The sequence below is a fragment of the Pithys albifrons genome, chromosome 2 (genome assembly GCF_047495875.1).
Source record: "Pithys albifrons albifrons isolate INPA30051 chromosome 2, PitAlb_v1, whole genome shotgun sequence".
NCBI lineage: Eukaryota > Metazoa > Chordata > Aves > Passeriformes > Thamnophilidae > Pithys > Pithys albifrons.
The window spans coordinates 99,697,899-99,986,256 of NC_092459.1; the positions used below are offsets into that span (position 1 = coordinate 99,697,899).

The 288,358-nt window shown below is 41.6% G+C and overlaps 7 protein-coding genes across 19 annotated transcripts; 4 read left to right on the forward strand and 3 right to left on the reverse strand.

Annotated features, from left to right (window-relative positions):
* Positions 1–8,607: 8,607 nt before the first annotated feature.
* On the reverse strand, positions 8,608–137,586 carry ENAH (ENAH actin regulator). Of its 5 annotated transcripts, none has more exons than XM_071579538.1 (15): positions 105,839–105,856; positions 57,896–58,061; positions 55,999–56,176; positions 42,956–43,040; positions 28,052–28,371; positions 26,042–26,842; positions 24,029–24,336; positions 23,678–23,814; positions 23,225–23,279; positions 22,879–22,927; positions 20,587–20,653; positions 18,084–18,146; positions 14,479–14,557; positions 12,742–12,799; positions 8,608–11,640 (listed from the first exon to the last, which is right to left on the reverse strand). In XM_071579538.1, the coding sequence occupies exons 2-15, from the start codon at positions 58,025–58,027 to the stop codon at positions 11,603–11,605; spliced, it is 2,370 nt and encodes a 789-aa protein (XP_071435639.1). In that variant the 5' UTR covers positions 58,028–58,061; positions 105,839–105,856; the 3' UTR covers positions 8,608–11,602. The 5 variants fall into 5 exon arrangements, with proteins under 5 accessions (XP_071435639.1, XP_071435629.1, XP_071435649.1 ...); XM_071579528.1 differs by lacking the exon at positions 105,839–105,856 and adding an exon at positions 105,452–105,825; XM_071579548.1 differs by lacking the exon at positions 105,839–105,856 and adding an exon at positions 104,545–104,563.
* Positions 137,587–141,204: 3,618 nt separating this feature from the next.
* SRP9 (signal recognition particle 9) lies at positions 141,205–148,466 on the forward strand. Its single transcript, XM_071579581.1, has 3 exons — positions 141,205–141,327; positions 144,044–144,112; positions 145,959–148,466. Exons 1-3 carry the CDS (start codon positions 141,256–141,258, stop codon positions 146,076–146,078), a joined length of 261 nt encoding a protein of 86 aa, XP_071435682.1. The 5' UTR covers positions 141,205–141,255; the 3' UTR covers positions 146,079–148,466.
* An 8,161-nt stretch (positions 148,467–156,627) lies between these two features.
* Positions 156,628–181,071, forward strand: EPHX1 (epoxide hydrolase 1). 6 transcript variants are annotated; one of them, XM_071579594.1, is made up of 10 exons: positions 156,628–156,731; positions 160,212–160,306; positions 168,630–168,814; positions 170,665–170,845; positions 172,995–173,222; positions 174,245–174,374; positions 175,051–175,265; positions 177,393–177,501; positions 178,464–178,589; positions 180,037–181,071. In XM_071579594.1, exons 3-10 carry the CDS (start codon positions 168,635–168,637, stop codon positions 180,260–180,262), a joined length of 1,395 nt encoding a protein of 464 aa, XP_071435695.1. In that variant the 5' UTR covers positions 156,628–156,731; positions 160,212–160,306; positions 168,630–168,634; the 3' UTR covers positions 180,263–181,071. The 6 variants fall into 6 exon arrangements, with proteins under 6 accessions (XP_071435695.1, XP_071435709.1, XP_071435703.1 ...); XM_071579602.1 differs by having other exon boundaries at positions 156,665–156,731; positions 160,217–160,306; XM_071579608.1 differs by lacking the exon at positions 160,212–160,306 and having other exon boundaries at positions 156,630–156,731.
* Positions 181,072–191,889: 10,818 nt separating this feature from the next.
* Positions 191,890–225,767, reverse strand: TMEM63A (transmembrane protein 63A). Of its 4 annotated transcripts, none has more exons than XM_071579644.1 (24): positions 225,682–225,767; positions 224,391–224,719; positions 223,501–223,693; positions 221,302–221,381; positions 219,730–219,793; positions 218,317–218,354; positions 217,036–217,178; positions 213,662–213,713; positions 212,403–212,511; positions 211,959–212,029; positions 211,105–211,185; positions 210,355–210,478; positions 209,895–210,028; positions 207,576–207,713; positions 205,643–205,796; positions 204,810–204,916; positions 202,697–202,783; positions 202,037–202,099; positions 200,980–201,142; positions 199,753–199,858; positions 197,755–197,922; positions 194,033–194,148; positions 193,020–193,082; positions 191,890–192,430 (listed from the first exon to the last, which is right to left on the reverse strand). In XM_071579644.1, exons 2-24 carry the CDS (start codon positions 224,411–224,413, stop codon positions 192,260–192,262), a joined length of 2,448 nt encoding a protein of 815 aa, XP_071435745.1. In that variant the 5' UTR covers positions 224,414–224,719; positions 225,682–225,767; the 3' UTR covers positions 191,890–192,259. The 4 variants fall into 4 exon arrangements, with proteins under 4 accessions (XP_071435745.1, XP_071435756.1, XP_071435753.1 ...); XM_071579655.1 differs by having other exon boundaries at positions 223,501–223,697; XM_071579652.1 differs by lacking the exon at positions 225,682–225,767 and adding an exon at positions 225,508–225,640 and having other exon boundaries at positions 224,391–224,672.
* A 15,543-nt stretch (positions 225,768–241,310) lies between these two features.
* LOC139668458 (left-right determination factor 1-like) lies at positions 241,311–244,526 on the forward strand. Its single transcript, XM_071548059.1, has 4 exons — positions 241,311–241,575; positions 242,508–242,742; positions 243,635–243,874; positions 244,187–244,526. Exons 1-4 carry the CDS (start codon positions 241,311–241,313, stop codon positions 244,524–244,526), a joined length of 1,080 nt encoding a protein of 359 aa, XP_071404160.1.
* A 7,773-nt stretch (positions 244,527–252,299) lies between these two features.
* SDE2 (SDE2 telomere maintenance homolog) lies at positions 252,300–259,907 on the reverse strand. The gene is made up of 7 exons (XM_071579665.1): positions 259,734–259,907; positions 258,634–258,751; positions 256,881–256,992; positions 255,827–255,996; positions 255,094–255,205; positions 254,041–254,506; positions 252,300–252,589 (listed from the first exon to the last, which is right to left on the reverse strand). Exons 1-7 carry the CDS (start codon positions 259,878–259,880, stop codon positions 252,371–252,373), a joined length of 1,344 nt encoding a protein of 447 aa, XP_071435766.1. The 5' UTR covers positions 259,881–259,907; the 3' UTR covers positions 252,300–252,370.
* A 17,612-nt stretch (positions 259,908–277,519) lies between these two features.
* H3-3A (H3.3 histone A) lies at positions 277,520–283,857 on the forward strand. Its single transcript, XM_071579675.1, has 4 exons — positions 277,520–277,637; positions 279,034–279,188; positions 280,946–281,099; positions 283,663–283,857. Exons 2-4 carry the CDS (start codon positions 279,061–279,063, stop codon positions 283,789–283,791), a joined length of 411 nt encoding a protein of 136 aa, XP_071435776.1. The 5' UTR covers positions 277,520–277,637; positions 279,034–279,060; the 3' UTR covers positions 283,792–283,857.
* Positions 283,858–288,358: the final 4,501 nt, after the last annotated feature.

Here is a 288,358-nt window from a genome sequence, read left to right on the forward strand (position 1 = left end):
AGGTGGTGTCAATCCCTCCTGAAGCTGTAGTTGCCTTAGGGCTACCAGCAGTGCCCTTGGCAATTAACACTCCTGACCTTCTGTTCCCAAGATGATTTCTTCATCACACCTGGGAAAAGAGGATGTCTTCACACCACTCCTGAGTTACTTCTCTATCTCTGTGCAGACAGAGCCGACTCTCAGGTACATGGAGATGGCATCTGGTCTGCAGCAACGTGCCGAGGATGCAGCAGCCCCCCAACACACATCACTGGGTGTTAGTACCAGCCTCCCAACACACACCACTGGGTGTTAGTACCAGCATTCAGCTAGTATTTCCGGGCTCATGTCAGCAACAACTCTCACTTTACTAACTCCCCAAAGCCTTTTTGCCCAACCAGCCTCAAACCCCACTGGCCATAGGATGGGAGCACTTGTACATCTCTATTCTGAACAAGTTGGCAGTATTAGTAGCTGGGCCACAAGGCAGTTTTCTGTGAACTTAGATTAACTGTATGTTATGGGAAATGAACATTGTTGCCTCATGTCAGGAAATAACACAACTCAAACCACAGAACCAACATTTCCTTCTCTTTCTTCTTTTTTCTTGACATTTTAGCAACATGTTTTTGCATCAGCCCTTAAAAATATAATGGAGTCACCGTCAGATTTTTGTTTGAAGGTAAAACACATATTTTTTGCCGGGTGATTATTTGAAGGATGGTTATTTTTGCCTTTCAGAACATAATGCCAGGGGCTAAGATCAAGAGCAATTCAGCCACTGGAGTAAAACAAAGGAAATAGAAGAATCATTTCATAAAATAACTTAAAAGAATGAATGATCTTGAGCAAAAACATTGCTAATTTGCACCAACTAAATGTTTGACAGAACTGAAGGAGCAGATGCAGACCTTTTCCCCATTGGCTATTGGTGTTTGATGGTGTAAAACTTGATCCTGCAGGATAACAGGAACTAAAAAAATCCACCTGGAAGCCCAAAGGCATTGGAACTGAAGTGAAATACTCTACCTTTGCTGACAGCCAGGAAAAAGAAACTAGAATTTTGAACATATGTGCAAGCAGTCAAGAGGGACTAGTGGCAGGAAGGTCACAATTTTAAACAGCAGAATTAAACAGACAATACCCAGCTCTTACTCCAAGGCTGCTTGTGCAGAGGGAAAATGTTGCTGATGAACAGCACCTGCTGCTTGGCAGAGAGGAGCTGTACCTGCTGTCACAGCAGCTGCATGCCAGCAGGGAGGGCAGAACCACCCTTTATTTCCTCTTGAGTCTTCCACAAACTGGTACAAACCTTTCTTCAACTCCCAAACGTTTTCATCATTGGTGCCCAGTTACTGTTTCATGAGATTGTCTCTGCCACTGATGACTTCTTCCTTAACTGTGTCTTGATCCAACTTTGTCAGTGATACTTTTGCCTCTGCATCCTACACAGACTGACATTTCATCAATTCCATTACATCCTGAGAGCTTGGAAAGATCTGTATTTAGTTTTCCCATTTTAAATAGAATGAATGTCCTGTGTTTAGAAATAGGAATCATATGCAGGAACATCTCCTAATCAGCCCATTTTACTTTTACTGAAGCTAATACAGTGTAAACATACACACACACACTAATTACAGTTAATAACTGTTCACACAGACTTTCTTTTTCCTCTTCATTGGCTCCAGCTGTCTTACACGTTTCTGATGGCACAGCACAACACTGGGCATTGTATCTGGAGGGGAACTGCTCTGCCATTTACTCCTGCTGCTTCCTTTGCAGGGGGATTTCTCAGCATACCTGCCTTCTCCCTCTCCTTAACTGCAGATATTTTTTCATTCATTACAGCATCACTTTTTTTTTTTAATAACTGAAGAAGATCCTGATATGGTGGGACTGGTTGTAGGGAATGAATACACCAATAATATATGATTGCAAATGAAGTTCCAGTGAGGAGCAGGTTTTCTGGAACTTAAACCTAATTACTACTGAATATAACCCAAATTAGGCAGTTAAATGCCACCCTGACACACAATCCCATCAGATCTCAGAAGCCAAACAGGGTCAGCCCCTGTTAGTACTTGGATGGGAGACCTCCTGGGAATACCGGGGGCTGTAGGTTCTAGTGCTGAGGACTCCACTGTCACCATCCAAACTCGCTTGGCTGTGGCAGATGAACCTCAGAACTTAAACGGTGGGGCCAGTTCTGTGTACGCTGTTCCAGTTAATTTCAGGTTTTCTTCTTGAAAATGTTGGTTTGAAAAAGGCAGGGAAAAGCTTGTATCAAGAGTTTCTTGGTGAAAAGGTGCTATTTTGATACAGTCAGTATCAGTTTTCCTTTTTCTGATGCTGGAGAAAAGTAATTGAAGTACCTGAGAGAGGGCAGAAACCAGAATGGTCTGTGCTCTGTAATGGCTTGTTTTTAACAAAAGGATTTACTTTTCTCCAACATCAGAAAAAATCAGTGCTTCACTGATTTCTAGCTAGAAAAACATTACACATCTTACATTCATGCCAAATTATCAGTATTTATTTCAAAAGGAAAACTGATACTGACTGTATCAAAATAGCACCTTTTCACCAAGAAACTCTTGATACAAGCTTTCCCCTGACTTTTCCAAACCAACATACTTTCAAGAGGAAACCCTGAAATTAACTGGAACATTAAACTTATATGCAGTTCATAAAATATATAAAGACTATTTTTATGTCACTGTTTGCAGCACAGAATCTCAAATCTGCCTGGGATACATCTGTGCAGCAATTCAATGAAGTTCTCCTCTGGGAGTATTAGCTTTGGCAATGATGTAAAAAAGCCCCTCTGAGACAATTTTGTAATTGGAGCATTTTCATTCCCTTTAAAGCAGACATCAAACCATGTCTGAAATATTAGTGAGGAACCTCTCCATAAAAAGGTGTTTCCCTTACCTCTGGCAGATTTAGTGCTACTGAAACTCAGTAGCAGAGTTCAACAGTCTCTCAGTGCTTGCAATGGCTGCACCTCCCTGAAATGCTGGATCCAAACTGCCCCAGCTGGCAATACTATCCAGCTCCCTGCTCAAAAATGAGACCTACTTGTCAGTAATTGCTATTTATTTATTCAGTATCTTCATCTCAGTTATGCAGCAAATCAGTTTTCGTTCAGAAATACTGCCAGATGCTTTTCTTTCTTTACTCACAGCATACTGTAGTTGCCACAGTGCAGTCACATGTGAAGTTACGAGACACTGATAACATGACTTATCAGACAGAAAAGGAATGCCACTCCAGAGCATATAGACTGGAAGTAAGCAATTAAAAATCATCATTCTGTAGCACCTCGACAGTAGTAGAAGCAGGATTCCCAAACTCCAGTAAAAAAAAAATCATTTCCTGTAATTCAAATTTTATTTATTACTTACATATTTTTCATGGATGCACAGAAAACACTGGGCAGTGTTTACTAAGTTGCATAAATACAATTACATCTGATGGCTGGAAACATTTCAGACTAAAAAGACCAAACTTGTATTGACTTTTGAGAAGCTGAGAACACTCAGGGCTTGAAGATGTGCAACTTTTGTTGAGGGCATACAGAGAACCGTTTGCAATTTGGGTCCAGTTAAAGGAAGCACAAAACCTATTGCCTTTAGAGTATCACAGAGGGTAAATAGAGAATGATTTATTTGCTCTAAAGGTTGCAGGCTGACCTACTGACACTTGAAGGATTTGTGGGGGTTTTTTTTGCCCAGAAGACCAGTGACTTCATGGCAATGAAGTTGTCCTTCAGCAGATACATGAAATGTCATTATTACGCAATGAAAAGGCGCAGACTCCACTGCTGGCGCAGGCCCTGGTTGTGCTCAAGGCTTCAGGGACAGGCTGTGCTGGATCCTGCACAGTGCTCAGACCTCAAGATGTGACCCCACCAGGCTCTGTCCTCGAGGAGCAGCACTTCAGACCTGAACTTCTCTCCCTTTTTTTGTCAAATATGTCAAAGGCATGATTCTGGCTATATATTTCACCTTATGTTTCTACGCCATTAATGAAAAAATAAAAGCATGTAAGTGAAAAGCAATACAGCAAGAAATTGCAGTATTTTGTGAAGTGCTCATTGCCCTGCCCTTACCTGACTTTCCTCATACACAATGCTTGGGAACACATGAAACCCAGATGGTCCAATTAACATTCATTGTTTTGACTATGCCACCATCTTCATAGTATTTTCAAGGATGGAATTTGCAGTTTTGGCTGTCAGAATCCCTCTCTTCTAGGGTTCTCTCACTTGCCTACCACTGGTGTGGATTTGTGATTTCTCTACCTCCTTTCCCTAAAGGTGCACTACTCCATTTCTGTCCCTAAGCTCATCTCTGGAGATCTCCATCTTCAGGTGACTTTCAGAGGTGCTTTCTTACCCCATGACAAAGAGCTCACATGAGGGTCCAGGCACCTTGTGCCAGTAACTGCAGGTGGTAACCAAGCCTGGCTGGTCACTGAGCTCAGAACTGTTCCTTCCCACCTGAGCACAGAGCATCTCACTGACTCTGTGATAACTTATTAAGTAGCAGCTTACCAAGTATTACCAGATTCAAGAGATGGAAACCCATCTGAAAAGCGACACAAACTAACAGATCGAGTAAAGAACCAAAACCTCATGTTTTCAGTTTACAACCAATAAATTGGATAACCATCACATTTCCAGCTTTAAAGTTACTTTGTAAAGGTCTTCAAAGAATGCCTTTTTTTAAAAATAATTTATTTAAAGAGTACTTGAAAGCTGCCTGTCACTGGTAAGCAGGCTGTGTTCCCCTTTCCTGTAGTTTGAGATCTGTGTTGAAATGTGACCTTGTGAAGACTCAGTGTGAGTTTGTCACCGCAGCTTCACAAAAGTATCTGAGAAGAATATTTAGATCTCTGAAGGAATTCCCTGCCCCTCCCCTTCCCCCCATGAAATAGAGCAACAAAGCAAATTTAAGGGCCTCATTCAGCAATGATGGCTCCAAAAATGTCTCGAGCACACACTGACCTGCCATGTTATGGAGATACCAAGAGGCGCTGGAAATTGGAGTATCACTTACTAACCTGTTCAACAGAAGACTTCAGGTGGGAAAAAAAGATGAAAGGTGACAAGCATTGGATTTCCTTTCCCTGCTGGATCAAGGCCTCCTGATTATCAGACAAAGCCTGCACCTGGGCATCCATAGCTCACTGTCCCCTCCCTCTGGGGACACAGCACTTATTGGGCACCGCACCTCTGATGTCCCTGAACTTCCAGTGTCTGATGGGACTGAACTCCTCAGCTTTCCCACTCCCTCTGGGCATGGTGGTCAGACCCTCCTTACATACATTTCATTAAGGCACATAACAGCAAATTTCAGTTTTTTAAGTGAATAACTCCTACTTTAACTCAGTTTTGGGAGGTGGAACACAAAATGGCTCTGTAATTGAGAGATTCCCTCCCATACAACTAACAACAAGTAGATAAGAATAGCACATAAAAAGGTTCTCACCTGAGAATCCAAACACTCTGGCAAATATCTGAAAGAAAATAATGTTTAAGGCTCCATTACATGCAAAATACAAAGCTTTGTCCTTGGGTCAGGCTATGAGGAGTGTTGTACTAACACAGACCAATCCAGTTATCCTTGAAGATTTGCTGACAAACCCAGTGTATGTGCCATCTTTCATGAATGCCAGTGTTTTCCCAGCATCACAGGCTGCATCAGCCAGGACTTCTCAGGATGCACTTTGAGCAAGGAAAAGGATTTTTCACTTACCCTATGAAGCCCTTTGACGGACCAGCTCCATCAGGACTGGACTCCTTGGACTCCTCTCTGCTTCTTACACTGTCATGTGTCAGCCTGTGGGACCACCAGCCAAGGAGAGCTTTTCTTACCAAGGGAGCAAACATGGCCACATTTTTGATGCCTGCATTTGAGGCAGAGATAAAGGTCTCAGCCTTAGAGCTATCTATATAAAACTCTTGTTTCTCAACTTCTCCAACCACAAGGCTTCATGGCAGTGGCAGACACCCCTAGATCCCCATCACGAGGCATTTATGAGTGTCTGCACCCCTTCTTCTCAGGGCTACACATCAGCTGTTGGGGATGGTTCTACAGCATCACAGGGCTTACCAAGCTATGCAGGGTCAAGTGGGTTTCACAATACAGTACCGGGGGAAAAAAGTCAAGCAGCAGACTATTTAACAGAGATAAAATAATTTTTATTTTCTTTCTGACATCCTAGCCCTACCGTGATAGGCAAGCAGCCTTAAGACTGCCTAGAAAGCCACTTCTCCTGACTCTATTTGTGGATTCCAGCAGCATCCAGAGTGAGTTTAAAACCTGGTTTTGAATTTTCAACCTCCTGCAGCCCTGTTCATTTCCAGCAGCATCCTCCCCTGCAGGTATAGCCCGAGCACTTCCAGAACTCCCTTACACCTTCTCTTCTTTCACCAATTTCCTCACTACTGTTTATGTTTCCCTCTGCCTGTGTCAGCAGCTTGTGGGGCAATTCCCAGAGACTCTGCAAGGAAAACCCATTCAGCATGCTCACAGCACAGATAATTTTATTGCTGAGTTGAAAGTTGTTCGGAGAGCAGGAAGGGACTTAAGTGGCTCCAGCTGGTTTGTGAAAAAAAAATTGCATTTAAGATGGTAAACACTGCACGATGATGGGAGATCACTTTCAACTCTACTGTGCTCGAGCAGTTGCAGGAGAGACCTGAAGTCACAGAGAGAAGTGAAAATGTCATACCCATAACAGCTCTAAAAAAGGTTGGGAAGAGAGAAGGAGATGGTCCCCCTCACTGAGTAACAAAATTAAGCATCTCAGAGAGAATTGACAGCTTTACAGGCAGAGCAGCAACACAGCTCAGCTGCAGTAGCTGTTTCACATCTTCACCACCGAACAGCTTATCAGGAGGACACCAGACAAGGAATACACACTGAGTAGGATTCAGGACATCAAGCCCTATAAAACAAATGTTAGACAATGTATTTCTGTAACAACACAGAGTTCAACTGGGATCTACTTATAAAATAGAGGTAATTTTCAAAGCTCCTTGACTTTCAACATCACTCTGACAACCGACCACCCAAAGAACCCCACGCTCAATGAATGAAGATACTGATCACCATGTAACATGCAGACACCGGTGCTGTGATTAAAAGCTTTGGCTGAGCTTTCTCAACATCCAGAACTACACCTTCTCTTCCATATCTTGGACAATTACATCAATTTCTATTACACCTTTTTTATTAAGATTCTAAACCTAAATTGACCTGAATACATCTCCTGATGTATCAATTGCAACAGTCTTAGGTGACCATCTCCAAAGTTTTAAAATAAATACTTAACTCCTGTCAGGCTTTCATATAGGCCGACACAAAAGATAAAGTGTTTTGAACATGTGAATTTATATTGTGAAAGTTGATTTAATATACTGCTTCTCCCATTAAGACTCTCCTAGATAGCATGTAATGGCATTAAATACTCCTCATATCCAAAAATAACCCCTTAAGACAAACAAATTTAAGTGATCTTTAGCCTGATCTTCAAGAACTTTACACTGGCCCCAATTCCACCAATATGACAGACTCCTTCCCTTGCCACCTGCTCTCCATCACCCCTGCCCAGCTGTAGCCTACAATCTGGAAAACTTACAACCCCAAAAATTATTGTGAGTCTTTGGTAAAAAGCAAGTTTGGGAAAATTTCTTTTTGCTTCCCATCAGTCCAGTCTTGTTCACCTACAGAAAACACAGGAAATCCCTTGATTTTGCAGGCTTTGTATGACTAGACATAAGAGATGTGCTGGTAGGTAATATTCAGCACTGGAACTAAGCCCAGTTAAACATTTTCAGAAGAGCCCATGCAAAGCACTGACAATCACCAGTTTGGTCAACCACAGACCATCTTCCTGCTTTTGTAATACAGAACTTTCAAAAGTAGATCATCTCTTGACACTGATGGACAGACATTTAAATCACAATGTTTACATTTGTTCCCTCAACACTGACCCAGTAACAGAAGACCATTTTAGAATCTAGTGATAATTTTATTAAAAATACCCCTTTGTAACTCATTAATGTTGGTGCCAAACGTGGCACTGGGACCAATGGTTTGCCAAACAACAACAGCAGGAAAGTACAGCTTCAGGATGTCAAGGACATTTAAACAGCTATGCTCAGTATTTTGCTGTAGAATAAACTGAGCAAAACTGTCCTTAACATACAGAAAGTTCTCTTCATCTGCCATGGTAGGTTTGCTTTATTACCAGGACTGAAAATAAGTCATGAACATGAAAGCAAGAGAAAAAGTCGGACTGACTGCAATTATTTTCCCCTTGGTCTTTCCCTCTCCCTCCCTTCCAAGTTCTCCGTGGATACAGGGTCTGAAGTGTATATCATGTGAGAATGTAAATCACATCACACATTTAAAATTAATTTTAATTTATGTACAGCAGTTACCATTCATGAACGTTACAATCCCTGTAATTACATTCCTTGTAAGTTCTCTACTGAACCTTCTGGTGGAGAAAAAGAAAGGAGAGGTGGAGTCAAGGAGTAAGGAATGAGCATAGTCATTAAAAATTCTAGGAATTTGAGTAGTAAACCTCAGAGAGTTTTCTATGAAGTTCCAGAAATAAATGGTGGCAACAAGTATATATTGCAATTTTATTTCATTCGCTCAAACAAAACGTTAGCATGTAAGAAATTTAAAATGACACAATATGATAAAAATAGCAGAGAATGAACTGAGAAACTAAAAAGAAGGTAAACCTAAATGCATGAAAAGTCAACATTCATTAGTGATCAGCTTCAGTCTTTGATTGACACTTGATGCTCGATAACTTTAAAACAACGAACTGGAAATCATTATGACTATCTGAAGAGATTTCAGCACCAGCACTAAGATTTTTACATTCAGTTGGTTTGCAGTTGACTTGGTAGCCACTTGTCTGTAGTGCAGGTTTATCACAGGTCAGATCACAGTGTTGAGGAAAGCAACGCCCTCCTGGCATTAGAAAGGATCCCTTAAACTGCCCTCAGCTTAAGACATCCATTGTACAAAAGCACAGAACCACCACATTATGGTTTTTAAAGAACTTAGTCACCAGTAAGCAACATCATCTTAGCTTCTGCAGTTCATTTTCAATACTGAAATCTCTGGAAACGGTGCAACTGTCAGTAGGTCAGGAAATGTCTACAGTAATCTTTAAGTCAATCTGATTTTCTGGAAAGAACCAATTCTGCAGTTGGGGATTACAGAAAGTATGTATGTAGAAGCAGCACAAAAGACAACATCTGTTCCTTTTTCTTTTAAACAGAAATCATGTTAATTGTAGACCAAGGCACAAAACGTTTAGTGCATAAGCCAGTTCCTTGCACAATCTAGTAGTTCAGCCTTTTATTTTGGACCACTTGTACCCATTCACACTATTCCACTATGCTACTCCTGAACTCTCCTAGAGACAAATCAAACGTGATTTCTGACAAGGGTAAACATCCTTGATGCTCAAAAAGTCAGTGTAAAACAAAAAGTTACATCAACAAAGATGAAAATGCCTCCTCTTGTTTTGAGATAAACAGTACTTGACAAGCTTACTATGGATATATTTTTAAATGCCTCCAATGAATGCATGCAAAAAATGTTGTTGTTTCTCTTTATTTAAAAAAAAATAAATAAATGGAGTTAGATCATATTTCCACTGCTGCCATCTCTTAGAATTTTAACCTATAGAAATAGGCAATGTTTGAATTGGTGAAAAATTTCCTATTGAAGCCTTTCCAAAGGTGTTAAGTGCTGTTTTGTTTTGCTTTGGTGTTCAGCACTCAAGACAGTATGTTATGGAAAGCATTTCTCCTATGAACGGAGCTGCTAATACCTGTAAGCTGAAATGCTAATCTCTCCAAAAGTTGTAAGTAAACTTTTCTTTTGGATCAGCACAGATCCCAAAGCAAACATGGCACTGTTACAGCTTGGAAAAATGGGCAGTGCAAAGGAAAAGGAAAGATTCTGATCCACGTTCTTTGTCCAAAGCACTACAGATCCAATTCACAGAATTTTTCTATCATTGAACTGTACCACATAAAAAAAATCTATTAAAAAAAAAATGTACACGCATAAGATCTGAAAACCCTGGGAAACAGAAAGGTATCACCTCCCCTAAAAAAGATTCTCAAATTGCTTAACAAAACCAATGGCATTGCTGTTTTTCTGCGTTTGGGTTGCGTGGAGCTGTGAGGGGTTTGGTTGGGTTTGAGTTTTTTGGAAAGGAGAGTGGCAGATAAATTAGGAGGAGAAGGGGACATTTACTGTGACCTGATGCTCTGTTGTTCTAAGGTAACTGCTGTTGTGTTTCTCTAAACTATCAAAAAAGGAGTCTCAGAAAAGAGTGAAGCAGAGAGTCATGGTAAAAAGGTAAAGGACAACGCACTTACACAGGGGCATCCTCAGTAGTTCAGATGCCTACATGTTCTTTCTCTCACCGAGAAATGAGTTTGGCTCACCTGGGAGTTTCAGAACCATTATGGAAGTACTACTGAATTTCAAATAGAAAACTGAAAAAAGATACAAAAGGATTAAGTACCTGGTTCCATTAACATGGTTACTGATAAAAGTCATGTTTTCCTCATTATTACACATGCATGTAAGATGAAGAAAAAGTGTAGAAAGTAATAAAAATGTGTCACCTTCCCCCTCCCTCATCCCGCATCTTTCTGGGCATAAATTAAGCCTTACAAATGAAAAGGCTACTCTGTGACATGCAATTTTTTTTTAATTAAAAAGCTGGCTGTGTTGTGTTACATTACAAAAATGTCCACATGCATAAATCTAAAAAAAGCCCCAAAATCTACTGTAAACCTACAACATACTAATGATTTACATTTGACTGCTGATTCGCATTATGTAGAAGTCTTAGATTTGGTAAAGCATCGTAACAATGTAGGAAGGCATCTACATCTTTAATCTCTGGACTGTATTTGCTTTTTTTATTTTCCTATAAAATTGCATGAAGGCTAACTAGAGAGGCTTCCTATCATAGAATTCCAAAATCTTGGTATGTCATCACCATCTAGGTCATCACTTACAAATATTGCCCTTCAAAAGCGCGCCTTTCTAATTGTTCCGTGTTTTGTGAACCGAACTTCTACACATCTGATCTCTTAAATTATTCATGGAAATATCAGATATGATAGGAAGACAAACCTGAGATACATTTGAAGTACAACAGTATAACTTGCTAACTCCTTCATTAATAAAGAAAACCTCTCTGAAAAGCCTTCCCAAGCTTTTCCCTGTTTTTTGTCTTAACAAATTCTGAAACATGTGCAATTTAATCTTGACATGAGTAGACTTCAAAGCACTGTGATCTTGTCTGATAGGTGTAGGTATTTCTGCATAATCATTACAGTAACTTTAAGAGTCTCTTCCACCCTGCTGTAAAGGTCAGAAAAAAGCTGCAAACTAGGAGGGGAATAGCATATCACCAGAGTGACGTGTCTGAAGCTTTTCAGAATAGGTTGTTTCTCCCTCCTTCCAAGTGTCTGTCTGTCTCCGTTTTCTTCTAACAGCTCACAAAACGTAGTCAGTTTTATATCAAGTTAAAGAGTCACATCGGCTTAGTACTAGTCTTTCTATGCAGTATTCGACTTGCTGAGTTCCTGCCTGATAGCTAGAGAGAAAGAGAGAGAAAGTTAGCAGATCAGACAGACAAAGTCAAGGCAGAAAAACCAGAACACACAACTGACCCCTAAAGAAGCTTCACGCTGCTCCAACAGTCTTACAACTTGAATAACCAGTATGTAAGACAGTCTCATGTGGCTTCAGACAAGTGTCATTATCAACCAGGCACTACCCTGTTTTTCCTCTAAAATCAATGTCTTACTTTTCAGTTCCCATCTCCAGCAAGCCTACGACCTTACCTAATGGCAATCACTACCATTGGGATTATCAAGGAGCTTATGTGTGGGTTCAGTTTTCTTTGTTTGTTTTTAGTGCAGCCTCAGGGCTCTGTTGGCACTGTGTTATTCTAAAAGGCTGTGGTGCAACACAGCATAGCCAAAATACAGGGAAGAGTACTACATTCTCTGTAGCCCCAAACCAGCCAGCTCCTTCCACAACATCACTTGATGACACTTGACATTTTATCAACAGTGGTATTAGTTTAATATGACCTTTTCCCCCTCAATATTTTGGTACATTCCACAAAGCAAAAAAAAATTAAAAAAATTACAACCAAAGTAGTAAATTATACAGTTTTTTAATTCCTGACTGTACCTTTAAGATAATGGTTTCCAGTGTTTTCCCTTAACTATAGAAGGCTACTTAGGAAAATGTCTTCTGTAAAAATGAAAATTGTGAGAAATCTTTCCTTTGACTCTTACATTACAGATCAAAGAGAAGAATGAAAGCTGTAAGCACCATTCTGGTCTGAATGTTACCAGTTTACACACCTCAGCAGCTCTGGATTATTTAAAAATAACCCACCTGCCACCACATGATAGTAACGACAACTGCAAATCACTCAAATACAGCATCCCTTCAACCACTATTAAAAGACACTACTTGGTGTTAAGGTTCTACTAAAACAAAATGTCTGGGAGACAAAACACTGAAGCACATCAGTCAGAACAGGCCCAGCACAAATGGTTTGCCACCAGACTAAGAACAAACCTACTTATACCAATGTATCATTCTTGGGGTAGAAACACATTATAAAGCACCTGTAGCTGCTCTAAAGCTGAACAGCAGCAGCAAACACAGTGGTACCTACCATCAATAAGTTCTTCCTTTAATTTTGTTAACTCCTTCCTCATTTCTTCTAAAATGTCCTGTGGTGTCAGAACAAAAATAGCAGATTAGTGAATAGATTAGTTTTGCCACCTGTAATTTTCTGTAGAGGGAAATCCAGAATTCTTCCAATCCAATTCTTCCAATCAACACCTAACCCTTTTAAAAAGCATAACCCACCCTTCAGTTTCCAAGTTAATCCTCAAAAACCTTCCACAGAAGTCCTACAAATTGAATTCCACAGAACTTCTGAGAGAAGTGACATTTTGAAGTTAGAATCCTGAATTGATGTAATTCCCAAATAAAAAAAGACCCTAAACTTGAAGCGTTCCTTTAAACCACGAAAGCTTTGCTACAGCTGAAATGTGATGAGAAATGCAAAAAAATGAACACTACAAGCCAGGAAAATATTCAAAATAAAAAACAGAAAAAAGGTAGATCAAGTTTATCAAGGTCCCAGTTGCCAAGTGGAATGTGAGGGAATGAAGGCAGCAGAATGAAGTGCCACATCCCTCTTGCTGTTTTCTTCATCCTTTCCTCCAAGTGGTGTCAGCTGATGATTTGATGACAGCGTGTTTACAAGCAGAGTGGGGGCAGTGTCTGTTCCTGCAAAGGAGACTGCCACCTCCCGGCCAAATCCATAGTGAGCACGAAACTCATCCAGAAGATTCCTGCTGTTTCTTTTCCAGCGCTGGGGACAGCATGCTGTTCACAACTGACCAGGCAATTACTCCCATGTGCTCCACACTTGCTGGGTCCCTTGTGAGCTGCTGCTGAAAGACACCTGCATGGACAGATTTCCCCTGCCTGAAGGCATTCCTGGTGTCACAGCATGCACCAAAGCTGCAGGGTAGGTAGGTCTCCCAGGTCACCAAGTCTTAGGCAAGACCCTTGGACAAACAGCAAGAAGCCTTAGAGTAGGATTGTGGCCACCAGTTTCTGGGAAGGGCAAGTAAGAGCTTGGCACGTCTCCAGTAGAAATGAGTTTGAGATGATTTTGCCTCCAGAGAAAATAATCTTAACAGAGGCAGAGAAAGTGAGTGTGCTGGAAACTTGGGAAAGCTGCGCTTTATGGGATGATGGGATCTTCATCTTCTGTGCCTTCAACTTGAAAGAACCACAGAAAAGAAACAAAGGCAGCCCAGGCAAAAAAAAGGAAGGGGAAAAAACAAAAACAGCACCCAGACTGCTATCAGCAGTAGCGATTCATGGAAGCTGCACCAACAGTACCACAAATCCTCTTGAGATGACAAAACTGGAGCATCCCTTCAACTAGATTCTAGAACAAACCCACACATCCTCCAGAACCAACCAGCAGGCCAGAACTCATTCTAGACCTGCCTGCTGAGTCAGGACCCAATCCAGAGGGAACAAGAAGAGATTGCTGTTCATAACCCCATCTAGAGCCAGCCACTAAATAGGAATGTGGCCTAGAAGCAACTACCAAGTTAAAAGCCACTCAGAACCACTAAGTTGGAGCTTGCACCAGAATCTCCCTCCCCACTTGGGGATGAGCCCATTGATCCAAACACCACTTCAGGAAGATCCTTCAGCTCCACAATCCACACCCCTCTAGAAACCATTGCCAGCCCCATGGCCCTGCAAAAAATTACGAAATCATTAAGTTTGGACATAGCTAACAAAACAGTTAAAAACTGATATTGGACAGCTACAAGTCCTTATCCATCCACATTGTCTCTTCAAAGCATTATATTCATACCTGCTTCAATCTGTCATAATCTAGACCTTCTGACTGTACTCCGTTGGCACTGGGTTGTCCTGTTGGTGTAGATTTTGGTCTGCAGTAAAAGAACACATCCATGAGTTCAGGAAACACAGAAGTTCCCCATCAAACTTACTAACATTTGTCTATCAAAAACATAGTCAAGAATTAGAATGAAAAAAATACCATGTTGGGAGTGGGAGGGTGGGAAAATCAAGCAGACCCAAAATACCACACAGAATAGAAAGCAGTAACCAAGAACATTTTCCACACACTGGAAATATTAATTACCATAAGAATAAGAGTTATTAGTTCAAAACAAGAACTTCCAAAGTAGCAGACAGATTTCACTGTCACTGGTTTCTGATTTCTTCATAATGGGCATGAAAAGCTGAACGCCTTCAGATGTCAAATACTTTCTCTTTTCAATGGCTTACTCATTCAAAAGAGGCTCTCTCAAGGAAACACTCCCACTAACTAATGACTACATGTTGATGCTGACTGTACGAATGCTGTGGAATCACCCTGGCTGATCTTCAACACTTGACAGGACATGGCTGAGCAACCTTATCTGACTCCCTTCCAACATAAATTATTCCATCAATTGCTTTCTAACGCTACTGAAATCAAATACTGTAACAGCAGCAAGATCCAAGAAACAACATGTGAGAAGAAGTTCAGTGTTTTGGACTATGTGATGTTCAGTGTTTCCTTATGCAGGAAACGTCCTTACACAGGATTCCTTTCCTTATGTCTCCTAAGACACCGAAGACTTGCTTAACAAGATCATCTTCTATTTTTTAAACACAGAGTCCGAAAGAAGTGGATTTTCTGACTTCCAGCCTCTCCTTCCTGATCCCCTCTTTTACACAAGGTGTAATTCAGACTCATGTACTTACTACAGCTATGAGCAGAGACAGCACCTAGATGCTAACAGCGGGAATACCAAAAGGGTTCTGCAAAGCAGGGAGGGAGGGAGGGATGGATGGTGTGGGACAAAGTTCATGCCAAGAGTTTCCCCAAAGTTTAGGATTATTACAGTATGCTCACTTTGAGGAAGGTCAGGGTATTAGTAGACTAAACTGGGACCTATTTCATTGTCCTTGCATGTGGCATCACTGAACCAAAAAAGCTAGGCCTAAACTCAGTGTCACTTCAAAATTCCTACACAGAAGTTCATTAAGCACTGCATTTTTCTGGATTTGTTACCTGATGGTGCAGCCTTATTTACTACAATGGAAGGTGGACAGGAACAAAAACAGACAAACCAGCAGGAAAGGCACAGTTCTGTGCTTTATCTTCTCTCAAATATACAGCATAAAACTTCCTTTTCTCAGAATTTTCAGAATGCATGAAGGACACAAGCAGTGTACCCCACATTTTAGTTTTTTTCAATTTATTTACATATTTAATTAAGCTAATAAAACAAAAAGTTGTGTGCTCACTCAAAAGAACAAACATATATTTCTCAGGGGTTTTTTTACAAAATCACTACCTTCAGCTTTCATGCATCTTCCTTTACAAGACAGCAGTTCACTCAGAGAAATTATCCTATCACACTGGTTTTGTTGAATAAGAGCTGAATGAATGTCACACTGAAATGTTTTGATGACTTGCACAAACTGAGAGGAGCATTTTCTGATTTGCTAACCTAAGGAGAACACTCAAAATGTGACTCCCATCAGAAAAGGGTGCACACACCAAAATATTGATTTGATACTTGTTCTTCACATGGAATCACAATCCTCAATTGCTACAGCTGTCAAGATGCAAGTCTACACTGTATAAATATAAGTTCCAAGAGAGAAATTGCTCCTTACTGTTGCTTGAAACACACCAAAATGAAATACATAATCCACCAAGTAAAATAGAAGATGAAATATTGAATAACTTGATAGTGAAAGAAGCTGGAAAACAGAATTCACCTTGCAACCACCACAAAATCTACTGTGTGTGCTAATGCTATGAAGACAAACCACAATTTAGGATCTTTTTCAGAACACTTTGCATATTGACAGTGCTTAGCTCATTATGGAAAAACTCCTTGCTCAAAAACATTCAGCAAGATGAGACCTTTGGCAATTGCTGTTTCACCATATATCTGATATTGAAAGGGTTACCTGTAGTTTATATCTCAATCTGCAAACCACAACTTAGTCCAAGCAGAATAGCATGAGTTTTTCAGATTCTTCATATATAGATTCTGATCATTTCCACTGACTACCACTTTGTTCCCACACACTAAGGTATTACAGCATTTAACCAACATGACTGGAAAAAAAAATTCCTGTCTTCTTAAATGCATCTCCTGGCAACAGGCACTTACACCCTATCTTAACAGAAAAACTCAAATAAGAATATACTTCATTATTTTTAAAAATTTACTTATGACTTTAATGTTTTAATGGGATGGCTTCAAAAAAAAAGCTCTCCACAAAACAAGTGCTTCATGATATTTTTCTTTCAGATCTTCAGAATAAAAAGTCAGCTTTATCCACTGTACATGATCTACTCCTGCTATCTGTCAAAAATCTTAACAAAAAGGCTTCTTTATAAACTCTACCCCTCAGTCTAAATGGGAGACATTTTTGCCTGCTAAAATGCAAGACATTCTTAATTCAAATACTGAAAGACAGTAATTTGTAAACTAAATTATTTCTACTATCAGGAAAATCTACCTGTCTTCCCACCCAAATCTTCTTCAACTTGCTCAGAGGAGAGATTAACAGTGAATGCAGCTGCCATTAGGGAAAACATTAACTATTGAAATGTAGTGAATAAATCATCCCCACCATTCGATCCTCAGATGGCTAAAGAGCTCTCCCGTGTGGTTTTTCATAGCATTGCCTGACAGGACAGTGAGGCATCCCTGACAGTCCCTAACACACCTTAAATCAAGCATGCAAGGTAAAGACTTTATTCATGCCAACATGCAGAATACACCACCCAAGAGAAGTAGCTAAAAGGGGAACTTTTCATACAAAAGATTAAGTAATCACCACAGTGAGTGCCTTCATGAAAACCAAAACTGGAATTTGACTCAGTAATTCTGAGGGACTTGGTAACATTTACCTGTGGAAAGCTCTCAAAACAAAAGTTTCAATGTCAGTACTTTATGACTACCACAGGAGACCAAAATTTGGATCTAGAGAAAAAAAATATACATGATAACTCCAACTTCTGAATTTGTTCCCAACAGAAACATCAGTTTATGTTTAACAAGTCTTTTATCAAAAAAACACTTGGAAAATTAATTGCTATTACTGTGTACCTGAACTTACAGTTTGAAAACCTGCTTCTCAAAACACCAGCAAATGGTTCACTAAATCCTGGCATGTTCAGTGGGAATTTGTTCATTTGCAGATGGAGACTGCCAGAAAAGCAGTGCTTAATAGGAATTCATATCTGGTTCTTAAGCTGTCTCAATTTGCCTTTGGCACCATCTGCTTTTAACAAGTCCAATAAGGGGCACAACGGGACAAACAAAATGTGAAGAGGAACCTGGTGGTGCGTGTGGTGATTACCAATCCACGTAGAAAAAGTCCAGCCATGAACTGGTCGAAGTGGTTATTACAAAGTCTCAAATCCCAACAGGATGATACCTGTTTAATGAATCATAGAACCTGTTTTCAGAAGCAAGTAGGTTTTTCCATGGAGATTCCCGTCTAAGAAGGGGAGAAATACTACCTTAACAATCTATAATAAGTTTTCATTTTGTTCAGTTTTAGCACCTTAAACACCATAGAGTTTCACTAGTTCCAAGACTTCTATTTGAATGTTTCAGGAAATACTAAAAGCACAGAGCTTAAGTCTTTTCAGCTGGCTACAAAAGAAAAAAAAGGCCTGATTTTAAACTAGCTTATTTTAAAATGCTTAGAACATTCTTTCTGAGAAACAACAACCTCATTGTCTACCTGTTTGGAAACTCTGAAGAGAAAATTTTGCTTACTTGCCAGTTTCTTAAGTGCCTTTGTTTAACCCCTCCAAATTACTCCTATCCTCCCTAAAGAGGTTGGAAGCAGGTTCTGGAGCATTGCCAGGTGAAAGGTCTCCCCTTCTGGCAAACACAGCGTTAGTGTCTCAAACAGCAGCACCCTTTGACTAACTCACTCAAGGCAAGTTTAACAAGCTGCTTGCTGAGACAGACTCGGCAAGCAGAGAATTAAGAAACTGCAAGGACATTCAAGAGAGCTCTACTGACACCCCTTCTTTCTCAGTCTGTGAAACATTCCTCATCCTGGCAGGGCAACCTGTCAACACTGACTAGAGAGCTGTACCAGCAGTCCTAAAGTATATGCTATGGCACCTTCCAGCAGGTTATGACAGCACTGAAAAACAATAATGATGTTCAATAAATACAGAATGGTTATTTTGGAAGTACTTTTAGAGTATACACCCATGAAGGCTCACATCAAGTTTAATTCTACCAACATTTTCCATTGGATGAGTGAAGATAAAAGCCTGATGGAGAGGAATGTCTCAATACATCTCAAGAGAAATCTCAAAAGTCCTCTGTAGTCCTGTACTCCTCTAGGTCAGAAAACATTTTTAAACAGACCTGAGCAACCTCTGAATTTCACCAGCTGAAAAAAGGTTAGTGAAATTAGATGCATAAAACAGTTTACAAGAGCCTACTGTTGTAGGAGCAGGTTGAAACAAGACTTAAGAACATCCCAGACTACCCAAAAGAGTCTGATAAGGAGAGCTGCTGTACTTATTAGTCCATTCACTTTCTTCAGCTGCTTATCCATAGGGTATCTATAGCCAAAGGGACAGACCAGCAACTGTTTCAAACAATACAAAATCTAAAATGCTCTTTAGGATTCCTTACACAAGTTATTTCTGTGACAAGTTCCCCCTTAATGTCACACTTTGAAGCAGATCGAGGTATCAATACAAGAGACCTTGTTTAAAGCAGGTGAGAGCTATTTGGGCTGAGGGGGGAAGAAGGCAGGGGACAGTCAGGGCTAAAGGTAATGCAGCACTTTGTTACACTGACAGTGCAGCAGAGAACATCACTTCTGACCTCACCTGCTTTCTGACAAAAAACAAAGCAACCAGAATCAGGGCTGCACACACCCTGAGCTCCTGGACCTGGTTACTTGTGAAGGACAGACAAGGATACTGACACAGCCTGACAGTGTTTAGTGTTGCATTTTAGAACTAAAGATCGTGACAGCAATCTCAACTACAAGTGAGGTCATCTAGAGAACAGTTGGGTTTAATACTTTGATCACCAAATCTTGCATTGCTGTTTCCAACAGACCAGACTTTTAAGGAGAATTCAAGTAATTTCAAACACAGCATTCTCAAGTTTAACATGTTCTTTTGTTTTCTCTCAAGAAATTCAGGTAATTCTGTCAGATTATCAAAGTTCAAAATCCCTTAACCTCTGTACACAAAATACACAGGAATTCTAAATGAACCCCAAGCCTTCTGCTTAATGTAAATGGCAATGAAATATACCTAAAAAAATAAGAATCTAAAGAATGATTTCACTTACAGAAATGCCTACATACCAAAGTTCCAGCTGACAAGTTACCAAAGATTGGTTATTGCACTGAAGGATGGATATATTTCTACATTTCTGTAGGACAGACTTTCTTAGATTTGTGTAAGACAGCTACTGAAAATTGTCACAGAATCAAATCTTACCAAGATGGCTTAAATATCTAGATAACCATTCTGTGACTAGCACAGAAATAGAAAGGGAAACACCCATTCACCACTGAATATGTCAAGTGCAGCACTGATTTTGGTTCTACCTTGCAGGAAATTCTAGACTTCAAAATAAATAGAAAAAATGAAACATTGCTGTAGGCAAATATATACCTTAATATGATTCAAGTTATACATCAGCAATTGTTAAATAATATTTCTGAGTTATACTTTTGATTTTACTTTCAAAAATTTCACTTACTAGCATTCTCCAATAGTGATTCTTCATTCCTAATTAGAACTGCCAAAAGCACTTTCACGGCGGTAATTTTAAACCCATACATTTTGCTTTCAACACTATTAAGGTGATTTTAGTCCAGTATCTTCAGCAGCACGTGCAACAAGAGCAAACCTAAGGAAAAGGCAGCTGGTACAAAAGGGGAGTACCTGGAGATAACAGGTGACTTGCTTCCATTCACTGTATTTGTCCTTTCCCAAGGCTTTCTCGTTAGTTCTGGAAAACACAGTGAGGAGATTAAAAACTGTCTTTTTCCATTTGTTGTGTAATTTCTGTGAGGAAACTTCAAGTACCTGGAAACTTAAGTCAGCTGGTTGTTTTTTTGCTGTTGTTACTACATTACATTAGTTCTTTCATATTAAGCTGACTCCTGTTGTGTTCATCTTTTTTTAGTCATACTACCATTTATCTTGTGAGAATATCTTAAGAGTCTCACTTGTGCCCTAGACCTTGTAAGTGCCATTTGATTCTTAATCCAACCGGGAGAAGGTCTGGCTATGCTTTATGCATCTGAGTGCTTCAGTTGTGAAACACAGGACTCTGGAAGCATTACCAGTCAGCTTTGAATACTTGAAGAAGAGGTTTTTAAGCTAAAGGAGTTTTCCTGCGCTGTTAATGAATGATATAAAATTAATTCAGGGCCAATTTCAATTAAGTTACAGCAGGTGTGATACAACCTCACACAACTAGAACACCTTTCAGCAACAAGACACTTATTTTCCAAAGCCTTATCCCCAAAATGATACTTCTACAGTTGTAATACGTCATTTCCCCCTTTCAAAATAATAGCCTCAAAACTAAAGGGACATCGCCCTGGGAACCCCAAGAGATTGACATTTACCTGTCTGCTGTGAAACCAGACATTACTGTGTCTGTCTTCTCCCACCTGGGCAGCTTATACCCTATGGGCAAGCACTCTCTTAATATGCTCTGCAGCTGAGGACTTTCAGGCCTAGTCTGTAAGCATAAGTTCAATTTGTAGTAAAGTGTTAAAAGCCCAGCCTGTCTTTGTATGTGCTCATGCTTCATTTTCCATTATGAAGCCTGCTTGCAGTTCTGCTTAGAATCCTCTCCATAAAACTTCGACTGCTATCTTGAGTTTATTACAGTGATCTAAAGTCACATGTGAAAGTCAGCTTTATTGTGCAGGTTTGTGTGTCAACAGCAGACAGACAGAAGAAGAATACTTCAGGTAACAACTGTTCGTTTTGTGTTCTTGCGTGGTGAACAGGATTAATTTTTTTCATTTAGCAGTCTTACTTAAGCCCTTCCTCAGAATGTACCTATCGCCACAAATAATTGATTCCTTACAGGTCAGGTTTTCATTTCTTACAATCTGCACAAATTAAAAGTCTTTCCGACATGTGAAATATTATTATTTGCTATCATTACTTACTCAGGACTTCAATGTGGCACTGATCAGTCTCTATTTCAGATTTGGGGTTTGCTCCCTTTCTTTTGTACTGCTCAGCTCTGCTAAGCTGAGTACGCAGAGAGGCAGACATTCCCTTTCAGAGTCTCACACGGCCCAGAAAGTTCTCTGGGATGCAGCTAGATACTGAAAAGAATGTTGCAGAAGTCCACTAGCATAGCATAGGACCCAGCCAAATACAGGTTGCCAGTGCTAGCAGTAAGTCTTAAGGTTAATTTTATACACCAGTCTTCAGGACTTGTCCTTCCCTATGAGTTAGTAGGATTTTAGCTTTTATCTGCAAAACTGAGAAACTTGTGCTATGGCTGCAGCTTGCTCAAGGGGATGCTAAGCATCCCTCTTAAAACATTTTAAAAACACATTCCTAGGCACAACATTACCACAGCATCTCACATCAAGAAATAAAATGGAATTTGTCCACTAGAAGGAAGTTGTCAGATTCTGAATGTATCTGACATTACCAAGTTTGATGAAGCTTCTTATCATCACAAGGAATTAAAGGAACCACTTCCTACTGGCTTTCATTTCCCTCTTTTGGGCCTGTATTAAATTCCCTAAGGGTAATACAATTCCTGTGTTTAACAGAATGAAGCACACTCCTAAGGAGAGAGAAAAAGAGGGGGGGGGAACATATGTGTGTGTGTGTGTGTGTGTGTGTAAACTTGATTCGTGTTGTGTCATTTACTGTCTTGCAGTCTAATTTCTTTAGACTAGTGGCAGTACCTCAGTATTAAGTATTCCAATGACTTCCATCTAGACCTGCTTAGCTCCTACTACTCCTCAGCAGAGGAATCATGGGTAAAGCATTTTAACTTCATGCCCTTATACTCTTTATTCACTTAAGTTTTTTTTATCAGTCACCTTCTGAACCAGGACCCATTCTACAGCAAAATCCCAGGCTGTAATTATGGGAGAAGAGGCAGGCTACAAAATTCGGCAGAACTGCTGTGATTTGTCACTAGATTTTAGCATTATAGAGCCCCAAAGTCCACAAACTTGTGCTACTTACCAGGTGTGCTTGTTGAAGAAACTTTAGAAGATGAAGACTCTGATTCTTCCTGATTAAAAGGGAGGAGAGAGAAAAAGGAGGGAACAGAAGAGAGAAGAAAAGGTCTTTATAATCTGATAAATTCACAAGAGTCAATCTCAACTGTTAAAATTATTTCACTTTTTATATAGATTTAAAATGGTTCTTATCAATTGTATGTAGAAAATGTGCAAGCACTTTACAAAATAGTGGTTGTATATGTGTTTAAGTATATAGTAAAGTATAAATAAGCTCTTGTACACCATTCGAATATTTCTCATAATCTTTTTATTGACTAATGAGAAGTAGATAAAATTTCTAAACTCACAGTTTTATCTTCTTTCTGCTCTGGTTCTGTTGATCCCTTTTCAGCAATTCTTCTCCTATAAGCAGAGACAAAGTTACCAAGATCATCATGGCTTTAAGATGGAAGACTGTTGTTTACTGGAATTACAGACTTACACAGCCTGATAGATAATCGAAAATTAGTGTGTTTAAAGAGGTACTTTCAATAACCTGCCAAGGACAAAGCACTCCTGGCCAAAGCAACCGTGCAATTTGAAGTCTGTATGCCCTCCCCTATTGCTGCACAAAGACTTACACAGAAGTACTAGATTACACTCAAATAAAAATGGCTATTCATGAAACATTATCAACTTTACAGTGCAACCACACGACCAAGTCAATGTTTATTTGATCCTTAGCCAGCAGCAAACGGGCACCCCAAATCCTACCTCTGTGATGACTAAGCAGCAGGAGCACAGCAGAAACAGCTCCTTACCTCCTGGCCAGCAGGGCAGTCATTTCTTCCATCAACCCACTGCCTCCCAAGGGAAGTGGCCCATTTCCACGGCTACCATCTGTTTTGGATGCAGCAGAGCCTCCTCCTCCTCCACTTGAACTGGAGGAGTCTTCACCCTTCATAGTACACAAAATAACAGCTGATGTGCATGAAGAACGTGATGGGCTGGGCTAGTAGCACATCCAGTAATTCTTTTTTAATAATGAATTAAGCCCAAGCCCACCCAAAAAGTCTTGATACTGCTTTTAATCTTGAACAAAGGTTACAACCAGTTCGGGAAGACAGGATTTAGAAACAGGAATTGGAAAAAGAAACCAGAGTGATATTTACCCGTGACACTTTCCTAAGTTTGGCTCCAGCAAGTGCAGCTGCTAGTCCAGTTAAAGGGCGATTATCTTCAGACACGAATCCCGCTGAAAATCCAGAGGCTGGGAGAGGGGGAGCAGGAGGTGGAAGGGGAACAGGAGGAACTTGGCTAGGAGGTGGAGGAGGCGGTGGTGGCGGCGGTGGAGGCCCTGAAGGTGGAAGTGGAGGAGGTGGTGGTGGGCCAGGAGGAGGTGGGGCTGCTACTGAAGACTGAGCTGGGCCAGGGGGTAGGGGAGGTGGAGGAGGAGGTGCAGGTGGTCCTTGGACACCACCTAATATCAAAGAGAAAACAAATAGACCACATTAAGGATTTAGAAAATAAAGATCTTATTTCCATTGAAATGGTGGTTCTTTTGCTCTGCGCATGAAACATTAAAACTGGTAAGATACTAGGCAAGAAAACACTGCAAGTTTCAGCAGGAGACAAGCATTCTTATTCAATATACTAAAACTATTACATAGTAAAGTATGAGAGATCAGACAGTTTCAGAGACATTTACATAGGAAACCCCTCCAGTCAGGTTCTGTGCTGCAACCAAGAACAACTTTACACCAGGAAACAGGCAAATAGTCAAGTGAGGCATGAGAATTGTACCAGGTACGAACAATACTTTGTGTTCCCATGGTGACCTTTCACTGTATTAACAAACATTTAACACATCACCCAAACATCTTAACCCTTGAACTGCAAATTTCTAAGCTATATATAAATCTTTCCCATAAAAAGCATTCCAGTAACCAACTTCAATAATTTAATACAAACACTAACAAGTGAGTTAGAAGACTGACATATTTCGAACTGATAGGAACAAGCTCTTCTACTTTGTATCTATCATTTTCTTAATGTTTTAAATTCACATTGATATCCAATACAAAGTGTATTTCAAAAAAATAATACTCTGATGATCACTGTGTTATTACTATAGGAAGAAGTTAAGAAATTGTGACCAAGACAACAGCTCCCCACATTCTCGCCCATTCTCCCCCAGACTGCCAGAAGGTACTAAAAATGCTGCACAACTACCTTTAGCAATCTCTGAGGGTAGGAATTTTTGCCTGGTCTCCTAGTGCGCTAACCACTGCATAAATTCAAAAGCCCTTTAGCTCTCTTGGCATCACTCACCATCCAACTGCACTCTTCTATTCCATACTAGAAGTGGGGCTGTTCACCCTATTTCTATTCCATCCTAAATTAGCTCACACCTTCATTTAAGACAAGAGGGCATAAAGAGGATCTACTGAAGCCACAGGCTGCTTACACCCCAGCAGCCCCTCTTGCCCATGCCTTTAGCTCAGCTACTGCAGAGTTATAAACAAAGATCTAAATCTATTAAATCAATATAAGTGCAGGATTCAGGTGAACTCAGACATTTAGACCCATGTAAAACACATTTCTATCATACTGGTGGAGTGTCCATTAAGACTGTCACCTGCTTAATCAAACGTTTTGTCTGAAGTCTATTTAGCTACGCTGATAAAATACCACAGTAAGACCTGTATGTATATATATATATGTGTGTGTGTGTGCGTGTGCACATATAGGCATGTATCAAAAGGAAATGCTGTAGGTGTCACATACTACTTTCTAAGTTCACTTACATGTCCAAAGCTGCACATGTTCTTCTACATTGGCTGCCATGAGAAAACCAGTGATGCTGCCTGTTAAAACCTTGTTCCAAATAAACTAACAGTGCAGTATTTACCACGCAAACATTTGAAAAGCTCTGTTCTTGACAGGTGAGAGCTTAAGAAATCACACTTGTACTAACAACAGGCCACAGAATGCCAGCTCTTATGCATGGAGCTTTAAAGTTTTCCTTACCCCAGTTATCCAAATGGTATTTCACTGTGGTATTAAGATCACTGCAACTTTGGAAGCACTGGGTTAATTCCTGGGGGCAGTTAGGGGCTGTGACACCAATTGGTTCCGAGTGCATTCCTGCTTAGCGCATTAGTAGCAATAACAGAAAGCCTTACCCTGCTGGGTCGTAGGTTCAACCGGCTGAGAGGCTGCCTGCAAGACTGGCTCAGAAGCAGAGGAGTCTCCCAGCACAGAGTTTAGAGAGTTCTCAACAGAGGCAGGGGTAGCTGCAGAGGGAGAAGGGAGAACACTAGGCTTGGATGAGGGAGTCGAGGCATTCGGGGAGTTGGGAGAAGGAGAAGCTTGAGGTCCAGAGAGTGACAGAGGCGGAAAGGAAGGCAGTGGGGGGGGAGGAGGTGGCGGAGGCGGCGTTGGACCTGAGGTAGAAGGTGAAGTAACTGGATAAGCCAGGTTTTCAGGAAGCCCGTTAGGAGCCGTGGGAGACGTGGACATTTGGGTCACCGGATTAGAAGCCGACACTGGGAGGACAGGTCTCGGACCAGTAGCTTTTCCTGGTGGACTGCTTATCATTACTGGAGGAGATGGGGGGAGAGGGGCAAAACTGGGCGCAGACCAGGCAACAGGCTTTGTATTTGGAGGCAAAGTCGCCATGGCATTGACAGGAGAAGGGGGCCGAGAACTTTTGTTCAGCGGACGAGGAACCGTAGCGTAATGGGGGAGAACAGGGTGGAAAGCTGAGCCTAAAGATGTAGCAAAACGTGATGCAGAGTGCCTTAGAGGCGGTGTAGGGGGAGTGGAAGTCGGTGGTGCAGAAGTCACTACAGCGTACTCCGGTGTGGCCTCTGACATTGGTGCTGAGACTGCTTTTGCATATGATGGAGGAGGTGCTGAAGGAGGCTGGCAACTGGAGTATTCAGGAAGTGGAGTGCTATACGGGGAGTTGTCGAAAGATGGAGCTGGACAGAAGATGGAAAGCAGCAGCAAAGGCAGGATAAAAAAAGGAGAAAGAGAAAAAGGGAGCTAATGAAGCAACAAAACCAGCATTCAAACAAAATGTATAAATGTAGACTACAGTTAGTACCAGAGGATTAGGCACAAGTGAAAATACTGTTAGGAAAGTTTTACATATTATCAACAGCTGCTTTTAAATCTTACCAACTATTTTTGTGCCAACATTTGAATTTACAAGTATGTTCCAGGGAAAAGTTTTCTTAAATCCCATCTGTGAGATGGATTAGATATAGGGTTGAGTAATGAGTCGTTTATTAGCTTTTATCTTCTTGTTTGGTTGCAAACTGCAAGCAAGTGTAGTGATCTTAACATTTGTTTCAACTCCACTAACAACTCTCCTACCAGAGCCAGCAAGTACCATCTTTCTATTCCCCAGAAAAAGCTCCATCACAAACTTGAAAGTGCTGGGAATAAAACTACCAATAAAATCCTCTGCTCTAAAATGACTAGCTCTTACACAGTACTCCTTGACTTCTACCATGAGCTGACTTACGTAAATTGAGTTTGTTACTGAAGAACAACCACGCACTTGACTAATGTTCCATTGTATTACCAAAATGAGAAAGCTTTCAGTTATCGCTGGATACATTTCCGCAGGCACTGCATTATCTTATCTACAAATACATACAGCACATTTGCCTGAAATGTTACTACAATGATATATTAAGCCAGACTTCATACTGAGAAGCATTTCTCACACTATTACTTTGCCTTACAGAGATACATACCTTCTATGTTAACACACTCAGGTGATATGTTTACGGGTTTCTTCCCAAATTATGCAATGAGAATACATCTTGTTGAACAGAGCAAACAATGATAACGTATTTAAAAAGTTTAACTCATCAAGCTTTAACTAATATTGGAGGTGTCCGATATGCTTCAAGCTCTTCAAGCAATCAGAGAGCATGGTAATGGAGTGAGCAAATAGTGCAAAACAATTTATTTTGGAGTTAATGCAAAATTATGACAGGAAAATCAAAGCTCTTGGACTTCTTGCCATAAAAAATGAAGGAATTCCAGCAAAAGAAGCCTGAAATACTGTTGTTGCACAACTGTACTCACTGCCCTTTATTGCTTCTCTCACACTCCATCACCCAAACACATAACGAGTAGTCTGGTAGTTGAATACACTCAGGTTTTGAAATTCTTACCAGCATTTGAAATTCTTCTCTCTCTTTCCCATTCCAATTGTTCCCTTTCCAACTGTTCTTGCCGTTCTCTTTCTTGCCTTTCCCGTTCAAGCCGTTCAAGTCTTTCTCGATCCTGCCTCTCTTTCTCTTGCCTCTCCCTTTCCAGGCGCTCTTGCCGCTCCCTTTCTTGCCGTTCTCTCTCCAGCTGCTCCTGCTCTAGGCGCTCTCTTTCAAGTCTTTCCCTTTCTAGCCTCTCTCTCTCCAGCCTCTCCCGTTCCATTCGTTCGCGATCCAGCCTCTCCCGTTCCAGCTCCTTCTGCCTCTGTTGCTCTTGTAACTGTCTGCAATCATGAAAAAAGGAAAATTACTAAGCTGCAAAGTGAAAACCAAAAATATGAAGACACTGTTAAGAGGACATGAAGAGAAACTAATCAACAATCTTTGCACCTGCAAGAGTAAAAGCAAGCATTTGTACCTACACAAAATTCTTAATTTACGTGTCTTTTTTCTGAGCTGGATAATAGTTTTATTACATTTACAGTAAAAAGAATCATATATCCAATTTCCTCTTAACTAATTGAACGTTCTGAGGGACAGCTTTCAAGAAGTAAGAATAGAAAGCTGCTGCTGCTAATTTACTAACTGATACAATCTTTTCAATTTGGGATATGGAGTTACATTTGTTCTTTGCATGGCATTTTATATCCAAAGCAGTGAATAAAAGCACAGTGAAATAGTAGTAACACAAATACTTATTAAAAAACTCCACCCCCACATAAATTATTGTTTTGGGATTTTCTAGTCAGCTAGTATTTGTCCAAATTTTACAGATGTATCAAAACACACACATGGCCACCTCCACTTGCACAGTACTACACACACATACAATTTAACTGGCAACAACACGAGAACACCCCGAAGGCAGGGGAAAACTGGACATGGTAAAAAAATATCCAGGGTGCAGCAGCCAAGGAAACCCTGCAGGGAGCTGGCAGGGTTTCCAGCTCATGGGAGTCTTTGCAGAGGAAAGTAGAGGGGGGAAGACATGAAGAGGAAGGAGGAAAACAAGTACCAGCCAGACAGAGGAAATATAAAGAACTGCCTAAGAGTAAGAAGGACTCCTGCAAAACTCTCTGCCAAAGTCACTGGGTTGGCTGAAAGGACTTTCCTGCAAAAATATAGTGGGAAAAGCTATTTAGCTTTATACCACCTTTTTGATTCTTTCTCCTCAATTTGCTTTACGTTTTCTTTAGGGGTTTTGTGGGCCCTTTTTTTTTTGTAAGATAAATCTCCCTAGTTGGCTAAAATACACCCTTTTGATTTTCAAAGCTTTTTCATCTCTTGAGGATAACTTGCTACTAAAATTAAAATTAGGCACATGCTCCTGCCAGCTGTGGCCATTGTGTTCCAGTCAGGATGTAGCACTGAAATTGTTATTAGTTGTTGTTCTCCTCTTGGAATTCTTGTTTCCAAAAAAAAAGTCTTGCATATAAAGCACATAGTCAATTTTTTCTGCCATGCTTCAGATGCAAACTTCAGATAGCTTTCCAAAAGATACAAAGCATGGCCAGGTTTTAACTATAAAGCAAAAAGGTGACTTCAATTTTGACACCTCCAGCTCCTGGATACTTGTTTTCTATACTATGACGGTGGGTAATTTTATTTGAATGGGTCATTGGCAATGCTATACCAAATGTACAGAGTCATACAAACTGAATTCTGAAAATGAAGGGAAGGGAACTTCAGCTGTTTAGGTCCTTTTCATGTCTAGAAAATACTGGCAAAACTGGAAATTCTACTCCATGAAGTATTACCACTGAAGTCCACCCATTTTTCAGAGCAGTGTTTTCCTTTTACAAACAAAAATAAATTACAAATATTGAAACTTCATAATTGCTGTAATTAAGTTCCAGTTATGTAAAGCAAAGGACTTTTTCCCTACTGAACTTGCTACCCACCATTCTCAGAAGCAGCAAAATAGTTCTGCTCCTTAATCAGTCCTTCCCTCAGCTCCTGCTCTCCCATATAACAAAGATGTTATTGCAGTCACTATGAAACCAGAGCTGCAACTCAGCTTGTTAAATGCTTGATTTTTAGCCTCTGAAGTCCACTAAAAAGCCTGGTGATTGACTCATACATATTTGGAACCAGTGGAGGATTTCTATAAAAGAAAATGTAACATAAACCCCAGAAATGTAAGCTCCAAAAGAGATATTAAAAATATTTTTGACATTACATTTTTGTTTGCTCTGTACTGTACAAAACTAGTTTTATTATGTGCTCTTTTTCCTCTCAGATAAAATCTATTATTAAAGGAAAGCAGGGTTTTCCTTAGAGCTAACTTGAACTTGGTCACCTTAAGATCTTTCTTTTCCTACAGGAGAGGAGAATGTGCACACATTTGTAGGTAAAAGGCTATTTAAGCAGAAGTCAACACTGGCAGACTCTGAAGCAGCTTTGTTTGTTTTCTCCGTTCTTTTCCATTCATTTGCAGAAATGAGCATATTCTACCTAGAAGTGTATACTCTGTCCAACATGAAACTAAAATGTAGATACAGCATTTGGAGTTATAAACATTTCACATTATATTTAGTTTATAATACTAGAGGGTATCAATTCACTGGGTTTTAACAACACACCAAGCAAGTGCCAAAAAACTTCTTTCGTTTAAGTTCTTCATTGGTTTACAGAAATAGAACCTCAATATAGGTCACTCCTCACAAGAGCAGCATCACCAAGGCAGTTCTGCAATAAGCCACACCAGGAGCTCTGCCATTTCATATTTTCATAAGCAACCTGGAAAGGAAACAGCGAGGTGCCCTTCACTAAGCTCCTTAACATTAAAATATTCAGGATAGCAAGGATGATGGCTGATAATGAAGAACTACTGATGGATCTTCTAATTCCAACTAACTTGGCAATAAACTTGGCAAATAAAACTCAACTGATATATAACTGAAGTGAAGCGGGGGGAGAGAGGGGAAATCTGCTGAATTCATACACAAAATGCTGAACTTTGAGCTGACTATTTACTCAGGAGTGAGATACTAGGGTTACAACAGACAGGTCTCTGACAACATCTGTTCATTGATGTGTTCAAAAACATAAAGCAGATGCTGGACATCAGAAAAGGATTACAGAGTAGCACAGAAAATAGCACCATCCTGCTTCACAAACCCTGAATCTCTGCTCCCACCTCAAAAAGGGGAAGAACAACAGAACTGAAAAGACTCAAAGAGCAGCAACACTACAATCAAATGTACCACACACTTTCCATCTAAAAATAATTAAAGAAGCTGGAATTCTACATTCTGGAAAAGACAACTGGAGCTCTACAAAATCCTGAGTGATGAGGACATCCTACTACAGCAGCTGAGAGGAACGATTTGATGCAATTTGTAAGAGCAAAGCTCAGAAGAGCAGAGCACCTCTGCCCATGAGGCAGATGAGCTGTGGAACTCCTTGCCAGAGTGATGCAAAGAAAGAGGAGGAAAAAGCCCACAGAATAAAACCAGCAACCATGGGAAGTCATCCAGAAAATAAAAATTACATTATGCAAAAGAAACTGTTGAAGCAAGGGATGCCCAGAGGATGGGAGAGTAGCAGAGGGAAGTATTCCAGGTGTTCTCCTTGGCCCAGAAGGGTTTTACTTAAAGTTTTTCTAATTAGTGACAGAGATAAGTGCATGTATGTATACTTTGTATTATATATGCGAGGGAATCGGTGATGAGAGTGCAGAAATGATACTCTGTCTCTATCCAGCATGTAACTGTGTGCAATTTTAGCCGAAGTTCAAGAGGTAGGTGTGCCTAAAACAAACTGTGTGTTTGGGATTGACCAATTCTCGTAATACGTGTTAACACGTTCCTGAAGCTTTCCTGGGGTTTTTCTCCTTGTCACAGAGCTATAAAGACACACAATACTCGTGTGTCATAACGAAGTGCACTTAAGTGTTTAAACTTAACCTCAAGCAAAACGTATTTTAATCAGCAATCAATACACTCAAATTGTATTGGTTATCTAATAAGATATAAATGAAAGGCAATGAGATAATCACTTTCTTCCACGCAGAATCTGAATAAAAAATACTCATTATTTAATAAATATTGAGTATTTAACATCTCAAATTTTTTGTAAAAGAATCATAATTTTCCATTTCTTCAGGAAATAAAAGGTATAAAACCAGGGGTTTTTTAAATGTACAATTAAAAACTATGAGCAAGTTGAGCATTTTGTTTATAGTACAAATGGTCTACCAAGAGAGGGCAGCAAAACACCTTGCACATACCTTATATAAAATTCCCGTGCAGTAAGATATATGAGATTAAATACACCATCCAATTAAGAATACTTTTTCCTCATTATGTATTGCTGAGCCATCCCTTTATCAACAGGAAAAGCAAAAAAAAAAACCCCACAAAACCAAAACAACAAACAAAAAGGCCCCTCAATCATCTCCCACCTCACAGCCCACTACATGTTGACTGTTATTTTAACAATTTTAATAAACCTTTTGAACAATAAACCAAATAGTGCACAGATCAGAAGATCACTGTGCTAGTAATGCAATCAAGTTGCTTTAACACAACTTAATGAGAACACAAGAATTTCATAAACTACGAACTAGGGCTTAACAACTGTTACAGCTGTCGCTTAAAAAGATTAAAACCTCATTTGATTATTTAAAAAAAATACTTGCATTAAATCTTCCTGGTTTTGTTTAGTCAGCATTAGATAGTATAATTTTATTTTAAAATTTTGTCAGAGATCAAAATTATATTAGGCAAAAGCATTACTAGATTACAAGGAGTCATCACACATCAATTAAAGTATGACTGAATGTCAAGAGTAGTAATTCAAGAACACTGAAAGCAATACATGAGAGTCCTTCAGCCTTAGGAAGCACAGTATCTGGCCACCAGGACAACTTCTGAAAAAGATAAAAATGTCCCAGAAAGTTGTCTGATAATGAACTGCTCATTACGGAAAGGAAATGTGATTCTAACTATTTTAGAAGCGTGAATTACTACATCTAAGAGCTAATCTACATAGAATAGCTCAGACTGCTACAAAACTGCACAGCGTGTCAGTCACACACACAGGGAACTGTTACACACATTTAGATTCAGGACGTCAACCTCAGAAATACAGAATAGCTGCAGCTTTATCACAGATCCCACTCATGAAACTTTCTCTGTGATTTTTCATTAGTTTCATGTCAAAAGCATCTTTGGAAACTTCACTTGGGAGTGTTCTGGTGGAGATGCTGCATTTTTTTTGGTTTTATATTAGCTTACTTTAATATTGCATCAGCTTCTAAAAGTACTTCCCTTCTTGCCCAGTTTGTCCAGTTATGAAGACATTGGGAGGTACTGTCAGAGGAGGAAAAAAGAATCATATTTACTATACTAACCTGTGACTCAATATCAGCATTAATCCTGCAGTTCTTTGGGCAGACAAGCAGCAGGAGCATGAGTACATTATTGAAATAACACATGGAGAAAAATAAAATGAGCAGACTGAAGCACACACAGATGCATGCCTGCTGGAAACCCTCCCACATTCTGTGGTGGTGAAAGTGTTTAAAAGTTTTCCTACGTGATACCTGCAAAACAGAACTGCAGTTAACGTCCTTACTCAGGTACACGGAAAGGTTTCCTACCCTGCTGTGAATCAGATCGTAAAAGGGAATAACAATTAAGAAGTGCTGCTGTCTCATCTCTTGGTTTTCTATGAAATGAGCCAAATTCACATGCACACTGAGATCACTTTCTATTACACCTTTAGCACGGAGCACCACTACATTCAAAATCCAGTGTTGTGATGGGCAACTAGGAAGATATCTCAAATTAATACTATCCATTAACTTTTGATCTATACTGGTGAGGGGGAAGGGAAGAGGCAGCTGTTTTAACTTCTCCTGAAGATGAAATGACAAAGAGATTAAAAACTTTAGTGTTTACTGGTGAAACAATATTCTGTGTCAGCGCAGACTTAATAACCACAGCGAAACTTTTTTTCTGAAACACTTTTCACATCGAAGCCTCCCTCTGTCTTGGTCACCTGCAGAAGTGTTACTGCAAGTGTCTCAGTTGGCAGAAAGACTGTCCTTCCACCAGAGCAAGTATGCCTCAAAATTAAGCAACTCCCATCCTGTGAAAAAAAACAGAGGTGCTGTCACAAGGGCACCAAGAGGAAAAAACCTGTGAGTAACAAATCCAGAGCTGAAACAGTTTGCAACAGCAAATAGCTGTCTGCTCTGGCAGGTCACCTTGTTTCCTCAAGTAAAAGTTTTGTTATACATTCACATAAATCTTCTGGTTTCTAACACTGGATTAATTTGCTCTTGGATGTGAGATCAAACCATTAAATATTTTCCTAAAAGGATGATAGGAAACTGCTCTGAGAAGCCCATGTATCAACCTGAATAAGAGTTCAGCCACAAACCTGGAAGGCTTCTTGCCACAAAGCCAGATACATTAAAAACAGAGGTATTTCCATGCACAGTACAGACAAAGGCATCTTTGTATCACATCCAAATTCAGCAGGCACTGAGCTGATAAACATTTCGAGATGAACAGAAACTGGTTTGAAGTATTTGATTTTAAAACTCACTGTAGAAAACAAAGATCCAAGGCAAAGCCTGAAGAAAACAGAATGTCTTGAGGAACAGACCTGACTGAAGTAATTGCTGCATTGAGTGAAGAGGTCAGCTGCAGAGGCAGACAATACACAGCATTTGACAGCTGTTAGTCATCATTTATGTACACACCAATTTCGTATTCCACTCTTTCTTTGTTCAAAAACTTGGTGTCAAAGCAGGGCACCAAATCACTCAGAAAGATCAATATGAATACTATCCCTGCTTTGTCTGCCTAAAGATACAACAACAACAAGAATGGGGGAGGAAGAAAGCACCAATAAGTTTGGTGCATTAAAAAACTACACCCAACATATCACTTCAGTCATTAAAGAACAACGTGGAATTAAAAATCACAAAATTAAGGGGAGATTGTCAGATTAAAAAAACCACCCATGTGGTGGTTTTGGCCTTTTTTTCCTTTTTTTTTTTTTTGAAAAGTAGTTTCCTGTTTGAGCTGTTACCTATTCTAAAATGAACATGGTACAGCAGAAGAGGGACACAAGGGTGACACCCAAAAGGTAACATTAAGATTGCTGGGCTATTGTAGGCTTAAAGCACTGTATTCTGTATAAGAAACCAAATGTGATTATATGAAAGTATTCAACAGTGTATGCATCTTTCATTCTGTGCTTCGCTATGTTTGTTTTCAAGTTTTATAATCCAACGTAAACCAGGAATCTAGAAATAACTCTACTGTGTTAAAGTTCTAAAAGCAAGTGTATAATACTGACTGTAATTAAACCTGGATTCATCAGTCCAAACCAACTGAGTTGTTCAAACTGCAGTTTCAGTATATCCTGACTTTCAGGGCCTTTCCAAGCTCTTGCACCAGCTCCACTAACCCTGCCTCAACCTACGGAGCAACAAACAAGACAGCAATGTTTTGAGTTTTATTCTGAAATGCTGGAAGCCCCAGCATGTGGGCACAGATAGCATTATCTAATCCAACAGTCACTACTCACTAGAATACCTCTCACATGATGGCTCTCCTCCTCCCTGCACTGAGTCACTGCCACAAACAGAGCAGCTGGCTGCAAACAGGCTGCACAATGCAGGGCTGAGCTCGAGGCACCAGCACCACATGCAGGGTGACCTCAGCTTCATCTGAAGCACTTTGTCCTCTGCAGAAGAGCAGCTACCTTGTTATTGCAAGGAACTGCGTGCACTCTCTGGACATCAATTTAAGTAGCTACAGCCAACCTGCTTTATCACTGTTAAAAGCATATAAAGAAAAAAAAACAGTGTTTCAACATGTTATTTTGAATTGAGCTGCTAGCTTGATTTTTAATAGTTTAATCCTCTGATCATCCTCTGCACAGGTTCAGGAAAGGAAAATTGTGTCTGCTAAGGCAATTCAGATTTGTAAGAACTTCTCTGAATAATAAAAACAGAGTGGCAACATTAAACTCCCTTTTCCATCTTTAATATTAAATATTTATTCATCACTTCCAAATTCAGCATTTACCACAGAGTTCACTCTCCTGTATGGTCACGCAAACCTTCTGATTACGTATCTCAAGGCCTACACATTATGTACTGTACAATGAGAACACACCATCCCCCCAACTTCGTAATTTATTTACAGAGAGAAAATATAGCCTAAGTCTTGTAAATTTACAATCTGTATTGACATCAAATACAAGCAGAGTCCACAGAGACTGAGAATTTTCATGAATAACAAGTACACTGATGCACCAGTAACACACCTTCAGCAGAAGTGATCAATATCTCACCTCTTTGCATCTTCCTAAGCAATCTCAGTTGCACAGACTTCACTTCCCATTATGCAAACTGAACTCTTCTATATGCTCTAAAACTCCTAGCAAGTTAGCTTCAATTTTTTTTCAAGTGCTAGACAGTCCCCACAGCTTCTACCTGAGCATAATGCACATTGTGTCAGAGACATCCAGACAAGAGTTAGTCACCTTGATGCAATGAGCAGGAAACAGAAGATCTGCAAAGTCTGACTGTTAAAGGCCAGGGTTTGTGAGGTGAGTTTATGCACATGCCCTGGAACTGGCAATTACTGCCAGTCTGAACAGAGGTGTGGACCTTTGGTTCTTTAAACAGCAGTGAGAGGTGAGACTGCTTCAAATGACAGGTTTGTTTTTTGGGGTTTTTTTGGGAGGTGGGTTGGGTTTCTTATTTTAAATTTAAATCAAAGAACACTTTTAATTTAATGCAAAATTATAATGGTATTTAATTGACTAGGTGTATCACGATTTTGAAACACTAAGCAAATTCAGGTCATTATAGCTATTCCCAATGTTCCAAGCAGCTTTCTCCTGATTAATCACCACTGCATGTAATACTTTCACTGTCAATTTGATTTTTCCTGTACACTGGTACAGTCTACAGGTTGGTGGTTTTCCCCTCTAGAAACAGGACACCTACTATGAACTATTTCTCATTCCATTTTGATCATCCAACTCCTGTTCTCCTTCATTCTCACGTATCTCAACTCACATCAGCATCAAGGACTTGCTTTGCTCAGCAAAACAACACAACACATTTGATTGTTCCTGGCCCCACTGATGCCTGCTCTTCTGCTCCTCACACCTCCACAGAAATCCTTCTCTCTTCCACATGAACTAGGAAATTCCCTCCTGGTATTTGACAAGTGCTTTACCAAACCCCAGAAGCACCACATGAACAGCCTCTCTATTTTTGCAAAAGAAAATACTATCTGGGTCCAGTTTACCGTCTCATGTCTTATCTGTTACCAAAGTCAAACTAACAGGTTTTCATTTCCTTGATGTAAAGGGATCTAAGGTTAACAAGAAGCTTTTATGCTGTAAGCTCAAAATGCATTAGTTGGAAGTAATAAGAACTAGGTTTTATCAGTCAAACAAAAACTAGTAGCCAGGCACCACCATAAAGACATGGAGAAACAACTAAATTTCATGAGATACAGGAATTCTAATGCACAAAGGGATCTATTAATGCTCTTGGATCAAAGCTCATTAAGCCTAATTTTCCTCACCGTGATCTTTTCAATATATTCTTTAAACTAACAGAACACCTGAACTTCCCTGGCAGAAGCCAGATCACAGGAAGACACCTGTGCACACAGAATTTTAGGGGAAAAAAAAAGAATCTCAGTAGTAGAAAAATCTGCTTTTATTGGCAGCTCCCTCTCAGTGGCATATTCCAGTGAGTACAGTTGGAACACAATTTCATAAAAGGGAACCACAATAAGCAAAAATCTGAAAAAATATAGACCAGTTTCTAATCCAAATTATAAATTTTGCATTAAACATAAAAAACCCCACAGAACTGAAAATTTTGCAAAAATGCTAAGATTTCAAAGGAACTTTGTCAATGTAGTAAAAAAACTGCTTAATGGGAAGAGTGCTCTTCTCATTCTGCTAAACAGACTGATGTTGCCCAGCCTGTAGTTACGCAGTGCTGTAAGCTCACTGCACCCACTACACCTCTCCATAAAAGCCAGTTATGTCTCTGAAAACTAGACTTGACAGAACTAAAGAAAACTTTACTACAAAACGGAAATTTAGACTCCTAAAAAAAAAAAGGAAAAGAAAAAAAAAGGGGGGTGGGGGGGAGAAGTCATTATTGTACCACAACTCAACTCTGTTGTCAAGAAGCTTCCGAAGGCAAGAAAAAAAAATTATCTTATTATGATGATATAAACAACATGAACTGATGGGTCTTGCTTTGGTCTCCTTTTGTCTCCTGTCCTCATATGCAATGTAATGGCTGCAGACTGTCCCATTAAACCACCTCAGCAAGCTCAATTCGAAAAGTTTACACTGATGTCACTTTGATCTACTGGAAACCCTGAGCTTAGACATTAAAAACCCCCTGTGATTCCATCTAAGCCACGTCTCTGGGATGCAAACTTCATGCAGATTTTGTAACACACAGAGCACACAACACAACCATACGACTGTATTCTACTGACCACTCTGAAAACCCTAGCCCAAAAATCCAGCTACTGTATCCTATTCATATGTATATCAGATTAAAATTGATTGCTCAGTTATAATCTAATCAATCTGTATACCTTTTAAAGAATTTCTACTTCCTGAAATAAACTGTTGGATGGATAATGGACAATACCAAAAGCAAAGGAAAACTGGAGACACCACATCTGACCACTAAGTAGGAAAAGGATACAGGCTGTGGGAAATCATTAGAAACAAGGCTACCAGGGACAGAAAGTGATGGGCAAGCTTTCATTCCTTCAAATTACTATAGCTACATTATTGCTGAATTGTGGGATGCAGGTATTTTTCTTTCAGTATTTCCACATGTTTTCAAAACAGCTCAGAAATCATATATTTAATAATTACTAAATTACAGGGGGGAAAATAAATTCTTTTACTGTAGTTAAAAAATTAACTTCAGCAAAGTCTCAGAAAAAATGCTTTTCATCTGTAAAATAAGCATCTTTTGAGTCTATCAGTAAATAAGAAACTGGTACCCTTGCCAGCCTCTGAACTGGCACTATCTAAAACTAAGAAGCCTTTCACAAGATGTTATGAAAACACCCCAACATATCAACACTATTTTCTAGCACAGTCACACGCCAACTTTTCTTTAGCAGGGTCAACCCAATCCACAAAACAAACTAAAACTGTAAGCAAACCTGAAGTATTTAACAATTAGAATACCCTCCCCTAATATCCTGCAGTTGCATTTTGCAAACTTCTAACATTTTTGAGTACTTACGAGAGAATTCGGTCAAGTTTTGGTCCATTACGTCCCTGAAGGACAACAGGAGGCTTGTAAACCTTCATTATTGCTTACTATCTGTACAGTTCCTCTGTTTCTGCTGTTCTTGGTCTGTATTTATGAAGCAGTGATGATTTTGTAGCTATTTATAAACATTTAACTCATTAAATTCCCAAGTGTCATATTAGATACCAACTCAATGACTCATATTCCTGACAATATGTTTATCATGTCTGAAGGGAAGGTAAATTTACATGCACGAGTAGCACACACAAGCATGCCATGAACTAATCTTACATTTTAAAATGGTATTTGACATTAAGTAACTCTGAAGTTACTAACAAATAACTTGGCTCATTATCAATCAGTGGAATTTATAGACGCTGCCTGACTTCAACACTGACAAAATGAAAAACCACCCATAGAACAAAATATGCTTTTGGTTTTGAGGATCAAAAATGGAAGCTTGCTATTACTGGAGTTAAGTGAATGAAAGTTAAAGAAAATTACAGTCAACTTCAAGTACTCCCTGAGAAGGAAAGCATAAATCATATGTTAAAGTTTCTTAGAAGAGAGTAACAAAGTTATCAATTCACCAGACAAAATTATTTCATTACACCTTGTGTGTAATCTTGGCCTCATAAAAACCTCAGTGTTTTATATTGCATATCTGGTCCTTGTAGCTTTAGAAATTGTCTCACTGCACAGTAAGCAATAAAAACATTCAAGTAAGAAGCTCTGCAGCAAAATAAGCAAAGTAATTTTACTACTTTAGCACTTCTACTCAAAATGTAAGGCTTCTAAAACAGAGAAGAACCTTTGAAACAAAATAATACACTTGCTGGGAATGACTTCATTTAGTTATGCAGTTCCCAATTTGCCTAAGATTCTTGAACACTGGTAATAAAAGTAAAGGAAAACATCAGATCTGATGGAGAGCTTTCTTTATTATGCCACTCTGCACTGATCAGTCCTTTAGCAAAATATTTGTGAAGAAATGTTTCTGTTTCTGCCCAGGAAAACCCCAAAGCTCCAAGCCACACAATTTAACTTTGAAATTAGTCCTGCTTTGAGCAGAGGGTTGCACTAGACCTTCAGAGGGCCCCTTTTCCAACTTTAATTCTCATGCAAGCTGGCCTTTTTCCTCCAGCTTAGAATAATTTTAAAAAATATTTTCCTGCATTTAACATGGGAGTCAGTTGAACTCTATTAAACCCAAACCTAAGGGGAAGGATATGAGACCAGCACTTAAAGACAACTGTTATCAAGCCACGATTTAAAGAATCCCCCCACCCAACAGACACATTTCACAAGTCTGCCTTTCTCTTGATCCATCACAAACCCCACGTTCCTTCCCACGCAGTAACACTTATTCCCATTTCTTGCATTCCCTGTAGCCTTACTGTCCCCACAGGATTCAGTTCTGCCCACACTGCCTTTACTGAGATTGGAAATGTCACTCACAGATATGTTAAAAGTAATATATACCCTAAACCTTTTCTTCCTAACTATTTACTACTATCTACATTATGGGAGCAAGTCTGTTGTTCCCACAGTCTGAAAGCTGAAAGACAGTTACTACAGAAGAGAAGTTCTAGCCTGGAGTTAATTGACCTTCATTATAATCATGTAGTACAGCAGTAACAAGACTGAGGGAGCCTTTGTAAAATGTTTTAACAAAAATTTCATGTTCCTCTTAAGCTTAATGACACAATGTCTTTCCACATATAATCTGGCTGGTAGCATGAGTAAACACTCCAGTGCTCCATCCTCTTTTAGAGGAACAACAAATCAAAACCAGGACCGGACTTCAAAGAGGACATTACGTTAGATGAAAACAAGTAGAGCACTCTGATCAAATGAGAAAGTGAAGCCATAAGAATGCCATCTGATAACACAGCCTTTAAATACCAAAAATTTCAAGAGATTTGCAGAGCTCTTAATAAAGGGCAGCACTTTTTCTAAAGACATGCCTATCTACAATGCTTCTCTGAAAAGTATTTCAGTATTAGAAATTTCAGTTAATACAGCCTGCTAAAGGAACAGACAGGAAATAAAAATACTAACAGCCACTAATGTAGAACAGAAAAAAATATCAAAAGAGAAAAGCTTTTCAAAAGTCTGTCAAAAGAAGTGACATATAAGACCTTTATCATGACAGTAAACTTGCACGTAAACACATCAAATTTGTAATGAGGTTCTTGCTATTTGTTATTAAACAAGGTAACTTTCAGATAAAGTGATCCCTGCTCAGATTAAGAACAGGAAAAGGACAGACAAATATGACCAATTTTGATGTTAAAACTTTGTTCAACCTGTATAGCTATTTTATCAAACCTGTAATATGAATTATTCCCAAATTAGGAATTTGGTTTCTGCTCATCTTTTCATAAACAAAGTGCCAAATATCAAAATAGAAAAAACTTCAGTGCCAATCAGACCCAGACATGTTTAAGCATTTTTCCAGTTACCACAGAAAGCTATTAGATGCATTTACACCACCAATCTGGACCACCTCCCATTTATTCGAGGATCTGGTTCCCCGCATCTGTACTACATGTGACCTAAATGGCTCCCAGCATCCCTTCAGGAAGGGAACAGCTAATCTCCTGGGAGTACTTGGATGGCAAAATAATCCAGGATTGCACCACACACAGTATGCCTGGGACAGCCCAAGGTCTTGCTCTTTTCATTTAAGCAAGTCTAACAGCGCTGTCCTACAAGACTTTCCCATTTCATATACCCATATCCCAGATACTAAATCCACAGCACTAATCCACATTGCCACAAAAGAAAAGTGGGAATATGGCAACTACAAAGTTTCCTAATACCTGGGCACATCATGGATATAAAGCAATTACTAAAAGGAACAGAAAACCCTCTGTATGTTAAAAATGCTATGGTCTGAAAAAATATCCCACAGGGCACAGGACACGGTACAGTGGCTTCACATTGCAGGGAACAGCTCAACCTGGAGGAGCTCCAGCTGGTCAGGGGAACACAGACACAACCAGCACTTCTACAGCTGAAAGTTAAAACGACTACAGGCTCCATAAATTTATACACCAGAAGCTGAAAATGAAGGTGTCTTTGCTAAAGAACTAAAGCATATAAGGCAAACAAGGTTTCCAATAGAATATTCTAATCTAGTACAAACACATTCACGAAGAAAAACTGTCATTTGTGATGATTCAATTCTCTGCTTCTAAAGGTTAAAACTTCCTTCCCTGCTTGCTGCTTTCTTCATTATAAGCATGTGTCAAAAACAGAAGACACAACAGTCACTGCAAAATTAATTCGTCTGGTTGAAAATGACAGCAGTGGAAACCTCCCAAGGCTTCAGCTCTGATCTTCAAGCTACTTCCTGGCAGGTCAACAGCACTTGCTCTGTTTGAACGGGTGGAGAGCACGAACAAGGGATCAGCTACAATCAAAGTTTTCACACAGCCAAGCTGCACTCAAGAAAACCACATGCATACAAATGCTGCCCTAATGCAAGAGAGTAATTCTAAGTCCTTGACATTTAATTTATCATGAGGAGTTACCACTTTCTTGAATTTAACAGCTGTTCACTTTTAATACTGTACCTTCTCAGGATTTCCAATTCTTCTTGTGATGGACCATTTTGCACTTGAGAAGGAAGCTGTGAATTCTGTCGAGGCAATGTAGGACCTAAAAGTGAAGACAGACCATAAATCAATGGTTTGAATTTTTACCATGCAAAAGAAAAAAAAATACTCAAAGGAAAGGCCGGCCACCACATGACTTGATAAGAACTGTTCACTTTTGCTTTTTAAGCCAAACAAGCTCAAAAACATAATACAGCAAATAAAAACTGCAACAAATGTTACCTTATGCATTTACAAAATGAATTTATTTCACATGGATGGAAAGGTTTCACAGAAATGTAAAACAGATTTTATATATGATGAAATTTGACAAAAGCTTTGAAAAGCACTCCAAATCTGAGATTTTCTTAAAAGAAAGAGCAAGTACTCTTGGAGGAACAGGAAAGGCTCAAAAAATTGAAACACTCACCTAAATAGAACACTGGAAAAGGGGGAGAGAAAAAAAAAAAGAAAAAAAAAGGAACAGGAGAAAAAACATCAGAACCTTATCACCACATCGAGAGAAGGAAGATAAAGTATGTTTCTACAGGTCACACCAAAATTTATTCAGAGTTTAGGTCATCAACCTGGATCAAAGAGCTTTTATGGATAGGTAAGTATTGGGTCCAAAGGAACAGACGCATTTAACCAATGGACAAACTGTGAATTCTGCTAAGCAGAGGAAATGCAAAACAGAAGGACATGCAAAGTAACCTTCAGTTTTTACTGATGGGCAATTCTGAATCATACAACTTAAAAATAATTGCACATGTACATTTAGAAATGAAACAAGTATATTTAGAAATTAAAAGGCTTTTCATCTTCCTCAGAAATGTATTTACAGTACACATTTATTTAAAAGTAATTAACAGAAGTGAAGGATGAAGTGTGGAATGGAATACAGGAGATCATGAATGCATTGTTTCTGTAAATATGGGCACTAAACTAGTAAGTTATTTATACTATAGCTACACTTAGGATTATGGAATTTATAAGCAAGCAGAATTAAAAAACATTTAGGTTTGTCAAGTTCTGAAAATGTCTCAAAGCAAAAGAGTAATTTATTGCTGAGATTCCACCAAACTAGTTAAGAGTGATGGAGTTGTAATGGGATCTCCCCTGTATCAAACACCAAAGTGTAGAATTTGTTTCCTATCTGAACTTGTGAAAGTCAACTAAACCCATGAAAAGACCATGTCTGATGCCCTGACACATCTAGGACAGGCAAACAACTGCCCTGTTTAAAGCTTATACAAAAAGGTTCATTTACTCAGAACAGCAGAGTGTTGTGTCCACTGTAGTCATAAAGACAACCCTGAAAATTATAATAGTGCACACTATCTGTGAACTCTACAGTTAAAAAGTAACGTAGGAACCTGCTTCTGGAAGATAAAAGCAGAAGGTGCACTACAGAGGTGGTATCTTCCTGATTTATTCTTTTCAGCAAGTAGTAGAGCCTCGTACCTAATGACATGATCATAGACTCATAGAATAGAATCATAGAATCAACTGGATTGGAAACACTTCCAAGATCATCAAGTCCAACCCTTGGTCCAACTTCAGTCCATTTACCAGATCATGGCACTCAGTGCCACGTCCAATCCCAGTTTGAAAACCTCCAGGGATGGGGAATCCACCACCTCTCTGGGCAGCCCATTCCAATGCCTGATTACTCTATCTGGAAGGAATTTTTTTCTGATCTCCAACTTAAATTTTCCCTGGCAGAGCTTCAGCCCGTGCCCCCTTGTCCTATTGCTGAGTGCCTGGGAGAAGAGACCAACCCCCACCTGGCTATAACTTCCCTTCAGGTAGTTCTAGACAGTGACGAGGTCACCTCTGAGCATCCTCTTGATGGTGCCTTTGATGTATTATTTTGCTTGTAGTACCTCCAAGAGATACCCACAGATATAAATCTACAGCATTTTTAATGCAGAAGATTAAACTGCAACGTTAATCAATAATTAAGTTATCAGTAAGTAGATACATCTCTCATACTGCTTGTCTGAAAAACTTGCCAGCTTTAAAACTTCCGTAGGACACACATCCTGCTCTGATCTCCCCTGTGTGACAGGTGGAAGGCTCTAAGGCCCCTGAAGCCCTGAGTGCAGCTCCGAGACAGCCGGGCTATGTATGTGCTGCCTGCACCACGCTGAAGCCTTCCATGGACAGCCCAGAGCAGCTGTGCTGCTGCTGAGAGGGGCCATACACAACCCTCCTGCTTGCCATATCTGAGAATGCCTGGAGTGAGTCAAGGTTCACAGTCTGAGATGTAAAGTGCGAGTTACACCTTAAGCAACAGATACAGGATAAACTTCCTTCCTAGTTCTGGGCCCCTCAGTTCAGGAAAGATATTGAGATGCTGGAGCGGGTCCAGAGAAGAGCAACAAGGCTGGTGAAGGGACTGGAGCACAAGTGCTGTGGGGAGAGGCTGAGGGAGCTGGGGTTGCTTAGCCTGGAGAAGAGGAGGCTCAGAGGTGACCTCATCACTGTCTAGAACAACCTGAAGGGAAGTTCTAGCCAGGTGGGGGTTGGTCTCTTCTCCCAGGCACTCAGCAATAGGACAAGGGGCATGGGCTCAAGCTCTGCCAGGGAAAATTTATGTTGGAGATCAGAAAAAAATTATTTACAGATAGAGTAATCAGGCACTGGAATGGGCTGCCCAGAGAGGTGGTGGATTCACCATCCCTAGAGGTTTTTAAACTGAGATTGGACATGGCACTGAGTGCCATGATCTGGTAAATGGACTGGAGTTGGACCAAGGGTTGGACTTGATGATCTTGGAGGTCTTTTCCAACCCAATCGATCCTATGATTCTGTGATTCTATTTCCTCAGTGTGAAACACATTGACCTAAAAATTAAAAACAAGGAACAAAACCAAAACGAAATAGTCATACTGTGGAGCCTTTTATCAACCAGAACTATTTTGTACCCAAAGTACAGCAGAAATGAGAAGTTCAAGCTTCCACCCATTTAATGTTTAAGAGTATTTAACAAGGGTTTTTTGAACAAGGCACTATCATGCTGCAGTAGCTGAACACGGATCACCACCCTACAACCTTCCTGACAGTGTAGCCCCACTCTCTTTTTAGCCAACACCACCAGAAACCACCCATCAGACTTCACTGGCACTGCCTCTTCAAACCAATCTAGCTTATGAGAAAACCTGTCTTGTAGTCTCAAACTGTTCCAAAGCACTGTCTGTCAGAAAATCATGTGTCAGTTTTGCAGAAGGCAACCATCAGCAAGCCAAGTTGGCCAACCCACTTCGGTGAAGTGCTTCCTTCACAGCTGTACATGCAAGAAGGCAGAACACAGAAAAAAAGTGGATTTAGTATTTCTTACACATTTTTGCCATAAGGAAATGCAACCTTGTAGCAAAGGCTTTTGAGAAAGAAAAGTTTAGCTACCAAGTCATTTGGCCAGTTCCCTCAGCAAAGTTCTCTCTGCAAGCACAGATTCTTAACAACCACCATGGTAATGGACATTGGCAAGTTGAAGGTACATACAAGGCAAAAAAGTACATTTTATGCTAGAAAATTTATTACAGCAAGCCAAGACCATCACATCTTTGCAAAAATACAACTGTCTGCACAGTGGGGCGGGTGGTATATTAAATAAGCAGGAGTTTGCTAATAAAAAACTCTCTCAAAGGCTTTTGAACACTTCAAGATACTTTAGAAACATCGACCCCCAAGAGAAATACTCACAGATACTTCCTGGAAAAAAAGTCTGATCCTTCTACAGGATCACTTTATCTTCAGAAACCAGTAAAAGCCAAGTAAGAGACGAGGCTGAATGGTCTATTCATTGAGAGTTTTAAGGAAAACCTAACAGCTTTCTTTTTCTGAAGAAAGCACAGATGGTGCACTCAGCAGCACATTCTGACAGACAGGGGATATAATTTCATACTAATTTGTTCAGCAGCCATTCCAGCTTCAGTGCTTTCTGTTTTTCAGCTTATTCTCACCTTTGAATCACCCTTCCTCTATGACAGCTCAGGCAACTGTGTGGTTAGAGATGGACAGGAAATCTAAAAATCTTAAAAAAAACAGAGGAAAAAGCCTGCATGAGGCATTTTCACCAGCTAGATCAGAGCCAGTTTTGGTTTTTCATGTAGTCATACAGACAATTATGCTGGCATAGCACATAGAACAACAGAATGCTGGGGGCTGCTTGAACCAAATTAGGCATCCCCAATACTGTCCTTTTAAACCACTACCAGAGCCAACTTCTTAAATTTATTTTCAGCCCTAACTTCTGACCTCTACCTCCACTGACAAGCCGAATCAATTCCAGTTGCACAGTCCTACAAAGGCATAATTAGCAAACTGGAGATGGAAACACAGGGCTTCTCCTTTCTTGAGCCTTTGGGTTCCTCTGCTCCTTCAGTCTTTCAATTACATTGTCTGTTTTGGAGTTTCACATCACACTCTACCCCACTTCTTTTAATGTCACCTGCATTATGCTATCAGTGCTGACACAGCATCTGGCTGACACTGAGGATATCACATCCCTATAGCCCTGAAAAATCCCAAGAATCTGCTGTTCAAGACTGGCATCATACCTATACTACAAGTTATACAATGAGCTATTTTCATTTGGCTGGACAGGCTCAGGTAACAAAGATGGGTGAAATGGTTTTTGTGGGCACTGCTGGCAGTCAGATCACATGAAACCTTCCTCAGAACCCCTCATGACACAGGGCTCAAGAAAGCAAACAAGGAAACCTCACTTCTGCAATTACTGTACTGTTCAGACTACAGCATTAAAAGAAAAAACCCTAATTTTTTTAATAGATCTCTACTCTTCCCAGAGAAAGTTTATATAAACAACTCAGTAACTAAGAATTTCCACTCTTTCCTTTCTCAGTATGTTAGTGCCAAAACTAAACAACATTCCAATTACAGTCTGATAGCCAAATCGAAGTATGACTTGACTTTTCAAAGTACTTTCAAAGACTGAAAGTGAATGGTGAGTTTAGTATGTGATATAAACATAACTGTACTGACTAATTATAATCTTTGGAAACAATTTTCATTAAGGATGGTTTGAGCACACCTACTAAGCTAAGAGCACAGGCAAGAGTTCAATGCCATAGCCACAAAGGTGTATTTCTGTTAGAAGAATACAAGAACTTACAAAAGAAAAAAGTGTTTTACTAAATGCTTTAATGTTTTCTGAATGAATGGAAATCAGGCTTTGAGAGTTATGCAGGGAGTAGTAAGAACAACAATTATGGTGGAGTACCACCTTTCATTTTTCCCAAGCTGCTCCTTCTCCCATTCAGAGCCTGTTCTGCTCTAGGACATGACCGAACAAAGTCTGGGGAGACCTGCTAACCAGCTTTGAGCAGAAACAAAGTCACATCACTCACAGGCACTCAGCAATAGGACAAGGGGCATGGGCTCAAGCTCTGCCAGGGGAAATTTAAGGTGGAGATCAGAAAAAAATTCTTTCCAGAGAGAGTAATCAGGTATTGGAATGGCCTGCCCAGAGAGGTGGTGGATTCACTGTCCCTGGAGGTTTTTAAATTGAGACTGGGCATGGCACTGAGTGCCTTGATCTGGTAAAGGGACTGGAGTTGGACCAAGGGTTGGACTTGATGATCTTGGAGGTCTTTTCCAACCCAATCGATTCTATGATTCTGTGATTCTATGACTTGTGTTAGGGATTTATATGCTAGACTATGATGGCCAAAAAACTAGGGCAATAACAAAAGATAAAACTCTTCTCTAATACTTCTTCTGTTTGGGTGAAGTACTAGAGCTAAGACTATTACCTCCAGCTAAGACTTCCCTTTTCTTCAAATACCTACTTCCTCTTACACTGTTACCATTTTGTAAGTACATTCAGCTGAGTTAATTTAAGTCACACTCTGTAATTGAGAGTAAACTCTTTCCATGTCACTCCACGAGCACTTTTACCTGAACAAGGTAGTAAAAGAGAACAACCAAAACACTCATTAAGAAACATTTGAATTTAAGTAGAGGTGAGGTCCTATCAGTGCCAGCAGAGCCTCCTATCAGTGCCAGCAGCGCCCTGGGAACCAGGGGCTGATAACTTGGGTGCCCGGCTCGGCTCAGCACTGGTGTGCTGTGACCTTCAGCAGGCTTCCAGTTTCCCTCTGCCGTTCTGTCATGCAGGGGGAGACACAGACAAAGCTCCAGCAGTAGAGAACTACAGTTGTTTAAAGAAACTACAATATCATAAACTTAAAATAGCAAGTATTGAAGTTAAATATACCAATACCATGTACTGTGGGATGTTTACTACTTTTTCCTGCCTCTGGTTCTGAGAATTTTTTTTTAAATAGCAATGTCATAGGTGATGACTGTTGCTATTGGTGTATAATACTACAGAAATGAGCCTAACAAAGCTGTATTTCCACAATTCTGTGCAAGATTTTTATGAAAACACCCTGTTTCCAAAAGGCAGATTAAAACTATCTACAACTACTACTGGTAATATTTTTAGAACAATGTAAACCCTCAAGAGTAAAATATATTGACATTCCCCAATGTTTATTAAACAAAACTTCATCCACAAATTAATGTACTTTTATTTATATTTGTCACACAGTTTAGATAAACTACCCAATTTTAATGAAATTCATGGTATTGTTCACCTAAACTTTATTGCTTTCATGTGACACACCACTTATTCTGAAGAACTACAGATATCAGAAACACTACACAGGCAACCCTTAAACACCTGTATAACTTAGCAGCTCTCCCTTCACTTCCAAATACCACAAATAACAGTGATGATGCTTTCAATAATCTTAAGTGCAATTAAAATTAAAAGGAAGTAATTTGTTCAATAAACAGTTAAAACTTCTTCTTGGCCAATATTTTGGCATATAAATCAGGATTAGCTACTGTAAAATCTAGAAACTACCAATAGTTTTTCTTTAACCAATCCCACATCTAAAAGGAAAGGAGAAATCTTGCTAACAAAACTGGATATATAATCCAACTTCTGACTACACAGGGAGCAATATCATCGTGTTACTCCTGTTCTTACAGGGAGTGCTGACAACCTGCTCCAGAGGCTTGCTAAGAATACAGGTACAGCATAATTACTTCACTGCTGCAGAATTCCTCTTCTCTCAAAACAAGTTTCAGCACAAGGTGAACCAGGACAGTACAGGGAGAAGCACCAAGATCCTGCCCTGAGCTCCACATGTACTTTTCTCATTTCAGTCTTCACTAGTCTCTCCATATATCCCAATTAGGCACTCCCAAGTTTTGGTTCAGTTTGCATTTCCCAAAGATATTAAATTATTCAACCCATAGTATGAGTGCATTCCCCTATCAGCAAGGATTTAATTACCTATCTCTGCTGTAAGAAAAAGGACTACACATCAGTACACAGCCGTGGAAAAGGCATTGCATCTTTATCCCATAAAGGTTTGTTTATTTAATAACTGGACAATCTAACTTCCAGAGTTACTAATTCAAGAGAAATTCAAACAAATTGAACCACAGGAGTCTTTTTGCCCCAAGACTGGAGAAACAGAATAATGAGACCATGAAAACACAAAAGCCATTCCTTTTTCCTCCTTGACAATTCCCATGAATTAAACTGTGATCTAAGGCAGTAACAAAACAGCTACACTGAACCCATTTCTATCCTTGCCTTTACCTCCCCAACACCCACAAATCTTTTCAAGAATCAATATATAACTACTAAAGATTAGTACATAAAGCATTATGAATCTTAGGTATATGTAATTTATTAGAAAGAATTAGAACAGGCTTATTTACAGTTGTATGACATCCTTCAGTTCTTCTTTCGCCGCTTTCATCTTCTGCAACAAACAACTCAAAGTACCTCCTCAAACTCAAATTACACACATATAAATCTCATACTTCGCTTCTTATTCTCTTAGTAAGCCTTTCCTGAGACTGAAGACAGATGTCACACAAGGCAACACCAATTCCAGCTGAACTGGAAGGTACTTTTGCAGCAAAACTGAGTACGATACTCCTTTGTTCCTCCCATCTCCCATCATACGCTTCCCTTACTTGCCCTTATTCCTTTAAATAAATAATCCATTGTCTCGCACATCAGAGAATTTTCCCAGCCATCTAATTTCCCTTCATTGACACTTTTCTCATTCCGGAGCCACTTTGACTGCAACACTGAGCTCTGCTAAATGCAGATATGAATATGTTCTTGGTAATGCAATGCAAAACCTTCACAGAGTCATCAGCTTTAGATAAGACTAATTACTGAATATCTGAACACACTGCACAGAGCCTTAAAGCCAAAAATCCTCAGCAAATGACCTCTTAAACTGATGACACACACTTGTCATTTGATGAATGTGTAACTCCTAACAATTAGTTAATGAAATAAGTCAGTCTTTCAAAATCTTCCCAAATGAGTGACAGAACTAAATCTTAGTTCAGTTTGAACACAACTCCTGAACAGTATGAGGCAGGAACCTGGAGCATTAGTAGCCTACATTAAAATTACAGGAGAAAATGCAGTCCTGCGTTGTTCTCTTCCTTTTCTGAATTTGCAGGTGGCCTACAATCTGCTCAACTAGCCAGCAGGAAAACAGTGTCTCGTTGAACGGTTACGAGCTAATGCAATCACTCAAACCAGAGCCGAGTCAAAACACTTTGATTTTTACATTTATTTAAAAAAGCAGAGTTCAAGCATATAAGTCATCATTGTTTATATGATCAGCCCTGTAAATGAGGGGGAGAAAAAAAGCTTAAAGCTGCAGAGTATTTTCAAACAGTTTCACTGATAATGCTGCCACTGCTTCGGAGTCCTTTGAGACAAACCTGTACTGCTTTTTTAGAAGAAAAATGTTTTAGAAAAAAACCTGCCAGTTGCAGTAAAGCCTTTACTAAAACTTCAGAGACTTTCACTCTGCATTCTGAACCATTAGAACGACTAAAAGCCCCCCCTGGAGCTCACTACAGGCTCCCAGTGCCTTCACCTCAGCTTCGGCAGATCCACTAGAGGGAGATCCTCAATTAGACAACCTCCAATTCCACCAGCAGAACAGCTGAGGATGCCCCAACTGCAAGCAAAGATCACTGACATTTTTCAAATATATGCAAGAGAGGGAGACCACGATTTAATTTTATTTTAAAAAGAGCCTGAGGGTCATACCCAACAGCTGACTTGCAAACCAAAAGGATGCACACAGCACAATCTTTAATATTCCTCAGAAGTCATTTAGATTTCTGTGAACCCTTGCATAAAATTTAAAATTCATCTACAGCTTTATGAATTTCTGAATAGTATGCTCAGCTAACTTTAAAACTGCTTTCCGTTTATGAGTAAAATACAACACAGAATAACCAAGCTAATAAAAGAAATTGCTAAAATGAGAAAACACAGCAGAAAATAAGGACACTGCAAGAATGAAACTTCAACCATAAGCAATTCTAGAATAAAAAGAAAGTTACCTCTATGGGATTTATTTTACTTGAGTTGGAGGTTCTAGATGCCATTTTACATACACTAGAAAACACAGCAATTTATTTAAACTATTAGAGACAAGTTGTCTTCCTCAAGTACGGATTTTTGAATTCTTCAAGCACAGATTCTGAAGCAGTACCATCAGAATACCAACTGCATTTGTAAGAGGTCTTTAAAAGCCCAGCAAATACATTGACAGAAACAAAACCATCCATATATTAAGTATTGATCTTCATATATTAGCACAAATTCCTTTTATAACATATTCCTTCCCAACACTATTAAAAAATCACCATCCCTGGAGATTTTTAAATGCAGATTGGACATGGCACTGAGTGCCATGATCTGGTAAATGGACTAGAGTTGGACCAAGGGTTGGACTCGATGATCTCAGAGGTCTTTTCCAACCCAATGGATTCTATGAATCTATAATTCTATGAAAAAAGGCTAATTTGTTTATAAAAGAAGGGAAGTTGCAATCCATTTCCTAAAATGAAGAGTTAATATTAGAGCCTTGGAGCCAGTGACCTGTCTAAATAAATATTCAGCTATTTCAGAGATGCTGGGGGAGAAAAAATTAACAGCAAGGATTCATTTCTAGCTGAACTTTCAGGAAATTATATCAACTATAGAGATAAGAAATGCATTAAACTTTTGATCCTAAACTGCAGGGTTCTCAGTGTGCTATTTCCATTACTGAAGCAGGCATCTTTAGAAAGATACTTGATCTTTTGTAATGCTTAACACTGATAGAGGTCAGAAAAATTTAGTACTAGGTAGATTATACACTCCCAAGACAATCCTCCCAGCTGATAAACCTAGGAACACTTGTTGAACGTTTTCTAACACAGATACATTATGAACATTATCTTTAAACATTGTCTAGAAATGTTATGAGGCTTACAGAGCAATCCTCTATGCATAGTTAGGAATCTTTTTTAAAAGCAGCGGTGCTAAACTACTTGTCTTCAGACATCTGCTGAATACAATGCTGGTAACGTTAATCTTTGGTTTTATTTCATCTTGATGGAAGCTACAGTACCTGTGTCAGTGACATAGGTAAGAGCTCACCTTAAACAACTACAGTCCTTTTTGGCTGATGAGGCTAGGGAAGAACAGTTATCTCCCTGTGCCCACCATTAGCTCCTGATGCAGCTGATTAATGCATTTTGACTTGTACCTCCTGCTGCTACCAAGTCAAATCACAAGAAGAAACAAACTGACTATACAATTCAGAAAACTTAAAAGGTTACAACCAGTCAGTTTCAAGCATAATTACACAACTTCATTCATGCCCTTGAATCATAGAATCATAGAATCGATTGGGTTGGAAAAGACCTCAGAGATCATCGAGTCCAACCCTTGGTCCAACTCCAGTCCATTTACCAGATCATGGCACTCAGTGCCACATTCAATCTGCGTTTAAAAATCTCTAGGGATGGTGAATCCACCATCTCTCTGGGCAGCCCATTCCAATGCCTGATTACTCTCTCTGTAAGGAATTCTTTTCTTGTCAGAGCTGCATCTCAAAACTGCCAAGAACAAACCAGTAGAAGACACCTCTGTAGCCAGCAACTTGGCTGTGATACCACAGTCATACTCTACTCTCATTTCAAAATTCACCTGGAAACAAAACAACCAATCATCACAGATTAACTGGTCTGGAATTGAATGAAGCAGACAAACTCCAACTGGGTGGCCACTCCAGAGATCAGTGAAGAGACTACTAGCAGAATGATTTGGAAGAATTCACAATTTGGGACAAGCAGAGGACTGAATTCTGTGTACAGTGATTTTTAGAGTCATTGTGACACTCAGCTCCCCCTACTCCTCCTCTCACCATTTAAGAAACTTCTGAAGTGATGCAACAGGAAGAAGAGTAATTACATTAAGGTGTTTACTCCTGAGGAACTACATTGATTTTAGGCTGTTTGAATGACATTTTGTATTACTGAAGTTACCCTTAAAAAACAGCTCTAAAAAATGTTTTAATTTTATCAAAGTCTTTACAAACTGAAGTGCCAGCTTAGCTCACTAGAATTTCTACTACTGATAAATGTATCAATGTAGCTGTTTGCTCCCACATACTTTGCATAAAACAGCAAAAGAACTGGGATTAGACAAATTACAATAATCCATGAAATGAAAAAAGACACTAATCAAATAAAAAATGAGCAGTCACACCTGCCTATATAATTTCAGTCTTTCTAGTGTTACAAGGAGTTAAACTACATTATGAAGATATGCATATGCATATATACATACACACATGGTTTGAAACATGTTGTACCAACCTCTCTACAAGTACAGGTAATGGGAAACAACATAAACCCCTCAAACTTGTGGTAATTACCATCAATCAAGCCTTTTCAGACTTTACACCAAGAGTAGAAACCAACACTTCATGTGTTCCCAAATGCAGGCCAGGAGACAGGCGACAAACAGGCAGAATGCATGAAATGTTTACAACTGAGTAATCCTTCTGGAAAGAACTGAGAGATTCAAAGAGGAAAATACCCAGTGGAGAGGTAGGAGAATGGGAATCACAACTGGATTATTTTAGCAAGCAAAAAGAAACCTTATAACTATGTTGCATAACATCTAAGCACTGCAGAATGTATCCTCTGTGGTCTAGACAGCTGAGTTTCAAAAGGCAAGTCTTGAAACAACTACCAGAATAGATAAAGTCACCTTTTTTGCTGTAGTTGAGACAGCCCTAGTAAGGTTATCCACACCCTCTCCTGCACAAGACAAAGAAAACTGGCACAGAAATGCTATCTCTTGTTACACAGGCAATCTTTAAAGTTTAATGAGGACAAAAGAATTCTATTTGGTTACAAGAACACAAAAGACTCTTAGCCTTTTAAAAGAAAAACTCCCTCTGTGTGTATCACACTGATCACTTTGCTGTAGAGCCTACCTAGAACATGTTCCAGATATCACCCGAAGACTGAAAGTCACTAATTTTTCCACCAATGTTTTACACCCTGTGTCAACTCTGGTCTTCAAACAAATGAAATGACAGACCTGTTGCCTAAATTGTGTGTGTTCATCTGAATATTGCCCCTGGATTCAAGGTCTCCAAGCTAGAAAACTCTTTATGGTAAGAACTAGCAAAGAGAATGACCTGAATTCCAAAGTTTGGAAGGAAAAAAACCTCACATTTTCATAATAGAAGTGTAATCATGAGAAGCAAAAATACCAACACACCATAAGAACACTGGATGTCTCCAGAAATCCTGAAAAGTTATTACAAGGTACATATTTCTTGGTCAAATCCTTTGGTTTTGCTTCCTTAAAAAAACAAAAAGGCAAAGCCAGCAGTTTCCATATGTACTAGATAACATGAAAATCGATTTACTTGCTAGGACTTGCATTTAGAGGGGTGGCAGTGCAGTTGAGAATCACTGTTAAGAAGCAATAATTAGTTAGACAAAAAACCCAATATTAAAATGCCTAGAGGCTGAATCACGATTAGAAACAAGATACACTGACTTTTATGCATAATAATTTGAATTTCTTCCATTTCTGTATTTGAACAATCTTAGGGAAAAAAAAGTACTTAAGAGAGCCTTACCAGCTTCCTGGGAATTTAATACTTCTAAGGCATGCATCATGGCACTTGCGAAGACATTGGCATCTTCTTTGCTGCCAAAATTCAGACCATACACCTGCCTCGCATCACGCCACTGGTGGAAGGTCTGTGTAGCCTGATTGTACTTCAGCCCTTTCGGAATGGCACAATTTATTACCACCTACAATCATTAAAAAAAAAAAATTACTTCTGTTCGAAATTGCCATTTCATCTTTGTGTAGATTTTATTCCAAGGCAGTTAAATGCCTCCCTGACATCCGATCCCGTCAGATCTCGGAAGCTAAGCAGGGTCAGACCCGGATAAGTACTTGGATGGGGAGACCTCCTGGAAAATGCCGGGTGCTGTAGGTTCTAGTCCTGAGGACTTCACTGGCACTGTCCAAGCTCGCTCGACCGTGGCAGATGAACCTCAGGACTTAAACGGTGGGGCCAGTTCTGCGCACACTGAGCCGCACCTAAAATCCACTGCACAGGCTGGAAGGGCACACCCACGTGGGGACAGCCCTTCCCAAATCTTCGTTCGCAAAGCCGAGCCACACACAGATTTTATTCCTTAACTACATGGGTTAATTCAAGACCCATAATCTGTAAGATCACAAAGGTGAAGCACATAACCATTTCAATTTTAATTCCAAGGCTGTCTGTAATCAGTGATGGGAATACACAAGGGAACTAATGAGATATTTTGTATCAACTTTTGTAGCTTAAGTGTTCTCACTTCAAAAGATGCAGCGATGTTTCATAACAGCCATGTAGTAACATCAACAGTTCTGACTTTGAGCAGCAGAGTACTTGATGCAAATATGCATTTGGAATACACAAACTCAAGTTTTCCAGGAATTTCACAGAGTATTTGTGACAATACTTTTAACCAAGTTATCATCTTCTCTCTGAGGCTGGTGCACCCCCTGGTTTGCAGGGCTTTCAGCAGCAGTTTGTGTGAACTTCAACAATGCATCACAAGGTATCATTCTGCAAGATTGTTATGGCTCACAAAAGATGATAAATTTGAGCTGGTAGTACAAGCATTTACTACAAGCCATCCACTAAGAGGATCCCATTGCACTTGGGTAACTATATCACTCTCACCTTTTTTGCTGAACACTGGGAGAATAAAACCCCACGTTTGTTCTCAGATGAATGCAGAGACCATTTATTACCTAGAGTAAGTGTTTAATGACAAATCACATGGGAGATTATCAGTCTCTGCTTCAGGTATGTGATAAATGACCCAGAACAGACCAAAAGAATTCTATGAAATGCTGGGAAAAAGGGAAACAAATATAAGAAGCTTTCCTCAAACAGCAGATCAGATTTTTAACCCCATCGTGAGTATCACATGGCAGACATATTCCAGGAGTGCTAAGTTTGTCATTTAATCATGGTCCAGTAACTTCATTGAGGAAATGAAGTTATAATCCTTATTACTCCCTTCTCAACATCTCAAAGCAGTAGTTGGTCAGCATTACCAAATACCAGAAGGCTTTTTGAACAAAATGATCTGGAGAAATGAGATATCATGCATTCAAGTTTTCATAAGACAGGAAGACCTACAAGAGAACTGCTGGTGTCTACAGAGACTGCAGCTGACAGCATGGAGTAGGGAAGAAAAGCTCTTGGGTTGCTACTGTGCCTTAAAAAGAACCAGATGACTTCTGTGGACACCACCGGCCTTTGCACATAGATGTCTGTAGGAAGGAATGGCAAAAGGACTATCGTCTTGGAGCTACATAAAGTACTTAGTTCACTGGGAAAAAGGAATAATGCAGTTTTGCTACTCCAGTTTAAAGGAAAAAAAATTCAATTTATTACTTACTGGTCCCATAATTTTGCTGAAGACTTACTTCTTATCATTCCAATTTTTCAGAGATATCCTTACCTGATGATCCTGAATCTTCCTGCCCACTACTCTGAATGTGTTGTTGCCTGTGTGGTGATATATGTGAACTCTGCTGAATCCAGTTGATCCACCAGCTGGTACCCATTTCTTATTGGCATCATCATAGACCATTACAGCAGCTCGTGCTTGGCAGATACTCTGTTCACTGTTAAAATACAAATATTTTGGAGAAGAAAATAAAATTACTTATGGCAAAGCACCAACTTTTTGGTTCACCCTTTTTTTTAAAGTCAAAATGCACTCCCTGCAACTTGCTGAAACACCCACCTTTCTGAACACAAAACCACCACTACTACTTTGACATTTTGCTTACATGTGTTCCTTCTGAAAAGTTATGGTCAAGACAAACCAACCTAACGACTAAGGAAAGAGATCAAGAAGATATTTACTTTTTCTGCACTTTTCCCCCTGCTTTCTCCTCACGACCAACCATGAATTTTGATTAAATGCCATAACCATACACCAGGTTTTCTGCAAAGACTGAAGAGCAGAGAATCTGGAGTTGCACCAGCTTCATACAGCTACATTTTCCAGCAGCAGTTACTCCCACAAGAGATGACTGGAAAGCCATTGCACTTTTTAACATATATAGAGGAAAGCAAACACACACAAGACAAAGTTGAGCACAAAAAAGTCACCAGCTCCTAAAAGAAATGTATTTCAGTTTTGACATATTTTACAGCAGTTTACACCTAGAGGTAACATTTTCTCCCCAAGAAAAGGTTCTGTTCATTACTGAAAAGTGCAATTCAATCAGGAGATTGCTATCAGTAGCTAATCCTGATTATGGCAGTCATCTGGAAGTTGAGGTACAGCCTAAGGCTAAAAGGGAGCATCACATTAGAAACACAAGAAATCAGAACACACCACAAACACACTATTTATTAAGAGAGGAAAGGGTGATACTATGCAAGTTGGCTTTACGAGAAATGTCCAGATACAGACAGGAAATAAAAATAGAAAGGAATTATTTCTTATCAGTAAGTCAAATTCTCTGAACATACCACTCCAGACATCCAACATTATAGAAAGCACATGATGCCTGGCTTGCAAGGAATGTGGCCTGCCATTTGGAAAACTGAGAAGGCTGAGGGGACACACATTCTTCCTAAGTTACAAAAGGAAAGTAATGAAGTATTTCTTCATATTTTATGAAGGAGGAAGAAAATGCCTCCCCCACCCATTTTTCTTGGGTTTTGTGGGGTTTATTTTTGGTTGGTAGGTTTGGGGAGGTGTGTGTGTGTTTGTTGGGTTTTATAAAAGACCATGCTAAAATTCCTAATTTCCAGAAATTTCTTATTTCTGCCTCTCAACACAAGAAAATTCTGCAGCATATCCAGCTGTTTTGTTAACTTTCCATACTGTCATTTTTGAGAATAGCATTGGAATGGGCTGCCCAGAGAGGTGGTGGATTCACCATCCCTGGAGGTTTTTAAACTGAGATTGGCCGTGGCACTGAGTGCCATGATCTGGTAAAGGGACTGGAGTTGGACCAAGGGTTGGACTTGATGATCTTGGAGGTCTTTTCCAACCCAATCGATTCTATGATTCTAATTTCTCTCACACTTTCCATGACACTCCAGCAATTAGAAAAGCACTAAACACTGGGATACTTTTCAAGGCTAAGGAAGAATAGGGAGCACTAAGATCATGACTCTTATGCACACCAGAGATTCAAGAACAAATGAGGAAATATGTTTTTAATTTTAAAAATGCATGTGTTCTACTCTCATCACCTGTTCAACAGCTAGATGAGAATTGGATTGCAACCTCTAATTAGACCATCCTTTTTTTAGCCAGAAACTGGTTTAATTTAAGGACATTAAAATTATAATATACATGCAGTGCTTCTCCTCTAAGCCTAGTTTACAGCTTAGACTGGAAGGATCACATCTGACCCAAGGAGAAAGATTAGATGCAAAGAAAATAAATTTAGTTACAACTTTTATGTGTTTCACAGCCCCATTACAAATATGGCACAGTTAAATAAGGCTCAGTCACTCGAGAAGAGGGCAATGCAAGAATCTACTGGATTTCTTTATTTTTAGATACTTTGGCACACATCTTAAAGTTCGAACCCAGAAACATTCTGTACCCTTCACAAAGTACACGATAAACAGTAGTGGTTTTTCTAAAATGCCTAACAGTATTACAGTAAACTTGGAAAACTTCTAAACCCGTACCAAATTTTTGCTGCGCTGTTATTTGGATGGATCACAGGCATGACAAAGCGTAGGTGACAGGACCTAGATACTGATTTGGAAGCAGAGCCATGCAGTTCGCTGAGTTCTTGCCAAAAAAGAACTTCAACTCAGTCATGTGCCAGACAGATGAAAAAAAATTCTATTAAAAATTGAGACCATGATTCTAAGCTAATATGTTCCAATCACAACGGAGGTGGAAGCAGAGAGTGATTGAGTAGTTGTACAGTGATCAGAACACTTAATTATTAGGACAGACCATCAAAGATCGGGTGTTCTTATTCCGAGAATTCTCCCTGCCTTGCCTTGGTCCTTCCACAGGCCTAAGTTTATGAAAGTTTTTACATGATTTTATTTCACATACCGAGAAAAAGAAAAAAAAAGAAAGAAAGAAAAACCCATTCACTTTAGGACTATTTGGTATTCAACTGGCACACTTCACAAGTGCAAATGAGATGACCTTGAGTAGAATTTCTAGCTTTTCTTTAACAACTGTTAAACTATTTTTAGTTCAGCTTCTCAGGCTATGCCTTTTAACTGGAAATATTACCCAAGTCTAGATCTCAAACAGTTCATGCTCCATTTGAAATAAAACAATTTTCATAACAGGGAATTATTCTTATCCCTATAAAGATACAAGATGATTCACATACTTCAAAAATGACAAATACAAACAATTTCCTTTTGACCTTTTCAATGACTGCACAATAAAACTTCTGCCTTGATTTCACACAAATCCTGTAACTAAAATTTCAGTGTTCCAGGTATGTAATTTCCATATCCAGGTATCAATTGAAGGTGACACACTCCCCTCCTGCCAACAGTTCCCACTACTCACCTCTTTGTTTATTAGACTGCAACAACAAGATGAAAAAATGAAGCTATCCCTACCAGAAACAAATTAAACCATCACAGTATGCCAGTCTTTTTCCAGAGTTTAATAGTTCCATATTACCAGATGTTGGGGAAATTAATTTAATTACTTTCTTTTAGTAACAAGTCCTCTATAGTGATTACATTTCATTTTGAAGAAAAGCACAGGGGGCATGAGCTTTAGTAAAGAAGAATCTTTAAGTCTGCTCTTCAATGGCCATTTGACAGTGCAGAATTAGAATATAGTATAACCTGTATTGTAGGCATTTAACACCATAAAGTATTTAAGTCTCAAAAAATCATCACTTTTCAAAAACAAAACTTATACTAGAACTGCACTAACTTCAAAGGACTACACCAAATAAGAAATCCATGCTGTTAGCTCATAACTATCTTTGACAGGTCTAAAGAAAACCAAAGTTTGTTTTCTTTCCATGATCCAACTTCTAGGAAAACGCAGAGTTTAACATCCAGACTGTTGCTACAACCTTAGCCAGTGCTCTGGTATTTCTTTAAAAATACATATATGAACTTAAACTTCAGTTCAAAGCAAAAGGAGCCAAGTGAATCAGAACAGTATCATTCATTATATTCCTTGCTTATCATGCTCATTACACCTCCCTGCTGTACTTCTCACAGGAAATAGGTCTCCACTGGTGTCAGTATTTATATATGAACTCTCCCCACAGGGTTTGCTGTAACACACCTGTCCCTTACATGCAGGAACTGACTGACCTGTGTTAGGACAACTTCATTCACTGCACCAGAACCACTTTGGTCTGATCAGAAATGTGTATTTCTTATGGACTGATTACTTTCCATTAGGGGGAAACAAACAAAATGTTGCAAGAGAAAAGAAAAAGGATCTTCATCTACTTGACATGTCATAGAAACATAGAATCGATTGGGTTGGAAAAGACCTCCAAGATCATCAAGTCCAACCCTTGGTCCAACTCCAGTCCATTTACCAGATCATGGCACTCAGTGCCACGTCCAATCTCAGTTTAAAAACCTCCAGGGATGGGGAATCCACCACCTCTCTGGGCAGCCCATTCCAATGACTAATGACTCTCTCTGGAAAGAATTACTTTCTGATATCCAACTTAAATTTCATTAGGCTCTCAAAAACACCCTACAGGGTTTACTTGCCTATCTACAAATTTTCCTCTTCCTGGTGTGGTGTAACAGTTCCAAAAACCATTCCACTTGGATTAGCCTGCCCCTTCCCAATGAGAGAGCTCATTATGGGATGCGGGAGAACGAGCACAGGGATCCATCTCCAGCTTCAAATGCTACTGCCAAAAGGCACAGCTGCTCCAACTGGGCTAACTTACTACGGCAGTGGTTTAGTGAACTAAAGAGACAATCTAAATATTAACTAAGAAAAATGGAGAAATTGCATGTTCTCAAGTAAACTTACTAAACTAAATACACGAAATTATTTGCAGAAAAGAGAAAATTCATGTAAGAGAACATTCATGCAAAGGAGTGCTTCCCAAACCAAAGGAAACAAAGTATACAAGCTCTCTTCCAAAAATGTAAAGCTTGACAAATAGCTGGATAAATATATTTTAGAAGGAGTTCTTCTCTGGACAAAGATATGACTCTGATTGTTAGAGCCAGCCATTACTCTGGATGAGTCCACCTACAGCAATACCATATAAAGCCAAAGACAGGGTGGCTGGTTTTTATTTGGGGTGGAAGAGTGGGGGGAGGTCTGGCACTCAAAAGGCTCACACAAAAAACCACAGTAGTAATGAATCATAAGATTATTCTTATGGGAGAATATACTTTCCTCCTCCAGTGATGAGATCATACAAAAAGCTCAAAAACCATAGCAAAGTGAACCCTAGCAGACATCATTCTTTCGCCCAGATGGAATGTGTTCATTCCTTCACATCCCAAGTTCTTAAGCTTGTGACACCAATCCACAGTCTGCTGACTTAGGCCTTTTTTCCCCCGTCTCCACAAGAAGTGAATGCTTGGTTTTCCTCTCTCAAGAACTAAAAAGGATAAACATACTTAAATGATCAAACTCATATGAAAGCCAGCACAATTGCAGCCACAGCACAGATCATTTAAATACACTAACAAAAGCAAGGAAAAGCTGTGAGTGCTCTCACTTTCAACCTTCAGTATTTTTCTCAGTGATGTAACAATGAAGGTTTTGAAAATCATTTCCCACTACTGCTGCTTCTGGTGATTCAGGGATTATTTTTTTTTGCTATGTTCTCAATTTAGAGAGACATAACAACATGTTCTTAAATGTGCAGTCTTTGCGGGGCAGAAGGAATGGAAAGAGACACTGATTCATCAAGCGCCTGTTTAGGATTTTCAAACCATGTGGCACAAGGCTAGAAAGAAATTCCAAACATTTCCGAGCCTAGATCTTAAAAATACACGTCTTTGAAAGCAGCTTAATGCTGGTCCAGATATCAAGTTCTGTACCCATCTTAAAAATACACATGATGTGAGTGGGTAGAGGGGAAGAATTTTGGGTTACTTTAGGTCATAATCAACTGCTTTAATTTTACTGATTTCTTGAATTTTACCTCTTTAGCCAAAAGGACATCTCAGAGGAGGCTGAATGCAACAACTGCTACCCCTTCCTGCCAACTAGACTGGCATCCAGACCACCAACAGGACATCATGGAAAAATACAACCCAATTGGGCTCAGAAAAGATGAACACAGTGGTTTTTACAATAAATTGATTTTCTCTAACTAATCCACAGCTAAAAGGCAAGAATCTCAACTTATTCTGCATTACTGAAACCCAGTTGAATGTGCTGCTGCAGGGGAACATTTCAGGCTTGGTCCAGCAGAAGGGACTAAGCTGTGCTATGCTACTTGCACCCAACTTCAAATGACAACTTCAACACCTAAGCTAGTACAGAATTCAACTGCTATTTAAGACTCAGTTAGGACCAGCTGGTTAATCTCGCTGGTTTTCATGTAAATTCTTCTTCAGATACTACAAGACTTCACAGAACAAAAATGCTTGTTGATTCCTTCTAGCAGATCAAACTCAAACAAGAACTGCTGCTCAAGTGGGACGTGAATGCAGAGGGAGCAGTTTCAGGCTGCTTCACTAACAGCTCTGCTGCTAATGAGGTAGTACTTGCCTGTGCCTAGAAAACTTTTGATTGATAACCGAGAGATTCATTCATCTCTCCCACTTTTTCGTGTATGATAACCGAGCGATTCATTCATTCTCCCACTTTTCAGTCTTTGATAACCAAGAGATTCATTCATCTCTCCCACCTTCTCTTCCATGAATTACTCAAAATACAGATTAGATGCAACATCCGAAACCAGCAGAAAACTCTGCATGGGCAAGTCCCAACTAAAAATAAAGGCAGCACTGCTGAGAAGCAGGGAAACTGAATTGCTGGGATTAATGACTGGCACAGGAAAAGTGCTTTGCTTTTGGCACAGAATTCTGCAACACTCGAGTTTTAGTTGGTACAGTTTGTTGAAGACCAACTTACTTTGCTCAATGAGCACCTTCCACTGCAAGAAAATTGCTTTTCATCTCGTGTATAGAAACATTTAACATTAATTCAAGAGCAGTCTGCTCTTGCAGCCAGAAAATTCAGAGCATAAATTTCTCTTCTTGCTATAAATCTGCTCCTTGATGATTTTGCAATTGTAGCTTGTTCCACAGCAGTAGGTGAATATCAAACAGCTGAAGGAAACCATTGCAGGACACTCAGGCAGAAAAAGAAATATTATTTAGAACAGCAGTTTGATTTCAAATGAAAGCCTACTTTTCACACAAAATTACCAACTTAAAACCCATGGAATTTTTTCCCCCCCAAACACTGTTTCACATACCGTTATTTCATATTTCATGCAATGGACAAAGCAATTCTGTGTTGACAATTCAATATTGTCTCTAAGTTTTTCCTGTGCTAAGTCACATAAAAATTCACCCACTCCTTCAAAGGAAATCCAGAATATCTAAGAGAAAACATGACAACAGTCAAACCAAGAAACAACAACTCTACATGGAGACAAACCTTAAATAAAAACCCTAAGTACTGACAGGAATTAAAAAGAGGAGACTGAAAACCACAGATTTTGAGTAGCATGCAAGTAGTTGTATTAACATTGGCTAACTGTGTAATATGCAATAATGTAATAGACAGTAGTTTATTATGTTATTATACATATATGACTAATTTTATTCAGTTATAATCTCCATCCTAAACTTAAATTTATAAATACTCTCTAAAGTCAACCTTATAACTGTCATCACAAACCAAAGATTACATTAAGATACTCAGCATGTGCACATTTCAGGCAAGGAACTTCTCAACTCTTAAACTAAAGAGACTGTAATTACCCAAAATTAGATACCAGTTTTTAAACAGGAACAGAAACTAAAATCATTCAATAAGCAAAGGAAGGGGTGTTTTTGAAGCAATTAGTCCAGCAGACAAAAGAAACAACCATTTGTTGTCTTGATTTTTAAAAAATTTACAATTCTTAACTTTCATCATCCACAGAACACACTGACTTCTACAAAATCAGAGATGCTCAAAACTATTACCTAAAAATACCAAGATCAAACTCAAAACTTCTCGTCCACCTAATTTGCCATATGTTACCTGCCAACCTTTTTGACATCTGATCCCGTCAGATCTCGGAAGCTAAGCAGGGTCAGACCCGGATTAGTACTTGGATGGGAGACCTCCTGGGAAATGCCGGGTGCTGTAGGTTCTAGTCCCGAGGACTTCACTGTCACTGTCCAAGCTCGCTCGGCCGTGGCAGATGAACCCCAGGACTTAAACGGTGGGGCCAGTTCTGCGCACGCTGAGCCTCACCTAAAATCCACTGTGCAGGCTGGAAGGGCACCCACGTGGGGAGAGCCCTGACCAAATCTGCGTTCACGAAGCCGAACCACACACACCTGCCAACTTTGATTTGTATTTATGCAAATACTTGTATATATAAAAATATTTGCTTCTATTACTGGACTGTCCAGATATTTAACTATTCTTGTGTCTGTCGAACAACTTTTCATGACTTGCCTTGCAGGTTCAAGGTTTTCCTTACAAAGAATTTGAATTGAAAAAAAAGTAGCACTAAGCTGATATTTATAAATGTCCAAAAAGAATGCTCAGTCTTTCATGGACAACACTTTACATGCTTAAAATAAAAAATATGAGGTTTTTAAATCTCAGTAAGGAATTGACGTTGGTCAATCAGACATTAAAAAGTTTTTCCAAACTTTACTGCAAAAAAAAAAAACAAACTAGGTTTGAGACAGAGAAGAACAAGCACATGCTGGAATTTTGGACACAAGATTTGGTCCTTGCCTTTAATGCAGACGTAGTGATAATTTCACAGAAATACTTTATTAGAAGCCTCCCTTATTTAGCTTTGAGGCAACAAGGCAACCTGCAAGTGACAAGAGCAGTGTTTTCCCACTTCTAGAACTTTCTAGATATTTTCATCCCACAGAGAAGCATGACAATCTTTTTTCCAAGAAAGGTTTCCAGATGATGTTTTGAAAAAACAATCAGAACCACACAGAGATTATTTCACTATAATGCATTTACACTGATGGAGGAATCTTTCCAGCCATTATTTTTATCCTGGTAAAATAGAGTCTTATATTTAGGTTCCACAGAACCATGAAACAAGATAATTCAGTTCATGCTTCCTCCATGCACTCATCCATATTCTTGTTTTCTTTTATCCTTTTACACAGGGTGTTCTCTTAGACATGCCATTTTTGGTAATTTATCCAGATTTTTCCCTGAAAATACTGCATTGTTATAATCAAATCCATTTTTCCACTGATTCTTCAAACATATTTCTCAAGGGCATCTACTACTGTACTTACACTAAAAGGTTATGCAGAATCTGTTCAGTAATTGGAATAGATTACGTTTCCTCAATGCAGATCCAATACAGCAGCATGAGGGGCTGGAGCAGGGCCAGAGAAGAGCAACAAGGCTGGTGAAGGGACTGGAGCACAAGTCCTATGGGGAGAGGCTGAGGGAGCTGGGGGTGTTTAGCCTGGAGAAGAGGAGGCTCAGAGGTGACCTCATCACTGTCTAGAACAACCTGAAGGGAAGTTCTACCCAGGTGGAGGTTGGTCTCTTCTCCCAGGCACTCAGCAACAGGACAAGGGGGCACGGGCTCAAGCTTTGCCAGGGGAAATTTAAGGTGGAGATCAGAAAAAAATTCCTTCCAGAGAGAGTAATCAGGCATTGGAATGGGCTGCCCAGAGAGGTGGTGGATTCCCCATCCCTGGAGGTTTTTAAACTGAGATTGGACGTGGCACTGAGTGCCATGATCTGGTAAAGGGACTGGAGTTGGACCAAGGGTTGGACTTGATGATCTCAGAGGTCTTTTCCAACCCAATCAATTCTATCATTCTGTGCTCACCAAACAAAGGTTTTGCAACAATAAAGGATCATACTGCCTGGATAGTCATTTTACTCCACAGAAAAACAAGAGCAAAACATTCCTATAATGACTTTTCACCTATATCAAGGCAGATTTTTACCAAAAATCAGTTTATTGGGTTTGTCTACCTGTTGTCAAAGCTAATGCAAAAACAAGCTCTACAGCTAACTCCTGGAATGAACCCATCTGTGAGCACCAGGGTACCCTGTGACTGAACAGAACTATCAACCATAAATCAGTAGCTTTACTAAATAGGAACAACCATTACAGATTGAAAACTTCAAATCTTTTAACTTGAAGGTCTTAAAGACCAGGGCCAAAAGCTATCCAGATCCATCACTTCCTTCCTACAAATAGTCTTTTTGAGGGCTTGTTGCTTTCCTTGCTACAATTCCATGAATCCGAGCCCAACATGCTGTGGAAAGCCTTTTTCAGCGTGCAAAATAAACATCTTCAGCAACTATATTGACAGCTGATGATTTCCTGTGAAAAACCACTTAACATACATTTCTTATCTTCTATACATATTTTAACAAAAAGTGACCTTCTTATGTTACTTCCCAAGCTTTTGACACACGGTACAAATCAGTTTTCAGAGCCTGGATTCCCTGGGCAATCCGAGTTCCCAAACACACCGTAACAGAATCCATCATTACATTGCCATCACTACAGATCATGTAACTCATTTTACTTTCAGATCACGAATGCCCAGCTCCTCTTGGAATAGCAAGACAGTGGGATTTTTGCATTACCTGTTTAATATAAAGGCAGCCTCTGATGTAGAGAGCTGTTTAGAGCAAACATGGCTGATCTTTAATGGAGACATTCTAGCCCCAACTTTAACACATGAATTTGCAACTCCCAGTTCATTACAAGGAAGATCCTTTTAAGGAGTGTCTTTCTAAAACTCAATTTCACCTAAAAATATGAAAGTAAAAAAATCCAAATCTGCTTAATTGAACACTTGTTTTTAACCACAAGTTGACATTGACATGAATGAAACTTAGGCCAGGTTGGATGGGGCTTTGAGCAACCTGGCTTAGTGGAAGGTGTCTCTGCCCATGGCAGAGGGGTTGGAATCTTTAAGGTCCCTTCCAGCCCAAGCCATTCAATGTTTCTCTGGGTTAATAAAGGCAAAGGTGAGCAGCAAAGGACACAGAAAAGGCTACACAGATTTGCTTTGGTCTCTGTGGGCAAGTTTTGTTCTCAGACTTCCCAGGTCTGCAGGAGTACTGGAGTATTACCTGTAGTGGAGGAAAATAAAGTAGGGGCTCCAGTTTCATGAATTGGAACAGTTTGCACCCAACAGTGGAAGCACCATGTGGTGAAATCATTGAGACCACTTTAACATCTTTACACGGTGATCCAGAGAAATTCCTGACTGCTTAGGAAGGACAAATGTTGTGACCACCTTCTAGCAGAACAAGAACCAAGATTTAGGGAGCCAGGGGCTGAAAGGGTTGCAGTGAGCAGCTTGACACCTAACAGGTAAGTTCTTACTGGTGCATTTCTCAGACGTCAATACCAACTATGATGCTCTTTAAGGTACTGGTTAATGACCAGGAAAATGGGATGGAATGCAACTTCAGCAAGTCTGGATGGCTGTACAGGAACTGGGATAGATTGGTATTCTGGACAGTAGTGCTACTGTGCAGAGAAGGCTCAGCAGATTGGAGAAACCAGATGACAACCCTGAAGAAATCTGGAGGCATGAGCAAAAATTTTCACCTAGGACAAAAAAAAAAAGTCCACAGTTCTGTAGAAAGTGATTATTCCCCTCTATTCAGACCATACCTGGCACATCGTCTCCAGTTTTGGGCTCCCCAGTGGAAGGAAAGGCTTCAACAAACCAAAGCAAAACTAAGTGACAATGGGGGCTAGAGAAGAAGATGCAGGAGGAAGGGCTTCAACAGTTGTGCTTGTTCAGTCTTAAGGCAGGAACATAAGGGCTATTCAACTACTCAATAGGTCATTACAGGGAATAAGAGACATCATTTTCTCAGAAAAGGTGAGCATGAGTCAATACTGCAGAAAAGGAGCTTTTAACCTGATAAGAAAAAAGCTGCACCAAGAGATCAGTGAAATAATGTAGGAGGCTGCCCAGAGGGGCTGTGGAATCTCCATTCCTGGAGACTTCAAAATTCATCTGGACAAGGCTCTGAGCAACCCAGCCAAGGTGACTGGGGCAGATGAACTCCAACAACTCCCACCTTGACCAAGACATCGTGTGGCTCTTCAAGAAATAAAATTCTCTGAGAACACTCCACTGAATTGCAGATATACAAGTACCTTATTTATGACAATTTCTGATTTAGCACCTCATTTTATTGGAATGTTCTTCCCAAAAATAACAACATGCATTTCACACTTGAAATTTCAACCAGCCTCTCCTTCTGTAGCCTATAAATAAAGATCTTAAACACTGCGAGTAGTTCTAATATTCAATGTCTAAAAGAGGTTTAAATAAACTACATAGTATTTATATTGCTGACGTGTACTACCGAATAAATGTCTGAATATTTAACAATGAGCAACAAGCCTTATTTCTTGTATAGTCTCCTCCCAACAAAACACACAAGATAGATTCACGAATTTCTGAAATCTCTTAACAAGTCTCTGCTACAAAACACTTCAAATATAAACACACCTCTTGACAATCTTGTCAATATTTCCGAGGGCACCAGGATAAGGCAAAGTTCAGCAACTTATTCAAGCAACTCTAAACAAGTGAATTCTTAAGCAACCCAAGACCAGTCACGGAGCAGTAAACAAACACTGATCTGTAAAAATCACTGCAGTTACAATTGCTTCCTTGTACAGGATGATCTAATGAGCATTCTCATGTTGTGCATTCAGCAGACACATTCATGGTAATCTGCAAACCAAAGGAGTAGTGAAGTTCCACTTAAATGCCTCTCTACAGCCTCTCCTCTTTGAGTCCAGGTTTCCACACACAAATTTCACAAATCAAGGAGAGGTTATCATCATCAAGTTGACACAATCTGGAAGCATTCAGCTTCCACTTCAATTATGGTTAATTTACATTTGCCATTGAACACACTCAAAGTTATCACCTATACTGAAATATGAATTCAGTTTTCATGCCAAACTTCTGCATTTACTCACTGAACAGCACATTTTTTTCCACGCTTCTCTTCTTTGATCCAAATTACTTTTTGGCAAGTCTAAATCAGCCTTATTCTGAATAACTGACTTCTTTCCCACATCATTTTATCTCTAAATATCACTTTTTAAATTACTACTTTTTCACTCCTCCTATACCCTATCCATTAGTAATATCCTTCTTAAAGTGGCTTCTCACACAGCCATTTCAGAAGCCTTTCTTCCAGGTGTGACTTTAAGTCAATCAAGGTTTCAGCCTCTAACTTGAAGAAACTTCTGATTCTACCTCACACACAGCCCAATTCCTGACTTCTTTCAGCAATTCTTACTAGTACACTTCCCTCAAGGTATTAAGTCTGCTATTTAAAATCTAGTTCCTTAAGTATAATCCCACTTTCACACATTCTTCTACTAAATGCAGATAAAATTAACCTACAATCATTCAAATGTGATCGTTTTTCCTCTGAATTTCCTTCATACAGTGCTATTTAACAACAGCAAAAATTTTTCATTTCCCCAAGTTTGAAGTTGGCTTCACCAGTTAATGACTTTGATGACAAGATGGTAAAAATTCTACTGCTATTTTATAGTACACACACTTAATTTGAAAAGCAAAACCTCTTTCAGTAGCTGGCAGAGGGACTCAGAGGATCCTGTCCTGTAATGGACAAGCTACTGAAATTCTAACAGAAGGGACAGGTTACTTGCACATTAATGGGGGTAAGAGCAAAGGGCTTCAAGTGCTCTGCTCTTCCTCTCTAAACAAGCAGGCAAAGAAGAGCACAAGGAGAAATATGAAAATCAATGCTAGAATTCACTGCAAAAGTATTTTGAGACTCAGTGACCCACTTTTAACTTTGCACACCAACAGACGATTGCAGTAACTAATTCAATCTAGTTAATAATTAACATTAACATTTGTGCATTCATTACATCTAACGTTCTGTCCCAGAAAATTGGATGATCTACATGCACCATGAGCCACTGAGCAGAAGCTGTTTGATTTTCCCACAATGTCAGCTATTTCAAGCATCTTTTGCAATCAGAATGAGGCGGCTGGAGTGAAGAGGCAGCAAAGGCACACAGCCCTTGAACAGAAGTGTATCAGCACAGATGTGTGCTTGGAACACTTGTTAGGGGGGTTTGCTCCGCACAGAGCAGCCAGCAGAAATGGGCACTGGAGCTGTCATCAAAATGAGTAAAACTAAAATTCTTTTTCAGCGTATCTCACCTCTCTGAAATAGGTCTACTATCAAAACTCTATCACTGTGAAAGAAAAAGAGCAATCTCACTCCCAAGCAGACAACCCACATATATAAGATATTACTAAATTACTATTCAAGATCATAAAAGTTATTATATTGATCAGCATCTTTACAATAATATTACAGACTCTTTTTGTCCCACAGAGTAGCTCTTTTAGTATCTCAAACCTCTTGGCAATGTAATTAATGTCCAACATTCCAATACTTTCCATCCCCTATTTTAGGATTCTTTGCTTGTTACCTCCCTAAATATTGTCATGGAGATCAGTCCTCACACCAGAAAAACAGTTACCAAGCTAAACAGTGAGAAATTGCGTTAGCCTTGGTTTCCTGGTCCCAGTTCCTCAGCATTTCAGCTGCCTCTCCAGTTGTTCTTTCTGCTTTGCAAATGCTCATGTCTAGAGACAAAACCTGAACTTCAAGCCTCCGAAGTCAACTCTGTTTCACAGTTACTTTAATCTTAAATATGTGTCCCAGCTGAAAGCAGGACAATATGCTAATCTGTTAAACACCAGGATCTACAGCAACAGGAACACATCCATGTTCACACGCAGGACTTCTGTTCCATTACCATCCCACCTACCTCTAGCCCCAAGTTTGAGAACAAATTGCATCACATCTACTGATTATAGCAAAAGGAGGTTGCATTTCCCAAGAGTCCTTCCATTTGAAAACTTTAACAGACATGACAAATCATCCCTTTAAGTATATCTGCATGAACAAGGACAAAAATTATTCAACAAATCGAAACCTCTGCATGTTAATTTCTATCTGTATTTGGGCACAAGATTTTACTCCAGAACAGACAAAATTGGATTAAAACGTCACTCAGAAGCAAAAAGTCTACAGGTATTTGGTTTATTATATTGTATACATAATGCAATATATTAAAAAAATTCCACTATATAAGTCTGTTATGCACAATGGTATTAACAGCTCGGGAAGTCCCTTAAAGTTCTGACAAAAATATTTTTTCCTTTAGGGCACAGACAAAAGTAGTTACTGGCTTCCTTTACTAGAAAAACAGGAAAATAAAGTTTGCAAAATAGCAATTAAATCCAAAAAACCTTAATCTAATAGGAGTGCATTTATTAAATTACGATCAAAACTGGAAGAGATGTTTAGACACTTTCTTCTAATATTAGTTATAATCAGATGTCAGCTATTCTAGTTCCTCCTTAGTGTAACTCACTACACCTTATTTCACACAGAGCCCAGTATTTAAGCTGAAAGTAGTTCATAGGTTACTACTCCTTGGCTCCTAATTTTTCTGCTTATCTTTTCTTACCCAAGTTTCTTCAGTGAACCATTACATATAAGCAAATATGCCTCATTAAACTGAAACTATAAATTCAGTCTAGAAAGCAGGAATACCAACAGCCCAAACAGAACAGCAGCTCTAGCCAATTAAAGTTTTTAAATATTAAAAATACATCAGAGGAATAAAAAGGCAGAGACCTATACTAACCATCATACTTTTTAACTCAACGAAAAAAATAAATTGTAAACTCCAACTAGGAAAAGAGTATTTCAGTGCAAAATTATATATTCATTGATTATCTGAACTAATAAATTATTTAGTGGAGTAACTATAACGCAAAGGTGAGTTGAAGAACGATTTTGCTCACACTGAAAAATTAAGACTCCTTATCAGCATATCCATTGTTTAGGTTTGTGCTAACTGCAAGTGCCAGAAAGCTTTATCTGAGCAGGGATTTTCACTGGTTCAGCTAATCCAGCAGTAATTATCGGAAAACGCTATTTTAACGCATAAAGGCAGCACAATCCAGCTGGCATCCCATGGGCCTCTCTCATTGTACAAGATGGCTCTTATGGAGCTAGAAATGTAATGTGGCTTTCATTACTCTGGATCAACAGTCCAAACTATTGTATTATCTTTCCTCTCCAGCTACAGCTTCATTTTAGAAACCACCTTTTCCAGGCAATCCTGCATTATTTTAATCAGCATTTTAATTTATTATGTTCCTGTCTCTGATAGCCCTCTCAGTGCCAAGATATCTTAAGCCTCATGTCACAGAACATTCTTCTGCTATTTACAGCATTTACTACTAGGCTGGGTTTTTCCAGTGTCACAACACCCTTTTAACAGCTACCCTTGGAAGTTTAATCTTTAAACCACAGAGGGAGTGGTTTGCATCTTCCCTCTTAACAGAAGCTTTGGGAATCCTATTTTTGAATCAGAGCCTTTGGTCCACTTGCAAACAAGGAGTCTGGAGACAGTTTGAGGGGTTTCATTTGGGTTTCTGTCTGTTTGTTTTCTGTTAATGGGGATTTATGGTTGTTTTCAAACCAAGCTACAGTCACATACCATACACACAATTTGGTAACACCAGATATACACTTAACAAGACTCAGCTGCCTTTGGTTTCACCTGCCCCACAAAAGCCCTCTTTTAGGTTAGGAGATACATAAGACAAGGGCCTTAACATAATGCTGCATTTTCAGACTAGCCAATCATCCATATTCTGGAATATATTATGTGATCAGCTGCAAACTTAAAGTAAGCAAACAAAATCAGGTAAGACTACACTACCAACCCTAAAAAGGTATTTTGTGGGGGGACAGAGAGAAAGGTAAATTCTATTATCAGCTTTATGCTCTATGTGATCATATGCTAAATCCACAGATAATTACCTGATCCCTATTATAGTATAACCCATTTTCCATTTATGCATATTCAATTGTCCAAATTCATTTCTTAAAGAGCATGCAATGAAATGTAAACATAAAATTTGGTTAATGTAACATGACACAGAGTCAACAGAACTTACTTTACACATCTCCATGCCTAAAATGAACAGGAAATGTTCCAGAAAACACGAACAAGCTTATTACAGACTTCAGAAAATTATATACTTTAAACCTTTTTTCCATTATGACCTTTTTCCCTCCCTACACCAGCATATTCCTTGTGGGGGTTGTTTTGTTTATAAAGTTTATCTTTAAAAACAAAAAGGTGAACTGGTTGTTCTCCCTCCCTCCATGTACAAAGAACAGCATTCACTGGTCTATGAAGCACCTTAAGGGCTGTGAGTCATTTGTTTTGGAAAAACGCTCCCAAAGGCTATCAAGCAAAACTGTTGAGATAAAGCCTTTCAAGACTTACATCAGGGTTTCCCAGACACTACGTGCACCAGTAAGTGCAGACTAATCATATTCTGTCAGACTACAAACTACTTCTGAGTCGATCTACCAGCATGCCAGAGAGGATAATGTGACCATAAACTATTAGAAGCACATGCTACTCCACGCGGTTCTTCTGCATCCTCATTCAAGTTGCTTCACGGCTTTGCACAAAATTGAGACAAATGGACTTCTAGGAAGCAAAAACGAGCAGGGGGAACTCAAGGTGCTGCTTGCCAGCAATAGGTGAACAAAGCAGAAAGCTACAGACAGGCTGTTTCAGGCCATAGGAGGAAACTACTCCACGAACACAATGCACCGAATAATTCAAAGTTATGGTTTGGTTTAGAAAACAGTTACTTCAGCTCTTATTCCAGTGATCTAAGGCTGCCAGTGACCCAGGCAGTCTAATCAAATCCAAGCCTTGTTAACAGCAGTAGTTTGAATGTCAGTAGCTGTTTTCCTCATGGTACAGGGTCAGACTCACAGCATCATTTGCACTCAAAGCAGTACACAGAGGTTATTTAAATCTAGCTATGGAAACACATCTCCCTCCACCAGCAAGGGCATCAGGCAGTGTTTTATAACAACTAATATCTGCTAAATTAAGTGGACATGCACAGATGTTCACAGGAGCAAGAATTCTCAAAAAAACAACCCAAAACCAACACAAAAAGCACAGTCACTGTGAAGAAAATATCCAAATGAAAAAATACAATAACAAGCACCAGCATGCAGTCTTACCTCTTCCTGCCTAACAATGGTCAGAAAAGTAGCCAACATATTATAAGGGAGCATTCAAAGCAAACTGAAATGTCTGGGAACGGATCAAGTACTATTCAAAGTGCTTCACAAAACAGAGCACACAGAGGAACCCATCATGAGCACCAGTGTTACCTTCACCTCAGCAGCTTAAGAAACACTTAGAAAAGCCTTCAAAGAGGTGAAGCAGCCCCCTGAAGCACCTAAAACTGCCGTTGCATCAGGTAAAGAAAGACATCCCGTTTATGGAGCAGATGCATGAAAATACGTGTCTCTTATAGAGCAGCATAAACCAATAGGGAATACCTTTACACTAATTAAAAAAGAAAAGAACTGTACAAAGTACAGATGTATAGAACAGTTTCTTTACCTACACTAAGCAACCAGCATTCATACTGTAAGATCTTGAGACACTGAAACTGGCTTGGTCCAAGCAATCCAAACAGTATCAATTACTGCCAAGAGCAAGAACTTCTGGTGAGAGGCAAATATACCCCACAGTATGAAAAACATGCTCATAAAAATCAAGATTCTCAGTTACCTGTGGAATGTAAGATTTACCACTTTACAACCTTTTCTGAGACAAATCCACTAATGAGTAGCTTGCTATGAAATAGTGCATGTAGGGGGGGAAAAGCTGCAACTACCAGTGGCTACCTGAGGACTGTTTGTAATGATGAGACTTAGGTAATGTGGGTGCACACAAGACTATAGGCAAAGTATCTCGGCACCAGGAAGGACCAGAGAGCAGAGATGACAACAGCCACTATTTCATCATTACCCAACTTACTCAGGGCACGGGGAAACACTGCACACTAAGGATACACTTTAGATATTTAAACATTAGCATATAAATAATTAGTAAAATAATGGAAGATGTCAAATCTAAAGTATAAGGAAAAAGTAACCTAATTAGCTTTCTACAAACAAGCACAAAGTGGTACACTTCAGACTACAGCAGCCATACAAAAGGGAAAACACTTGGCAAGGTAGAAGTGCATCAAAAAAAGACACAGGGGTTACAAGGTTACAGAATAAAAGAGCAAACGCAGAGGAAAAAACCTGGGCATGTATTAACAACATCCTCCATAAACAAGAATAACAGGAAAATCCCCCTAACAGTAACAACAGAGAAATACTGGCACAGACTATTTAGAAATACTGTGAAATCCCATGGAAGATTCTGAAAAAGTTATCATAGAATCATAGAATCGATTGGGTTGGAAAAGACCTCTGAGATCAAGTCCAACCCTTGGTCCAACTCCAGTCCCTTTACCAGATCATGGCACTCAGTGCCACGTCCAATCTCAGTTTAAAAACCTCCAGGGATGGGGAATCCACCACCTCTCTGGGCAGCCCATTCCAATGCCTCTCTCTGGAAAGAATTTTTTTCTGATCTCCACCTTAAATTTCTCCTGGCAGAGCTTGAGCCCATGCCCCCTTGTCCTATTGCTGAGTGCCTGGGAGAAGAGACCAATCCCCACTTGGGTAGAACTTCCCTTCACGTAGTTCTAGACAGTGATGAGGTCACCTCTGAGCCTCCTCTTCTCCAGGCTAAACAACGAGAGCTCCCTCAACCTCTCCCCATAGGACTTGTGCTCCAGTCCCTTCACCAGCCTTGTTGCTCTTCTCTGGACATCAAGGTAGGTTTAATGGATTCTTTATTCTCAACTAGGTATTTTAGGAGTATGCCTGTGCATGGGCAGCCCTTGAGCCTCACACACACACTTCCAAGCAGGAGGGACACACACAAAGCATCCCTGGGAAGCGACTGAGTCCATGCCCTCCCTGCGGCAGCCCTCTCAGGTCACAGCCATCCACCCCAGATGAACCCTCTGCCCCAGGACAGACCCACACCGGCTGAGGCAGAGTCAGGCCCAGAGCCAGCAGCAGAGGCACTGAACGCATCGCAGCACTCAGCAGGTGCCGCGTTTATCGCTTTCAGATCAGCAGGCTGCTGCCTCAGAAGGTAGGGAGTAAGAATCAATCAGCCAAATGAATCTGGCTCAGATGTTCCCAGACCATGGCTCCGGTCCCAGGGCTGAGAAACACCCAAGGAGCATGCATAACTTTATTAGGATCTGAAGCTACAGCTCAGCTAATTTGCAATTACAGCACCAGCTGGTGGCCCAAAACACCGTGCTGTGTCATTTGAGCCTCTCAATAGCCGTGGCAGTAAAAAATCTGATGTCTACAGTATTCCAACTTCCTTCAACATTCCAGAGACAAAGTTATATGTAGAAAATCAGCTGAGCAAGGATCTAAACACTCACACTTATGACAGTAGTTTATGAAATGAAAAAGTCTTCTCTGAATTCAGTGTCTCATCAACACAAGTGAGACTCAGCTTAGAAGTGTTCTTACTGTTTTTTCTCACACTTCTTCAAGTGATTTGTATTTTGGCTTATCTGCCCAGGATAAACAGTCCCTCAGATGCAATAGCAACTAGAAAGGATACGGGTAAACTGAGTATGCATCTGGTTCATTCTGAGTCTCAGGATAACAAATTGCAGGACAAGCTTTTTAGGGTTAGAGCAGAATGTTCTGCCTCTTTATACAGACAACTTCCACAAGACACACCAAAGACTTTCCAGGTTGCTGACAAACAAACAAACCCTTTGCCCCCACAAAAAAAGGCAATACTTGCATAATAACGGTTCTAATTTAGTGTTCCCCATACAACGATGATGAGAGACTAAATTGTCTGTTTTCAAGCCCAAAAGGCAGCATTACTAAACACTTCACACAAGGTATGAGAGGCATGTTCTCATTCCAAATTTCAAATATGACACATGGTAGCACACAGAGATAACTTCTTGAGGAGGGGGAAAGACACAGAACATAAATCCTTCCTTGACCATTCCAGGAGCCATTTACACTACTATTCTGATAACCAGGAGATACTAAACATGGCACTGTAATACATCCTTATGGATGGTCCTCACAAATGAAGGGAGACTGGGGAAGAGTAAGGCTGAATAATCAACATAAAGTGCTACCTGTTTTTATAATTTCTAGAACTCATTAGCCTTTAGCAATAACTTTCCTGAAAATGAAACAAAATTAAACCAATCCCTAAACAGTCTAGAAACAGACCCTTGGTTGCAGTTCCCAAAAATTTTTAATATAGTAAAATCGGTAATTTTGGTTTTAGTATTATTCTATTTAAGTTTCGGTTGTTTCAATTATTTAGGTGCCTGGTGAAACTCATTCCACTGTGGTTACTCACAAGGTATTTGTCTCAGCTGATAAGTTTTTTGGTCAAACAGTTTGGATCTTTATCTGCTTCTTTTAAAAATTCTGGATTACAAGTGGTTTCAAAAGAGTCCTGAGCATGTATGGCTTCTCTGCAGCATAGAGCACTATCAGCTTTGATGTCTGGAGCATCTCTCTGGCAAGGAAGGGCTGAGGGAGTTGGGCCTATTCAGCCTTAAGAGGGGACCAAGAGGGGACCTTATCAGCATCTGGAAGTATCGGAAGTGAGGGTGTCAAGAGAATGGATAGATCCAGGCTCTTCTCAGTGGTGCCAAGAAATAGGATAAGAGGCAACAGGTTGAAATCAACATGAGGTAGAACTTCTTTACTGTGTGGCTGACCATGCACTGGAACAGGTAGCCCAGAGAGTTTGTGGAGTCTCCCTCATTAAGGATATTTAAGAAGCATCTAGATGCAAACCGTGGTGTAATGGAGAGCACTCTGGACTCTGAATCCCAAGGTTCTGAGTTCCAGTCTCAGTGGGACCGTCCCCTGGCAGTTCAATGCCTCCCTGCCATCCCATCCCGTCAGATCTCGGATGCTCACCAGGGTCAGCCCCGGTTAGTACCGGGTGCTGTGACAGTCCCGAGGACTTCCCTGTCACTGTCCAAGCTCGCTCAGCCGTGGCAAATGGACCTCAGGACTTAAATGGTGGGGCCAGTTCTGCACATGCTGTGCCTCACCTAAAAATCCACTGTGCAGGCTGGAAGGGCACCCACGTGGAGAGAGCCCTGCCCAAATCTGCGTTCGCGATGTCTGGCCATACACACATATAGATGCAATCCTGTGCCATGTGCTCTGGGTGACCCTGCTGGAGCAGGGAGGTTGGCACAAATGACCGAATGTGATCCCTTACAACTTGTCTATTCTGTGAAAATGCTCTGCTGTACCTGGGTCATTCCAGAACCCCAAGGATGCTGGCCACCACAAACACCTGCAGGTGCCTGGCAGTTCCAGCTACACCACAGCAATTTTTACCTGTTCACCACCTCCCCAGAGGTGTCAGGGTCTCTGCAGCACAGCTTGCCTTGGCTTCTCACATGCTGCAGTCCCTATTTAAGACTAATTTAACTTCACATGTAGCAGGTAGGGGATGAACTTCTGTCATAGCAGTAAGTGACAGCAAATGTGTGAGTGATCAGTCTTACCAATGTCCCTGAGAAACCTGGTATCAGCTGTCCTGTGTAATTCCACAGTGTCTGGATAAATTTTAACACCTCGGGACAACTCTGATAATTAGATTCAAATAACTGACCACTGAAGACTGAACAACTATTAACTTGTTCTTCCCAAAAAACTTTGACTATTTTGAGTTTGTGGTATTCGGTGTTAGTTCTGAAATCAGCTGTGTGCTCTCCAAAACTCCAGCCTCTGGGAATGGCCTTTCATGCCAGGTGCATAAATATGTATAAAAGGATGAAGAGCAAATGTGGAACCTTCTCTTCTGCTTTTTGTAATAGATTGATCTGAATCTGTCTGCAAGAAAACTGAGAATAAAATTGTGAAGGAAAATCTGCATGGATGTTCTTTGTCCTATAATTAGACTGGAGCTATCCATGCTTCTCTTTGTATAGCAAGTCACACTTTTAGAAATAGTGGCTAATGAAAGCTTCGAGTTAAAACTTGCACATATCAGCAAATCCTGTTTTTGAAAGTTTTCACTTCAGCATATATGGAGAGGTTATATTTTTAACAAACTGAATTTAAAAAACCTGTCAGACGGTACACAAGGTCTGTTTGCAGAATGACTGCACAAATTCCTGCTCTGTGCATGCCATTTGACTCACAGTGCAATCCCAAAGACAACAAGCCCCTGGTTTTTGCATAACGAGTTTTACCTTGCTTCAGTTAATACACTGTCTGAGTTTGGAAGACCATAGCTGCAATGTCATTTAAATAAAGTTCTCTTTCCTCAAACCTTTTTAGAAGTGCTTCAAATCAATTTTGGTATCATAACACCACCAAGTGTTCCAAAGTAGCCTCCAGCACTGAAAACTATACAACCCTACCAAGCCCCACATTCTTGATGTTGAGGCTGTTTAAAACAGCTTTCCATCAAGTCTTCTACCTTAAATGAAGAGTTGCACTCAGCTTCTGGTGTCTCCGAGGATTGTTTAGGATCAGAAGACAAAGTAATAATTTCTACCATTGTACCACAGAATCACAGACTATTCTGAGCTAGAAGGGACCCACAAGGATCATCGAGCCCAACTCTTATGTCAATGGCCCACACAGGGGATTGACACCATGCCCTTGGCACTATTACAACCAAGTTTTTTAACCAACTGACCAACTTTCACAGAGTTTCAGGAAGTGCCTCCTGAAACAGCAGTTACTGCAGTACCTGCTGAGGCCTCTCCCAGCAGCCAGGCAGGCAGCCTGGGTGTAGAGCCTGTGCCAAAAGGCTCCCTCTGGATCCCTTCCCTGGTCAGTAACAAGCCTGCTGGACGCTTACAATGGAGAACTGCAATACACCAGCCCTTCCTCTGAAGAGAAAACAATACCATTAATAGGCCCTGTACTATTAGTACTGTATTCTAAGTTTAGTTTACTTGATGCAGCCTAGATTTAACTCACCTAAAATCTCTATATTTACATGTAACTAACAATACAACCATTTTGAGTTTTACTGGAAAAAATATTTCTTCTTGCTTAAAACTTTTTTGTTCAGTTTGTTTTCTGTCCACCTCTGCAGAACCACAAAAGCCAAAAATGCTGTTCTCTGCACAAGTTGTGCAGCAACGACAGCCAGAATCATGTCTGCCCTTTGTCAATATTCAATTTTGGGTACTCCAGTAATAAAACAAATTATACGGTTATAATAGCAAGTGGCTCTAACCAGATTTTCATTATCAATTTGCTGTCACTACAGTTTCAGTAGGAATCCAAATTTACTGCAGTATTTTTGTATTTTAATCTTGGTTATGGTATTATATATCTACAAAAGCAATTCACAGAAAAAACCCAACATTCATTTATTTTATATTGAACACCTTTTAAGTCAAAAAGTTTCATTTCACAGGGCAAAAGAAAGCATATGAGAAGAAGTTGTGTTTGAAACATTTAAGTACACTGATTTTTGCAGCTAGCTGTCTGCAAAAATACTGCAGAGGAACGAAATAGTTAATACAAAGTTGGTCCTCTTAACTGGATCAAACAGGTAATTAAGTTCGCAACTGCTTTAATGGAAACAAAAAGTAGAGGTTTTTGTGTATTAGAAGAGTTATCCACCTTAAAATGGGAGATCTATGTAAGTTATTTGCCAAGGCAACTCACTGTGCTCAGTGTATATTCTCACCAGGTGTTACCCCTGCACAATTCTAATGTACACAACAACTAAAGCCTTTCCTGCATCATTCACTGGTCCAAAACATCCAAAAGAACATAGTTTGGCCTAAATTTAAATTACATAACCTCTGCTTCTTTCGACAGGAGCTTTACAAGTGTAAATAGAGACAGCTTTTGGTTCCTGACATGGAAATGTAATTGAATTTTGAATCCGCCAGAACACGACCACATTTTCTTACACACAGCTACATTTACTTTGTACACCAGCAACTGTCAGACAAAAAGATTAAAATTTTGCTGTAACTACACCTTTTAAGTGCACACTACCTGGGAACCTTTTTAAACAGTATTTCAGACTCCTCAGAACAAACTCATCAGTTTCTTGCCTTAATTCAACATTAAACAGTTAAACTATTCAACATCCAAACCCAAAACCCCTCCACTTTTCATCACTGAAGAATTACTCCTACACCTGTTCCTAATAATGGGGGAAATAAGAGAAATCAAGCCCAAAACCTTCATTAGTGTCAGATTAAGACTTAAAACATCCTGAAATTTTATGTGAAAATTCCTGGAATAATCCCAACATTCATGATACACAAACTGTGCCAACCCACAAATATAAGCAATAGAATGTAATAGATAGTACAGAACATAAAGGAGGAGTAATTTCAAGCATTTCACTAGATTTAACTGTGAACTTATTGATGGTGGGGTTTTTTCAGTCAATACACACCTACACTGAAAAACTCAAGTGTCAAGTAAAACATTTCTATCAAAGGCACAGTATACAGATTGCTGCCACCATACCTATCCTCTGAGGTCACCGTGTTTTACTTTTACAACTCTGGTAACAAGGAGATAGAGGAAAGGAATGTTGAAGAGCCAACCGATACTACTACCCCATAAAAATATATTGACTTTTCTCCTGACATACAAGGGTTCTGTGAATTTAAGACAACCTAATACTAGCATTCCTGCATTACAGATTCTAAACCTGCAAATTTAATATTCCTCTGTGTCACAGGATTTCTACTCTGTTTTCTGTGCTTTGTTTTAAATACAGATACCTAGGTATAGTTAAAAAAGTAATGGAAAGAGAGAAAAGTGAGCAAAACTGACCTGTAATACGAGTAATGAGCCAGGTGGAGCAGCAGGACGGTGACCTGATGCAATAGCTGCAAGGAAACCCTGTTCCTGCACAGTGTAAATCATGCACAGGAGCTGTACAAGTTTCAGGCTCTACCCTCCAGCCACAAAAATTACGCAACATGTACTGCCTCTGTGCTAGACACACAAAGAATACTTTTATAGAAACAGCTCCATAAAAACATTACAAACCGCTAGAGTAGTCACCAAAGTAACCTGTCAAAAAATTGTCAAAATGTTTAGAAAGATCTTTCCTTACTAGCGTAGACCTTTATTTGCTAACAGGAATAAACTGGAAGGTGCTATTTGGATACTCTAAATGCCTTCATCTGCATATTCACTTAATCCACACTGAGGAAAATTAACAATGCCCTTTTGGTCTTATGGCAGCACAAACAACATGATTGCTCCTCCATTTCACTTGCAAGGAAATAGATTCACCATACTGTACTGCATACCATAAACCAGGCTGCATAACAAGCAGGACACACAGTGACAGAGCAAAGTCAAGCCAGTTGCCAAATCTGAGCTTTTGATTTGACTTAACATAAATCCCTGCCACCCTAAAGGTTAAAAAGTTACATACAGAGACAGCGAATTTTTGGACTTTGCTGCTACAGGAAGTTACAGAAGCAGATAAGATCAGCAAGCTAAAAAGTAATTAGAAGAATTCATGGGTAACAGGTTCTTAAAAAAAATCAATGAAATACATTAATAAGCATGTTCCAAAACACCTCAAAACAGACAATGGATTCCAGGGTGCTGGCAGATGGGGAGGAAAAGGGATCGCTAAGGGGCTTCTTGCTGGTGGTTTCTTCCAAGGAGTTTCTCCTACTGCTGTTCTCTAGGGCAGCGTTTGGGAGCACATCCAACATGGGTCTGCCACAGCGGGGCACCTCTCCCGTTTTAATGCTACTCTAACACTGACGTAGAATCATAGAATCGATTGGGTTGGAAAAGACCTCCGAGATCATCAAGTCCAACCCTTGGTCCAACTCCAGTCCCTTTACCAGATCATGGCACTCAGTGCCACGTCCAATCTCAGTTTAAAAACCTCCAGGGATGGGGAATCCACCACCTCTCTGGGCAGCCCATTCCAATGCCTGATTACACTCTCTGTAAAGGACTTTTTTCTGATCTCCAACTTCAATTTCCCCTGGCAGAGCTTGAGCCCGTGCCCCCTTGTCCTATTGCTGAGTGCCTGGGAGAAGAGACCAACCCCTACCTGGGTAGAACTTCCCTTCCGGTAGTTATAAGACATCTCTCCTGCTCACACAAAACAGAACTCTTTCCATGGGCAGGGAATCACAGAACTCTGAAATCTGTCTTGTTGAAATTACACATCCTGTTTTCTTTGTTTTGTTATCAGGGCAGTTAAATCTAAGATAGGAAGCAAAGTCTTTTAGATAAAGAGCCATTTTCTATTGTTTTAAGTAGTCAGAAGGAAGTCCCGGTTTACACAAATAGTCACTCTGCCCAGGGATCACTACTGGGGAAATCTTGGCAATCTTTCCACTTTAATCTGGCATTAATTTTAGCTATAACAGCTTTCAAACCTATCTGCATTATTTCATACTTAATCTACAGATACATTACTTTTGATGTATAGTTCTCTAGTATTTCGTATCAAACAGATCAACCTAAACCAGGGCCCTAAAAGCCCTGTCCTCCAGTTGTCAGGCAACATCAGAAAAGCATCACTCCACACCCCTCAGAGCCTCCAGAAAGACAAGACACTGAAGTACGATGCAGACTAAGACTGAATGAGACAACAAGCAGATCTGTGCACTCTGCAATGAAACTGTGAGGAGCTCAATATCCAAATTTTACAATGAGGAGAAAATAAAAGAGGGGGAAAGAAGATGATGATCTGTTCTGAGCAGGCAACAGCAAAGAATCACACACATGTGGGTTAGCGATGCTGCTGTGTTTACAGGCTGGATGTGACAATGTTGTCCCCATTACTGTCACACACAGTGTTTAATCTCTGTGGTAAGGAATTATCCAGGAAAAGCGCTTACACTTCCAAGGGACTCTAAAGCGAACAGGAAAGCTGAACACAGTGAACTTTACAGGCTTCAAGAGATATACTGCCTGCAGCCTTGTGAAGAATTTAAAAGCAAACCCAACCACATAAGCTACGATTTCCCACATCTCAGCCCCCCCATGGCCACTAAAAGGATGGGAAGTTTGCCAATACTATCACCTTTAACTACTCAAGACCGACAGAGCAGTGTCTAAGCCAGACCTGCTGCAAAGTCAAAAGAGAAAAACAACTCCTGCTCTTGCTTCAGCTGGAGGGCTAACAATAGATGCAGTGCATTCCACAGATCAAATAGAGCTGCAAATAATCCCAGCATATTTTGCCATGGTCACACGGAGTGCACAGCCTGTCACTGAAGTTCCCCCCACACTGGGAAAATACTGGGGGAAGTCTTGGGGCTTCTATACCCTGCAGCCACTTTTTAAAATGGCTTTTTACATTACTATGTCTGAAGATGAGCAAATAGAGTCTAAAGTGGTTTGAGCTGACCAAGCCTTGCCTAAACCATAGACATTCTAGAGCTAGGAAACAAAAACTCTCATTTTTAGACAAGAACCTGTTTTGCAAACAAGGCATATAAAAAGTTTTTTAAAATGCAAGCTAAATTTGGAATTGGTACTTCAGCTGCAGTTTGTCCAGTTAAACCCAGCCACAGAAAAAAATTAAATATCTTTACAGGAATAAACTGGTTTTTAAATGGCTTTAATTGATATTACAAAAAATAATGTTCTATTAACAACAAAATTTTTAAGACAAGAATAATGGGGGAAAAAGCAGATATACAGCTTTAGACAAAAAAAAATTATTCTGCTCTAATTTCCACAAAGCTTGCAATGAACTACAATTTTAGCAAGTGCTAGACATCACTCATCAGCATTTACTGAAGCTCAGACAAAGCACAGATCAGATCAGCTTCATAAACAACATTTATTTTGACCAAGCCTAATTAAATTCCCAAATGTTGTACTGAACTAAGTTATTGAGAAAACAAGAATGACTATATGCATTACACAGGTCTGAAAACTCCATTACCAGTCAAGTCCTGTTCACCCTATTATACTTTTTGGTAGCAGCTCCACAACTGCTGGGCTACAAAGCCAAGCTCTAAAGACGGCCTTGTGAATGTTCTCCTGATCATCTCATTTACAGGTATCTGTAACCCTACAGCAATCACATGGAAAGCACCCTTGGCAGGTTAAGCTGACAGACAGACACTGACTGCCAAGTGAACAGAGAAAGCATTTGTTTCATTAAGAATTCCACTGACAGAAGCTTAAAATGCAAGTATCTGTTCCAGGTTTTAATTTGTGCCTCTGCTGGCCCCACTAGTTAAGATACACAGGAGGGATAAAAAAAAAAACAGCACTCATTTTTCAAAGGGATGTGATGCTCCTGCTGGGAAAAATGGCCACTTACCTGGCACCTCTGGATTTTACTTAGAACAGTAGGTTAAACTCTCTCTGTACACACATTTGCGAGAGCTCGATAAAAAGCCTGGGGACTCTCCCCACTCCCATTCTCTTTATGATGTGTTCTTCCGTACTGTCTATGAAGCATTTTAAGCCTAATATCCAATAGAGACAAGCAGCATGAAGTTACTGACTTAAACCAAAAGATACTCAGCAGTGTACAGAAGATTAAAGGAATTCTATGAAAAGATCATAACTACAAATAGTAGGTTGTTGCAACAAAAAAGGAAAGAAAAATGAAAAGGCTTTTGCGTTTTCAAGCTATTTTGCAGACAGAAGTGGCCACACTGACACTTTATAATGAAAATGCAGCTGGTTTCTAGAAGTAAATAATCCATGATTACCCGTTTAAGAGCTTATCCCCTAAGTGTACCAACTAGCTACACAGAAAATCAGTATTTAATAACGCTGTCTAGCAGTATATCCAACACTTTCAGGCTAATATGAAACACAAATAAGCTGTGTACAAAGGAGGCAAAACCCCCTGTCTTTTCAGGTAGTATTTTTGCTAGGTCCAGAAGCCATGAGTATTGCTAATTACATCTCAGCAAAATTAACTCTCATGGTACAAAACTAGTTCAACCAGAGACTTATTTCCACGTAAAACATTTTGTTTTAAAAAACAATTAGCTTTATACTGTAGAAGAACAGACTGACTATAAGTCACAAAACACTCTCTAATGCATGAGACTCCCTAGAAGGTTTCTACACTATTAGATTCCTATTTGGACAATATACTTCATTCTGATGAAAACCTGGAGTTTCTCCCGAAAGTCAGAGCGAGTTTAAGATTCAGTACAGAACTCTGCTACAATCCACTGCAGCAAACAGCAGCCTGGGTCTGACTGAAAGGATTTTAATCAGGTGCCTGCAACACACTGGTACCACAGCAAGGGGATGAAATCTGAAGCATATTGCAGATGTGTAACTATAGCAAAAAAAAAAAAGGTTATTCCTCCTCTTCTCTTTTAGGTGATTATCAGCAAGCTGTAGCCCAACATCTTGCCCCACAAACTTCTACCCTGCTTGGATCCCAAGAGGGCAATCCTTCTGAACACCATAGCCCAAGCATTACCAGGGAAGCTCGTACCATTCTCATTCTTTACACTGCAGCCTTTTCTCCATGATACCATTAGTGACACCAGCAACAGATTGCTCCACGCTGCTTTTTACAAAGCTCATGTTCTCAGCTGCGTAAAAATTTGCAAGCTTCAACTACGACAGATGCCTTTTTGTGTGTACTTTGTGCCTGCATTTACTATGGAACTTTTCCCTATGAGAAAACTCTGAATGTCATGGCTACGAGCCTCAGCTTTCAAGAGACTGCTGTTGTTTGGCTTATGCTAAACACATTCAATTCCAAGCTGAGGAGAGACTCAGCAAAATTTTCTATGAAACCACCACCACTGTGTTTTCAGCTGGTGTTCAGAACCTCAGACCTGGGAGGGATGTCAATCAGGTTTGCAGAAACTCGTAGAAACTGGTAGAAACTGTTACATCCAGAGCAGAGGAGAGGTTCTGAATGGGGAAGGAAATAAGCTGTCAGGTTTATGAACAATCTATGTTTAACTTCACTCCCAAGAAAAACATCAGTAAAAACCTGCCAAGAAATAACAAATACATCTTCAATGCTACTTCTGAACTAATAATATCAAATAAGTTTAATTTCCTCTAGTTCTACTGGAGTACTACCCTAATTATCATAGAATCATAGAATTGATTGGGCTGGAAAAGACCTCTGAAATCATCAAGTCCAACCCTTGGTCCAACTCCAGTCCATTTACCAGATCATGGCACTCAGTGCCACGTCCAATCTCAGTTTAAAAACCTCCAGGGATGGGGAATCCACCACCTCTCTGGGCAGCCCATTCCAATGCCTGATTACTCTCTCTGGAAAGAATTTTTTTCTGCTCTCAGACTTAAATTTCCCCTGGCAGAGCTTGAGCCCGTGCCCCCTTGTTCTATTGCTGAGTGCCTGGGAGAAGAGACCAACTCCTCCCTGGCTATAACAGAGAAGCAGCAGATGCTGTAGCATGACTTGGTTCTTGACAGCATTCACAAGACATTTCTGCAAGAGAGATATACACACAAAAATCACGGTAAGGAGAACAGAAAGGAGTTTTCAAAGGAACATTTAGGAAACACATCAAGTGCAGTTTTACAATGCCTGTGCTGCAGCAGAACCACAGAGAGATGGAAGAGGATGCTGGCTGTAACTGGAGAGGACAGAAGCCCAGAAGATGCAGGCAGGGTAAGAACTCTGAGTAATACTGGCATACCAGAAAAGTGCCTGGAGAAAACAGTTCAGGTCTACATTTAGATACATTGCAAAGAACAGACGCAGATCTCAGTACATGACAGACTAGACAACAATCAGCCTCAGCTTCCAAACAATGTAGACCAAGTGGAGAGTAACAACTGCCAGGATGTCTTAAAAACAGATCACAATGAGAGATTAATGAAATTGGCGATTTTAATCTTGAAAATACTTAGGAGGAACACGACAGCCTCACATACACTAGATGTAGCTTCAGAGAGAATAAACAGTTCTGTACTGTCCAAAATTGGGAAGCATGGAAGCCTCAGTATTGAAAAAGATTTAGATGACATAGACAAAAACTCCAAACATAATTCAGAATGGGAGTGAATTTCCTGATAGAGATTACACTATCCCAGACTAAAGATGCATTTGACTGACATGCTCAAACTCCAATCTGCAGACCAGAGTCTGCAGGAAAAATCTTGTCTGCCCAGGCTGGTCAATGTCATCATTTTTTTGCCCCAGACCCTACAAAGACGTAGGCAGAGAATGAGTACAGTTGTTTTGAAAACCTGTTCCTTGCTACTCAGAGCACACCCACAACACCTCCTTCCTTAACAATGAGGCCTACATCTGCCATTTAGCCAGAACACATAAAAGTGACCATTTCTTCATTCACTGCACCTCTGAGTATCTAAAAGGAGTCACCAAAGAGGACTGTCCCATTATATAAGGCTTAGACCAATTGAAAGTACCTTCAGAAAAAGCCACCTGGTCTTACCTATGCAAAACACTAGAACAAGGAACTAAGTGTCCCAGTGCTATCTTAAAAACAGGCAGATAACTAGTGGTGGGTATTAGCCTGGTTGAAGTCAGCAACCCTGATTAAGCAAAGTACAGGACCACCACAGATCCCAGGACTTACTGTTCCTGTCTGGTAAGCACACCTTGCCATAATCACAGTTTCAGCTTCCTAGATGTGCATGTTCTACTAACAGGACAAGAACTACCAAAGGTTACAGTGATTTTAGGCAGCACATGCTGCTGACAATCTAGCTGTTCCAAATCTATATGTATTTCAAATATCACGGCATATTATGTTTGGCTTGGTATTTCAACTTTTAAAGAACATTGAAAATTACACTGTACTATGGTTAAAAAATAACTTTCAAAGTTAAAAAAATTTACAGGAGTTAAGAACAACTAACAGTTCTAGTTGCTTATATATGAAGGAAGAAGTGACTTACAGTTGTAAAACCATTAAAAAGTCTAAGTTATGTACTTACTCCTCTCACCCCTCCCACCTTTTTTCTCAGACTGCCTCTGACTTTGGGTAGATGAACTGAGGCGTAAACGAACAGCATGGAGGTTTCCTCATTATTCGGTGTGTAGTGATTTTTTTGCACATTAATCAAAACTTGTTCTGAATACTAAAATCAGCAGTTACACACAGTTTAAGCAATATCATAAAATACATCATCTGAGAGTTTCAAACTTGAACATGTTTCTTTTTAAGAAATTAGCAAAAGTTGGAAATTAAAGATGGGAAGTTGTTTCCTCTACTGGAGAGCTGAAGGACAACAACTGGTACCTTCTGATGGTTACCATTTAATCCAAGATGATCTAGAGTCCCTTTTGTCTTTAGTGGCCATATAATGTTCTCTGTGCTTTGAAGGACAAAGGTATATGCTGAATAATTTAACATTTTGGCAGATCGGGCCCACAGACTTAAGTTAGTCAGCAAGAAAACAAGTCAGGACACAGCTAATGAACACTCCTGACAACTTTGAACAACTCAACGAGCACCAAAGGACAGAAATGCTTTGAAAAACAAAAAGCAGTCAGTTCTTGCAGAAAATACTGAGTCCATGAAATCATCTTATCTTCAAGCAATTCTCTACCTCAGTCATTAGAGACTTTCCAGCCTCTGCCAACAGAGAAAGACAACCTAAAAGAAAAAGCAGCCCTCAAACCACAATTTACTTCTTCCTACAAACCAGAATCCAGTTTCTATTGTAGGGGAGAAAAAAACAGCATATAATCAATCACATGCTTTGACATCCTCTGTAAGGTAATTCTGCATAAAGCATATGCATATTAGTATTAACTAATGACCAGGACCTGGCAGGTTGGTGTCACTGGTCACACACACAAAGAATGTACTGATGTCTTTTTGACAGCCAAACAGAACTCTGGACTATTAGTGTCAAATCTACAGGATTTGACACAATGTAATTTCAATCTGAGGGGGAAGATGATGGATATGAAAAGCTGACCACTGTGTTATGGTCCTATTCATAGCACTGTAGCACCTGAGCTTAACTTTTAAATGCTCTTTGCCCTAAAATTACAGTGCTTTAAAAAATCCACTTTCTACTTTGAGTTCCTTTAAGATTGTCCCAAGCATCTTACCAGCACACTACTTAAAACTTCCATCTCAAGTTTCTCAATTTCCTGTGAATTCCATTCTAGAACTTCTCCCAGCTACACATCAAAGTTAGAGAGTACCTGTTACCCTCACAATTAAATTACATTCTGCTCCCTCCTTAAGAAGCAGAGACAGTTTTACAAATTCCTACAGTTTCCTGTGCAAAGATAAAATAAAATAAGCCATCATAGCATTGAAAGCCACAAGCAGTTTACTCATTCTCACCAAAGAGTAGTGCAACAGAGGTAAAGATTACTCTTCCCAAAACAGAAAGCAAGAAGCCCCCAAGCACCCCCATCCACTACATTTAAATCATTTCTCTGTGACAAAGCTCAGGTTTATCTCATCAGATGCCGTAAGAATTTTTTAAGTTGCATCAAGGTCTCTTTGTGTACACAGAGAAATGGTTTTTATTGAGTCTGCTTAAAAACAGACACAAAATTCCCTGCATTGAAATCTGAATTAAGCACCAGACTACAAGAAAGAAATTTGTATTACTAAAGGCTGCTTGCTCAATGCTGCTTTATAGATTAGAGGCACCCCCTTGGCAAAAAAAGCAAGAGTACAGTACTGAGAGGTGTTTTGAATCTTTCCTAACTTTATTTTTATTCTTCTTTTTGATTTCTGCTTTATTAAGAAGCCACACATAAGTACATTCATACAGTATTTAAAAAAACAGCTACTTCTAGACCTGCTTCACACTGACAATTTAAAGGGAGGTCAGACAATGGCATCTTTCAGTTCTAAGAGCAGAAACAGAGACAGCATTTGACCTGCTAATTTTAGTACCTAACTTAATTTCAGCTAAGATTTTGTAAACTGGCTTTCAAAGCCCACAAGAAAATTCAGAGAACTGCTTAAAATAAGATGGATTGCTACGCAGCATAAACGTGATGGCATGTAAGACACAGCGCCTGCTTTCTAAAAGCACAGATCCCCAGCTTGCAAGTTTCTCTATTTCAGACATCTATACTGCTTGACAGACTTTGAAGCAAAGATCAGATTAACATCCTTCTAGCTTTCAAATATTATTTTTGTCTCCTTTTCCACTACGGAAGTCTAACTAGATTATAAAATAATGCCTTACCAGATGTTGTCATTTGTCCATTACTTAATTACCAGTTCCAGAGCCACAGAGAGTAATTTTCTCAAGCACGCCTAAGCATATATTCCAGAATCCATCAAGAGCAAATGGAGAGTTTAGATGCTGAGATTGGCTGGTTTTATCATTGGGGGGAACAGGGAGGTAGGAGAGGAAAAATCAACATATTCAAATATCAAAGTTAATTCTAATCATTAAAAATTCACTGGATCTTTTGCTTTCAAGATTCATATAGTGCCATCTGCATTAATTCTCTCCGCATCATATGCAAAGGTTTTCCGAATTCAGAGCCTAATATTTTTTCCATTTGAGAAATTTCTCCCTTTTGAAGTGTTACCATGTTGCTTGGCAATAGCATCCCACCTCGGGGAAGATAACCACCACCCCTTTTTGTCTGCTTGAAAGCTGATTGTGTGGCACAGGTGTCCCATCCACCCGAAAACAAAGAAAGGCTCTGCAAGTGCACTGACGTCACCGCAGCCACAGCGAGCACCAGAATAGCAGCTCAAATATATCCTCATACTACAGTGCTACAGGAAGCCAGAGCCATACCCTCCTGTGAAAGTATAAAATGAACGGGCAGAGATATGCGCTGGGAATACCAATTTAATATATCCTGTACTAAGTGACATTCTGTTTGTTGCATAGCAACAGGAATCTACTGCAGAAAAACAATATGGAACTTTTTTTTTTACTTGCCAAGCTACAATTAACCCCAGTCTTCCTGAGAAACAGAAAAACCGTGGCAAAACTATTACCCTGGTCACCAATCTACCAAAGATGCTGCCTCTAACACTTACTCTATTTTACATTAAGATGATTCTCTGTATTTAAGTGGCTGTAGGGTATGGTGCTGCCAAGAGAAAATGCAGTGCTGCAGTGCATATGACCAGCTACATCTCAATTCTATAGTTATGATGAAGAAAAAGTTCTTAGATTCATAAAACTTCCATTCTTAAGTGTGAAATGCTTTCATCATTTTATATAGTATTTCTCTCATACTGTGTAAAAAAAATCAGCAAGCAAATTCTAGAAGAAAACCCTATGGCTTTATTTCTAAATGGTTTTGCTTTGCTTTGTTTGGGGGGCTGTTTTGTTTTACAAAAAAATAAAATAAGCATCAACCCAAACTACTTTCAATTTAAGATCTGTTATGAATTCTGAAGATAAACCATATGTGAACACCTAAACTACGTGCCTCTTCATGGGAAAGTTTTTTGTCAGACAGTATGAGTTGCATAGAATTTCTTCTTGTTTCCCAAAGAATAACAAAATTTTGATCACTCAAGTGGTTTGGAAATTGATACATCATAAGTTATATGAAAATGTGCACCACCAAACTGGAGAGAATCCTCTCAGTTTTTTGTTTCTTTGCTGTATTTTTTTAACACCCTCCCCATTCTCACATAAGACCATGGAAAGCTCCCTGAGAGTTAAAACCAAAATATCTAATGACTGGGCATGGGGATCCACTGCCTACACCTACCCCAACTGCAGACAGACTTGGGCAGAGGGAGCTTTGTCCAATTCAGGAGGGAAAAACGGGTGGTTTCAAATACAAGGATGTTGACTACTGAGACTTCCACTACATAAATCACCAAACTCAAAAGCATTCCTAACAGTTACACTGACAGTCTTCATCCTAACAGCACGTACAAAATATGTGCAGTTTACTTAGAAGAACAAGTTAAGGAAAGTTATGAAGGCTTCTCTAAGAAGGCCTTGTTAACATAAAACCACATGTCATTGATGAACAAGCTTACAAACAGTTCCCAATTCAAAGCCAGGGATTTCTCCTACCATCCAGTCACTTCTCTTTATTCACTACTAGTGAGACACAGAATGGACTGGACAGAAATCGGATACCTGACTGTAGGTGAAGATTGTGCATCAAGTGCTAGAAAACCTAAACAGGTGAGCACCTGCACAGGCAGCACACAGAGGTTGTTAACAGTACGTATCCAGGACAGTGTTTTCCTTTTGTTGTTGGGGCATGGAGCAGTGCAAGAGGAGAGGCTCTTTGCTTTGCATCCATCTGCCCTAAGAAAAGGAGACACGCGAATTGAAGGCAAGATATTCGGAGTACTCAGAGAACTGGCTTAACTGTACACTCCTCTATCCCACGATGAGTAACTAGAGATTTCAACAGGGCAATAATAAAATCCTACTATTAAGTATTATTAAGCATTAGTCACATCTGAAGATTCAACCCTTGCAAAGCAATACACTTCTATCTGCATCTTACAGATACAAAAGTCATACTAGTGACCAAGACCATGTCACCACAAAAGTAACACAGATGAGCTCTTTGAACAAGGCATTCTGAGCATTTTTCTCCTTAGTGATTTCCAGTAGTCAGATGCTTCAAAGAAAAATACATCCTCATGCTTTACATGGGAACAGGAACATTCGAAAAGTATTTTCACAGGTTTACTTTTTGACATTGGTCTCTACAAAGCAACTTCCTCACCCCTTATGCAGACATCATCCTTGCAGTAATGCAAAAACAAGTGACTATTTAAACAGCATCCTACAGCTGCTAACCTCTTTTCAGGCACTTAATTCCATACTCTTTGAAATAAGAATTGGACTAAATATTGCTGCTAGGTCAGATACCAAACTATGAGCTACATATAAAAAATAAAACACACAGCAACATTCACCTGTATCTGCACCATGCCTGCAACAATCCATGCAGTGCAAAATCTCCACCTGGCGTCTCCAAAGAATTGAGCAACTTTCCCAGGAACTCAGCACTTGGATGTCTGAAGCTTGCTCGTGTCATGTTCCCTGCCACCTGGATGTCTGTGCCTGTGTTCTCTCCCCACCACTGCAGCAGTTCATCTAATAAAAGATAGTGCCTGTTCTTATAAAATCCTTGTCTTGTTTATATCCTTAGAGCAACACAGCTACAGCAACGCTATTCCTAACCTGCAAGGAAAGCTTTGTGTTTATGTTATTGCCATCCATTTGTGGATTTAGCTACTCTTGGAAACAGTAGCAATTACAGGAACATAGAACTGTCTTTTCAGTGAGTAAAAAAGGCACATCAAATAAAAACATACAGGAATACCCTGTTTTAGCCTTCACAGTGCACCAAACCAAGAGGTCTGAGACACCCCATTCCTCCAAACTTTATGAAAAGTCTACTCAAAGATACTGCCAAAATACAAAATTAACCCCTGAACCCAGAAGTCCAGATTTCTTCCCCTCACAGCTCAGTAGCAAGGTCAGATGTGAAGTGTAGCATTTTGAAGCTAATCCCTATATGATGCAGTTAACACAGCTGATCACCAAACTAAAGGCTACTGGGGCCTCATCACACCACATCAAGAACAGCGTGGATACCAGGACCAGGGCAGTGATCCTTCTCCTGTACTCAGCGCTGGTGAGGCCACACCTTGAGTACTGTGTTCAGTTCTGGGCCCCTCAGTTCAGGAAAGATATTGAAGGGCTGGAGCGGGTCCAGAGAAGAGCAACAAGGCTGGTGAAGGGACTGGAGCACAAGTCCCATGGGGAGAGGCTGAGGGAGCTGAGGGTGTTTAGCCTGGAGAAGAGGAGGCTCAGGGGAGACCTTATCACTCTATAACTACCTGAAAGGATGTTGTAGCCAGGTGGGGATTGGTCTCTTCTCTCAGGCAACCAACAGTAGGACAAGGGGGCACAGGCTTAAGCTCTGCCAGGGGAGGTTTACGTTGAATTTCAGAAGAAGTTCTTTCCAGAGAGAGTGGTCGGGCATTGGAATGGGCTGCCCAGAGAGGTGGTGGATTCTCTGACCCTGGAGGTTTTTAAGGTGACACTGGACGTGGCACTGAGTGCCATGATCTGGTAATCAAAGTGGGGTTGGATTAAGGGTTGGACTTGATGATCTCAGAGGTCTCTTCCAACCCAACTGATTATATGATTTGAAACTACAACAGTACCACCACAATCCTTGAGATTGCAGCACAAGATCTTTAAGGCACAAGATTTGTATGATGTACTTCTTTTATGTGTTTAGTGCTTTGTTCTTCTTCCTCAATCTCAAGGAAAAATTTTCATCCAAAAGCCACTACTGCATTTCCACTCAGTAGTTAAAAACCCAAGGAAACCATTGAAATGCTACAAAACCTCATTCTCAATTATTTTCCAAAACACATAACAATGAAGAAGCAGCTGAAGGACTGTATTGCACTTCTGCTTAAGTTCAAACACTTACTACTTCAGTGCTCTAACCACTCATCTGCTCTTCCCCTTAAACACCAGGCTCTAACCAAGGGAAAAGCAGTGACTACTTATACAGAACTACTGTCTCCATACTCAGTTTCAGACCAGATAGTTCATACCTGACCAGGAAGGCAGTCCCGTGTTCAAAATATGTTTATTTCATATACAACACACACTGATAGAAAGTATCAGCCACTTCCTGAGCCACCCTCCTGTTCTACTCACAACAGTGTGATTCAACTAAATACATTGGTGTGTAACAATAAATTAAACTATAATAGCAGCTTTTAGAGTTCTGACTATATTCAGAGACTTCTATCAAAGCAGAAGTATTCTGAGCCAGGAAAGAAGTACCTCTAAACATAGTTACAAAACAAACAAACAAAAAAATTAGTATTTCTGCTAGACTAGTAAATACCCAAAGGCAAATCATACCTCTTCTTCAGTAGTATGTTCAGTGATTAGACTTACATATAAAAATAGCTAAACTCCAGCATTGATCGTTTCCATAACAGAGCTGTTATTCACTACTTTGATTCATTATCTCTGCCAAAATTAGGCTCATTTGGATTAAGTTTCACTGTTTTGTCAGTCTGGCCACATTATCTATTTTAGACAATAGGTAACAATGTTTATTACGAAGCTGTGAAGTCCATTTAGCCTAATCCACAGTAACCAACTGCGGATTTCTAAAAATGGGCTTCGCAACCAGCTTCAAGAACACAATACACGTTCTCCTAGGAAAACTTCACTGTGTACAATTTTAAGTACAAATCCAACAAGTTAAAAAAATCCATTCCATTAACTTAGACTGAGTACTTCTATAGAAGAGTCAGTATTGTTTAGTGGACTAAGGTTTGCAAAAAGAATCATATACTTTCCTTGAATATCAACAAGAATTCAGTACAGGAGAGGAAACAAAAGGTGTACACAACACTATGGAGAAGACTCCAGGGTTTTAAAAGAAAGCAAAAGGGAATAGTACTTTTATAGAAGAGAAAAATATACAGAGAAAACAAGTTTTCAAAACAAGTAGAAGTGTATATTGTTCATTGTAATGCATTACTGACACAAACAACATACACCAGCTAAAAAAAAGAAAAATTCTTGCTTGCCTGGAGCTGGGAGTTTGGAACCTGAAAAACACATATTCAACATAAGTTGGTTCAAGAGCTGGTGATTTTAGGCAGCAACACTACCAGGTTCAAGGCCAGGATTTACTCAGCATATGCTCAACTCACATTTGCAAAGCCAACCATGAAGTTGAATGAAACCTAAAAATACCAACCACCTCTTTCCATCAATGCCAGTAAAATACCAATAATGCAGCAATATTGAAACTTTTGTAGGAAATACATGAACTACAACAGAACCTTAATAAACTTACCATTTAGTATTTCCACTTTCAATCCCACACAATAGGGGGGGAATACAATTCCAGTGGAAGTCTCTACATAATATGCAATTCTACAAATATGATGACACAGGAAGACATACACTGGTCTATAGAACTAAAAAGGCAAAGCATTTACCAGCAGCCAGACTAGGCCACAATAAAACACTGCCTCAAAACATGCCCTTCCAAGTGTTTCAGTTTAAAGACTGGTATCACTGTATGGTAACCTGCAATAAAGTGACAGCAGTCAGTAACCTTAAAGAAATTTTAAACATTTAACTGTCTTTTACAGAATTGCTTTAAGGAGAACAACACATACATAGAAATAGATTTCCTCTAAAAACAAAATTAAAATATTTCTCTAGTTGCTACAAAACCGCAACTAATGCATAATAGAGGCTTTAGCTATACCAGTGATTACTCTTGTTCTTTTGCTATTCTGATAAATTCCAAGTTTTAAAACTTTTTCTGTTTTGAACTAAGTGGCTATTACTCATAGTACACACACAGCCGCCTCAGCCCTTCCTTACGGAATTTGCAGAAAGTTTAGATTTAGATTGTAGCTCAATTCAGGAAACAGAAGATTAAAATTTATGGGGGGACGGGACACCAAAACACAAAAGAATGGCAGAATATTTGAAACAAGATCCTTCCAATCATGTTTGTGCTCCAAACTAGAGTTTAGAATTATTTCTGGCAGCACACCAGTCTAGCAAAGTAGCATTTTTATATCACCCTCTGGAGTGCAATCAGTTTTCATTTCTTTCCCTCATACTTCACCTGGTGTCAGCACCTTTCTTTACCATAATTAAAAAAAAACAAAAAAAGAAAAAAAAGCCCGACACCACTAACCCACACACTTAGCAAAGAAGCAGACTAAGTTTTGCACTAAACTGAAACAGTTTTTACTATTCTTTCTTTAAGCAAGATAGCTTTGCCTGGAGAGTTTTCAACATGTGAAACTAAGAGCAGGTTATTTTTTGCCTGAATATTGACTGTGTTTTCTTTTAATGAGCCTTGCTTAAAGATTACTCACAGAGACAACAGAATCTTACTTCGACTCCTCACATTAACTTGTGCATTGATACCCAAAACATGTGCTTATTACTGAGCAGTTCAACTGGAAAGACTAACCCAAAATGGACTGACTGCTTCTCGCATCACACTGAACATTCCCATTTTCTCCACCATGCTGTCAGTAATATTTGGGCAGCAGACCCAGAAAGATGTCACATCTCCTCCCAAGCAGCAGTTCCACAAGCCTCCCCTAAGTACCCACAGAACTACCACATTAGGAGCAGCACATGCATAACACTGTCAAAAGCTGGTAAGCCCAATAGTCATGTACTTTTTCAGAACTTTTTTAACATCACTCAGGAAATAGCCACACTGAAGGAGACTTACAGTAAGCGATAGCAGGGGAGAGGCTTAACAAATACTAGAACAATTTGTTAGGACTATCTAATAAAGTAAAAATGTTTCCATCTACCAGTCTGTACTGATGCAGAGCATTTTCAAATCAGACTCAGTTACTTAGATGTATCTTTTCATTTCTGATGTTAGAAAATTTGAAAATTAAAATAAGATAGTGGAGTTATTCCTAAAAGGGAGAAAAGATTCTGTACATTATTCAACTGAAAAAGCTACATACAATTGTGTTTTTTCCAGGTTTGTGAGAACACATGGACAGTTAGGGCAGGAGTGGGACAGTAGGGACTCAACACTGGCTCTTCACCTGGCAGGTTTAAATACATAGATACAAAAGCAATTTCACTCTGGTATTAATCCCAAATGAGTCTAACAGCCCAAGAACACAAGGTAGTTTTATACAATTCCCACGGACTGGCAGGGAACAGCAAGGTGGGGAAGCAAAGTAGGCACCATCACAAATTACTTCTAGATTGAGGTAGTTCCACAAGGCTTGTGTGACTTCTGCCTCTGCTACATTTAATTTTAGCTACTACTAAAAGTCAATTTTTTTTGGAATCGAACCTAAAAAGCACATATCTTCTGTTTTCTCTCAACACTATAGCACTCCTAAAACCTAAACATGTCTGGATGTTTAAAGAGCTGGCACATGCATTTCTACACTGCTGAGTGGAAGCAGGCATGAACTGTCAAAAGCAATTCCAGATGAAAGGTCAAAGTAAAGAAGGGAATAATATCTGTTTCACAAAATACATTTGCTCTCTAGTAATGAAAGCAAATTACTCTATCCAGGGGTTCAATAACCCACTTCTGCAACAGTTCCACATGAAATGCACTGGCATGGCAAGAAGCACTCCACGTTACAAAGTATTTCCAATCACATGCCTAAGGCAGCGCCAAGATACGTCACTGAGGGCAAAGCATCCGCTGAAACAGGTGCTCGGAGGAAAATTTTTCTGCTTTTTATGGAAGCGTAGAAAAGAAGGCCATTATGCTACAGTGGCCTGAAGTAGGACACCAACTGACTGAGTCTTGTTTTCTGACCTCCAACAATAACCATGAAACCCTGAATCAGAGTCAAGAAAAAACTTGTACATACCCTTCCAGAGAGCATTCCTGAATTACACGCACTCCAAGACTGTTTCTAATTTTTAGAGGCTGACAACAGAATTGTGAGATGGTCATAAATAGCTACTTCTAAAGAAATGTATTCTGATTCCTGCACTCTCCATTAACATGGTAATTTTTTTAAGACTTTTGCTATGAAAGTATTTCACTGAACTATCCAGAGGCCTTGAGGGCAAAACAGCTGTCAAATTCCCTATCAGGTGGGCAGAAACAACCCGTCCAAAAATTATGTGCAACTGTCACAAATAAAGTGCCAGCTAAAGACCACACTTCTATCAGACAGATGACTCAGTCCATCTGTTAGTTTACTTAAGAAAACGGAAAGTAACCTGAATTCTTGTATCCACCTGAAAAAAACCTGCCTACACCACCAATTTTTCTCTTGAGATACAAGCAATTTTAGGAACTGTATTGGTTGCAGTTATGCGTATCCAGCCTAATTTAACTGCCTGCTTGCACTTCCAACATTTTGTCAAGTATTTCTCAACTAAATTAAGCCTTCGACTTCAAATACACTATTCAGGCAAGTATTAAAACTAAAGTAGAGGCACAATTCCAAAGCATTACCTTATGTATTGATGTACACAATAACTTAATGTCACCATCACAATTAATGGCTTTGCTGCAGTGGTATTTTGCTGCCTTAAATAAGTGCAGTTATTACTGTAGGCTGAACTGTACTACTGTCACTAATAATGCTCTTGTATACCCACTTCTCTGGAAACCCCAGGAAACGTGTGTGGGTTCCTTCAAGAGTTCCTAGCCCTAATGAGGGCACATGTTTTGTTACTTCTGCTGTGGGCTTTCACTCAGTAAACAGTGAGTATGGTATTAGTTTTCTTAGCACAACATTTAAAATATAATGAAGGCTTACCAACCCAGGTACAAAATAAGCTGCCTTTTACATAACATGAATTACATTCTAAAGCAACATACTCGAGCAGAAAAGCTGCTGAATGGAACTAAACAGAAATTTTACTATGGTTTAAAGATCACAAATTTAGCTACCTTTTTACTTTGAAAATACAAGTGAGGATTTGACATGATTTTCTAAAAAGGCAAAATCTATAATAATTTTGCTATTTGCCTTATCTAAACATGGAATGAAATTCACATATATGCTACGCACCCACCACAAACACAAATTACCATACTGGGCTCTGAAAGTACTAGAATTTAAAAGTCCTTAAAAACACGGTTTCTTTCCCAGTTCCTGTAACTTGGGTAATGAAACCCAACTAAGCAGTCTGGTTTCTGACTAGCACACTAATGAAAAACAATTCTTTCCCACACAAAGAAATGGATGTAGTAATCCCAAGAGAAGGCTGTACAGTTTGATTTTTAAAAAGTCAGTATCTTGGAAAGCTTATTTATTTTTATTGGAGTTAACATACAAAATGAGCTTGATACAAAAAAAAAAAGATAATTCAGTTAACCTTCACTGTAGAGTCCCAGCTCTAGCAGTAGAGTTATGTTTATCAGCTTCTGTAACGCAGACTTCAACATATGCTACAATAAAAGTCTGTTCACACACATTCTTCTTGTACAAATATGATGGGACGTCATACTATTACTAGAACCAGGGCACCCAGTTGTGCTGTCACCTAGATCTGTACCACCTTTTGCCCCTACCCCATTCCAGTCAGCTGGTAAGTGGAAACCTCACTGAGAGTGCCTACTCCTGGACACCTATTATAACAGAAGTGCATTCAGGAAACTGAATGAGGAGCAGTACTTAGGTCAGCTAACCCAAGTACAAAGAGAGCAACAGGTGTTCGGGAGAATCAGCTGTTTACCTAAGGCAGGAGGAGAGAGATACACAAGCCCCATTCAAGCTGGCGCCTGATGCACGTAACTTCATACTTGGGCTAGACCATTTAACTGGGATATTTAATATTCAAAGTTTATCAGCAACCTAAAACCCCTAACAGATGTTACTCAAACAGCATATCATTTCAATTTGAATACAAAGCAGACTTCTGCAAGAATTAATTCTTGTGTACAGCCAATGTTTGTGTCGTACGGAATTGCTGATTATTTTACAATTCTAAGATGCTCTTCACAGCGATGATTAGTTTTATTTGAAATAAGGAAAAATCAGTTTGCTCCTCAGTAACTGACTAGCTAATCAGCTAGACATGATGCAAGACCTTAACACAAAATCATCAGAATTAGCTCAGGCTCATGATGGCTGAAGAACAGACTCTCACACATACATATGTGCCAAAGGATGGAATAGAAACTGAGAGCACTTTACCCCCACCACTCCCAGCTCATCTATTTCTTTTTGTATTCTTTGGAGCACCAACTGCATACTTACCTGTGGGACAGCAAGGGCAGAATGCAGTTTATGCATTCCAGGAGACCATCAGTATTGTGCCAAAAGTAAGTCTTTAGTATTAACTGCTAAGATTTAGCAGCACCTGTAAACAGAGCTGTAAATGAAAAGCTGGTCACTTGTCCCATGTACCCTGTCACTCCTCCCCATGACAACTTGCCTTGACCAGCAAATACACATTAAAAGACATTGCCCGAACAAAATGCAGCATGAAAATATTGTTTAAACATGTTTCAGAAATATACAGTCAATCGTAGTCTAAACAAGTCCAGAGAGAGCGTGCAGTGAAAGCTTGCCATTGTACTGGAGTCGGACCAATTAAACAAAACTGAGTGAATTTAATAGTGCCTCTATAGAGAGAGAATACTTCTTTAACCACATCATTTTCTTAGCCTGTGTAGTTTAATTGGTACAGCTTGCTTCTTTTTTCCAAAGGCTTGGAACCAAGTGCTCTTGAAGTCAGATTTCTTTGAAAGGCCCCAAGACCACTCAGAGCAACCCTCCAACTTGGAACCCCCACCAGCTTAAAGCTCTGCACACCGGAGCAGGTAGAAAGCTTTAGACCTGTCATATATTCATTTACCTACATTCACTAACTGCTTCAAGTTGACTGTTCAAACACCTAAATAAGCAACCTAAGGGTAGGTTCAACCTAGACACTTTCCTGTTATGCTGGTTAAGAGAAATACTTGTGCTCCCTCCAAGCTGGCAGAAGTCCTAGCACACATACAGTTACATCAGTGAACGAGCAGTCTTGCTGGTATAGCTCACTTCACTCAGCATCACCCGCACAATGCAAGTACTTTTTGCCAGCAAGAAACCCAAATTTATACCAGGCTTCCCAAGATACTTATGCCAAGTCTTGCTCAATTAACAGCATTTCATTGTGCTAAAGGCTGTCAAGATAATTAAAAAGAACACCTCTGTTTAAAGGATCTGAATGAGAACTGTAGGTTTTCCAAGTTTTAACTTTTCAATTGCAGGGTATCAGACTTCCACACGAGCAACGTGAATAACTGAAAATAAATTATCACAAGACAAAACAAAGCTTAAAATAACACAGGACATAAATACCTACAGTTAACAAAGAAAACTAGAGGGAAATACAGGAACACAGATCTAAACAAAACAGCAGGGAGACCGTTTCCATGCTTCCCGCTGCAATGTTAGCCTTTCCACTGAAGGTGCACTGACGGGGGAACCCTTACAGTTCAAAAAATTTGATTAGGATTTTCCTGTAATTGACAGGAAATCCTAATGGCTCATCAGGTTTATGAAGCAGAGAATTTGCCGACTTTCATCACGCAGATCTTGCGGACCTCTACTCGAAAGGACCTCACGACTTACGGTCATCTTTAAGACAAAGAAGCTTCATATCCAATTGCAAGGCAGACAATAACTTCAACTGGGAAAAAAAAAAGAAAGGCGAGAGTAACTCGCTTCCCCAGCTGTTCCAGCGAGGGACAGGCCTACAGGGAGCACGGCGTCCCCGAGCAGCCACCGAGCCGCATTTCTCAGCGGGTCCTGCACCAATCCAGAAAGGAGATTATGGAAACAGAACAGGCGCTAACAGAGAGCTGGGGGGAGGATGGCGGGGGGGACGGGCCAGGGAGGCAGAAAATCGCCTTCGAATGAATGAGCCGGCGGGGAGCGGGAGTTCCCGGCGGGAAGGCGGCGGGCACCCCCTCCCTGTCCGCCACCCCCGGCCCAGCCGCGGCCACCTCTGTGTTTACATCGCGAACCTCCGATCGCAACACTGCCCCGGCTGCAGGGAGGGGGGTCCCCCCTTCCCCGCTCGCCCCCCGGCGCCTCTTTATTGATCACCGAGGGAAAGCCCAGCTGCTGCTGCAATGCAACACGCGCCGGGTAAGGCGGAGGGGAGGGGGGGGAAAAACACCGGGAGAGAAAGAAAGGAGACGGGCGCCCGGTGTTCACGGCGTGCCCGGCCCGCAGGAGGCGCGGAGCGGGGCCGCCCCCCGGCCCGGCCCGGGCCCCGCCGCCGCTCCCCGACCGCAACTTCGCCGCCGCCGCGGGGGGACGGGGCCGGCGGGGCCGCCCTTCCCCCGCCGCCACTAACAATGGGCCCTTCCCCCACCGCGGGGCTCCCCTCGGCCCATTCCCCTCCCTCGCCGCCAGCCGAGCCCCCGCTCCTTCCCGTTCCCATTCCCGTTCCCGTCCCCGGCCGTGCGCCGTCCGAGGCGGGGGGCGCGGAGCATCCCCCTCTCCCCGCGCCCGCTCCGGGCCGGCCGCTAACCTCATGGTGCTGCCCGCGGTCGGGGAGCTGCTCCCGCTGCCTCGCTCGCCGCGCTGTGTCCCCCGCCTCGCGCCGCTCCTCGCCGCGTCCCCGCAGAGCGAGCCCCGAGAGCGCGACCCCCGCCCCGCAGCGCCGCCCGCCCTCCCGCCCGCGCCGCCGCGCCGCCGCGCCCTCCGCCGCCGGGCCGGGCCAGACCACCGCGGGCAGCCGCGGGTGGGAGGGGACGGCGAGGTGGGGGAAAGGGGCGGGGAGGAGCGAACCACCGCGCGGGAAGGGCGGGGGGAGCGCGGGAGGAGGAGGAGGAGGAAGAAGAGCAGAAAGAGAAGGAGGAGGAGGAGGAGGAGGAGGACGGGCGGGCGGCGGGAGCGCGGGGGCGACCGGACACACCGGCGGGGCCACGGGAGCGGCGACGGGCGGGGGGCGTGGGGGGGCGGTGGCAGGGAGGGAGTGAAGAGGAGAGGGAGGGAAGAAGGAAGGGGCGGGCGGCGGAGGCCGCGCCCACCGCCGCGCTCAGCCCGGGCGGCTCAGCGGGGCTCGGCGGTCCCGGCGTGGGGGCGGAGGGTCGTGGTGGCCGCAGGTGAGGGAGCGGCGGCTCTTCGGGAGAACCATCGTCCCGTCCCCGGCCGCTCCTTCTCCGATGGCCCCGGGAGTCGCCCCGGAGCGGCGGGGCGGGATGGGCTCCCGGAGAGCCGCGACCCGGCCGGCAGAGCTCGGCGGCTCCCGGGGCGCGAACACCTCCATCCCTCAGCAGACCCTCCGCTTCCCCCTCCGCCCCTCCGCTCCGTCCGCCGGGAATGCGGCGCAGCGGCCGCGGTGCCGAAGGGACCCCGCGGTGCCGGAGGGACCCCGCAGCGCCCCAGCCCCCTGCCCGGGCTCGGCATGCACCGACAGCGACAGCACTGCGGGCGGTCGCCCCTCTGTGCCCTCGGGAGCCGATGGCCTAAGCCTCTTGCTGGAGTACGGGAATGTTATTTCGGCCCTTCACCTTTCCGTACCCCCGCGTCTGCCCTGAAGGCAGTGAACGTCCTGCTGCCGGCACCGCAGGGCGCCCAGCACTCCGCACGCATAACTTTAACCCAGCTCCCCTTCGGCTCCTCTCTGCCAGCCGCGAACACCCGCTCCTTTCGTCTCGGTTAAAAGAAGAGATGAGCAAGTGTCTTTGTAATTTCCAATGCCGTTAAGCCACCTTAGTGCTCTTGCATCTCCGATTTCGTTGTTCCCTGTGAACATCAGTGTTTTCTAGGGTCTAGTTATTAAAAAGGTCCATGAGAAATAAATGTATATGCGTTATCTTTATAAATGTCTAGACTTTTAGATATAAAAAAGTAAAGAATTTTAGAAATACATGTCTTTATGTATTTCTGATGTAGATTCCACACATTTTTAACCACGAATCTCAGTTATTTGATGCTGTGCATACAACCTCTTCCTTGATCAGTGTGATACCTGAGGCAGGGTCGTTCACTGTCAATTAATGGTGTCAGTAACGCAGTAAGAGATGAGCTAATCAGTGAAAAAAATGGTCAGTTGTTAGAATATACTAGCACAGGAACAGGGACAGCCTCTGAAACTGAAGCTAATGAAGTACAGTTTAGTTAGAAAACATGTTTTTACTGGCATAGGGATGATGTCAATGAAAATGTTGCAGTTGAAGTGAATCACAAAATGCAGATGAGTAATCAGAAGAAAAGCAGCATTGAAGTCTTAAAAATTGTGTACCTTTGACAACAGTGTAAACACAGTCTGAAAAAGTGTACACAATTGAATCTGGTAATGTTGCCTTGGTCACTTCCAGCGAATATTGAGGACTCTAATGACTGACAATGGACCTCAGTTCTCAAGGCATCATGAATTTCCTAAGATCGGGTTTTCCTAATCACCAGAATATCTTCCAAATAAAAGGTTTGGAAAGAAAGCCATTCTGACAGTGAAAAGTCTTTTGAAGACAGCCAAATAGAAATGTTAAGATCTGTATCTGATGTATTTATGTATCTATATCAATACATCTAAAATCTATGTCTAATGGGCTTCAGCAGATACATCAGTAGAAGGAATGACAGACAGTCAGAAGATGGATTTTGTTCAAAGATTCCAATTGTTCTGTAACAGAAAAAATCGAGACCATAATGTGACTCTCCTGATCCAACTGTTTGGTCTCATTTGTCAAATCTGAAAGAATTTTGATGATGACAGGTATACAGAAAACACTGAAAGTATGCCTGGGCTGCACATCTGCCTGAGAGAAAATGAAAATAGCCAGAAGCTGTTAGTCCTGCAAAATAACTATTATCATTATTTGTGTTATATTACTTGGTGTTCTTAGCCAGATCAGATATGGCCATAGCTGGATTTCTCAAGACATACTCAGTGGTACAATGGAATTTGTAAAAATGCCAGAAGAATCATTTTGCATGCTGGCATCGCAGATGTCACCAAGTGCAAAGTCATTTTGGACACTAGCTTAGTCAAAAATCCCATTGAATTAAACTGTAACAAAATACAAAATCTGCAGTAACTCATATTAGCAGTTGCATGAGAAGGAGGGGAGCCAAAATTATATAGGGCAGAAATCAAATTATAAACATTGAGTGCCTTTTTCTTTCCAGGTCAATTTAGTGAGGTTATTGTCTAGAAATTAAAGTAGTCTAGCAGAAGAATGAGTTAGTGTCATGCACATGTTTATGATACTGAATTATGCATTGAGAAATCTGTACGCTCTCATAGCAGCTCACGTGTTCTCAAGCTGCAATAGTTCAGTGTGTCCAAGTCATTTGGTGCCACTCTGCTGTTATCTTTCTCGCTGATGGGATCCTCCAGCAGCACAGCATGGGTGTCAATGCCCTCTGCATCCCCTCCCACTGCTCTCACTTCTCCTGGTAGTGACAAGATCAATGCAGCAGAAAGCCTTCATAGCTGGTGGTGTCACGCCAATAACCTGAGGCCCCTGACAACTTATGAGGCAGAGCCATGTAATGGTTCTTCTAATCTGTGTCCAAGGACTGTGTTTGTGCCCTTCTTGCTCTGGATCCAAGCAGCTTAGAATACCCTAAAATCGCTTTGCATCCCTCCCTCTTGCATTTTCTGCGGCTCAGCTGCAACTGAGGACTGGAATTCAGATGTTTCTAAAGGTTAGGCCTGCTCAGGTTGAGCAGTATGCTGTGCCTCCTCTCCAAACAACCTGTCTAATGAAGGCTTTTGAGTGCTAGAGAAATGGCTCACCCAGGCATAAACCAGAAGAGAATGTATTTCTGTTTAGTGTCAGCCAGATGCAAGGGGCTTGGCAGGTTACTCCTTAGTAAACCCAGCTGATTCCATCGCATCTCATCAGCCTGGCTCACCCTTGATGTGGAGTCATGAGCAGGATGCATGACTAACGTTCTGGAGACATTTGGGGATTCCAAAAGCTTCAAAAAGCACAAGCAGAGGAATCCTTTCTCTCACAGTGAGGTTTCCCCTGTCTTCTCTGAAACAATCTCCTACTTTGGGGTCTTTCTTTCTTTGGAAAGTCTGTTTGTATTTAAGAGGAAAAAGTATCTGAGATCTCCATCTGTCTTACTACAGCCAGTGTCCTTGCATGGCAGTGCTTATAGAAGATCACCTGGGCTTCTTTGATGACTGTAAATAGCATAATGCAGGACAATCAGAGAGGTTTCTGGTGCAGGTAGAAGTGGTTTTTTTCAGTGGTTTTGGTTTTTTGAAGGTTATTGCTCTTTTTATTTAATGCATCTAGAGTTTGGGTTTTGAATACTCAGGGAAAGATATTTTATTTCACTTGCTTGGATTACTTTCCATTGAACTGGTATAGAAAGAGAACACAATTTACTATATAATAGAAATGAAAGAATTGCAACAACGAAGCATAAGTTTTCTCTCTGGTGATAGTTAAGGCCTTTCCAAAAAATGGTGGACTAAAAGAAAATGGCTCTGACAGTGTCCTTCTGGTAGTATTGAAGATTATCAAAACAGAAATGAGTTAAGTAATTGAATATATAGTTCTCATCACTAATCATGTTAATCTAATTTATAAATACATCTTTTACTCTGGACCAGACACAGAGCTGATGCTCAAACCAATTCTCTGAGGTCATGGTTAGCTGAGCAAAATGAGGATCAGACTATTATAGAGAGAGTTAAAGTATACTGGCTAGTATAATTCTTCCTGTCCTCTTTTTGCTTTTCCTCACCCCCAAGTCATTTTCAATTTCAAGTTGCCATGAGTCAGCCGACTGCTGAAGTGTTGCATAGCAGACCATTAAAGGAAATGCTTTCAACCAAAAACTCTTTAGCTTCTTTTATTTATGAAATTATACAGTGTTTCTCAACTGTGTTCTGGGGCAGGGGGAGTAAACTATCTCTAAAATTCTCTAGGAATGGTAAAATAAACAATGATTGGTATGACTCAGCAGATAACAACAACAATAGCCAGCAAGGTCTTTTCTTAAAGGAATAATATTTTTGTTCTCTTGTAAAAAAAGGAAAAACAACATCCCCAGAAAAGGAAGCAAATCTTTTGCTATCAAACAGTCCTTTGACTCCTGAAGGTGAATCTCAGTCTTCCTACCAGCATACCCAGCTTCTTGTCATACAAGTAAACAATTCATAGGTCTTCCATCAAGCATCTCCAAAGAGAAATGAAAACAAGGGCTGAAGCTTTCCACTGTGCTTCTTTCCAACAAAGTTCCTAACAGTGCCCCTCATACTGTCAAATAGCATCAGCATATCTAACCACAAGTGTCTCTAGATGTGAGCCGGGAGTATGGTATGTGTCTTTCAGTCTGTTCCCAGTAGACTCAAATATTTAAGTGGAAATGCCTTGAATAAAAAGGGATTGCTTTTTCCCCCTAGGTTTATCATGAAAAGAATTTGTATTGTGCTGTAGGCTATTCAGTGAGGGCTGAAGTCTCTTTTTGTGTAAGTACTGTCTATCAAGTGTAAATCAATGCATGGTGTACTGAGTGTAAAAATGCTTTTCTGACACTCAGATAAATTATTATTGTTGTTTTGACCCTTGTCTTTCATTCACCTCCACTTAGTTGCTGACTTTTGTGGTTTCTGAGAAGAAATGTTGATTTAGGACAAATGCGATAGACCAATCTCATCTCTTCCTTTCCATGTAATTTTATACTCTTATCCCCTAATGGTCTTATTTGCCACCAGTCTGCAATCTTCTTCTGCATTACCAATAAAATTTATTCATTATGTTCTTTGCTCTCTCTTGCTAATGTCTTAATACAAATTGTACTCCGCTGCTCTGTCTTATGCTGGAGTAAAGTCCAGGCACAAAGCTGGCCCAGGATTTGGTTAAGATTGTTTTGAGCCATCTTCTCTTACAACTCTAGATGAGTTATGCTTTCAGTTCCTTCATTACAGCCAAGGATTTGGGCCATTGTTAATTAGTTATTATTAATAATTGTTAAGTGCCTGCAGTGCACTTGTGGCATAAAAAAGGGCCTGTTTCTTGACTGGAGGAGCTTTGTACTATGTGGGATGTCTACACTGCAGTCTCCCAAATCTGAGATAGCTTTAAAATACTCAGCTTGTATTAGTTATCTGATACAGTCTACCTGAAACTGCATTGCATTCTGCAAGCAGCTTCTACAACACTGAGAGAGTTTTGACTTTACCAGAGCATGTTCGCTGCACCATATCCCTTCATTTTGCCCAAGTTTAGGCAGGCAGGTGACAAAGGAAGTGGTGGAACCATCCAGTCGGAAGCCTGTACCGAATGCCACCAACTTAGTGGTACCTTGCCCTTTGCATTTTATCTTTAGCAGGCAAAAACCAACCAAATAAACAAACAAAACCGAAAACCCAAACCAAAACTCAAAGAATTGCAACAAAGGCTGTGTGTTGTAGTTTGGGATTATTATGTAAATTCTCTCCCCTGCCACTTAACTGCCCAGGCCAGCGGTTAACAAAAGAAGTAGTTAACTGTTGATGGCTGGGGTGGGGGCAGGTTTGTCTCTTTTGGTTTCTTTTTTTTTGGATTTCTCGGGAGTCTTGGCTCGGCGGAACGGGGGAGTGGGGGCTCGAAGGAGGCAGGCTGCTCTGCTGGTTACTGCTGGGGTTTTTTTTCCTGGCTGTCTTGCCGCTGCCCACCTCGGACTACTTTTCGTGCCGCGCTGCTGTTGCTACCTGCCTTGGATTTGCTGCTGGTTGCTCGTACCTTTTCTGCTTCTTGGACGGGGAACACAGGGGGAAGAGACTGAGTCCATCTGAAAGCCCACTGCTCGTCTGTTTCGCTGGAGAGGGACTGAAACTCACTCTGCAGCCAGCCGGGCTGTGACAAGGACACTTAAGTATAACCTTTTCTCCCGGAGAAAAAAACCTGCTGGGTTTTGTTGTTGTTTTGTTTCTTTTGGTTTGGTTTTTTTTCCCTCTCTTGTGGTGTTGGGGAAGTGGGTTGCACTAGTCTGTTTACATATATATATATATATAGCAGTTATCCTTCTTGTATTAAAATTCCTTTTCTTAAATTTGATAAAGAGTGGTGTGATTATTGTGGAGGAGGCCCCTCCCCTGCTTGTGGGTAAAACATTTTGGTTTTTTCCCCCTCAAACCAAGACACTGTGAAACCCTGGGTTTATTCTACTCAGACTCCACTGAAAATATGTTCTGTATTTTGTCCATCTTTCTCCTTTCTCCTCCCTTCTATTTTAGATGACTGACAACACTCTTACTATTACTGGTTAGTTTCCATTCACTGCAAAGTCGGAATAACTTACGATGAAAGTATTGTCCCAATTATAGATGAATGACAACACTTTTACTATAACTGGTTAGTTTCCACTGGCTGCAAAGCTGGAATAACTTGCAGTAAAAATAATGTCCTGACTATAGATGAATGACAACACTTTTGCTATTGTGAGTGAGCACCTGTGGATTGCAAAACTGGAAGTAACTTACAATACCTTTATTGTTCCAGTAAATGTAGCAGCTTAGTCAGATGATAACCTTTTTTGTCCTTTCCAGCACTGCAGATTCTGCTTTCTGGCAATAGCTGTAGCCAGTTCCGTAATTTGGATTTCAAATTTAGTAAGTGATAAATCATGTATGAGACCCAAAATATACAAAGCAGCAGTTGCAAAAATATTCTTCCTCAGTATTTTAGAAAGAACATTACAAAAATTTTTTGCCAAAAGAATTAATGTTTCTATAAAAAAAGATGTTAAGAAATGAGCTCTTAAGAGTACAATGCTAAAACATGCCATTATTATTACTGTAACTAATTAGCAACAACTTCAAAATTTAGATATACTCTATAAAATCAGTGAGAAGGAATTCCTTGCAACTGGCCCTAAGTCACATTTCCAGGACTAGGGATCTGTATCTCAGCAATAATCACTCTCTCTGCTGAGTATTTATTTATTCTCCACTTCCTCTGTTGGTTCTCCTCTTATATTTCACAAATACAACCACATAAACGGTGATGGATTTTCCTCTGCTCCTTCCACCCTCAGACAGAACAGGATCACCTCATACACTGTTTCTTATGTCACAGGTTTATTTCTAAACAACTCAGACTGCGTGTGTGATACTGACTGGCATGTTGCAGTCAGGAATTTAGGTACTACGGCCAACCGACTGCTTTCCAAGAATACCACTCATTAAAAAGTGCTGCTGGAGACTCTACATTCAAATTCTTGCTGAATGCTGGTGTTTCTCACTGGCTGCTAAGAAAGGATTAGTCTTCTGGAGAATGTAAATAAAAAGAGGTAGGAAAAGACCAGTGAAGATTCCTCAGTCGGCTGTTCACAGAGTTTTATTTGAAAAGCATCCTTATACTATCTGGAATACATTTCACTGTCAGAAAGTTCTTCTTTGTAAAACTTTCCTTGTTTCTCTTAGGCTTACTGTGCTTAGATAAATTCTACCTTCCCTGTATTTTTCTCTTCTAACAAGCTGTAAATTTTACCACAGGTTTCTTCAGACATCAGCTCTCCATTATACATCAAGTGCTCTCTGTCACTAAAAACATTTTTCCATATTCCCATAGCTCAAGAGCCTCCACTATCATTTTGTGGCTTTGTTCGAAGCTCCCCACAATGTCTCTAGTTCTGAGAGCAAAACTGCTGTCTTTATTCAAGGTACAGGCAACTGCTCTTTGCTTCTGAACATGGAAACAGAAATCTTATTTCACAACACTGTTTCCAGTTGGGCTGATGTCAGTCTAAAAGATTCTGCTGATTTATAAGGCAGGTAGCACCAAATGTGTGAAGACAGACTGTTTTACAATCATAAGGGATGCTCAGACAATAACTTCATTTAATTTTCATGTCTGGTTGAACATTTTTAACCTTCTAATTGTGAATAGAGGTAGCTTTGTGTGGCAAAATGACTCTTAAAATGATCCATTCATTCTGCTGTGACTACACTGGTGGGTGAAAGGGAAGGGCCAGATTTCTAATGTTTGTAATTATTATTGTTATGGTTATTGTTATAATTGTTGTTGTTATTATCATTACTATCATTATTATTAAAAATATTATTATTATTAATATTAATATTGCAACCATACTAGGATATTGACATATCTGCAAAGAAATAAAAACCCTTCCATTGCTTACCTCTTCATGGTTTAGAATCATCCTAAGCTGATAGCAACCATAACCATTAGGATTTGGTAGGGTTGGTCTATTCATAAAATCATCAGTAAAATCATCCCAGAGCTCCTAGACAAACTCAGCCAGAAAAAGGAAGTCTACAGAGGGTGGAAGCAGGGACAGGTAGCCTGGGAGGAATACTGAAAAATTGTCTGAGCAGCCAGGGATCAAGTTAAGAAATCCAGAGCCCTGATAAAATTAAGCCTGGCCAGGGACATTAAGGGCAACAAAAAAAGCTTCCATAGGCACACTGATGATAAAAGAAAAATGCTGGGAAATGTGGGCCCTCTCCAGAAGGAAATGGGGAACCTGGTCACCCAGGACATGGACAAGACTGAGATCCTCGACAACTTTTTTGCCATAGTCTTTACCAGCAAGTGCTCCAACCACACCAACTGAGTCACATAAGACAAAGGTGGGGATGGTGAGAATGAAGAACCATCCACTGTGAGAGAAGATCAGGTTCAAGTGCATCTGAGGAATGTGAAGGTGCATAGGTCCATGGAACCTGATGGGATGCATCTCTGGGTCCTGAGGGAACTGGAGGGTGAAGTGACTAAGCCACTATCCACCATATTTGAGAAGCTGTGGCAGTCTGGTGAAGTTCCCACTTGCTGGATGAGGAATTGGCTGGATGGTTGCACTCCAGGAGTTGTGGTCAGCAACTCGTTGTCCAAGTGGAGACCAGTGATAAGTGGTGCTCCTCAGGGTCAGTGTTGGGACTGGTGCTGTTTAACATCTCTGTCAGTGACAGGGACAGTGGATTGAGTGGACCCTCAGCAGGTTTGCTGATGACACAGCTGACTGGTGTGGTCAACATAACCAGAGGGAAGGGGTGCCAAAGGGACCTTGACAGGCTTCAGAGGTGGCCTCGTGAACCTTATGAAGTTCAACAAGGCCAACTGTAAGGTCCTGCACCTAGATCCTGGCATCCATTCCTGGAAGTGTTCTAGGCCAGTTTAGATGGGCCTTTGAGCAACCTGGTCTAGTGGAAGGTGTTCCTACCCATGGCATGGAGGGGTTGGAACTAGATGGCCTTTTTTAAGGTCCCTTCCAACCCAAACCATTCTGTGATTCCATGACTCTGTGAAAATGAGCTGATGTGATGGTAAGAAAACATGCTCAGACAAAAGATAAGAAAACATGCTTAGACAAAAGATCCTAGAAAGATGAAAAGCCCATCCCTTTCCACAAGGTTGATAAGGTGAAAAATGAAGAACTGAATGAGAAGCAATGCAAGTTTGCAAACCTGTTCCTAAAACCCAGCAGCAAGGGAAATCCTTGTGTGCCCCTTTGGAGCAATGGCTGAGAACAAGAGCAGGAGAAGTGTGTTTTTAGCAAAAAGGTGGTGAGGTTATAATGCTAAAAGATTGATAAAACCCTGTGGGAATTCATGATCACTTTTCCTGAGAAAAGAATCGGTCTACAAAGGCAGGGAATGCATTTTATTAAAAGGAACTACCATATAATCACATTTCATAGACCATTATTCTAAAACCAATCCCCCAAAAAATCTGCAATTTTAGAGGTGGTCTTTGCATTTATCAATTTAATTTCTGTTTTGAAACCAAAGAAGAACAGCTATTTATGCTGATAAAGCTGCTGCGTGTCAACCTTGCATCTCTTAACTTTATCATTAAAGCTCAAAAGGAGTTTTAAAACAGACACATTACAAGATTCATTTGACAAAAGACACCATTCACTTTACATTCTTCTCCATAATCTGGAAAAAATGGAGTGTTTGGAGGACAGCTGGAAGGGAGTGTGGGCCTCCTATGCCACCAAAGCATAGGAATTCCTGCTCATAATGGTCCTTTTAGATGGACCACACTTGTGGTAACTCAGAGCAGGCTGGGAGCTGCTTCAGGATACAATTGGGAAGGGAGAGGAGCTGGTTAAAGCTCAGAAGATGAACTGGCCCAAGGAATCCTGGGGGAATTCTATACATGAATCAGATCATGTTAGGTCAAAGCACTTCACTAGAAGTAATGACTGAACAATATGAGACTAAAAGCATTGCTTTGGAATCTTTGCCTGTGACTTGTACAGAGATGTAGGGAATTTCACCCTAGTAAAGGAATATTGGTTGCACTCTATGTTAACTAAGAGAAGAGTGTTCTTTTCCCCACTAACATGTGGATCATGGAGGAGACCCCAAAACAGTTGATTTTTTTCCAGGAAGATCAACATGATATAGACCCGCAGGAAGGTCTTGGATGCAGGAATTCTGCTTGAACACAGCTAAATCAATGAGCTTACTGTGCTAAGCTCTTCACTTGAATATTTTCAGACAATTTTTGGAATTGATCTTTTAACTCGTAGAAACAAACAAATTATTCTCATTATTGCTGTATTATAGTCTCACACCTGACAATGTAATGCTGGTTTATATGCTACACAGGTATCTGAGCATTTTGCTTTCTGTGTGAGTTGGACCTTTAGCACATACAATGAGATGAGACCCTGACCCACACAAGCTGTGAATTTATAACAGGGCATTTCCTCTTCCCTGCATTGCAAACATAGCAGCTCATCTCTCCATTTACGTGAAGATCTTTTATGACAATTACATCTGAATTTTATGCTATAATTAAGATCCCTTTGCACCAAAAAAGTGGTTCCAAATGCATTAATTAATTAGATTAAATAAGCACACAAGAGACTGCCTTGCATTTTTTGTTCTTCATGTAAGAATTTTGTGAAGCAAGCTGCGATTCACAAAATTGCTCAGCTTCATAAGCATTTCTCCCTCAAATACTTAGACTTTCAACTTTTGCACATCCTATTGGTTTCTGCGAGGGCTCTCAAGCAGCCACAAATGTGTTTCTCTTCTTATATCCCACTGTGTACATTTGCTAAATCCTTCACAACAGCTTTTCCTCAAAAGCTGAGAATTTTCCATAGCCTGGGTTTTACCTATCAAGTTCTGCAGACGTGGTCTCCTGAGATGCTGACCTCACTCGTTTAATGATTTCTATCCTGCTACTGCATTCTTACAGCAACTGCACAAAGGACTTTTGGCTGCCTGTAAGAACCAGGGAAAGACTTGTCTAAGTGTATATAAAGGACTTAAATGTAACAGCAGAACATCCACAAGGCAATTAAAATAAATTCATCCTAAGACTGCATCTTCATTGTCTTTTCTTCTGTTGTTATTTAAAGAAACTATTTTTTAATGTTAAATTTATTATTATGGCTATGAAACTGGATGATCATTTTAGATGGGAACAGAAGCTATGGAGTAATTGCACAGGTGTGGTCATTAGTAGAGGAAGAGAGAAAGCAATGCTTAGTTGGGAACAGTGATCTTCCAGAATTTGTCAAAATGCCAGGATTTCTAAATACTGACCTTAAAAGGCAGATTTTTTTTACTGCTATTTCACTTTACCATGGCTTTGTCCAAATAGGAGCATCATACAGAATTCTGCTTTGTTGGTTTCTGGTGTCTTTATCACAATGGAAATAAATTATGAACAATCCCTGTGCTCATCAAAAATAGATCATTTGCAAAGCTTACTGGGAATCTTTGTGCAGGAAAAGAGAAGGGTTAGAAACTATGACCATGTTAAAGGTTCAAACACAGGAAGGTGGTGTTGGGAGGAGCCCCTCAGAGAATTTTTCTCACCTTACCAACACAAAGATTTGGGCTTGGAGTGCCAGGATTGAGGACTGATGTGCCAGGGTTGATGGCTGATGACTTTCAGATTCCAGCTGAATGGTGGGATGTAGGTGAGAAAACAGAACCTCAGCACCTGGGGGTGGGGAGAGTTTTTTTCCCTGTGTGCTGGCCTGACTTTTGGGACTTTTCTTTGGGCAGCTGCAGAAAAGGAGCCACTGCTTGCTGGTGAGAGCTTTTTTTTCTGGCTCTGCTCTTTGCTTTTCCCCTTCCATCTCTGGGCACCCTGAGCTTCAGAGAGAGAGAGAGAAGAGTCTCGCTGCAGACTTTCTTTTTTTCTTCCTGGGGACCGACAGACTGCAAGGAGATTCCTGGACATTATCACCACCCCTCCACTCTCAGCCTTTCCTTCTTCATTTGGAACAAAGGACAAGGAGAGTCCACTGAGTGTTCACCCCTGTCTCTGCCTCGCTGAAAAAAGACTGAGAATTCACCTCGCAGCCAGCCGAGGTGAGACGCTGACACTGTCCATAATATAACTGCTCCAGGAGGAATCTACCGTTTTGGGGTTGTTCTCTTTTGTTTTTACTTTTGGTGCTGGGGGAGTAGTTTGCTCTGGTCTGTTTACAGTTATATCTGTATCTAGATAGATAGATAGATAGATAGATAGATAGATAGATAGATAGATAGATAGATAGAGTAGGTAAGAATAGTTATCCTTCTTATATCCATTTTCTAATTAAAGTTCCTTCTTTTTAAATGTTATAAGGAATGACGTGATTATTGTGTAGGAATCCTCTGTTTTTTGGTAAACATTTTAGTTTTTTCCCTCAAACGAAGACAGACCATATGAAACGCAAATCATGGTCCATGCTCAGAACTCATGGCTAGTGGAGCTCACCCAAAAGTCTGGAGGGATAGATCTGCTAATGCTGTATACTGTGTTCTCCCTCTGCACTGCCTGTTAATTCCTCCATGATGGAAGCAAAGACATGGGCAATCTTTGGTTTCATGCCTATCGTTACCATGACCCTACCATGCATCCCCTTCAACATTCTATACGTCTCCCTTTACCTCTCAGCAGCTACAACAACAATTACTCAACACGAAATGTCTCAAAATAAGCCTTTCACTTGAGGAGTCTGCCAAAGTGAAAACACTTTTAGAAAGAGACAACTGATCTCATAAACAGAAATAAATCTAAAATTAACTGAAACCAAAATCACATTTCCCCTCCCCTGAACCCCCACTCAGGTCTCTAGATGTTGGGAATCTTAAGCTCCGTTCTGAAACTAAATTAGACTCGCAGTCTGAAAACCAACCCCAGACTCAAACTTTAGTGAAGTGGCTTGAAATTATACATTCTCTAATTAGTTAGAAATGCACAACTTTAGATTCATTGTACTCACAAGTTTCTTCCTAGAAGCAAACTCTTATGATTTCAGTTCAATTGGATTGTGTGTTTTAATTAATTCTCTAGTCTTTCTCTGGAAGCAAATCATCAAATAGAAGAGACATCTGCACAGTTCTAATTGACTTTAATAGAAATAATGAATGCACAACCTTTTGGTTGATTGGACACCTGGATTATTTCTCCCTGAGAAAAATAATACATCTATCCACAAGCAAATTTGAGGGAGCGAGAGTGTGGTAATTTCATCAGCAAAGCATTAGGGAAAAAAAGTGGTCTAGAATTACACACATTTACTGAGTAGAGTGTCCACTGTTAGGGCCTCACTTTGAAGACTGGAATGAAACAGCAACAGGTTGTTTCTTTCAGAGATTTCTACAATAGAGGAAAAGGTAAGATCTGATCCGTGTATCTAGCTATAGACAATGAATCCCTCTAAATAAAATACACCAAGAATTACAGATGCCAGCTTTATTCCTTCTGACTGAAATAATTCCACTGAAATCTATTTCTGGGGTTTTTTCCCCAAGAGAATGGGTCTACATTTTATTAAAAGGACAAACCTGTTGTTATATCTAGAAAGCAAGAAGCCTTTCCAAAAAACGTACCTTGAACTAATTTTTACAGAATACAGACCATTTACTTCAAAAAATTAAGCTCTTGTACTTGGAATTTAATGTACAAAACACAAACCTCCTGAATGATTCCCATAAGGATTCGTTTAACAGGCTTCATTATGTGGAAAGGGTATAAAACAACCAAAAAACCTGAAATGGCTGCTCAGCATTATATTGTTCTGTGGCTGCTGCCATGATTTACAACTATGCATTTGCTACTCGTTTCTTTAGCTTAGTGCTGAATTATAAATGAACCCCTGGATCCTGGGATTCTTCATCCAGTTCAAAAATAAAATTAACCTGATTGAGGGTCACTTTTTTAACATGTTAATGTCAATGAATTCTTTATAAGGAAATTCTTTTATTTGAAAAACAAGGCCCAGACTCCTCTCAGACCTTTCAGTTTTGCTCTTAAATGAAGAATAAAGAAAGCTAGATGTAAAACCAGGCCACAGAATTCCATGTAAGCTTGTTTGATGCAGTTCAAGTAACTGTGTGGATACACAAACCAAGGCTTTCTGTGAACAAATATTTATGCAACTAGAAGGCAACTGGTATGCTTTGGATTGATTTGAATGTAGATGTGCAGGAAATTTGTCCACAGCACATTGGAGTCCGAAAAGTCACCTTCAGTCTTTCTGACAACATGGATCATCCTGTCTGCTCAACAGTTGTGGGCCATATCTGTTATTAAATAATGCACACAAATGCTGAAATACCATCCCACAAATGAATCATAAATAATTACTGAGCTTTTTTTTTTAATAGATGACGCAAGCCCCTGCCTCAGGGGCTTTCTATCTACCACAAAAATGGGCTAAAAAGATGGAAAATAATACACCACACTGGAAATTAGCAGGGATCTGGCAGTGTTCAACACTGAAAACTTGAGAGAAGACATGGATATGAAGGAAGACAGATCTGGGAAGTTCAAAGTCAATAGCACATTACCACTAGAAAGCCATCTAAGTTTTACTTTTATATTGGGTGTGATGGCTCTCAAGACCAGCTGGAAGAAGAATCCCCTCTGTGCATGTACCCAGTCCCTGCTGTACTTCTAGCTCTGTCATAGCTAGGCCTGAAGTTTTATAACTAGAGAGATGCGTATCTAGGTAGATGCTACTAATGTAAGAGATGCTCTTGTGCTCTGTGTTTGCGTGTCCCCAGATGGGCATGCACATTGTCCCTGTGCCTTTCCAAAAGCCCCAGCATGGGGCGATGTGTGCCTCTGTGGGTCAGTCTCAGGGGCTGGGGCAGATCAGAGGAGGTGCCTGTACAGCCTCTTGCATCCTCTGACCACAACCCCAAAATAGCTCTCGAGCCATCAACCACAGCCCTGGGGAACGGGGAAGGTTCTTCAGCTCTCTCCTCATATTACAGGCCTGGATTAGGCTGATTTAGCCTTATTTTTTTTTTTTTTTTGTAAATAAGGCACCAGGATCTGCCAACAACATTCCTCCCATTTTATCTGATCTCATAAGAATTATTTTTAGTAAGAACTGGTTTGCCCTGAAAGAAAGCTATTCTCTAAAAAAAGCTTTGTACACTTAAGACATATGGGACAGAAGGAAGCCTGCATCTAGCATTGCTTTTTTTTTTCAGTCACCAGAAAAACCCTGAAATTGCCCTTTTTAGCAAAGAGAAAAGATAAATTGGTTGGTTCTGAAACAAAATTAATAGATATATCTTGTCCCATTCTTGACAACCTTTTCTGAAGTCACATTAGCTCACAGAACAAGCGTACAACTCCCACCTCTAAGAAGTGTACACAGGTGTAATTCCACTGAAATAACAGTTGAATATCTGTAGTAGAATGAGAGCTATTTTTGTTGCTGCTCTTGCAAAAAATAATTGAAATAAATTCTTTACAGAAGTAGCAGCAGCCAGTTCCCCTTTCTGCCAAGCTTACAACCACTGCAGACATTGCTTAGGGTCATCATACTCTGTATTTTGGTGCACAGACTTAGTGAATGGCATGCATGATATGCTTACTAAGCTACTTTGGATAAACATGGAAAAAATCTAGTGGTGTAGTTGTCACAGACCAAAATGGTTTCATGTGCTGTGTGATTTGAAGGGAGATTCCTTTGCTGTGTGTCATTTACCTTTTATACATTGCTGTTGCTCAGTATTTCATAACCATTAATTCTTTGGATGCCCACACTGACATTGTTATATACATATACGAATAAAAAAATGGGAACTGTGCATTCTTATGTGACGTCACCTTATACTCCACAAACAGCTTTATTGCTCTTTACCATGTTTGGGAACAAAGGGAAAGGGATGCCCATGACGTATGTCTCACATTAGAACAATTTCCTTTTCACACGTGGAAAACAGAGCTCCTCTCTCTTACATATGGTTTATGTACACACACATAGCCTTGGGACATCAGGGTCTGAGTGAAAAAACTCTCTTGTTTCATATGTAAATCCATGACTGCTGTGGTCATGTGCTAAATGATAAATAAGCTGGTGAAGTGAAGTCAGCAAAAAACTTTCATGAGTTAATTTTTTAACTTCATTTCTTAAGCCACAGCTCTGCAAGTCATAAGGATCTTTGAGTAGGCTGGGCTTTGTCATGCATGAATTAACTGTTGGCATAAGTGATACAACAGCAAATAGCATCCTAGACAATGGACTTGTTTGGGAAAAGAACTGCTTGTGTCTCTCTGGTGTATAGCACAAGATGACCTTTCTGATGACTGCCTTTCCTGACATACCTGTTGTGCACTCACTGTGCTTCAGTTACTGTGAATTCCTTAAATCCATCGATACCACAGGGAGGGAATTATGATATTTAGCATACAATGGGAATTCAGGGTAATGTGGGTTCTGTTTCTCCCTCCAGTCCCCCTGTGGCACTTTGGAACCACCCTCTCATACCTCTGTGTCTCCATTTCTTCCTTCACAGTGGTCTTTTTCCCATCCTAGGAAGTCTGAGAGACTGTAAATGTGTTTAAGGTGAACTGAGGTCTTTGGATGCGATTTTCAAAGCTGACCTAGCTATTTTGAAAAGGAGGTTGTGACATTATGGATCATAAAGATAAGGCTTCCTGTATCTGAGGTTTTTACACTGTCCATTTAATTTACTGTTTTCTAGCTGAATTACAGTATTAGCTAATACTAAGTATGGGAGCTGAAGGTTACACTACTAAGCATCCACCTGATCTCAATACTTTTGGTTGTAATTCTACATAATAAGAGTTGTCCATGAACTTCTGCTTCTCTCTGTGGATCTGGAATCCCTTCCAACAAAACAAAGGGAACTCAGTGTAGTAACATGTGAAAGGAAATCAACTTTCCTTCCTTAAAAAGCTAAGCAATTCTTTGATAGTTGTGTGAGTATGTGTGTGTGTATACACATAAAGTAGTTTGAAGGGAACCTGTAATGTCAATACATTCAAAAATTGCAAGTACAAGAATTCAAGAATTGGAGCTCAACCATTACTCATCCACTCTGGCCACTTCCACTTTTATACGGTCTTTTATTTCTGCCACCTCATGCAGAAGTCCCTCCAAGTCATCTGGTGCATCAGAGTTACTTCACTTTTTATTCTTAGCATAAAATTTTAAGTATTTGTGTGGTGGTAGTCCCTAAGTTGGAAAGCCAGTGTCTTCATGGACAGCTTTGCAATCTAAAATATCTGGATTGTAATTCCATGGCTGGAACTTTTCACTGCAGTGCTCAAATTTAATTCAACCAACCCCAAGCTTACGATGATTCTCTTCCTACTCTTCCTCCTTTTGTTTTTTCTTCACTCTTTGGACTTTTATTTCTTTTTTGGGTGTTTTTTCAACTTTTTCAATAAAAATGAGAGCATCTCCATCGCTCTTTTCCTTTCCACCTCTTCTGTTTCTGTGCCTCTTTTCCACAATTACCTCACCTTTTTTTTTTTAACTTCTTCATTTTTATTTCCCTCTTCTGTCACAAGAAATGAAGCATGAGTCTGGAACTTGCATTATCTTTATAATTATTTAAACCTGTATTACGTCTTCAGACCACCACTATAGTTAAAACTTGATTTTTTTAATGACATTTTTTTAATAAAAAATTATCTTAGGCAGCCTTCCAACTATGATATCAGTCTTACAACGTTTGCCTGAATTTGCTGACATCCCAAAAGAATGATCTCAAGAGGTGTATTCTCCTGGCTGCAAGCGCCAGCAGTGGCACATCACAGTCAGTGATTAGCCTGCCCACAGCTGATTATTCTGGGGGTTGGAATGGAGCAAGTGGAGAGAATGACACCCCCCAAGAGGCAAGATCTGGAAAGAGCTGGAAGAAAGGTGAGCAGGGGGGATGAGGGGTAAGCAAAAGAAAATCCAGGGAGCAAAAGGAGGAACTTCAAAGCCCAGGGGCAGAAGCAGCAGAAGCCTAGAGAAGAGATTTTCTTAGTGTGATGAAGAACAGAAAAATAAGAACTGATTAAATTTTAGTTACAACATAATTTTAATCTATGAACAAACCTCCTGGTGATATCAGGATGAGATCCAGTGATAACTGGAGAGATTATAATGAAACACACTAGCCTGCCTTCTTTTCTCCTCAGCTCTCCTCTGCTGTCTTCATTATCCACCCTCATTTGCCCTGCCTAGGCCTGCCCAGCTTCTACAGAAGTTACCAGGAGCTTTGCCACCAGCCACAGAAGGAGCACAGTTGTGAATTGCTGTCAATTGAGGCCAGCCATAGCAAGAGGCTCCCAGAGGGGTCAGTTCCCCGCCAGGAAGAAGGGGATGTTTCACTGACAGTGTTGATGCAGCACGAAGCAATAAAACTACTGGTTTCTGACATATTACAGAGCAACATGACAAAAAAATTGCAGAATCCACAATATTGTCCTACCCACAGTTTTCCACTGACCCTAATTATAGTTCTGTTGCTAAAGCTGTGTAATTTGATTTCCAACAGCACACCAAAAAGGCAGGAGCTCAGCAGTTCCTGGAGCAACTCCACACAGTTTCCTGGACAAATGCATTTTCCTTCTAGTCAGGACTAAGGTGAATAATTAATTAAGAAATTAGATGGCCAAATATGTCTCCAGTTGGACTACGGAACAAGAACAGTTATTTAGGGCTGGCATGGCTGTATCTTTGCACTCCAAATGTTTAAATTTGGCGATAGCTTTTTACTCTAATGGCAGGTGGTAGATCCAGTGGAAGCCACAATGTTCTTGCACTTTCGTTCCAAGTATAATTTTCATATCTTCAGAGATAACAAAAGGCCTAAGCACCACTATATAGTGGCACTTGATCTGCATGCATATGACAATAAAAATATTTGTTAGAAAAGGAATATGTCATTTTAGTCACCATGTGAATTCTTGTGTGGTTCTTAAAGTATTTTGCCCTTCCCTTATTTCCATTCCTGTGTGGTTTTGTTTATTTTGCCATTAAAGCCCCTAATTTCTTTTTTGCCTAATTTGCTGTTGACATACAATTGTCATACACCATGAGCTGATGCCTCTCACCACTGACAGATGAGCATTGCTGTGGTAGAATCAAGAGCTCCCACCCTCAGCTGCCCAGTCCTTGCAATGGAGTTTCCACTCGACAGCTGACCACACAACACGAACTCTGTGCTTCCTCCTCTGTGCAGAAATCAGTGCAAACCCACTTAAAAATCCAGTCAAAAATCCAGCTGAGGTGAATGTGAGCAGACATCTAGGTTTGCCATGAAGGAGCTGAGGTGTTGTTGGATGTCAATAACTTCCAGCAAAGCAGTAGAATGGGAAGCCAAGGCAGTGACTTCTGCAGCTGCTGCAGCAAAATTCACCAGAGCTCCTCTCTCAACATATAGTAAAAGCTCTTGGCATTAGTGGAAATCAGACTTCCTCTGACTAAAGTGAAAAGTAGCAAGGGACTTGATTTTAGATTGTTACTGATTATGTTTTGCTTTCAAAGGCAGCAAGATTAAAATTTGGATTCTAATTATCTGCCTTTTTTTTTAAGAAGCAGTGCCTAACTAATTCCCATCAGTGCTTTCCCTAAGATCAGAAGCAAAGCTGTCTCTAAAATACAGTTTTTCAATTCCAAGCCAGTCATATAAGAACAGTGAGTAAGATGAATCAGTTCTAGGATGCTCTCATTCTGTGTTTAATAATAAAATAAAACCAAAAAATACTAATGAAATCCCAAATCCTGTAGGGTGCTGAATATTGCAGACTGTTGTCTGAGCTTGCACTCTGACCCCAGCTTACATTTGTCTGCTAAAGCACAGTAAGCACACATATTATAGAAGCAAATAAAATACACAATTAAACCAGTACATTCAGGCAGATAAAACCAATGGAGGGTTTAGCTCTTCTCAAAAATAACATGCTCAGTAGAAGACAATCTCTTGAAGTGTGTGGTATTTGTTAACATAATACATTTCCATGCTTAGATTTTCAAAACTGCAAAATACAGACATTTATAGGTACGTGTTTCAAATTTAAAATAATCCTTTTTATTGGAGGAGATGATACCTTTTTCTGACACACTGAAGGGGAATAATGTTCATTGTTTACGCATTTGCTTAAGCAGTGGAATTTTACATGGCTAAACTTCACTTCATGAGATGTGTATCAGTTTAAATTAGCTCAAAATCCAACTCAGTGTTCATTTTTAGATCACAGTCTTCAAAGCAACTGATTTATCAGGATGCCTAAATCCAGATGCACTACAAATAAGCCAGGAAAGACAAATAAGCCTCTTGGCATAAAACAAATGAGCCGGGCGAAAAGGAATGTGAAAAAAGCAACAGCTAAGGGAAAATAAGTAAAAAACCTGCCACTGGGAAGAATGTATAGTTTTAAATCCCAAATGCTACCTCACTTGGATTTCCTCATGTCCCACCTTCCCTCCAGGCCCTCTTTTTTTATTTTTGTTTTTTGTTGGTTTTTTTTTTACCATTGCCTTCTGGACCACCTTCCCCGCTGGCATCCATCAGCTCTTCACTTCTGCATGTGCATTCCTTTTGAAACCGCTTCTCTTTGAATTTTTAGTGCCTGAATGAGAACCGTTTGGAAGGACCAAAAGGCTTTGTACATGCTCTGGGCAATGGTAGCTACCTGAGTATGCTTTTAGTTCACAGAAATTACAAAAATATCACCACAAGAATTGGACCTTAAGATGAGAGGTAACAGACCCGTTATCATTAGGTATCTTTATCTGCTGATAGTGGAGTTGTGAAGATTTTGTGCAAGAGGAAAATTTGTAAAAGAGAAAAAGTGAAGGAAAATTGAAATGTTTGTCTGATACCAACCCTGTCAAGAAACAGCAGCCAAGTGGTAGAATAACTACCCTTTAAGAAATTTGGGATTAAAGGTAAAATACTTCTGGGCTGAGACCAGTTTTCCTTACCTGGGGAGCAGCCCCACAGAGAGAAATCCTTCTTCCTGCACAAGCTTAATGGTGGCTAATTAACCTGGTGCTGTGTTAAAGATATAACATATTTATCAGGTCTGACTCAGTTCTTATTCATCGCTATTTAAGAACACAACAGAGAGTATGTGTCTTATTTCCATCCTTGTTCATGTAGCCTGGCTTGGGAAGAGAGATAAATGAACTCAGAGAAGTTAGATCTCTTAGATCATGCAGAGGCTACAGTTTTACCAGGTAGCCCTGACTTCATGTAAGACAGACAGTGCCACATATATTACCATTATGCTCTGTTCTTCATTTTGCTCCTTTTGTTTCCTATCAGACTCCCTAGGGGCCTTAGTTTGTATTCATTCACTCTCTAAAACGTCTTCCCAGATGCTCAAATCCCACTTCTGTTATTTCAGTTTCTTTTAAATTTGTCTGGATCCCTTGTGCAGAGTCAGGACTTTACTGTTCCTTAGCTCAGCATTCTCCTGGCTGGAGTCCAGCTCAGGTAATTATATCCAGGGCTCTCTCAAACTTCTCTCTCTAGCTGCATTTGGAGAAGTTACTGTTCCCTTTCTTTCCCAAACTGCTTTCTAACACTGCAGATACAGGGAACTGATGAGATGTGTGTTTGGGAGAGGCTGTGCATTATGCATTAGGGGTGAACCAACACCTTCTGCAGGGGGACTGAAAGTACTGACACAGCTTCCTTTCTTTTTCATACAAATGCTATTTTAAGTGGACAGTTGTCACATCAAGTAGAAGCTGAAGGACAAAAAATTGGTCCAGAATAAACTGTTGTTGCTATTTCAATGTGGAGACTTGGCCCTCTAATTTACTATTCTGAATCTAGCCTGGATTTGCTCAATAGCTGTTCAGTGGCTTTTGTCACTTGAGCCGGTTGTCACAAGATGCTCACAAAAATAGATTTCTTACTTATTGGGAGAAATATCAATACAGAGGCTAAAGACATAACAACCACTGCCAGAGGTAATGCTGCTATATCAAACATGAGACACATTACAAAGCAGAAGAAATAGAAAACTTAATTTTGCAATGCCCATGTTCAATCTGCTTGTTAACCAGCATTTCTCTCTTTGTGATATTTGTCCAATGCTAGGCCAAAGACAGTTCAGAGTATCCTTTCCAATGGAAAAGGATTCAAAGAGAATTGTGGAGTCTAAAACACATATGAGAGAAAAATATTGTCTTTCTTAGCTAAGAAGTATGAACCATAAATTTAGGCAAATTACAGGAAGAAAAAGAAATACATAGTGAAAAAAAAACCCCAAGACTAAAAAGAGTCATTGATCTGCTTACTGGGTACTGCTTATTTCCTGCAGATTATGGCCATGAGAACTGGTTGCAAGTACTTATGCAAACTCATGTAACTGCTCACTGCAGTACAGTTCTTCCAAGGCAAAGAAATGGATCTTCACACATCAAACAAGGAAACCATAATCAATTCTTCCTCCCTTACCTTGGAGGAATTTGAGCTGTTGCTATCAACAGAAGTTAACTGTTCCCTTGTCTGGGCAGAATTGCTGCACTCAGAATAATCTTGGGAAGAAAAATGATTCATGAGAGGTCTATCTAAGCTCAGAAGAAGCTTAAGAAATGCTTTCCTAATCTAAATTGGAAGATTTTACTTTCACCATGGGCCATGTCTCAGTGAAGGATTGTCGGAAAGCAGCCTCATCTACTTGGTCCTGCTTGGAATAGAGATTGGACCAAATTACCTCGGGAAGACCATTTGAGCCTAAATTATTGAATATTTGTTCTCCAGCCTCCACAATGATAGCCTATATCAGAGAGCAGGCTGCACCCTTCGTGCTGGCTCTGCACCCACAGGGGAATCCTTCACACCAGGGAAATTCCTACTTAGGAAATACAATAAAATCAAAGAAACATCTATCTGATGCAAAAGTAATATATACTATATTCAATATTTTTTGGTTTTCCTTTCCCCTCAAATCTTCCAAGTTATAAAAGCTGCCAGGCCCAACTCAGCTTTCGTGTTAAAAAGAAACCCATTTATACCCAGTGAGGCCATGACTGAACTTGGATTACTTGATGAATTAGGTTTTCCACAGCGATGGCGACCATCACAGATGATGTTGTCCAGCCAGCTGAGATGGCTTCTGCACTTGTCCCAGAAGCATACAAAGGGGAAGAAAAGGACTAAGCGTTTGTGGAAGTGTACATCTGGAAGTTTAAGTTAACCTTATCCTTCTGCAGAGTTAAGTTAGCACAGCCTTTGTAGAGTTTTGATGACAGGACCTGGCTAGTGCAAGAATAGCTGGCACCAGGTTGAGGTTCTTCCCCCTCTGCTAAACAGGCCTTTCATGCAAAGAGCAATTGACCCCACTGTACTCGGTAACATTTTTATCCTCCCTCCCCTGCAGTTCAGTGGTGTGTGAGCAGTAATAAATCCGTGTTTAAAGGGCTGTTGACTGCTTTAGAACTTCAGCAGCAAAGGAAATAAAGTAAGCACATAAGCATGTAGCCCTTGCACTCTTAAACATGGCATCTACTGCTGGGGATAACTAAAAGCATGGTTGACTAAGGAACTAAATAAAACTGTAATGCACTACTGTATGATTTATATCACATGTTTTTTTCTGTAATTTTTCCAAGTAGAAACCAGGAACGCACAAGACAAACAATAGGAACAAACTCATTTTAGGATTCTTTCTGCAGTCAAAGCACTGGGGACAAGGAAGAGTCAAAGTATACAGACATGCTTGAGTGTTGGAATTTTTATGAAGAAGAAATATTCACTCTATAATGTTATCCATGTAGAATGGATGCTGGTGGCTTACATTATACCAGCTGAGTCTGATGATGATGCTATGACACGAATAGCTAATGAGAAATATAACTTGTATCCTTTCATGAACGTATATTTTCAAGAGGTGATATTAGAATAAGGCCAATTGTACAGCTTCATACACTTCAGCATCCGTTTCTTTTTTCTGTCTGAAAACTTCAAACATCAAACAGGTTTTGGGATCAGCCAGCAGGCAAGTAAAAAATTGCTTCATGCTATCAAACTCAGGATTAATCATTATGAGTAAAGATATCTAATGTAAGAATAGCAACAGTCTAACCTGCAGAGCCCAAATATTTGAAGTACTTTACAAATATTGCCAAATGAATTTGCATTGAACAGTGATACGCATTTTAACAAAGAGAAGCAAAGGTACTGCTTCACTTTATAGAATTTATGGATCAAATTTTTGAGAGCGCTGCCAGTCATTCTCTGCAGGATCTTTAAACATGCAGCAAGCTCACCATGGTATAATTCTTACCTTACTTTAGTCATTTAGTAAAAGAGCCTCAGACTGCAAATATACATTTCTGGAAATGTTGTAACAATCTCCTCCTCTCAAAATTCATTAGGACAACTACGTATTTGCTTTTAAAGATGTTGTCAGAGAAACAAAATGAATGCTTGAACTGCTACTTTACTAGGAAGTCCTTTTTGGCTGCATGATTGCAAATGTTTGTAGATGAGTGAAAATGTTTTGAATCAAACTTAAAATAGAATGTGGAAATAACCATTAGCAAGCCAGAGATGCCAATGAAGATCATAGAGGATAGAGAGAGGGATATTAAGACAGTGCTGCGATTCAGCTGGGAAAGATCAAAGAGAGCCAGATAACAGCCAGGGGACATCAGAGTACCATGAAAGTTGCTGAGGATGTAGGAAGTCTGTGTAGTGCTGTGGGACATAAGGGAAGTTGAATAAGATATGTATGTCAAGAAACATCCCAGGGTGATATGGAAAACCAGAGGACACATCATCATGACAGAGCTGTCTGAGAAAGCCTCGCAGTGCTATGAGATGCAAGCCTCAGGACAGTGATGATGAAAACCAGGCAAGGGGACACAAAAAAGACAATCAGCTAACAAGAGAGAATGTTACTGAATGCAATCACATCAAGAAGGGCTACAACTGCTGGGTATAACCATGAGGATGTTTGAAATAACAAAGTCAGAGCGTCCATATTTTATGAGGAATAACACATGTTGCTGGAAATCAGGGACCAATAAAGGTAAATGAAGAAACAATTAGAAATATGGCAAGTAAAAACACATCATATCACAAAATGGAAAAAAAAGTAATTGCTAGAGAGCATAAGGGAGAATTTGAAAAATGTTTTCAGCAAAAAGCTCCCAAGGCTTAGGAACCTTCTTGGAGCAGCTGCTGAGCCTGGAGAAGGCTATAGCATGTTAGGGAATGAGAGAGCAACCGTAAGATGCCAGAAACAGTGAAGCAGATTGTGAGCTGAATGACAAATGTGTAAGCTGCTGGTTGCTATAAAGGGCCACAGTGTCAGGAAAAGTTGGAGCCTGCTGTACTGCTTCTGGAAGCATCCAGGAAGAATGCAGGTTGAAAGAACACTGTATAGGTTGAATAGCATCAAGAAACGTTGGAGAAGGCCATGAATACCTTTAAGCCTGTTCAGCAGAAGGATCCAGACTAAGGCAGGGAATTATTGGAGTGGTTAGCTATGCGGCCACATAGAAACTAAGTCGAGGCTGTGATCTCCCAAGGGCCCAAGATACCAGAAAAAAGCTCGAGAAAGAATGCAGATTGCCAGGGGGACTGAAGAATCCTGCATATAAACTAGAGACAACTGAAAAGCTGTGAGATTTGTCAGGAAGCAGAGTAAGGTCACAGACTGCAACAACTCAGATGTCTAGTTTCACCATTTGACTAATAGAAGAAAGATGTGACCCAAGATAATCCTGACTGCTTCCCCTTTGGGGTACAGAACAGAATCCCTTTCAGAACTGTCTTAAGCAATGAATGCTCCTGCTGAACAACCAAAGCCATGTATGGAAAATAGCTATCTATCCTATGTCATTGTATGTTTAAACATGGACCTTGGAAACCACACAAGATTAGGAGAGGAAAATAATCTCTTTGGGACAAGGAAAACTTTGAAAGGGCTAAGGTGTGGTTAGTGCAGGGTGCAGGGAACCCTTCTACCCTTCTCAGCACAGATACAAGCAGGTAAATATCACTGGTCTTTCATCACAAGTTTATAAAGACTGATAGAGAAAAACAGTATGAAATATATGTTTTATTCATGCTACATCTAACTCCAGCACACCAGTCCTAAATAGAGTAACATGGCCAATGTATTTTAATTCACAGTGCCAACTGGCTCTGGAGCCATGCCTTGCTGGAGCCTGGGCAGAGCAAGGGCCTCAACCCCCATCTGACAACCTGCTTTTGCAGAGGAGACGCTCTGTTTGAAACCTGCTCCTTGCTGCACATCTTGCCCAGGGAATGGAGGTCGGCACCAGCACTTCAGCAGCACGTCTCCTCCCTCCCTCTCAGCACAGCTCAGCCCCAGGAGAGCCATTCTGCAGCCCGCATTTGGATGGGGGGGGCAAGGGGGAAGAAGACAAAGAGTTATTTTTCGCGAGATCTGCTGCAGAACGCTGAAAACAGCCAGGTTTCCATCCTCTCTCCTTTGTTTGCCTTAGATCTCCCGGTTTCTATATCAGGCTCTGGTTCAGCTTCCATTAGCGCTTCCTCATCAACATCATTAACAATGGTTTCCTCACTGAGGGTATCACTAGGATTATACTTACTGCCAGAATCCTCTGGCACAAAATCACTGTCTGAGTCAGAGCAGAGAAATAATTAACCCTCATGATACTTCTCTGGAGAATGAACAGAATACCTAATAAGATTTATGGGGCATCAAACTGATCCTGCTCCTAAGGGTAAAAGCGTCCACTCTCTGAAGTTAACATTGCCACCAAGGAGTGAGTGAAGATGTTCCTGTGCCAATGCAGGAGGCACCTTCACCTCACCTGTAAGCAAGCTGCATCACCTTAATTGTGTTAGTTACATTGCATGTCTAAACAGCAAACCCCTTGTTTACCGCTCTGGCCCTGGATTAGCTCATGGTTTCATTACCCAAAAAAAACCTTTCAGTGTCAACAGATTCTCACTCTGTGAAACTGGTCAGGCTGCAGTCAAGTAGGGCAAGACTTATCTTCCTTGAAATTACCAGCATTTGGTTTGAAAACAGCCTTCAAATACTACTGATCATATTCTTGATCTATAAGACTAGATTTATCATTTAGCTTACAACTCCAGGACTGAAATGGAACTGCTGGAAAAATTTCCCCACATATAGAGAAGAGAGTTGCCCCACAGAAAAGAAACAAGCATCAAAATCTATACAAATTTGCATGCTTTTGCTGTTTTTAACTCTAGAGAAAAGAATTTTCCTTCTCTCCAAAAAGTAATCAGTCACTTCAGTGGCAGACATTTGTAAGCAAAACTAATTAAGTTTCTGGGTCCAGAAGGATCCCCCTCCCAAAAGCTGGTAATATGTCTCAGTGGGGTAGGAGAAGGATAGTACAGTCCTGGCTGACAGGGAAGGATCTCTGAAGAAGTACATATGATATAGATTTCTGTCTGCAAAAAAACAGTAGTCTGCTAAGATCTGGAAGCCTCAAAATCCTTTCACTTCTGCTGGGAATTTAGTTCAAAGCAGCTGCATGTAAATGTTGCATAGCAAATGCTATGCTGGCAAACCCTTCTCCTTATTCTTGTTTTTAAATCAACAAGAGTAACTATATAGAAGAGGAGCTAGCTTTAGGGCAGCCAGATTTACCCTGTTTTAAAATAAAAGTGAAAACAACCCTAAGGAAAATAAAAAGAGAGAGAGATTTGAAATATGTATGAGCAGTCTCAATGCCCTGCCTCATCCCTTTGTACTGCATAAAGGGGGACGCAGATTGGCTGAATCCTTTATACATAGAGATCTGGTACAGAGATTCATCAGAAAACATGCAGCTACCATTCCCAGTTCCTCTCCCTCCCCACCAGGAGTGGGTAAGAGGCAGGGAGACAAAGCAGAAGGGTCAGTAGCAGGTTGGCAATTGCCTGAAGGCCACTCATCTTTCTCCAGGCCCTAAAACTGTGAGAGCACTGAGTATTTCCCACTTTGTTCACATCCATTGCATGTGTGTTTCTGGTATCTGTGGGACCTGTAAACTTCTGCCTCATCTAAAAGAAAAGGGAACTTAGTCATTAATTCCTGAAGGAGGAAGATCACTTCAACCTTTGACTTACTTAATGTTAAGAAGAATGAGATCTGTAAAAGTTGCTAATGGAGAGAGAAAATATACCTCCACATGAATGCAATGGTTAGGGCATGTTTCAAATCTTTTTAGTAGTTATCCCTTCAACATAAAGTCACACACATGGAGTGTCATTTATAGAGATAGTCTCCCTAACCCCACTCCTAAACACCACCTAGAACTCCTTTCATATCTTTAATCTGCTCAAAAACTTCTGAAAACACTAAACTAAGAGATTTGAGGTTAAAATTCCTCTGCAGACCCAAATCAACCAAAGGGCCAGCTAAACAGTTACACCCTCTGTAACAGCAGCACCATGGTGGCAGTAAGGACAGATCCCAGCTCTGGCATATGCTTTATGTAGGCCTGCAAGCCCAATAGCTACACAAGCTCTGTATCAGACCTCCTTTATAGGAAGCTGCCATACTGCAGACAACAAAGACACATGTGTGCTTGCAGTTGCTTCAGGAATTGGCAACACAAATGTCAAGAATCCATGTTGACACTAATTTGACCATAATTTGGACCTCTATCCACACCAATGCTTGATCACGGACAAAGACTCATACAGTAAATCTTCAAGAGCTTGCAGAGGACTTCAGTCTGCTGTTCTTGGCCACAGCTTGGTACCAAGTTCTTCTTCTTGGTACCCTGCTTGGTACCAAGTTCTTCTTCTGTGGTAACCATGGGAAGGGGTATATGGGAAAACAGCTGCATCACAGCAGCTTCCCAGGTCCTGCCTGCTGGCCGGGCTGCCCAACACTCCTGTGTGTGTGCAGTGTGGGGTGGCAGCTGGATGGCCTCCTCTGCCTGCAGCCCAAGGATGGGAGAAGCTGCTAATTCTGATCCACTACTCCTGCACAACTCGTCCTGCTTCTTGTGGAAATTACTACCTCTTCAGATCTGCCTACAGAGTAGGCTCCTGTGGACATCCTCTAACCTACTTTGGTCAACCTGAGCCAGGCTTAGCTTAACTGGATTAAGCAGGAGGTTTTTGCTAACTCAGTTTGATTGAAGTGGGTTAAGGGGCACTCACAAGCAACTCTGCAAACCCCTCATGAGAGGGCATTAATTCCTGGGAAAAGGCAATGACAAGTGGTTGGACTACCAGCCTCTTTACTAGCACAGCTAAATAAAATGTCCACTGAAATAAGGCCTCCCGACTTCAGAGACAGCCATGAATTTACTTTGCAAACAGTGAAAGTTACTGTGTCCCACCAGCTGCAGGTTGTTGCTCTTGCAACAGCACAGGAGGGAAGGGTAAATGCATTACTCCAGCAAGAAGTTGGCAGCGTTCACCTGCCAGGAAAAGTCCAAACTTTAGCATTTCAGCAGGCTAGGAACTGCTCATGTCTGCCCTTCTGCAGGCTGAACTGAGGAGGAGGCTGAGATGTGTAGTTTAGAATCAGAAGTCAACTTAGTTACAAAGTCCGAAAGCCCTTCCACCCCTGCTGCAGTTACACTGCTCCAGAGGGCCTGGGAAGGTATTGCTACAAGCATTTAATCTTGCTTGCCTGTTCTGGTTATTTGTAGTCTTCAATGACATCAGCCACAGCAGCATGAACAGCACAGGCAAACCAGCCTTAAGTCATGACTATCAAATAAAAATCTCTTCTATTTAAAGATTAATGTAAGAAATCAATGTGCTTCCAGCATGTGCCAGAAGATGATCTAACCCCATCTTAAGCAGCCTGAGAAACTTCATGTAATGGTGATACAAAATCTATGAGCGGTTAATGCTGAGTGTCTGTCTGCTTCCAGAGCGCTTCAAACGCCGGTTCATGAGCTGGCTACCAGATGTGCTCCTCTCTCCCCTGAAGGCCATCACGAGGACTGCTATTTCATTCTCAAACCTCAACAGACAGTGTTGTGACAGTACAGAGTCTGCTCTCTAACATATGTCTCTTGCATGGCAGCACATTCATTTGAATACCTTATTATGCTGCAGGGACTAAACTGACCACTTACCAGGAAGGGATGAATCTTTCCAGCTATCAAAACTGAGCAGCTTAACAAGAACACTGTCAGAACAGCATTCAAAAATGAAAGGGCAGTTTCTGCTAAGGATAGAACACAGCCACATGCAGGGATGGCTCTCTTGCTACAGTAATGGCTATTGACATCCACATACATAAACTCGCTGACATAAAGCAAGATCAGATTAGACCATATTAAATGACATTTTCTTTTCTGATGGTTAAAGCAAACCAGGAAACAATGCTGCCTTGGGCAAGGTCATTACTAAAATGTATGGCAAGTGTGGATCACAGCGTGCATGAGGCTGCAAGCTCCCCAGTGGCCCTGACCAAGGACATGTTTGTAGTGTGCTTCCTTTCTCAGGAGAAAGGGCACTGGGGAAAAGGAATGAGGATTCTAACAGGCATGCAGGTCTCACCCTGCCTTGAAGCTATGACTTGGCCATGACAGGCACCAGGACAGAGTCCTGAAATCCTGCTGGCCACATACAGCCTTAACTGTCATAAACTGTCTTTTAACAAAAGATGACACCAATATTTAATTATCCTGTTAGGACAGGATGAACCTGAATTACTCAGTAAGTGCAAAAGAAATAGAAAATTAACATTGATGTAATTAACTGTGTATGGCTCAACCTGGCAAACCCATTAGCCAAGCTGTGTAAAACATAAAACCCATAGATGGGAGCCGCATGATTTGTGCTCCTTCAGGAGCTGTGGAGTGAAACCTGTGGCTCAGTTTGGCATGTTATAACCCATCCACGAACACAAACTACTTCTGACTGCAGACTTGGTTCTCATGGGCACTGAGATACAGAAGCCAGTGAGATGTCAAAGAACTTGGATCTTAGTGTATTCAAGATTTTTCTGCATCCCTATGCACATAAATGCCCTTTCAAATGAAAAAATAACCCCATGTGATTGAAATCTGCATCAGTACAAATCCCAGGCTGGTTCAGACCATACACACACAAGAATGGAATGTATAATCACAATGCCTGGGATTCTCCTTGACTTTACTGAGGGCTGGGCTGAAGCTATTTTGAAAGAAGGAACTATACCTCCTTTAAGCACTAAGCATTCCTGGCAGTAATAATTGCCTTGTAACTAACTCCTCATTAGCACTCCTTCAGACCCGAATAACTGCGCTGACTTTATGTTGCTCCTGGTCCAAGAACAGGATTAACATCTCAGCACCGAAGTCTGCTCTTAATTATACTGTTAAAGACACACAAAAAAACCCCAATGCAATAAATTGAATGACTCTGGCTTAACAGAAGCATGACTGAGATCAGAGTTTGTCCTATTGTCAAATCCATAATTTAGCAGGATAAAGCACAGTGTTCTACACAAACCTTCTTTTAGCTGGGAAGGTCAGCTTGTTTTACTCACCAGTCGTGTGTCATGGTGATAGATAATGGCGTGGCCAGCAGGACCAGGGCAGTGATCCTTCCCCTGTACTCAGCGCTGGTGAGGCCACACGCTGAGTGTTGTGTTCAGTTCTGGGTCCCTCCGTTCAGGAAAGATATTGAGGGGCTGGAGTAGGTCGAAAGAGCAACAAGGCTGGTGAAGGGACTGGAGCACAAGTCCTATGGGGAGAGGCTGAGGGAGCTGGGGCTGTTTAGCCTGGAGAAGAGGAGGCTCAGGGGGGACCTCATCACTGTCTAGAACTACCTGAAGGGGGTGGGGATTGGTCTCTTCTCCCAGGCACTCAGCAATAGGACAAGGGGGCATGGGCTCAAGCTCTGCCAGGGGAAATTTAAGGTGGAGATCAGAAAAAATTTTTTTTCAGAGAGAGTAATCTGACATTGGAATGGCCTGCCCAGAGAGGTGGTGGATTCACCATCCCTGGAGGTTTTTAAACTGAGATTGGACGTGGCACTGAATGCCATGATCTGGTAAAGGGACTGGAGTTGGACCAAGGGTTGTACTTGATGATTTCAGAGGTCTTTTCCAGCCCAATCAATTCTATGATTCTATGATAACTACTTTAATTAACTCAATACTCTTAATTCCTTACACAGTAAAGAGAAATAGTTTTGCATATAAGAATATGGCACCTGCTTTAGATTGAATAACAGCATTAATGTGAAGAACAGGAAACCAAATATCTGACCCTGAGTGATGTTGAACTGCTGCAACTTCAATGAGCTTTGTAGGTGTTGCAAGAACTCAAGATCTCCATGGATGATATTTTAACATACAATGCAAGGTCTTTTTCTACTATTTTATTTCAGTTTTTCACTTATGCAAAGGAAGATACTAGATAAAAAACCTAAAGAAATCAGCATGTACAATCCAGATGCCCGAATGTAACTTTACGAAGCAAAACTTGCAGTGGCAATGCATGTAGAAGCTTGATCAAAGAGGGATCATTAATCATGTACATACAGGTTGGATGAGGGGAAAAGGCCTGAGGAAAAACCACATGAAAAGTCTTCATCACACAAGTACTTATGTTATTGCTTCATAACTTTTTATGGCCTGAAATCCAAGCAAAAAAAGGCATTATCTAAGGTGGTCTAGGGAATACAGCAAGGATATACAAGGAGATACTGAGGAAAGGGTGAGTGAGGTTTTATAGCATTCCAGATTTCACTTGCACGTGATGGAATGGTCGTTAATACTGTTGGAATGATTTCTTGCATGGCAGAAAGCAGGAACTCAAGAAAAGAAAGCAAGATAAGTATGTATGTTTTAGCAGAATTCTTGCTAACTACTAAATTATTATTGGCAGCATACCAAACACTCCACGCAGTGATAAACAACTGTTCATTTTACTTCACCAAACAAAAAGCCCATTGAAAGATTTCTACTATTACTGCATACACTGGAACTCACTCGAAAAATACAGTTTTGGACATACATCAAATACAACTTACAGCTGAATAACTGCAGTGGTCTAACTGACTTTTCAAACATGTCAAGAAAATGTTCTGTTCTCCAGGCGAGAGGAGAACAACAGAGCAAAGCAGCACACTAACTACAGGTAGGAGACATTCCCTGAGGCTCAGAAATAGCTTCTCCTCTTAATTGCTGAGATTTCAGCAACTGGCCTTGCTCTCAAGGTAACCAGGAGTGGGGGTGGTTTCACATACAGCCCCTCACTTTTGGTAGCAAGCCAGCAAAAACAGTAGGAATTCCCATATCCTGTCTTGCCACCAAAAAGGGTATATTTTCAACAGCTGTGTCAGCACAACAGTACGTAAGGCCACACAGTAAATTGGAAAAACTAACTGATCTCAGTCAAAAAATGTGTTACTAAAAACGGTGCAGCTTCTAATCCCAGCGTTGGTTTGATCCTCAGTGCAGTTACACAGCTGTGGCAGCACAGCATGTGTCCATAGGTGGTGGTGGCAGTGGCAGGGGAGACAAAATCCTTAAGATCTGCAGCCAGGAATTGGCTATGCAGAACTGTGTATTAGGCTGTATGTAATTGTCATAGTGACACATCACATTTTCCTCAGAGGCAAGGCCAATTATGAAATCCCTCTCTCTGTTCTTTGCCCTGGCTGCTGCAGTTTGTTACCTCCAAAGCAGTGCATATAGAGCAGTTTTAGAAACTGCATCTTAAAATGGATCACAGAAATAATCTAGGTTAAGGAAAAAGAAATACCAAAATGGATTTGTTTTTTAATCTTGCTCGGTTGCATTAGCTTAACTGCAGAAATGGTGAATTACAGGGCTAATGACTGGACATTGGCAAGCTCCTAAGACAGTTTTGTATCAGCACATAAAAGATTCTGAACAATTGATTCAAAACTAAAATCCTCTGAAAAGGAACACTAAAGTGCTTATGACTGAGCAGCCCAAAACTGGGACCCTTTTTTCAGAAAGAATATTCCTGTCCCACTTGAAAACCAGGGTCCAAATTAGGTGAACAATGGTTCAGTAAAGAGTTACGCCTGTTACAGCGTTTGTGCTCCCCATCTTTCATTTTCACATATTTACATCCCTACATGTTTGTAAATATATAATACACATATAATACATGTTATAAATAGCTCCCCAAACCCTAAGATAGTGGAGAGACACTCCCTCCAGGTTAGGCTCTGAGTTTAGGATGAATGCTTTAGGCTCTGTTGATACATCTATCACTTTAATGAGATCTGTTATTATCAGCATGTCTGACAGACAACTCTCCCATTTCTGCAGCTGTGTTCTCAGGCACATCTGCATCTCAACCTTGTGAGCAGTTCTGAAAAGCAAAAATAAACCAGATTCTTAAATCTTTCCATTATCCATAGCCTCCACTCATTGGTGCAAAGCCCTTTAACAGAATTGTTTAGGCCACATAACACCCACAAGTTGCAATTTATGAAGTTTGGCAGCCTAAATCACTGCAGACTTTTTCAAAGTTGATCCCCACAGTAACTATTATTTTCTGCTTTACTGACTCAATGAAATTCATTCTAGTTTTGATCCACTTACCTCCCATCCACCCTTTTATTTCTATGCTACGTTTCTTCATTCTCACTTGTGCCTATTGTGCCTTTCGTGGTCAGAAAAACCTGCAGGTCTAGTATTTCCCCACGTTGCTAGTGGAGACTGCAACATCCTGCGTAATTTGTCCCCTCACATGCAGCTCTGCCCTAAACCTTCCAGTTTGTTTGGCCACACTGCTGAGGTTTGAGTAAAACTAACTTGAAGTTGTGAGCCATTATCAGCTGCTGTTGGGTTTTCAGAACGTCCACATGGCAGAGAGAATAGACACGGCAAGTTTTAGGTGTGTGTTGCCACCACAGCCGTGTGACATGGTCAGAGCTTAGCACTGAGCTAGCTACAAGCTTTGTACTATAAAGGCACCGTAAGCACTTCAGGCAAAGGGATTTTAAAATGCAATGGGAGAAATCTTGGGGTCGGAGTGGGGGTCGGGCGCTCTGCCGGTGGCGGGACTCGAACCAGCGACCTCCGGGGAAGGCTGTGGGGGGGCCCCATAGGGGGCGCTTTGGCGACGAGCGCTTCCCGGCGGGCGCCAGGCAGCGCTGAGTCACGCGCCTCGTGATTGGACGGCGCTTTCCCGCGGGCCAATGGGAGGCGCCGTCTCATGCGGCCGCTCCGCCCCCCACCGGCGCCATCTTGCCGCGGCGGCGGGAGCGCAGCGGGCACGGCCATGCCGCACTTCCAGGCCTGGGAGGAGTTCACCCGGGCCGCTGAGAAGCTCTACCTCGCCGACCCCATGAAGGTGGGACATGGACGGCATGGGAGGGGGGGGATGCGCGTCCCGGCGGCGGAAGAGGCCCTGTGTATGCGCAGCTCGACGGGGGCGGCGGGCGGTGTTGGACTCGGGGTGAGGGGGGGGTTCTGTGGCGCAGCGCTGGTGACTGTACGGGGCAGGCAAGAAACACAGATGAGTTAGGTTGGAAAAGACCTCTGAGATCAGCAAATCCGGCCTATGAGCGATCTCCGCCGTGTCAACTTGACCATGTGCCACGTCGAGTCTTTCCTGAAACACTTCCAGGTACGGTGTGTTCACCACCTCCCTGGGCAGCCCATTCCAATGTCTAATCACCCTTTCTGCGAAGAAGTTCCTCCTGATGGCCGATCTTCCCTGGTGTAGCTTGAGGATGTGTCACTTGTTACCTGGGAGAAGGGATCGACCCCCACCTGGCTCCAGCCTCCTGTCAGGTATTTGTAGAGGGTGATAAGGTCACCCCTGAGCCTCCTCTTCTCCAGGCTAAACAACCCCAATTCCCGCAGCTGCTCCTTATAAGATTTGTGCTCCAGACCCCTCGCCAGCTCTGTTGTCCATCGCTGGACTCACTTCAGCACATCAGTTCACTTGCTGAATTGAGAGGCCCAGAACTGGACACAGCACTCGAAGTGAGGCCTCACCAGTGCCGAGGAGAAGGGGAGAAGCAGCTGCAAGGACGGGAGTTACTTCCTGGTGTCCCATTTCACTGTCCTTTACAAAACACGAGGAATTTCTCATTTATCATCAAAAAAACATCTTTAATGTGGTCTTATAAGTGGCTGGGATGAACCTTGAGAACCCAACTTCAAAGGCATTGTGCTTGCTCACAGCTTACTTGTGTGATAGACACCGAGGTTAAGAGTTCTGCTGAATGAAGAGTGTATTAAGAATTGGTTTATTTTATGAGTTCACATTTAAGACTAACGTTTGAATTTGTCTTCCTGAAAAAGTTAAAAGCAGGTTTTCATTGGCTTTTACACTGCATTGTTGTCTGCAGTGATGTTTCAGACTGGAAGGTGTTTGCTTCCCAAAGAGGAATTGCTCAAGGTTTGGGCTTCTTGGTGTCTGTGACTGCTGCTTGTTTCCAGTGACATTTTCAGGAGTATAGTTTATGCAAATATTGAAAGTAACCTCAATCTCCAGGAAAAGCACTATAATTCAGCTTAAAAGGAGCACAAAAATGTAATGTGGAACTCACACCTGAGAAAACTTCAGCAAAAAAGGCCTAGTTTCCTTCACCAAAAATAGGCGGAGTGGAGTCACCTTCAGAAGATTAAAGTAACATCTGATTATTTAAGGCAGATGAACATCTGCCTTTTACTTAGCACAGAGTCACCATATGCAATTGCCACCTATCCACTGATAATAAAATTACCCAGTTTTGCCTTCTTATGCTCTGTGACATTCAATTAAATCAAAGGGGAGAGCTGTCACTGCAGCCAGGAGTTGCTCTTTCCCTTTTCCTGAGCGGCCTCCAAAAGAAATCTCTTCCCATCCATGGCAATAAACTCATCTATTTACAAAGGAGTTTATACAGGCCCCAGAGTCATAACCCAAGTACCCTCCTTTTAACTTGGCAAGAATTAGCCTGAGGAGCTTTAGTATGTAATTGTGCTTGCCGGGAAACTGAAGGAAGAAGGAGAATTGAGGGAGGTGGGTGAGTGTGCTCCACCCAGACAGTGAGTGGTCTTGCCTTTTCAAGAGCAGGTGCTCCGTGTATGGACTCTGTGCCTGCTGCTGCTCGTGGGTGCCTCTCTTGTGCTTTTGGGCTTGCTCAGTAAGGGCGTGGACTATTGCACTGCTGCTGTGGTCAGAAGGTGACAGTCGGTTCACCAAAATGGGTAAATTTGTGATGAGATCCATTCCTGGAGCAGGAATTTCAAAATATATTTTGTAGTGAAGAAGTTGTTGACTATTGGCACAAGTCGTTCTGTGCAGTAAGTCGTCTTTGTAGTCTGAGTTCAGAATGTTCTCGAAGGCCACCTTGCCTTGTTTCTAGTTACTGATGGCTCGAAACAGTAGCTACAAAGTCTCTGTGGCTGTTTCTGTGCTCAGGAGGAACCATTTAGTGGTCAGTCATTTTCTGAGGATGTGGATTTTTATCACTGGCTTTGAGAACTTTGGTGATTTGAGGGTCCAGAGGGACTGGGTAGGTTTGGGCTCAGGGCACATGAACTGCAGGAGGAACTGTGATAACAGTTCAGTTACTGTAGAACAAAAAGTAGTGATGTTGAGCTTGCCCTACTCAGTTCATCCCTTTCAAGTCTTCATGTAGACCTACTTCTTTTTTTGAAGTGTTCCAAGCTTACAAACCCAACTTCCCGTAAGTTTTTATGAAGTGCAACATGTAGCGAAGGGGTGTCTTGTATGAGTGGCTCCCACAGTTTATCCTGCCTGTCACTGAGGTCTCTGCCGCTGTCCTTGCTGTATTCACTGTGGTTTTCAATGTGCCCAATGTCAACCTTGCTGATGCTGCTAAAAAAACAGTTTAACGTGTTAGGCAGGGAAATGTGATGGCTCAACTTCCACACCACCCTGGCTGTGGGATTAGTGACCACCAGAGCTGAGGAGCACCACAGAGGTGGTGAAAACGTGAAGTATTACATAATTAAAGTAAAAGGTGGTCTGAATGTGAGCAGATTCCCTGCAGTATGTTCTGTGAATTGTCAGCTATTGGTGCTAATTCTTAAAATGTTTGTCGTTTCAGGTGCGGGTTGTTCTTAAGTACCGACATTGCGATGGGAACCTCTGTATCAAAGTAACAGATGACGTAGCTGTGAGTACAGAATACATTCCTCTTTCAGGGCTTGTTGTACCTCTCACAGACTTGCATTTTGCTGTCAGTCAGCTTGGGAGCTCTCAGCCACTGCCTTGAGAGTGCCTGACAGTTCTCTAAAAACTTGTGCTTAGCCCTCCCTAATGGTTGTGTCTGTGATGGACACTGACCTGTAGTTCAACTCTGTGCAGTCCAGGAAAAGTTCTAACACTTCACTGTTCTTTAGGGGTTTCAACAGAATTATTGTAGGATTCTGTCAAATCAAGGAAAGTGAGTGCTACAAAAATCTTGGACTCTCTCCATCTGAAGCAGCTTCATGGAACAACATTGGTAGCTTCTGCTGAAGCAACTCAGGAGCATTTTCAAACATATCTTTACTAGTGTGAGTGTGGCCCTCCTTGTTTGCTTAGAGTGGTGACAGCTTCCAAACATAGGTTAATCTCCTCTGTGATCACAAGACTGAACAGCAGTGATGTTATGGCTAAGGAGTTGTTATTCTGCAGTCTGGGGTGAGCAACAGTAATCTGCCCTTCTCTTCACACTTGGAAAAAATCAGATTTCCTTTCCTTGAAAAGTGTAGTCTGTCATTGGTATTTCAGGTGCCTGAGAGGGAAGTGAAACTCCAGGAATGACACTTCTTGATAGGGGAGTAGGACTTAATGTGGGAGAGATGGAGAGTGTGGGGTGCTGGTAAGGGGGAAGTGAAGGTCAGTTTTGCTGAAATCTTCTTCCATAGGGGAAGTTGGAGTCAGGTGATTCACAAGTGTGAACTTTTCTGGGGTATGGGCTGCATTACCTGCTTCCAATTACAGATGTTACACAAAGTGGGGGAAAATGGGGATTGCTTTTGGGTTTTTTGGCTGTTTTTTTTTTTATTGTGGTGGTTTTGATTTTTTTTGGGGGGAGGGAAGGGGGAGAAAGGGTGGTTTGTCTTTTTCTTGTTCTGTTTTGGGTTTTTTTGTGTTTTGTTGTGGGTTTCTTTCTAAAGGTAATAAAGGAAGTTTCCTTGGTGCTCAATCGGTAGCACTAATACAGCTAAAGAAAAAAATAAACTATTTTCTACTGTTTTTCTCTGAATTAAAATAGGAATTTAATTCTGGCAAAGGTTGCTGGAGAATGGAGCATTGTGGGTATTTTTGGGGTTTTGCTAAATCAACCTGGGTGTCCTTCTCGTTCTATACAGGTATAAGAAACTGCTTAGTCTGCAAGCAAAAAACAAACCAACACAGTCTTTCTGTGATAAATCACTGGCATATTACTCTCATTCCTTGCTCTTACAGGCTTGTCACATGAAGGAGTTCCCTTTTTATCTTAATCAGATGCTGTGTTCCTTATTTAGGGCTGTCTCAGAAACAGATCTTGCTTGAGGGAGGGGATCCCCTTCAGTGGGAAATACGATCTGGTTTTATGTCCCTGGCAGTGTAACTTTAAGGACCATGAAAGGCAAAATAAACTTGTTTTCAGAATACAGAAAATAGGAAAGTAACTTCATTTTTAAAATCTGGCTCCATGTTTAGACAACACAAAGAGAAGTGTCTTCAAAGACATCTTTAAACCCCAATCTTTAACAGCTTTTTTTGAGCTAAAAGAAATCAGGGTAAATTATGAGCTTCCCTGTTTTCAAAATGGAAGGCCTGAGTGTTCAGCAGAAACTGAAATGTAAACACAGATATGTATGTGTTTTGAAACAGTGCATGTGTTGGTGCTGCCTCATGTAACAACATGCCACAAACAAACACTTCAGTATTCTCCTTGTTTTGTGTATTCCAAGCACAAATGTGTTGCAACTATAAATAAGATAAAACCGTTCAAGTGCAATCTGATATTCAGCAACTTTCTCTTGCAGTGTTTGCTGTATAGAACAGACCAGGCACAGGATGTAAAGAAGATCGAGAAATTCCACAGTCAGCTCATGCGGCTCATGGTGGCCAAGGAATCCCGCAGTGCTGCCATGGAAACAGACTGAACTGCTGAAAATACAAGGAGTGCTCTGCTCATGTTTCACTGGAAGAAAATATCTCTTGGATTTGAACGAATACTGGGGCAGGAGATGCTTTTCCTGGATTGAAGTGGACCGACGACACGTCTGAAGTGTTTTCACCCCTCGGACTCCACTTTGGAAAACTTAGAAAATAAATGCTTTCAGTTGAAAGCTTATATTTATTTTTGGGTATCAAACAAGCAGCTATTCTTACAGATTAGGTATTTTAAATCTGCTTTATGTTAGTACGAATTTGATGGGCCACAACCATATCTCTGTAAAGTTATTCTAAAATTTCTTATGGATTTCATTGTGTTCATACCTTATGCTGGTGTGTTCTTACAGTGAGAAGGTTTATTAACCTGACTAATACTGTAGCATGATGGCTGGATCTAATAAACATTTACATAAGTTATATAAATTGGTGGGGGTTAGATAACAGATGTTTTCTGAACTGAAATGATGAAATTGCCAGTTTGTGTTACCACTGTCACTAGCAACGTTTTAGCTTTTAGTATTGCTCTTGATCATAAGCTGTGCAACGTTATCCATGATGCAGTTTATAGAACTGTTATATTGGCTAAATAATTAAACTTCTGTACTTTAAAAATTAAAGTAGAACTTTACTTCAATATTGCTAGAGATGGGTGAGAAACTGGGAGGGTTTTTTTCTGTCTATGCAAATACTGTTAGTAAAAAGTATTTGACTTATTTGAACTACTTTGTACTAGCAGGGTACCTTTTCCTGTCCTTGCTTCAGGCAGAGCTGAAGTATATCAGCAAGGCATTCTGAAAGCTCTTGCCTATTATGTTAATAGAAGAAATCCAACCAAACACTATTCAGACTCTTTATTTTAGCAGCTTGTTAACTGCATTTTCAAATGTTACATGTGGCAGGTGGATGTCAGCCAACTAAATAAATGGATGAAATCCACCTTAATAAATACTTAAATGCCACAGTCAAAAATAGACCAAAACTCCTGTGGCTTAGACTTGTTTCTCATACTTACCTCTGGTAGAGTGATGGAAGCCTTAATTGTCTCTTTCAAAGGCTTCTTGCTTGAAAACCCAGTAGCTGAAATTGATACTTGCTTTGACTAGAGCTTGCATACTTCCAACCAGATGAACACTTTAATGTAATTAGCCAATTGATATAACTAGACTTTTTCAGAACTAATGTTTTGAGTTAAAGCAAGCCATGAAAGCAAAGCAGAGCCATGCATGTAGTGGCATTTATGTATAACAAAATGAGCTGCTTAAAAAGCTACCTGCTGGCACTTACATAAAAATAATGGAGATACTTGGAAGTAGTACTCCTTGTGGAGTTTCCACATTTGCCAAAGGCTTGGAAACAAACCCGGCCTTGAATATTGCATTGGAGTGCCCTTTCAGCTGAATGTAGGATGATGCACATTGTTGGAAAACACTGCAGTGCTAAACTCCCAGTGACTACTCAAGTTCTAGTCTACAGGAGTGACTTACTTGTATGTCACATTTTTGTATTGGCTTTTGAAATGCAAATAAATCCAGAGAGAAGGCTGGACTTTGTTATTTGTTAAACTTTTATTAAGATAACTGTCATTCTGAATTTTTTCCTTGATGGTCCAAATTACTTTCTTAACATTTGCAATATAGTATATGAAGTAGTTAAACCATTTTTGTCTAAACAGTGTTCTGCAGTATAAGTGGTTGCTACACAGAGTCACAAATGTGAAGCTGTTAAATTGGCAGGTGAAAAGGCTACAACTATGTCAGTGTAACTTTGGGACATGTCCTGTAACTTGGTTTGGCAGGTACGTGTCTTGTGTGAGCCGAGGTACAGAAATTTGCTTGTGCACAGAGAATCAAATAGAGACGAGGCTGTGGACAGACTTGGTGGACCAAGTGGCTGAAAGGCTTAAGCTTTATACTTAAGCAGGTTTTAGAGGATGGCACTTACAATGCTAACTATTAGAGCAGCAGTTACCAAGCAAAACAGACAAAGAAATGTATCTCTAGTTTTCCAAATTTAGAAATCATTCCCATAAAACCATAAGGAAATATTAATGCTACTTTTGTAAGAGTATGTGTTCTTAAGCTTGTTCTTCACATAGTGACAGAAGAACTAGGGTGGTTCTGTGTCATCAGAATACACAAGAAAATATGGTAAAGCTGCTGCTTTAAAAATGATTTGAAAAGTTCTTTAGAAACAGAGAGGTACTTCTTGCCTTTGTTCTGGAATTTTCAGCAACTTCAATACTGTGTTCATGGGGCAGTAGAGGACCTCCAAACTTCAAACTCTGTTTTTTCATGCTTATACTGTTGTTGAGAATGTGCTTGTACTTACGTACATGGATCACTTTCCTAATAAACACTCGCTGGGTTAGTCCATCACATTGCCAACTCCTTGAATGTATATCACCTGGTCTGTGATAAAAAACCCAGTTTGGTGTGGCTGCTGCACCAAAGGGGTGCTCAAGTTCCCTGCACATGAGGACTGTGCTGGGCAGCTCAGCATGTCAGGGAATGCATCTGATCTCCAACCAGAAGATGGTGCCAATTTCAGGCTGCAAATGGGCAGCACCAGAGCACATGGGCACCTGTGTGGTTACAGCCAGGTGACCTTTGCAGAAGTGGAATGATTAAAAAAAATAGGACATTTTCCTCTGCTGTAGCTCATTTTGTTGCTGCACCTTAGTTATCTTCAGTAATTGTTCTGTTTTGTGAGGATAGTTTAATAAAAAATACAGGTATTGTTACTGTACAAGGAAATGGGGTTAGTTTGCCCATGGAATTTATTCTGCCTTTTTGGTGTTCTCATTTCCTGGATTCTCTGATTTTGGTTCTTCCTTTTTACACAGCACTTAAGTTGACTTTGTGTCTAAGCTCTCTTATGTGCGACTACACCACTTCTGGTTTCCATTGTAGGGATTTGAACCCTTAACTTATCTGTAGTCCATTGTGGAAGTGTATTCTGGATTACAGGAAGATTTTAAAATTATCTGTAGAAGTGAGAAGTTGGCCACAGGTCTTTTGTCTGAAAGCCTTATGAAAGAGACCTTTCCACTAAAGTCCTCACTTAACACTTTTAGAAGTGACAGATTTATTCTGGAAAATTGGATGCTTTGGTGCGAGAGTGTGTTAAAACGGGAGATGGAACTGAAGCTGAGCAGGTGCTTTTAAAAACATTTTACCCTGTCAAAATAATTACATTTCATCTCAGTAAGTTCCTTCCTGCAGTAGAAAAGTGGGTGATATTCAACATATTGCTGTAATAAACGTGACAAAACCCTGGTTTCTGCCAGATGTGGTCAGTGGGACCTGCATGATCACTTATTACCCTGGGCTGACCTTAAAGAATTAAGTCATCCAGAAGGTGTATTTGCCTTCCTGCTGTGGGCAGAATTCATCCCCTCACGTCAGTCACCTGGAGGAAGGAGGGTAACACAGTTACCCCCAATGCACCTGTGTTGTTTTTTCACTTCTGGCTTGGGGGAAGACAAAACTGTAATGCGAAAATTTAACCACCTTTTAAATGAATTTGAGGTCTGAAGTGGGTCAGGCCTCATGCCAACATAGCAAATAAATGTGGGTCTTTTTCTTTAAACTTATCTAGAGTGCTGATTATGCACAACTCCAGTTTGCTTCCAGAGTCTGTGAGCATTAGCAGGTGTCCTTGGGGAGGAGGAGCTCAACTGAAAACTTGCTGTACAGTGCTCTGTGCTGAGGTAAATTGACTGAACCAAAGCCCTTTTGACCAAACAAATCTAAGGAGTCCTTGTTATATAACTTTATTAGGGGTTCATCACTTTTTTTAAAAAGGAAACTCATCTGTGAAGAGCTGCTTCTCATGTTTTGCTTAAGGTAATAGTGATTTACTTTTCAAGACATGGGGATGTCTATTCTGAAATGCTGATACTACTTTAAAGGTAGATGCTGCGTAACTGTATTATAAATAGATATTAAGATGTTTGTTTATAAAGATACTACCTTTTAGGAAGACTTTGAGAGTTCAAGAATCGGTGTTTAAATATAAGCAACGATTGAATTGTCTTTGTTGCTGGGAATGACATACGAACATACTTTCATCTCTTACTACTTTTACAGAAGTAGATCTTTAGGCTAAGTAGACTCTTTAGACTCCAGATAAACATCCCCACCTTGATGCTGGGCTGAAGTATTTATATTGAATCACTGCACACTGGAGACAAATGTGGGCTTTTTAGTCTATAGAAACATTATTTTTGAGATGAGAATTGTGCCAGGGTGTTTTAGAAGCAGATTAGTTACTCAGCAGAATACAAAGCATAGGAGCTTGTTAACCCCTCTTTACTATGCAAGCCTGTGTGTGTCCTGTAGCTATTCTGTCAGACGAAATGCTCTCGGCAGAACGTGGCTTAAATTGGACCGTGTAACACTGAAGTCTGTGGGAACTGAACAAATAAAAACATGGTCATAGCATGATAGCAGAGTTAACTCCCTTCATGCAAGTACAGGCCCATGTTGTTGAACATAGTCTTTGTTTCTGGTGAGGGTAAGTCCTTATTTTCTTACACTGTGCCAAAGTTAGTTATAGGGGTGTGTTCTGAGAGTTCTGTGATGGGAACGCAATTACTCTCTGCCATTCTAAAAGCATCTTAAGTCCTGAGTGCCATCTCTGAGTGTTCTTATGTGGAAATGCTTGATCTTCTAGCAAGAACCAGTGTGCTCAATGCATTATTACTCCTCAGACAGTTTCTAGGTGTTGTGAAAATCAGTATTATAAAACTAAGAGTATAGTGTTTCTCTTAAACTGTTATGTTGCTATTTATGAAAGTGTTTCCTATCTAAATCAATACCAGTTCTGAGGATATTTTACTTTGTTTAGCAAGTTTTGATTTTGTGCTCACATTCTTCTGTCTTTTTTTTTTATGGCAGTTCTTACTTATTTTTTTTTAGAACTTAAAACATCAGTCATACTGAGAGGTCCAGGGCAGATTGATCATTTTCTTTCCTTTGAAGTTGTGTTTGCCTGCTGGGTTCATTTTTTGTCTAGAAGAAGTGATATGTATTCATAAAAGGATTGGTCTGTATTTTTCTGCTTCTACTGAGCAGAACCTTCCTGAGTATAGTCAAGTGTTTACAGCAAGATTTCAAAGACTGGTTTCGGGGAGAGGGGTTTGAGTTTTCTGAACACCTCCTGAATGGCTGTGCTGGCTGGCAGTGAGCACATGGGACTTTGCTGCTTGCTTTGGCTAGCAGAAATACGCATTTTAACTGGATTGCTCATGCATGTAAATACAGCCACCTCTAACGCAGTTCTTCTATCATTATGTGGCTGAAAGATGAAAGGCTTGCCTCAGGGCGCTGACAAATGAGCTCTGGCAAGCTGCGTGTGGCTTAAAGATGTTACTTTCCAAAGGCATCTGCTCCGTTAAGGAGTCAGCAGGCAGAAGGGTGAACTGATGCCGCAGACGCATCCCTGTGAAATTCAGTGCCTTCTTTTAAATTGCCTTAAAAGATAGTTTTTAAATTTAGGGGCAGGAGGGAAACGGACCTTTTCAATGAGTAATTGACAGCTGGGGAGGTGTTATTTTTTTTATGGCAGTGCTACCATATAGCTGAGGGCAGTAACCAAAGAAATATAAAAGTTTCATCAGAGTCTGTTCGTTTGTGCCCAGAGGCAAAAATTCTGTGCCTGGTCACACAGCAAACCCCAGTAACACGTGAGTAAAAACGTGCAAATAACCAACCAGAACTTTTAGCAGAGCAAACAGCTGCTTTGCAAATAGCTTCTTAACCACTGCAGATGCTGATCATGTAATAAATGTGTGGGCTGGGATTCCACCCCAGCCTTGGTCAGTATAACAGCTGGCTGCTGACTGACCCCTGCTGCCCCTTGCACGGTTTGTAGTGTGCCTCAAAGCCTCAGCCGAACCATTTCGATTTACCAGTGCATCAGAAAACTCCTTCACGTTCTGGAGAGCTGCTGGTTTGATATTCTGCCCCATTAATGTGCTGAGATGGCCTCACAAGAGGTCAGCTGAGTGCTGCAGGGAGGGAATGGCTCAGAGCTCCCAAGAGGGGTGCGGAGAACCATGGGAGAGAAATAACCAGAAGTTAGATTGGCTTGGGCTGCTTTGGAACTTCCCTCTTTGGAACTTGGTCTTTGGATTTTCCCTCATTTGCTTGTGAAAAACTCCTGTCTGTCCCATTAAATACCCTGTAATGTGCATGCTATACAATATTTACCTAAAAACTAGATATGTCTGAATTTGTTTCTGTATTGTTCATATGGATGATACAGGAAGTGTGGAACCAAAGATTGTAGATGATAATCTTCCTAAAAGCCTCTAACACTGGTAGTCTCCCAGAGGAGCCAGAAATGAACACATGATAGAAAGTGAAAATTATATCATGGATTTATCAAACTGTGTTGTAATTCTTAACATTCTTAAAGTGCCAATGTTGGGGCAGGGGTTTAAGAAGGGATCAACATGTTGAAAGGCTTATGTGATTCTAATAGTAATGGTTCAGTGAGCTGTAGCTGCTCCAAACCAGTACATTCTTAAGATGCCTTCAAAATGCATGAGGTGGCAACCCTCAAAACACAAATACTGGATAGGATGTGGTGGTAAGAGTAGACTATTTTGATTTCACAGAGAAGACTGTTTTCTTTCCTCATTCTTTTGACTTCTGTATTAAGCTTCCTCCTTTTCTGAATCTTCAGTACTTTCTTCATTTTCATTTGTTTTAAACTTATTCTTTCTCTTAGATCTTTCATGTTCCTCTTATTTTTTGCTAGACAGTTGATCATGGTGACTTTTTAGACAGCTTAGGGGAAGATGATTGTTATACAGTTTCATATTTGCCACCTTCTCCCTGTGGATGCTAATAGAGGATTTCATTCTCAAAGCTGAGCTTCAGTAGAGGGAGTTTCTGCATTGTCACACTTGTGAAAAGTGTCTGTGTAGGTGTCACAGAAACATTAATAGTAAACTGCATGACCACCTTCCTCATCCAGTAATAGTATAAGAAAATAGTTTTGCTGGATATAAACAAACAACACTTGGACTTTAGCTAATAAAGAGGTCCTTCGGCTCATAATCCGAGTTGGAGTATCTACCTAGATTGTAGCAATTAATTCACTTGCCTGTAATGCAAATTGCATATTTCTTGGCATTGTTTTATTTGACTGATGAGTACCTGTCTACATATTGTAATGATTAGCTACCAGCAATTCTCCATAATAATTTCTCATCAATATCTGTCTTACAATATAAAGAATTATTTTTAAAGATAAAAGCTGTTCTCGAGCCACATCTGTTGTTGTCAGTTTCTCTGTGCTTATACAAATCTTTGTTTGAAGACTGCAGTTCCCCTCACCCAGTATTCCCATAAGGTTCTATCATGGCCACATCCTCGCCCTAATTTCTGCAGCTTTAAAGGTGGATATAATACTGTGTATTGTTGCTTTACCTCAGCTCAACTCTAAAGCAAAAATAACTTTGAGGAATGCCAGACCATGGAGTTGCTAATGTTTTCCATTTCTCTTATTTTAGAATCACAGAATATCTCAAGTTGGAAAGAACCCATAAAGATCATTGAGTTCAACTCCCTGCTCCTCCCAGGACTACCTAAAACTAAACCATATGACTGAGAGCATTGTCCAGATGGTCCTTGAACTCTGGGAGATGTGCCACGGTCACTTCCCTGGGGAGCCTGTTCCTGTAGTTGACCACTCTTTGAAGAACCTTTTCCTAATGTCTAATCTGAACTTCCCCTGATGCAGCTTCATTCCATTTCCTTGTATCCGACCGCTGATCCCCAGAGAGACAAGACCAGAACCTCCTTCTCCACTGTCCCCTGTGAGGGAGTTGTTCAGCTGCCATGAGGTCACCCCTCAGACTTCTCCAAGCTGAACAAACCAAGTGACCTCAGCTGCTCCTATTAAGTTTTCCCCCGAGGCCTTTCAGCAGGTTGGTCACCCTCCTCTGAACACATTTTTAGTTTTCCGTCCATCTTACACGGCAGTGCCCCCAACTGCACACAATGTGCAAGGTGAGGCTGCCACAGTGCAGAGCAGAGTGGGATAATCACCTCCCTTGACTGGCTGCTGATGCTTTGCCTGATGCCCCCCAGAACATGGTTGGTCACTTTGGCTTTGGTGGTATTTGCATCTCTGTGTTTTCCTCTGACAGGCTGTGGGAGTTGTTCAATTTTCACAATAATCAGCCCAACCAGTTCCAGTTAAGAGCAATGCATGTAAGGAACTAAACCCGGCAATCTTCCTCTGTTCTCTGTGTATTTGAGTTATGCATATTGCTCTTTACTGCTGCTACTGCTATAGGGAATCATAGAATTGTTTAGGTTGGAAAAGACCTCTAAGATCATCAAGTCCAGCCAATAACCCACCACTGCCAAGCCCACCACTAAGCCATTTCTCTAAGTGTTCAGTGCTGTTAAAGCACAGACAAAAAATGAATTGGCAATTTACAAGGGTGGACACCCCCAGGGAGACATATATGTCAGAGGGATATCTCCAAAACAGGTATTTTATCGATCTACCCTGTCCACTTCAAAAAAGGAAGGCCTTCAGAAATAACAGAGTGCCTTCCTGGATGACTGAAGACACCTGTTTTCAAAACTTGGGGCAGCCTGGAGAAAGTATAATACTACACCTTCAGAAAGCTATAGAGGCTGCAGTTACTGACTAACTAGAGATTGGAATTGGCATCTTTATAACAAATAGCGGACAGAAGAAATGCAATTTTTCACCAGTTAAAATAGTCAAACAGAATATTGTGCTGGGTTTGGCTGGGGTAATTTTCTTGAGAGTAGCTAGTATGGAGCTATGTTTTGCATTTGTGCTGAAAACAGTGTTGCTACTATAGAGATGTTGTTGTTATTGTTAAGCAGTGTTTGCACAGCATCAAGGCCTTTTCTGCTTCTCACACCACTCCACCAGCAAGGAGGGTGGGAGTACACAAGGAGTTTGGAGGGGATACAGTCAGGCCAGCTGACCCCCACTGGGCAAAGGAATATTCCATAACATATGGCATCATGCTCAGCATATAAAGCTGGGGGAAGGAGGAGGAGGGGAGGGGTATTTGGAGTTACTGTTTTCCTCAGTAACTGTTGTGGGATAGAGCCCTGCTTCTCTGGGGCTGGCTGAACACCTGCCTGCCCATGGAAAGCAGTGAATTAATTCTTCGTTTTGCTTTTCTTGTGTGTGCAGTTTTTGCTTTACCTCTTCAAGTGTGTTCATTTTAATCCATGAGTTTTCTGACTTCTGATTCTCTCCCTGATCCTGCTGGTGGGGGAGGGAGTGAATGGCTGCATGGCACTTGGTTGCCAGCTGGAGTTAAACCATGACAATTACCTATATAGTAGCTGCAATAAAGTGTTATGACAGTAGCACATAATAGAGTTGCTCTTTTATCTGTCACCCTATAAAGGTTATGTCTACTGTGAAATTCAACATAGTCTTATTTGTATGTTTGTGAAATCCCTGTAGTCCTACAAAGGAAAGATTAATTGCTACTAATTCTTAGGGTGTCTCAAGAAAAACAGAATGGAGCTGCTTGTGAAAATAGCTGCCCAAGAAAGGGCAGAACTCAGCCAGCACATTTGGTGTGGAAGAAGAAAACAAGAGAACCAAGAAGCCTTACTTACAGTACAGTTTGGGCATACGTTGCTTTAAAGCAGATTACTTTTAAAATTTAGCTACTACTGCTGCTAATAACAAAAGAGCACGAGAACTGCACCAAATACTCTGAACTACTTGAGTAGACTGAAATGACTGTGTAGAAGAGGTTGAAAGATGTGAAAGGAATTATTATCTGTGATCACAAGTCTGTCTGCTGAGCCCTCCACAATCCAAACAAGAGAACAGAGATGGCAAAGAGGTGATGGAAAAAAAAGAAGATTGGAACTTAGGAGTTAAATGATAGATGAAAGCTTGATTGACAGATTGAATGGAAAAACCTCAAAGAGTCGATCAAGAATTTAATCTTTGCTTGTAAATGTTTTTACTGATGGGGTAGGTTGCTACAACTTGGTCTTCTGGGGCTTGCTCAGATCCCTCTGACCAAGCTTGGAAGACAGGCCTTGGGCAGTACAGGTTTAGAAAGCAAGCACCCCTGCTAGATGCATTCTTATTTATTTCTGCTGGACACACAGTCGTGCTGCACAAGACAGGAGCTGGGCAGCTGCAGCAAACGTGTTTCTCTCAGACAGCCCCACTCCAGCGCAGCGAGCACTGGTGAGGTTGGCTGGGAGGCCGTTTAGGCAGCTCACAGGTGGTACCACACTGTGTCTGCCTGGCCGTGCCCTAACCCTGGCATTGAAAGGTAAGTGTTCGCTGAACCCTGTAACTCTCCGTGAGCCCCACGCTCCCGAGCCCAGGCGAGCTCCGCCGCTGCCCCGCGTTCTGTCGGCTGTGCCGAGTGCTGCGGGGATCCACCAGCGCGGGGGACAAAGGGGACAGGGCCTTCACATCCCAGGGCTCGTCCGGGCACAGCTGCGACGGCCGCGGGCGGCGAGAGTGCGGTTGGTGCCCGGGTCGCGTCCCGCCCCCGCGGCAAAACTACATCTCCCGGCGGGCTGCGGACAGAGGGGCCCGGCCGTGCCCCGGCGGCGGCGGAGGGAGGCGAGGGGAGCGCGGTGCGGCCGCGGCAGGTGAGGGCGGGCGGGTCCCGCTGCCCCCGCTTTATCCCGGGGATGGGGCCGGGGGGATCCCGCGCTGCGGCGGGGGCTGTGCAGTTCCCAGGCGGGAGGTGAGCGGTGCCACGGAGGGGAGAGAAGCCTGAGCTTCCCATGCAGTAAGCGGAATTCCTTCTCCAAGTGTTCCCCCGTGCCGGAGCTGGGGCTGGGGCTGAGCGGCGGGAGAGCGCTCTGCGCTGCCAGCCCGAAGTGCCAGGGCTTGGAAGCGCCGCTCCGCAGCCTCAGGTGTCACGTATTGACAGTGGGAATTACCAAAGTCTGCATAATGCGCTGGGCCGGGTGGGGAGTTTTGGGTTGTTTGCGGCAGCAGGAAGGCCTTTAATCTGCGTTTCGGGGGGACAGTAGATGTGACATTCCCCACGGGTTACTGGAGCTCGGGATGTGCGTCCATGTTAAGGTCCCTGATAAACTGACCTTACTGCGGACAGCACTTATGGCAACGATTTTCTTTAACATTCCTTAGGAATGTGGCCTGGTTTCTTGCTTTAGTAACAGTTAGTTGCTTGAACTGTTGGCATATAAATGGCCTCGGTTTGGTTTTGTTACTCATCTCAAAAAGGGGATATGAAATTGAAGGTTTATTTATTTATTTCGTTTATGGGTAATTTGCCAAAGCTGAAAATTGTTTGATTTAGTAGTATATACATAATTCCCTTTGCTGAGCAAGGATTTTAGGGATGAGAAGGAAACCCTTTAAGTTTAACGACCGTATTTTGTTGCATAACTGAGCAATCTGCAAAGACTAAGCAAATTATGTACTCTCTCCTCAGGTTTGGCTCAGTTTGTCAGAATTCAGTTGGGATTTTGACTGCCTAGCAGTTACAACCTACCAAAATCAAATACATTGCTTAATTTTCTGACTCTATTGAATTAGGCTACTTTCTCCTCCCTTATTTTTGCAGCATATCTTTATCTAAAATAAGAGAACTTGCCTAGTTATTGTAGGTGAACCTACAAGGTAGAATCAGTTTTAGAAGCCAGTGTCTCAAATTTAATTTCAGAGTGACAAATGCAGGGTTAATGTTTTGATTGGCAATAATCTTTTGAGATGCCGTTCTTCTCCCTTGGAGTGGGTATTACTCCTGTCTGAAGTAAGCTAAAACTGAGACTTGAGTGCACAAATTGCTAATGCTTGCTGAAAATCGATGGAAGATATGCCCCAAAAGCAATTAAACAGCTTTGAAAATCAATGCACAGTTGAAGTTGTCCAAGGACAAGGATTAGATCTTTGTCAGAGCTGAAGTCCTTTTGGGGAAGGTCCTGGCACAGTGTCAAGTTCATGACTCTTACATCTTTTCCAGTCTGAATTCATATATAATAACTTGCAGGTGATTTGCTTAAACCCTGCTTCTTTATTATTTCTTCCAGAGTTTGGTTTTTCTTTCATATGTATAATCATGTTGTTGAAGTAAATAAAAATAGAGCACAGTTGGTAATGACCAGCACAGCCAGAATCCATATGCAATTTCTCCGTGTGAATTGCCCCAAATAGATTTTTGATTACTGAGTTTTAAAAGGCCTTTTTCCTCCCCTGTTGGTTTACTGTACTTTATATATTTGGTCGTTCTGTAGGACAATAGCAAGTTTTCAGTCTGTTTGTTCTTCTAGGGTTGCAGCAAAACCTTCAGACTTACCTAGTATTTTAGGCATGAAATAGGAATGTTTTAATCTGGTAAGCGCTGTGAAACAAGCTCAGGCTCCTTAGTAGAATATACATGGCCAATTTGATCTCAATAATTACAACAGGCAAATAAAAAGGTATGGGGTAATAATTTCAGAATGGTAATACTCCCAGAAATTCTTGTTGCTTCAGTAATAGTTTGTCAAGTACTTTGTCAGTGGAGAAGTAGTAAAGCAGGGATGGAGGTGGTAGGTAAAATACAGCTTATACCTTAAGGCAAAATGAATTGATTATCTTATATATCCTTACGCACATTTCTTGTATTGTAGTTGAAGTATTCAAATTTTGTGGCCAGATGAGCAGAGGTAAAGCCTTACCTTTGTGTAGAGTGTGCACTGCTTCATTGAGCCTGCAAGAGTGTTTTCTTCATGCAATGCACAGTCCCACAAGGGCTGTCTTCTTTAAAGTGCAAGTTCCAAATGTGGCAAATACATCTCTAATTACTGTGGAAGTCCCTAAAGAAAAGTCACTTGGAAAGTAGAGCAACTTGCTTCTCTCTAAAGAGCTTTGGTCTGCCTGTAATTAATGTTGAAAATACTTTTTTCCCTTCTGAATACTACTACTGAAGAAGTCCTGAATTCTTCCCCTGTACATATTATTTTTAATTAAAAGCATCATTGTGTCTGTAAATGGATAGTTATATAAATAATAAAGACAAAAAATCTACCTCTAAAATGGCATTTACTTCAATATCTTGGTCATGCCAGACATAGCAGGATGGCTGACAATGATTTGAATAAACTCTGGGGTTTGTGGTTGTTTTTTTTAAAGCAGCATTATCAGTTTTTATATATATTTAAGCATATTTCTATTGATTAAATGCTTTCTGATTGGCATGACTGGGAGTATTTTTGTGGGAATTATGGTAGCCATACTTTGCTAAGTTGCTTTTTTCGGTAGTGTATTTGCAAGAATGAAGAAATTATCTGTGATTGTGTTTATGGAGGGATCCTGCTGGGTCGAAGAACAGAAGCTGTTTTCTAGGTTTCTTCTCTGAAAAGTGACCTGTTCTTCAGCATTCTCTAACTTTTTTTTTTTAAAAAAAAAACATCTCTGTTGGGGGTTATTAGCTGTAATCCACAAGAAAAGTAAGGCTCAGCAAACTTGTTTTGGTTTTGCTCTTTCTCTATCTCAAGCAATTTTTTCATATTTACTGCACCCAGCAGTCAATTTTTTTTAATCTTGTGAATTCTGTAGTGAAGACACGTAACTATTGCTCTCTCAGTTTGTTCTGTGTCTATAGCCTGGGTATGTTTGCTCTCTGACAGAAGACACGTCTTTTTCTGAGGTTAAATGGCTGTGTTATTATGGATGAAAAACAAAGCTCTGTTGAGGGACCTAGTCCTCATCTTCATCAAGTTGCGTCATCAAGAGTGTTAATTACTCTAATCTGTTGGGTGCAGGTAGTGCACTTTTCTAAATGAAGCCAGTAAATCCAAAAAGAACTTAAATATTTAGTTGTTATTAAGAGAGAGATAAAGTAGCAAGAATTGTTCTTGTTACATGTTTACTCTGGCACATCCTTTTGGTGTTGCAGTTATTTGACAGAAAATGATGACTACCATCTGTTCCCCTCCTCTGTCATGATTCAAAGTTCCTTTTCTCATGGATAATGAAGTCTTCATAGAGAGATAACAAATTTTGATCTCTTCCTGTTTCCATAGACACAATTAATAATTTTTTTCTTTTTACACTTATAGCCCTAGGCAAAATGAGTTGATTATCTTACATATTCTTATGCACATTTCTTGTAGTATAGTTGGAGTATTCAAATTTTGTGGCCAAGGAGTCTGACATCCTAGAAGAAGAGGAAATCTGGAATAATAAAGGAAGGAGTCTCATCATAGAGGTAAGAGGGGGTCTGGCATCATGAAGGAAGGAGAGAGTCTGTCATCGTAGAGGTACAAAGAAGTGTGGCATCATAGAGGAGGGAAAGAGCCTGACATTATAAAGGAAGGAGATAGATTCCTTCCTTCCTTCCTTCAATGCCAGACTATCATAAAAGAGGTAAGAGGGAGTCTGTCATCATAGAGGGAAGGAGTCATCCAGCATCATAGAGAAAGTAATCCAGCATCATAGAAGGGTAGGAAGTCTGGAATCATAGAAGGAAGGAGTCTCATCATAGAGCTGAGAGGGAGTCTGGTATAATAGAGGAAGGAGGGAGTCTCATAATCTCATCACAGAGATAAGAAGGATCATGGCGTGAAGTAAGGCGAGTCTGTCATCAAAGTGGCAGAAGACTGGCATGACTGAGGAAAGAAGTATGGAATGGAAGGAAAGACTCTATCAAATACAGGTAAGAGGGAGTCTGACATTAAAGAGGATAGAAGGAGTGTGGCATCATAGAGGATGGAGGTAATCTGGCATCATAGAGGAAGTAAGGAGTCCAACCTCACAGGGAGAGAAAACAGTCTGGCATCACAAAAGTAGCAGGAAGTCTGGAATCTTAGAGGAAGGAAGGAGTCTCATCCATAGAGGTAAGAGGGTGTCTGGCATCAGAGAGGAAAGGAATCTGACATCATAGGGATAGGAGGGAGTCTGACATCATAGCAAAAAGAGGAAGCCTGGGAAAATAGAGGAAGAAACTCATCATAAGGTAGGAGAGAGTCTGACATCCTGAAGGAAGGAGTGTGTTTGACATAAAAGAGGAAAGAGAGAGTCTGGCATGATGGAGGAAGGAAGGAAGGACTCTATCATAACACAGGTAAGAGGGAGTCTGGCATCATGGAGGGAAGAGGGAGTCTGGCATCCAAGAGGAAGGAAGGAGTCTCATTATAAAGGTAAGAAGAATTGTGGCATCTTGAAGGCAGGAAGGAATCTGTCATCATAGAGCTAATAGGTTGTCTGGCATCATATAGGATTGAGGGAGTCTGGCATCATAGAAGTAGTTGGAAGTCTGAAACCATAGAGGAATGAAGGAGTCACCTCATCATAGAGGTGAGAGGGAGTCTGGCATCAGAGAGGATGGAGATGGTAATCTGGCATCAGAGAGATAAGAGGGTGTCTGGCATCACAAAGGAAGGAGAGAGTCTGGCACAAAGAGGAATGAGAGAGTCCAGCATCACTGTGGAAGGAAGGAAGGATGGAAGGAGTCTCACCATAAAGGTAAGTGGGAGACTGCTGTGATAGAGGTAAGAGAAAGTCTGGCATCATAGAGGAAGGAGGGAATCTGGCATCATAGAAGAAGGATAGAGTTTGGTATCTTAAAGGTAAGAGGGAGTCTCACGTCGCATGGGAAGGAGCATGTTTTCATTCATGCTGCTCTTACTACTTAGAGTTGTGATCCTAATTTAAATTCACAATATGCACCTCATTTATTTTGCTGATTGCCGGAAAATTCCTCTGGCAGTCTTTAAATTCATTATTTCCATCTCTACACCTTCTTTTCAGGAAAGATTGTCATGTACTTCCTTGTTATGTACTTCAAACTATTTGCACTCTTTCCCTCCACCCCTAAAGTACCACATACATGTCAATTCTGCATGTTTTAATAATAAAGCTTTTAGTAACTCAGTTTTCTAACAGTGCTAATACAAAAGGCTTGTAAATCTGCTAGTTAAAGAAGATCTTTCCCTCCCTGGTTTCATGGAAGAATCTGAAGAGACTTAGACTAATGGAACACCCTGCAGTAAACAGGAGGACACTTGCTGTGCTCTACCACCAGGCAGTGTAGGATGAAACCAAATCTTATCTAGAGATCAGACTGGGCAAAACATTAGCAATAATACCATGGCAGGGAAGGAAGGTAACCTCTTACTCTTCAGTATTGGAGGATTTGGTGGAGCTAAAAATAGAGCCCAAATTTGCTTAAGGCCTGAGGAACAATTTCCTCAATTTCCTTTCCTTATCAGTAATATCTAACTCTTTTGGTTCATCTGTGACTTTTTCCACCTGCTCTGTAAAATGCAGATACTGGCATAGGACAAGGAGGTTAACCTTATTATTGCTAGAAACTCTAGTGGAGGGCAAAACAGAACAATGTGTTATTCATAGTTTCTTTTCAGACATTAGGAATGAAATGTTGAAGTAAAGCTCAAGATGATGTTTGGACTGTATTTTTTGGACTGTGTGATTTAGTTGGCTGGACAGTGGCTAGGAACTGTTTTTAAAACATCTCACTGGTATGATGTCCTTGCCTTTTTTAATTGTAACATGTTATTTGAGAGACTGCTCTGTCCTGGACACTCAGCTTTCAGCTGTGTTCACCCTCCAGTTGCACACCAGCCTGCTGGGGCTTCTCTGCAGGTGTTCAAAAACCCTGTTCTTGTTGGAATTGAAGGGTCATTGAATCAGTAAAGGCTGGATATGATAAAAGGAATAAAATCTTTGTATGATATAACCTTGATGCATTATTACGGTAGTTTAAACTGTTCTTTCACCCTTATTATGACTGAACAATGCTGATTTAAGAATACTTCCATGGTTTTTCTGTCTGTAGAGTCTGAAACAGAAATTTTTGCAGATGGAAAGTAGATCTTTCCCCTGAATCATGCACACAGTTGTTATGTCACAATAACAGGCGTCACACAGATCTCAAGTTGGATTCTGCCAGTTTGCTTTTCTGTAACTCAAAGACTTTTTTTAGACTCTTGGAAGGAAGTGGGTTTCTTCAAGCATAATAGAAGCAAAATAAGAAAATTGAGATAAACAAGACATGTTTTTAAGCAGCACAGAAGAATGTGTTGGGCAGGGCTTTGAAAGAGCAAGTAATGCTGCTAAAATATGTGTTCTTGTAAACCGAGTTTCTTCCTCTTAAAAATGCGGCCTGCAGTATTTTAAATTATGGTTGTGGTATGAGCTTTGACCAGTGGTTACATAAATATGCTGCCCTGGGTGAGGCAAAGTGGGTAACAGTGAACTTAGTCCCACACTGCTTTTCCTTTATGCTTAGCTGGGTCTTGGTGCCTGTCAGCTTTCAGTGTAGTACTGGAGAGTTAAAAATTGATTGTCACAGTGCCATAGGAAAAATGAGGTGGGAATATGTGTATGAGGTGCTCAGCACATACAACTGGAATGATGTGCCTCAAGGAATACCTGCCATAAGTACAAGTTCTGGGTGATGCATATGGATAGGAGCCTAAACTGGCTCTGTTCATTGTTCCTGTTGTCCAAGGGACAAATGAGGTGAAGAACTGCAAGGGAGCAGTGCCTCGGTGTCACAGGTGTGGGGTGTTCCTCAGCAGTGGTGGATGAGTGCCCCTGCCCCTGTCCCGGGAGCAGCACACCCTGCTCCTGGGAGAGGCCTGAGTGACGGTGGTTGCCCCGACATTGGGGAGGTGACCTCATTCCTTGCCTGTAGCCTTCTAATTCAGTTCCTGCTGTACTGGCTAATTTCTGAATGTGAACAGTCTAGAAAAAGATTGTAAAATAGAATGATATAATCTCTTCCTGCTGTTTTGGAGATAGCATTGTGTGCCACCTCCCTATGGCAATAAAAAATGTAAATGCTAAATTTCTTATCGAGGCAAGGCAGAAACTCTGTTAGATTTGTACTTCCTGTCTTTGGTTTGCTTCCCTGCGTAGGACGCTTTATTCCATCTGATGCCTACCTCTTCTCCTTTCCTACAATGTTAATGTATCGTTTTATGCTCACCTGGGAGATGTTATCAGTTGTATGCAAAGTAATTTCTGTGTTGCTAAGCTATTTTGAAGCTTGTCATAATGCTCCATCAACTACAGAAATACTAAGCTTTTCTCATACAGGTACCTTGACTTGGACGATTTTCTGTCTGAAACAGGTGCTACATAATGACAAGAATGTGATGCCTGGAGAAGGTAGCACCTAAACTAAGGGTGAAGCTTTGGAGACTCTGCCATTCCCCTTTAGGCTGTCAGTGTTAAGGAACAGGTGCCATGAACTTCTGAAGCCCTTTGGTGGGTTGTTTTTCCTTCAGGTCTCTCAGGAAGAGTAACCTGCAATTGCTGTTCTTCAGGCAAACCGATGTGTAAACAAAGACACTGCAGCAGAGGGTTGCCTTTTCTGTAAAACCTAATGGGGCACTTTATGTAACAGAACGAAAATAAACAAAAACATCACTTCTAAATTCAGTTGTTATTTCTCCTGCAGAGTAATCAATCAGTAAACCTTGTATCTGACAGCATCAGAGTATGTCAAGTGCTCTGAGCTACTAGCAGTCTGCTAGTAAACCAGCCTTGGAGAGAAAATGTTATTAACCTTAAGCAATGATTACCTCTGGCATGTGTCTGAAAGCAGCGTGATCTCTCGGTCTCTCCCATGATTTGCTTCCCCCATGCAGCAGCAGCTTGGCACTGGGAGGGCTTGATGGCACCTCTCGTTGCTGTGGGTATTGTGCATCCTTCAGGCCATGGGAGCTGTTTTGCAAATGTGTTTGGACCAAAATGGGTTTCCAGTGTTAGGCTGAAAGTCTGCCCAGTTGCTCATTTCTCCAGTAACACGTTTCAAATGGATTCTAATGCTGCAAGGCAAAGGTGGGCGGTTACTAGTAGGGTGAGATGGGTGTTTTACCATTGAGCTGTTTCATAGATGACCTCTCTAAAAATAAATAGCATTGTTCTCTGGGGCATCTGCAACTGGGTACTGATGAAGACAAAGCGTGAGACAGGACATAGCTTTGATGTAAATAATAATTGCTCTGTGGAGCTCTCAGCTCTGCTGTTAATGCACAAACAGAAGACAGTGCAAATCAAAATGAAAAAAAGTGCTGAAAAACAAAATCGTTTTCAAGAGGGAGCAGTAAGATACTATAAGGAAGTTTTGGCAGTTTTTTGCAAACATATTTCTCAAGATGCACTTGGTCTTCTTCAAGAGGAGCTAGTTTTTAGGCTATTTAGTGCACCCTTCACATTTCAACATTTTTCTTTCAAAACATGTTTTTAAACTAGTGAACCAAAAGCATTCTTCCTTGAACTCTTTAGGATAAAAGTACTGTCTAAGGTATTTAAATACTGTCTGTAAACAATATCCACCCTGGATGCAACAAGTCTCAGACCCTAAGTACTTGACCATGGAATAAATGGAAATATTTCCTTCTAAAGTCTTGCCTTTGTTTGCATAAAAGAGGAAAAAACCAAACCAAAACAGGAACTCCCTTTGATGTGCTCAGTTATAAAGACTACATGCCACTGTGGTTGCATTAAGAGACTCCAGACAATAAAAACACCAGTGCTTTGTTGTTGATATCTCTGAAAGCTGCGAGTATAGAAGACTGTTATTGTACCCGTTTGTCCTTCCGTCTTTGTATGTTGTGTCGCTGCATCATGGAACAAGTGTGAGGAGCCAATAACTTCCATTTCTCAACAGATCTCAGCAGTGATTGGCGGAGCAAATTCTGGTGCGGGTGCATCGCGACTGAGCCTGCTTTGTGCTGCTCAAATAACACACAAGAGTTTAAGAGAACGAGCTTGAATCACAGACTTGGGAAATCACTGAGTGCCTTTGCTCTAAGTGGTTCCCTCCCAGCACAGGCTGGAGCCACTGGTAGGAACCTGCTGCGTTCCAGCAACTCATCACCAGCGAAACAGTCCCTTTGAGTGTGCTGTGAACTGGTGCAAGTGAAAATGCTGCTGACGCACTTTGCCCTTTTCTTCCTGTGCAGTCAGGATAAAATGCAGCATAGCTGGGGCTCCAGGCCTCTGCATTTGTTGTAATCAGGAATTTTATGGGCTGTTTCAAGGGAAGTGAGATTGAATATAGAGGGTCCCTCTGTTAGCGGAAAATAATCCAACCAATATCAGAGGCAGCTTTTTCAAGTCAGAATGAAATCTCATGCAAATCAGTTTGTCGCCAGTCCCAATTCTCTGCAAAAGGAGACAGAATTGTTGCGAGACCTGAAGATGATTTTGGCACTTATTACTGGACTGTAAACAAGCTCACCCTCAAGTCTGTTTGGAATTAATTGCAAAAATGGGTGTCTGTTGACACACTGAGTTCTTTCCACACAAGGTCCAGGGTGAATACAAAATACACACATTTGCATGCATTTCTTCCCATATCTTCTGCTGCAAAAAGTCTGATTTCTCAAGTCTCCTTGAGAGCAGATGGGGGAAGCAGAAATGTTTTTGTAGCTCTGGGTACTCCACTGACTTAGGACATGTGAGTTTCTTGCTGGAGAATGGGCTGAGATTCTGTTCCTGGGTAGAGGAGTGCTGTGTTGGGTGCTGTGCCTCTGTCACCCTTTTGGCAGAAGCTACAGTGCTGGTACAGCATAAGGCAGGAGAAAGAGTCCTGTGTTTTTCTAGGTACCCCAGCCATTCTGCCTGAGCAGTGGGCTGGCACTGACAGCAGCTGTTTTGTTTGTTATGGGCCTTTGTAAACATGCTGAAGCTGGCCAAGGGTTTGAATTTTATTGTGTGGTGTTTACATAGTTATGCTGGTGAACCTTTGTAGTCTAGACATGGCCCCAGTTGGGTTGTGATTTCAGAGAGGTTGCTGTTTTTCTCTGTGAAGACAGTAGTAGAAATGTTATTAAATACTGTAGGTATCATTTCTATGTGAAGTGCTCTGAGGTTTCTAGAAGCCCCTCCAGTTCTGCTTTTCAGTAAAGTTGCATTGTGCTCAGGATGCTCCCAGACTACATTGGTTTACGTGTTGAGGCAAGCTGAAATTGGATAAACTTTTTAATTCTGGGGTAAGTTACAGCCTGAGTATGGTAGAAGTGGGAAAAAGAGTGTTGTCTTTTGCTTCAAAGACCACTGTGAAGAAAAACAAGCAACAGAAATTATGGAAGCACCAGTGAAACAAATAAACAGCTCATGTTTTTCCAGAGCCTATCATTCCCAATAGCTCCAGTCTCTGAGGATTCAGGCACTTTTCAATACTGAAGCACTTGCATGTGTAAGCACTAGATTTTTCTGTAGCTTGCTGTCCTATCTGCACAGTTCCTGACTTCTGTACAGATGTTTTAGTGGGTGCTTATTGTGACCATTTATTAATTTTTTGTCAAACATTAGAAAATTAAAGTCAAGCAGTTGACTAAAATGTGTCCTGTCACATGAAGGCACTTACCACACAGGTCACTTTCATTCCTGTTATAATCCTGTGTACTCCCATTAACTTACATTAAAATTCCTGTTTTGACTGATCCAGGAGTCAATTTGGTCCATTCTTGATGACTCTTTGAGCCATTTCAGAGCATCAAATTACTCTGCAGCAACAAAACCAACAAAACCTTCAGGCTCTAGAGAGAATGAAGACGTTCTGGGTCATAAACAATCCTTGCCCCACTGAAGTTTTGAAATACTTCATGTCTTAGCAATTTCCCAGCCAATGAGTGTTTGAAACACAACATTCCTTAAAATCATGCATTAAAATGATGACAGTACTGTTCCCCAAACCACTTTATAAATGTTTCTTATTCTTAAAGGCATGCTTGAAAACATTAATTATTAAAGAGAGTTTGAGTACTTTTTCTACTTGCAGCATGAAACAGCTCAAATATATTCAATATGGATTTTTTTTTTGCTAAGGTGTTCTCTTTGATTGAAGCACAACAGCCCTGCAGCTGGGATATGCAGATGTGCTCTGAAATCAGGTTGTTCTTCACTTTGACAGAGTTTTATCACTTGGGGAAGTGATCATCATATTTTAGAGCCAGGAGAGCATGCATGTGGTTTTCTCTTTTGAAACAATTCAGAGGGAGAAAGAAAGGGAAGGTCCAACTACCCTTTGCACTGCTGTTCAAGGGTTGTGCAAATATATCCCTGCCCCACTCTCAGGCTGACAGGGAGTAACAAAGGTGGCTGCCTTCGGCCTCTTCACTTTTTATTCTCTATATTTATCTTGTTTTTCTTTCCCTACAAATCTATAGGAGTGGATATGTAAGCCTGACTGAAGAGATGCTCTGCTTTTGAGTTTGTGGGAAGTCTAGAGCTTCAGAAGAAGAGAAAGCATTAAATCTCCCTTACTGTTGAAGCTTAGCAGCAATTATGGACCACTGAGGAAGCCAATGTGACATGTTTTATCAGTGAACTATTTAATTACGAAGCCATGTGATCTCTTGATTTGCTTCAAGTTCTGTTTTTCTTATGTATCTTTTACGTCCCCACTTGAGTTGCGTAGGTTAAAACATTCTGTTTCTGAAATTTTACAGAAGTGTTGATACACTGTGAGTGACAGAGTATCATGTAGATGGAATCATGTCTAAAAAAGTTTCTGAACTGATTTGCCTTACCAGAGTTCTGGTCTCTTGCAGGCATTATGCTGCTCGAAGTATTCCTGGTTCTGGGGACAGTCATTATCTACTTCTTATTTTCCAAGAAGAAGGAAGAGACATTGCCCTTCAAAGAGGGGTGGTGGGGCAAGGGACAAAAGCCTGACACTGAAGAAGATACAACTATTCGGCCATTTAAGGTGGAAACGACAGAAGAAGAGCTGAGCGTAAGCAAATCTCTGTACTGGGGAGAGAGAAATAAGAAGTGGCCAAATAAATGCAGAACTTGTTTGGAAGTAAATTTTAAATTGAACCAGTAGTTACATCTGTCAGAGTGAGCAATGATGCTCAGGTCTTGGGGGAAGGGACTTCTCAGTACTTCAGAAGGTAGGTATGGATAGGCAGATTTCACATGCTGCTGTACAACTTTGTTCCCAGCTGGCTGTTGCAAGATTGCTGGTAAATAAACCTACTCTGCAAAGCCTAATAAACATAAAAATCATACTCCAGATTACTCAACTCTGTTTTTCTGTTTGTGCACTTTGCTCAGTTTCTGTAGATGAGAATAAGAACAATGCCTTTTTTTTCCCCCTTTCTTTCCAAAGCAGTTACAAATACCTCATTTTCTTGACTGCTTTATGTTTGCAGCTGTGTTGGATGCCGATTCTTCTGTAATTAATGGACTACTTTGGTCAACACTAAATTACGGTGGTAATTACAGTAAACATGTTGCAGAATTTGTTGGATAGAAAGATTTTGATTGTGTGTCTTTAAGGCAGGGATTGAACAATTTCATAGATCTGTGTGGAGTCATGGTTTAAACAATACTCATGGGATTGCTCATATTAGTAATTTATAATAGCTCCCTAATTTCTTAGCAAGGCCTGGGTTTTTTAACACTTTGCTTTCCCTTCTTAGTAATATCAATGGACATTGATCTCCATCATGTCTTCCCCTTACACTGCAGACATAAAGCTGGATAATTTCTAACTTACAAATGTTTTTGAAACATTCTATTCCATATTATTACAGCTCTTGCAACATAATCCATTGGTAGAAAACTTAAGTTTTAAATAGAAACTGGGAGTTAAAGTTATGCTAGCACACATTGCTAAAATACTTTTAAAAGGTGGTGAGCGTGGACAGAAAGCACGTATGTAAAGACATGTCAAAAACTCCATTTAGAAATCCATGCTTTCTGCTCATGTGTTAAATGCCAAAACAGTGAGTTTGTCTGCTGACATCTTGCCTAGGCTGAGCCTGCCTGTTCAGTGAGGTGTGAGCCACTGTGTACACCTCACTCACTTGAGTCAGAGTGGGAGCTGTCTCTGTTGCTCTATTAGAAAATGCTGTTCAGGTTTAAAGCCCACAAAGGTTTGAGCAGGATTAGATTTCCAGACCTGCCTTCCGCCCTCAACTACTCTGTGGTTCTGTTCACAGCAGGAAGGGGCTCTTGGCTGTCCTTCCCTGCTGAGTGATTTTGGATTGATTTTGCAGTATTGTCAGCATCCCCTGTAACCTTGAAGTGCAGTAGGAAGGTCACTTTCATAGTTATTCTAGACTGGGAAACTTTAATTTCAGTCTAGTTTCACCAGCTTTGTTTCCATGCAAAATCCCTCAGAGTGTTTCCCAGTAAAGACATCCCACCCCTTGGTCAGGGAAGGAAAGCAAAAAGTTTGGGGCAGATTCATGCAGTGATTGTGAGGTTGGGCTCACAGGTAACCTGGGTAACAAAGCATCCTGGAAAGGCAACAAGACTTAAACAGGGAAACCACAGTAGTGTCAGCAGAGTGTATTGTCCCCTGTGGGTATGAGCCTGGCAAACAGGTTACCCAGCCCTGCAGAACAAAGAGGGAGAGAGCATTAAGAACAGCTGTAAATGGAAGAGGAAGGAGGCCATCTGGAGGAGGAAAAGAATTGGAACAGCTGATGGAACATCAGCAAAAGGCACAGGTGTCTGATTAGAGATATTATTTTCATAATTCTCATTTCACTTGGAAATAACTAGAAACTATGCCCAGCTCAGCCCAAGATGGCAGACACAGGTGTCTTAATGTCTCTTTCTTTTTCCCTGTAGGACTTATTTAGGAGACTTGACCAGGCTCGGTTCACTGAGCCACTGGAGAACAGTTGCTTCCATTATGGGATTAACTCAGTGTATCTCAGGAAGGTTGTCTCCTACTGGAAAAACCAGTTCAATTGGAAGAAACAAGTTGAAGTCCTCAACAAGTACCCACAATTCAAAACAAAGATTCAAGGTGTGTAGTTTTTCCCTTAAAAAGTAAGCAGTAATACATAATCTTGTCTGCAAGGGATCTTGATGTTGGGAATGTGCAGGTTGTGTTGGATGGGCTAGCATGGATCATTGGCAACACTGCTGAAGCAGCAAGAAATTCCTTCATTGTAACTGAAGCCTTTAGGACAAGGAATGACAAATGGAATTCCCTGTGCATGAGTGAGTTGTCAGCTGGTGTTAACAGAAGCCAAGCACGGGCATTTGGAAACAGAACTGGATCTTAAGATGTACACATGTTCCCTGACTTGCATGCAGTCATGCAAAAATACCCACAGATGTCTCTTCATGCTCAGTGCAGTTCCCCAGCTGCCACTGTCACAGTGATGCCACCAGCCTGGCAGCCTCCTCAGCTGGCCATGCTGGCTACTCAGATTGTCCCTGCTTGGCAGGACAGATGTGCTCTGCTGCCCCATGTCAAGCATCCCTGGGACCAGGAATGCAGAATGCCTTTCCTGTGGGGTTGATGGGCTGCCAGGTGTGAGGGAATGTTTTTCTTTTCATTCAGAGCACACACACCTGTTGAAAGAGGCCATCCAGGTAAGGTCTGCTGGTGCTGGAGCTTGGTCAGACTGGATGTTTGAAGATGCCTGATTTAAGGTTGTGCTGGGGTCAGTTGGGGCTGCAGCTAGAGCCAAGCAGGCAATTGTCTCACCTGATGGCAAAATTCAAGCTTAGGAGTATGTCATATGCTTTTGCATCCACAGTTGTACTTTATTTATATGATACAGTTTGCCATAATATTTAAAATGGATTTGGGACAATAAACGGTTGTTACATAGTGGTTAGAACATAAAGGTTTTATTAAATGTGTGCAACATGATTACTACTGAAAAAGATATAATAAAAAAGTCTTCCTTTAAAAAAGAAAAAATAAAGTATCATCTGAGACAAGGAAAGGAGAAGCAGCTAAGGACAATGCACTATGTATAGCACTGGGAAGAGAAATTTCAGCGTTAGGAAAGATTACAGAGATGAGACACGAAAAGACAAGGTCAAGCTTTCTGTATATCAGATTCCTACCTTCTGTCATCACTTGGAAGTTTTTCAGAGAATACAGAGATTCACAGAATTGTCAAGGATGGGGAAATCTCAGGCAGTGAAAGAGGGTGGGATCACTTGTGAACTGGATTTGATGTGAGTAAAATTTGCTCAAATACATCAAGAAAATTATTGTTTCTTGGAAAGCGAAGCCCTGAATGGGTTTTTGGGTAGTGCAGTTCACCTGAAGTGGTTAGGACAATGCTGTGTGAAGCCCCTGCTTACACAGGGAAGGGATCACAAAGGAAACAGGACTGCAATTTTTACCTTTTTACTTAACAAGGAGGGGTCTGGTACTAGAACATAGTCTGCTGTTTTGCTTTATTCACTTAAAGAGGTCCTGAAAGCTTTGGACAAAAGGTAGAAAAGAACTACAGAAATTAACTCTCTTTTAGCAAGGCATTTTGTCAAATCCTTGTTTTGGCATGATTGGTTTATCAGCAGTTACGATGTGTGACGATTACAGGAGGGCTCTACAGAAAAGATGCTTACTGAAGGCTTTTCAAATTCCTTTTGCTGTAACATTTAGGATCAGTGGCTGGAGACAGAAGCCAGACATGTTCAAATGGAAAGTAAGAAATGCAAAATGAGGAAAGTGATTAACACCCCCAGACAAACAGCTGCTAGTTGTGATGGATCCCCTGTCTCTTCCAGTTGCAATTGTATGCCTTTCAGGACGGGGAATGTGTGGGTGGCTGAAGCCTATCCCGTGCCATACTGGGACATTTGGGTAAAATTTAAGGGCACTTGGACTAAATGATGTAATCCTCTCTTCTGCCTTTAAGCTCTGTGGGTTACCATGTTACCATTAGTAGATTTCTTCACTTCTGTATCTTAATTTGCCAATTTATTTTAAAACAGAAATACACCAACCTCATTTGGCTGCTGTGATGCTTCATTGCCCATTATAAAGTACTTTAAGGTCCTTGGATAAAGTATCCAGGGAAGTGCTGTGTGTTTGCATCCTCATCAAAAAAAGGACTTCAGAAAAGCTTTATTTGTAATCTGTTCTGTGATTAGTTTCAGTGTCATGGTAAACTTGAGCATGCTGATTAATTATTTTATTTTTACAGGCATTGATATCCATTTTGTTCACGTAAAGCCTCCTCGTTTGCCTGAAGGCCAGTCTGCAAAGCCCCTACTAATGGTTCATGGTTGGCCTGGCTCGTTTTATGAGTTTTACAAAATTATCCCTCTCCTGACGGATCCTGCAAGCCATGGCCTCAGTGAGGAACACATTTTTGAAGTAATTTGCCCATCTATCCCTGGTTATGGTTTCTCAGAAGCACCCCACAAAAAAGGTACGATGAACGAGAAGAAACTGAACCCCCACCAACCCAGGCTCACAGTGAGGTAGCCCCTGCCAGCAGCACAGTGACTCCTGCTACACACTTCTTGTTTCCCCAGTGTAGAAACAGAGATCCTGTGTGTCATGTGGGAAGAGGGAGATAAGAGGGTGGCTTTAGGTGACATCATTGACTCATTTCTTGAGCAATGTGTAGACAATTTTAGAAGAACTATAAAAAGCTATGAAGTGACAACTCAGGAATTTAATTGAGTCCATGAATTGTCCGTGAGTGAGCAGACAGAGTAAATTTAATTTATTACTGTTCCTTTTGGGTGTTTTGAATCCATATTTAACAGCATTATATGGGTAGGTGAGAAGCAACAGCTGAAACAAATCAGTCCATATTATCTACAAGGCAGATTACCTGCTTGTTCATTTGGGCTCTGAATTCCACAAACACAAGCTGCATCAAATTGAAGCAAGGTAGTATTTACAGTCATACTAAGCTTAGTGTTTAGTGCAGGTGAATGATGTGGGGAAAGTTGGTTTTGCTTCTCTCTACTTCCCTGTTTACAATTTATGTCATCAGTGTCTAGTGAAGAGGAGAAGTGCATTACTAGTGGAAACTTAAGAGTTTCCAACTATAATTAAGAGGAGACTGTGCTCACAGTAGCCAAAATACAAACACACTCCCTGGGCAATGCTCTGAGCCTCTGATGGGGCTCAGCTGGAGTATGACCACAGCTTAGTTTAAAGGCAGTCTGGCAACCCCTTGATTGAGAGAGTGCATGGGCAAACAGTGGAATTAGTCTACAAAACAGGCTGGACTTAGTCCTCCTCATGGTTTCTGCTTGCTCTCTAGACCTTGCCTGGATGATGGATGGAAGGGCTTCCATTATAGTCTATCAGACAGGCAAGGAGAAACAGACTTGTAACTTTTTAGGAAGTTGAGTGTTGCCTTTATGTGGAGAATAAATGCTGCAAGGTCAGAAGTGTAGGTGGAATTAGTAACAGTGTTCTTTTCTTTTAATGCAGACTTCAATTCTGTAAGTGCTGCTTCTGTTTTTTATGAATTGATGCTCAGACTGGGATTCAATGAGTTCTATGCCCAAGGTGGTGACTGGGGCTGGCTCATCTGCACCAACCTGGCCCAGATGGCTCCCAAGTGAGTACCCCTTTGGAACAGTGTTGCACAGTTGGCATGCAAAGCTGTTTTATTCTGTGAGTAATTTTATTTCTTGTGCACTTGAGAGTTCCTGTCCAAGTCCTCACAAGAGCACTGTGTAGTTTCTCTCTTTGGTGCTCAGTGTTAAGCAGCAATCCAAAATTACATACCTTGGTTTGTATTATATACCTGTGCTTTCAGACAGTTGTGCAGTAGTTTTGTAATGGCCCTGCTGAGGTCTGGAGTGGGACAAATACTCATTAAAAAAAAAGAAAAGGAGGATTTGTGGCTTAGTGCTCAGGAGTGTGTGCTGATCACTGACAGTTGTCTCTTTGACTTGTCATTTTTCTGTGAAAAGCCACACTGCAAAGTACAGCTGAAGTCATGATGTAATTAGCAGGTCGCAATTTAAGTACATCCATTTTTGTTAATAGCATTTTAAATGTTAGTGGTCACAGCTCCAAGCCTGCCAGAGTTCAGGAAGCATTTGGACAACACTCAGGCACATAGTGAGATTTTTGGTGTTGTCCCGTGCAGTGGCAGGAGCTGGACCTCAGTGATCCCTCTGGGTCCCCTCCAGCTCGGGATATTCTATGATTCTCTGACTCTAAATGTAAAAACTTTGAATCACATTTTATTTTTGTTAATGTGGGGCTTTTTGTGTTCTTATTTTTAGCCATATGAAGGGTCTGCATTTAAATCTGGCCTCGGTTACAAAGGTGGGATTCACTCACCTGCTCTCCATCCTGCTGGGCCGCTGCTTTCCAGGGCTCTTCGGGTTCCAGGAGGAAGACATCAGGAGGATGTTTCCCTTCTTGGAAAAAGGGCTCTACAGGATCTTGGTGGAGTCTGGCTACGCTCACATACAGGCTACAAAACCGGATACTGTTGGTAAAACAAAGAAACAAACCCCCAACCTTTGGAGCTCAGAATATTTAGTCTGTTAATTTTAGTTGTACTTTCATAGAAACAAAACGTTCTGCTTAAAATACACAGAAAATAATTTTTTTCCTAATGTTGGAGGTTTAAATGTTGGGCTTCTTTTCTCTGTCTGAGTCAGAAAGAGTTACATATGGGGTATATAAACACTACACACACTTCTGCATGCAGAAGCAATGTATCTGCACATCAAAACTGAGCATGCTCCAAGTGCCACTGACCTCATTTCCAGTTTTCATAAATAGAATAAAATAGATTGTTTAATACTTTTCCACTTCTGCTGTCACTGGGGACTGTAATTCCATTTCAAATGTAGCTGTGCTGAGAGCAAAACAAGGTTTCTTCTCAGAGAACTGATCACATTCAAATGAAGTAAGCTATGAGAAGCTTTTAGCTGTTTCAGCACAGTGTAACTTATTTATTATAAGGATAAGTAATACCTGAGAAGTAAAATCAAATTTCTTTTTCACTCACTGTTCTGAACCACTTGCAGACTTTCGAGGACAAAAAATGTGTAGCTATGAATGTTCTTTCTAGATGAGCTAGTCAGATTGCTTAACTACTTTAAGTATCTGAGTATTAAGTGTTTCTATTTTAAAAACATCTTTTTGTGACTGAATTGGATAATTGAGTCAAGAATACTGGCTACATTTTGGTTTAGTGCAGCAGCAATTCACTCATGAATTTTATTAAAAATGTGGCTAAGGAAAATATTTCTTAATGGTCTTCCATCAGCTTACCTACAGAGGCAGGTATGTAAAAATGTGTAGGCAAAATGATAATTTTATGGATTGAAAATAATTTTGCTTCCACTGAGTTTTGGCTTCTAAAAACTACTAGTTTTTTGTGCTTCAGAAAAGAGTGGGGAGCTGATAGCTGAAGGATGCCTAGCCATGCTCTGCTCTGCCTTTTTGGCTGTTTCTTGTCCCTACCAGTGTGTGTGGTCTGTCAGGGCAGACTGAGAACCAGCAGCCAGTTCATGCTTTGGGAGCTGGAGCATTCCTGCAATTCTGAGGACAATGCAGATAGGAGTTCTCTGCAGTGGCAGGTTCCTGTAAGAAGAAAAAAACCTCTGAAAAAGGAGATATAAAGTTGCTGGAGGAAGCTCTTTAGGAAACCTGCATGGAGTGTGGGTTCATTTTCAGCTGAGGGAAATGGGCAGCACCTCTATTCCAAGTGCTGTTGGGATCAGTGGCAGTTTTTTCTATCTGTAAACAGATGTGCTCTTCTTTATTCATAGTAAGTAGATGAGAACAGGCTATTGCTTGTCTAGTTCAGCAGATCTGGAAAGGGAGCTCAATACAACTTGTTATTTCAGTTATCAATATTAGCTATCAATATTTGGTAACTGAAATTTCACTGTCATGTTTAAATAGCAATTACTGATGAAATTGTGCCAGCTGCAACGTTAGGCATCTTTCAGGAAGGTTGAGTTGCCTGGGTGGAACTTCAAATACATTGCTGTTCCTCAGGAACAGATTTTTCTTTGGTTTTACTGAGCAACTGGGACAGTTCATGGGCCCTGTATTTCACAGTACTAGTATGTGTGACTGAAGTTCCAGGTGCAGGTGTGTTTTTTCTGTCGAAGCAAAACAAACTATATTAAGGCTTGTTCTACATGAAGGCAGCTGGCTATTGCTAATTCAAAAGATGGACTCTTAGTAAAGTCTTGCTCTTCCTTAATGACTTTCTAATAATCCTTAAAATGTTTTTGCTGTTAGGTAATGCTGCAAATCCTCCTGGTCATGTGTAGGCATGTGGGGTTTGGTCCTGTAATTCTTTTTAATACATGACAACTTCCAGATTAATGGAAGCAAACCCTACTTGGCACATAGAGCTTAATCTTATTAGCTTTCAAGAAAAAATAAAAAAGCCAGCAGAAATCCAATACTGTTACATCAGTTCAGCATTAAATGGCTCCAACTCATTGCTCTGTTTTATTTATTTATTTAAGAACACAGCTGCTGGAAGACCTTTGTAAAATTACATCTTCTGTATGGTATCAGGCTGCTTCTATAAGAGTATGAGTACAGGAATTGGATATCACACTTTCAGTTACATTTTCCTCCTCCTTTTCAGGATGTGGTTTGAATGACTCTCCTGTAGGACTGGCTGCATATATCCTGGAAAAGTTTTCTTCATGGACTGATCTGGAATTCCAGAATTTAGAGGATGGAGGACTAGAGAGGTAAGCCTTTTCTCTTGTGCCATTTTGGGTGAGGTGACCGAGCCCAGAGCCACAGGTGAAGAGGTTTGTCTGACCTCTCACACCTCGCAGGGAGCCTGTGATGACCACAGGTGGGGCAGGGCTGTACCACAGCATGCAGAAAAGCAAATAGCCCATGGAGGCTGATGTACTGCCTTCCCACTTTGATCTGCTAGGAAAGAAATACACCCTGCAACTTCTGGATACTGAAAACTGGCTTAGGGGAATGAATCTCACTGGGATACAAAATCCCAAAGTTTAACTTGCATTAAGATGCTGGGAAACAGAACTTGTGATTCATTTTAATACTCATAATTAACTCTCTATGAGTTTGCTTTGGATTGATAGGTCTTGCTTCATCTACCTACCATTTGCTTAATAAAGGACCATTCTTCGTGTGCAGCAGAAACCTGAGTTAAAATCCCATTTGAGATCTACCAGGCAGGAATGGGGCAAAGTGGCATGTCATGAAAAGGCCCATTTGAATAGAATGTTTGTCCTGCATACAGCTAATAATTACATATGAAACATGCACTGTTTACAGTCCATGTTGGTGTGTGATGGCTCTGTTGAAGGCTCATGGTAGCATTTCACATTATCATTAATAAATGGCACAAGCTGTTCCATGTGCTGTTCCACTCCCACCTTCCCAGTCTGTAGACAGGACAGCTATGCTGGAGCATAAGGTGCTGCTTGGAGCCTGCCTTCTGTGTAGGAGTTAAAATGTCACTTCCCAGTTTGTGTCTGAAAGCCTTTAACATCATTAATTGGTCACTGACAGACAGAGAGGGAGCAGTACTCTTCACCTCTCCACTCTTAACCAAGTTAATTGGTTTTTTGCTGCAACTTTTTTTCTTGGAAACAAACCAAAGTCAAGGCCCTGCTGAAGTAATGCAAATGGATATTCAGTTCTAACTAAGCAATCTCTGGGCTTACCCATTCAGGAAGTTTAACCTGGATGATCTGCTCACCAATGTCATGATCTACTGGGTGTCAGGCTGTATAGTCTCCTCAATGCGTTTCTACAAAGAAAACTTGCAGAAGGGGATAGGCACACAGAAACATGAAAAGTAAGTGGGTTTTTCTTCTCTTTAAATATTTGCCCTTATCTTAATTTTATTGTTGCAGACAGATTGCTCATGCCTTACAGATGCTGCAGGTTTCTGAATGCTGAAGAAAAACACTGCTGTATCACAGTGTTCCTCTGCAGGACAGGCCTGGTAGTTGATGAACTGTGTTGTGCTTGGAAGACACAGTAATTAGGTAGGGATCCTGAACCGTCAGTGAGGTGATCTCGCTGGTGGTGCTGCTTGAGGCCTCCCATTCATGGTGTATCCATGTATTTCCACATTTTATTTCAGCTACTAATTTAGCCTGTGACTGAGTCATGCAGTCAGTTTTATTTAGTTTATTTGGTTTGTAGTCTTAGTACTTTTCCAGACACACTTTGCCTATTTCTGCAAAAGACTTAAGTCCTCCCTTTGGAAGCAACTTCAGTGTATTGACAAGCTGTAATTCAGGAGTCAGTGAGCCTGATGTGTCTGCTGCACAGGCACTAAATGCAGCAGCTTGGTTGCATAGACTTGTGTCAACTTGAGTATCAGTGAAGGCTTAAACCTGCCCTGAGGTATTTGCAACCACAGCTTACTGCTATGGTATTTATTTAGCTGTGAAATTATGTTCTCCGGAGGCTGAGTAGGTTCTTGGAGCTGTTGTGGCCACACTGTGGGCAGTATCTTGCTCTGGTTCTGCCTCCATGAGCTCTGTGTGCCTAGAGGAAAGAGTCCCCAAATCCTGTGTAAAATCAGGCACTTCTGATCTCAGGCTTCCAGTGGTTATGTGCCCAACACTTTTTGTATCTATATTTTAAAGTCTGTAATTCTGACAGTGCAGCTTGTGTGTATGGGACATTTAAACCTAGAAAATGTGGCTCTTATAACAAGCACTAAACATGCCACTTTCTAAGACTCTTCCCCTCAAATCCAGCTGCTTTCTTACACTTCCCAATGCACAGAATGTTTTGTTAAGTGCATTAAAGTCTCACATTCAGAAGTGTTTCTTCTGAACTAGTCTACATTTGCTCTCATTTCTTCTCCTCTCTTCTGCTTTGCAGCACTTTGAAGTAATTCTTCCCCTGCCTACCCTCCAGTTGCCCTGCCAGGCTCAACATGTTTGAGTGGTATTCTTCACTGTAAATCTCTTGAGCCCAGAGTGCAGCATGAGGAAATTTGTTGCCCACCACCTCCTGGAGCTCTCCTCTCCATTTCCATGTTTCTAACTCACATGTCCTGGATCCCTTGCAAAACTGCCTTAATATAAATGTATGCAAAAAAAAAAAAAAGATTTTTTTTATTCAGCAATTACAGTGTTGTCTTCAATTTTAGGATCTGGAAGTCAGATTTTAATTGCCTAACACCAGTGTGCCCAGCTGTTTAAAAACAACATTTTCTTGGGGCTTTCCACTTCTTGCAAATTTAAGTGTTTGAAAGATTAAAACTATTCTCTCTCCTCTCTCAGGCTCACAGTACAAGTACCTACTGGCATTGCCTCCTTCCCCAATGAAATCATGCACACACCCCAGGCCTGGGCCCAGAAGAAATACACCAATATAGTCTCCTTCCATTTCATGCCTCGAGGTGGCCATTTCGCAGCTTTGGAGGAACCTGAACTTCTTGCTAAGGATATTCTGCAATTTGTTGGGAAAGTAGAAAAAGAGCAACTTTGGAAAAAGAAAAGGGAATAACTTCCCTAACAAACAGCAGGGTAATTACTTTTAGCCTAGCACATGTGCAGGGCTTACTAAGTCTACTGTAATCCATGTAATTAGATCTTATTATTGACCAGATAGGAGAGAGGACAGCAAGAAAAATGAAGTATATTTCCATGAGATACTGCCACAGAAACCTACTGATTTTGGGTTGGGTTCTTTTAATTGGTTCAGGTAGGCTAAGAATGTAGCAGGGACTTGGTTATCTTCCAAAATGTGTTCTGTAATATTCCTGACTCCTGCCTTGAGATTAAAATATAGACCTTACAACATAACTAACAACAGTTTAATTGTTATGAAAGGCTTTTTTTTTCCATGGCAGCAGTAAAACTTGAGTTGCTGGAAGTATGAAGTTCCTCACATAAAGAATGGGGAGCAGCCCAGCAAGACCTAGCTTGCATGAGTGCATCAGTTAATCAGCATCAATGATCTACAGTACTCGCAGTCCATTGCCTGCTGCTGGCTGCCTTTCCCTTCCAGCCTGGGCTGTGAAGCAGCTTCCTGGCTGTGAAGAAGCTCAGCTCCCCTGTGCCAGGCTCCTGGGATAGCACCATGCCAGGAGCAGCTGAAACACACAGGTGGCTGTAGGTGGGACCAGAAGGAGGGGTTGGATAGGAGTAATTATAGGCCAAGCTACCTCTGCACTGAATTTGTACTTGTAACTGAAATCATAGCCCAGGGTAAGCTCCACACAGTACGGGTTTGCACTGTGTTAGCAAGGTCCTGTAAATGCCTCAATAAAAATTTGATTAATTCAAAATTAAAAGAAACTTGCATTAAAATTTGAATAATTCCTGTGTGTTTCTTTTAAATATTTAATAAGTGAGATTTTGCTTGGTACCAGCTAAGACAAGCACCAGTCCAGAACCTGTCAATTCATTACTGGATCTGTCACAAAGATCAGACTGAAGGCAAACTGCTCAAAGAATATTGAACTTGAAAGGTTGTATGGTTTTGCCAGCAACTGTCCCTAGTGTGTGCAGTTGAGCTTCAAGCAGTCTTATACCATATCCAGATGACCGATTCCAGTTTGGTTTTGTTCTGCAGTCACTTCTGATGTACTTCTCTACTTCTGCAAGCACAGGGAAATGTAATCTACCAATAACACTTGTATTATCTCACAATATGAATTGAACTGGAAGCTGTTAAGAAAGAGCCGCTCCAGCAGAGCCCTGCTCTGTCCCATGGGGCTTTAGACTCAAGCCTACCATGTGCTTTGTTTCACAGAAGGCCACTGGTCACTCCTGCTGGGCACGTTAAAATCCTAGTGCTGAAAGCCACTGTCAGCCACGACAGCAAATCCTTAGGGCAGATGGATGGATCAGCCTGGATCAGCTTTCTGAGCTGAGAGGAGAGCTCTGTCTCCCCTGCCCCTGCCTGCTGCTCCTGGGTGCCCACAGAGCAATGCAGAGGAGCTCTCAGGTCTCCCTACTAGATTTGAACCTGAAACTGTATTTGAATTCTCTAAGACTGTACCTGCCTCCAGCTTAGTAGTGAGAGCTAATTCTACATTTACTTGTAAATGCTTTCATTAGTCAAGATTTGTGTTCTCATTTGCAAAATACTGAGTGATTCAGTCAGGTCTGTTTTGAAGTCAGTAAGAAAACACAGAATCATTCACTCTGAAGTAGATTCTTCTCAAAGAAGACCCATCCCCAAACTTGTTTCTGGCGCTGTGTACTGAGAGAAGGTTGTTCTTGAGGAGCAGTCAGCTCACCTCTGACAACATCTGTTAACAGGCATCACTACACACCCTCCTGCACAAGTCTTGATCTCTGACCATTTGGTTTTGTCTTTCCTCTGTTCCCTGTGTGGCCTTATATTTCAGAGCTGGAGATCATCCCCTCTCATCTTTAATGCACATGCAGACATCTGCTATGGTGTGAGGGAGCTCTGCCATATACTGATATAACTGAGCATTTCCCCAGGGATTGCTCAGTCACAGCACAGATAAAGGAAGTGGAAGGAAGTTTGCTGTGTGATACTTGCCAAACAGATTTTCAGATGAAGGCTTGAAGCATTTTCTCTCTCACTTCTGGAGCAGGTCTGCTTGAAGGGGCCCAGCCTCAGTGAAAGGAGGCACATCAGGACTTTCTTTTGTGATCTTACTTTACAGCAGCTCATCCAGGTTCAGTCAGTCATCAGTGAGAGCTGGACAAAAAGCCTGTAGAACCTTTCTATTTTTAAATATGCCTCACAGTGCTCAGCACTCTCAGACAATGATGCTGAACAGAGGCAGTACGTGAGCATGTCCTTGCCCTGCTTTGCACACCAGGTAAGGGCACTTCAGCCAGCTACAAACACAAGCTGTCCACAGTCAGTGTAACTGGGTATAGGAGATAAGCACCAAGACACTTAAATGCAGCATAAAAGCAGGTTTGATTAGCTACTGTCTGAGAGAGAAAAAAATCTGGACCTAAAAAGTGTAGACTTCAGAAGCTTAAAAATGTAATTAAACACCTGATACACAGCACAGTTTGTTCTGAATTCTGACATCTCACTTCTCAAACCTCAAGCCCACAGCTATCAGCAGCTGTAGCTCTTCAGCTGCTTACCTAGGTTTAGATACACAGTGAAATACTATGACAATCTGAAAAAGTATAAAATTCAGCTATGTTGTAGCTGTAACATCTGCCATCAATTCCTCTCCCCTTTTCAAAACTATCCTCTGGTTTTAGCAAAACAGCCAATCCCACCACCTGCAGTGCAAGGTTTAACACTAATGAAGTGCCCGTGGGCTGGTGACAGCACCTCCATCTCATCCTGGAGCAACTCCCCCAAGAGCCTGAGATTTGGATTTGACAACCACCTTGAGTGGATTCAGATTCACTTCTGATACACTAGCAGAGATAATCAGAAATAGTTTTAACATTTCTGCTAGCAAGTAACTGTGTATCAGGTTATTGCAATAGCAATAAGCAGTACAAAAGGACTCCCTGCTCTGTTACAATTGTCCTTATTTATATAAGCCAGCTGAGTACTTGCCATTCAGTCAGGGATTGTTCTCTAACAAGGGCAAATGTGCTGCTGTTGGGCTGGCCAAGCTGTTTCTTGGGAATAAGGCTCTGAAAGAGTAGCTACACCCTTTAAGAAAACCCAGCATCCAGGGACGCTTCAACACTCAAAACATCTTGTTTTGCTCCAGAGCCATCTTAGTGAACCTTCCATTTCTGGAGCAAAGTTGCCCCAAAGTCCCTGCTCAAAGAAACGGCTGTCCTGAAAGCCACATTAAGTTGCTCCAAAACGTGCATTTATCCCATACTGAAACCAGACATAGCTGACCTATATCCTGCTTTTTAATTACCCAGTTACAGCCCATGAAGAGTCTAGATAAGGGGTTTGGAACCATGGAGATGCCACTTAAAATAAACAGAACTTGCACTCTGCCTCCCCGCTGAAGTGCTGTGGAAAGTATGTGCTTCTGGTATGGAAAAACACAAGTAAAGTCATAATCTTCTCGTACAGCTCCAGTTAAACTAAATCCCACTACAACCAAATTTGACTTCTGATTTTTAAACTACAAACCATAATGCCCTGAAAAATCGAAGCCACTGTAAGCAGCCTTTGGACATCTTACACAACTGCACAAGACAAGATTTCATGTACATTAAACTAAAAAGTTAGGCATTACTCAGACTATGAATGAAATAAATATGAATAGAAATCACACTTTCATATGAGAAAGGAAGTTAAACCATCATTCACTGAAAAACAGAATCTGCTAAGCCTGACATCAGTGTTAGCTCCAGGTCCATGAGAGGCACTATTCATCACCACTGAGTCAGCTACAATTGCCCAGGGGGGCAGGACTGGGGTTCAAGAGAGTCAATCAAATATACATTCTGTTTTACAGCAGGTGCAATACATAATATGCATTAAATGAAGATACATTTTTGTCAGAAAGAGGAATGGAAAAATCCTTCTGGATACTGTGGAAAGAGGCAAGGAATAAATCCATATTGATTTCAGGGTAGCTTATTTTAAAACACTGGGAAATGATGCCACTTGTTTTACTTGTTGTAATAGCACTTCAAGGAATATAATTCACACTAAAACCATCTTGCTAAGGATTACTTTTCTTTCATGGAAGAAATATCCTGTGCAGCGCCAGACAGCCCTGATGGTGTTATGCCAGTGCTGGTAGAAGAATTAGCCCCATTACAATTGTCAGTTGTCTTCTGGAGAGCAGTATTTATAAACAGATCTGTGCTGAGTGACAGCTCTTTCCCCTTGCTAGATGTAGTCCAAACCTCAGCCTTTGAAATACCTTCCTGACTGGATTTAAAGATGCTGAGGATTCTCTTGCTTTCCCTGTGTTTAATAACTGTATGTCTGAAGTTTTGAGGATATGATGAACAATAAAAGAGATTTAATGATGAATTTCCATCTTCTTAAATGAAAGATAATCCTCCTTTGCAGCAGTAGTTCAAACCACTGCAGATGATCAGTGAGGAGGGAGCGCAGTACAGGGAAAAAGTGAACAGGAACATGAAAAGATAGAACTACCCTCAATCTCCCAGTCCTGAGTCAGAGACTCCAATGTGACGAACATTAATGTACAGTGTATGAACAGTGACTCTCAGCTGTCTGAGCAGCACAAAGAGGTGCAAGGGGGGAGGCTGACTGCCCCACCTTGCCTGTGGTGCCTCTCCCAGCAGCTGCAAGAAGCCCGGCATCCCACCCAGCCTGCAGGGCCCCCAGCCCAGCTGCCTGTCCATCACAGCACGGGCTCCCCCTGCTCTGGGCCAGGCCCTGGGGGCAGGTGAAAAGACTCCACACCCCCAGCTCTGAAATTCCTTCAATCCCTGACATGTCCCCCACAACTATCCACTCCACAGCCAATGCAAATCCAGCTTTTGCCCATCCTGCTGGTCCTCCATCCTTCCCTCTTAATCCAATTGACCAGCTGTTCCTTCACTCCTAGTTGCCCATTGCAACAGAGAACATGGATGTGTCCCTGAGGCATTCAGGTAGTGATGGATGTAAGCAAGTTCCCTCTGCAGAGGGAAAAGGCCTAGCCCAGCTAACTATTCCCACTGACTCTGTGTGGCATTCCTTGCTCAGCTCGATTTCATGACCTTGGGTTGTAGCTCTGCTCCAGCTGAGCCCAAGTAGTTCCAACTCACTTTTGGACCATGGCCATTGCTGTCTTGTAGGATTTCTTCTCTGTTCAATAACCTTTCAACCTGCCCAAAGAAAGGAAAGTCTAAGAACAGCCTTATTTTCCAGCAGTTCTTAAGCTCTTTTGCAGCCAAGCCTGCATTGTTGGGGTGGGTTTGAATGCAAACATATTTGTACCTCTTGAGTTCTAGGAATTCTTGTACAGACTCAAGGGAACTGCATTTTTGTCTCAATGGAATTTTCTTTGTATCACTCCAAGTCTTTTGTGGCCGATAAAGCCTTTTACAGTGGTCAGAAGACATTCCTAATGTTTTAGAGAAACCAGAGACAAAGAGGGTTCAAGTAATATCTCACACAAATTATGCAGAACCCACTGCAGAACACAGATGTCATTGTCCCAATTTCACCACCGTGTCTTTCCCTTTTTAAAGCTAAATAACAGAAATGATTGCTTAAATGAGTCCTCTTAAAGGTGCTCAATTGATTTACTTCTCAATTTTTGCCCATTTTTCCACAGCAAATTCTAGTATCTCAGAAGGGAATGAATTTTTCCTATTTTAGAAACATTTTAGAAGTTACAGATGTGAAATATAAAAGAATAAGAAAACCCTATTTCACTCTGTAAATCTAGAATCCTGTCATAAAAAAATTCAATGCCTGCAACCAAATTATGGTACTTAGCAATTCTTTAAATTACCTCTTTTCCCATTTTCATCTGTGGAGAAAGCTGCTGGTTTTATTTCTCTAAGTCTATAGATGGAGGGAAAAATACTGATAATTTGCCTTAGGCAAAAAAACCCAATTTACAATTAAAAATAAGTTTTGACGTGGAACATCTTCACTTGAAAGAAGCAACTTGGTGCTTTACATTTCAGGAGAGCAGGCTATAAAAAAGCCAATCAGTCTGAAAAGCCAAGTATGAACCAGCACCAAATGCATGAAACGTTCTCATACAGAAGGAAGATGAGCTGTGTACAAAAATACTTCTCTCATGTTCCCTTGGTTCTCAGTCTTCCTCCTGTACTGCAACTTTGAAAAGAAATTCAATAAACATCTGAGAAGCACAACAAAGAGATACCTCTCAAAACCAGTTGCTAACTCCTATCACAAACTTTCATCCTTTTGTATCACTACATAAAAATGGGAGGTTCATAGCAGTAAAGATATGAGACAGCAACAAATTCTGGCTCCTATTTTATTCAGGAGTAGCTTATGACATATCATACATTGGACTTCCAGAACTCTATCCTCAACAACCCTTTTGAGAAGAGTGTCTTCATTAATTATTAACCAGCACTTAGTTAACCACTGAGTCTAGGAGCAGATACAAAAATTTCCCTCTCTCCTCAGCTATTTACAGTCTCATTTCCACTTGAATATCACATATAGATCTAGGACAGAATATTCAGGGATATCAGACCTTGCAACCACTGTTCCATGCCTTCTCAGAAAAAGCTATTTTACTTCAAGACACAAACGTAATCACCAACTTACAGTCTGGAAGAAAAAAGCGCTGTAATGCCCCAGAGCAAAGCTATCCTGTCTGTCTCACATGTATCACATATCATTTCCCCAAGATGTGATAGATCAGGTAGATGAAGCTCTGGACTGCTATAGACCACAAACTTTGTATCAGCAGACATTTCCAAAATGGAACCTTTAGTGGAAACAGAACTCCAGCCAGAACTGAAGCTGGAAATATATTCAGCTTGTTAAATTAATGAAATTCTTAGTTAACACACAGAACATTACTTTTCACTAGGCATAGAAGCTGAAAGTTGTGAGGTGAGACTCTGTATCCATTCAAACGTGAGAAGATCAGATGCATGTTACACTGGAACACACCTAGGGAGGCAGGAGATAAGCTGCTACAGAAGGGAAGAAATCCTCCTCCAGGAAAGCAATGTTTCTTGTGATGCAGAGTCCAGAGTCAACCTGTAACAGAGGCTGCAGGCTCCTGGTTTGAAGGGATTAGTAATGGAGGCACACTGAGTAGGGAGAAGCAGGTTCTTATACTACATCAGTTAACTCGTGGGACCACATTCCGTTGTTTCATCAAAAGAATTAAAAGCTAACTATGGTACATACTCTGAAAAGACAGCTTAACATGATAAATATTCTGCCCAAGCTACAAATGTTTACTGACTCTTCTAACAAAGAAAAGCGAGGATAACCCAGGAGCTCTGTGTCTGAGCACAGAAAACTTGTGAAGTTGCACTTGCTGCAGCTGAGATACTATGTTCTAACCAACAGGATGTGTGATACAAAGCAAGACCAGGAGTTAACCCAAGAACCAAAAATTTAAAAGGAAGAATGTCCCATTATAATGACCCAATTTTCAGTCTCTCCCCTTTGGTAATTCCCATTCTGTTTTTATCTATCAGACAGCTGGCCTCAGAAAGAAAGAAAACAACTCCTGTACCTCTGAAATATCTGAAACAGGCACTTGCAGCTGTTGCAGACAGGTGACAAGCAGAATTATTCAAGAAGTCTTGTCTATATAAGACAGAGAAGGAATTTACAAGACCACTTTAAGAAAATAGACACATGACCCTGGCCATCATTTGGAATTGAAAGTGTGTATTTCCTTATACTACTTCAGTTTAGAGACAATAAACTGTGTTTTCTTTGTACTCAACAGACTTGGGCTTATGTTAGTGATGGAAGAAGATCTCTCCTACCCAGATCTTCCCATGCCTCTCACCTCACTTCTGCAAATAGCCAGGAGAAAACTCTGTGGTCCACAGCTTCTAAGACAGGCCCACCTTCTTGAAAAGCAGAAGAGTAGAAGGCTTCCAAACACTCATAAATAAAATTATTCGTAGAACAGACACAAGAAAGCTCTCAGTCGTGCTGCCAGCATCTATGTGTAAGCAGGGCTGGGAAGTGGATTTCTGTGAAGAGTCAGAAAGAACACAGTCTAGTGCTACACTGGAGCATTTGGAAACTTAGCAAGCACAAAGATCTGCTTTTGGCTCAGGATATGGGAAAAGCCCAAAAGGAAAACAAAGCATGAACATGTGCACCTAATGCAAATGAGAAATTGCAATAATTTGGGTGTTGAGGATGTGTTGTAACAGGGTTGGAGGTGAGCCAGATTGGCTTCACACACAGAATAAGCTCTAACTGGCACAGAGCTCCATACATCTAAACAAGCCAAGGATTTTGAGTCTCAGCATACCATGTAGCTTTTTCTTCACTATAGAAGAAATTCATCTTTTCTGAGGTCTTTGAAGAAGTGTATTGAGTTACACAATATCTAATGAGCTCCATTCTTCAAACTGTCAGAGGTTGCCCCCTCAGTTGTGTCCCAGAGAATCCCATCGCAGACCACACTGTAGGGCTGATTCCTGCCTGAGTGTCAGACCCATCCGGGATTGCTGCTCCCCAGGACTCCCGCACTGCTGGTGGTGGCTGCGGAAACGCAGCAAGGATCAGCCAGGAGCGGGGTGGGGGCGGCGCTGCTCCAACTGAGCAATGCAGGCAAGCAGCAGGCGCTGCATCTCAACAAACTCGGCTTCTGGGAGCTACAATCAGCAACTCCAGCTGGGCCATTTGCTTAGGCTTCCTGCCAAAAGGTTTATAAAAAGAACAGTAAAGAACGTGCCATGGCTTTAAATATGAATTTCAAATACAGTGCAGCCAATATCCACATTTGTTGAGGCTTCCATCCCTCAGCTTTTCTCTAAGGCTCAGTCAGGAACGCAAGGAGTTTCTTGGGCTGATCTAATTTTATTCTTTCGGAGATACCCACCAGCATGAAGGAATGAATTAGAGCCAGTGCATTTTCCTAATTACTTCCAGCTCTCAAAGAAAGACCCAAAAGGTACTAGAGAAGCAAGCACAACACAGCAAAGATGATAAACCAATGTGTAATTTATGTTGCTATACACTGAGATCATGTGATAATTTACTAATAGGCGACCCCAGCCTTTTCTCCAACTGGTGCATGTCCTAAATCATAGACATTTCTGTGAGTTTAACTGCAGCAGAGTACAGTGGCAAACAAGAAGGGCTGCTACACGGTAAGTGAAATAGGCAGGTGGTTTCCCCATCAGACATGAGAACTGGTTCCTGAAATGCCAACAGTGACTATTTAGCAAGATATAACTTTCCAATACCTAGCAGGTTTTCCATATTCTATACCTGAAGTGCCTTAGTACCACTGGAATTGGGTTTATTCAAGGTCACAGGAGAGCTGGCCCTGCCTGTACTGAACTTGTGCCAGCCACAAGGATCTTCATTACCAATGTTCAGCAACCTTTCAAGCACAAAAAGGAAACACAAATCATTAAAGCTGCTTTTGTCCTCAATATGACACATAGAACCTCACAGTGAATATCAAAAGTCATTTGGTCCAAAAAGTAAGTTGAATCACAGAGCATAAAAATTCCAAAGTGTCAGCAGTGTCAGTAAAGTCAACAGGTCAAGTGTGGTAGCTGAATCATTTGTTTCCTCAATTAGTACACACACAAGCATCCATTGTTGCTGCAGACCCCTGTAGGAGATGGGGTACTGCACCTAGAAATGAGATGGAATAATCACAGACTTCTGATCTCAGCAACACATTTCCTTCTGACCTTACATTTGTATGAGAAACTCCAAGACCAGTAAAACATGTGGAGTCTATTGGTTTTCTTTTCTCTTGGTTTGAATTTCAGCTTTGAATGTGTCCTAGTTCAGTAGGAGGGACAAGTTAACACTGTGTGGGGGTGATCGAAGCTGTGTATTCTACCCCCTCTATTCATTCCTCAAGGACAATGGACCATTAGCAGCAGCTGCCCAGGGAGTCATTAGAACCTTCACACCCAGCCTGAGGGGGGTATGGCTGCTAACGGGCCATCAATGGTTCAACAATACCCCCTGGCTCCCAGAGTTAATCACCCATTGTGTGAGTACCCGCCCAGGGGGAGGGACTGGGTGCTCCCTGAGGGTACGTAAGTGGTGGGTAAGAAGACCTTGGGAACTTCTCATCGGATCCAGAGGAGCAGCAGGACCTCAACAGGAGGAGATCACCGCTCTCTACCAGACTACAGCCCTCGCCTGCACCAACAGGTTTCTCACTTCTTTTTGTTTTGGACTTGGGGGGAACCAGGCGGGTCTCAGCACCAGGGCTAACAAACCCCTTTGGGTTTGTGCCCCAGGGCACTGGGTTATACTGCTAGGTTTTGTGAGTGGAAAGCAATTTCTCTTTGTGTCACTGTATTTATTGTAATGTTATTATTAAATTTTAGCCTCTGACTTATAATCTCTCTCGTGGTGAGTTCATTTTCCCTGCTGGTTCACCTTTAAACCAGCACAGAATGGCAGTGTGTGTCCAAGGCACACACCACCTCCAGTAACACCATGATTGCTAAAAATCAAAAGGCACATTCACAACCCCCCAGCTAAACTGCTTCACTGAAGTGAGAGTATGAAGCAGTCTGACACAAATCCAGGCCTCCCACCAAGCAAAGTTCCTCACTTACCTTTTAAGAACCAGGAATTATGTGCATCTTCAGCTAACAGGATGGGTTTGTCATCAGGGGGATCGGGGCAGGTCTCATGCTTAGCATTTGTCCAGACTGCTGGTTTCAGGAAGCTGGAGCCAGTTCTGGAAGACACTGAACATCTGCACACACATTTATGGCACAAAGTCTCCTTCATTCTCATGAATGAAGATGTTGCTGCTTCACAAACATGCTAGAAAAGGTCAAGTTCAGGAACTAACAGTTTAACAACGAACAGGCAAACAGAGGGCTTGGGAGGGCCAAAACTTTCTCCTACAGAAAGGTCACCAAGATTCATCCCCTAGAGATATTGAAAAGCATCCACATTTCTCATGGGACAAACTGTCATTTTAAGGTTCATGGAAGAGCTCTTATGAACAGTTCATGACCACGTTGTGATGCAGGGAGCAAAAAGACTGTTTGAACACACAGAGAATAAATAAATCAAGACAGCCTGAATTTTTTCTGAACTCAGTGTTTTATTGCTCAGTGAGTATTAATAACACTTTGACACATTGCACTTTAGAATAAATTGGCACCTATGACATAATTTAAAAACTTAGTATCTTACAACTCATATAATTGCCACTATAGAGAAAATCCAGAGATGTATCATTTTGACCCAAGATTAAAAGAAAGATAAAATGTTTATATCCTTTATTGTTGGCAGGTGAACTTACATTGTAGAAGGCCCTTAAAAATAGTGAACAGAAACTAACAACCTAAATGCCCTCCAAAAAATATATAAAAACAGTATCAGAAAAATCACTCCCTTTTAGTACCCAAGTGCACAGTAATTCCCTCATCTCTTTTAAGGAAAAAAGGCAACATGGTAAAGTCTATGCTGACTACTTTGGGTAACAAGAGGAGAGACTCCCACACACCATTCTCAGCGCCCATGCAAACAGCATTTTCATCAAAAGTGACATTGTCTCAGGATTTAACACATCCCAAGCAGTTTATAAATAATAAATGTTGGGAGTTTTTTTAAAAAAGAAAGAATTACTTTGAATAAATAAATGACAGCTGTAATAGCTGAATTTGCTTTAGTGACCAGTTATCTATATGCAGCATAAGTTATCTTCATAAGGCAAGTGATGAGATAGCATAAGTGAAGTCCCTGAGGATCAGCATCTCTGTGTTCAACACATTTGTTTCACAACGCCTGCACAGTCTGGAAAACAATCAGTCCCAAGGCATCTGTTTTTTAATCTCCGAGCACAGCTGCAGACCACACAATGAATTATTTCTGTACCTCTTCTGCATGCAGTAATACGTAAATAAAACAGAATACTTAGGGGTGGCAGGAATTAGTTCTCCTAAACCTGGACCAAGTGCTCCACCTTGTGTTAGTCCTCAGCACTCACAGGGAACCTCTCGACGCCTGCTCGACAATTGCAGGTCCAGTGGAATAGCTTATGTCTCCTTCTGCCTGTGAAGAAGTGTTGTCCATGGTGCCATACGACTGCTGCTCCTTGTGTGCAAGCACCGTCCTTTCTGTGGGACGAGGACGCAAAACTTGGGGGACGTACATCTGAAATCACAAGCGTTAAGGATTTTAGTAGTCTCTCAAAATATAATGCTGGGATAATTCAGCCAGGACTATTTTTCCCCTTGACACTCTTCTTTTCATCCTTTTCCCATTCTTCACCTTTTGCACCCTGATGGAGTCATCCTGGTGCAACACTCACCTGCCCTTCTGGACTGTGGCACAGAGGCCTTTCCTTCTACCTCAGTCCTACATCCTTTCCAATGACATGTCAAAGACCACCTGCTACACATCACAACGTTCAAAATCAAAGCAGAGGCAACTGACTGCATTTGGCAGCTGTCCAGATGTGAAGCTGTGTCTGGTGGAAGGCACAGAACACAGCATACAGAGCTGATGGAAGTAACATGTCTCAACTACTCCTAAAACATCAGCCAAAGGTACTTAGGGAACAGCACCTGGGAACAGTCAAGGAGCCAGCCCAGCTGCAGAACTCTCAGGTCCCACATGCATAGGGGAAAACACACAGTCCATTCAGCCTTATATGTCCTACACAAGCTCTTTGGTAAGCAGGGTGAGAAACTAAGTTTTTCTAGGAAATATAATAGAATATTAGTAACTCTTAATTTCTTACAGAAGGTGTTGGGACGGCTGGTACCTCTGTGTCACTTCCTTTTTCACTTTGTGTGTCTTCTATCTGTAACCAGCAACAGATGGGGAAAGGAAGAGAGTCAATATCAAAATGGTGAGAGAAAACAATACATAGCAATCATAAGTACCTAAAAACTTGCACAGACAGATCAGTGCTGGTACTCTCTTCTTCAGTCTTCTTACAGAGAATCACAGGATGGTTTGGAAAGGACCTTAAAGATCATCTATTTCCAAACCCTCTGCTATGGACAGGAACACCTCCCACTAGACCTGGTTGCTCAAAGTCCCATCCAGGCTGGCTGGGAAGAATTCCAGGGGTGGGGCACGCACAGCTTCTCTGTGCAACCTGTGCCAGTGCCTCACCACCCTCATAGTAAAGGGTTTCTTCCTAATATCTAATCCAAACCTACTCTCAGTTCAAAGCCATTCCCCTTTGTCCTGTCACTACATGCTCTTGTGAACAGTCTCTCTCCATCTTTCTTGTAGGCTTTCTTCAAGTACTAGAAGGCTGCAATTAGGCCACCCCTAAGCATCTCTTTTTCAGCCTGAATGAACCCAATTGTCTCAGCCTTTCCTCATAGGAAATGCACTCCAATCTCTCTAATCAACTTGGTGGCCTCCTCTGGACTCGCTCCAACAGGCCCATGTCCCTCCTGTGCTGGGGTCCCCAGAGCTGGACGCAGCACTGCAGATGAGGTCTCACCAGAGTGGAATAGAGGGGCAGAATCACCTCCCTTAATCTACTCCTCCTGCCACACTGCTTTGGATACAGCCCAGAATACTTCCATACTCTCTCAAATTCAGTTCCTGCAGAAACTGACAGACTTTCCACTGTGCTAAACAGCCCAGCTCTACTCCAAGCCCTCTTCAGTCATCTTACCAGATGGACCTTTGTGAACAGACATTGCCAGTGAGAAGGCCAAGCCAGCAGGAACAGCTGGTGCTACATCAAGCACAGAGGGAGGTGCTGAAAGGTATCGGGTATTCATCACTTACCTTATAATTCAGTGGACTCAGGTACTTGAAACAGCCAAAGCAAGTGTAACCCAAGCAAATAACAATTGTGATGTTGACAACGAGGAAGGTAAACATAGTTGTAGGTGCTTTAAAGCCTAGAAAAAATATCCAGAGAATACACGATAAATATAGCAGAAAAAAACCAAGGAAACCAAAACAAACCTTATTTATCCTCCCCATCTTCAGAAGACTCGTGGATTTTTTTTTGTCCTTACAGGACCGAGCTGTCCACTTTCAGCCACAAACAGGAGAACCTCTGTTGCAGCCCGATTCAGGTGGGTCTGGAGGACCACCTTACAGGTTTCGTTTTCACCTTAAAAGGACATGTTTCCAGCCTCAACCAATTGGAGTCAGACCACCGCACCTGGGGTGGGGTCACTTGAGGTCATATATACCTGTGTTTTTGAATAAACTTGGGATTTGCTTTACATCACATTGGTGTGTGCAGTCTCCCTCTAGGCTTGGCGGCAACAAACCTCATTATGCATGAAGCTCCTTGACTGGTAAAACTGCTAAGCAAGGTATCCTCCCAGCTTTCTTAGAAGTCAAGAAAGGCTGCTGCAACACTTGAATGATAAACAAGACTCAGAACAATTTTTCTCCTCCTCTCCCTCAGTGATCCATTCTGGACTCACTTCTAAAATACTTCCATAAATGATCCATGAAATGTAATATTAATTACATTTATTAATAATGATGATGATAGCAAACTGGAAGGCTTGCAAACAGCTCAAAGGGTGGAGGGAAAAAATCAAGATGATATTGGTAGATAAGACCACCGCATCTGCCTTCAAGGATCAAAACAAAAAAAACCGGCAAGATAAAAGTATATGTAGAAAATTGCAAATAACTACAATTTGGAAGGAAAAATTAAATGTAGGTATGAGGGATAACAATCCTGTAGTGCTGCAGAATACAACTGATGATTACAAGCTGGAAAGCAGTCACTAGTCTGATGCTATCACAGAACATGGGAAGAAAATTAAAAGAAAAAAAAGGCAATTCTCTGCTATCTATACAAAATAAAGGCTACTGAGCCTTCAACTTGAACAGCCTTGTGCACAATAAAATATGGACAGAACTGGAAGAATCCAAGAAAATGAACAAGAGAAGAAACTGAGTAAATATGAACTAATTTGAAAAGTAAGTTTCAGTTCAGAGTGCAAAAAATCGATAGGAAAGGGCATGGTTGCAGCCTCTAGTATGGAAAAAGTTAAAATGATTACAGTGACTTCTTATTCTCCAGACCCAGCAGGGAAACAGTCTGAAAAAGCTGATCTCATTTTGCAGCAAAGAAGAGTTGAATGAGATACTGGGGAAAAATAAACATCACCACAATGCACAGGTGTGTCCAAGCTTCTTCCATCAAAAGAGGCAACACCAAGCCTCGAACATTTTTGTGGTAACCCCAGCATATGCAGTGACACAGAATAGATGAGTTTTACATTTTAGCAGGTGATATAAGCCCTGCATAGATCTGTTCACGAGGGGAAAAACATTACACACATGCAAGAAACAGAACCCAAAAACCCTTCAAACATGTCACCCTTCAAATAAAAGAAGAAAGTGAAAAAAGCTCCCTATAGGTAGGTGTTATGGAATGTCCTTCAGAGGTTGTTTTTCTAAGCACAGGTTACATCAGTATTTCCCAGCTGGTGAGGTGTGCCTACACCAGAGCCAATGTATGGCATGAACCACATGGGAAACAGCAGAGATTAGGGAAGAAAAAGTATCCAAGATCAGTTTATCCTGCCCTGTGTCCTCAGAGCTCATCCCTGCCAACAACAGAGAACACAGGTGACTATCCCAGCAGATGGGGGTGGAACTGCACATAGTACTGTTGCCTTCTCTGTTGTGAGAGGGCCAGTGGCGCTGCAGATGTTGGATGGATGGATGGATGGATGGATGGATGGATGGATGGATGGATGGATGGATGGATGGATGGATGGATGGAATAAAAGCTGAGGAAGAAAATTGCAACTGAGAAAGAAATAGATGACACCAGTACAGCCTAACACCTTCTGTGTGCAGTTAAGTGGTATTTGATCCTGACTGAGAATTGGGCAAGAGGTCTTTCCAGCTTCCTATTAGTATTAGGAGTGAGAAAACAGGGTGTTATCACTGGACTCTGCAACCAGACTGAACATCCATATCAGGCAAACTATAAAAGTCAATGACTAAGTAATCAAGCTTCACACAATAAACTGATCTATTTTGCAGATAAGGAAGTGGAGCACTATTACCCTTCCTTCCTTCTCTTTGGCACAAGAAGCAGCAATGAAATCAATGGCAATGAAATAAAAATCTCAAATTCCTACCTCTCAGACTGCCCTGTGCACTGACAAACCACTGAACAACATCCTGTAAACAGGATCCTCTACACTGACCCAGACAAAAGTCTTAATCCAGACTGTATTTTCCATTTTTAAGGTGTGTGAAAAATTACTGGTTTTACCACAGATGTAGAACTAGAAAATATTATTATAAAGATTTGATTTTTACTACACCAGGATTTCCTTCATAACAATTACAGGTGCATCAGTTGCTGCATGTTTGGAGATGATTTTTCTAATGCATGCTCTAGAATTCTCCTGTTAGAGGACACAGATTTGTTGGTCTTCCTGGTTTCAAAGGCAGCTTTCAAAACCAGGGGAAAAACAAGCTTTCAAACATGTCAGTAATGTAGGAATATCTGCTCAAACCCAAGGATAGCCCGAAGCAATAGCTCCAAATTACTTGTATCCACAGGGAGCTTTCCCTATAGCTTTAGCTATCCCTAAAGTTAGATGACAGCCTGCCAGCAATACCTTTCTGCCTTACTGGCATACTCGGAAAACACAAAGCATGGTCATTTGTCATCAGGGCACAACAGAGTTAGATATCAGGAGCTTCCTTCCCAAGAAGGGAAAGTCAGCTTCTTCCAGCACCACTGACATCCCTGTTCCATGCCAAATACTTCCTCCTGTATCATGGATAAAAAGCCATAAGCTGTCTTCTATCTTCTCTGACATCAAAGCTGTTAATACACCACAGCCAATACAATCAATGCCCAATATTTGCAAAATACAGGATGTCCCTATTTTTTAAATAAACTTCACATAAAACATGAGGTTTTAAACTACAGTATGGGGAAGAGAGTCATCATCTCACTGCAGTCATCCATATAAAGTTTGATGGATACAGAACACTGTATGACTAACAATAGAAAAAAAAAAGCTAAAATGTTGGCTAAGTGACAGCTGTACAATTGAGGCAGTAGCCAATCAGCCTGGGGCAAATTCAACTTTTGCACAGGCTACACAAACGCAGATAGTGAAGCCAGAGGCCATCTTACTACAAAGAGCTAATTCTGAATACATTTTTTGATTTATGTCATGACTTTTACTGTCTGTCACTCCAAATCCCAACTGGCCAATTCAAACTCTACAGATTTAAGGCATCTCCTGTAAACTGAAGAAACATGGATCTCCACGCTAACAGTTTAAGTTAACATATTAGCCATCTCTATCAAAGGATCTTAGGCAAAGGATCTTGTATAAGCTGCAAATCTGGTATAGTTCAGTGCCACAGGTAACACCACAACTTTCCCTTTATGGAAGCAAAAAGAAAATCCCAGAAAGCTTCTGAAACTTCACATCTAATTTAGGGAGGCTGACAAGGGATCTGGCAGAAGCTTCTAGGTGGAAAAAGCTAATACTTACCTAGTCGCAAAAATGAATAAAAATAGAGCCAGAAAAGGCAGAGAATTGGGGCTGCAAGGGCCTGATTCACAGCTGCAAAGTGCATCTTCTTCTCCAGCTTGGCAGGGAGATAGGCATAGTAAAGGTTATGACGGTCAACCATGTGCTTCAGGAGTATGTATATTAAACCTGGAAGGGGGAAAATGGGAGAGCTGAGGAGAGGTGGTTGGAGACTTCATAAAAAGCAGCGATTCTATGAGCAGATCTACACTAACCAAGGGAGTGAAAATCTGGATACCAGTGGTGGATACAGCCCAAATATGGATGGGATACAGCTGCATGGCAGCACCTGCTCCCAAGGTTGTTTCATCCCCATCCCGCCTCTCTCCACACACTTCTCTGTGACGCCTTTTGTGTCCCCAGGGAGAACCCAGAGCTCCTTCCAAGTGCTGGCACATGAGGCCAAGCCAGTAGGGAAGACTTGCTAACTCTACCACTGTACTGGTATGGAAGAAAGGTCTGACTGGCTTAACCAGCCCCTCTGCATTCAGCACTTTTCAGACAGCTATTCCTTATCCCAAAAACCAGCCAGCAACTGCTGTGGCAGCTTTGAATTCCAACAGCTCTAGTATGCAGTAGCACATTCAAATATTTCCAACTGCACACAGATTGAAACGTAAGTAAATATCAATTACATTGTTACATAAAAATTGGCCACACTCCCCCAATAATAAGGTTGTTGATTAAACCAGTTCTGAACAATATATAATTTAGATAATTATCTTGTATCTAGCTCTGTAAAGTTTTGAATTACAAAACAAAAATACCAACTATATAAAATTATTAGTACTGCTTATGTCTGATAAACAGATCTCAAGTGGAAATATCTGTAGCTGTTGAAATGATTCTTTATATGTAACTCCTATGACAGTCTATAATCTCTGTGAATGAAAGATGAACTAATTTAAGAGATAAATGATGTCACAGTCACTAAAGATGGACAACTCTCCATGAGTTCTAGACAGATTGCTACATTTCTTCCATACCCATAGAGCATTTCGTGGCTGATACAGGAAAGAGGGAATCAAAGCCAGAAATATAGGCAACTTGAGGCAGAAACATTGTTTCATTCAAGTGACAGAGATAAAGGAACTGAACAAAGGTCCTGCAGGACTGTAGCATCCCATCCACACCACAGGGCAGCAGTGCTCCACCCATGTGCCCAGAACTCTGAGTTAACTGGTTTTCTAAGCCAGCAAATCTACCAGAGTGCACAGCATTTACTTCTGGGCCAAAGGGCTGCTATGGGGTTCTCCAAGACCATGTCCCAGCAAAGCAGTCAGCATGTCACTAGGACACATGCCTGTGGTCAGCACCAGGATCATACAGCTGTCCACAGCACAGTGATGACCACAGCACCTTTTCTCATCCTCATTCATGGTGTGGAATATTAGACAAAAGGTTTGCAACACAGAGGAGCTGCAGCAGTGTAAAGGACAGGTAGCTCTCTAGTCTGTTGCTGCTTGACCAACACACTTATTTTTGTGTGTTGGTCCAGCTGTGATGTACACACATCAGCCAAACTTTAGGACAAAAGCCTAAAGGATTTGAGGATCAGAATGTCTCCAGTCAAGTTTGGCTGTTAAAGTGGACTTCCAGGCTGGGTACCCTCTGCAGTTTGCTTCTCCCAGACCTCAAGAACCCAGAGTTAAAAATAATCCCCTCATCCCCAAAACCTACCTGAAGCCCTAAGTTTAACCACTACCAGAGCCAATACACTCAAATTTGAGAAATAAAATAAGCATCTAAAAGACATTAAACACACTTCCAACTTCTAGAGAGCTATGTAATTCACCATCTTCCACACTCTTTTTCCACAAGAAACAAAGGAAACTTGCATCCAAGTCCTAAGGATTATCAGCATTTGTACTGGGAATAAGGATGCAGAGCTGGGCCTTCCAAACCTCCCACATGCCCCATCTTGCTCCCACAGTGCCCACAGTTCACTGGAAAACTTACCAAATGGGACAATGATGGGACAGGTGATGCTATAGGCCATGATAACAGTGAACACACACAGCATCCAGGCATACATTGCTCCAAATTCATATTCAAATGCTTGTTGCTAGGAACAAAAACAAAACACCCAAAACTCTCAAGTCATCCATCAATGTGTCAGGAGTTAAGAATAGATTCACTAACACAGCAATTCACCTTCTCCTATTCTCTCTCTGTGAGAGATCAGTTATTTTCCTAAGAGGCATAAATTACATAATTAGATCAAGTATTATGCATTATAAGTATCTGTATTTACAGAAAAGATGCTGCTTCTTCCATTGCCTTTCAAGTAACTCCTCAGTGAATTGTTTGTCTCTACAAGAAGCAACTCCTTAAAACCACAAGGCAGAAAATAATTGTGCCAAACTCAGAACCTTCATGTCACTGCAGATTCCAATGAAACTGTACGTTCCTTGTGTTGGCTTTTGCAGTAGGGAAAGCTCAAGATATCAAAGCTTTCGTGTGGTATTCCCACTTTTTCTTCTTGGGATGAGGAAAACAGTATAAGCCATTTCAACCAGAGCAAGGAGTAACATGGAACAGAAGCGAACATTTAAAAGAATCCTTTAAAAATTAAGCTCACCAAGCTATAAAAAACACCCCCAAACCAACATCAACAACCACCCCTACAAAGGAATAAGAAAAAGAACAGGGGCAGCTGTATAAAGGCTTAAATTCCCATTGTAACACCTGGAATTTCAAGCTGTAAGATGACACACGAGCTGCAACTGAAAGTCCACCACTTAAGATGGAATACAGGCAGCAAGTATTTATGTGGCCAGGTGTATGTTCAGATTAAGGTTGTACAAATCTGTGGGCTGACAGAAGAAACTAACAATAGACAGATTTGTATTAAAAAACTCCCTGAAGTTTAGACTACAAGCTAAAAATCAGACTCACCCTACATAAAATCCAAATCATAAAACTCGGATGTTTAGCTATGAAGAGAATAATACCTGAAGTTCAGAGCCTGGGTTTTGATTTTTGACCACCTCTGACTTGAATAAATACCTCTCCATTATCTGTGCTGCAAATTAAGGGAATTTAACCTGTCAAAGATAAGTGAAACAAAGGTCCAAAAAAACCTGTCAGGAGATGAAAAGTAATGTAATGAAGGATGGAGGTTCCCACTGTTTGTGATGAGGATCAAGTATTTAATTTTCTCTGACTAAGGAGGGGCTGTCATACCTGTTTGATATTTTTCCTTTCTGCTGTGGACTTGGCCATTATCATGCGTATGGTGTAAAGGATGAGGCCCGGCAGGCGCAGCAGCTCCATCCCATTGCCAACAAAAGCAGAGGCAATCACATAGTTCACAAAGAAGGCTCCCTGGTCAGGTAGAAAGACACATCTGCAAGGAAAGACATCAGACACTGACTGGAACAAGCAAATACAGTATGTATGTAATGAATCCCTAAGCACTAGACACCATAGGAAGTGGCTAGAAGACTTCTGATAATCTTGTTGGAAAAGAGTACTGCATAGCTATAAATGCAGTGAATGTAGTATGTAACAGCCCAGCTGAGTTGCAGTTCAGATGAGAAATAAACTGTTCACAAAAAGATTTAGCAGTCTGATTGGTGGCTGATAGCAGACAAGAGCATTATTTGATGTCTGCAACAGCAACCTGACACAAGACGAGATAAGACTGCAACAGAATAATTGTCTCTCCTAACTTAGTAACTCCTAATTGTCTTCCTGTTACTGATTTTGAAACAGCATTTGGAAACCTATGACCTAATAATTGCATTCTGTTCTTTCCCTCCAGTCACAGAGCTTAAAATAACCAGCATCTGCAGATTTGCAATGCCGGTGTATAAACACACATGTTGTGAAAATCAAGTCACTGGATTTCAGAACGACAACTGCTGTGGCTCTTTGGTCTCACTGCAATCCTTGGCAAAATCCCCCGTCCAGGATATGCAACAACACTCAGGACATTTTCTGGTCCCTTCTCACCTGCATCATATCACCCCACCCTTTCTTGTCAGCTACTAAATTTGTAAAGTTCTGGGACAGTAACTGTCTCTTTATTGAAAGTTTGCATACATTAGCTAGCAGGAAAAAAGGATCATTTTTTCATATCAAGATCACTTGCATTCTCTTCCCCTTGTTCAGAAGCTCAACATCACTTCAAAGAGTAGCAACCCCAAGAAATTTGAATAAACACTAACCAGGGCTAGTCAACAGCTAAAAAAATTAGAAGTCCCAAGTATTCCTTTATCAAAGAGTTGCTAATACTTACTCCAGCCTAACTGCAGAGTCAGATGATTCTCTGTCAAACAGCCAGCGGAAAAAAAAATCAAGGCTGAAAGAAAGACGATTAATGTAATTCAGTCTCCAACAGCTAAATACTGTGTAAAATTGCTTCTCTTTTAAAGTAGTTAAAATCAAGACAGTGGATAAAGAGAATTTAATCCACCGCTTTAGCTTTATCACAGTTCCTGATTGCTGGAGACAAGAAAAAGAAACAGAATCAAACAGAACAGAAACATCTACTTCATACTAAAGTTTTAATGATTCTTTTTTAATAATTATTATACAGATAGGACAAATACATGTCACCCTGTTAGCCAGGGAAACAGTCAAACACTGTAAAGGTGGAAAGAAAAGGACAATTCTAACTCAAAGACATAGTCAGGAAATTGGGTTCTCAGCTATGATGGTGAGTATAGGCAACTTTCAATTATTTATTGATCTTATAAGGTCTTACATTTCCTTGTAGAAAGTCAGACTTTGGGAACTTTAAGGGCTCTGATGTAAAATGAACATTGAAATCTAATGTGTAATGACAATATAACCACACACACTGGAGGGAGTGGGGGTACATCAACTATAAAACACAAGGAAGTTGTCTCATAATAAAAATACACAACCATTACTTCACTAAAATATGACTCTTTACCTGGTCAGACCAAGGGAAGGCAGAATCAGTACCATGAAGATCAAAAATATGTAGACTTTATGCATCATTATTCTGTTCTCTGCAGATCTACAAACATAAAAAGTCATAAAATCTGAGTAAGAAACTCATATGAAGGGCTTCCACATATGAAGGATCTTGCCCAGAGAACGTCAGGACTCATCAGACTTCCAGCTTCCCCTACTGCTACAACACTCTCACTGAACAAACATCCAATTCACCAATTTGGATCAGACAGACTTTTGGTATCTTCTTGGGCAAGGAAAAGTTTCTGAACATTATACTGGACTCTGGATTAGCATCACTACAGGTCTGCACCACAAGCACAGGGCTGTGTGACAACCACAGCTGGTCTCCACAGGGTCCTCAGACACGTAATCTTCCAGCTGCTTGTAAACAAACAGCGTCATGCCAAGAGGGATTAGGCAGTTCATAAAAGGGCACCATTGCCAAGAAACCAGACAACTTACACAACCTATTTGACTGTTCTTGCCAAGCGTCAAGTCTTCAGGAACAACATGTCACTACTGCTGCTATACTCCTACTACAGCAGCAGGGACATGGGTCTGGTGACACTCTGCTGCCAGGAAAGGGCAGCGATCACTGCAAACAATTCAGACTGTTAGAGCTGGTATCTGATAGGGCTTTAAAACACAGGTTTTCATAGAATCGACTGGGTTGGAAAAGACCTCTGAGATCATCAAGTCCAACCCTCGGTCCAACTCCAGTCCATTTACCAGATCATGGCACTCAGTGCCATGTCCAATCTCAGTTTAAAAACCTCCAGGGATGGGGAATCCACCACCACTCTAGGCAGGCCATTCCAATGCCTGATTACTCTCTCTCTAAAGAACCTTTTTCTGATATCCCATTTAAATTTCCCCTGGCAGAGCTTGAGCCCGTGCCCCCTTGTCCTACTGCTGAGTGCCTGGGAGAAGAGACCAACCCCCACCTGGCTAGAACTTCCCTTCAGGTAGTTCTAGACAGTGATGAGGTCACCTCTGAGCCTCCTCTTCTCCAGGCTAAACAACCCCATGTCATGGGATCACGTAGCCCGTGAGCACCATGAGATGTGTAACTGTACCAATGCTGGAAATCAGATCTGTGACCACTTGTGACTTCAGAAAACTACTTTGACTGATTGAGAAGGGCTCATAGCTCATGTGTGTAGTGTAACTACATAGCAAAAAACAAGTTGCACACAACTGTGATGAACAAACAGTAGATGCGGGACATGATGTCTCAGAAAGGTATGGTACAAAAATTCAAAGGTAAAAAAAAATGACCTTAAAATATAAAAAAAACCCACAAGAAATGGCTACAAGCTTTATGGATAAAAATTGAGTGAAGTTCAGAGAAGCTGGGATCCAGTGTGCTTTCGTCTGGACTGTAGGTAAACTGGGCATCAAATCTGGTATTCCAAACCAAGCTGTGCTGAGTTCTCCAAGTTAGTAGCATGTCAGTGGGCTTGACATCTCTGGAGGGCTCTGGTTGTATCTGAAAATCCTGTATCCACACACCTGCCTGGCCTTGGTCCCACAGATCTTCTCAGATCACCACTAACAACACCCAACAGCAACTGAGCTGTGCACCAAGAGTTACATCCAGGACAATTTTGTCATGCCAAGCAATGAGAAGATGGATGCCCTTTTTTAAAGTCGCATGGCAGAAGTTGGAGCCCTTTCTGACAAGTGGGGTTCTAGGGTTCTGTGATGTTCTCAGCCTGGAGGGGTTCTAAACCCACGTGTCCTATTTGCCCAGAGAGCAAGCTAGTTCTGGGATCAGAGGCACTTCCCATGCTCCTGATGAAGATACACCTCCAGAGCCTGCTCTTAAATTTTTTCTGATTAAACAGGAAGAGGAGAGAGGTGGGGAGCAGGGGGAAGCATATGCAAATCAAGTGGTTAGATTATACTTGCTGTGGGTTACAAATGACTTAAACCCCAAAGTGTGGTTGTAACACTAAAAAGAAACAAGACCATGACATGCCCTGCTATGAGGGGTCTGCGGATTTAAGAGCTCCAAGATAAACACTTTCTTCATTTATTTTAGTTACTCAGCTGATAAGGTAAAAATTGAGGAAAAGCTTGCTTACTTTGTCCAGTGGGACTCCAGCAAGGTTGAGTAATAGACAATTGTTGGTAGCAAAGCTGAGAAAGACCAGAGCAAGAGCGTTGGGAAAAACTGACTGACAATGGGATTCTGTTGGGGGAGAAAAGAAAGAATAAGTATTAAAAACATTGGGTAGAACAGAGGCTGCAATATTTAGCTTTTTGTAAATGATAGCAGGATGAACTGGGGAAATTATACTCAGATAGTCTTAAACTGAGTAGTAAAGACAAAAAACAAAGTGGGATTGAGAATTAAATTCCATGAGAGTGCAGTTCACAGTCACTTTTTGTGTCATTTACACTGGCTGGAGGAAGTATTTAAAAAGAACAGCTTGCAGCAGATGTAGGTGCACTCAAACTAGGATCAGATATATATCCTATCTTGCTCTGAACTTAATAAGCAAAATAAAAACAACATTTCACTTCAGAATTTAACATCTGAATTTCTCACATCTTATCACACAAATCAAAATACAGGTTGGACTTGAAATTCCATTTTTGGAAAAGTTTTTGGTTACAAAATTTAGAATTATGTGAATGTGGAATGCAAATTTTTACCACAAAAATACATAAATATATTTCAATAATACAAAGTTTCAGATGAAATTACTTCAGACTACTATTCCAGGAATAAAAGAGGGCTTAAAGACCCAATTCTGGATGTATGTTTTTTAGCCAGCAGTCACCTAAAACAATCCTGGGAATTTCAACTGAATTTAACTTAAAGATGTAGAGTAGAACAATGAAACAATGTCTACCAGTTCCCCAACATTTCAGTTTGACACACAGCTATATCCAAACATATGGCAGGACTCACATTAAGGTAGTGAATAGGTTTAGTGACGTTGAACTTGTCCATGGTTGAGATGATTATGGAAGGAGTAGTAAGAAAAAACAGCACAATGAAAAGAAGCAAATTAATGCAAGCCCATCTAAACCACCATTTCAGTCCACGCACGGAAAGATTTTTCCTGGAGAAGAAAGCAAAAAGGACATTAAAACAAGTAGTAAGCATTGGCTGCTAAAAAAGATACATACTATCTGTCAAGTAGCAGGTGGCACTGCTTTTTGTAAATTGAGCTTTCAAAGTTATGTAACAAAGCACTATATAAGTTCCAGTTGCTATTAGAAATAAAGAAAACTGCAGCCTCTCTTGAATGATTACATAAATTGTGCTTGCAGAAGGACATATTTAGTCTTCCATTACACAAACATAATGTCTAATGTAATTAAGGATTGGGATGAAACACTTCTACTGTTCAGTAATACAGACATATGAAACAAAGATAGAACAAGTAGAGACAGAGTCAGAAGGTACAGAGAACTTCTGCAAGGAGAGCAACTGTCAGAGGAAGAATCGGTCAGGAAACTGTGATTTGAAAAAAAAAAATTTACAAACACTGAATCCCTTCCTGCTGTTTTAAGACATAAACCATATATTTTAAACATGTGAAGTTCTTAAATGTTATCTGAAGTAGTTCCCAAAAGGACTGGAATGATTTGATCTCCAGCTAAAGCCCAGTATTTAGAAGAGCCAAAACAGGGATACAGAGGCTCAGTAACTAATTATGACCAGTCTTTTTGTGAACTTGGCAACTTGGTAAATCCCTGTGCTTCCTCTTCCTCAAGAGGGAGAGAAGAACAGAAAAAACTCCCCCAACCCAAAATAACAAAACCCCATCATCTTCTCTTAGAGATGTTTAGCAAAGTTTTGCAAGTGCTTCAATCCACTGAGTAACACAGACCAATTCCTGTGTCCAGTGCTTGAAGAAAGGAAGAAGAAGTGGAGCACAGACACATGGAAGAATCCTTTCATGAATAGGGCTCATTAAACTGACCCTACCTGGAAAGCAGCTTGCAAGAGATTTTTAATTCATATCTCAAAGTAAGACTGCTGCAAAAGACACAGCTAAGAATCATAATTGTTTACATCTTGGTTAAAGATTCTGTACTTTATTCCCAGCTGCAGAACTGGAGTTGTAGTTCTAGACAAAACCTCTCAATTATTTGAAATCAATGGCATGATTACCTTAAGAGTAATTTTCTATTAAAATAATTAAGAAAAAATGTGCTTCTAAAAAAATTACATACAAGTGAAATACAGTAACTTGTGCATGTCTGTGTCTCACTTGCAGTTTTGGGTTGGGCAGTGCAAATGTCACAAGTTTACACTTATATGAAGAAAGGATTACACTGTCCCCACCCTAAGTTATTTTCAGAGCACTTGGAAAATGTTTAGATCTTTTTTTAGCCTATAAGCATGACAGAAGGGAGCACAGGAGCAGTTTAATTCAAAAAGTATTATCTGGGAAATGTACTGGGTCAATAAAGATGACGTTGGAAGACAGATGAGAGTTCACAGAGTGAATCAAGTTACGCTCATCACATCTCAACTCAAAAAAACACATATGTACTTGAAAATACTCAGTGCTAACACCAAGTTGCTTCTTCAGATCTCAACAGTAAATATGCACTAGCCTCAAAAAATGGAAACACTGAGAGACAGACAGTAAGAAGCTTACGGGATTTTTTTAACTTTGGGGTGGCGAAACTTCAGTCAGCCTCAGAGAGGCCTCCTCAAAGTCAATAAAGAACACCAATAATCAAAATAAAAAGGCAGATCAGACACATTAAAACACTACAAAAGTCTTAGTTTAGGGTTAAAGAAAAACACTCTCAGCCCTGTTTCTCCTATGCCCATTCTAAACCTACATTATCATCAATAAATGGATGTAAGACAGGATTCTTACCAACAAATATTCTCAGGATAAGGAGCATATGTAACCTCCCAGTTTGACACACACAGCTCCCTGCTGTAGGACGATGGCTGGGGCTCTCCTTTACACTTAATACTCTGACATTTGCAGGCATTGAAGTCCTTAAGGATGCTGTAAGGAAGAAGAGAATTTTTCCAGTTTTTTATACCTGAAAATGCTGAGTATGTAATGAGAAAGGCTGGGAATAGTGATAAAGGTTTTTTTATTTTAATAAGCCGTGATCAACTTAGACAACAATGAAACATATTTTGCATTAATGACAATTACATAAATAGTTTCTACCACAGGTCTTTGAGATCTGTTTTGTTGGAAACAAAAAGCAGTCTTGGTTCAAACTGTTCACTGTTTCTACCAACATGAACAATTGTATTAAAGAAAATGTAAAAAAATAAATCAAAGCCTGAGAGTACTAGAAAAAAAAAAAAGACAGATAGTTCCCTGAACACATCATTACATAATTACAACTGTTTTCAAATCAAAGTAGACTATGAAATGAGAGTGCAGACTAATCATTTCCACTAGCATCAAATCCAGCCAATTTTCAGAAAAACTTTTAGCATGCTGCTATTCTTACAATTCAAAGTATTACCCTCTTTCACCCATCCTAAAATAATCACAGTACATAATTCTATCTTCTAATATTATGAGCTGACTGACTCTCAATGTATTTAAAGGAAATTTAAAGATGCCCAGAATAAATGCTGTCAAAGATTTCTCAAAGGACAGCAGTAGAAGGGCTGGGCATACTCTCACAGACTGTTCTAGTACATTTGCATGGAAACAGTGTATTTTACATCTAAATGCACAGACTGTAAAATGTGTGAACATGCTTGTTTCTCAGTTGTGCTGTTATTATAAAGAAGACAGAGAACCACACACACAAACACCAAACAAATAAACCAAACCCCAAACCCCAGATTTTACCTTACCGGAATTCAAGTAGTGATGTCAATTGCCAGCATCTTGCAGCAGCAAGTATTTAAGAAAGTTAATTATTCTTTGCCAGTTTATTTTTAAAAATACATACAGAGCAAGCTTTAGCCATCATTAAACAAGCTTCTAAGACCACCTGCCATCATGAACCTCAGTTCTGGCTTCCTGTTTTCCCATCCCATTTCAGGGTTCTGTGGAGCAGAGCATACTAAGGGCAACAAGTAACTTTCTGATTTGATGGGAGCTTCAGCTTCACACATAACCTAATCTAATTTCCCGGGAAATGGAGTCCACCACATCAATTCCAAGCTAAATAAACTAAAATGTTTTCAGATCTTGGTAATTCAACTCAGAGATGTCTGTAGTGTAACTCAAAACACATGCCCAAGGAGAAACTATCCCATCAAAATTGTACACAACACATCAGAATCTAGAGAAGGAACTTCAGTGCTTATTTCTTCTTTCAGTTTCACATCTCAAAATGTTATTTCATTACAAAATTAGGGGAGGAGGAAGATTTCATCATGCAACCGCTACTCAGTTATAAGAGTGGCAAGCAAAACTTTCTCCAAGATATCAAATTCTTGCAAGAAATTCTACACCCTGGACTTCCTTGAAAAAAAGCCTGAAACATTGGCTTTCTGATATGACTTGAAGGTCAAAAGAATGCAGGCAATTTAAATCACAGAGGCTGTGAAGAATAAAAAACATGATGTGTTATGCTGTAAAACAAATATTTTTCTGTTTACCTTTACCTACTTTGTGTTAGTGAAAGATATTCTCAGTGTCAACAGAAAATAAGAGGCTACATGCATTTGCCTCTACAAATAACTGAATACAAAAATACTGAACAACTTCTGACATGAGGTCTACACATATATCTGTAACAGCAGGTAATAGAGACACAGACTGTGTATTTATCACCTGTGGCCAGGTGAGTCACAGACCCTACCCTGTTGAGATGAGTAACCAGCAGCGTAATTTGCACCCACTCTGACAGTTTGGTCATTGTACCATTTGCACCGTAGAAAATGGAGGAATCAGTAACTCATATTCAATTAGTCTACCCTTCTATGATGGACTGACCCTACACTGATGTACTGGATCCCACAAGGAAGAGAAAGGCTCCTTATCCCAATAAATGTCCTGAGCCTTTTAGTCCCTTAGAAAAAAGCTTAAAGCACAGAGACTAAAATGGACAGTTTAGGGAAAACTTACCGGAAAGCAAAGCAGAAAAAATCCACAGAATGATGAAAAGAAGAAAGGAAGAAGAGCCAAGATAAGCAAACAAGAGACACAAACAACAGATCATTTGTACTATTATAATGAAAAGAGAACAAGACAGAAGACAAAACTTACTAGGTTGCCATGGATTTATCTTGAAATGTTACAAAAGCCATTCCCAATGGGTTATTATGAACAGCTTGTTCCTCTTTTGAATATTCTTCCATCAGTTCATTTCTAACTTTGGTATAATAATCGACAGCATCCTCCTGTCAGGAAATTGATGACTGTTATATCCAAGCACCAGCTGGCTCATATCTTCATTAACATACAGCTTACACGAACCAGTTTCTCTTCCTCATACTACTTCCACGAATTACAAATTATGCCACAAGGCAAAGATAAACAAATAGGAATATTTTCTTGTATTTAAATTTTGCACTGAGATTACATTTCAAAAATGTTGTAAGGAAGCACATGGCAGATGAGCTGTCGGCAATGAATGAATATGGAATTTTCTGAAGCTCAACAAAGCTATTCTCTGCCCTTTTAACAATCTACCTGGCCATAACTAAGAAAGAACACAATCTCTTACCCTTTCACATCCCCTCATTTCACAGCAGCAGAATTGCCCACATGGTTTAGGGTTGATTTGGACCCGCTTGCCATACTTCTGGTGCAGGTGTTCATAGTAAGTCAAGCTTTTTTCTGCCTGTTTTCTGGACAGAAAACACAAATCCATAACAATTTGCAACAAAAAAGTATAAACATCAAGCTTAAGAAAAATATAGTCCCCAAGAAAAAAGTTATTGCAAGGACTGATGGCAAATGAATCAGCCACCAAATACATTTACATACAGTTTATATTGGTTATATATATTTCATTTATTTTAAAGTCAGTAATAGCATTATACAGCCTACAGTTATAGTGATGTTCCAGGAAAAAAGAAAAAACAACCACAGTGCTATTCACGATAGCCCCCAAAATAACACTTCTCTCTCGTTAGATCATCAGTCTGGCGAAAGACTCAGGGTTAACAGTTATCAATTCAATAGTTCAGTTTTTCACTGCATGCCTGACAATAAATAACTAACTGCACATAGACAAATAAATAATCAGCAAGTCAAAACTTAGCTTATGCAACACACCACATACCAAGATGGGCTGAACCCCACAACTCGCTTTAAACCACAACTGAATCTAACTGAAGTCCAGACCAGAACTTTAAGATCAGAATTCATCTGTAGAATGTGCAAGGTTAGTATTGCTGATATATGCTGATTAAAGGCTAGCAAAACATTTGTAAAATTATTCTAAAATCATGTAGATTACAAGAACAAGTACCTTTTTTTGAAGAGGTGAATAAGCTTGGCTACATCATAACAGAGCTGGACCTCCAGCACAGTGCAGGTTGGGTAGGCATCCCTGAAAGGAAGCAGCACATGAGAACATTAAGAACAGAAAGTACCATGAAGAAACTGCTGCACAGAACAGCAGTGATAACCTAACTGATATCTCAATCACTCATTTTATTTCTGAATGAGGTATCATAAAGTAGGGACTTTCAGAGAGACTGTTGCTGAAAGTTACTTCAACATGAGATGCACATTATTGCAAGTAAAGGTTGTGTGGGAGCATAAATGGAAAGTGTGAATACACAGCCACTTTCTTACATTTTGATTTTAAGATCAGCTCACTAACCTTATTGAAATACAGTTTTTTCTCAATGCTGGCTAAGGAATAAGATATGTTTGTAGAGCACAGATACACTATAATATGACTATTAAACTCTGCAAAATTCAAAAAATGTATCTGCTTGGTCAGGTAGAACTACTAGGACAATTTTATCTCCTGTTCCTAATAAAAGATGGAGAGAGGCTTTTTCCAAGGGCATATAATGATAGGACCAGGGAGAATGGCTTCACACCAAAAAAGAACAGGTTCAGATGAGGTATTAGGAGGAAATCCTTTACTGTGAGGGTGGTGAGGCACTGGAACAGTTTGCCCAGAAAAGCTGTGGACTTCCAGCCCCACCCCTCGAAGTATTCAAGGCCAGGGTGGATGGGGCTCTCAGCAACCTGGTCCACCAGGTGATGTCCCTGCACATGGTAGGGGCTTTGGAACTACATTATTTTTAAAGTTCCTTCCAACCAAACACATTCTATGATTCTAATGGAATTACTCAAGCGTGAACTTACGTGAAATGGCCTTGTACTATCTCTTCATTTGCATTTTTTGGAATACCAGTTATAAACAATGTGCACTTAACCTGTGAGAGCAAATGCAAGTCAAATTTTGAGAAATCACATCATGAAAGAGAAAACAAGAATATAAGGAAGGGAGTGACACAGCACAAGTAGCTGTGTAGGGGGGGGTGGGGAAAGTAGGAAATTTTGATTTTGGTGGGAGCTGCATATATTTAACACAGCACCTTCTCCATTGGTAATAGGTTACAGCAAAATTTCACAAATCCCTCCTCAATCCCCTTCTCTCCATCCATTTTCCCAATTCACTCAGTAGAGCATTTCACATTTATGTCACATTCTAGCAAGCAGGAGTCATCTCAGCAATTTGCTTTTTTAGCATTATCCACTGGCAAACATGCTCTCTGGGGGTTTTTTCACCCCAATACAGAAACTTACTATGTTTTCCTCTTTATATGTTACATACTTCATGTGATGTCTCATGAAAACAACAGTCAGAATCAGGTAAATAACAGCAAAAACCGTGTGCAGCCAAAGAAGATCATTTCTGTTGGACAAAATGTTATGAATATGAGAAACAGAAACAACCATCTGTCCAACCGATAAAAGTAGCTATCAAAATGCTAATCAGATCAGAACCTCTCATTGAACACAAAACAGGAAAAAAATAGTTACTGGTAGTCAGTCATGCCTATGCAGATGCCTTGGACAGCCAATAGGAAGGGTTACTTGCTTATCATACTATTCTAGGGGTAATGAACCCACCAAGAAAACAGATATTCTATGACATGGATATATTTAGGAAATGTTTGGCTTGCACCTTCCCACTCAGATGGTCAATAGCACACATGATGCTCTTTGCCAAAATGGTTTTAATTTGCCTTTTTACTGTGCTGAGTGCCTCATTGAGCTCTCCTTGAACACAATCCTTACTCAAATTGAAAACAGCCTCAATACAGGGAGTAAATTCTGCTTTTCTGATGGCTCCTTCTTTAAAGCTTACAGAAGTTCTGTTCTGTGAACAGTTCTTCAGTTTTGTGAAGAGCACTAATAATTACAATTAACCTAAAATACAGGAAACTATTTTACAGATTAAAAAAACCCAATAACCAAGCAAGCAAACCCCCCCCAGTAGTTACTAGGTTTCATAACGTGGTTATAAAACCAAAGTGCATTGGCAGAAACTCTACTGGACAAAAGTATATGGATGGATTTGGACTGATCAAGGAACCAGAAGACTTGTAGACCTTTGTGTTTCAGCTTTTTACTGACTGTTTTTAAAACACATAGAAGTAATTTTAATTGTAATCTCAGACATGAACACACATAAATCTAATGTAAGGGAATTTAAATCATCTGAGTTACACTTTCTAGGAAAGCTGTCAGCTTTACTTTCCTTCTGAAACATGGTTTCTTTTAAAGTGGAAATTTCTGAAAATAGTATCACTAAATGTGCAGTCATTAGCCAAAAGAAACACATGGTGTAAGAAGTAAGAGCTGAGAGTAGAAGCCAAGTCTCAGGATTTCTTATCAGCACTGTAAGTGCAGAGCCTGAAGCAACACATATCCCAGCTTCAGTCCATGAAGCGTGAATAAGTTATTCTGACCTCAGGAGCCACACTGCAAGTATCAATTCTTGTGTTTAGAGCCCCTGGCAGGACACTGACACAAGCATAAAGGTACTCTGCAAGACTTACCCAGTTTGTAAGTTCACTATAGTTGTTCTTCCAAAACTATAGGGATCTTTATCTAAGAACAAAAAAAAATTAGCATAATTAGCTGGTGCAACATTCACAGGTAAACTACTAGAAAGTCAGCTTTTATTCTAAAGATATTATATTTCTTTTTAATGCTGAGCAAAAAAACTTAAAATCAGAATCAATGCTGGTTTACTCCGTATTGCATCTTAAAGCTGGAAAAACAGCCTCAGGATTACACCACATTGAAGCCATCATGAGAAGCAGCAGACTTTTAAAAACAAACACTACATCTTTGCAGCAGTTCCCTTTCTCCCCTCAATCTCCCTTAATGTCAATATTGTGTAGGGATTGAACATATTTCCTTCACATTTTCCTTCCATCTTAACTGATTTCTTATCTCAGACTTTTAAGCTGCATTAATTCAGTGTTGACAAAACAGTGTTGATAACCTTGCTAAGGTCAAAAATGAGAGAGTTTATATGACATTATTTCTCTAGACTGTCAAATATTTAAAAGAAAACGATAAGGCAAGGGAGTGAAAATTGATTCAATGTTCACAAGGGAAAAAGAGTTAAGTGTATCTGGAAAAGTAAACAATTCCCTAGCACAGACTGTTAAACCACATTGCAGGTTAAGCCATCACAACTGAAAGAACTGTAAATGCAAAAAAATCAACTTACAGTGCAAGGGGAGGGACACTAAAACTTTGTTTTTCAGCTGTATCTCCTAGGATCATGAAAGTTAATGCAGAAAAACAGAAGCTGTATTCTCCTGCTCTACAAGGCCAGCCATTCTCTGCCATTTGAACTAACAAAGAGCATCTATCGGTACCCAAAATAGTACAGATTTTATCAAATTATAATTAGAGAAGGACAGTGCACACAAATTGATGCTTATTGCAAAACCCGTTTGGGTATAAATACACAGGTAGCAGCTAATACTCTAAGCCTTTTGAAGGCACCAGTGTCTCTCTCTCTGCTTTATAAAGGGGGCGAAGGGCACTCGCTGTGACGAATCTGATTCCTTAAAACCAGGGATGCTGGCTGAGAACACAGAAATGGAAAGCAAGGAAGGAGAAGTGACTGTGCAGTGATAAAGGGTCTTTTGAAAGAACAAAGAGAAAAGAAATGTAAAGAAAAAAGAAAGATGGTCTTTAAGAAAGCCAATACTAATATAAAATATCAATAAAATAATGAATAAAAGAGAATTGCAAGAAAGCAATAAAAGGGAAGTCAGAGATTGAAGTTCCACAGGGAAACAATAAAAAAAGGAAAAGGTAAAATGTATCCTATTACAGAGGAGGGTTAAGTCACAAGATTTTTTTAAAAAGAAAGGTAGGAGTAAACTGAAAGCAAAAACTAGGACACATTATAAAGGATAACATAAGATAGTATCGAGACAAAGACCAGCAAGACCACTACATGAAGTAAGATGCAATTGTTATGGTATAAGAACATACAAAACAAAACACGAGCTAGTGCTCTGCTCAAGAGCTTCTCAGAAAACCAAATGAGTTATTGCTTTTTTTCCCATCACTATCCACCAAGATGATCAATGATGAACAACTCTGCAAACATGATCCTGACAAGAATGATACAAAGCCAGGTACAAAATGGGCTTACAAAGGCTTATTATCAAATATGGAAGAATGTCTTTGTCTAGTCAGCACTGACAAAGTCTCTGAAAGAAGATGTGTCCAGTTCTGAGACATAAACCCAAGACAGAAAGGAACAACAACAGACAGTCTAGCTAGATTAAAACAAAAGTTCAAGGCATAGCTGATGATTTTTTGATCAGCTAAATGGAAAACATTTCTCATGAATGACCAAATTAACTGGTCCAGTTTATGAAAAAGAGGGAAAAGCCCAGATGAGTTTATAATCCTCAAGCAGCTACAAGGATTTTGCAAATCTGTAAAGAATAATCTATTATCTCCAGTGATAGGTCAAAAAAATTTATTTCAAATAGCAGCAAAAGAGGTTCAGACTGGATACTAGAAGATTTCTCAGTTGTGAAGATGGTTTCCATTGTCAATCACCACCAATAAAAACCATAAAGAATGCTTAGATAAACACCAGTTAAGAGGACATAGGTAAAGTTAATTCTGGCTGGAGCCTTTTAAATGTAGTCACCTCTGTCTGTATGTGGTGTGCAATCTTGTTTCTGACAACTGTTTAAAGAACCCCCTACACTCACATATATTTCCTATCAGACTGAGGGGCTGTGTTGGGTTTGCTTGGCCAGGTTTTGGAAGTGGGAGTGCTCTGAGGTCACTTCTGTGAAAAGTTTCTAGAAACTTCCCCTGTGTCCTTCAGAGCCAATGCCAGCTAGCTCCAGAATGGAAGTGCCAAGGCCAAGCTAATCAGGAACACCAGTAAGACCTCTGTGATAACACATTTAAGAAGCAAAAAGTTATTGCACAGATCTAACTGCATCCAAAAAAGAGCAGAATGAGAATATGTGAGAGGAACAACCCTGCAGACACCAAGGTCAGTGCAGAAGGAGGGGGAGAGGTGCTCCAGGGGCCAGAGCAGAGTCTCCCCTGCAGCCTGCAGTGAGGCAGCTGTGCCCCTGCCGCCTCTGGAGATCCACCCGCAGCCAGTGGAGGAGACACACCAGAGCAGGGGAACATCCGAGAGAGGGCTGGAAACCTGTACTGGAGCAGGGTCCTGGCATGGACCTGCACACCTATGGAGAGAGGAACCCACACTGGACCAGATCATCTGGCAGGACTCGTAATCCTCTGGGGGACCCAAGTTGGAGCAAGCTGTTCCTGAAGAACTGCACCCCATGGAAGAGTGACCCACACCACAGCAGTTCATGGAGAACTGTTGCCTGTGGGACGGACTCAAGTTGGAGAAGTTCACGGAGAACTGTCTCCCATGGGAGGAGCCCCATGCTGGAGCAGGGGAAGGACTCCTCTCCCTGAGCAGCACCAGGAACAACATGTGATGAACTGACCATAATCCCCATTCCCCATCTGCCTGTGCTGCTGGAGCAGAGTACGTAGAGCCCAGGAAGGAGGGAGGAGTGGGAGGAAGGTGTTTTTAAGGTTTATTTGACTTCTCATCATCCTGCTCTGATTTTATTAAGGAATTCAATTAATATCCCCAAGTTGAGTCCATTTTGCCCATGATTATATCTGTGAGTGATGTCTCCCAGTCCTTTCCTCAACTCATTAACCTTTCACTGTACTGTCTCTCCCAGGTCCACTTTAGGAGGGGAGTGAAAGAGCAGCTTCAGTGTGTGCCTGGCATCCAGCCAGGGTCAACACACTACAGGGGGGAAAAACAGAACACTACCATATAAAGTTTATCAAAATAAATCCTAAAAGCCTTTACAATGATATAAAATAAAAAATAAATTCTTACCAAGTAGATCACCCGACAGGTTGACAGGTAATATGACACACACAGACAAAATGCTGATAGCAATCAACAAGCAGATGATGTGACGCTGGAAGGCAAGATAGTGTATGGCATCTTCACCACATCTCTCGTGAATCTCGTCATCGCTGCGTCACAGACAGAAAAGCACAGGGTCAGTCTGCTTAGTCTCCTTGGGGTTATTTGGGGATGGTTTATGAACATACACTAAATTGTCAGTCTATCCAGTGACAACCCCATCAATCCCTATTGGTTTTCAGCATGGCTGTGTTCTTTCATGCATGGATTCACATTCCAAAAGTATCTTCTTTTGTGTAGCACCATATAAAAATTAATGAGAGGGAATTCAAGGTGGAAACAAGAAATTCGGATAGCAGATATGTATGCAAATTCTTTTTTTATCAGACTAAAAGGGTAAAAAGTAATTTGCTATGACCACTTGTTTTATGATAATCGCCAGTCTAGCTCTCAAAATTTAAGATCATGCTGGGACAGGATTCACTCAACTCCACAAAGGCTCTCCATAAGGAAAATTACAACAGAATCACCTTACTCTTGTGTCACTCGGTTAACAGAAAATATAATAGGCTTTGGAATTACCTCTCACCATCTCTCCATTGCAAGCAGAATAGATTATTAAAATGGGAGAACGTGGAAAAGGAAGGAATGGAACTAGCAAAACTGGAGACAGACAAGCTTAATCCCCACCTCTTTTTTATTTAAATGTACCCAAGCTAAAAATGGATTTTTAAAAATACTGATCTACTAAGACCCAAGAGATACAGACAATGAACATCACACATCTAATACTCAGTTTCTGGGAAACAGTGAGATGGACTTTTCAGAGTTAGTCAATTCCAGCCCCAACTAAACCCCCAGTTCTCCACAGAAACCCTTGCAGGGAAATCCCATTTCCTTTCTGGGGCTTCAAACAGGGCAACACCCACAAGGTACTCTTTAAAGAGGAAAAGCCTAGAGCATAAATATTAGCTCTGAATCCATATAAATGCCATAGATTCACTTGGGTTCACACACTGTCCCAAAATCGGGGAATCCCTGGGCTGGAAAAGTATTCCCATAAGCTGACCTTGTTTTTATATTCTTTTTTAACTCGAATAGAGGCACCTGTATAAGTGCTTATACTAAATTCTTTCTATCTATCTATCTATCTAAAAAACAACCCAACATTTTTGAATGAAAACCACCTTTTTAATTAAAAAAGATCAAAGCAAACCACAGCTGACTATTTCTGTTTCATATACTTACTGCATCCGAAAAGCAGCTGTTATCCAAGAACAAAATCCCTATAAATAAATAAAGAAGTTTTTAGGAGCTGACATAGAAAAAATAGTCTCTAATCTGTACAATAAAGAGAAGTGTTTCTATTAAGGAAAACTCTTAGCAAAATAGCTGGTAGTTCGTTGCTCTGAAATCATCATTTAGAAACAGAGAAAACACCTAATACTCTACACACTTTTCACAAGGTACTTAATGTATCTTTAGAGAGTGTTCAAGAGTTGGGGTTTTTCATTACACATTTATTGCTTGGGCTTCTTACAAGCCTCCCAAATCCCAATGAACACAAGTTAAGACTGAGGCTGCTAGGAAATTTTTTTATGGTTTGTTTTAGAGCAGAAAAGGTGGTTATTTTTGCCAAAACCATTTCGAGAGACTCTCCAATTTCAAGGATAAGCTCCATGAGAGTCTAATACAAGTTAGCCAGTTAAATGGTAATGAGAAACAAGGCTGTGATTACAGTAACAGGAAGGTTTCTTATATAGTTTTACAAATCCTCCTATGAAACTGGACAGCAGAGAGCACATCTCACTGAATGTTCAAAAAAACCTCTCTCAAAAGGTCTCTTCTCTCAAGTGAACATTATCCAGCTAAATAGACACATTTTATTCAACAGCTAACGTTGCTTTAGGGTTTTAAAAAGACGAAAAAAACTACACAAATAGCTGAGCAATCCTGATCAAACACTAATATGCTTTTGATACTGACACAAATAATTAGTTGCAAGGCTAGACATTAACTTGATGCATGTATAAAATGTTAAAATATAGGCTACCACCACTGGACAGCTCTTGCATGGTACATTCTGAAGCTGCAACATGAAATCATAGAGATGTACCAGTTCAAAGACTCCAGAAAGACCATGGAGGCAAGTAATTACAAGTTTAGCCAAAACATTATTTTCCACTCCAAACCAGTTTGATTATTAAGAGTACACAGTACTATTATTAGCCTCACACTTACTCAGTTTTCTCAACTTTGAGAGGAAAACAATGGACTGCCAAGAGCAACTGAGTATTATTTGCAATGTGAACACAGTGTAACTTTTTAAACTCTTATCTAGGTACAAATCATTTACTAGTCTTTTTTCTCTCTCCCCTCCCCATCTGAAATTCTGTCATCTAATCCCTCTCTAAATTAAAACAAAATAAACAAAAAAACCCTTAAGAACAACAACACAAGATACTGGTTTATGATATGGCAATAGTTTCTCAGGAAAGAGAGATCACGTGTAGTTCTATAAAAACACAACAAACAATACTTTATTAATCTTTACATACAGGTGGTCTTCCAGTTTAATGACTGGTTCATTAGGCTACATGGAATAGCAGATTAGAGCATATAGTCCATCAAAAAGTATTATCAAAACTCTAGAATACTTACCCTATCATATTCAAGATCTTCAGGTACTGATGAAGATGTTGACAATCGGTTGTACCTCGATTCACTGAAACACATTAAAGCTTTTAAGTAACTTCAATAACAGATTATGGAATCCTACAGAATCATTTACATTTTAACAGTTCTTAAGTAACTAGGGGAAGGAGTACAAACCCACTTTTTCACTTATGAAAGCTGTGGTTTTCAGCTTACAGCATATGCCTAATTGTGTATCACTCATGTTGAAAAGGGAGGACACGTGAGCTCCTGACATGAGAGCACATAACTGAACTAGAATGAAAATATTTTAGAGGATATTAAAACCACAGTAACATAAGAGAATGCAACACAGGTTTGGGAGCCTAGCAAGGATCAACCTTGTAAGCTGTTTTCCTGTTCAGATTTTCCTCATTACAAAAACATCACCTCTTTTTCCTCCACCTTTCTTGCTCCATCATACAGTCCCTGGTCAGAATTTCTCCTCTGAATGAAATCCCTGACCTGCAAGGGATTGCAGGTGACCTTACACAAAGAGCTCTGTAGCAAGGCTACAAACATTTAGAGGATCTGTAGCCCTCTAAAAAGCAGAGATCCTGTTTTCAATTTGTTGCTAAAAAGAAACAATCAAATGTTGTAATGGAGATGTGCCCATAATTACAGGACAACACACGTTAAAATGGAGTGTATTCACAGGTGTATCTATAATTTTGAGCAGTTGGGTCAGGTCACAGCCCAGCAGGGACAATAACACAGGCTCCTGGGTGTCTGACTGCTCAGGGGCCTCCACGGCCCACATGGAAGCACCAAAGCACCTTCATGCTTTGCTGTCTGAGCTACCTGGATTAAAACCTTCTCAGTTACTGCCCATCTTGTTTTACGTCACCTACGTTTCACAACCGTACATGGATTACACCTAAAAACAGGCTTTGAGTTCTCTCCTGTTGCTCAGTTGTGAATTTACCACAACTTGGTGACACCAGTAATACCAGGAAGAGGCTCACTGTTAAAGTTTACCCACTTCATAGACAGCTTAGCTTTTAAACATCCCAGCACATCACCCCGTAGAAAAAAAATACTTAAAAAAATTATAGTCAAAGGCTCATTTGCAGTATTACCAAAAATCAGTGAAGAATTTCAGAAATCTGCAACAATATATTTTTACTTTTGAATCCTTCAGAAATTTTATGGCACAGGCTGCACAGGGAGCTCTGGGAAGATATGGGGCTTAAGCCAAGATAAACAAAACAGTCAGTATCCTTCTATCACAGAAACACACTGCAAACATCCACCTGCAGCATGTTAGCAGACAAGGAGCCTATTTCCTTAACCTCCACTTCCTTAACTTGTAAATGTAAAATGGAATTCATGACAATGGCAAACACAACTTCTGACTGAAACCACAAACTAACTCTGTGAGTGGGATGTATTTTACACAAAGCAGTGAGAACGTTTGTAACAAACATGTGCATGTGATTACAAACACATCTAACTGATAAAAATGCACTTATTTGAAGTTATATTTACTGTACTTACTTCCACATTCCCAAAATCAGTCTGATTGCATATCTTTTTTACCTTTCAACTTCTGACACCAGAGCAACACGACCATAGTCCCAGAATCTCTTTCTTATAATGGAAAACAGTAATATTAAAACCTAGAAAACAAAAATAAAGATCTTTGAATATTTATTTTTCTTATTTCATAGCAATTATTCTAAAGTGTGTAAGAACTGTCAAAAAATGCTGTCCTAGCACCTAAATCAATTGTCACATGCCAAGCAACGCAATGGTGGCCATGCTACAGACCAGCCTGTCTAGGATCAAAGGATCAGGACATCTGCATTCCTGTTCTAGTTTAAAAGGAGAACTGCATGCAAAACTACTTTTGAACTACAAGTGCATGAAGGTTTGTGACAGAAAAAGTAGCAAGGAGTACTTGAGAAGAAGTAAAGACTTTTATGTATACACTTTCAGTATTATTCATTACTTAACGACCAGAAGTATGATAGAAGACTTGCAATTTTATTTTATTTTTAAACACTGATGAAAACAGGCTGTAGGGCCTCAAATATTTTCTCAAGGGTAAGCGTTATTTTTATCTGAAGTAATATATTATTATAACTCTCAAATGCCAGAAACTCAAATTTGATCTCTGCAATGTATTCTTTCATATCCCCCCTGTATTTTCACTTTTTGAAAGAGACTGAGAAAGCAAGGGGAAAAAAACCCACCACTATGTATTTCATAGCTGCACTCTCTTTTCTTTTTTTTAAAAGAAACAAGTTGTTCTATACAAAGCAATGAAGCTGAAGTAACAAAGCCTGTTTTCTATGCATATGTAGCATACACCCTCACCTTCCAGTTCCTCCTACATCCCATACCTGTTTGGCCAGAAAGTGGTGGTAGTGATGTAACTTACTGGGATCAAATACCAACTGGCCAGCCAGGATACAGGTCAGGATTATCTACATATCAAGATTATACAGGTAATTTCCACATTTCACAATGAATTTAACCTTCTTATGAGAGCCTTCCACCCAACAGGGAAGTTTAATTTAGATCTTCCTCCTTCATATGGCCACTAAACTTGATGCAAGCAGGAAAGTTCTCTACGCTCTTTGACAACTCTGGCTGAAACTGGCTACAGTATTCTACAGTTATTAGGAGGGGCTGCCATACAAAAATGGGAAGACAATGCAATACATAAACCTCACTTCCTCTGGAAATCAGCTTGCTTCAGATATCCATCAGCTGACAGTTACAAAAGGAATCTGCAGTAAATGTGTCATGAAAGTAGGAGTTGCTAAATAAGTACTCGGTACTTGAAGAAGAGAGAAGCCTTCTACACTCTCTACCTACTGCTATTGGAGAGCAGAGTTCAACAGCAAGGAACTCTAAAGCAGAGACTCAGCATCTTAAAATTCAGGCACAGCTTTTTAAAAAAAATCCAGTCCCTCCAAACACTTCAACTAAATCTTATTAAATGCTGTATTATGTATTCAATTATGTAACTTTTAGGAACATCCTCTACATTCCTACAGAACTACCAGCTCTGACATTACACAGGTACTTAAAATTTCTTTACAGCAGCTGGCTAGAACTCAAGAACTGTGTCATCCTTTTAGCCTGATTTTACTACCACAAACACACTTACCAAGCCGCTTTGCAGGTCTGCAGCCCTGTTTCTGGTGGTTGAAGACCACCTAGACCAAACTTACAGAAAGAACCCTAAGTTTTACTGCAGTCTCAGGCCTGTCCTGGAGCTCCCAGACAGCAACTAATTTTATTCTGCATTTTGCGAGGACTGAGCTGATCAGTGCATTTTCCCCTCAAGAGCTTCATGAAATCTAATTTTTAAAAAATGGGTGAAATGACAGATTTTCCACATTGTATTGCCTTTTGAAAAACAGTCAAGTAAGTAAGATGGTCCCCTTCCTGAAAAGCTACCCAGTACTTAAACCCAAATGTTCCTGCAGTTAAGACAAAACAGAAATTTGAGCTACCACCACAAAGCTCACTGTGACTACACATACAGACCTGCACTCTCCCTACAGGTACACATCCCGCTACAGCAGCACTCTCATCCCACTTGTATGCAAATGTTTATCAACACTTGAAAAGTGCTCTGACCTTCCCAGGATGGCCTTAGCTCATTTCTTATTCTGAAGATTCTTGGAAACCAATCCCAGCCTGATAAATAAGGGAATTCTGAAGATTTTAACATTTGAAATGGCCAAAAGTACTTTCAATACAAGAAACAGAAACCGGGCTTACAAAAAAGCAGGTCACATCAAGCAGCAGGACAGTCGGGATTCCACCAAAAGTCACTCCTTGGAGCACTGTGCTGCCCTGGGCAGTGCTGTAGCAGTAGGTCTCATTTGTGGAGTTGAAAGGGAGACTTCTGTTCCGGAAATAGACTAGATGAGAATGGCCAAAACCCAGGAAAAAGAAAGGGTTCATTCTGTCTCTTCCTTAAAAAAAAAAAAAAAAAAAGAAACAAAAAGGTGAAACAACCTTGTGAAAAGCCTGATTGGGACTTGTGAGATGTATTAATATTGCAAGTATAAAAAGTGCAGGAAGATCCAACCATGAAACTACTTCAAAAGAGAAGGTATATTTGATGATCTTTCCCCTTTATGTGTAAAATATATGTAAAATATTTTGCAATAACTGAGAAGTTCAGTTACCAGCAGTGCCCAGGCAAGAATGCCAGACATCTAACAAACCACATCCTCCACAGACATCTGAGGAAAACTATATAAGATCTCCACCTCCAAAAAAAGTTCTCTATTATTTAATCTATAACCTCAGACTAAGTATTCCAGCCTGGATTCCAATTCCAAGAATCACACAGGATATTAGATATTCCAACAACAGCAGTTTGAAGACTTTGTTTCTAGTTGAGGAGGATGTGAACGAACCAGCTTGTGAACTTTGTATTCAAATGTCAAAACTTTGAGATTATTAACAAATCCACCACTAATTCCACAGAAAAGAACACTACAGAAATACATATGCTCCTCTCTGTTCTTGAAATACTGTGATTTTCCTTTTTCAAAATAATTCATCTGAAAGCACAGCACAGTAATTACAGCATATCACAAACAAGAAAGAACAAGCAGTATTTCTACGAGAACAGCCATCTACCTCACTAGTCAACTGACCTGCTCAGACAATGTAGTAACATACAAGAACTCGCAAGATTTGGCTATGGATACAAAAGGCTTTTTATCACGGAGAGGGCAATTGCTTGTTTACTGTGTGGCTTTTCACTTCAAATATTTCTTTTCTTGGATCTCATTAACTTGATTCCCATGTAGTGCCTCATGTAGAACACACAAACTCCAAAGGAAATCATTCCCCGAAGAAACTGAATCCTTCAAAAGCAAATATTGTAGGTGCTCATCACACAGGTCCAGGGACACTACTTTTGGAATATCAGGCCTCTGTAAGAGGAATGCACATTTCTTTGACAACAGCACTAGTCTGGATGCTGAAAATGAAACAAAAGAAGAATATAAATAAGTACAAATTCTCCTTTCAAACAGGAGGTAAACAGCATGGGATACTCCTCCCAAAACAGCATCTCATAAGTACTGGACTGTGTAACAGACTAAGGAAGATATTTCGTCCAAATTGCTGAGTCTCATCACAGAGAAAAAAAGAAAGGGAAAACCCAAAACACACAAAAGTTGTGCCGTGACTTTATCCTTCTAGGGACTGAAATTCAGTGCTGACGGAAGAGAAAGTATTTTCGAAGACACTTTGGAAATCAGCACAACCGCAGAGCCTGTGAGTAACACACCCGCTCCTACCGGCGCTTATCACACAAGGCTCCCAGCTCGAGAGAGCCATTATTTTTAAACAAGCCACCTCCGGGAGGATAAGGACAGGGCAAGAGCTCCCACGGGCGGGGCTGTGCCGCAGTACCGGGGTCCGCACATGGCCCCGCACACGGGCCCCGGCGGCGTGTCCGGCCCCGGCAGGGCTGGGCTGAGCCGGGCCGGGCCGGACAGGGCCGGGCCGGCTGCCCCGGCTCACACCGCCCGGCCCCTGGCACACTCTGCCCGGCCCCGGGCTCACTCTGCCAAACCCCGGGCTCACACTCGTGTGAGCCTAGTCCCCGGCTCACACCACCTAGTCCCGGGCACGGTCTGCCAAACCCCGGGCTCACACCGCCCGTCCCGGGCACGGTCTGCCCAGCCCCGGGCTCACACCGCCAAGCCCCGGGGTCGGCACTGGCGCAGGGAGCCGGTCCCTCCGATCCGTCCGATCCGTCACCTCAACGAGGAGGGTGGGCGGGCTCAGCCCCCGTGGGGTGGGGGCGGTCAGGGCTGCCCCGCCGGCACTGCCCGCCCCGGGCCGGGGTCCCTCTGCGGAGGCCGCGACCTCGCCCCGCCCCGCTCCCCGCTCGGCCCCGCGGCCCCGCACAGCGCCGCTCCCGCCCTCCCTTACCTGCACCGGGGCGGTCTCTCCCGTTCTCTCTCCTTCCCCTCTCTGCCCTCCCGTCCCGTCACCGCTCGGGCGGTCCCAGCCCCGAAGTTACGAGCCCGAGCAACAAGTCCCTCGACCCGCGCATGCGTGGCCGGGCCGGGTCCGCGGGCAGCGCTCGCAGCCTCCTGCCCCGCTCCCTCCTTTAGGTCCCTCCTGCCCCGCTCCGTCCCTTCGGTCCCTCCTGCCCTCCATCCCTCCTGCCCTCTATCCCTCCTGCCCTCTATCCCTCCTGCCCTCTATCCCTCCTGCCCCGCTCCCTCCTGCCCCTCTCCGTCCTTTCGATCCCTCCTGCCCCGCTCCCTCCTTTCGGTCCCTCCTGCCCCGCTCCCTCCTTTCGGTCCCTCCTGCCCCGCTCCCTTCTTTCGGTCCCTCCTGCCCTCCATCTCTCCTGCCCCCCTCCCTGCTTTCAGTCCCTCCTGCCCCGCTACCTCCTGCCCTCCATCCCTCCTGCCCTCCATCCCTCCTTCCCTTCTGTCCCTCTCCCTCCTGCCACACCTCCTCAACAGCCAATTGATACCCAGCATTGCCAACCATCCTCATCCTCCTCTGTCTTCATCCTTTGCCCCTAACTGACATGACTGACATCACTGAGCAATGGGCATTTGAGGAAGAAGAAAATTATGATAATGACAAAAATGTAACTGTTCAGAGGGAACCAGAGACCACTTGCTTTCAAAAGTTTGCACCTTATGTGCAGTCTTGTGGATGAAGCAGTGATGATGTCTCAGAACAGCAACCCCCTCTAAAATCAACCAAAATTAATTAGGGAACTGCAGGGTTCCATCTGAAAAAACCCTCAGTTACCTGTTGACTTTTATTTTTAAAAGAAATTAGTGTACCAGTTGCCAAGAAGCCAGTATGTCTTCCGGTTGACCATCCTGATCCTGCCTCTCCAGCTCCTCGTGTCCCTGTCTATTCAGACTGTGTGGATTACTTAGGGCCCTGAATGCATAGCTGCTTTCCTGCTCCCTGCCATGTTATTAATCCACAATTGTTTTGCTCTGTCAAATTCTTGTTGCACTTTTCAGGAGTGCCTGCTCAGTTGAGAGCAGCATTTGGCTGTGCGTGTGCTGTGTGCCTTCCCCCATTCCACCTCATAGAAGAAGAAAGAAGTCCTGGTTATCTGCAGTCACTGACAGACATTTCAAGACAAACTTCATAATTTATCTAGGAGATGCATTGTAGATAATCTGTGGTTTTAAATTGTCTCTAACAATTATGTTACTTAGAAAATGATGTGAAAGTTCTCAGCTCAAAGCAGAGTGGTTCAGATTCACTGCTGGAATAAAGAAATCCCACTGCTGTTGAAGGTTGTTAATTATTTTAAGATCAAGAATATACTCTTCTACTTAGGGCTATATTGGTGGGAAAGGTGTTTGGCATGAGTGTAGTAGAGTTATTATGCCACCTTGCCTTCTCTGGAACAAGTCTTCCTGTGGACAATTTATTTCAAAACAGGATTTCAACCTGGAATAGTTACAATCACTTTCTTTTAAATTGAATTTTACTGATGTAGCTGCAGCAGAGTAGACCTGCCATGTAGGTGAAGCCTCACTGTGTGCTTCCAGCTCTTGCACTTCTAGGACCAAAATCTCTTTGGCTGATTATTCTCACTGATTTCCTAAGCTGTAGTTTTGATTCTTGCCATATTTTCAAATTTAAAAAGACCTTACTCTGTCAATATTTTCTCACTCAGTAGTGTAAAATAGGTGATATTCAGGGGTCTCAACACTGTAGTCTCGACATTTTTTGTTCTGAAGACTATTCTGCCTAGCTACAAAATAATTTTTCCCTCTCTCACAAGAATAACATTGAGCCTTTGTCATTTGTTTTTCTTCTTCCTCTGTCTAGACAGGCTCTTTAGCTAAGTGGTGTGATTCTGTTTATCTCTAATTTCAACAGCAGAGCCACATTTCTCTCCCTACCTCTTGTAAATAGAGTTTTGTTTACCACTGTCTGTTCTTTTGGTGACAAAAGCCACATACTGTCATTAGTTCCCAAACATTTAATTATGTTGCTACAGCAGATGGAAAACCATCCTCAGGATGTAGGGAGCAGGCCGATAGAATTTTAAATTCTTCTACCCTCCTTTTATTTTACATCCTCCATATCCACTTCAACAGCTCTTTAGCACCAAGTTGAACAAGTGTGCAGGGCATTTGCACTTACACGTGTGACTCTTCCCCTACTTCATTAAATGACCTTATGGCTGAAGACCTCTGCTGTCACTTTAGTTTGATTTATCACAGCAGGGCATCCCTTGATGGGTGAACTCCCAACAGGACATCAATAGTCTCTGGAGGTGTGTAGCAGGTGGCCTGATGCTGTGCCAGGCGTGGCAACTCTCACCATGGATTCTTCTCTCTGAAGAAAGCCATCAGCCCAGCTTGTTGTTCCTTACTCATCTGCCTATTCAAATACAACTTAATGGATTTAATTCAGGCTTCTGGCCTGGCAGCCCTTTACTATCTTTTAATCTTTGCCTTCATCTAGCAATCTGTTTACAAGCCTCAATATACCAAAGGACTCAGTGTGGGCACTATAGAGCCTTCCTTTGGAAGGTCTGAGCACTAATAAGTTTATAACAAAAGCAAACAAGTAGAAAAATCCAGACAGATAGATTTAAATGAACTCTAATCATAATACAAATCAGCAAGCAGCCAGGATGGATTTAAATTGATGATCTATACTTATTCATTATTTTTGTAGGACTGCTTCTCAGAATAGATAGTATGTTGATTTTCAAGGTAGAAACAGCTTTGCAATGAAGTTGGAGTGTATTTCTATTAATCAATACAATTGGCTATTATACAAAATATTTAACCAAACTATGTAGCAATGTATGATAGAAATTTTCTTTCCATTTTTTTTCCATTTTGTGTCAGGTAGGAAGTGGTGAATGAAGCATTGGTATTGATGCTTGAGCATGATTCATTTTTCTTGTCATCTTTGTCAAGTTATACTTGGATGAAAACTGGAATTTTATTAAAATGCACAAGAAACTGCAATCTAAAATAGCAATACTGAAAAGTACAGGAGGAAAAAGTAAGCTTATTCAACATATTTTGCATTTCAACTTGATTTATAAAATGGTGAATTATTGTCCCTGCCTGGTACACTGAGCTTATTGCTTCTGATCATCGTGGTTGTGTCTGAAGAGTTGTCCCTGTGAGTGCTCCTAGGACTTGGTATGGATATCCCAGCTAGAAACACTGCCAAAAACAGCTGCAATAACTGCCAAACCTTGGCATATGCTGGTCAGTGCTTACCAGGGGGCAGTGCTTACCAAGCACTTCCTCATCACTCACATCTGTGAAGGAAGAGGTTTTCAATTTTGCTCTTTTGGGTGGTTGCAGCTGTGGAGAATCTCTTACTGATATATAAGCTTTTTAGGTTTATTATTAGCTTCTTCCAACACAACCTCTATTGATGTGACACACTTTGGTGTAAAACTAGGGCAAGGTCACCTGCAACATGGATGACTTCACTGTTTTCTGAACATACGTATTACCTTAATGCCTGTGTGTATAGAAGCTGAAGGGAGTTAATGCATAGGTGGCATAGCACTAACTATAATTAAGACAGATCCCCAAGAGAGAGAGGGAGATGGAGGAACCATCTGTCACAATCTGGTCTCTCCTGGCACCTGGCCACATGACCTGTTGGATTTACGTGCTTCAGGGAGCAGGTGTACTCATCACCAGTGTAAAATATCAAACCTCTGAGAGCTTGTACAGTTCTCCCATTCTCAGGTACAACATATGTTAGTTCTAGTGAAGAACTCCAGCGTCCTCAAGAGCGTCTGTGCTCCTTAGCTATCCAAACCATACATAGTGACTCTTGCTGCCACAGTGCTGAGGTGAGACCTGGACAGAAGTTAGCATCCTTGCCTTAGGTTCTGCTTTCCCTGGAGCAGAAAGCTTGGTGATTGTTTGTGCAGGCGCTACAAAACCCTCCAGGAGATCTTGCAGTTTAAACCATTGGAGGGTCAAGTCAGCATGATTTGGTGGAACTTTGGATTGAGGGTAAATTTTTGTTAACCAAGCTCTTAAACCTTGGTTTTGTTCAGAATACATCACAACAGGAAAACTAGTTTCCCCACAAAAAACACTCCTTTTTTTAATTCTTTCCAAATACTACTCAGTTTGACAACTTGAGGAAGCTAGTTATTAAACTGGTTGATCTGCTATAACCACTATATCTGCAAAGAGTCCAGCGAGTCCCAAGATTTTAGACATAAGAACTGGGTTCCAAGACCTTGGTGATGGCCCTTCCTGGTTCAGTCTTGATTTCCCTTAAAATGTCAACATCAAACACATTGCTTGATCAGTTATAAATGTCATTTACAATATTTTTAAAGTGTTGAAAGCTTAACCTTTAAAGATTGCTATACTTTCAATAAATGTATTTTTTAAAATAATATATTTGAATAGAAGTCTAGATTAATTTTTAGGGGACTTTCAAAATGAGTAATCATTTTTTACTTTGGGCAAGAATCCCCCTTCTCACTTCTGCATTTATAGATGAAAAAAATTCAGAGTGCCAGCTATGAGAACTTCAAAGACCTTTGATTTAATTTTAATCTCAGGTGGACTCAAAGCAAACTCAAAGCAGCAGAACTGAGTCACACATTTTCAGCCTCTGTGTTCTGCCTGGGAGTTTGCACCAATACTTAGCTCTTGCTGATTTCTGTGTCCCAGCCTTTAGAAACAAGCCTGGGTCTGATAAATTCAGATTTAGGCTTTGCAAGGAGCTGAGAAAGTCACTGTTACAATTTCCACTGCAGCAGAGATGTGAGTGCTCTGCAGTTCCACACCACAGCAGGCAAGGGCAGGGGGCCACTAATGAGGGCAGGATGATCCTGGTGAGCCCACGCAGGGGGCAGGTGCCAGGGGAGCTAGGGACAGATCGGTGTCAGGATGCAAAGTGGCTTAAGCAAGAAGCTGTGAAGAGCTGCCACCATGGCAAACAGCCACAACCAAGGGCAACATGGGCTTTTCCAGCAAGGAAGATCCTGCCCCCAGGGCCTGGCTTTAACAGAGCAGGACTGGAAATGGTGGGAAGTAGCAGCATGCAACCAGTTCCAAGGGCATGGCTGCTGCTTGAGGCATATCCTAGTCATGTGGGTCCTTGTTGTATGCTTTTTGGCACCTCCACTTTACGAAAGCCTAAATCTGTCCACTCCTTAGTATGCAATTACCTGTTGGACATATTATCTCCATATCTTTTTACTTTCCCATTCTTGTCCCTCCCTATCCGCTCTCTTTTGTAGCAGTTTATTTCCTCCCCCATTCATTCTTTCTCATATTTCCTTTTCTGTGAGAATTTTATTTTCTCTGAATCACTTTCTTTCTGCACCATTTTTCTCCTTTCAAATACATGCAAAGGATATAAAGTATTTTCTCATAATATCCTCCAGCTGGATTCCTCATGTTTGACATTGCCTCATGAGTGAGGATGTGGCCTTACCTGTGTAACAAGGGAAAGTAATGTAGTCACTGAGAGCTGAGCTTAAACACACAGGTGATGTAGGGATCAATGCAGAACTTTCTTCCCTGTGAGTGAGTAGTAACCGATGGCAAGAGGAATATTGCTTGCTTTACTAAGATACTATATGTACAGTAATCGTTAGAGTCTAGTGGTTCGTAAGAGTTTGGCTGATAGAAGCTGTGGTTGCCCGGTGCCTTTGAAAGTCAGCTTATTTATTTTAGTGTCTAAATAGGGACTTCAAATTTTGGAAAAGGCAATTTGCTCAAGATAATAATCCTGACTCAGGGACAGAACAGGGACAGAACTCAGTCTTTTCAGCTCTCCTGTCCTATTGATATTATGTACAGTTTCAGTAAGGTGGATGTTTATGTATTTAGATTCACTAAAGCAGATGTTTATCTATTCAGATTATAGAACAGATTATAATTAAGTGAGTGGTCAGAATTAATCTGGGAGGAGTTAAAGGCAGGTCCTGTAAAGTGGAACAGCCACTTTGTGGAGGCTTCTGGAGTGAGATGGACTCCAGGACAGAAGAAAGGATCAGTGTTAAATGGACACACCTCAACAAACTATTCCTGCCTGCACAACATGGTGCACCTTTCATTTTATGCCCTGTCCGGGTCAGTTCCTGGGACTGCTACATGCAGAGCCCTGAGATGAGCTGACCTGAGGAATGATTAAGGACCCAAATTGCCAACTGCTGTGTAAACAGCAAGTCAGGTTGATGGTAGGTCCTTTGCACCATAGTTCTGTGGAGGTTAGAGGGGTTTCATACATCAATGTAAGACCTTGAACATATTATTCAAATTATCACAGTGAGAACATTTCTCAGTGGACAAGAAATTATATTAAGTATCCAGTTCCCATCCGTTTAGCAAACAAGACAACTGTGTTCTGTTACTGATTTGATTTCTAGACCAGTTTCAAGGCAAGCCCAAGCAATAGTATGTTTTCATGTCCCATTATGCATCAGAGCGTTTTCTTGTTTAGTTCAGCATGTGTTTAAGAGTTTACCAGGTTGGGAACATGGTGAAGGTCAGAGGTAAGCTTTTCTGCCACAAGGGGATGAAAACAAATCAACTCACGCAGCCTTTAAAGAGTTTTCAGAGCCAGCCTTGTGAGTTTGCTTCATATTGTGATTTTCAGATTCCTTCCATTGCATTTTCAGAACCTGAACTTCATTGAAAACACTGTTTTCCTGTGGTCTGCCTTTGAGGTCTTCCAACGGATCTGCTTGATTAAGTATGTCAAATTGATTACCAGGTCATCTATGTCTCTGCTAAAATTGTAGTAATTATTTCCTTGCTCTATTTTAGAATCAAAGCACAGAAGAGGGACTGGGTACCCAAGTTTTGCTCAATGAAAAATGGATTCTGAATTCCTTCTTGCACCTTTGAAAATCTTCTCCATGTGCATGATTTGTTGAAAGATCCTGGAATCTGCACCAGCAACTGGTGAAGCAAAAGCTGCGCTGCATAAGTAAAGTAAACTTTGGTCATCATGTCTTTACTCCAGTTATTCTGCCTGGAAAGCTGACAGATACCAGGTTCAAATGCTTGGCATTTCCCACAGAATCATGTGTTGAATCCAAAATTAAGGTTGGCAAATGTATTTGTTTGCTATATGGAAATTCTGACCCCTCCTGAATTAATGCTTTTGAATAAGCAAATGGCTAGGTAAGAAAAGGAAAAAAAAATCCCACACAACTGAAGTTTCTGTTTCACGCTTCAAGTGACCTGGCCAAGTGTGGCTAAATTCCCTTTTAAAATCAAATGACCATGATGCTTCTCCCAGGGTCCTGTAGTATGAATGCTAAAAGGATTAAAACTAGTAAGGTCACACAGCTTTATTCTGCTTTTTATAAGGGCCATGTTATATCCAAGACTTTATATTCCTTGTTTACATAGATATGAGTGCATGACAGGAAATTACATAATTTAGCCTATGCCATCAAGTAAAATACCCTTTTGTGTTCTGTTTTGGAGTCAAATACACAAAAAATTGTATTTTCTCCAGTTCTTTTCTACTGAAGACTTTTATATGAAAAAGTGATAACATTCAAAAAAGTTACCAAAGCAATACCATGATAATATAAATATTTAAATGAAAACACCTTTGTAGTAACTGCTTGAGTAGAAAAAGTTATCCCTACTTCCTCCTTTCTGAACATTGCAGCACTATTTGAAAACAAAAGGAAATTAGGGGGCTATTTTGATACTTATTATCCTGCAGTTCTCAAAGGTGTTACAAGGTATCCAGTCTAGACAGAGGAGGAATAGAATAAACAGAATAAATAATAAATCTCCATGAATAGTAACCAGCTCACTAGATTTTAAAAATCTAGTTAATGAGTTAGTTAGTTATTTGAAATTTTATTTATAGATATAAAATCTTTAGAAACGCATTTCACGTAATCTATTTCCCTTTAAGTCCATTCTCAATAGAGACATCAGAACTCTGAAGACAAAGAAAAGGTGCCTGCAAAAGTTCAGTGCAGGGCTTACAGCCAGTCAAGCCTGCCTGTGTCTGTTTGGAAAGAATGAATGCTAAGCATCAGGATGATAGATTATAGTCTGATCAAGATCATAACTTCCAAGAACATTGTTTTGTACCTCTTGAATGTCCCTCCTTCCCTGGAAACCTCTCAGACATCTTCCACCAGTGCCAGCCCAGCTCACCCAGAACTCAGACAGGCAGGCCAGGTGTTGTTGCTGAACCCATTAGAATTCCACTTCATCATCTTTTTTGATCATGTGCTGTTAACTCAAGGAGAAAAGTCATGTGCAAGTGACTATTTTGAAACTGAATACATCTATGTTCTGGGGTGTTAACCCCACTGACACGCAATAACCTCAAAGCCACTTCAGGAGCAGATGTTACAAATGGAAAACAACTATATGAGCAGTTTAGCTCATTTTCCTGTTGTTGCAGGTACCTTTTTGCCAACCAGTATATTTGCTGAAGCACTGCCAAGGTAATTTTAAATATCTCAGTGAGGACTCACCTTTGCACAGCTACTTTGCTCTCTACCTGATGTACCAAATTAGAGGCACCTAAAGAATTTATCCATTCTATCTTGCCATCCCTGTGCATATTACAACTTAATTTTGTCTTCTACAATCTTGCACTGGGTTTTGTAATTTTTTATGCAAGGAACAGCCCTTCTTCTTTTTTTCCACTCCACTAGCAAGTTACTATTTTGCACAACAGCTCACCATGTTTAGCACAAGGGATTCCTTTTAGATCTCACTTATCTTGGCTTTTTATCTTTATTTTTGGCCTGCAGAAAAAAACCATCTTCTGGCAAAGTTAGTAATGCAAATTATTCAACATGCATTAACATGTAGGTCATAGTCTTTCTGCCTTTGCAACCTCTCCTGGTAATTGAAATAAATTACAACTACTAAAATATAGTGGTTTTCCTTCTCTAAGTGTCTGAGTTGGGAAAAAGTGATTAATTTTCTCTGTTTATTAGCAGAAGAGGAAAGTCTCTTCAGTAAAGCAAAAGTTATTAAAATTAATTGAGGGAAATACAATCCATAATTAAGCCAGGCCACTCACTTCCACAGATGCAATATAAATAGTATTCTAACTGTATTAGCCTGACAGGAAAATGAGGACATTTCTCAGGGTTTTTTGTGTAGCCACTTGCTAAACAAACTTGACACACAATCATTCAGGTGGGAGAAGACCTCTAAGATCATCAAATTCAGGTCATTAACCCAACACTGCCAAGTCCACCACTAAACCATGTCCCCAGGTGCCACATCTTGACCTCCTGGGCACACTGCCAGCTCATATTGGTGGATATACACTAAGCTTTCAGAAGTCTGTAGAACCAAAAGTTGTGTTGACCTGGAGTTCAGCTCTGTTCTTAGCACCATCTGCACTAAAACCTTTGGCTGCCACACTTTGCTCCAGTGTGCCTGGCACTTCCCTTGCACTCAGGTTCCCTTCTGTGCTGTGGGACAGACAGCTGAGGGGGTCACATATTGAGCCCTCAGGCTGACATTCACTGGAGCATATTGGTTAAGTCCAGCTTGGCAGCAGTCACTGCCAAGGGCAGTGAGAACTTGCACAGCCTCTCCTCATCAGCCCTGCTTAGCCCAGAGGTGGGAACTCACCTTCCCATTAAGGCAGGAGAAACATATTCTTTAAAAAAAGCTGATATACTTTGGCAGTGTAAACACACAGCTGCAAGGAAAAAGCAGCATTTTAACTAGGCAGATAGATGGGCTCTTATTAGAAAATTAAGTAGTCCTCCTACAAAATACAGCTATTTCTCAGAAATGTGAACATTCCTTAATGAAGTGGACTCCAGTGTAAGGCAAGCAATTTAGGGTCATATGCTTATTTATCTAATTCAGCTGCATTTGCTGAATATCGGTGGTTTTAATAGCAGCCTATTCTGTAATGGTCTGAGTGATAACAAATCCTGGTTCCCCAGCTACAAACAAGGCACAGGCCAGGGCAGTGGGGAGGAGACTGCTGAGGGAACAGAAAAGGCTGTATTTAAACAGTTGTGTTTGCTTTTCTGTTAAAAAAACCCCAACAACTTGAAGATATCTTTTCTGCCAGAACACTGGCACTTTGCAAACACTGCCAACACAAACCCTGCAAGCAAGCCAGCTGACATCAGCTGATCAAGGACATGGTGGGACTTTGGACGTTTTATCCATCTCTCTACAAACACACAGCCTTTGTCTGGGCTGAACAAAACAAGCCCGTGAGTAGAAGCAGAAGCTGCCTATGGAAGATGTGCTTAAGTCAATGCAATATGAGATATATGGCACCACAAATTACATGAACTCAGCTCAAGATCAAACCAGGATTTCAATAAGTCTTGGAAATAAAATGGGGGGTTTATCATGCTGGGTATATTGTGGGATAGAGGCATAAGGGAACATTATCCTCATTCCTGCCTGGGGCTTCAGCATTTGTGAGAGGAACCCAACAGGACATGTGATCTGTAAGTTATTTCCTTTGGAGATGCCCAGTTCAGTATGGCCTATACCAGTGATGAGATAAGACAGCATCACGTTCTTGCCCAGATTAAATGAACTGAATGGTTTCTGCATAGTTCAAGCAGATGATTGTTAGGATCACAATACTTGCTACTGAAACTGGCTCCTTAGCTGGCAGGCAGAGTAAACACTAAGGGCTGAGGCTGTGGTTGCAGTGTCTCTGTTATGAGATCTGTGCTGTATCAGTTCAGAGTAACCACAATTCATCTCAGACACGGGGTATGAAGTTCTGTTTCTCAGAGCCATGTTAGCCACATGCTTGCAACACAGATGTAAAGTCTCTTTTATGATGTTATGCTCACTGGGGGATTAAGGGGGATGATTGGAAGGCAGGGAAGTCAGGTGACACCTTATTGAGCACAAAGCCATTTGGCACAAAAATTCACACAGTTAAATTTTTGCAAAAAATCACAACCAGCATAAAGGATTTAGGGCAGATCAACACACTACATTAAGTGGGTGTCTGGCCCTGGGAGACAGATAAAACTGGATGCCTTGTCTTATTAGAACATATCTTTTCAAAATTTTCTATGCCAGATTCTTGCCAAGCAGGCTGAGACCATGGGGAGCACAGACACAAACTCCAGCGAGCTGTACTGGCCGCACAGAAGTCCTGGGTGCTTTTTTCCTAACTGTACACTGAGCAAACTATTCATGCTCTCCTAGGAAGACAGGCTGAGAGAGCTGGGGCTGTTCATCCTGGAGAAAAGAAGGCTCTGTAGAGACTCTATAGCACCTCACACAAAGGAAGTTTACAAGAAGGCTGGAGAGGGACTTTTTACAAGGCCATGTAGTGATAGGATAACAGGGAATGACTTCAAACTGACAAAGGGGAGGCTTAGATTGGATATTAAGAGGAAATCCTTTACTGTGATGATGGTGAAACACTGGAAAAGGTTTACCAGAGAACCTGTGAATACCCCATCCCTGAAAGTGTTCAAGGGCAGGTTGGACAGGGCTTTGAGCAATTTGATCTAGTGGAAGGTTGGAACTAGATGATCTTTAAGGTTGCTTCCAACCTAAACCTTTCTAGGATTCTATGCCCTAATGAAAGGGTAACTGTCTCTAGATGCAGAGAATGGAAAGCCAGTGCTCTGGCAAGATAGTTTCCAGTATATTTCACCAGGTTTATGCCACTTGCAAGGAACAAGTACAGGACAAATTAGAGCAATTGTAGACCAGGCCAGTGGCTGGTGGTGTTTGGAGCTAAAGTGGCAAGCAAATGTGATGATGACCCTATGGCCTGCTTTCTTGCCCTTTGCACCTCAGGAATTACTCAAATTTCTAAGGTCTTCCCTCTGCAGAGTACCAGAATCTCACTGGGTAATTACCTCTGGTCATCTTTCATAACCCCTGGAGCCATACAGTGTTGATGGAGCAAGGCAAATATCACCCTTCTCTCCTTGTGTAAAGGCACTGTGGACACACAGAGCTGCCCCTCTGGCAGGGTGGCGAGTGTTGTGCTGTGTTGCCCCCCAGCTGTGCTTGCACCGAGGGCAGGCAAAGCCACCAGCCCAGCAAATGCCACCTCCTGCTCTTGGTGGCACCTCACTCTTATCCTGCGCTGAAAGTGCTGCACAGCTTGAGAGACAGGAAATGGAAATGCTTTTTGACTCGTTCACTGTGAAGAAATCAGTCATAAACCCATTTTGTGTGAAATCAAGTTGCTGGCCTGTGAGCTCCACGCTTGCTGTCTGGACCTGGTTGACATGCAGAGGAACAGGAGTTCCACCGTCAGCACAGACCATGCCAGTCAAGAAAGAAGCTAAGGATGCCCTGTGGGGTGGCTGCTGGGGTGTGTTGGTGAGGCAGTGTGAGAGGGGCATGGCTTCATGCATAGCCTGCAGCTTACTCCCAATTTTGAAATTCCTAACCCAGCTCTTCACATGGCCAGCCTCTTCTGCAGTTTTGTTAGTTATGCAAAACCTGATGTACTTAAGGCTGTAAAAGAGTATGAACAGAACTTTTACTTGAATATTTTTTTTAACTTGGTATGTTTATACCCACATCTTAACCACTACTGCTTTTACTTCCGTATTCTTAGATTCAGAAGGCCTGGACTTCAGGGAATGAAAGACCAAAATCTGTACAGAGTTGTGCTCTCATCTCTGTGTGATAAACCTGTTGCACAAATGTGGACACTTCTTGGAGCACACAAAAATTTTCTTTCATATCACTCGTGCAAGGTCTGTTCTAATATGGGCCCGGCTGAAATGCAAAAAGGGTTATGTCCATGGCAATTCAAATCTTGAAAAGTTAAATGTTCAGACTCCCAATTGCATAAATACATTTGAAACATTGTTGTGTCCCAGGATAATAGCTACATAATTAGGGTAAGTCATTCACACTTTGTCTTTGAACTCATTGGATTTATTTACCAAAAATCATTGCATTGGATATGCCCAGCAAAAGTCTTAGAGAACTGCTTGTAACAGAACTAAAAGCTTCAATACAGAGATTTCCTATCACTAAGAAATAGTTTGTATTAAAGCTGGGAGTTCTCATACTTCATCCCTTGCAGCCTCTTCACATCCTCTGACTTTCTGAATGTGCCAATACAGGTTCTAATACACATTACACAAAAAGAGCTGTTATAAAATTCCTGATTTTTCTTGTTTGTATGACAAAAGTGGAATGGCAAATCCTCCAGTTGGACCAGATAATCACTCTCCTGTGAAAAGCCTGCAATCCACATCCTCTGTTTTCTTCTTAGCTTCAACTGTGTTTAGTTAATAATTTTATTTTAGGTGTGAAGTCCATAAATCACCCTCCAATACACACTAGACAGTGGAGAGTCCTGGTAGATTTGGCATCAGCCACAGGAGAAATCACATCCTGATACAGGAAAGGTGGGTGGTGCTGGAGCAACCAGGCATTTTCATTTCAGGTTACTGTGTTTTTTCAAGAGCACTCACTGCACAGTAGGACCACCCTCTGGAGCAAAGACTAATTGGATAGATAAATAATTATGGAATTGTGTCTTCATGACACAAGAGAGACACCATTAGAAACCTGTGACATGCAGTTTTACTCAAGTGACTTTTATCATATGAACATAAATTCACTGCTAGAACTGAGCTGGCCAACACTTATAGGGCCTAATACAGGAAAATTTCTCTGACACCTGAATATTGCTCAGATATGGTTTCCAAACCAGTCTTCAAACGCAGTTCATCTTGTGACTGCATTTGTCCTGGCCCCAGAGAATCAGTACTGTGCCATTTAGCTGGGAAAGCAGTCCTGAGGAAGGGAACAACCAGGAGCATGGAGCCTTCCAAAGAGGTTGAGGGAGTCACAGAGATTTCAGGGAAAAAACTTTTCCCTCCTCTTATTTGCAAGGGCAAGAGTTATTGGTGTGTGTTGAAGTTGAAGTGCTCAAATGAAGAGGGTATTTTTCACTTCTGTTTGTGTCATTGGAATTAATGTATTTTGGATGAATATACAAATGAATGTATAATATTTGTCTACAGAGAAAGATGTTGAACGAAGGTCAGGATTAAAGAATGTGCAGCATTGGGCCATGCACAAGCTGTTAGTTTGTAGTCTTGTTTCCATTTTAGCATTAAAACTCTATTCAGCTAAATAAGGTACCCTTTTAACATCTAACGGAGACTTTATCATGTTTAAGGAGACAAGTTTCTTAAAAGGCTGTAAAGACAAAGTGAGCAGTAAGAGAAGTGTTTAGTGAGGCTCTTTCAGACGGCTTTATTGCCTTCCTCTGGTATAAAACAGGCTGCCTCGGCTGACACTTGTTTTAATGAGGGATGAACCACAACAGGGTGCTTTGTACAAGTTCATTACATCGGATGCTCCAGCCAGGCTGTCCTCAGGGCACACCATTCAGCTGGGACATTGGAGGGAACTGGAACAATTTTAAATCCTTCACAGAGATATAAAACCCAAAGAACCTCTGATGCTGAAGACATTTGTATGAATGCTCAGGCATGTGACTGCTGGAAAGGATGACAGTCTGCACCAAGTGCCATGCTCCTTCATGCTTTTATCCATCACATTTAAATTTTTTGATTCACTTTGCCTGGGAATGGTGTCAAAAATAGTTTTCCACATTCCAGTAAAGGCCAGAGAAGCAAAGGATGTGAGCTTCAGGTGTAAAGGTTGATTTCAAGGCAAACATCCAACCTCCCCACACCACTGTCCAGGTCAGCTTCACTCCCCTGAGCCAATTCTATACTGTGGTTGTTAACAACATTCAAAATACCAATATTCTTCACCTATCTTTTGAAGGAGGGGTTTCTCATATTCACTGAAAGGTGATCTGCCTTTACATAAAGCCTTCTTCTTTTAAGCACAAATATTATGAAACCCACAGGAATCCATAAAGAGTGATGGGACATTTTTCTAAAATGTCACACCCGTACATCTTCCACCTTCTGTGATTCTGAAGCAGCATAAAAGGCCATAAATCATTCAACTGCTGTGATTCACTGCCCTGATTCATACACTTGATACAAATATTCAGAGATCAAAGTGTTACCTCCCCCCCTCCCTGCCAAAGATTTAAATGATTTTTTAATGCTTGCCATAAAGATGGACTTGCAGCTAAAGCTAAAGCTTCTCCTGATTGATATTGGCTATTTCAGATAGCCAGTCCCCTGCAGTGAAGGCTGACTCTTCCTTTAAGAATCATATGGTGCAGTCCATAAAGCAATGTACTCTGCCGATGTGTTTCCTCCCTCACCTAGGCTGAACAGGGGACACTGATAGCTCAGGGGCTTTCTGGGCAAACATTTACAGGGAATTAAAAAAGGATGGAAACTTCTTCCCTGTGAAGGAATCTGGGAGCCCCCCTGAACCTTCTTGTATTAACTTTGCAGTAGATTAAGGTGTTAAACTGGCATGTGTCTACCAACGGGGGAGTATTCCTTTCAAGTCCTCTGCTTCATCCCCACTTGTGAAATTTGTTGTGCCAGTGGGACAAGGCTGGCTATAAAACCCCAGTTCAGGGACCTCCATCCAGCTCAGGCAGCCTGCCAGCACATCTCTGCTGAGAGCAGCCCCAGCAGGATCCCCCCTTCATCTCTGCCAGGCAAGCAGCTGCTTCGCTGACGGAGCAGGATGGACCTGAAGAGCACCTGGATGCTCTGTGTGCTCTGTCTGGTCATCACGGTCCAAGCATTTACTCAGGAAGAGTTCAAGGAGGTGTTGCTGAAGCAGCTGGGGCTCTCTGAGATCCCTAAACTTCATGAGAGAGACGTGGTGGATTTGATTATCCCAGACCACGTCAAGAACAAGTACATCTCCATGCTGAAGCGCCAGAGGGTGAAGCGCCGAGCTTTGCCGAGCCTGGCCGGCATCCTCAGGGGAATCCCTGGCAACACAGGTAACGTTTCTGCTGTTGGGAGCATCCCAAACACTGCCGCTGCCAGGCGGAGCTGTCCGGCCCCTGCCAGACAGACGCAGGATGGGCAGAGGCAAACCCGTGGGGAGAATGAGGTTTGGGTTTGGCTCCAAAGCTCAGTTGGGTAGAAAAGATGCACGTAGCAGCATCTTAAAGAATAAAAAGCAGTAGTAACTCCTTGCACCTGGAGAGGGGGTCCCACAGTCCTTGCAAAGGGCAGGCTGCTGCTGGAGCTTAATAGAAGAGAAAAGCCTTGGTACCCAGCAACAGTCTGGGCAGGTGGGAAAACATTAAAAAAAAAAAAAGAAGGCAGTAGAAAACTGCAGACCTTTCAGGTTTTGGGTCAAATCTACAGGAAGTTCTTTACTAGGAACCAAGACTCTGAGGAAATTCTGCTCTCCCTCTTCTTCTTTATGTTATTGGCTTTTTTCTTGGCTGGTAGAAATATCAAGGTGGAAATTGGCCATACAGACATGTGTACATGGTGTACAATGGTGGCTGTACAAGGACACTTAGAGCTTATTTTGCTTTCAAAAGACATACATAGCACCCTGGGCAGCAAATGGAAATACTTCTTTATTCCAGGTGGTGCAGTTTCCTGTTTTCATGGCCAGCACTGGCACAGAGATGCACCCCTTTCGGGGTCTGCTCAGTGTGGGGTCAAGTTATGAAGGAGGTTTTATTCCTCCAGTTTGCAGAGACATAGGAGAAGAATTAGAGCCTTTGCAAGACTTTGGATTCAAGTATGCATTAGAAAAGGTGTGCTTAGTGACTGTCTCTGCCACAAGACTCAATATGGGAGCATGAAAGGAGTGTGTTATGATAATTGTGTATGAAATGTGGGGGGCTTTGCTCACCAGGATGGCAATGACAGGGCATCCTTTTTGTTTCCAACTGCGCAGGTGTGCCAGGAGAAGTCCTCTACTCTGACACCACTACACGCCAGAACCTGATATTTGACATGGAGGGCAGAATACCTAAAAACAGTGAAGTTACAATGGCTGAACTAAAACTCTTCAAAAAGCCTCTGGACAGAGCAAACCTTCCTGCCAAGCAGTCTCACAGGCCTGTCTCCAATGCCAGAGTCAGCGTGTACTGGGTGCAACGGCAGCACGATGGTACCAACAGGACCTCCCTGATAGACTCCAGGTAAGAAAGGGACCTCTCCTGGAGGCAGGACTCTAGTTATGGGGTACAAGTCCTGTGGGCTGGATTTGGGTATCATGTAGTTGTGCCTCAGGTCAGTCTGACAAGCTTATATCTGTAGAATCAGGCTCTGTAGCCTCTAAATCCAGGATGAATTTAAGAGCAGATATTATGCTAAGAATGCAGTATATGATGATTCACTGCAATAATCTATTTCTCTGTCAATATTATGCTAAGAATGCAGTAAATGATGATTCATTGCAATAATCTATTTCTCTGTCAAACAATGCCATGTACTGCTAGGTCTTCCCCTCTAAAGCCCTTCACCTGGTTCACTTCTCTCTCGCTCTAACTCACGTTACTGGCTGCTGGTATTCTTTCCATTGGCCATTTCAGTAGCTGGTCTAAATAAGTAAATTATGCAAAAAAGCATCTGATTCTGTAGCCTTGAGCTCTGTGGACATTTTATACCCCCTGAAGGCAGAATTAGACATCTGAACAATTTTCTGGGTGGGTAGAAACTTAAAGCCCTATCGCAGCTAGGACAGGAGCAGGTGGGAGGTGGTAGTGGTGTTTAACAGGCTGTTGTCACTAATACTAAGGTTGTACAGAATCCTGCACCACTGTATTTCTGTTTGAGCATGAATGAATACCTTGGCATGAGCACGCACAGAGGGTTTTATTTAGCCCTCCAGTGTCTGTTAGATCTGCATACTTCTTTTTGAGTTGTCAGCCAACTGCTGTGGGTTCTTGCCCAGAGTTCTCAGCACAAATGATCATGTAATCAAGGCATGTGACAATCTGCAGGAAGTAAATATTCTGCTGCAATAACAGTGCTGCAAGGCTGGGTTTTATCTGATGGGCTTTTCTCTAATGCCAAGCGCTTGTCATGCAGGCTGGTTCCTATACGCGAGTCAGGCTGGAAGAACTTTGATGTGACACAGGCTGTGCATTACTGGCTGCGAAACAAGAGGCAGGAGCCAATGTTCCTGGAGGTCTGGATTGAAGGAGAAAGGGTGGGCAGCTATGCCTCAGAAATGGCCAAAGCTGTGCGTTTCACCTCTCAGGACCCCAATGATAAAGCCCTAGGCAAGCCTGAACTGGTGCTTTACACCCTCAACTTGGACGACTATGAGTACGTATGAAGCCTGAATCTGTACTGTCTCTGAAGTAACTTTGCCCCTGAATTACTGTAGTGTGTGTGCCAACCCAGGGTGGGCAGCTCTTGCCCTCACAAGTGTTAGTTAGAAGGTGTGAGTTGGAAAGTTGCTGCAAAATCACACTTCTCCTCTTCCCATGTATGTTTTCTGAATACTTAAACGAACCCCGAGCTTGGGTCAAGTTTCATGTCTCAGAGCCCACCTGTGCTATTAACTGGGGGCATTACTGCTCCCACGTCCCAGTTTCCAGTTACTTTATCAGTTTTTGTTTCTTCCTTGGCGTGCAGGGGCCCCGGGGACTGCAGAGAGGAGGCAGTGTTGGGCAGGTCCACCTGCTGCCGGCAGAAACACTATGTTAACTTCCGTGAGCTCTCCTGGGCGCAGTACTGGATCATCGAGCCGGCAGGATACCAGGCTTACCGGTGCTCAGGGGGCTGCCTGCAGCCCCCCAGCCGTCTGTGGCACTTCGGCTACGGGCAGCGCACCTGTGCTGTGGCAGAGAGTTCCTCACTCCCCATGATGTACCTTGTCAAGAGGGGCAACCGCACCGAGATCGAAGTGACCGAGTTTTCCAACATGATCGTGGAGAGGTGCAGCTGCGTCACAGATGGCATGGCACTGGTGTGACAAGTGGGTGGCCTGGCATATCACCCAGTCCCCCATTCCCTGCCGAGAGCCACCCTGGCCCTCAGCCCTGGAGGCAGTGATAAAGGTCCTGATGGGATACCTGCCTGCAAGGGTCAGCTCAGCTGGGGCTCGGGCTCCCCCCATGCCCTGCTACCCTGCAGAGAGAGTGCACTTAAAGGCACTGTCCAAATAGATGGGCTCAGAGGAGCATGCATCTCCACACATACCCGTGTGAGGGGTACCTAAGGAGCCTAATGCTTCTCAAGGCCCCCTTGATACTAGATAAATTTCACTGAACTTGGTGGAGCTGCATTCAAGTTATTTCAGTCTCCACACTGCAATGTTGCAAGGAGCTACAGGCAAAGGAATGGTGACCATTATCAGGTAAAAAAAGTAATGAATGGGCTCAGCTTTTCATTCTTAGACTTCTGGGTTTAGTTTTTGTCTGTCCAAGACATGTTTATGGTGAATTGGAGAGTAGAAGCACTTACATGTATATAATGTATACAAACACATATACACACATGTACATAGTATATGAATACATGTATGTATTACATACTGGATATATACATATTGACTACATACATACATACATATATGTGCATCTACAGCTCAAAGGACATATATATGTGCATATGTATTGTATTTATATATACCTATCTACATGTACAGAAAATATTATCTGGAACTCAAAGGTTTATATTTTCAGTCCCTGCACCATGGGCTTAGGACAGTTTTTGACAGAATTTAGAGTCCTGGAATCAACAGAAATATGAGGACTTAGGTTTGCTCTCATGAGTAACAGTTTGTTTTTCTGATTGTGTATTGCAGTTACCTCAATTTAGGAGTATTTTTCAAGTTTTGTGTGCTTTCAAACTCAAAGAAACAATAAAACACAATTATTAAAGTACCCATGTGTTTGCTTATGTTTATTCTTAGGTCTGAAAATGGAGGGTAAAAATCCCTTGTATTTCTGAATTTACCCCAGTGCCCAGCTCCTACAAACATACACACTGACAGCTCTTCTCAGCTACCTGTGTGGTCCTGCCGGCTTCGGGTAAAGCTTATCTACTCACACAGGGACTGGGACTGGGCTGAATCAGCAGGTGGAGCAGAGCCCACACAGCCAGCACTTCTACCTGAGCTGCTGCTGAATTTACCTTAACACTTTCTTTAAGTGAAAACCTAGAATCTTATCTGACAGCAAGAGGTGAGACCCTCCCCTTGAGCTGCAGCACTGCCAGAACCCAGCTGAAGCTGTAGTGAAGAAAGAGATGAGCTGCCTCCCACCCCCTCCCTCCCCAGGAGAAGGTTTTAACCCTGACCCTGTCTGATGAACATTCGACCAACACATCCCCTGGATGTGGAAAAACACCATGATAATGTAACTTAATCCCTCTTTGAACTGCTCTGAACTGCTGGCTGGTAGCATGGCCAATGAACACAATTTTCACCTTCATATCAGACTCTCCTCAGTTTGTAACCTACTGAGATACCAGTGGCTCTGGGGATGAAATGATCGCTGCTGTCCCTCTCTGTGGGACTGTGGGACTGAGTCTCTGAGGCTCTGGCTGAACCCACTGCTGGTAGAAGGATGCCAAAATGAGTTTGCCTAGCTAGGCAGAATGACCATGGACCAGGAGGAAACAGGGAACTGTTGGGCTCTGTAGTGGCTTTGTATCATTTATAAGGAAGACTGAGATGTCAATGTTCCTGCTGCCCTGCAGAACCCCAGGTCCGAGGGCCCCCAGAAATCCCTGCTGTCACCTTGGCCTGTGGGTAGGCTGGCACCTCTCACTTGTGTAAACATCTGTGGCAAAAGGGCTTTAAGGGGAATAAAAAAGGCAGAAGCACAGACTCACCATTCACCGGCACTGAGCACCGTGGATTACTGGAATCAGAATTGGATGAGCTGGAATGATCTCTGGCCATTTCCTTCTCATGACTATGTAGCATCTACCTTAATGGCATTGGCATTCAGTCCCAGTTCCTCTCCACTCAGCTCGGGACAGGACATAGCCTGAAGGCCATGAGCTCATCTATCACCGTGAAGAACAAAGCCAATGATTTAAGCACACATTGCTCCAGGGAAAGAGCGTTTGAGCGGGTGGCTGCCTGAGGATGAAGAGCGTTAACCCTGGCTTCCCTCCAAACTCCAGCCCTTGGATTCCAGATGTCATCCATTCCCCAGCCCAGGAGAAATCCCATCCAGTGCAACTGGAGCCAGCTGCTATGGCAAGTGGGGAGGAGAGCATCACAGCGGGGATGGACAGTGAGAACAGCAGGGTAGACAAGGCTCCTCCCCTCCATCAGAATCCTGTACGGTGTCCGGCCCAGCTTGCTTTGCGTCTGGCTCCCTTTGCTCTGGTGTCATGAGGACACGAGGTACAAAAAAGCAAACAGTGGGTCCCTGTGGATGTGTGTGACAGTAAAGGAAGACGAGGAGGGGGAGGGGGTGGCCAAAGAGACCTGCTTTTACTGTGGTTATTGCAGGGCAGAGACAGGGTGCAAATCTGTGACCTATCAACTCCCACCAGCCCTGCTGCCAGCATGGATACTCATATTTATTGCTAGGGGAGCTGCACAGATATACAGCATCACATCTGGATTGAAGCTCCTCACTTTTGAGAGACAGGACACTACTCCTCTAAACTTCATCTGGCTTTGCAATAAATATGTTGCTGATGTGGGGGAGGCTCCAAAGATTTCTACAGTGCAAACTCCTAGGCAGAAGGCTGTGGATGAAATACTGCCACACCTGAGGCTTTTTCAGACACTAACCCGTGCTGCAGGAATTTACCTCCCAGCCTGTCATTTTCAATCCAAGCTGCGTTTGCTGTGATACCTTCTGTGTGTTTCTTGTATTGGTACAACTTGTAACACATACAAAATCTGCCAAGCTGTCATGTTTTCCTTTCCGGCTGAGCAGCACCGCAGTCTCCCAGGAAAGGCAGAACGTTCCTTACATACCTGGCAGCAGCGTGGTTCAGCATTAACACTGATGCTGTATTGTTAAAAAACCAAAGAGAAGAGCAGTGGAAGGGTGTAACAAACCACACATAAGCAGAAACTATTAAAAAATGTAAAGGTGTTTTAAGGCAAAACCAGAATTAAAACATTGGGCGTTCTCCTGCATTGCTGACAGCACAGAGCCCTCAGGGGCTGCTCAAGGAGAAGGAGGTGTGTGTACTTCACATGAAGGACTTCAACAGCCCTGTTAGTCCCACACTCAAGGCTGGGCTCTTGTGGGAACATTCGCAGTGGCAGTGTGGCTGAACTAAAGCTTATCACGGGTGTGAGTTCTGGCCAGCCTTAGTGGAACTCCTCACAAGATGATCCAAGGGTCTGCAGTAGTTAATGGAGTTGCACATGGGGTCTGGAGCTGGACCTATTGGTCTCAGGAAGGCACTCTAAGGGTGAGGCTTGGGCATGCTAGCAGCACTTTCTCCATTATTTTTATGTTTATCCATTATCTCCACTTTAGGGGAGAGAACAAATGTTTCAAGTCACATTAAATGCCACTGCTTGGCTTGGCAACATTGCCCTGTCTGATCTTACCACAGTTTCTTTTGAACCAAAGGCTACTTTCCCATTTTCTTTCAAAATCTGTGAGAAGCTGCAGCTTTTCCCTGCTGGTGAGACATTATTTCCTCTCCCTCTCTTGTTTTTTTTCCTTTGCATTTCACAGACTCCTACCAAGAGTGTCTGACACTTTGCCTTTCAGGGCAGCCTTCTAATTGCCATGGAAGTGGAAAGTCAGATGCCCAATCCACATCCTGGCAAAGGTGATAAACAGGGAGCTCCTCTGGCTTTGGCTGGGAACAGCTGGAGTCTGGGAAAGGGGATTCCAGGACAAACAGAATGGGACCTGGGGAGGAGGATGGAGGCAGGGCGGTTGGTGCAGGGCAGCAGGGCTCCTGTAGGACTTTGGTGGTTTTAGAGGACTTAAGCCCCTCTGTCCCTTCCTGGAGCAGGTGAAGCAGAGCAATGTTCACAATATCAGTGCATTTTGGAATAAAACAGAATAAAAAGCTAATCATGACTGCTGCCTCTGGGTTATGCTCTGGGAGCACACGGGCACTTCAGAGTGTTGGAGTGCCAGGGTTTCCTACAGTTAAACCAGCAGGTGCAGAACAGCTCAGAAACAGTTTTTAACCATGGCAGGAGATAAGTTATCTGGGGATACTGGACACTGAAAAGTCATGTTAACAGTCCACAGCTCTCAGCATAGTAATTTTATAATTATTAAAGGAGGGGGTTGGAGTTTTTTAAAGCTATAAGTAATCTTGTTTAAATCTTATGAATTTGTGGGGTTTTTTCTGTTTACATTTTCACTTCTGATTTTCTCAGTGATGACAAATCTGCCCATTTGAAAGCCCCAGTACCTGTATCCCCTTTGAAAGTCTATTTTCTGTTTCCTGAAAATGGCATCAATCTGTAATTGCTGCTTCTGAGGAGACTGCCAACTTCCAGCCCAATGGTCAATAACTGTCACCCTTAGGAGGTCTCAGCTAGTTGCTGTAAGCTGGGTACAGTATCACACAGGCCATAAGGTACTATCTATAACCACCAGACACCATGGGATCATCTAGGTTGGAAAAGAACTCCAAGATCACCGAGTCCAACCATTAACCCAACATTGCCAAGCCCACCACCAGACCATGGCCCCAAGTGCCACATCTACACAGCTTCTGAGTACCTTCCAGGGATGGCGACTCAACCACCTCCCTGGGCAGCCCATTCATGTTTTCACTGAGATGTGTACTATTTCCAGCAGATGTTTCAAAGCCAGACGGTTCCTTAAACACTGCTATTCTTTCCATACAGCACAGGCAGGTCTTTCAAGAGCTTCCTGCTCCTTTTTTGCTCCAAGTTTTCTCCAAATTCCTGATTCCTTGTGTCTGGCTGGAGGCACGCAGCAAATACAGGAGGGAGAAGCAGGACTAGACAGCATGTGCATTTAGGCCACCAGGAAAATTCCCAAGCAGGCACAGCTGCTGGCTCTAAACCCAGACTAACCCCCCCTGGATTAGCCAGCCCTGCCCAGCCTCTAGCAGTGCAGGAAAGCAACAGTGCCTGCCCAACCCCTCCTTGCCAGATGAAGACCAGAGCAGTTGTCACCTCCCTACCTTCAGGTTCCATGGGACATGTTAATCTGCAAAGCCCCTCTTAGTGCTCAGCTGTAACCACAGCAAAACCAGCTGAGGTGACTGTGTCAGCTAACAGGGGTGCAGTCATTACCATCTCCAGTTAAATAATTTGGAGGAAGATTTAAGATTCAAAAATAGCACCTTCCTGAGAACAGGCATTGCTATAAACAAACCTTTCAAATGCCAACGTTCTCCAGAAAGCAAACTCCTGAATGAGTTTCAGGGGGAATCAGAAAGATTAATTGTGACTGTTTCTGGCAAAAGCAGAATGACATAAACGTGACCGAATATCCCTGCTCCGCAGTAGCACATTGTGCCCGGGCCCATGGAAAGGAGCCAGGGCCTGGGGTCAGGTGCTCCGTGCAGAGGGCGGGGGTTCGTCAGCGCTGCTGCAGCCAGACACATCTCCGCGTTAGTCCAGTGCCACCTACAGCAGCAACTGCAGAAGCTGCCGCACTCGGCAAGCCAGAAGAAGCAATTCCCGCACGCTCCAGCGAAGCACTGTTTAGGTCAAAACACTTCTGTGGTTTTCTAGTAACTCGTTTATTAGGACCACATAGGTGAGGACAATGGGAAAGGAACTTTTGTTTGAAGGCTGAGCGCTGTTGTGTCTACTGGTGATGATCTTTCTAAACTTCTGAAAGTTATTTTTCTCTATGACCAGCTCTTTTCCCTGCTATGTTTCATGTATTAGATGTACTTACCTTTCTTTCCAGGGAAGAGATGGATCCGTAAGAAGTGAGGAAAAGCCCTTCCTCAGGTTTGTGCCAGTGTTTTCACTAATTACTTTTTTTCAGTCAGTAACTCTGAAATGCCAGTGAAACACGAGGCAATGCTCCAGTTCTTCTAGGTGGTTGAAATAAATGCATTTAAAATGACACTTCAGAATAATTCTGAAAATCACACCACTTGCTTGTTGGGGAAGTGTTTGTGTGGGAGCACGAGCTTTTTCTCTGGGAAAATGCTCACAGTTTTGTTGCATTTACAACCAGAAACATCTTTGAAATCCAAAGCTACATTAAACCTTGAGAAAAGCCAGATACAGGCAAGGTGGTGCAAACTCTGCATTATCCTCTGGCCCTGGACTTAGAAAGATCACCTTTACTCTGAGGCCATTCCGTCCTATGGAAATAGCCCATACAACATTGGAACTGTTTGTTTACATATATTTTTTTTAACATTTGACTTCTCTGTTCTTGTCCAAATTCTCAAGAAACCTTAAAGCACTTCACCTACTTCTTTCTTCTGTTTAAGGATCAATCTGAGACGTGTTTGTTATCCTGCTGTTTTCAGGTTGCCCTATGGGCAGATGGAAGTCCAGAATTGCCAGTGAGCACCCCTATGCCTCTCTAGACACAGTAGACACGATATTGCTCTAGGCTAATCCTCAGTGTGGGCATATCCCAGAGCAGGTGCTTGTTCCTGTTTAGCTCAGCAGAAGCTAAAATATTCCCAAATAAATGTGCCAAAATGCGGTTCAAGGTACAGCTGTTGTTCTTTAAGACAGATGTAAGGCATTTCTTTGATTTCTGGCCCTAGTGAACACAGAGTTGAGCACTAAAGTGTTTGGCACTAGTGCTGGCTTAAAATATTCCAGTTCTCTTTCGCCAACCAGTGTTTATTCTCTACTTTATGTAATGCAGCTTCGGTTGTGCTGGCATAAATTTGTTAGAGCCACAGCACATGCCTCATCAGGAAGTGATCTGGTTTAACAAGAAATCTCTAACAAAAAAAGTCAAGCGGGTGACGCATGGGGTAGGCTTGGAAATGGCCGTGTCGTGCAGCTGAAGCAAGTGCATATTGCAGTGAGGGGAAATAACCTGGGCAAGTGCTGTTACCAAAACCTGTCATTAACATGGCCCATTCACTTTTGGCCCATGTTACCCTTGCCATGCTACAGAACTCCAGTGTGTTCACAGAGCTGAAGGCTCTGTTGTTCCATACACTCTAAGAGCTTTCTGAGAGCTGGTTGTAAGCACACAATGTTTGCCACCCAAGCAGGGATTGCTGCCAGCATCTGACATTCCCAGATAAACTTACAACCAGCAAAAAACCTCATCATGCTGAGGTGACCTCCCAGGCACCCTCAATTCCAGCTTCTTAATGGAACACATTGAGTACACAAACCTACTTTCTTTCTACTCAGGATCCACTTGTCCTGTCGCAACCTCCAGGAGATGTGATTAACAGACTCTCAATGTCTCTCTCCTTCCTCTCTCCCTTTTTTCCTCCATAAATTTTCCAAGACTCCCGTACAGATTAAAATGTCAGCCATGTCAGGTGCTTTACTGCCACCAAACACCTTAACCACCCCACCATTTGCTGCACTTAAGCCACTGCTCATCATATAAACCAAACTTCACTAATGATAAGCTGCAAACTGTCAAGTTTGTTCCTTTTGGATCCCACACCGAGCTATAACAGAGAACAGTTTAAATGTGTTGTAACTATTTAGCCTTCAAGTGCTACAGTTTATGTTTTCAGAACAGTGTCAAACAGAGCCACAAGAGCTGTGCCTGTATATGATGATGTACTTACCAGCTGCTCATCCTTTTCCTAACTCCTTGTGCTTCTAATGAAGCTTATTTTGTAGATGTGATTTACAAGCAGGGGATACTCATTTGAAAGGATACCAAGAACTTTTATTTAATGACATGAAATATACATGCAAAAAGGTAAACAGTCTCAAACTTATCCAGCATTTTTCCCTTTAGAAGGTTTTGCAAACAAGGATGGCTTTATCTGGTCTCTTGACAGACCTCTCACTGAAAAAAGCCTTGCTGCTCTTTCCTTCAAAGTGCCTCCACATTTCAGTCCTAAAGCCATCAATCCCATCTTCAGCTTATCCAAGCCCAGGGCTTCCAATTCAGCAGCAGAGTTGAACGCCAGTAGGTCTATCGGTTCCACCTCCTGAAAAGAGAAAAACATTCAAGAAAAAGGGGAGTTGCAAAAACATTTGGACAACATGCTCAGGCACACAGTGTGATTCTTGTGCAGGTCCTTCAATGATCCTTGTGGGTCCCTTCCAGCTCAGGAGATTCCATGATTCTGATTGTGCCCAGGAAAGTTCAGTACTTCAGATAAAGCTGAATTAAAAACAGCAGCCCACCACGTCCCATAGCAGTTCAGAAACTAAATCTTGACTTCCAGAGGCCCAGAAAAGCTAATAGCAACTTTTTAGCCTTATGCAGAATACAACCAATATACCTCCATCAGGAGCAGGAAGGAGAATGAAAAGTTATTTCTAATATAATTAAAGAAATAGAAATAAAAGCATCTCTTTTTAGTAAGACTAAGCCAAAAAACAAGTTCAGAAGTTCACATCTCATCCTGTCACAGAAAAAAAAAGAGGATTAAAATTTCATCTTAAAAGAAAATTAGCATATCTGCTAATTGAGGGCAAAAGGGACCTTTACAGATTGTCTAGTCCAAGTCCAGGGCCTCATCCACGAGACACAGCTCAAGGATGGATAATTCAAATGCTGGAATTTACTAACACACTAAACACTAACACTAAACATTAACACACTAAAAAAGTGTGTTAACACACAAAAAAAGTGCGTTAACACACAAAATCAATGCTCAATTTGTGCACCTGAAAGTACATATTAGGCTTATGGTATGTATCACAGCAAAAGTAATTATCAGCAGTGCAAATGAGACCATGCTGTTATGCGCTCATCAAAGAAACCTCACCAGCAGAACTAGAACCTTTGTCCTGCTAAGAACACAAAAAATGACTGGTTGGCTCATTATTCTCACCCTACTTCTAAAAAAAATATTCGTCAAGGACTACTATAAAAATATTTCCACCTGCAATAACAATCTGCCAAGGCATTGGTGGAGTTTCCTGTTCTAAGAATAGAAACTCTCACAAATACTGAGCAAGAGGTAAACAGAGAAGAATGGTAAACATCCTGTTTAAAATTTACCAGCTCTAATAGTACAGTAGATGACAAAGTTCTAATGGACCAGATTACATCCTTGGTCTTTTTTCCACTGAACTACATTAAACTTTCACATAGGAGAGATCAGTCAATGGCAGTGGCAGCTCATGGCAGACTTTCTGCTCAAGCTGAAAAAAGGCAGAAAACCCAAGCAATGCTCCAGCCTTAAAAAAAAGCACCACACTTTATTTTATTGCTAAAGTCTAGATTCATTAGCTCTAGAGATCTTTAACAGTAATATTATGCATGGAGCAATGAACCACAAGTATTGCACCCTTAACTGCCAAGTATCACTTGGGCTTTCATCAATCCATTGGGAAAAGCTCCACTGTTGTAGCTGAAGCTTTTGTGTTTCTTCAGCTGTAACAGCAACTGAAGAAAGACATACCACCTTTTGTGCAGCTTCATACTTACTGTGCTCTGTAACTGGTTTGTTTCCTGTGCCTTAGAAGAAACATTTTTTTGCTTCTCTTCTTTCTGAGCTTGAGTAACTTTTTTCTCTTCTTGAGCCTCTTCCTTGGGGGGCTTTGTCATTTTACTATTTTCTTCAGCAGGAATTTCAGTCTGCCCACCTGTGCACATCGCTCTCTGCAGATCTCTTCCAGCTCCTTCTGGCTGCTCCAGTGGTTTCTCAGTTGCACTGGTAGCTGGACTAGACTCTGCTGAAGCAGAAGCTGCACTGGTAGCTGGACTATCCTCTGCTGAAGCAGAAGCTGCACTGGCAGATGGACTATCCTCTGCACTGCTGGAACATTCATCTGAATTTCCAGCATTTTCATTGTATCTGCTGCCTGATGGACAACTTGTGTCAGATGTACAAGGGGATTCATCTTTGTTGTCATCCTCACAGTCTGAAGTGTTGGCATCGTCCAATCCCATCCTGGCACAGGGAGTATGTTACCAGTTAACATGCATCTGTTTTAAGTTTTTTTTTTTTAATTGTCACATTTCTCTTTCCAAAACCCACTTCAAAGAGATACAGTGAACTACTCAAACAGTTATTTAGGATAGTTAATGGAAGAGCTGCTGATATTGAACAGAACACACAGAGCCCCAAAAGAGATAGCTCTTCACAGCATTCCCAATACAGAAATTACTGGAATCAGTGGCTTCTCTTTCATGTTACATTAGGTGAAAAATGCCAGGAAAAAAGTCGTTTTAAGTTCATTTCAAACTTAATTCATTCATAAAAAAGGACAATGAGAAGTAGTATAATATAACCATATTAGAACGGGTGTTGGAAAAAAAAGTGCCTACTTCTGCAAATAAAGTTTGCCTGCTCCAGCTGGAACCGAATTAGAGGAATGCAGAAATGTTTACTTTCAGTTCTGTGACTTAATCACTTCAATTTTCTTATTCCTATTTCAATGTACATCTCAGATTAGAATCTGCTTATTTGTACGTGTCTAACCTTTCATCCAGTTCAAGGCTTAAAATTTGAATGCAAAAACAAGACATAATGCTCACCAAAGACATTTTCTTTTTTCAGATTTTGTTCCGTTCTTTCCAGGTTCACACGGACGCTTTCGACTCTTGCCACTTTCTGATGACACCGCTTTACTGGCAATAACCTGCAACCCTTCCAAACAAAGTTGAAAGTCTATTTCAGCAGAGTATAATTCATGTATGTTGTAAATTCCACTTATCTTTTCATTTCAGATGTAGTTTAAAACACTAACGGAAAAGAATCACTATTGGTGCACATTCATGAAGACTCAAAGCTGCATAATAAACTCAGCAGCAGGCAAAGCTTTCCTACATGGATTTACTAAGGCAGAGTCAATTAGTATTGGATTCCTGAACTGAACTCTCAGGTTCTTCATTCCATTCAGCCTCAAATTTCACCATCTGTCTGCCAGCAAAGGAACAACTTGTGGATAAATAAAGTAACTACAAAGACCAGGAAGTGAAACAAGGTAATTTTATCATTTCACAGAAAATGGTAAGGTAATTCTTACAGCTCAACTACAACACCACCTTCACAGAATTTGGCTCATTATGAGGTGACACTAGCACAGCAACACGAAGCATCACTTGTATCGTGTCACACTGTTTAGTGCAATTTAAGAGACGCTGCAGACGAAGAGGCAAAGTTAAGTCAAACAAATTTTACTGACACTTCAAATTTCCTTCAATTGAAAGTTACTATCAGCAATTATTTTTTTTAGTTAGGGCAGAAGGTGAGGCTAAGCTGCAGTACCTATGCGGATGGCCTCCTCCTGCCGCTCTGCCATCTCCCGGTACTGCCGCTCGTACTCCGGGTCTGTGAAGGTGTGTCGGGGCTCCGCCAGCTTCCGCTGCAGCCTCTCCAAGCGCCTTTGCTCCTTCTCTGCTTCCCGCTCTGCCTGCTTCTTCACCCATTCAGCCATCCTGCAGATGGCAGAAGCATGAAAATGAGTGTTTCTGACATTTAATGTAATACCAGTTTGTTGCTTTGCAATTACAGAATGTTTTCACCACCTGCCACGACTGGGAGACAACAGGAAAGGTCAACTAACAACATCCAGGGGAATTACTGAAGGAACAGATAGAGGTTCTGCTACAGAGAAGAGAGTAGACTTTGAGGGAGCTGGGGGTGTTTAGCCTGGAGAAGAGGAGGCTCAGAGGTGACCTCAGCACTGTCTAGAACTACCTGAAGGGAAGTTCTAGCCAGGTGGGGGTTGGTCTCTTCTCCCAGACACTCAGCAATAGGACAAGGGGGCACGGGCTCAAGCTCTGCCAGGGGAAAATTAAGTTGGAGATCAGAAAAAAATGGCCTGCCCAGTGAGGTGGTGGATTCCCCATCCCTGGAGGTTTTTAAATTGAGATTGGACGTGGCACTGAGTGCCATGATCTGGTAAATGGACTGGAGTTGAACCAAGGGTTGGACTTGATAATCTTGGAGGTATTTTCCAACCCAATCGATTCTATGACTTTGAAAGCCAGAAACAGCAGTAAGGTCATATATCCCCAACACTGTGGTCTTGTAGCTTTCAGGGAGAACTGTGAGAATTCCAGATTAGGCACCCAAGATGTGCAGAGCAGTCTCTCAGAAGGCTGCAGTACAATCACATCTATTTTGCAATAATAGAATTACTGTCAGGAGAGTCCTGTTGGCTTTTAGTCCATCTGTACTTAAGATTTCACTTTTGGTTTTTTTAGTATTCAAAGTGCCATTTCATTGCTACAACAGCGTGTCATTTGACCTCTTTTGTTAAGCGTGAACTACAGGATCACATTATTTTATGATTTCAGGTTCTAAGAAAATGCCTTACGCTTTTTCATGGTTGACATCTCGAAGTCTCCTCCCACTGAGATCTCGGCAAGCCTCTCTATTCGTTGTCTTCTCAATCTGAGCACCCAGTGCTCGCAGCATCGACCCAAACCCTTACGGAGAAGAAAGTTATCAAGAATTAGACAAACAGAAACAAAAGGATATGAGCTCACACACAACAGAAGAATTCACTGTGGAAAAAGAATACAATGAATTCAACACTTTCCTCTCCTTCCAGACAGCTAAACTAAAGGGCAAGTTAAAAGTTGCCACACGTTGGAGAACTGTCATTGGGTGAAATGCTGAAGCACTAACTGCAAACTCAGGTACCCACTGTTTACCACTCAATTGTTTTTGTGCTCCTGATGACACACCAGACAGACCCCACATTTACTGGAACACATGCAACACTTCTAACAGGAAAGCCTATCTCTGGGCTCCCTCAGCAAGATGCTTTCAAACCTTTTTCACCCCAAAATAACATTTTTGAGTCCTTTCTAATTTAGCCAGGATACACCTTCTCCCCATAAGATCCTTAGTTCCACCAAGCTTAAATCACCTTTTAAAAATGTAACAAAAAACAAAATAGCTTTTTTTAGCAGATAGCCCTATCTGCTTCACCAGGATGATCAGGATGCACAAAGTTATGCTGGAGAGCTGCCCAAAACTGGTATCTATACACTCCTCAGCCACTGAATACTCAGGTAAGACCACGAATTCCTCTCACTCAGGCCCACCTTATGCTGTCTCCAGCTGGAGAAAGACCCTTGTCTAAAAGGCTGAAAGAAACACAGTGTGGATTAATAGCAATAGAATCCCTCATGCAATTGCGAGGTGCCAAGCACTGGTTTTTTAACTGGAAACTGAACAAATCTACACTTTTCAGGGTCTAAAAAGGACCTTTAAGGAGTGTTATAAACAGTAACCAAGCCAGATGGTCTACTGTATCATGAGGCAAAAAAAAAGGTATTCTGTTGAGTTAATAAGCTTAATTGCTGCCACTACTGAGGAAAATTTGCATAGTTCATCAAACATACTACTGAATTTTACATTCTGAAGAATGCAGACCAACCTGAGACACCCAGTCAGGGATGTTCCCCAAAGTCAGCAGCATTCACTGAGGTTCTGAGAACTGCATTCAAAAGGCAAATACACTGATTCCAACCACACTCAAATACCCTGCTAAGCTTGCTTCACACATCACATCCCATTTTAGGGAACGCCCACATTGTCAGTGGCCACGTTAATACACACCTTCAGCAACACAGCTAAAATATTTTGTCAATACAAGGTGTCCAGCTTAGATTGAATTCTTTAGTTCTTTGGTATTTATGTGGTTTTTATAATAAGAGAAGATAAAATCAACTAGATCATATAACAACCAAATCACAGACTAGTTGTACCTGAGATATTTGTCCTAAGTGACCACAAATGAAGCCCAGGATCCCAAAATGACAGGTCCTTTTCAACACAATTTCAACTCTGAAGTCACTTGGGTGCCTGTTCCACATTTCTACTAAGAAAGCTAAGCTGAACAAGGATGTGAAGAAGAGCTGAACTGCAGTTTCCCTGCTCAGTTCTCAGCTTTCCATGTACACTTTGTTTTCAGCTCAGGGACATCAGATCACAGTCACACACACAACAAGATCTGCTAATATGTGAGAACTCCTCCTACCTGCATAGACTACAGCGCAGCAGAATTTTGTCAATATTTTTTAAGAATCTAATCAATAACAAGCAGTTAAACAACAAACCTCCTTTTCCACCACAAAGTCTTGGTTCCAGACTATAAACAGCTCCACTCTGCAACACATCTTCATCGTTGGCCAGCTGCCCATTACACTTCACATACAAGTTTTCTTCAGGAATGTTCTGAAAAAATCATAAAACAGAGTTATATCATCAACTAAAAATTAAACATTCTGATAAAGAAAATCATTAAGCAGTGATATTTTCTTCCTTCATACATGAACAGAGAGAAAGTAAAAATCAGACATTTTTAAAAGAATAAACATCCTCTGTGGTGCTTGTTTTAATTCTTGCTCACCAAAGGACTGAACACAGTCTAAATCAGCTAGAAGAAGCTGTGCTATAGGAGAAATTCAGAAACAACCTGTGATGAACTGACCATAATCCTCATTCCTCATCCTCCTGTGCTGCTGGCAGGACAGAGGTAGAGCCCGGGAAAGAGGGAGTGGTGGGGGGAAGGAGGTTTTAGGATTTGTTTTTCCTCTCGTTACCCAGCTCTAACTTTAACTGGTAACAAACTCAATCAATTTCCCCAGGTCGAGTCTGTTCTGCCCATGACAGCAGTCGATGGGTGATCTCTCCCTGCCCTTATCTCAACCCATGAACTTTCAGTTACATTTTCTCTCCCCCGTCCAGATGAGGAGGGGAGCGATAAAGCACCTTTGGTGGGGCCTGGTTTCCAGCCAGGGTCAACCCACCACAACGTGTACACATAAAATCACAGAATCGATTGGGTTGGAAAAGACCTCCGAGATCATCAGGTCCAACCCTTGGTCCAACTCCAGTCCATTTACCAGATCATGGCACTCAGTGCCACGTCCAATCTCAGTTTAAAAACCCTCAGGGATGGTGAATACACCTCTCTGGGCAGCCCATTACAATGCCTGATTACTCTCTCTGTACACGTATATATACACACACATATGTGTACACAGACAAAAACAATACAGATAACAGGCTACTTGCTCTGCTAAGCGACAGCAACGAAAACAACCGTGCTCAGAGGTGGGGATCGCGGCTGCCCAGCGGGCCGGCCCGGGCGGCCTGCGCGGAGCTCCGGAAGCCCAGGGCCTCCGAGGCCTCCCGCCCTCCCCCTCGCACTCACCAGCTCCCGGGCGCGGGCTCGGCGCAGGTGGTACACGGAGCCGCCCCCAGGGGGCAGGGGCAGGGGCAGCGGCCGCGCCCGCGGGCACAGCGGGTCCCGCACCCACAGCAGCTCCAGATCCCGCTCCAGCACCGTCCCCGCCGCCATGGCTCCCTGTCGGTGCGTCACGCACGTCACGCGGGGCGGGGTCGACAGGCCACGCCCCCAGACCACAGACCACGCCCCCATCGCCCAGGCCACGCCCCCATCGCCCTCACTTCCCCCACCACCTACTTCTCCTCCCCCCCGGGCCCTCAGCCCCGCCCGGCGCCTCCGCAGCGCTTTTTCATCCCATTTTATTGCTTTTTGGACGCGCGCGGTTAAAGGAAGACCCGGAGGGCCTTGTGATTCCTGTTCACGAAGTCCGTGCCGGGTTGTAAAGGCCTTCCAGGGCCCGCCGCGCGGGCTCTGCGCGGGCGGGGCCGCGGGAAACACGGGCCAGGGCTCCCACTCGTGGCGGCGGCGGGAGCGGCACCGGGAAAGAGGACGGGAACGGGAAGGCTGCCCCTCAGGGAAGGAGCCGGAAGCGCTGCGAGGGAATGGCGTGGGAATGCGCTGCCCTGAATCGCCCTGTCAAACCCTGCGCCAATTTCACACAAGGACTTGCAGGACGAGGGACTCGTCTCCGTGGCGTCTTCGCCGTGCTCGCTCCCACGGGCGTTTCTGCACGTGCGTGGGGAGAGGACCCTCACTCCGGTATTTGGGGACAGCCCTGTGGAGAACGACTGGGCGGTTCTCCTGGATGAAAAGCTGGACATGAGCCGGCAATGTGCACTCGCAGCCCAGAAAGCCCAAGGCATCCTGGGCTGGATCAACAGGACAGCTGGGGATTCTGCCCTTCTGTTCCACATTACTGAGACTCCCCCTGGAGTGCTGCATCCGGCTCTGGAGCCTCCAGCAGAAGAAGGATGTGGACCTGTGGGGGCAGGTGCAGAGGTGGGCCAGGAAGATCCTGAAGGGGGCTGGAGCACCACTCCTGTGGAGACAGGCTGAGAGAGCTGAGCCTGGAGAAGAGAAGGCTCTGGAGAGGCCTCATTGTGGCCTTCCAGTTCTTAAAGGGGGCTTACAAAAGAGATGGAGAGGGACTTGTTACATAGGCATGTAGTGACAGGATGATGGGTAACTGGTTTAAACTAACAGAGGAAAGGTTTACATTAGATGTTAGCAAGGAGTTCTTTACACAGAGGGTGGTGAGGCACTGTACGGGTTGCCCAGAAAAGCTGAGGATGCTCTGTCACTGTAAGAGTTCAAGACCTGGTTGGATGGGGCTGTGAACAACCTGATCCAGTGGGTACCATCCCTGCCCATGGCAGGGGGGTTGGAACTGGATGATCTTTAAGGTCCTTTCCAACTCAAGCCTTTCCATGATTCAATTACATACTCACATCAAATGTGTTTAAATTGGGGTGAAAGGTGATCTGGAGCAGGAGTCCACAATCAGCTCTTCATGACAGGTAGTAACTACTTGTAAGCCAGAGACTGAAGAATTCATTAGCAAAAAAAAAAGTCACACCTCTACCTCTCCAGAAAAGTGTGTTTACAGAGTATGTTCACAGTATGGTTACACTCTGGCCAGTGAAACCATTGCATTCTTTGGTGGCTTCAAATCTCCTCAATGTTTTCCGCATATCACAACAACCCCCTGCAGCGCTACAGGCTGGGCACAGAGGGGCTGGAGAGCAGCCAGGCAGAAAGGGACCTGGACGTACTCATTGACAGGAAGCTCAACATGAGCCAACAGTGTGCCCAGGTGGCCAAGAAGGCCAATGGGATCCCAGCCTGTATCAAAAATAGCATGGCCAGCAGGACCAGGGCAGTGATCCTTCCCCTGTACTCTGCGTCGGTGAGGCCACACCTTGAGTGTTGTGTTCAGCTCTGGGCCCCTCAGTTCAGAAAGGATATTGAGGTGCTGGAGTGGGTCCAGAGAAGAGCAACAAGGCTGGTGAAGGGACTGGAGCACAAGTCCTATGGGGAAAGGCTGAGGGAGCTGGGGTTGTTTAGCCTGGAGAAGAGGAGGCTCAGAGGTGACCTCAGCACTGTCTAGAACTACCTGAAGGGAAGTTCTAGCCAGGTGGGGGTTGGTCTCTTCTCCCAGGCACTCAGCAATAGGACAAGGGGGCATGGCCTGTAGCTCTGCCAGGGGAAATTTAAGTTGGATATCAGAAAAAAATTCTTTCCAGAGAGAGTAATCAGGCATTGGAATGGGCTGCCCAGAAAGGTGGTGGATTCACTGTCCCTGGAGGTTTTTAAACTGAGATTGGATGTGGCACTGAGTGCCATGATCTGGTAAAGGGACTGGAGTTCGACCAAGGGTTGGACTTGATGATCTCGGAGGTCTTGTCCAACCCAATCGATTCTATGATTCTATATCCATCTAGAGGGTAGTTGAAGGCAGGTTCCTGCCAGCTGTCTCTGGTGGGAACTGTTTCAAACACTAGCGAAGATGTAATGGGACTGCCTTGAGATCTGCAGTATGAAATACTTGGCACGTTATTTCCAGATAACAATTTTATCTGCAGCGCCTTTTTGCTTAGTAACATCCTGGGCAAGGACTCTTGCTTATGGTGTCATCTGCCCACTTCAGATCTGGTCTGCCCCCAAAGTGAGGGCTCTCCTGCCAGAGAGGCACCTGGCACCCTGAAAATCCCCTGTTAGCAAGTAAGACGGGCTCCTCTGTCAGAGCCTGCAGCTAAATTCAGTTCTGAAGCATGGATGCTGTTTTAGGAATATGGAGCTTGTGTCTCAACTGTGTGGCTGTTCCAGAAAGTTCAGTCATGTGACTGTCCCACCCTTTTAGCTTGCTGAAGAGCCGTGCTGCATGGCCAGGCCTGTGCCAGTGTGGATAAGAGGCTGTCATGGATGGCTTGCTTAAGTTCATGTGATAAAAAGGAGGATGCTGGGAAACAAAGAAACAGAGGCATGACTTGAAGTGGGGACTTCACTTGCAAATGTAAACAAATGAGTAATAATTTCATTAAGAGGATCTTCCCATAGGCTTATCTTGGGCAACTCACAAATCAAAACTTACCCACCATTTCTTACATTATAGAAATTTTAGATATAACACTTCTGTAAAGAATTCTGACCCAATCTAGACAATCTCTTACTGTCTTTATTTTCTATAGCAAGTTGATATTTCTGAATTACATGTCCTGTTGACACAGTGCAGCCATTCAAACCTCACGTGTCTGTGGTCTGGAAAGGCTGTGGTTATTTTTTGCTAGATCAGACCCTAATTCAGTTGACATTGTATTTTAAGTCACACGGTACTGCTTGTTTCGTTTTTAATCATGTGCCATATCTGTGGCCTCCTACCTGATGCCAAATTCCACTGGATTTGGGGTATTTTTATTCATTTGCAGTATCTGATTGAAAGTTAATTGGCAAATGTGAGGTGTGCACATATACGTATGCAGATTAATAAATATTTTCTTAGATCTGTGGGATTTCACTTGCATTCTGAGGTCATGAATCATTTCCTCCTCTGAAACTCCTGCTCTTGGCACTGAGGGTGTGGAGCTTGCCAGTACAGGCCAGTTAGGTGGAGTTGTCCAGGAAAGAGTTGGGCCACAGGCTTGTCCAGTGGATGTGCTGAATTAGTGTCACTCACAGGTCTCTGAATGTTTCCGTCTACGCTCTTATCTGTGGGGGTTTTTATATCATCGTGGTGAGAAGAGGTCCAAAAAGGCGGGCCCACTGCAGCCTGGGAGAGGTACATCAATGCCAGGTACTTGTCATTCCTCACTCTCACCCTTGGATACTGCCTTCAGATTAGAGCTGTGATGCACCTGTGAGCAGGAGAGCTGGCGGCAGTGCAGTCACACTGACATAAATCAGACCCTTTGTAGATCATACATCGCCACTTTACAGGTAGTGTTGTGCTACTAATGCCGTGCTCTCTCTGGTGCTGTGGTCTGTATTTGGGTGGTTGTATCCAGGAGACTTGTGCACATAGTCAGACTACAAGCAAGCAACGTTTAAGAGGCAGAGGAGTAGTTTTCTTTCAGCTTTGCCCTACAACAGTGCTGGATATACAGTCCCCACTCTCATGATTATGCAATGCTGTTTAGCTGGTGCCACAGTAATGTCAGTGGGCGAGTGTTCCTGTATCTCTTGTTCTTGATTATACTTCTATTCCTAGAACTCACCAAAAGTCTATTGCCTTGCTCCTCACAGAAAACTCTAAATAAAAGGGCTGTTATTACAATTTCCCATTTGAAACATATTTTATGAGAAATGTTATTCTCTTGATAAAACAATGATTACTCTCTGATTCTGCAGTGGTGTTTTAGACTTAGTTAATAAATCATACTTGCCACTTTTCATTTAGAAAGGATTTCACAGACATAATTAATTAAACCTGACAGTATCCTTGTGGGATAAGTAAGTACTCTGACTATTTAAATGGTGACACTCAGGCAAACTGGTTATACTACCTTCTCAAGTCAGTGGAAGGATCAAGACAAGAATTTAAAACTTCCTGCTATCCTGACATAATTTAAGAGATCAGACCATCCATGCTTTTTGTATTTCATCCTGGCATCCATGTGTGTGATGCCTGAGAAATTGCCTGTGATTATGTGGCCTGCAATATGCAGTGTGGGAGACCAGGCTATGATCTGCTTAAAATCTATTACTTGATTTAACATGGAACACAATTTTTTCAGTCTTTATATCTGGAACCATCAGATATGTAATTATCATAACACTGCTATTCATTCATTCATTCATTCATTCATTCATTCATTCATTCATTCACCCTTTTTGTTTCCTCCAGTATATTTCATTTTAATATTAGTATCAGTGCTTTGCAATGCTTTTTAACACTCTTTCAAGACCAAGATCACATTATGCAAGACAGTAATGAGGAAAGAGTAAGGAACTCGTTGGCCTTTGACTTCCAACCTGTACATGAAAGATGCCTGTGGGAGTGAAGAACACAAAACTAGTTGTTCACAAGGTGCCAAGATTAGCAAAGATGGACCAAAAGTTGCTCCGATAAGAAATCAACGTTTCTCACTTATAAAAATGGTCCTAAACACAGGCAAGAGAAAGGGTGAAAGACTTTACTAGAAGTATGGAACAGAAGTGTGTATGTTCCTTTTAGAATAGTCTAAGTGTGCAGAGATACTAACACAGGTAAATTTTGTCCACTGAGGTCACTTCCAGAATTTGAAAACATGTCTTTTAAGAGTGGTGTTTTTGTCTGCTAGGCAGTTAGTCGTGTACTATCATATATATGTGGAACTGGGTCATCTGGACATATTTTCTTTTACATTTTAATGGTAATCCAAAGGGTAAATTCCAGATAATATATTTCCAAGGCTTAAATGTGTTATATGCTTTTTTTTATTTGTACATGGAGGATCAGGACAGGATGAAAAGAAACCTGTGTGTGCATGTTCTTAGGACAATAACTAAGAGGTTGTATGACATGGGGCAACTTTTTTCAGATGCTATGACATCATATTGTTTGACAAAAATGTAACCGTAGTGAATCTAAGTTGATATTTGAAAGTGCAGGTTCCTGCCAAATGTCAATAGTCATCAGTGCAATGGGTAGAGACAGTGTATGAAGATACCTGATTCTGGGCTGAGAGCAAGTGGGGGAGAAATACAAATGTTACTTATACTACCCTTGTATTAATCCAATAGTCACTGTTAAATATATTTATTGTCTCACAGTGAATGCCTAGATATCAATATTCTACTAATTCTGTAATGAATAACTGCATTTTATTATACTTATAGCCAACAGTTGTTAGTTGTGCACATACTTAGAGATAATCAAGATTTTAAAATAATTCTAAAACTGATTTTACTCTCATATTGGTCCTTCTCGTGTTTAGTATCTTTGAATCCATCCTGTGCAGTGATACTTAAACTGTGAGTTCTTTCAGGGAAGGAACATGCCCTGCTCTGCACATATGTGTGTAATGAACCTGAGAAACTAAGATCCTTCTTTGTTTGGCCATAAGTGTCATCAGCACAATCAGCCTTGTTAGTGTTGTTAATAGTAATTTGAAATTTGGCAGCAATCATTTGAAATGAATTGGCTAATTAGACACCCAGGTAATATTGTAGAAGTTAATACTTTGGGTTCTAAGATTTCCCTAACCTTGTGTTTCCTCTCATTTTCTCCCCTGAATGCCCAGATTTGGTCTGTTCTGGTTGATTTTAGCTGAATGCAGCTGAAGAGTGGTGAACGGGTCAGTTATGGTGTACAGTATATTTTATTGTAAAACAATACCAAAAATAGGTCTCTGCCTCTTTACTTTTGCTCTCCCTGTAAAGAATTTTAACTGCTTTTAATGACAGTTTGCAGAGACACTGTGTTGAATCACTTAATCTCTGTGTGCAGACTGGTTCTAGTTTCCTAATTGGCACCTGTATGTTGGGCAACTTTGCTAAAATCCGAAGTTAAGAGTGAGCGTGTAGTACAAGATGTGTATTATATACATAGTATATCTCTGTTGGCTATCAGACTCCTAAACCCTGATGTTTTTAAGAAACAGGAGAGAGTGAACATTGCATGGCTTTGCAGTGTGAACTTTTCATCCCCTGTGACAGTTTGCAATAATTTGAAGCTCCTACACCAAAGTTATATTCTTGAAATGATCAGCGCAAGGCGAGGGGGAAAGATCAGGCATCCTCATTTATTTTTCAACTGAGATGAAAGTTCACTGGGAAATGTTCCTTACTATAACTGAAGTTGCATTTCCAGTAGTTGGGAGGAGCTCCCACATTACATTACCCCACCCACATCTGCTTGCTTTCGGTTTACCCGAGGAGATTCCACAAAGGAACTGAAGGGGGAAAGGAGTACAGCAACAAAAGGGAGAGCACATAGGACAGGTCTAAAAAGACAGGAACTTAAAGCAGAGTGCCTCAAATGGGTAAGCCCTCATTTTGAGTTATGTTCAGCAGAGATAACATGTGGGTAGCTGTCTGTGGCAGGCTGTTGGTGCTCATAAATCCTGATTAAAGCAGATTGTGCCACTGATCATCTGACCTTTGATAAAATGTTGTGAGTTGGATCCTCAGCTAGTGTACATTTTCAGAGTTCCATTGGCTTGAGGGAGAAACGTCATAAGTTAAGGATCCAGTCTGTAGTGCAGAGAGGCCTCATTCTTTGGGTGCTGGATTTGACATGGTTTCCTTTTGACTGGATCACGTAAGCCTCACTTAGTCAACATTCCTATAATAGTAATATTTGTCTCCATTTGTAGGGAGCTTACAGAGGACCTACAAATGAATAATAACAGATGCACATTTTTATTTGTTTCTCTTAAAAGAAATCATACAAATATTTTTGGGGGAAAATGCTTTGGGTTTTTTTGAGGTTTTGGGGTTTTTGTGTCCCTTTTAGTTCTATACAGTAAATTGAGTTGGAGAATACTGACATTATAGCATCACAGACATGTGTAGCTTCTTGTTTACTCCACATTGGAGTAATTTGCCTTTTTGTTTATACATCTTTTTGCACCCACGCAATTGAAATTAAATTGCTAGTATGATATTTAAGGAATGCTGCTGGTTGGACTCCCCTCCAGTGTTTCTTCTAATCCTTTCCAAAATAGAGGTAATTACGTGTCATCTATGAGGAATTTGTAATACAGCACACTATGCCCCTTGAGGATCTCTCTAAAGCCATATGTATGTGAGGCCTGGAAAAATCATGTCCTCACATGGTTATATTTCAACATGAGTAGGATACAGCTGTGCATTTGTTCCTTCATGTTCCTGTCTGGCTTGGGCTCTGGCCTAGAAGTGATGTTGGTGTCAGAATATGCCAGATTGGTTGTTTCTCAAAGCAGGGCTATGAAGAAGTCTTGCCAGTATGTGAAAGTCGCAGTTGGAAAATCTTCTTGATGATGGTTGTTTTGTTGGGCTTTTTTGTTTGGTGTTGGGGTTTTTGTTTTCTTTTTTTTTTCTTCCTGATGTTCTTTTGTATCAGGAAGTGACAGGAACATTTTGTCAGGAGAAGCCTTTGTGCCACTTGTACCATGTCTCAAGCCTGCAGAACTGTGCATGGCACTGACATGTGCTCACTTCTGGTTTGTGTGGGTGGCCCTTTGCCTGTAAAGGTTCTACAAGTGATCTCATGGTTATCATAACCAAGAATCTTAAATATCACAGATGTGACATGAGCAATCTTCCCGGCCCTCTGAGCCACATCCCAAACTTTAGGATGGCCAGACAGCCAGGTTGTTCTCAGTGAACCAAGGGAGAAGGGTGCAGTGTGCTTTCTGCAGGTGGGAAATGACAGCGGCTCCCAGGAATGCCAGCTCTCCATTGTGGGTCAGGGCCAGGCGGAAGGGTGTCACTTCAAGATGAAGTGTGTAATGTCAACTTCTGATAAATTACTCACTCTCGCAGTGGGGGATTTATCCTGCTTAAGCACAGCCCCTCTGTTGGATGTGGGACACATGGAAGCTGTGCCTGACAACCTTGTAGTTCGGGGCAAACAGGCTGGCAGCCTTTCCTGTGGTTCTTTGTTGCTGAGGTTTCAAGCGGTGCCACTTCTCTTCCTCTGTACTGAGATCCGTGCCCTGCAGTCCATGTTAAATCTGACTGATGTTCTCCACTTTAATTGCCCAGGCTGGGGCTTGTATTTTAACATCACTTGTACACTGCAAGTCATGGTGCCAAGACTTGGCATGCAAATAATAGTGAGTCCCCACGGAACATAAGATTTGCCAGAATCATGCAATGTTAGCACACGCTGAATTTGTGCATTCTCATCTACCTTCTGTTGCTTGTTTGTTTTGATGGGGTTTGAGTTGTTAGGGGATCAAGCTTGTGCCTGCAAACATAACTGCCTGACACTTTCTTTAGAATTCAAAACCAAAATATGAGATTTTGTTGTTATCACCTGTCTGCAGGGATTTGGGACTTTTAGTCAAAACTTCCCAAGCTCACTGTAAAACTTCAGAGGGAATTTTGTCAGCAACTAAGACATACAAGTCATACATGAAGAACTAGTGCTGCCTGACAAATCCTCATGCACCAATGATGACTGGAGCCCTTTAAGGCAGCTGGGCCCCATGAAAGTAGCTCTGCAGTACCCACAAAGAGACTGAGGCTTGTCAGGCACAGTTTGATCAGAAGGAAGAAGGAACTACCTATTGCTACAGTTCCTTTGCACCCTTGCTTCCGGCCCTCTTCTCTGGCACAAGAGATGTGTGGTCAGAGCGTGTTTGGGAGCCAGGAACTTCTAATTCTGGCTATAGACCCTTCTTCTCTGTGATGTGAAAGCAGCTATATGGGCATTTTTAAAGGATTGTTTTTTAAATAGCCTCTGATTGGGGCACCCACACCTGGGTATATAGTCAGAGGCACACTAGGCCAGATTTTCAGAAGTGGTGAATATCTGCAAATACTTTTATTCTCAGCTGGCATTGCAGATACTCAACATTGAGTAGTCAGGGCAAATTATTCTTTATTAGGCTTGAACAAGAATTGTGTTGCAGAAGTTTCTAAGCATTAGGAAACTAATGAGCAGCACTAATATGAAGCACTATTCTCAATAGCAACTGCAGTTTTCACACCAAGTTGTCTTGGGAGATGTGAATTTGAGAAGAGGAGGAGAAATGAAGACAAATAACCTAAAAATGTGGTACAGTAAAGTATAGTCTGCAGAGTGTGTAACTTATAAAGAATGTTGGAAAAATAGGAAGCTTTCATTTCTTTAAAAACTCCCAAAGCTCTGTAGTCCCCTAAGAGTGAAAATAGCTTCATGTTCTTTGCTGATGCTTTAAGACATAATGTCTGCTACTCCATCTTCTCTTTCCCTTTTCTGCTCTCAGGAGACCACTTTCTGCAGAAAGTGGGTTTTGAGATTTGGTAGTACTTGGTAAGAAAGATGGGACGTGTCAGAACACTTCACAGCTGTCTTCGACTCAGACCTCAGAACAGTATTTTCATTTCTGAGACCCTTCCTCGCCTGACTGTCACAAATGAGGCTTGTGAAGCATCAATGCCATTTCAAGACAATCTTACACTTTCATGAGGAAGAAGCAGATCTATTTTGAAAGCAAGCAGCCTACAGAATATTGTTCCAAATAAATTAAGATATTGGGTGTCATACCCAGTATTTTGGTCTGCTATTTGCTGTTGGAGCCTGAGTATGCTGGTCTGTGCTGTTTCCATTGTACCAAAGTGTGGCTGTTTCATTCTGCCTGCTCTCCCCAGGGCCCTCATGAAGAAGAGATTCATATCTCGTGAGATTACCCCACTGAGCAAAGCAATGAAATAAATAATATTACTCTTTTAGTTCTGTCAAGTAGAGTAGCTCACAGAACCTTTCGTGGCAGTGTCAGCATGGGCTGGATCCTCCATCAGTGCACAGAAAGGCATCCTTTACAAGAAAAACACTGCAAAATGAAGCCAATGTGAACCTAATAGGTGGTAGGAAAGAGTGAGCCTATTTCCCTCCTCCCTAATGCAAGCCTGCAGGGGGTTATTTTCCAGCTTGTGTGAGTCTTGGGGCAAATCATCACGCTGAAATTCTACAACGGGAGCTCAAAGTAAATCACTGTAGTAGTAGCAGGGATCTTATTTGGAACCAATTAGAGCTTGTGTTGGTTGTTTCTCCTTGGCAACTTTAATGAGTCTATCAAGCACTGGAAATAAAGGATTTTACAGTAGTCTCCATTAGGAGGAAATCCACAGGCTACCCAGTTCCTTCCATGGTACAATACAATGCTTCAAAAGACAGAAAAGGTTGTTATGATGACTTAGTCATGTGTGAAGAACCAGGAGAGCTAAAATGAGTTAAATAATTTTACTGTACTGTAACTTTAAGAAGAAATATTCCCCAGAACAATTGCTCTTCCCTGTACTGCAGAAAATCCTGCAAAAGCCCACTTGAAATGTGTCTGTCAACGCAAACTAACTCAAGAAGGTACAGTAAATTTCAGATTCTTGTATTATCATTATAGAGAATAAACTCCCTTTTCTTTTTACTTGTCTGCCAGTCCTTTCACCCAATGCCTTAGACATATTCTTATAATTAAATTTCACATCCTGTCTCTGAAATACATTATGACACTTGATCATACTTTATCTAAAAAATCACAGATACTCCTCGTAGTATCATAATTTCTAGTCTTTGGCAAGGCTGTACAATAACCTCACAATTATCTGTTGTACCCTATTCCCTATCTCGTGATAGGATTCAGTTTCTGTTTCAGTTAACCCTTTAGTGCACTGCAAACTGGGAGTATCTGTCTAAGAAAAATAACATGATACTGTCCTGAGAAATGGAAGAAGAAAAGGCATAAGCTCAGAGAAGTCGTTAAGAAGCTGAAGTTCTGCCAAGGAGAGGTTTGTGGCACATAGGGATATTTTTCATGTCATTTTTCCTTTATCATCCCCATACAATGAAACTAAAGAGAAATTGGTTGCCCAGTTATTAACCATGTGGATCATGACAAATTAAAACATAATATAAAATAGAGTACAACTGTTAAAAAACTGCCTTTCTGTTTAGGATTTTTATAGTGTCAGTATTAGAGGAATACAATATTTTTGGTGTAATATTGCAAGTCCTGTTTCCTCCTTAAGATAGTGGATTGTTGCATGCAAGTCCTTCAAAGCTGATAAGGAAAAATGAAAACTGGTTAAAGCTACAATGCATCATATGTACCTGGAACTGTTCTTAGCTCTGTATCAGGCAAATAAAGATATTTTTAACTTCCATTCTTTAAAAGGTAATTGACTTTTTTTTACTTTCTGTTAGGAAGTATATTAAAATATTAAGCATATTTAAAAGGCTATTATGAACAAACAAGCAAACAAGATTGGAATACAAGTGGAACTTCAGGATTTTATTATACAGGCTTTTTATTTTATCATTCTCTTTTTCTCACTCTTTACACCAGAAGAAACTCACTAGACCATGGAAAAGAAGGAATTAGTGCTATTTTATGTTCTTTCATGTTCTGTAGGACCTCATTAGAAGGATGAGAGATGAGTTCCAGCAGTGCATGTATGTTAATAATAGGCCATACAAATGAGATTATAGTAAGAAAATCCTGGATGATACACAGGGAATTAGAGCCAGGAGTCCATACAAAAAAGCAGGTGTGCGCTCAGTGAAACTTGGTAACTCTTTCCAGGAGAGGATCCACAAAGGTGGAGGCTTAGTCAAACTCATCAAGCCTCCTAAAAATTAGTGGTAGTCCAAAAAGAGAATCAAAATCCAGGAATCCTGAATCTTCTTCTATGAGCTATTGTAGACTTATTTTCACTCTTTTAGAAGAGAAGAATCTCTTTTTCTTGGAGGAAAAAACCCCAGATTTGCTCCTTGGATTATGAGACATTATAGAAACGCAGTTTGTCTCCAAAATAGATTGTTCTGAATCACCTGCACAAAGTGTGAAAAGAACTACCTTTGTCAGGACTGATAATTTTGCATTTTAAAGTAGCTGTCTCTTTTAAGCCTTCCTGAAGAACCCACAAACTCCAATATTTTTTTCATGTAGCACATGTACTCTCCTCATTACAGCGGGACTTTCCTGAGGGATCAGTGTTAAGGGAGACACTTCATCATGAGTGTAAACTGAAGATTATGTATCGTCCATTGAAGTTCTTGGAACCTGAGAGTTGCTTAAAAGTAAACATATATTAAAGGGCTTTCTTTAAACAATGGGGCTGTAATGTCTGATATATGTGAAGTATTTCAGAGAACTGCAAAAGGCAAAACACACGATTTAAAAGACACAATAAAAGTGAGGGGAAAGCTGTGTCTATTATGTAACTTCTTATCTGTATTTCCAGTAGGTGCCAATCTCTGAAGATAGGTGTACTATACAGTTGCTAGTTTTGCCCAGGGTATTTTGGTCTCTATTCACAGAGTATAAATATTCCAGAGCATAGGTATGTGTCCTTCATGATGTAATAGGCAACCCCTCATATCAAACAACTGCACATTACAATGTTGTAGCAACTATTACAATGCTATAATTGCTGTGGTGTGCAAATTCATGACATAGAAAGGTTCAAAACAAATACTAATAGAAAGCTGTTAACACAGAGACAAAATTATTGAAAATAATTTTGAAATTTTAGATGACTTGTACTTTCCTTAACAAGTGCCAATGATTCACACCCCTAGAAACTTTCTAGTAAAAACACTGGAAAAGGTGTATTTTCAATTTTTATGCAGATGATTATTTAAGAATACATTTAAATCTGCAGGAAAATTTACCATTAATACAAGTTAAGGCTGCGAATATTTTAATTGTCAGAATACATATTAAGAGGAGAATAGTTTTAAAGCTTGTGAGCATTTTGTACTGACATTTTACTTTAATATTCAGAAGAAGTTGTAAGTATACAGCAGCCACAATCAGAAACTGGGTGGCAGGCCTGCCAGAACTGGAGTGAGGATGAAGTAACACAGTCCAGTGTTTTTTAAGGATGAAATTGAAATTGGCTAGGAAAGGCTGTCCAGCCTGGGAGCTGCAGAAGGAAACACAGCAGGTATGGGATTGGGGCTGGCTGAAAACCTAGGGGAAGGTGGGGACCATTTGGCATCAGAATCAAGATGATGAAACATAGGGATAAGAACAAAAAGAAAGGAAAAATGCAATTGTCTGAGCAAATATGTTGAATCAAGGAGGTGCACAGGGAATACAAAATCCTAAAATAGCCCTCAGGCTGGGAGCTAGGGCAGGGAATAGTTGAGGACATGCAGATCTGGAGTGCAAAAAGTGGTTGGAGGTTTGATGAGTCAGAGAAGAGAGATGGATGTGATTGAGAAATGGAAAGGAGAATTGGGTCTGGGAGGAGATGCATGAAAGTAGGAGTTGGGTGAAGGCTGTAGATAAATAAAGGTAGTCTTATAGTCCTTCCCTCACAGAAATGTCTGAGTAGCTTTTTACATAAAATTAATAACAATCCCCACTTTCACTGGGTAATAGAGAGGACCTTTATCTGTTGAGATGGAACTAGACTAAGTAATTTGAATGTTTAGTTTGTGCTTTGGGTGGGATAGGAAAGAAACATTTTTTCTTTGATCAAGGACCATTTGGAGCTGGTGACAAACTGTGAATGTCTCTTGCAGTGGAAAACCTTTTTCAAATCATTCTCAAAGATACATGCAGTTTTGCTTAAAAACAATCATACTCTGGACTCACTTTTTTTTTGGTCCAGGTAACCTCAAAAAAAAGGCAAATTTATCTGTTCTGATGTGTTTTGTTCTGGAGTTTGTAATCTGTGCTGTTGCAAAGCTGTTTGTAGATCTTCCTGTAGGCTGTGTTATTACTGGAGCTCATCTGGTAGCTCTTTGGCCAACAGGGCCAGTGTATTACACCAGCTTTGAAAGCTGACTAGAAGTTATTTGCAAAGGACTTGAGCTTGAAGCCTTAGTTCCAAAGCAACAATGTAGAGGGTTTTGTGGTTGCATTGTTTTTTTTTGTTTTCTGTAACAATTTTGAAACAGTGTTTTCAACTTGATATAATAAGTAGCAACTAATCCAGCCTGATGGGAAACGTGTCTGTCTTCTTCTGCCCAGAGTCTCTTGGGCAAAGTGAGTGTTTCCCAACAAGGGAAAGGTGAAAGAGAGTATTTTGGAAAATGTCTGCTACTTGGACAGGCAAAATAAGTATGAGCTGTGGAAATCTGCCTCTTTTTTTTTTTTTTTTTTCCGAATGAGGGCTGTGTACATTCTGAGCAAGGTGCTAAATACATCTCTGACAACTTCTAATTTAAATATTCCTCTTTTCTATCCATTATCACTTGAGTCTTCTTTGGCTCCAATCTGCACCAGCTGTTTTCCACCCTAATCTGATTTCCCGCAGCAATCTGGACATTCGAAACAGCGGTGGTTACACTGGGTGAGGATGAAGTGCTGCAGTTGTCCTTGGCATGTTATTGTCGGTTAAACCAGTGGAATCTCATTAGGTTAGATTCCTTCACGGCCGCTTATGGACGCCTAAGGGTGGAAGATGCCTGTGGTCTGCAGAGATAAAGGCCTTCGGAAAGGAGGAGCAAACGCTTATCAGTGCTGCCAGTGAAAGACGAACGTCTGGAGTCCTTTGAGAGCTGGGCCAGCTCTTTCTGCACCGTCGTGTGGACACAAATGGCATTTGTGGCAAAGCTCAAAGGGCTGCTCCAGCGTCGCACCTGTACCTGCAGCCCTGGAAAAGCACAGGTTTAATGGCATTAATCAGCGAGAATGAAACGAGGGTGCAAAACCTGACAATACTGGAATAGTTTTTCCTTCTCGGGACTTTCCGCGCTCTCCGTGCGGGCGGTGGGCAGGCTCTACGCCGTAGTCCTGCCTGAGGTGTTTCGGACGCGTTTTGACCCATACAGGGCTGCCAGCGGCAGGGCGGGAGCGGTGTCAGGAGACAGGAAGGCTCTGTCGGCCCCAGCTTCCCGGAGGAAAACAGCGGCTGGCTGCGGGCGGGGGCAGCTCCGGGGCCGGGACAGCCCTGCGCCCCTCCCCGCTGGCGTCATGGAATTCCATCGCGCTGCCGCCAATGGCGGCGGGGCCGCGGCTGTGCCACCCGCGGCAGCCCCGGCCGGGGGAGCCGCTCCGCCCGCTGACCTCGGCTCTGCCCGCCGACCTCGGCTCTGCCCGCCGGCACACCGAGGAGAAGGACGGGGGAAGCAGCCGGGAAGCGCAGGGCGAAAGCTACCAGGCACAATCCCTGGGTTGTTAACCTCTGGGCAGCTTCTTGCAGCTGGGAACTACAGTGCTTGCGGCTTTCAACTTTTCCAGCTGCTCGTCATATGACGTGTGTTTTATGTCGGGAATTGATGCCAGTTTCGTTGCTTGGCTTTTAGAGTTTGCAGAGCATTGGCACATAGTCTGTCGTGTAATACTGTACAGCTCTGAGTTCTTGTTCCGGCTGTCAGTAAGGTGCTGTTCTCTTATAAAATACCATCAATAGAAAAATCGCTCCAGTAGTAATTCTGTAAGTATAAAGAATATGCTTTGTGGTTTCTTTTTCCTGACAGTCACCTCTCAGAAGCTCACAGTAGGGTCAGAGGTGTGTCTGGTATATCTACTTCAGGCCATATAGTGCAGCCCGTTGTATTTGTCTGAGTACCAAAGCAGACTGTATCTCTATTAGCAGAGTGTTCTGCCCATGATAACACTCTCTCCCTTGTCACGTTTGGTTAGCCCCAAGTGAATTTCTCTGCTCACATGGCTAAACTATTTCTGCTGCTGAAGGTAACTTGCGTGTCTCCACACGGAACTGTATTACATCATCATGCATAATAAAGATTTTGCAAATCAAATCCTGCTCCTTCTAATGCTTAAATGACAGACAAGATGGTGGCACCAGTTTGTGTGAGTAGAGAATCTGACTGTGGAGTTGAAATGTGGTTAAGAAAATTGCAAGTGACTGTTCAGTTGTATTAGAATGCAGGTTTCTTTCCTACAGGGCATTTAGATTCTGACGTTAACAGAAAATAAAGTAAGAGCAAATTTTCTCATTAAACAACATGGCAGCTGATACAACTGGTTTGGATCTGTTGGTGACGACACTGCTAAACTTGCAGTTGTTTTTCTAATAACTGCATTTCAAACTTGGAACACTTTGACAGCCCTGATGCGGGGAATGGGGCTCCTCTTCCTTCCTAAGCAGCAGTTTCCAGTGTGAACCATAATGGCTTCAGTGTGTTTTTGAGTCAGAAGAAATGCCAGCAGTCCTCTCCTGATGCTCAGCTCTCATTTTGCAGGAGTATGGCACTTCCATAGTGGAACCTTGCTAGGTGGGCTTTAGTAGGCCAGTTTACAGGGAGAATTTTTCTGCATTGTTTTTATGTAAAGAAAAACCAACAGAATCAATTAAGTTGGAAAAGACCTCCTGCATCATCAAATTCAACGTATGACTGAACACCAGCTCCTCAGCTAGACCATGGATGGCACTTAAGTGCCATGTCCAGTCTTTCCTTAAACACCTCCAGAGATGGTGACTCCACCAGCTACCTGGGCAGCCTATTACAATGTCTAATCACCCTTTCTGTGAAGATATTCTGTCTAATGTCCAATGTAAACCTCCCCTGGCACAGCTTGAGGCTTTGTCCTCTTGTCCTGTCACTAGTTACCAGGGAGAGACACTGCCCCAGAGCTGGCTACCTTTCAGGTAGTTGTAGAGAGTGCTAAGGTCACCCTTGAGCCTCCTCTTCTCCAGGAGCAACTCCAGCCCCCTCAGCCACTTCTAGTAAGACCTGTGCTCCAGACCCTTCACCACCTTTGTTCCCCCTCTCTGAACACACTCCAGCACCTCAATATCTTTCCTGATCTGAGGGGCCCAGAAGTGGACACAGCACTCGAGATGTGGCCTCAACAGCGCTGAGCATAGGGGGAAAATCACTTCCCTAGTCCTGCTGGCCGCACAGTGAACCCCAAAACCCCCCAACCCCCCCTCAAAACCCAGCAGGGAAGTGATGGGGTCTCTTGTACTTTGGTGGGGGTAAGAGCCAGGCCTAGCTGGCTGCCGGCGGGTGCGGCTGGCGGGGTCCGGGCGGGCCGAACCGGGGGGCTGGGGCTGCCGTCCCGGGGTGTCCCGGGGCGCTCCCACCCCGCGGGAAGGGGACACGGGGGACAGGGAATCCCCTCGCGCGCGCGGCGTGTCTTTTGTGTTTGTACACACGGGGAGGGGCGTGGCGGGGGGCGTGGCCGCGCCTTCCCTCCATTGTGCGCCATTGGCTGGCGGGCACGCGGGGCGGGGCCGGGCGCGCGCCGGCCCTCCCGAGGCAGCCATCTTTCAATTGTGCTCAGAGCCGCCGCCAGCAGCAGCCGCAGCAGCTCCGGCTCCTCCTGCGCCCGCCCGCTCGCCCGCCCTCCATCCCTCCCTCCTTCCCTCCCGCACGCCAGCCGCGCTCGCCCAGCGGACGGGGTAAGTCTGGCGCCGCGCCCGCGGCCCCCCGCGCCCCGCCACCCCTCGCCGGCCTCCCCCGACCCTCCCCACAAACTTTTGGGGGGCTCGGGAGGCGGCAGCAGTCCCGGTCCCCCCTCGCCGCGCCGCCTTCCCGGCGCAGCCCGAGCGGCTCCCTCCGCCGGCACCCCCGGCCCCGCTTCGCGCCGTCGTTGCCCCCCTCTGCTCCCCTCGCCCCCGTCGAGACCCCCGCCAGCCTCCTCCCCAGCCCCTCAGCTGCCTCCTGAGCCCGGCAGCCCCCGGATCGGGGCTGGGAAGCGGCCGCAAAGAGGAGCCGCTCGCCAGCCCAGGGTAACTCTCCTGCCTTCCTTCCCCTGCTCCCCACAGTTGTTGCTCAGCTTCACCATCTTGTCTCTTTTCTCTGGTCACCGACCATATTTTTTTTCCTATTGCATAAAAAACAATAAAAAGGGAAAGAAATTCGCCGAAGGAACGACCCAAACGCAACACAATTTTTTGGTTTTCGAGTGCAAACTTTTCCGCTGCCTCCCCCTGCATCTGCACCCGCATGGTTTGAGTTCTGGCGATATTTTTGGCGTTATTTTTCGCAATTTATTTTTTCCTCCTTTGCAAAAGGACTAGGGCTGCATTTCGTGATTGTTTCCATTTTGTTCTGGCTCTGGGAGCTGAGTTTGCCTGTGAGAGGCGCTTGGGAGCGAGGCAGCTCTCGGGGAAGCACTTACACAGAAAGAGAAAGACTGGCACCCACAAAACAACCCCCCGAAAAACAAAGTTTGTTGCTTTCTCGCACTTTATCCGGCCTCGTTCCTTTTCGCACGATAACCGCGGGGCCGCGGGCGGCCGCGGGCGGGTCGGGCGGCGCGGCGGGTCGGGCGGGAGCCCGGGAGGGCCGGCGGGGCTGCCGCTCCCCCGCTCCGCACTTTCCGCGCGGGTTTTGCGGCGGGTGGGAGCGGCGGGTCCGTGCCAGCCCCCCGATGTTTGCCGGGCGGTATTTGCAAACACTTGGCAGGTGACGGGCGGCCGGCGGGGGGAGGCGACAGCCGCCTCTCTCCGCGCCTGCTGCCGCGCGGCTCGCTCGGCTCCAGCCGCCGCCGCCTCGGTATTGAATTCGTGGGCAGAAAAGCTGTATTTTAATATTCCGCGATCGGCAGGCGTTTAATTTATAATTTTTCCTTTTCTGGTGTGTGTGTGGCTGCCTTTTTTTTTTTTTTTTCTTTTCGCTTGTGTGCCGGCGGCGTTCGGCGGGCTCGGGGCTCGCCGGGCAGGGCGCGTTGCGCGGGACGGGGGCAGCGCTGCCGCCCGCCCGGGGGCAGGTGCCGCGGGGCCCGCACGCTGAGCGGGGCCACCCCCCACCCCCCCCACCGTCTCTCCTCTGTCCCCACGTCCCCTCCGGCAGGTGTAAGGCAGCGACGTCGGCAGGAGCATGGCCCGTACCAAGCAGACCGCCCGCAAGTCCACCGGCGGGAAGGCGCCCCGCAAGCAGCTCGCCACCAAAGCCGCCCGCAAGAGCGCGCCCTCCACTGGCGGGGTGAAGAAGCCGCATCGCTACAGGTAACGCAGCGCCGCGCAGAGGCGGCGGCGGCCGGTACCGGGAGCACCATCACACCCCCCCCCCCCCCCACGGCCAAAATCCCTCCTTTCGCCCCTCCTGCGGGGTCGCGGGGTGGGGGTCACTTCTCCCCGCCCCCGCCGCGCTCCCTCCGCGCCCGCTCCCCGGGGCCGCCCGCGGACCGGCAAAATAACCAGAAAAAAAACCCCAGGCACTGGTCTCCGCCTGCCGCAAAAATAAGCAGAAAATCCCAGGGCAGCGCCGACCCCCGGCGTTTACCATCAGCCCCTTTCCGGGCGTTGCGGTGCTGGTTGCCTACAAAACCGACACCCCCGCCGCGCCCCTCGCGGCGAGCGTGGCTAGGCGTGGGTTTTTAAAATTTTTTATAATTTCGTGCTTGGTGTTTCGAGGCCGCTGCGGGGCCGCGCCGCCAAGTTTATTGTTGCGGTGCGGGCTCCGGGCGCGGGGCCGCCGCGGCGCGGGGGCCCTGCGGGGCCGGCAGTGGCCGCCAGGGGGCGCCGCGCGCCCGCGGATGCGCCGGGACCGCCGCGCTCCCGAAAGCCGTGCGTGGGAACGGGGAACGGGAGCGGCGGGCGGGCTGTCACACTGCCCCTCCGATCCTGGGGCTTCCCAGCCCCTGCTCCGTGCAGAACGGACACAGTTGTGCTGCAGCTTTGGAGGGTGGTTTGACGCTAGGTTTGCATGTTCCGTAGGGAAAACATGGATCGGGAAGAAGTAGGTTTGAAATAGCGAACTTTAATGTGAGAGAGGGGATCTTATCAGTGTATAGAGCTATCTGAAGGGAGGGTGTCAAGAGGATGGAGCCAGGCTCTGCTCGGTGGTGCCAACTAATATGACAGGAGGCAATGAGGAGAAACTGATGCACAGGAATTACCACCTGAACATGGGGAAGAACTTTACTGTGAGGGTGACTGAATACTGGAACAGGACATGGAGTCTCCTTCCTTGGAGATATTCAAAAGCCTTCTGGACACAATCCTGAGAAATCAGCTCTGGGGAGACGCTGCTTGAGCAGGGAGGTTGGGCCAGATGACCCACTGGGGCCCCTTCCTACCTGGGGTCCCTTCTGTTGCTGTAGGTGTGAATCAGAATTAATCCATTGGGGAAAAGATAATTAAGCAGGGAAATACAAAGCTTACACAGAAATAAATGTGGTATTAATTTCACAGATGGACTTTGTGTCTGCAACAGTATGTTGTTAATCTGAATTTGTCATTCTCACACCAAGACTTAACACAAGGAAATATGTTGGGTACTTTGTACTGGTAGCACAACACAGAATATAAATGTTGTTAGTTTAGTTAATATTGACAGTAGGGAAGAAGAATGACATTTCCCTAAAACCCATTCTTGCTGTCCAGCTAATCCCTGGGAGGGTACCTGTGGTACAGCTGAGCTCAGGGCAGCTTTGCTGTTTGCCACATCTGTGCTGAGCTGTGTTGGTGCCAGCCAGTGTGTGCTGTCCACCTCTTGGTGAAGTCAGGCCTCGAGGGCCTCATGAGTTTACCTGACCTGGGGGGTCCCCGTTGAGCCCAGTGGAAGTTGGCATAGATTTATAGTGAAAGAATAGTGGCCTTTTGACGGTGAAACTGGTAAATGCTGGGACTCTGCTAGGGAAAAATAAGTGTATGGTGCTTAGTTTCATCTCGATGATGAACCCATATTTTTAAGGTGATGCAGAATATGTTTTGAATACTGATTATTTCCTTTTTTTCCAATTATTATTGAATTTTAAAAGGCCGGGTACTGTGGCTCTTCGTGAAATCAGGCGCTATCAAAAGTCCACCGAACTTTTGATCCGCAAACTTCCCTTCCAGCGTCTGGTGCGTGAAATTGCTCAGGACTTCAAGACAGATCTGCGCTTCCAGAGCGCTGCCATCGGTGCTTTGCAGGTGAGCCGTGCCGAGGGGCGGCACAGGGGGTGGCTCCGGGGGCGGCTCCGGGGGCAGAGTCAGCGCTGGAAGTGCCATCACTGCCAGGCATCCCCCGAGGCCCCCAGACCTGGGGCTGGCGGTGCGGGGGGCTCCGCCTCCCACCCCCATTGGCCAGGCTGTTTCCAGGGTTAGTCCTGGCTCTGCCTGATTGGTGGGCTGTCCTGGTGGGCGGGGCTGATGCGGGGTTGGGGTGCTCACCTCAGCCTTCCCTTGCTCGGAGGGTACCTGATGATGCCTGTGGGTACCATAGGCTAAAATATTGCAGTGACTGATTAGCAGCTCCTTACAAAGGCTATAAATGTGTTTTTGTGGTGCGCTGCTGTGGTTTGTTTTTTTAAGCAGTGCCCACCCCTCTAATAGTTAGAGCAGTCCATCTTATTAAGAAGGATGTGTTTCCTCCATCCTTGAGCTTTGCTAGAGGCTTTGCCTTTGAAAGCTCTTCAGTCTTAGAGGAAAGTGTCATGTAAAGCTCGTTCTAGTTGTCTTATCGGAAGACCTGGTGTCCTCAAATACTCTCTAAAGAAAAGCAGCTGGGTAGGCCACATCTAAACACAGTTAGGGAAATAGGTGCTTTTGTATGATGTAGTTTAAGCTAAACTCATTTTTAATTAGTTATATAACTTATTTAGACTACAAAGAAACTGAAGTACTAATTGCTTTTTCTGGCCCAAATTCCGGAATATAAGTTAGGACCTCCACAAGACTCAGTTCGTATCATGGGAATGTTTCCCTCTCGTGATAAAAAGGCACTCCTGAGGAAAGATAAGTCTTTACTGTTCTTTTAGCTGTTGAAAGATTGTTCCAGAACCTATCTGTAATTGTAGACTGTCTGACATACAGGCAAAATGGTCTCTTTCTAGTTAATGACTTCCACTTGATAAAGGGCCAAGACATATGCCATGAGATCCCATAAACTTGAACACATGCTTGGCTTCAAAAGGTGGCTCTGTGTTTGCAGAGTTGCTGCTTTTGCTTTTAATTATTCTGCATGGCAGTTCTTAAATCCTGAGGTTTATCTTTGTGTCTTTTTATCTAGAACTGCTTTTTTAAATTTAGTAGTTAGTGCAGTTTCAGAAGGTTGGTTTGAACAGTCCTGCTTTTGCATTAAGGAGTTGTTGGTATAGGACTTCTTCACGTACTATTCCTAGTGCCTCCTGCTTGCAAACAAACCCCTCCAAAAACACAACCCCCAAAACTTTTAACCCCTTGGGTACCATATTGCTTGTTACCAGAATGGCTTACTTGGCCAAGTGCTTTAACTTTTCACTAGTGATTTTAACAAAATTTTGTTAGTGCTATTTATATCCCCCTGCATGTGAAATGACTTAGTAATGCTACAGTCCACATGTGCTGGAGTAAATATTTTTTCTTATTAGATAATCCTATGTTTTTAAACAGTATCTTTGAACCCAGTAAGTTGATTTTAGCAGTTCTTTGTAATGAAGTGGTTCACATCAATTGTTGTCTTCCATGTATTCTAGAAAGGGTGACCTCAGCATCCTTTCTGTAAGTGACCCCTGTCATTCCTGCCTTCTCACGGCTGTTTGCTGTGTCCTGGTCTGACACTGGCATGCTAAGGTGCTTCCTAGGAGTTTGATTCTGTGTCAGCCCAACAGTGTGTAAACAGTTACCATTGCTGTGCTGGACTTCTCAGCAGCAAACTTAACGTGAGTCGGAATAATTAGGTCCAACTGTCTCACTTGGAATCCTGTCTGCAGCTTTTCAGTAACAGGGTCACAGTTGTGGTTTTCCCAGGATAGGGCTTTTTGTACTCCCAGGTGCTGACCCCCTGAGTCTCACAGATGTGAGGTGAGAATCTTCTGTGATAGTGGGGACCTGTGCTGTGTCCCCAAAAAGGCAGGAAAAAATTACAGGAGTAGGACAAGTGTCTAATGGTACTTCTTGGACTGTGGTCCTATTTTTGGTGGTTCAAGGAGTTCCTGAGCTAAAGGAGTGGTTCTCTTATTTCCGGTAAATCTCAGTTCATTTTTTTTCGGCTAATTTTTGACTTTTAATTAAGCCAACTCTTCTGTACCCTGTGGCCAGGAGCTCTGTGCCCAAACCGTGGTCTAAAGGAATACCTGCTCTTCTGCCTAACACCTGCCAGTTTCACCTGATGCTCAGTAACTCTTGCTCAGGAAGAGGCAGCAAACAAGTCACTCAAGTAGTGTAGCCTCGCCTTTGAAAAGAGAATTTCCTAAACAAACTAACCCTTTGATAAGATAACCCCTTCCTTATCTTGTGAGAGTCCCATCAGAATATTTGTTCAGTTGTGTTCTGGAGGATGTCTTTACCAAGTTGCAGCAGTACACTGCTTTGACATACAGTATTATTTGGTGGTTTATAAGAAAATGGAGGCTTTCAGTTTTTGAAAATCTAAAACTTTTGATGTTTGTGAGTAATAAAGATAGAAACCTAAACGTAATGCCATGTTACATTGTGCTTTTAATTCCTAACTACAGTTTTTTTACTTTAGCTCTCAGAGTGTGAAAGTGTTCTTAACTCTTCTCTTCCACACTAGGAGGCAAGTGAAGCCTACTTGGTTGGCCTGTTTGAAGACACCAACCTGTGTGCTATCCATGCCAAACGTGTCACAATCATGCCAAAAGATATCCAGCTAGCACGCCGCATACGCGGGGAGCGCGCCTAAATGCACCACGATGGGGTTGTCACTCTCGAAGCAAAATCTTCTTCCTGTTATTGGTAGTAATGAACGTTAGATATTTTTTCCATGGGGTTAAAAGGTACCTTAAGTATATGGTTGCAAGTGGAAAAATAGGGGACAGAATTGGGTATTGGCAAGTTTTCTTTCCATTTTCATTTGTGTGTGGATTTTTAATATAAATAAGGGGACATAAAACAATCAATGCGGTCAAAAAAAATAAAAAGAAAAAGAATTGTTGAAACTTGTTCACCAAAACAACTTTATAAAGAAAAAAAAAGAATTATAAATAAACCTGTCAAATTTTTCTGGACAATGCCAGCATTTGGATTTTTTTAAACAAGTAAATTTCTTATCAATGGCAACTAAATGGTGTTTGTAGCATTTTTATCATACAGTAGATTCCATCCATTCACTATACTTTTCTAACTGAGTTGTCCTACATGCAAGTACATGTTTTTAATGTTGTCTGTCTTCTGTGCTGTTCCTGTAAGTTTGCTATTAAAATACATTAAATGATGCTTGCTTTTAGTCTTGATTTTTAAATATTACACATGGGTTATGTTGGTTAAAAAATAAACAGCCTTTGCTTCCATTTTGCTCTTCAATGCGTGGCCTAAATGCTGAGGGCAGATCTAGGAAACGCTGGGGACACTACCTTGGCTGATGTCCTGTATATGTGAGGGGTTTTTAAGGGTGTAAAATTTCTGTCTGCTCCACATGAAAGCAAAATTGGTGAGTATAGTACCACACAGAGCGTGGAGAGGAACTGAGCACTCTGGCTAAGCTACAGTGCTAAGAAAAAGCAGTTTGTTGCTCTTTAGATTGCTTTCTTACTTGACCTAATGATGAGTTTGGAAGTCTTTGTGATTTTCATGGGGTTTTAGTATGGTGTAAGTGGGGGAGTGTGGTGCTGTTGGGTTTTCTGGTGTGTTTGGGGGGTTGGGGATTTCATTTTTCCTGGGTGTATTTTTGTTGGGTTTTTTTCTTAACCCTTTTGCACTCTGCTACTTAGTTTCTTGATTTGTAGATGTTCACTTCTTGGTTGACTACCTTTCTGTTTCAGTCACACCCTCTGACATTTTTGAGAGCTTGTCCACATGTGATTAGTTTCGTTTTGTACGCTTCAATCAAAAAGACACTTTTGTACCATTTTTGCTAGGTAAAATTCTTCATAGTAACAACAACAGCAAGATCATACTTTTAAAACTTACTGTTTTCTTTTATATTCCCCGACAACTGCTGATGAAAGTTCACATGTAGAAATTTACTGCTGAAATTATGCCCTGTGAAAACTTGGTTTTGAATTTTCCCTCTCAAACTTGTTTAAGGATTCTGATGGACCAGTCTGGAAATGAGTTGTGTGCTGTACTTCTTGGTAGCCCTTGCAGATAATGAAATGAGTTCCACAGAAAATACACAGGCAGTGAACAGATTTCACCTCTGTGCTAACACTCCTGCAGCCTTATTTGCTGCTGAATTCCTTCAAGAGGTTTGGAGTGAGCTTTAAACACGAGTGAATTTGTCTGAAGATTTCCAAAGAGGACTAATAGAGATATTATCTGCTTTGGTATCTTGAACACAGAGCCAAAAATTACAGAATAAATCACATTATTCAGAACTTGCTCAGCTTTAGTAATGCATGCTGTCTGCCAGGGTTGTGCAAAGTAAAGTCTATTTAAACGGAGTAGCTTGTCACAGAGAAGACTTAATGCTAGACAAATGTGATCATATCCTTTTGATGCCAAGCAGTTCATAGCTATCAACTGAAAATTAAGGAAGACTTGTCTTGGAGCACCCAGAACAACAGAAATATAAAAGGTGAGCAACTGAGACTTAGCTAATTTAAGATGTCACTTCTGTCTACTTGATAAAAATCTTGTTAAACTTCCTGTAAATGCATTTCAATATAATTAACTACTTGTTTTGTCCCACACTTCAGAATTCTGTTTACATATCAGTCAGCAGTACTGCAGCACCTACACAAAAAGGCAATTAATATATTTGTTTTGTTTAATAAACTGGATTTGAAGTATTGATAAGGAACTTATTTTTTTCTTTCTTAAGTATATTAGGAAACCAAATCTGGAGATTTTGGTACTCAAATGAAATCCTGAGTTCTTTCTCTTGAAAGAGAGAGTTGGGTTTGAGGAATATCCCAGTTTAACTGACAATGCAGTTAAATTGTTCAAGGCAGAAGAAATCCTCATGGAAGATGAGGGGATTGGAGGCAGATGACATTTCAGTGTGCAGTGCAACACCTGCAGCTTAGGGATAAACTTGGCCTTTTTGAGAATTGTGGTCCTAGAGATGCTGTGTGAATCCTGTTAGTGATTAGCTTTCTGTGTCTATATTGATGCCAAGAAACTTCAGTTTCTAAAGTAGTTTGCCTCCTTTCCCTGCCCTCCCCCCCATGCCAATTCTGCTATTTCCTGGGCAACTCAGTTACAGCTGAGATTTTGAGTACTAGAAACAAGTTGAGTTCATGTGGACATAACTTTGTGGAGGAGTTTAACTGTGTTGGGTGGAGGAAGTGGATGTGAAATGGCCACATGTTGGTAACAATCATACTCAAAAATTGAACATCGCTTTAAGGCATAAATGTCCACAGCTCAATTTCTGAATTTTATTAAGTCCTTTGCAATGTGTATCTGATAAGCTGGTTTTTAGGTCTTTGTTTTAGGTGTATATGTTACCAGCTGTGTTTACTTGCTATTCATTCAAGAGTAAATACAAAACCTTACTTTAAGTTGGTTGCCTTGTATTACCAACACAAAAAGCCAACTTGCTTACCAGAGCCAAAAGTTTATGCAGTGGGAAATTAATGTAGTGGGAACTTCAGACACAAGATCAGTGTCTCTTGTGTGGCTTTATCTGATTCAACTGATAGTTCTGGAGAGCTTGACTGTTATGGAGCTTAAATCAGCATTTCAGATTTTGCTTAGAAAAGTAACTAATATTAGCATACCTATGTTTTAAGTAATGCATCTCTGGGTTGTGTTCCTCCAGCCCTTTATCCCACCTGGCAGTAGCCATTAGGTGATCCTAATACAGAGACCAGATTCTCTAGTGCCTCTTCCATGACAGAACCTGCTTGAAACTGGTGCTGCCACCTTGATCAGGAAGGAGAGCTAAGTTGAAACTGTTTCTGTTAAAAGGAAGTCCCACCATACAGTCTCTTACACTGGTGAATTTTTGAGGTGCATTTTGTAATTTTAAGTTACTGTCCCAGGACATGCATTTTTTCCCTCTGACTTTCATGGGATTTTTTTACCACTTTTTGAATCCACGTTTTGAATCCACTTTTTGATAGGACTGAAACCAGCGTGTTTCACACACATACTTCTTGTGCCACTGTTTTTGGTCAATTAGCTAAATAATTGGACTTGGCATGTTTGTTTGATCTGAAGCAGCAGAGCAGACAGGAGGGCAGCACTATCCATTGCCCCAGCAGTATACACTTTGGGTTCAGTTTCACACTACGGTTAATCCAAACTCATGCCTGTGCTACCATTCAAATACAAACTTTTTCTGCCACACTTGTCTCTGAGACTCTGTGGTGGGTTACTTCAATTTATCTTCTGGAGCTTCACTTTAAGGTTTAATGAATACAGACAATGTTCAGATCAACTATGTTGATGGCATTGTTTACTGTGATTTAGTTTCTTACTCTACCCCACAAACACAACTCTTGTTGGTTTTCATAGGAGTAAAGACTTAAAAATACTTCTAATATAACTTGGTTTCAAAGGCTTGAATTGAGAGGAGGAATTCAAGTGTTGGGAAAATTGTTTTGGTTTGGTTTTTCCCCCCAGATCCAGAACAGGAGGATACTGGGGAGCTGTTTGCTCAGCTTTGACTTGTCTTTCTCCCATCACCATATATAATGAGTCATCCTTAGGGATGAGATTTTTTTCACTATGTAGATGTTATAGACTTGTTTTTGACTCTAAACATTTAGACAGGTGTTTTGCTGAAGAGAAATCCATGGTTTATGTATTTATATAATTTTAATCCAAGGAGGCTTTGATCTTCTGACCTGGGTAATACCATGTCAAAAAACTAGCTTGGTGTGTGAAAAGCACAACATCTATCAATAGTGATGTTAAAAGGGGACTGTTGCGACTGCACAGGCTGATCCTGCTTAATGTAAGCTACTGAATTTCATCAGATGGTACCTACTCCAGTTCTTATTGTCTTTTTAAAACATAGGATCCTTAGCAGTGCATGTAGCAGAGACTGAAGACAGTGTGTGCACAAAAATCCTCTCTAGGGAATGTGAAGGGCCTGCCTGGTTTCTGTTTGGGAGAGCTACTATACAAATTTGATTAATGTGAGAAATTGCTCTCAAAAAACCCCTCGCAAGTTAAAAGAGTTTATTACTGTGTGCATGTGTTTTGGAAGGGTGCCTCAGCACGGCATAGCCCTCTTTCAAGGGTGATATCTCCAGCAGTGATTGCATGATTGTGGGAAGCAGATTCCTCCTTATTGCCTGATTGGACTACTGTTACTCAAAACATATCCCTCCCCTACTACCTGGATGAGAATAAAATAC

What these genes read in the sequence shown, in the direction of transcription:
- SRP9 (XM_071579581.1), top strand. Translation starts at nt 141,256, where the DNA reads ATGCCGCACTTCCAGGCCTGGGAGGAGTTCACCCGGGCCGCTGAGAAG. An exon ending in ACCTCGCCGACCCCATGAAG is followed by an intron (nt 141,328 to 144,043) that starts GTGGGACATGGA and finishes TTGTCGTTTCAG; the next exon opens with GTGCGGGTTGTTCTTAAGTA. An exon ending in AAGTAACAGATGACGTAGCT is followed by an intron (nt 144,113 to 145,958) that starts GTGAGTACAGAA and finishes TTTCTCTTGCAG; the next exon opens with TGTTTGCTGTATAGAACAGA.
- ENAH (XM_071579528.1), bottom strand. An exon ending in GGAAGATTCAGGATCATCAG is followed by an intron (nt 56,177 to 57,895) that starts GTAAGGATATCT and finishes TAATGATTGTAG; the next exon opens with GTGGTAATAAATTGTGCCAT. An exon ending in AACTTAGGAAAGTGTCACGG is followed by an intron (nt 23,815 to 24,028) that starts GTAAATATCACT and finishes TGTACTATGAAG; the next exon opens with GGTGAAGACTCCTCCAGTTC.
- EPHX1 (XM_071579594.1), top strand. Translation starts at nt 168,635, where the DNA reads ATGCTGCTCGAAGTATTCCTGGTTCTGGGGACAGTCATTATCTACTTC. An exon ending in CGACAGAAGAAGAGCTGAGC is followed by an intron (nt 168,815 to 170,664) that starts GTAAGCAAATCT and finishes TTTTCCCTGTAG; the next exon opens with GACTTATTTAGGAGACTTGA. An exon ending in CTGGCCCAGATGGCTCCCAA is followed by an intron (nt 174,375 to 175,050) that starts GTGAGTACCCCT and finishes TCTTATTTTTAG; the next exon opens with CCATATGAAGGGTCTGCATT.
- SDE2 (XM_071579665.1), bottom strand. Translation starts at nt 259,880, where the DNA reads ATGGCGGCGGGGACGGTGCTGGAGCGGGATCTGGAGCTGCTGTGGGTG. An exon ending in GAGCCCGCGCCCGGGAGCTG is followed by an intron (nt 258,752 to 259,733) that starts GTGAGTGCGAGG and finishes TGATTTTTTCAG; the next exon opens with AACATTCCTGAAGAAAACTT. An exon ending in ACTTTGTGGTGGAAAAGGAG is followed by an intron (nt 256,993 to 258,633) that starts GTTTGTTGTTTA and finishes CTTCTCCGTAAG; the next exon opens with GGTTTGGGTCGATGCTGCGA.
- TMEM63A (XM_071579644.1), bottom strand. Translation starts at nt 224,413, where the DNA reads ATGTTACTACATTGTCTGAGCAG. An exon ending in AAATGAGGGGATGTGAAAGG is followed by an intron (nt 210,029 to 210,354) that starts GTAAGAGATTGT and finishes ATTTCCTGACAG; the next exon opens with GAGGATGCTGTCGATTATTA. An exon ending in TGAGTCCACTGAATTATAAG is followed by an intron (nt 193,083 to 194,032) that starts GTAAGTGATGAA and finishes TGCTGGTTACAG; the next exon opens with ATAGAAGACACACAAAGTGA.
- H3-3A (XM_071579675.1), top strand. Translation starts at nt 279,061, where the DNA reads ATGGCCCGTACCAAGCAGACCGCCCGCAAGTCCACCGGCGGGAAGGCG. An exon ending in AAGAAGCCGCATCGCTACAG is followed by an intron (nt 279,189 to 280,945) that starts GTAACGCAGCGC and finishes GAATTTTAAAAG; the next exon opens with GCCGGGTACTGTGGCTCTTC. An exon ending in CTGCCATCGGTGCTTTGCAG is followed by an intron (nt 281,100 to 283,662) that starts GTGAGCCGTGCC and finishes CTTCCACACTAG; the next exon opens with GAGGCAAGTGAAGCCTACTT.
- LOC139668458 (XM_071548059.1), top strand. Translation starts at nt 241,311, where the DNA reads ATGGACCTGAAGAGCACCTGGATGCTCTGTGTGCTCTGTCTGGTCATC. An exon ending in GGGAATCCCTGGCAACACAG is followed by an intron (nt 241,576 to 242,507) that starts GTAACGTTTCTG and finishes GTGTGCCAGGAG; the next exon opens with AAGTCCTCTACTCTGACACC. An exon ending in ACCTCCCTGATAGACTCCAG is followed by an intron (nt 242,743 to 243,634) that starts GTAAGAAAGGGA and finishes CTTGTCATGCAG; the next exon opens with GCTGGTTCCTATACGCGAGT.